Source organism: Oryctolagus cuniculus, chromosome 15 (genome assembly GCF_964237555.1).
Source record: "Oryctolagus cuniculus chromosome 15, mOryCun1.1, whole genome shotgun sequence".
NCBI classification, from domain to species: Eukaryota; Metazoa; Chordata; class Mammalia; order Lagomorpha; family Leporidae; genus Oryctolagus; species Oryctolagus cuniculus.
In genome coordinates this window covers 69,808,472-70,088,627 of record NC_091446.1, presented here as the reverse complement: position 1 = coordinate 70,088,627, position 280,156 = coordinate 69,808,472, and the positions used below count along the sequence as shown (strand labels likewise).

Genomic DNA, 280,156 nt, shown 5'->3' with positions numbered 1-280,156 from the left:
CAGAAAACCCACAGTGATAGTCACATGAGCTGTCAGTGGCTGGGCTGGCTGGGAGGCCCTGCCTGGGACTTCTGCCTCCACGCCTGGGCCCGCTCGCTGGGTACCAGCCATTTGGGGTTACACTAAGCTTGACCAGTAGAGGGCGCTAGAGAGGTTCTTTACGCTTCACCAGTCTCTTTCCCCTTAGTAGGTAAACCCCATGGAGAACCACTTTTTCTTACACTTCCCTGCGTTGTGTCTGTTCTTGTGTGGACCCTGACACCAAGAGTGTTACCCAGGGTAAGAGCCGAGCTGCAGCACTCACTAATGCGTATTTCTAAATAGACGTATGGAGACGCAGTTCCCGTATAACACGGCTCAGATACATGCAGCCGTCACCAAAGCCAGCTTAACACATTTTCATCACTCCGTAAAAAGACCTGGTGCAGGGGTGGACATGTAGTACAGCTCTTAGGGCACCACTGGGGACGACTCCCATGTTGCGGTGTCTGGGTTCAAGTCCTGCCTCTGCTTCCACTTCCAGCCTCCTGCTCGTACCCACCTGGGAGGCTCAAGGGCTTGAGTCCCGACATCCATGTAGGAGATCCAGGAGGAGTTCCAGGCTGAAGCCAGGAGACTGGAACTCCACCCAGGTCTCCCATGTGGGTGGCAGGAACCCAAGCACTTGGGCCATCGTCTGCTGCTTTCCCAGGAGCCTTAGCAGGGAGCTGGATCGGAAGTAGAGCAGCCAGCATCTCAGCCGTGGTCCAGGAATCTGCACACTTCACAAGCAACCTTGCGTTGCTTTAGGCCTTAGCAGGCCCCGAGATCACTCACAGAAATCCCTTCTCTTAAAAAAAAAAAAAAAAAATTTCTTTAGCTGAAAGGTAGAGTGTGAGAGAGAGAATCATTTGCTGGCTCACTCTCTGAATGTCTGCAAAGGCTGGGGCCCAGGTAGGCCCAAGTCAGGAGCCTGGAACTCCATCCAGGTGCCCCACGAAAAGCGAGCCTTGGCTCTCCTGACTTAGAGGTGCAGCCGGTGTGGCTGTGGGTGCTCGAACGGTTTGTCCGGGCCTCTGTTTCTGGTCTCTGGGGTGGCTGAAATTAGCTCACAACACTAAAGGCAGGCTCCAAATACTGCAGTTCGACACCTCAAAACCACAGACACGCCTTTTCTAGAAAATAGGATTTATTATCAAATTTAAGGTGAGCACAAGTAACTTCCAGAAACGTGGCATAAACATCAGTGGATTTCATTTATTCAACACACACAGAGACGTCGCAGCCGGCCAGGAGACACCCTCCCCCGGAGCACGGGGCACGCGCACGCCGAATCCACACACACCGGGCACAGCCTGCAGGTTTGCTCCGGGCTCGGCTGCTTCTATGCCCACGGACCCTCCTCAAAAGGGACAGCAGCGGACCAGTGGGATTCACAGTAATGGGGGAGGGGGCCTGGCCACGGGGGTCTTCACAAAGCCCTGAGTTGAGCTTCCAAAGCCAAGTTCTGGGGTCCCGTGGCCAGGGCCACCGGCGCCGGATCCCTGGAGCAGTGTCACAGCTTCATTTCTCGCAGTCCCGTTAATTAAACCGTTGCAACGGGGAAGATGGCACGGAGCAAGTATTCGGGTCATTTGCGGTAACTGGCTGTCCCCTGCGGCTGGAGGAAAAGGCGGGCGCGTAGGCTGTACCCTACCCTGTCACCTCGGCCTGGGGCCCTAGGCACAGATGGGCAGGTGGGCGCTGGCAGGGCGGGGCTGACACAGCGTCGCGAGGAAGGGTGGACGCCGAGCCCCGGTGAGGCAGGCCGGTGTCCTGAGCGGTTTCCTCTGTGACCAGCGGAGCGAGCACAGGCACCACGCCCAGCCAGGAGTCCAGGCCCCGTGGCCGTGGCCGCCACCGCCTGGTGCCCGGGTTGCAGGTTAGCTCAGCTGGCCGCAGTCCGTGATGACGATCTTCTTGGACGTCTTCCCGCTCCGGGAGCCAAAGGACTCGATCTTCTTCACGACGTCCATGCCCTCTTTGACGTGGCCGAACACCACGTGCTTGCCGTCCAGCCTGCTCGGAGAGGGGAGGCGGGTGAGCGGACACCAGGGAGTGTATCTCACACACACACACACACACACACACACACACATACCGTCATCACATACACCCACCGTCACCACACACACACACACACACACACACTCGGAGAGGGGAGGTGGGTGAGTGGACACCAGGGAGTGTATCTCACACACACACACACACACACACACACATCCAGTCATCACACACACACACGGAGCGGAGAGGGGAGGCGGGTGAGCAGACACCAGGGAGTGTATCTCACACACACACACACACACACACACACACGGAGCGGAGAGGGGAGGCGGGTGAGCAGACACCAGGGAGTGTATCCCACACACACACACACACCCGGTTATCATACACACACACACACTCGGAGAGGGGAGGCGGGTGAGCGGACACCAGGGAGTGTATCACACATACACACACACACACACACACACGTGCGCGCACACACACGCACGCTCTCGGGATCACATGCCCACACGGCCGACCGGAAAGGAATCCCAACCCACCAGACTCTGCTCCCGAGCCTTACTGTGCTCCCAAAACACAGTCCGGAGGGCGCCTACCGGCTGGGCCAAGCTCGTGCTGTCACCTTGCCCTGTGCCTCTTGCCCTGAACCCACATCTGTGAAAGATGAACTCGGCTTCTGCACAGGGTGACACGGCGTATCAGACTGCCGAGAAGAGACAAGACGGCCACTGATGGCCATCCAGATGGAATTGTTTTAACAGTCACGGGTAGGGGGGCGAGAGCCAAGATCGCCCACGGTGGTGACACCACAGGCATCCCGAGGGGCTCTCCTTTGTGCGAATCTCAAAGGCAGCTCCGGGGAAGCCAGGGCGGCAGCAGCCACGGGCAAGATGGCGAGGGCGCCACAGAAGCAGCAAAGAGAGGGCAGCTCCAGCAGCTGCCTGCCCAGTCCCGGTGGCCGCGCACTGCTGCTTTGCAAGTATATACCCCACACCGGGGTCTACTTAAAGTCCTGGAAATGGGCTTACGTCGGCTTCTGCCCAGCTGCTGTCCCCTCAGCCTATGGACTCTGAGCAGGAAGCTTCAGCAGAGAAGAGACATCCCTGGCCCACGCTGTCCGGGGCTGGCAGCCATCTGCAAGCCCATGCAACCCGGGGCTGGCTGGGATCAGCGTTGCCCACGGCACAGCCCACGGTCAGGGCCATTCCAGGGCCTGGAACACTCCAGTTAAACGAAACAAAAAGGCTCCACTCCAGGCCATCTGAGGCCTAACCCGTTCCACGGCATCTCCCAAACGTATCTGATAGGGGATCCCGTGTGTGTGTGTGTGTGTGTGTGCGCGCGCGCGCGTAACACAGCAAGAACATTCTAGCTGAGGACAACAACAGGACACCTAAGCCACTGCTGACTTTCTCTCTCATATAGACACACAGCCTGGGACAGGGCCACTGCCCCCGAGCAGACGCTCCAGCCACACGCTGCCTTCCCCACAACGTGCAAGGCCACCTCCTGTCCCCAGAGGGCGCTCACCAGTCTGTCTTTATGGTGCAAATGAAGAACTGGGAACCATTGGTGTTGGGGCCTGCATTCGCCATGGACAGGACACCTACAAAAACAAGCAAGGGTGAGCCGTTCAGGAGAGCTCAGGGCTCAAACCACACCCAGGACACGCGGCTGTGAAGATCCTAGGGCCCCCAGGAGGGAACTCGGGGCCCAGTGACAGCTCCCGGGGACTTGTGCCGCCGCCCCCCCCCCCCCCCCGCAGGTCTCGATGGGGTGGCCCTGGAGGAACAGGTTTTCTGGGAGCTCTCAGTGGCGCAGCTGGAGCAGGGTCCCAGCCCTGGCCTCTAGGCCTCTCCGCACTTCCCCTTGGGGCTTCCAGGTCGCGCAACGCCGTGGCTCCACCTGCAGCCCCTCTACCCAGATTCCCGGAGGAGACCTCGGAACGAGGAAGCACTAGGAAAAAACCAGTGAGCCAGAGATGGGAGTGCAGAAGGAAGTGGGGGGGTGGAGGGCGCATCTTCGGGTACTGAGCAATGATGCGGTGGCAGCCCTCCAGGGCCTGCCAGGCACGGTAGAGGCTGGGGGGGCTCCAGGCAGGGCCAAAGCTACAGGGGCCGCTCAGAGGACGGTGCAGCGGGGACCCCACTCACCTGGTCCCACGTGCTTCAGCGTGAAGTTCTCATCAGGAAAGCGGCTTCCGTAGATGGACTTGCCCCCTGTGCCGTTGTGGTTGGTGAAGTCGCCAGCCTGCGCACAGAGCACCCCCTGAGCGGGCTCCCACAGAGACCCCAGCCCACCCAGTACAAGACCCTCGGGCTAAGGGGCTAACACACATCCAGCGAATTAAGGGCAGGTGAGATAAGGAAAAGCAACAGAAAAATAAGGCTGAAAGAGCTGTCGGCACTACCCTGAATGACACACTTTGTACCTGAGCCCCAAGGGACCTAAAGGAATGTTCTGAGGTGAATTTTCAACCCACAACTCTGAGACAGCAGGAGGGAGGTGGCCAGGGGCCCTGTTCCCAGTCTTGGGGGAGCAGCAGTCAGCCCAGCCCAGGTCCCCAAGCCAAGTCCCTGTCCCTGTCCCAGCCTCTCCCCACACAGGGCTCAGCAGTCCCCTGTGCCCCACACACCCAGGCCCGGGGCCACCAAGGCAGCACCCCTCCCCAGACTTTGCCGAAGGCTAAGAGAGGACTGACAGGACTTCAGTGGACAGCCGTGGCCACAAGAGCCCAGTGGCTGCCCATGTGGCCAGTCCCCGGCCATGGCCACGCTGCTCTTTCCCCGAGATGAGGTCCTTGCGTGGGACAGGTGCCCTGGCCAGTCTGGCTGACGTATCCACGGATGCCAATAAGGCAACCTCAGATGGCAATGACTCAAGCCCATGGCCTGTGCCTCCTGCTGCCACCGCCTCATGCCAGAGAGAACCCTCCAGATATGGAAGTCACTATCCTGACTCAGGACATGGGCCTCAGGTGGAGCGGGCAGCCTCTGTAAGAGAAAAGCCCCCAGCACTGTGGCACAGCAGGTTAAAGCCCCAGCCTGCAGCACTGGCATCCCATATGGGTGCTGGGTTGAGTCCTGGCTGCTCCACTTCTGATCCAGCTCTCTGCTATGGCCTGGGAAAGCAGCAGAAGATGGCCCAAATCCTCGGGCCCCTGCACCTGCGTGGGAGACCCGTAAGAAGCTCCTGGCTCCTGGCTCAGACCAGCTGAGCTCTGGCCATTGCGGTCATCTGGGGAGTGAACCAGTGGATGGAAGACCTCTCTCTCTCTGGCTCTACCTCTCTCTGTAACTCTGTCTTTCAAATAAACAAAATAAATCTTAAAAGAAAAAAAAAAAAAAAAGGAGGAAAGCCCCAGGGCCAGGCCAGGCTTGTCCCCCACCCCCAGCCCTGCCTTCAGCACGTTCACTGCCCGTGCCAGCGTCACAGCCCAACTCCCTGCCATTCCCCAGGGGACGATGACAGCCGCAGGGTCAGGGACCAGGGGACAGGACTCTGGGCAGAGAGAACTTCCAAGAGGCCACAGCATCTACACCCCCGCCGCTGGGCTCTGCCAGCCCCAGGACCCTCACTCTGCCCTGACAGGACAGCCCCTAAACGGCCCGGGGCCCACCCCTGCTGCTGACTGCCCCCCAACCTCCGACACAAAATACTTCCGGAAACAGACAAGACACACGCCTAACAAACATGTTCACGGCACCAAGAACAATGCCGTTCTCGGGAACAGAAGCTGCACGAGCAGACACGTTTGCTCCCACCCGGGCCCTGTCTTCCTCCCCCCTCTCCCTCTCTCTCTGTCTCCCCGGCCAAGGGCTCAGGGGACACTCGGGGACAAGCTCGGACATGGACTCTGTCTGCACACACATCTAAACCCCAACCCCCAGCCCAGCTGGGCAGGGCCAACCTGTGGCTGCCCTAAGGGGGCGGGCCAGGTCCAGAGCAGCCGGGACAAGCTGTGGCCTCCTGGGGGAGGGGGAGGCCACACCGACGGATAAATGCCAGCTGGCCCTCTGTAGGGAACTGTGCACGCACCAGGCACCTGCTCCTGTAGCAACCTCCCACCCAGCCAAAGAGGCAGCTCCTGCTAGTGCCCCCACTTGCAGGGCGACCGCGGCCGCGTTACCTGGCACATGAAGGACGGGATCACTCTGTGGAACGTGGAGCCCTTGTAGCCGAAGCCTTTCTCCCCGGTGCACAGGGCCCGGAAGTTCTCTGAGGGTTGGAGAGAGACGTGGATCAAGACGGCTGGGCCAGCACTCAGCCTGGGCTCCCCAGTAGGTGAGTCAGGTGCATAGAGACCCTGGCTCACCTCCTGGGGCTGCTGTGTGAGCAGGACAAGTCACTCCCTGGCCTGACCCCAGAGCCTCCACACCGTGACAGGAGTACACGCACCCCCTGGGTGTGCTGGCGCTGGCTCACTGGGGCAGGGAGTCCGAGGTCTGTGCACCCACCACCCTCCCCCACCAGGCACCTGAGGCAGGCAACTGTCTCCAGGGAACTGACATAGTCTTCCACTGGGCCTGGGGTGTACCAGAGCCAGCAGCGAGGCCCAGCGAGCCACACAAGCAACACCAACTCCTCCCGCAGCCCACGGCCTCCCCTGCCCGGCTCCCCTCCCTCTCCCCGCGCCCCGCTCACCTGCTGTCTTTGGGACAACATCAGCCTTCAGCTGTAGGGAGGCAAGGATAAAAGACAGTGGGTGACCCAGAGGCGGGCAGAAAGCTTCTCACCACCCGATACCCACACCAGCCACGGGGCGTGAGGGGCGGCCACGCGGCCATTCCATTCCTGTTACTGCCAACCCCCGTGGGAGGCGGCCACGCAACTATCATAGCTGGCAGCTGCTTCCTCAGCCCCAGACGGAAGTGGCCTCGGTCTGCCCATGTGCCCAAGGCGGTAACAATGCGGTCCTGGCCCCCTTCTGGAGCAGAAATGGCCCAGCTAGCTCCCAGCATCAGACTGGGGAAGGGGGGGTGGGGGTGGGGAGGGGGGCTTAGAGTGGGGCGAGGCCAAACCCCTCCATGCACACATGGGCAAGGGAGGCCCAGGGAGAGGCAGGAGGCAGGGGGCAGTGGGGAGTTAGGACCCCAGCCAAGCCAGCTCCTTGGTTTCAAGTCACCCCAGCACCAGGTGGGAGGGGGAGGGCGTGCCCCAGGCTCCAGGACAAACGGAGGCTGAAAAGCAAAGTCAAGGGCTCCCAGGAAAGCGGTCACCCAGGACCCACTGGCCTCTCTGCCCCAAGTGCTGGGGCCTTCCCGTGACCTTGACAACTATCTGTGGTTTACACACGGCTTTCAAAAGAGCCCACAAGAGGATCCGGGGCTGAGTGCCCCCGCCCCGCGGAGGGCCGCCTTCCCCAGCCCCCCATCGCCGGCGTGGGAGCCCGACCGCGGGTGCGGGCGCCGGGCTGGGGTGTCCCCCCACACCCGCCTCGGAACTCCAGGCCTCAGCAGCCCTTCCCTCCCCCAACACCCGCCGCAGGCCCCAACCCGCTCCGATCTGACCTTGAGCTTTCTCCTCCACATCAGCCCTCCCCGGACCCAGCGCCCCAGGGTTCCGGGAGCGGCCGGAGATCTGCTGCCCCTTCTCAGAGACCGGGACACGGAGGCCCAGAGCCCAGGGCGTGCGTGGCCCAAGGTCACGCAGCGCGCCACGCACGGCACCGGTCGGTCCCCCACGCCCAGGCCGGCCCCGTGGGGTCATGGGGTCTCACCTCCAGCACCACGCGGCCGAGCGGCTGCCCGTCGGCGCCCACGTCCAGGTACACGAGCGGGTTCCCCGGGGCGGAAGAGGACGAGTCGCGGGCGCCGTCGCTGCTGTAGGCGCGGGCCGCTGGGCCCGGCGGCGCCGCGCACCGGGCCGGGAGCAGGCCGAGCAGGCGGGGGCCGCGGCGCAGCGCCAGCATCGCGGACGCGGGTCGGGCGGGAGATCGGCGGGGAGCGCAGAGACCGTGAACCGAAGGCCGCGTGCTCGCAGAAAGCAGTCCCCGGCAGCCGCGCGCCGCCGCCTTTATGGGCATGTGGGGCCCCGCCCCCTGCCGGCCGTCCACGGGCGCCCCCTGCCGGCCGTAGCCAGCAGCGCGCGGCCAGCTCACCAGGCAGCTGGGCTTACAGTCCTTGCAACACCTGGGGACAGAGACCGCGCAGAAGGAGGCAGGTGCCATTTTTGGAAGGGTCCCAGTACATTTCAAAAGGGAAGAAAATGCTGAACCGTGGTTGGCCCTGACATACGAGCACCTGTGTGCCTCTGTTTGGTTATAACCATAACACAAATCATGCTCTCTGCTTGTGGAGGGCTCAGGCCACAGGGCCCCACCGTCACTTGTCCCCTCCATAGGTCCTGCAGACAGAGGCTCAGGGGAGGTGGCTTCTGCCAGGGGGAGCATCCTGGACACATGTCAGGCACGGAGCACACAGCCATGAGCAGGGGAGCCAGCCCCTGCCCAGGGAGATCAGGCCACCTGGGAGGAAGGGCTATGATGCTGACCACCAGCTGAAAGGCCTGTGGGGAGGGCCCTGAGGACCAGGCTGATTCTGACCTTGTGATGGCACTGGGGAGCCATGGATGGGTGAGAGTCACTTGGAGAAAGCTGGAGATCAGAGGCAGGAATCTTGAGTAAGTGGCCAGCGGCAGTGGGAGGGAGCAGATAAGTAGAGACACCTCCCAGGGTGGCCACAGCCCTCCCCGCTCGCCTAGGCATGCCTCTAGACCAGCCCTCTATCGGCAAGACTGGAAACACGGCCTGGGCCTGTCCTGCTTCTGCCACGCCCCCAGTCCTCCGCCAGGCCCAGGTCAGAGTGACAGCTGTCATCCTCCGCACCCAGGCCAGGTGGGTGCTGGCTGACCTCCCAAACCTTGCAGCAGACTGCACTGCACCTGCAGGTCATAGCACAGCAGCCATTCCATGGGGAGAGGTGACAAAGCAGGACAGGGAAGGGAAGGGGGACTGTGGGGGGGACCACAGCAGGGGTGGTCTTGCAGGGAGACTTGCAGGGAATGAACACCAGGCAGGGTCCCCGAGAGGGCACCTGGGCCAACACCTGTGCCCTCCAAGTGCAAGACTGAAGCCCAGAGAGACAGGAAGGCAGTGGCCAGGGTTGCAGAACCTGGAGTCCCGCTTCTAGCTCAGCCCAGGGACGTCACTGCAGGACAGGAGTGACAACAGTCCTCACCCCGCTCCTCCCCACACTCCCTGAGTCTGTTCTGGGAGTAAAATGAACAAGAGGGAGCGGCATCCGTCCGCCGTTAAGCACCGTGCCTGTGAGCATCAATGACGGACAGAGAAGCTCTCCGTGAGGTTTGTGGTTCCAGGAGCAGCAGGGCTCAGCTGCAGGTGCCCAGAGAAGAAGGAGGGGCCGGGCCTTGGAGGCAGGGGCATTTTGAGCGGCCCCAGCTTGGGACCGACCTCCTCTAGACCTGCATCTGTCTGGGGGTCTGAGTCGGGCGGGAAGATGCTGGCGCAGGTGAATTCATGAGGTTGGAACAGAGCATGCTGGCCTCCCGAGAACACTGTCTCAGCCCGTTTGCTGAAGCTCACAGCCCCTCCTCTGGGAAGATCTGCACGCGCAGTGGAGCCCTGCTGGGCAGCACGCAAGCCCCCAGCACACGATGGGACCCCACTCTGCCCTGGGGCGTGGCTCTTCCTTTCTGTGTGCCCTGAACTGGGCAGGCCTGAGTGGGAACTGCACTCCCTCACTCCTTCCCTCCCTGCCAGGGCCCTTAGCACAGGGCCAGACCCCACCTCTGTCCGTGCAGACGACACAGTTGAGAGCACAGGGGAGGGCTGGTGACATTTCCCGAGAGCCTGATCTTGTACAGCCGGCCACCACTCCCAGGAGATGAGCAGTGAGCACCCAGCTGCCGCTCAGCCTGCTCATGGGAGGCCTTAGTTCACCCCCCTCGATGAAGCACGTGCAGCCGCACCCCACACCCCTAGTCCTGAGCGCCTGTGCTCCCACAGCAGCCTCTGACATGGCTCCATCTTGCAAGAGCTGGGTGGGGGAGTGTCCAAGGGCAGGGTGTTGGAGCCAGGACCCTTGTGTCTGACGTCAAGGTCGGGGCTCTTGCACGTCCAACCCTCCTCGCTGTCACCAAGGAGCTGGGATTCAGGACAGGGTGGGCAGGGCAAATGACACCACCCTTAGGTGGTGACACAGCAAGGCAGAATTTGGGGGGTTCGAGGGTGCTGTGGAGCTCATGGCACAAGGGAGATGGCTTCTGCCTGGGGGAACAGCCTGACCACGACAAGGCACAAAGATGGAAGGAGGTGAGCCAGAGCCAGTCCAGGACCGCGGCAGGTCAGGGCGCCTTCCAGGAAAGCCTGTGGCACTGACCGTGAGCTGAAAGGCCTGTGGAGGAGCAGTCCCAGACCAGGCTGAGGTCTGACATGGTGGACGGCACTGGGGAGCCGTCGATGGAGTGATGGCCCCACCGGCAGGACCCCGGAACGGGACCCAGGACTTCCTGCCACGCCTTCCTCCCTGCTTGGAAAGCCAAGCGCCGTCACCGCCTCCTGTCTGAGGCCAGGGATAGCTCCACCTTCCCCAGAGGCTCAGCACCGACGCTGGCCCTGCCCGTGCTGTCCTCAGTGGCATCAGGAAGTAGAGCAGTCCCTGGGCTGAGTGAGGAGCTCAGCACGCGCCCAGCCTCCCGAGGGCTCTGGGCCCAAGTGAGATAGAGCAGGTGTTAGCACCGACCTGGCTCCCCTTTGTAGACTGTGCGTCAGCCTGGGGGATGGCAGGGGGTCTGCCCGCTCCGCCCGGTGCTGTGGTTTCTGTCACCCAGGGAACCCATGACGACGCCTTCAGGCTTTGGAGAGCAGTCTGGCTGTGCTCGGCTCATAATCACAGTCAAGGGTTGCAAAGAGGTGCACGTGGGGGCCAGGCAGCTGACCTCAGCGAGCAAGCCGGTCAGACCACAGGGAGCGAGGGGCCCGGCGCCGCATCCGTGTGGCCCAGTGAGAGGGGCAGCTGCTGCCCAGGCCAGCCAGTTGTTGTAGGTGGCACTGTGGGTCCAGCGTCGCCGGCCAGATCCTCTCGTTGTTTCAATAAAAGCCCAACACTTCGAGTTTCATGACAACCTAATTTTTAAATGTTGGGAATTGTATTTTTTTAAGAAGACTGTTTTATTTATTTATTTTTAAAAAGATTTTATTTATTTATTTGAGAGCTAGAGTTACAGAGAGAGGGAGAGACAGAGACTGATTCAGTCCCCAAATGGCTGCAATGGCTGGAGCTGGGCTGATCTGAAGCCAGAAGCCCCTTCCGGGTCTCCCACACCGGTGCAGGGGCCCAAGCACTTGTGCCGTCTGCTGCTGCTTTCCCAGGCTATTCCAGAGAGCTGGGTCAGAAGAGGAGCAGCTGGGACTTGAACTGGAGCCCATATGGGATGCCCGCGCTGCAAGTGGGGGCTTAGCCCACTACACCACAGCGCCGGCCCCGGGAACCGTTTTTAAAATCTACATAAGTCATAAACGACATACTCACAAGCTAGAGGAGGCCTCTGGGTCAGTCATGCACACTCTCTGTGTTCTACCATACAGAAGAGAGGGTAACTAAAGCTCAGAGGGCCAGGGACCTGCCCCTGGTTACACCGCTGGGCGGGGCAGAGACCGTGGTCAATCCCCTCTCCTCACTCTGGCCAGGGCCCTTTCTGGAAGAGTCGTGAGTCGTTCCACGGACAAGTTTCAGAGCCCCTGCTGTGTGCTGGGTCACAGAAGGTCAGAGGTGGTACAGGTGGTTACCATGCCGGGGGATGGCGGTCCCCAGGCCACCCCGTGTGCAGCAGGGAGAGTGCTGTGGTTGTCATGGGCATGGAGGTAGGGTTGCCCTGCACGTGCTTCTTGGGGGGCTGGTGGGAGGCAGCCCACTGTGTGCACCAATGGGATTTTCTTTTTTTAAAAAGATGCATTTATTTATTTAAAAGTCAGAGTTGTAGAGAGAGAGAGGGAGAGACAGAGAGAAAGAGAAAACTTCCAACTGCTGGTTCACCCTCCAAATGGCCTCAATGGCTGGAGCTGAGCCAGTCTCAAGCCAGGAGCCAGGAGCTTCTTCTGGATCTCCCACGTGGGTGCAGGGGTCCAATACTTGGGTCATCTTCCACTGACTTTCCCAGGCCATTAACAGGAGCAGCCGGGACATGAACCAGCGCCCGTATGGGATGCGGGCATCACAGGCTGCAGTGTTAGCTGCTGTTGGCACAGCTGTCCCCACTGATGGCATTTTCATTGTGAAGGCTGGGTCGTTGTCGGCATCAGTCACCAGGCCACACACCTGGCCTCCTGAGCTAGACAGTGGTCCTTAGGAAAGAGAAGCCTTGGACTTGGTGCTGTGAGAGGTCTGGGGGTTCAGGAGAGCATCTGTCATTGGCAGCTGACAGGGAGCCAGGAGGGTTCCGGGTGAGAGCTCAGACGTGAGCCAGCAGGCAGCGCGTGGCACAGCACTTAGGTCACCGCTAGGATGCCTACTTCCCTTACCAGAGCACCTGAGTCCCAGCTGCTCTGCTTCCCACCCACCTTCCTGCTGATGCGCACCCTGGGCACCTGCACATCATGGATCAAGCCCTTGGGCTCTGGCCAGCCACATGGGGAACCTGCATGAAGTCCTGGGATACTGGCTTTGACCTTGCCTAGCCCCAGCCCTGGCTATTGTGGGCATTTGGGAAGTGAACCGAAACATAGAAAATCTCTTTATGTGTCAATCTCTCTCTCTTCCAAATAAAATTAAAATAAATAAATTTTTAAAAAGCAATGTATAATACAATAGAATTATTGATGAAAGAGAGAGAGAAAGGTGGACGCTGCCATGGGCTGCTTCAGTGTGTGCTCCCTGAGGGTGCGTCCCTGTGTGTCCCCAGGCTCTGTGGGGACAGTGTGAATGCACCAGCCTGATGCTGCTGGCTTACAGGATTGGGGCCATGGTGGGGGGCAGGGAGAGGGGGTTGCCACCGAGGCCCAGGGCCTTAGCGGGCACAGTGACCAGAGAGAGAGAGACCCCACAGGGAACATCAGCAAGACTCTCCTCCCAGAGTCCAACTAGGCCTTGTGAGTCACCAGTGTGGGCCCTGGGAGAGGGAGCCAGCAGGGCCGGGCAGAGCTGGGCAGGGCGTGGCCCCCCTCCAGCTGCAGACTCTCGCCCAACCTGCCAGGCCGAAGCTTCCCGAAACTTGGCTCCCTTCTGGTTTGCCTGCCAGGGATCAGGGTGGTGCTAGGGCTGAGCAAGCTTCCTGAGAAACTTCCCAAAGGAAAGAGAGTTTGGGAGGGCCGGGGAGGGAGGCCCTGGGGGAAGGGGCCGCGGGCACCGTCCTGGAGGTGTGGACTTTGGAGCTGGGCAGACTCAGCACACGCTGGCTTCCCAATCTCATTCATTCGCACCTGCACTCATGCACCCCACAGTCCTTGTCTGAGCCCCTGCTGTGTGCTGGACGCTTTCCTGGGCACAGGAAATAGATGATGACGGCAAGGGGAACATTCTCATGGGAAGAGAGGAAAACAATGTTTTAAAAAGAAGACCTCACCGACGGCAGTCATGGTGATAAGCTGTGGGGTGATGGAAGAGAGGGTGGAAGGCTCAGCGTCATCTGGCTGACCACAGAGGGGCACCTGCACCAAGGCTCAGGCAGCTCTGTGAGCTCAGGGAGGTGCTTGGCTCATTGGCTTGTTGTTGGCTTTGCTTTTCAATGTTCCTCCTTGCAACGAGGGGCTGACAGTGCGCACCCCACGGAACAGTAAGGAGAGTGGCATTAGAAGGGCCTTGCGCCTGTGAAAGGCTCAGTGAACAAATGAATGCATGAATGAATGAATGCCAGGCCTGCCTGGGTGAGTCGGAGTAGGAAGGGGGACTTTGAGTGAATGACATTGAACTCTGGGATGGTTCCTGCGGGGGCTGCAGGGGCGGTTTCTGCAATGCCAGCCTTGCACCAGCTGCCGTGCGACACTGGGAAAGTGCGTGCAGGGGCGGGTGCTGTGGCCCAGCAGGCTAAGTCCCAGCTGCTCCACTTCCCATCATGCTCTTTGCTAGAGTTGTGCTGGGGAAGGCAGCGGGAGACAGCCCAAGGACTGGGGCCCTGGCCACCGGTGTAGGAGACCCAGATGGAGGTGCGGGCTCCTCACTTCGGCATGGACCAACCCTGGCCATTGCAGCCATCTGGGGAGTGAACCAGTGGATGGAAGACCTCTCCCCCTCTCTTTGTCTCTCCCCCTCTGTCTCTGTCACTCTACCTTCCAAATAAATAAAAGTGTGTTTTATATATGCAAAGCATATTCAGAGCCATGAAGTCTTTTTTTTTTTTTTTTTGACAGGCAGAGTGGACAGTGAGAGAGAGAAACAGAGAGAAAGGTCTTCCTTTTGCCGTTGGTTCACCCTCCAATGGCCCCCGCGGCCAGTGCGCTGTGGCCAGCGCCCCGCGCTGATCCGATGGCAGGAGCTAGGTACTTATCCTGGTCTCCCATGGGGTGCAGGGCCCAAGCACTTGGGCCATCCTCCACTGCCTTCTTCCCGGGCCACAGCAGAGAGCTGGCCTGGAAGAGGGGCAACCGGGACAGAATCCGGCACCCCAACCGGGACTAGAACCCGGTGTGCCGGCGCCACAAGGCAGAGAATTAGCCTAATGAGCCGCAGCGCAGGCTATGAAGCCTTTTAATCTCTACACAGCCTGTAGGGCCAGCTGAGCTGGGCTGGGCTACTGTTCTTGTGTGACAGAGTGCACAGGGGCCCAAGGCCACCCCAAAGTAACCATGTTTCAGCCAAGGTCCACTGTGTTTGGGGTCTTGCCCCTCTGTTAGAAAGTCCCACTATGGCGCCTTTTTCCTCTCCCCCACCCCCTCTCTGAGAAGGTCCCCTGGGGTCCCTGGCAGTCACCTTGAGAGTGGCCTGATTCCGACACCCAGAACACAGCTGCAGGAATGGAGGTCTCTTCCAAGTGAGCCCCGGGGAGACTGGTTTCTGTCTTGGGCTCTCTCTCTCTGTCTCTGTCTCTGTCTCTTTCTGTCTGTCTATGTCTCTCTCTCTCACACACACACATACTTGTGTCACTCAGGCACCCACTGGGAAAGTCCTGTGGCAGCATCTATGTGATGACTTGTGTTAGCAGAGATGGGTGGGACAGGTTCCTGTCTTCGCGCAAGAAGGAATTCCGATGTGAGACAGGGAGGCGTGGCGAGCAAGGCGGTGAGGCGTAATGGGTCACTGAGCCTGGGGGAAGCAAGGTTACACGGTGTAATGGAGAGAAGTCATGGCAGGCCGGGCGCTCCGCGGAGAGCTGGGGGCCGAGCACACACTCTGTACTCATACTGGGGCTGGTAAGGGCACAGGGTCCAGTTCTCCCCGCGCGTCTCCTTCCCCTCCACCTCCTCTTCCTCCTCTAGGACAAAGGGGTTCTGTCCTGGTCCTGGGGAGTTTGTCTTGGGGGTAAGCTGAGAACGCCTGTTCCGTGATTGGGTCTGGGCCACAGGGCTGTTGCCAAGGCGCCTTCAGCCCAGGCTGCTTCATTCCTCTCCCAAGAAGCAGCTTCCCCGCCCCCCCACCAGCCTCCTTTCTAACCTCCTGCCTAATGCGTGGACGTGGATTTCCCGCAGCCGGCCCACAGCCCTGTGAGCGGGCTTAGAAGTGGATCCTCGGGCCCCAGGCTACTGCTAACCGCAATTCGCCGAGAGGCCGAGAGCCCAGCGGCCCTGGCAAACACACGCCTCCTTCCCCACTTTGCAGAAGCCATGGGATGCCGTTTGTCGCTTCACACTCCTGCGTGTTGGGTCACTCATGTGCAGCAAGAAATAACTGAGGGGTGCAGCACACATACACACACACACCCCCCCCGGCATTGCACTGCCGGCAGCTGGCTGCCCACGTGCCTTCTCAGCAGGGCTGTGACCCTGGCTGCTCCTGGCAAAGGCCTCGGGGGCCCCGGGAGAGCTGGCTCCATGAGATAGGACTTCCTTGTCCTGCTGAAGACGTGGAGTGGGCTGGCTGCTTAGGCTCCGCCCCTTTGAAGGTGGGTGAATGAAGGCTGAGGGAGAGCGGGCCCTGGGAGGAAGGACGCAGTGAGATGGCCCGAGCCATGCTGTGGGCGCGGCTCTCGTGACTGCGTGCCGGGCTGTACAGGTGCTCAGCACCGCGCACACGCAGGCCCCTGGCCTTGGGGGCCCTGCAATGTGGAGCTTGTGACCCCTGTCTTTTTTTCTTTTCTTTTTTAGATTTAATTATTTATATGAAAGTCAGGGTTACAGACAGAGAGAGGTCTTCTATCTGTTGGTTCACTCCCCAAATGGCCAGAACGGCTGGAGCTGGGCTGATCTGAAGCCAGGAGCCAGGAGCTTCTTCTGGGTCTCACACTCAGGTGCAGGGGCTCAATCACTGGAACCATCTTCTACTGCTTTCCCAGGTCACAGCAGAGAGCTGGATTGGAAGTGGAGCAGCTGGGACACAAACCGGTACCCATATGGGATGCTGGCACCACAGGTGGCGGCTTCACCAGTGACCCCTGTCTTCCAGGTGAAGGAGTAGAGCCCAGGGAGAAGAGCGTTGTCTGAGGTCATGCTAAGGTGACTCAACTCAGCTTGGCCTGGGGTCTGACTTTAGGAGTGGGTGGCTCCTAGACCGATTACACCAGGCAGACGTGTGCCCCTCTCGCTGGACGGGCGCCGTGCTGCGTGGTCAAGACCCACAATCCCATCCAGTCCTTGCGATGACCCCCAGGGGAGGACGCAGGCCTGCGGGATGGAGGCTGGGTGGCTGAGCTGGGTCGAGCCCAGGCCTTCCTTCTCCCTCACTGGCTGGGCCTTCTTGCTCCGCCCTGCAGCCATGGCCTCCAGTACTACAGCTCAGCAACACACAAACCCACAGCAATGAGGCTGTGTCCACAGCTCCCACCCAGAGTCGACAGAAAAAGAACCCAAACCCAGCCCAGATTAGCCATTTGTGCTGGCCCCAGTCCCACCCTTAGGTGCTATTTCCTGGGCTGCGGTGGCTTTTCTGAATGCGCTGTTATCCTCAGCACAGGGTCTCATTGCTGGGTTGCCTGGGAGTGGGCGCCTGAGCTTTTGCCAAGCCTGGAACGCTCCTTGGCCAGACCCTGCCTAAGCCCTGGACTCTACCCCGTGGTTGGAAGAAGGCAAACGGCCTGCGATCCTGCAGCCTCCTTTTCTTTCTTACTCTGCTCTTGAATCTACTGCCTGACATGGAGATCCCGCCTTCCTTCCTCCATTAGGGTAAATCCCCTTCTGACTAGCATGGCCCGCCGCCAATCACAAGTGTTGTCTTTTCTTCCCACTGATAGAAGTGCTGCCTTCCTGGGTGCCTGGCAGCAGTGACACAGGCTACCCTAAGCAGCAGGTGGCATGCGTTTGCGACATTATTTCTCCACCCCTGCAGGGCCCTTGGGAACAGGCTGCAGTATCTACAGAGGCCCCAGAGTGGGCGTTTGGCCCGGGGTGAAGATGCTACTTGGGGTATCCCATCCCAGAGTGCCTGGGTTTGAACCCGGGCTCTGCTCTTTGGTCCAGCTGCTGATGCACACCTGGGAGGCAGCAGGTGACGGCTCACAGCGGTCAGGCCCCTTCCACCCGCAGAAAACCTGGGCTCAGTTCCCTGGTTTGGGCCTGGCCCAGCCCCAGCTACTGTGCACATTTGGAGAATGAACCTGCAGATAAGATTCTCTCTCTCTCTCTCTCTCTCTCTCCTCTCTCTGCCATTCAAATAAATGAAATTAATTTAAAAAACAGACACATGAGTGTCGCAGCAGACAGAAGTTACCCAAGTGGCCCAAGGGCACCGGGGCCTTCGGTCACATGAAACGAGAGGCTAGGCATCGGGTACCCGGCCCCGCTCTGCTTAGCCCCGAAACTTGGCCCCTGCCTGTAACTTTCTGTCTCCTGTTGTTCAGTTTCAGTTCTAAAGGTCAGAGGGGAAGCTGGGAGAAGTCTCTGCTTACGAGATAGATCTCAGACGGTAGAGGAGCACAGGCCCCAGCAGGTGATTGGCTCCCAGGCTGTATGCCTAGGACAATGTCTGTATTACGGGCCCTGGTGCTGGGCTAGTCTGAGCACATCAGGGGACCCCGCAGAGGCCTCAGCTCCTTGTGGACGGCTCGGTAAATGCAGCAGACGCCCCAGAGGGGGAGGGGAGAAGTTGTAACTTCTCCGCTCACTAGGGAAGGGCTGGGGTGGTTATGAAGCCATCTCCAGATCCGTGAGAGCTACACCTGGTGCAGGGGCCACGCTGGGGTTCCACAGGCTGGCCAGGGCCTGGAAGGAGCCAGAGTTAATTTAGATGAGGAAGTGCCCCATCCATCAGCCGTGTTGCATATTGGAACTTGGAAGCAGTGAGTTCCCAGGGCTGCAGGTGTGTCTGGGAGCCTGAGCCGAGATGCCACACACAAGAGGCCAGCCCTGCGTGGGACTGGGTGGGACCGGGTGACCTAGCAGGCTCCTTCCAGGCCTGAGACTCTGCAGTGTGGTCTCCCTAAGTGGGGGCTGCCTGGGAACAAGCCCAGGAGCTGAGAACTCCGCCAGAGTCTCCCATGGGTGGCAGAGACCCAACCACCTGCCGCGTCCCAGGGTGTGCATTCACAGAGGCTGGAATCGAGAGCCGAGCCCAGCTGGAACCCAGGACTCTCCGTGCCCTGTATTGGCACATCAGTGAGTGAAATGCAACAGGAAACCCTAAAAGCCAAAAAAGACTGCCGGCGTAGTTATGGGTTTCAAACTGTCAACGTTTTCTAAGCATAGAAGCCGATGGACGGAAATGCAAGGACAGCTCTGAGGCTGGTGGCATACTTGTTTAAGCGTCTGCCCCTGAGAGGCCCCATAGGCACACTCGGGGCGGGGTGACCTGGCCTTTGGTGCCTCTCACTGCCCTCCAGACTCTGGGGCAGGCGGGCTTCAGAAATAACGACAACACGTCCTTCCTCGGCTCTGAGCTGTCACAAAACCCTCCAGACACAGCCGATTGGTCTGGGAACTACGCTGGCTTGTGCAGCCAGCCCTCCCACCAGCCTCTGCCTTCGCCTACCCTGCACCTGCGGGAGACTCACAGCATCGGAAGAAGAAGGGCGTGGAGGGGAAGCAGGTGAGTCTGACCCTTGGAGGGATGTGAGGGCATCCAGACGAGCTTGAGGGATCCAAAAGGGAGGCCTCAGGCTGTGTTTCTGAGCAGGGCCCAGGAAAGGAGAGCCCAGAGCCCTGCTTCCTTGTGGGGTTTGCAACATGGCCCTGTTGACTTAGTGGGTGGGCCTCCCAGCACTCCTCCAGCCACGGGGTGGCAGGGGAGCAAGGGACAGATTTCCTGGGCTCCCAGGAGGCACCGAGTGGCCACAAAGACTTGTGGTTGGATGAGGAAGTGACAGAGGGACTGTGCAAAGGGACCCAAGCCAGGTGCGAACAAGGGCCTCCACAGATAGCACAGGGACACACAGGGACAGCTCTGCCAGATGTCCCCAACCCTGCCATCCTGACAGTCCTGGAGCCCTCAGGCACTGAGGGGCACTGCCAGGGGAAGGCTCTCCTCTCAAATCACTGACCTTGAAGAAGAAACTCAGTTTATTTGCAGGAAAGTAAATTCTGTTAAAATTGCAGTTCCTTGCATCCTTATGTGTAGACCAGAATTCATAACCATTCAACTATTTTTTTAAAGATTTATTTATTTATATGAAAGTCAGAGTTAAACAGAGAGAGAGAAGGAGAGGCAGAGAGAGAGAGAGAGAGAGATCCTCAACCCGCTGGTTCACTCCCCAATTGGCCATAATGGCCGGAGCTGTGCCAACACAAAGCCAGGAACCAGGAGCTTCTTCTGGGTCTCCCACATTGGTGCAGGGGCCCAAGGACCTGGGCCATCTTCTGCTGCTTTCCCAGGCCACAGCAGAGAGCTGGATCAGAAGTGGAGCATCTGGGACGCAAACCAGTACCCATATGGGATGCTGGCACTGCAGGCGGTGGCTTTACCCGCTATACCACAGCGCCAGCCCCACCATTCAACTATTGAGAGGGATTTCCACCAAGCAGGAAAACCATCTGTGATGTCTGTGCGGCTTTAATACAAAAACAGTCCATGAGCCCTGGACGAAAGCGAAATACAAGTGGCCAATAAGGAGAGCAGAGGAAAGTCCAGACGCCTGAGGTCAGAGCAGTGTCCACGGGAGGGCGGGGACGCTGCTGAACGCCATGAGCCGTGTGCGTCGGACGTCTGCCCTGCCAACCCCTGGGGCTTCTGTGTTTCTCCACGGTGGCCCGGTGCCCCCTCCTGGCTGCCCTGCGGTGGGAGCTGGGAGAACACTCTGCTCAGATCCCTGCAGGGGCACAGAATGCGAGAGACCTGGAAGAATCTCTTGGCTCCTGGCTTCAGGTTGGTCCAGCTCCAACCTTTGCGGCCATATGGGGAATAAACCAGCAGATGGAAGACTTCTCTCTCTCTCTCAAATAAATAAATAAATCTTTTAAAAAATCTTTATAAATCTTTCTTTTACATTTTAAAAAGGGATTTATTTGAGAAACATAGAAAAACCCGACAGACCTCGTCACAGGACATTTTACACAATAAAACAGGCACAGAGAACATTGTGCCTATTGCAAGCACAAACACATGTCCCTGTGATAAGCACACAGCAATCACAGTTAGGAGCAGAAAAACTGTTGTCATAAATAGGTTAAAAATGAAATGTAGGAACAGGCGATGTGATGGAATGGCTAGGCCACCACTTGCAGAGTTGTCTCAGCTGCTCCACTTCTGATGCAGCCCTCTGCTGTGGCCAGGGAGTGCAGTGGAGGATGGCCTAAGTGCTTGGGCCCTGCACCCCATGGGAGACCAGGAGAAGCACCTGGCTCCTGGCTTTGGATCGGCTCAGCTCTGGTCACTGTGGCCATTTGGGAAGTAAACCAGTGGATGGAAAGTGGATATCTCTCTCTCCCTCTGCAACTCTGCCTTTCAATTAAATATTTTTTAAAGCAAAATATACACGCACATAGGGTATGGTTGGTAAGTGTGTACACTGAGTTTCTGAGGCAGCCACAGCAAATACCATGATACAACATAAACCTTTTTTTAAGATTTATTTATTTGCTTGAAAGAGTTACAAAGAGAGGGGAGAGGCACAGAGAGAGCGAGAGAGAGGTCTTCCATCTGCTGGTTCACTGCTCAGTTGACTGCAATGGCTGGAGCTGTGCCGATCTGAAGCCAGGAGCCAGGAGCTTCTTCTGGGTCTCCCACGTGGGTGCAGGGGCCCAAGGACTTGGGCCATCTTCTACTGCTTCCCCAGGCCACAGCAGAGAGAGAGCCGGATCGGAAGAGGAGCAGTCGGGACTGGAACTAGCGCCTGTATGGGATGCCGGCACCACAGGTGTCACTGAAGGTCTGACTTGACTCAGTCTGACAGCTCCCCCAGCTTTCGCCTTCTCCTGCCCCGTCTCTTCCCACAGGTGTTCCCGTTAGTATGTTTCTTTCAGATGTAATCCTGCCTGAGGTCTGCTTCCTGGAGGAGGCTGCTCCTCCACAGAGGCCGGGTCCCCTGCCAGCCAGCGGTCACCTCATGCTCCTCTGAACAGCGACGGCGATGCTGTGCTTTCACAGCGAGGGTGGCCACGCAAGCAGGATCACCACGTTGACAGTATTATCCCAGAGGCACCAGCTCGCCCACGCACTACAAGCTTCACTGTCCCCAGCCCAGTCCTCTAGCTCTTTGGGGTCACGCATTGGTTTGCTTGCTAGCGCTCCCGTCACCATTCCAACAAGTGCCACAGAGGGCCGTGAACAATGCGGACTGCCTGTCGGGCTGCAGGCCAGGAGGCTGGAGGTGTGGGCAGGCCTGGCTCCTTCTGGGGCCAGGGAGGGAGGATCTGTACCTGGCCTTTCGCCCCAGCTTGCAGACCGCCTCCTCCTCCCCATGTCTCCCCCATGTACCCCTCCGTGTCCAAAGTTCCTTTTTATTTAAAAAAATTATGTGCTATTTTAAAGGCAGGGAGACAAAGAGATCACCCATCAGCGGGTTCACTCCCCAAATTCCCACAACAGCTGAGGTTGGGCTAGGCTGACGCTAGGAACCAGCTGCCCCCAAACTTCCACTTTGTAGAAGGACAGCCAACACTGTCCATTAGCGCTCGCCCTGATGAAGTCATGGTAACTAATCACAGCGGTAATGACCCCATTTCCAAATAGGTTTGCACTCTGAGGTCCTGGGGACCTGGCGGGGGCACAGACCAACCCCCAGCAAGGCTCACGGCAGGGCTACTGGTGCGCAGTGTCTCAGCTAAGTTCTAGGAAACCCATCTCTCCTTCTTTGCTTCCACACTTGCCCAGGGCCTACAGGACTGGCCGTGAGCCTAGAAGAGGTAGGGCTTTCTAGAATCGTCCTTCCTCTGACAGATTTGCGACTGGACCACGCTGGCCTGAGTCCTCACCCAGGAGGCCCCTTGGCCCCCTAGGAGGAGGCCTTTGGTGGGCCAGGGTTATTAGTTCTTTGAGACTCCGAGGCGTGGGGGTGGTTTTATGCCTGGAGCCGAGGTGCAGTGTGCATAGGCGTCCCTGTGTTCGGCCCGGGGGGGCTGTTAGCGGATGCCAGCCATGCCCCGCGACTGTCACTAAGCACCCAGAGAACGTGGTGAATTCATGGGGCCCCGAGTTCGCTCCCTTTCCTGCCCCGTGTGGAGCACGGTCCACGGAGGGGAGACTTGGACAAACGAGAGGCTCCCAGTGCAAAAGCTCTCAGGGCACCCGTGGCCTCATCAAAGCAGAGGGGCCCAGGCTGCCCCCAGGGGGCCGGCTGCGCAGGGAGACCCACCCGGCCAGCGTGGTCCTGGGCTGTGACTTCAGCCCCGAGATACTCGCCGGGCCGGTGCCTTTGAAAGTCCCCGGCTCCCAGGTGCTGCTGAGGGATCAGCACGCGGCTGCCCTGCGTCCTCACCTCCACCCTCACCTCGGCTTCTTGCCTCTGCTTCCCCTTCCCCGCCCCACCCAACTCTTCTCCTGGACAAGAAGACGGCTGTGGCCTTTGGCTCCGCCCCCTCCATCCGCGCCTTTAGCAAACCTGCATGGGGCATCCGCTGGACCCCTACCCGGGCTGGCAAGCAAGACTGGCAGGGTGCCTGGGGTGCTCGGGAAGCTGACACCAAGCAGAGAGAAACCCATCGAGCTATTTACTACACGTGACACTGAACTCCTGATCACTCTCAGGCAGGTCATCGGACGTGAGCGTCGGGGAGGGGCCGCACGCCGCTGCGGGTCTCCAGGGACCCACCCAGCGCCGCCCCCTTTGCAGTTTGTAGTGAAAGCATCCTGATAAGGGGGGAGCTCCGCCAGACTAGCAAAGGGATTGCGGCCACACAGGGAGAGAGCTCCAGCTGTCAATCACAAATGCCCACCATGACAGTCACATCACCCGTGAACCCTCATACCTTCGGGATAAAAACCCAAACCGCCGGCGCCGCGGTTCACTAGGCTAATCCTCCGCCTTGCGGCGCCGGCACAACGCGTTCTAGTCCCGGTCGGGGCGCTGGAATCTGTCCCGGTTGCCCCTCTTCCAGACCAGCTCTCTGCTGTGGCCAGGGAGTGCAGTGGAGGATGGTCCAAGTGCTTGGGCCCTGCACCCCATGGAGACCAGGAGAAGCACCTGGCTCCTGCCATGGATCAGCGTGGTGCGCCGGCTGCAGCGCTGGCCGCGGTGGCCATTGGAGGGTGAACCAACGGCCTTTCTGTCTCTCTCTCTCACTGTCCACTCTGCCTGTCAAAAAAAAAAAAAAAAAAAACCGGAAGAAAGGCCGCTCCTTTGTTGACCGGTCTGTTGCTCCCTTGGAACGCATTTCCAAAAACGTTTGCTTTCCTCTCTGAACTACAATTCATTACTCCACCGGACTAGGGTAATGGTTGTGTAGGTTAATTAATCTAAGCACTGTGCAGAAAACCTCCAATGCACCCACTTACGGAGCCCCCACAGAGCCCTGAGGAAGAGATGACCAGCTTGGAGAGCATGAGCTCCATTTGACAGACGGGAAGACCGAGGCTCGGCGAGGCTGAGATCCCGGAGCTCCGTCCTCAGTGCGCAGTGGCACAGACCGGGTTTCCTTCCAGTCGTCGCTCGCGCTCTCCTCCGCTGCTGGGGCTGCCACAGATTTGGGAGTTAGGGAAGGCGACAGGGACGGGGAAGCAGGCCTGGCTGTTCCTGGGAGCTCGCCAGCACAGGCTGTTAGAGACGTCTCCGTGGCCCTCAGTGGCTGGAGCTGCCTGGAGCTGCAAGGCCTTGCTGGACCGCAGAGGAGGCTCCTGAAGCCGCTGTGCACCCACCGCACCCAGGGTGGCTTCTCTCCGGGCACAGCCCCCTGCCCGAGCCCCAAGTCTGGAGCTCAAATGCACATCTCTCCCTGGAAAGCCTCCGACTGGCCCTCCCGCCTCCTACAGCGTTGGGGCAGATTGCTCCGCAGCCCTCCCCACTGCCGCGCCGACCTCTTAGGGCCGTGGGCTGTGGACAGCCCGCTCCCACCTGAGCCCCCACTGAATTCCCGGAGCCCCGAGTGAGACCAGCTGCACGTTGCTGTTACCATGCATGCTCCAGAGGCTGCCATGGGGGCCCCGGGACAGGCAGCAGGGGAAGCACATGTGTGGTGGTGCCTGGCACAGAGACCTCACCTCCTCTCTGTCAGCTCAGCCACGAGGAGGGGCTGCAGCTGGGGGCTTTGCCACCATAGGCGCTGAGAGAAGGGCAAGCCGCGGGGCGGCTCTCAGGCGTCTGCGGGGTGGCGGGCGGTCACCCACGCAGGAGTGCACTCGGGGTGGGAGGGGGGACTGCCTATCTCTGCTGTGAGGGCCTGCTCACCCTCCCCAATCTTTTTTTTCTTTTTAAGATTTATATTATCTATTTGAAAGGCAGAGTTAGAGAGAGAGAGAGAGAGAGAGGTCTTCCATCCACTGGTTCACTCTCTAAATGGCCACAACGACCAGAGCTGAGCCGATCCAAAGCCAGGAGCCAGGAGCCTCTTCCAGGTCTCCCACGCGGGTGCAGGGGCCCGAGGACTTGGGTCATCTTCCACTGCTTTCCCAGGCCATAGCAGAGAGCTGGATCAGAAGAGGAGCAGCCGGGACTAGAACCGGTGCCCATATGGGATGCTGGCACTGCAGACCAGGGCTTTAACTCACTGCGCCACAGCACCAGCTCCCTTCCCCAGTCTTGACCCTGCCTCTGGTCCCCTTGCCACTGTGTGGAGGCCTTGTTTGCTGAGATTCCTGGTCCGTCCTGGCACCAGCCTGACCCACTCCTCTCACCCCTGAAGCCGGCTCCTCTAACAAAGGGACAGTGTCCATGCAGAATGGGGACGCAGCCTGCCAGGGAGTTCTGGGCACTCAGAGAGGCAGCCAGGGCCTGGCCAGGGCCCACAGATTGTTTGTCTTGGTTTTGAGGTCAGGGTAAGGGAGGCAGGCAGGGTGTATGTTGGGGAGCTGAGTGCATTTGCCAAGGTGGGAACTCAAGGCCAGAAGGGAGCCACTTGGGGTGGGGGGCGGTTCTAGCTCTGAGGCTCCCACTGCTGGCCTTAGGCCCACCTCAAGCCCACAGGCCCCAACCTGACCGGAGACCCAGCAGCAGAGGGCCGGAGTGCACCCCATTTTTAAGCCAGTGAGCGAGGCTTGTACTCCTGCCTTCTCCTCTCCTCGCTCTGCCCGCTTCCCTGTCTGCTCTGGCCCACTGCCTGATTCTTGGCAGTACATGGGGTTGCCTGCTAGGCCTGCAGGGGCAGCCCTGAAACTCAGCGGGGCCGTCAGCCCCTGGGGAGGGCGGCTCCCCCAGGAGAGACTCCTCTCTGAGTACAGGCTGGTCCAGGGACGCCCGTCATGTCAGGCCACATCATTAGAGGCCAAGGACCTAAAGCAAAGGAGGGGAGACTCCCTTTTCTGTTTGCAGCCCAGACCCTCGGGAGCCGGGCTTTCTCCAGGTGCCGGACAAGGACAAATGAGCACAGGTGCAGGGCGGACTAGGTGCAAGTGACAACGTAAAGACAACATAAAGATGGACGGAAATCGGTCAAGGACCTGCGGGGGCTGTGTCTCCCCAGGAGAGCACAAGCTCCCTGGGGGCTTCTTCATCCTGCTAACTCCTCCCGAACCTCACTCTCCTACCTCCTGCCGCCCTGGAGCGCTCAGGGGTGAATGGATGCAAGAACCTGTATGTGGTGGGACAGGCTAGGGGGTGGGTGAGTGGGCAAGTGGGCGAATTGATGGACAGGTAGCAGCCTGGATGGGACTGAATGACTGGAAACTACACCAGAGAGAGGACAGAATGGAAGCTGGTCTGGCCCTGGCCAGCACAAAACCCAGGTGTCCCAAAGCTTTCTTTACAGAGGATGCAAAAAGCACTGGACATGAGACAGGAGCTAGGGTCTGGCCTTGTGGCTCAGCGGGTGAAGCCAACACCTGCAATGCTGGCATCTCATAAGGACACTGGTCCTGGCTGCTCTGCTTCCGATCCAGTTCCCTGCTAATGCGCCTGGGAAAGCAGCGGAAGACGGCCAAGTGCTTGGGCCCCTGCACCTACGTGGGAGACCAGGATGAAGTTCCAGGCTCTTGGCTTCAGCCTGGCCCAACCTCGTCCATTGCAGTCAGCTGGGGAGTGGGGTGGGGGGGAATCTCCCATCTGCTGGTTCATACACACACACACACACACAAACACACACATATCCAAACAATGCACACGCCTATGAGAAGGTACGTGGGCACATCAGTCATCAGGGAAAAGCCAGTTGAAGTCCCCGTGAGACACCATTATGTCACCAGCAAAAGAGCCGCTTTTATAAAGGGTTAATGAGGACAAGCTGGAACTGGAACTCTCCTGTGTTGCCGGCGGGAGCGTGATTGATACAATCACTTTAGAAAACCGTATGGCAGGCATTTAGTAAGGCAACAAATATGCTTCTCTGTGATCCAGAAATTCCACTGCCAGGCCTGACCCAAGAGAAATGAGTAGGTATGTCATATAAATATTTTGTGTGAACGCTCATGGGAACTGGAAACATCCCGATGGCCATCGGGAGGGAAATAGGTATGTGCCGCCTTGTGGTGTGTCCGTCCACACAGTGGAATACTACTCAGCAGTGAAAAAGAACACACTCCTGATGCAGGCAGCAGCATGGATGTAGCCATGTGGGGGTGGGGAAGACTGAGTGTGTACTGTCGGAGGGACGAGGCAGGCAAAACTGAGCCAAGAGGGGAGAGGTCAGGATAGCGCTGCCTTTGGGGGAGGGGCCGACTGGAAGGAGGTACAAGGGAGTCTCCTGGGGTCCCAGGTGTGGTCGGCAGCGCCATAGGAGTGGGGTCCATGTGTGTGCACTCATCAGGCTCTGCACTGATAATTGGGGTGCTCACTGTATTTTTATGTTGCACTTCAATCAAACCTTTTATGTATTTTTAATTTTTTTGAGACGTAGAGAGAGAGAGCGAGAGAGAGCAGACCTACAAAGCTCCCATTCGCTGGTTCACTTCCCAGCTGTCTACCACGGCCAGGGCTGGGTCAGGCTGAGGCCAGGAGTTGGGAGCTCCATCCAGGTCTCTCACATGAGTGGCAGGAACCCAGTGGCTGGAGCCATCACCATTGTAACTCGGGGCCTGTGTTAGCAGGGAGCTGGAGTCAGGAGCCAGAGCAGGGATTCAAACCCGGGCACTCTGATGCGGGATGTGGGCATCCTACCAGGCGTCTTAATGACAAGGCCAGAGGTCTCCCCTAACACAATATTTTTAAAAACAGGCATCTTTTCTTTTCTTTTCTTTTCTTTTCTTTTCTTTTCTTTTCTTTTCTTTTCTTTTCTTTTCTTTTCATTTCTTTTCTTTTCTTTTCTTTCTCCCTCCCTCCCTCCCTCCCTCCCTCCCTCCCTTCATTTCTTCGAAAAACCCAGAATACCAGCAATGGAAATAGGGACAAGGGAGGAGCTCGGAGGGAGGCCCATGTGACCCTTCAGAGACACCTGTTCTCAGGACTCAGCCTACTAAGTCAGAGGAAGATGTTAAGTGATGCGTCCTTGTCCTTGCGTGAGGCCAGGGGGCTGAGCCGGCCGGGGAGGAGAGACCGCTCCTGCGGGGAAGTCAAGGGGTGGGTGACGCCCGCCTGGGGCTTTCCTGCCAGCTCCACCCCAGGCCGTGGCACACCTGGGAGCAGGCCCGGGACTTCTGTGCCTCCCCGCCCCTCCCCGTGCTGTGACTCCTCCTGAGCGCCTGTGCCCAGCTGGCCCCAAGCTTGTCCTCTGTGGACTGAGATGGGCGACACTGCCCAGGCATTCTCCGCGCTGGTTCTGAAGGTTCCCTGGGGCCCCCAAACCACCATGAGTGAGGTGGCCTGCCGGGCCCACCTACCTCCCCCCAGCCCCTTGGGCACCTCTGGAAGGCCCGAGGGCTCCCTCTGCTGACCTCATGGGGCTGAAGTCACCTGCGCTGCTCCTCCCATGAGTCAGGGAGCACAGGTGCTGGCTCAGGTGACAGCATGTGAGGCCTCTGGGTCAGGGCCCAGAAGTGGGAGGGCCTGGCCAGGCCAGCACAGGTGCCAAGGGAGGAAGCTGTGAGTCAGCCCCAGCTCTTCCCCCTGACCCCGCCCAGCTCCCGCTCCTCCCCATCGGGCACCCTGGCCGCCCTGGCCGCTCCTTGGTATCCCTCTCACCCATCTTCCCTCCTGCTCTGCAGCGGCTCTGGGTCCAGGCCACAGCCCCTCACCCCAGAGACTGCTCAAGGCCCCCCCTGCCCTGCAGCCCTAGCCCCCGCACCCAGCCTCCTCAGTGTGTCATGAACTGCACAGCTTTTAAAGTTTAGAGACTTGACAAACGCATGTCCCCACGCAGCCAACAGCCCGATCAAGATGTCACTGGAGCAAAGGCCGTGGAAGCCGTGGGGTTCTTGTCTTCACACAAGAAAGAATTCAGGCTGAGACAGAGAGCGGAGTGATAAAGCTTTATTGGGGAGAGGGCATCCGTCAGGATGGAAAGGACAGAGAGAGAGAGCGCCGAGTCGCTAGGACTGGGGGAGAGCGAGGTGACATGGTTGAGTGGAGAGAGTACACCTGGGCCGGCCAGGCGGGCTCAGCTGAGAGGCAGAGGGCTGAGCGCTGTCCGGTTGGACTCCCGAGGTTTTTGAGGGAGTCTGTTTACCCGCCCCCCCCTTCTCCTCCAGGACAAAGGATGGGAGCAGAGCAGAGGGGCTTCCCTTAGGGAGTCTGTGAAGGTTTTACTGCCCTGTGTTATCAGGTCAGGTAACGTCTTTGGTCCTGAGGAGAGAGAATTCTCCTGGGAGCTCTCCTTGGGGGAGGGGCTGAGACCACCTGGGAGGTGATCAGGGTCTGGGCAGGACTTTGAAGTGCAAGATGCTGGCCTTCTGGAGCTTCCACAGTGGGTGCTGGTCTTCAGGCCCCTCTCACACACTTGGGCTCAATTTCTGACTTCCTACCTAACAAAGGCACGCGGTTCCCAGCCCACACCCAAAACCACCTCGGTGCTGACTTCCATCCCCCAAAATGAGTTTAGCAGATAAACTGGATGTTTTAAAAAATCACTTTAAAAATATTTATCTATTTTATTTGAAAGGGAGAGTTACAGAGAGAGAGAGGAGAGGAAGAGAGAGAGAAAGAGAGAGAGAGAGAGAGAGGGAGAGAAAGGTCTTCCATCTGCTGGTTCACTTCCCAATTGGCTGCAATGGTTGGAGCTATGCTGATCCGAAGCCAGGAGCCTGGAGCTTCTTCCGGGTCTCCCAGGTGGGTGCAGGGGCCCAACACTTGGGCCATCTTCTACTGCTTTTCCAGGCCACAGCAGAGAGCTGGATTGGAAGTGGAGCAGTTGGGACCTGAATCAGCGCCCATATGGGATGCCGGCACTGCAGGTGGCAGCTTTACCTGCTACGCCACAACGCCGGCCCTGATAAACTGGATGCTTACAGTAATTACACAGTCTTACTCCTTTGTATCTGGCTTCTCTTAGTCCACATCAGGTTTAGCGCCTGCATCCGTCTTTTCCCTGTTGGGTTCCGTCTCTGTTTTATGAACACGATTCCAGTTTGGCTGTTTCTGGTTTTTGATCACAACGGCTAATACTGCCATGACCATTTGTGTACAGACCTTTGTGTGCACGTATGTCTTTAACTTCTCTTGGGTAAAACCCCTGGAAGTTGAATGTCTGGGATATAGAGTACATATATGTTTATCCTTGTAAGAAGCTGCCACACGTTTCCAAAATAGTTGTACAGTTATAAACTCCCACCAGTAATATGTGAGACTTCCAGTTGTTCCACATCCATGCCAACATTTGCTATTGTCAACATGTTCGTTTTTTTAAAGATTTCATTTATTTATTTGATAGGTAGAGTTACAGACAGTGAGAGAGAGAGACAGAGAGAAAGGTTTTCCTTCCGTTAGTTCACTCCCCAAATGGCCACAATGGCCAGAGCTGCACCTATCTGAAGCCAGGAGCCAGGAGCTTCTTCCTTGTCTCCCATGTGGGTGCAGGGGCCCAAGCACTTGGGCCGTCTTCTGCTGCTTTCCCAGGCCACAGCAGAGAGCTGGACTCATGGCGCCGGCCCCAACTTGTTTTTTTTTTAAGATTTATTTATTTTATTTGAAAGACAGAGAGAGAAGGAGACCTATAGAGAGAGATCTTCCATCTGCTGGTTCCCCCCCCCCCAAGTAGCTGAAACAGTTGGAGATACATCAAACTGAAGCCAGGAGCCAGGAGCTTCTTCCAGGCCTCCCACGTGGGTGGCAGGGACCCAAGCACTTGGACCATCTTCCACTGCCTTCCCTGGTGCATTAGCAGGGAGCTGGATCAGAAGTGGAGCAGGCGGGAATTGAACCAGTGGCCTTATGGGATGGCGGTGCTGCAGGTGGTGGCGTAACCCACTACGCAACAGTGCCAGTCACTATTGTCTCTTGTTAATTCTAGTCATCAGAAGATCTTCTGTAAAAAAATCACATCCAAACCCAAACGGTCATCAGCTGCTGAATGGATGAACAAAAGGCAGCGGAATATTAGTCAGCGGTAAAAGTAAGGGGTGAATGCGCGCTGCTCTAAGGTGCAGCTTGCAAACACCGTGCTGAGTGACAGAAGCTGATCACAGAGACCGCGTGTGCTGTGTCTCCATTTACGGGAAATGTCCAGAATAGGACAAACTGTTCAGAGAGAAAGCGGATTAGTGCTTGTCTGGGGCTGAGGGAATGGCAGGGTGGGAGGGTGGTTGTTAATGGCTACGAGGTTTCTATTTTTAAAAGATTTTATTTATTTGAGAGGTGGAGTTACAGACAGAGAGGGAGAGACAGAGAGAGAGAGAAGTCTTCCATCTGCTGGTTCACTCCCCAAATAGCCACAACAGCCCGAGCTGCGCCGATCTGAAGCCAGGAGCTTCTTTCGGGTCTCTTGCGTGGTGCAGGGGCCCAAGGACTTGGGCCATCTTCTACTGCTTTCCCAGGCCATAGCAGAGAGCTGGATCGGAAATGGAGCAGCCGGGACCAGAACCAGTGCCCATATGGGATGCCGGCACCAAAGGCGGAAGCTTAGCTCCCTACGCCACAGCGCTGCCCCCCACCCAGGGTTTCTATTTTTTAAAGATTTATTTTAAAATCAATAGAGTGACAAAGGGAGACACAGAGAGAGATCTTCCATCTGCGGATACATTCCCCAAATGGCCAGAAAGGCTGGGCTGGGCTAGGCTGAAGCCAGGAGCCGGGGAGCCCATCAGGGTCTCGCATGTGAGTGGCAGGGGCCCAAGCACTTGGGCCACCTTTTGCTGCTCTCCTAGGCACATTAGCATGGAGCTGGGTAGGACTCAGACTGGCATTTTGGTATGGAACGCCAGCATTGCAGGTGGCGGCTTATCCCACTGCACCTCCACACTCGTCCATGGGGTTTCCTTCTGGGAGCAATAATGCCCTAAAATTGTGGTGATTCACAACTCTGTGCCTACACCATGCACGACTGAATTAAAGAGACATACCTGGGGGAATTGTGTGGCCTGTGAACGGAGTCGCAATACAACTACTTTCAAAAGCCCCCCAGGCCGGCACCGCGGCTCACTAAGCTAATCCTCCGCCTGCGGCGCCGGCACCCCGGGTTCTAGTCCTGGTTGGGGCACCAGATTCTGCTCTGGTTGCTCCTCTTCCAGTCCAGCTCTCTGCTGTGGCCCGGGAGTGCAGTGGAGGATGGCCCAAGTGCTTGGCCCTGCACCCGCATGGGAGACCAAGAGGAAGCACCTGGCTCCTGCCTTCGGATCAGCGCAGTGCGCCAATTGCAGCGCGCCGGCCGCAGCAGCCATTGGGGGGGAAACCAACGGAAAAGGAAGACCTTTCTCTCTGTCTCTCTCTCTCTCACTGTCCACTCTGCCTGTCAAAAAAAAAAAAAAAAAAAAAAGTGCCCCCTAGGCTGGCGCTGCAGCTCACTAGGCTAATCCTCTGCCTGCGGTGCTGGCACCCCAGATTCTAGTCCTGGTTGGGGTGCCAGTTCTGTCCCGGTTGCTCCTCTTCCAGGCCAGCTCTCTGCTGTGGCCTGGGAGTGCAGTGGAGGATGGCCCAAGTGCTTGGGCCCTGCACCTGCATGGGAGACCAGGAAGAAGCACCTGGCTCGTGGCTTCAAATCCGTATAGTCCCGGCCGTAGCAGCCATTTGGGGGGTGAACCAACGGAAGGAAGACCTTTCTGTCTGTCTGTCTCTCTCTCTCTCTCTCTCACTGTCTAACTCTGCTTGTCAAAAAAAGAAAGTGCCCCCGCTGCCCCCCACAGCCATTTTCAGATCTAGCTCAGCAGCCAGGCTCTGCAGCTCCTCACACCGTCTCGGGGTACAGGTGCGCCACCACCTCTGTCTCGCACAGGCCTGGGAGCCTGCCACCTCTGAGACCGGGCACACACGCTGCTAGCCCCTGCGAGTTCCCACACCCTGTGCCTTCTTCCTGCCTCATCTCTGACTCAACCCATGTGGCCCAGCTCGCCTGACAGCTTTCCCTGCTCCCTCCTCGGTCCGTGCGTCCAACAAGTACTTATGAGCACCTGCAGGGTGCCTGAGCCTGTTCCAGGCTCTAGGGAAAGGGCAGCACCCAGAACCCTTGCAGAGTTCCCATGGCGTCTGCACGAGCAAGTGTGAGTCAAACACTTAGCAGATGCTGTGGGAAGACTTGTGTTCCAGCCCCTGCCCTGCCAGCCATCTCTCTACTCCCATAGTGTTTTGCATCCTCTACCGTTTCAACCCTAACTTAAGTGGACATCTGCAAGTCAATAGCGGGCCTCAGGCCGGCACAGTGGCTTACTTGGTTAATCCTCTGCCTGAGGTGCTGACATCCCGTATGGGCGCGGGGTTCTAGTCCCAGTTGCTCCTCTTCCAGTCCAGCTCTCTGCTGTGGCCCGGGAAGGCAGTGGAGGATGGCCCAAGTGCTTGGGCCCTGCACCCGCATGGGAGACCAGGAGGAAGCACCTGGCTCCTGGCTTCGGATCCGTGTAGTCCCTGCCGTAGCAGCCATTTGGGGGGTGAACCAATGGAAGGAAGACCTTTCACTCTGTCTCTCTCTCACTGCCTATCTATTTAAAAAAAAAAAAAAAAAAAAAAAAAGCGGATCTTCTTGGCAGGGTTGGGGTCTCTGAGAACGGACCAGGCCTGGCTCTCCTGGGCATCACAGCAAGAGCTTTCTAGAACCCATTCACAGTCCTGGTCTCTGTTCCCATCTCCTGACCTCCCTGCCCTGCCAGGGAGGCTTTGTGGAGAGGACATGAGAAGGCAGGACACCTGCTGCCCAGATGAGGCCTTGTGGCCCTGAGAGGGGGATGGTTGGATGGCAGCAGGCCACACAGCTGCAGAGCTGTGACAGGAAGCCGCCTCTCACTCCCTGCCTGAGGCAGGTGGCTTGGCTCTGCAGACAGAGAGCTGCTGTCCCCACACCAGGAAGTGTTTCCACCTCCAGTCATGTTCACGGCTGCCCTGGGGGTCGCTCGTCAGGGCCTTGCTCCTGTCCCGCCCTCAGCCAGCTCGTGAGTCACTAACACCTGGGTGTGAGGTCCTCCTCCGGCTTCCTCTCCCAGGTGGCAGGCAGCTTATGAGGGCGGCCCGAGGCCTCAGTGGAGTGACCACGGCTCACGCGGTGAGGGTGACTCAAAGCAGCCCTGGCTGGGACACCCTCCTGCAGGCCTGTCCTTCAAGCAAATAACTAAAATCTTTAAAAAAGATAATACCACAGGGCCGGCGCTGTGGCTCACTTGGTTAATCCTCCGCCTGCGGCGCTGGCATTCCGTATGGGCGCCGATTTGAGTTCTGGCTGCCCCACTTTCCATCCAGCTCTCTGCTATGGCCCGGGAAAGCAGTAGAAGATGGCCCAAGTGCTTGGGCCCCTGCACCCACCTGGGAGACCTGGAGGAAGCTCCTGGCTCCTGGCTTCGGATTGGCACAGCTCCAGCAGTTGCGGACGTTTGGGGAGGGAACCAGCAGATGGAAGATCCCTCCTTCCCTCCCTCCCTCCCTTTCTCTCTCTCTCTCTCTGCCTCTGTAACTCTGCCTTTCAAATAAATAAATACATCTTTTAAAAAATGTTATTTTGAGAGAAAGAGAGATCTCATCCACTGATTTCACCCCCCTAATGTCCACAGTCCAGGTCTCCCGCAGGGTGGCGGGGGCTCAGGGACTTGAGCCATCACCTGCTGCCGGCGAGCACTGTGATGTAGGATGTGGGCATCCCAAGGAGCCTGTAAACACAGCCAAACGCCAGCCCCCGGACTTCTGAAAGCACCCGAGAGCCAGTAGTTCGGGTTTTGTGGGCCAAGGGGCAAAAGCGAGGGTGTGATGTAGGTGCTCACATAATCATATAAAAGGCAGCCACTCAAAATATAAACACCCAGTCTTATAACTCATGGGCCGTAAGAACGGGAGCCTGGCTCAGTTCCGGCCCTGGCCTTGTCATTTGCTGAGCCCGGGTACCGACCCAAGAGCTCTCATCCCGAGAGCCCCTCTCAGCACCGGAAGTGAAGGTCTGAGGGGGTGGGGACAGCTATGCCTGCGACGCCCCAGCGTGACCAATCAGATGCCCCCAAGCAGGCTGTGACACGAGCACCAGGGAAAAACAAGGTGCAATTCTTTCTCTCTCGCCTGGGTCAGCCCCGCTGAGGCCGCTGGGTCCTGTTCCCGGGCCTGCTGGGGGGTTCCCGACTGCCCCCGGCTTGTTTTCCATTTCTCCCTCCCAGACTCCCAGTTCCCCCACGTGCTACCACTGTGTGCCTTCCCTCCCCTTGGGGTGGTCGAGCTGGGTTCTACTGCGAGCGCCAAAGCTCCCCGACTAACGTGCACACCGGGCTCCCTTCGAGCTGCCACTGTGCCATCTTCTGAGCCCACCTTCTGGGGTGCCCGAGCCTAGAAAAGCCCGTGCGTCTCAGCCTCGGGTCTCAGTCCCTGAGATCCTACCCGCTACGACCCTGGAGACTCCAAGTCCTCGGGGGGACCCCAGAAAACCCGCCCCTCTTCTTGGGGCGGGATGGCTCAGCCAGGTGAAGGGGTGGGCTGCTCTCACAGTTCCTGCATGAACCCACCGTGCATCCATGGGGCAGGAATGGCGCCTCAGGTTGGGCTGACCCAACAGGCAGGGCCTGCGCTTGTCAGGTGGTTTCTCCAGCACCTGGCAGAGTGCCAAGTCCAAGTCACTCACAGGAGAAGGGAGCCACTGGCTGGCTCAGGTCCTGAGGCAGGCACAGGTGCAAGGCTACCCGGTCCTTTCTGTGTCCCCCTCCGCTAGGCTGAGGGTGGAAGCCTGGTGCCCTCTGCGTGTCCCCCTCTGCTAGTCTGAAGGTGGGAGCCTGGTGCCCTCTATGTGTCCCCCTCTGCTAGTCTGAGGGTGGGAGCCTGGTGTCCTCTATGTGTCCCCCTCTGCTAGTCTGAGGGTGGAAGCCTGGTGCCCTCCAGCTGCAGGCCTCCTCCTCCACATGGCCAGGGATGTGAGGACCGGCTACTTCCAAGCACGGAAGGGAAGGGGTTTCTCCAGCTGAGCGCCAGAAGGGAGAAGCCAGGGAAGGACTTCGATTAGTCCGGCTGCTGTCTGCACTGCCCCCTGAGCAGTCACGTGGCCCGGAAGGCAGGGCTGTGCGGGCTCCCGGGGCACCATGTGGGAGAAACCGGCCGTGCGTACTATGGCTGTCTCCCCTGAGATGTCTTCCCTCTGTCCACGCATGCCTCTGAGAGATGTGACCTTGAAGCTTCTCCCCATCAAGAAGTGGAGTCTGTTTTCCACACTTTGTGTCTAGACTGGCTTTGGGACTTTTTGACCAATGCAGTGAGGTGGAAGTGGTGCTGTAACACTGTAACAATTCTGAGTGGGATTTTGTTGTTGTTGTTGTTTTTTTTTTTTTTTTTTTTTTTGAGACAGGCAGAGTTAGACAGAGAGAGAGACAGGGAGAAAGGTCTTCCTTCCATTGGTTTACCCCCTAAATGGCTGCCATGGCCGGCACTGTGGTGACCCGAAGCCAGGAGCCAGGTGCTTCCTCCTGGTCTCCCATGTGGGTGCAGGACCCAAGCACCTGGGCCATCCTCCACTGCCTTTCCGGGCCACAGCAGAGAGCTGGACTGGAAGAGGAACAACCGGGACTAGAACCCGGGGTGCCAGCACCGCAGGCGGAGGATTAGCCTAGTGAGCCGCGGTGCTGGCCAGCAATTCTGAGTTTTAAGAAGCCATGCGGGGGCCGGTGCTGTGGCATAGTGGATAAAGCCACTGTGGTGTAGCGGGTAAAGCCATTACCTGCACTACCAGCATCTCATATGTGCGTTGATCTCTCTCTGCCTCTGCCTCTCTGTAACTTTGCCTTTTTTTTTTCCCACAGGCAGAGTGGACAGTGAGAGAGAGAGACAGAGAGAAAGGTCTTCCTTTTTCCACTAGTTCACCCCCCAATAACTTTGCCTTTTAAATAAATAAATTAAAAAAAAAAAAAGCCATGCGAACTTTCTCTTCGTTTCTTGGCGCTGTCACCACGTTTGAGCAAGCCCAGGCTAGTCTGACAGATGAGGAGGGACATACAGCCCAGTTACCCAGCGCCGCCAATGACCACCAGGTGACTAGCTAACACGTGAGTGAGGCCGTACAGAACCAGCCTGCCTGCTGCCTGCCGATGCACGAGCACGCCTGGACAAGACCAGCAAACTGCTCAAACAACCCGCGGCCTCAAAGGCAAAATCAACACCAAGGGTCCCTGACGTCAGGCGGTGCTACGTCCGGATGAACTCATCCGAAGTTGGCAACATCGTTACGTGGAAAACGCACTGGAGGCACCTGACCCAGCACACATCCTAGCTTAGCAGAGTAGCACACCACTTCCGCTGGCGATGGTGTGGCCGAGCCAGAGCTGCCACTGTCAAACATGACATGGCTGGCCAGCCCAGGAAGAGGTTGAAATTCCAAAGTCAAAGTCTGCTGGCCACTGAATGTGTATCACTTCTGCACCATCTTACAGTAAAAAACAAAAAACAAAAAACCCATAAGCTGACCCATCACCAGGGGCTGCCTATAGTTACTTTACAGCAATAATCAATAGTTACTAGTTAACGCAGCAAAACCTACACTGGCTACATGTTTGTCAGGCCCCTGGGAGCTGACGCAGGCAACTCTGCGAGTGGTTCAGGCAGTGGGTGCAGAACCCTTCACGGCGGGATGACATTTCCCTCCATCTTTCAGGAGGCAGGTGTGGCTGTGCCACGGCGCTCTCGCCCAGGAAATGCATGCCTGGCCCCAAACCACCCCCGCGGGCTGCCCCTCTCTTGTTCTCCAGCTGCCGGCTGAACGCAGAGGATGTCGGGACCTAAAGGACGGCTCAGCTGTGACAGGAGCGTGGCCGAGCCCCTGGGAGGTCAGCGCTGATCCATCCCGACAGCAAGGCCTGGCTCGCAGATCAGGGAGAGGCAGGAGAGGAGCGGAGTGACTCCCAAAAGGACAGTTTCCAGAAGCTAGGGGGCCGGCACGCAGGACAGTAAATGTCCGCCCTGGAAGCAAGAGCCACCTTGAGTTCCAGGCCACGAAACCAGAGAGAGAGAGAGAGAAAGAGACCGGGAGTTCACAAGAGGGAGGGCGAGGGATCGAAGAAGGGGTTGGAGGTGGTGACAGGGGTCCCTGCTGGCCCCAGCCCCAGCCAGCTGTGAGCCACACCTGCTCTGCCTCAGGGCGATCTCCTGATGGATGGAGGCACAATGAGTGCTCCCTGGCCAGCTAGGCCTGTGGGACGTGGCTCTGTGGGCCCAGTGGTGGGGACAAACACGGCTGGCCATCGGCAGAGGGATGTCAAGTTTCTGGTGCAGGACAGGGCGTGCAGATGCTCCCCAAAGTCTGGTCTCATCTCCCAGGGGGAGATGGGTCGCTGGCCAAGCCGGAAATTAGAAACTAGGCAGCGTGGGGAGGTAGTTAGAGAGAGAGAGTGGTGTGCAAGGCTGGAGACGGGCGGATGTGGGACCAGCCTCAGGATCTCGCGCAGGGGGTGCCATGGAGGGCCCTGGGCAGGGACCTAGAGCTGCAGGTTGTTAAGCTTTGCCCTTGGCAGCCCCACAGGGTAGGCCTGCATTTCAGACCTGAGGGGACACCAGCAGTGTGTGGCCCTGGGCCAGAGGTCAGGCCCCAGGTCTGCCCCAGGCAGATGCAGCCCACGTCTGGCCTTTATATGGGAGCCAGCATCTGTGTTGTTCGCCTGTTTGCAGCATTTTTTAAAAATCTGCCTTTCCAGGTTCTCTTGGATAATTAGATGACATGCCAACAGCTCGGTGGGTATTCTCGCCTGGACACACACAGCCAGAGAAGCACAGGTCCCACGGTCACAGGCACGGGTCGTCCCATTGCATCGATGCTGGAGGGACTCAGCTCAACATGGCCCCTGGCTGTCTTGGGCTTGTCCCCCTGGAGGCATCCCAGGTCCTGTGTTAGGGAAGCCAAGTCCTTGACACAACCAGGGCTCTTATCTGATGCCTGAAAGCTCTCCTATGAGTGTTGGTGTTCCTTAGAAAAGCCCAGGTACCTTCTTTTTTTTTTTTAAGATTTATTTATTTTATTTGAAAAGCAGACTTATAGAGAGACGAGGAGAGGGGGCGAGCAAGCGAGCTTCTATCTGCTGGTTTACGCCCCAGATAGCAGCAATGACTGGGGTTGGGCCAGACTGAAGGCAGGAGCCAGGAGTTTCTTCCAGGTCTCCCATGTGGGTGCAGAGGCCCAAGGATTTGGGCCATCTTCTGCTGCTTTCCCAGGCCATAGCAGAGAGCTGTACCAGAAGTGGAGCCCAGCACCCGCATGGGATGCTGGAGTCACAGGTGGCGACTTAGCCCCTGCGCCACAGTGCCTGCCCTCCAGGGAGCTTCTGATCAGACACAAACCACCTGTGTCTAGCAAACCTTTTTCCTCCTACCTCATGGTATTATCTTGCACCTGCCCGAAACATTAATTAATACGGTTGCTGATCAGCAGGCTTTAAAATGGGGAGATGATCCTGGGGACAGGGGAAGTGGTGGGGAGGGAGTTGACTGTAACCTGGAAAGTCCTTAAGCGTGGGAGAGAGGGAAGCCGACAGGCCCTGGCCGCCAGAGCGTCGTTGTACGGGAAAATGGTGGCAGAGAAATCCCGACTGCTATTACTACCTTGGTTCTTTGTCTCACACGGAAGAAGAATTTCCAAGTGGACAAGCAGGGAGATTTAAAAAGGTTTATTAGAGTCAAAGACCTCCAGCCAGAGCGGCATGGAGGGGGAGGGGGTTTCCAAGAGAGGAAGGAACCCAAAGAACCTCCTAGCCCTGGGGTTTTAAGTACAATTTTGAAGGAAAAAAACTAGACAGTCAGATTGGCATTCAGTCACCAGGCAGGGACAAAACCCATCAAAAGAGCTGATTTACAATTCTCCGTCCTGTCTGGCTGCTCATGATAAAACAAAACCAGGGACCAGCGCTGTGGCGCAGCGGGTTAAAGCCCTGGCCTGAAATACTGGCATCCCATATGGGCGCCGGTTCAAGTCTCAGCTGCTCTACTTCCAATCCAGCTGTCTGCTGTGGCCTGGGAAAGCAGTAGAAGATGGCCCAAGTCCTTGGGCCCCTGCACCCATGTGGGAGACCCAGAAGAAGCTCCTGGCTCCTGGCTTCGGATCAGTGCAGCTCCAGCTGTTGCGGCCAATTGGGGAGTGAACCAGTGGACGGAAGACCCCTCTCTCTCTCTCTCTCTCTCTCTCTTCAGGGAGCAACATGGCACATCCACACCTTGATTTTAGCACAGAGAGATCTATTTTTAACTTTGAATCTTTGGGAGGTACAATAACAGGGTAACACATTTGCTTGTGTTGTTACCTCTTGGGACAGCCAGTTACCGAAGATGCCAGGGTCTCAGGGCAGAACCATGCAGTCTTTATTTCTGAAAGCCAGCAACGCCGGTGGCTACAGGGGGCATGCGCTCTCCAAATCATGCAGGCCCGACTGAGCTCAGGGCTAAGCTTATAAAGGCAAAAACCAGGTCTTGTTGGGAGCTAATCACAAAGCCAAGCGTTCGTTACAGAAGCCAGAGGAGCGAGGTCATGCTTATGGCGGGGGTGGGGGGTGGGAGGACATTGACACATTTTCACATTTCTGTACATTTCTTAATGAACAGATAGCCTTCTTAGAAGGCTGGTTTTTGAGCAGGTGGTAGTTATGCAGCTGATGGGACAAATGAGTGCCTAGGCGTTATCCAGAGAAAATAGAGCGACTCACCTAACTCACTCCAGTGTGAAACCACTAAGTTTGTGGCAATTGGTTACAATAGCATAGAAAATAGATACACTGGGGCTGGCGCTGTGGCAAAGCTGTAAAGCCATCGCATAGCTGTAAAGTGCCCATATTCGCGCTGTTCCACTTCCGATCCAGCTCCCTGCTAATGCACCTGGGAAAGCAATGGACGATGACACAAGTGCTCAGGCCCCTGCACGCATGTGGGAGGCCTGGAAGAAGCTTCTGGCTCCTGGCTTTGGCCTGGCCCAGCCTTGGACATTGTGACTATTTGGGGGAGTGAACCAGCTGATTTAAGATCTCTCTCTCTTTGTCTCTTGGTAAGTTCGCCTTTCAAAGAAAATCTTAAAAGAAAACGAGAGGCGCAACTGCCAAGAGCAGTGTGAGGTACAGCCTCCAGAAACTTCACAGATGTCAGCCACCGACAGAAGTGTCAGATGAGGGCGGGGCACGGACCAGGCATGCTGCAGGCGACCAGACAGGTAATCCGGCCAAGAAAGAGCACAGAGCTTGTGAGCGGGAGCAGAGGCTGCCCAGGGAGGGCTGCGGAGCCTGGAGGAGCTCCCAAGGCCTGCGGAAGTGGAAGGAACAGGACAGGGGCCACTAGGGAAGGGACACTATGTCCTCTGGGACCGGGGGTGGGGACAGAGGCAGGTGTGCAGGCCAGGTGAGCTCCAGGTGGGCATGGATGTGTAGGAGCCTGGAGCTGAGGCCCAGGGAAATGAGGCCCAGTTAGCAGAGGTTGAATGGGTGCTGAGGGTTCAGAGAGGCTGGGACCCCAGTGTATCCTGGCGTCCACCTGCAGGGCTTTTCCAGGTAGCACCTGTGGCCTCTGGTGGGGGCGCACTCAGGGGATTCAGGGCAGAGGGTATTGTGGGGGGCAGACCCAGGCCCGTGACCCCAGGGGTGGGAAGGGCGAGTTGTGGGGGTGGGGAAGGCTGAGCTCCGAGCTGCCCTGAACTTTCTGTGCAGACTACCCTCCTGCCGGGGCTAGGCCCGCAGAGAGAAGGAACCCATTTCAGGAAGTCAGCCGTGGGCTGGGTGGGTGGGGGTCTCCATGCAGGCTGGTGGGGCAGCCACAGGCCTGCGCTCAGCTCTGTCCCTGGTTTCAGGGTCTCAGTGCGCCAGGCAGCCCTGCTCTTATCAAGAAGTTAAGGGAGCACTGCCTTCCCTTCCCATTGTCCTTTCGGGCGATGCCATTCAAACTCTGTCCTTAGCTATAGCCCACCACTACGAATCGGCACCTCAGGGCGGGCGCTGGGGCCGAGCAGCCAAGTTGCTCATTGAGATGCCCACGGCCCCCGTTGGAGGACCTGGGGTTGACGCCTCCCGGTGGCTCCTGACAGCGGCTTCTTGTGCATGCAGGTGCTGGGAGGCAGTGCTGAGGGTTCGACGACTGGGTTCCTGCCACCCACCTGGGTGACCTTGATCGAGTTGCCAGCTTTTGGCTTTGGCTTGGCCTGGCCCAGCCCAGTTTCCATCACTGTGGGTATCTGGGGGCATGAACCAGCAGATGGGAGCTCTGTCTCTCAAATAAACACACAAATAAATAAAAATCGGAATTAGCATGGTGTGCCCGTAGAGGGTGGCAGCATTGCTGGCGGTGGCTTTATCTGCTATGCCACAGTGGCGCCCCCTCCTGCTTGACTCTCATTGATTGCATTAAAAAGTGCTGGACACATCCTTTAGGGTGAGGCTGCAGGGCTCAGAGGCGCAGGGAGCTGGGCTTGGCCCCGGGGAGCGCTCGCTGATGTTAACAGGGCCTTCTGGAAGGAGCGGCTGTGCTGAGAGAGCAGCGCTGTTGGCCCTGGGCGTGCAGAAGGCAGTGCCCAGGATGCATTTCTCATGAAAATAGCTCCTCCCCCTGCCTTCCATTCCCTCCTCTCCCCAACGAGAAACTGCCCCTCCCCCCCCCCCCCCGAGAGGCCCAGGGCTGGGGGACTTACAGGCACCCATGCCTGTGAGCAGGCGTGCTGTTGCCTCCCACGGGCCAGCCCCTGCACACACACGCCCCTGGCACGGCCAGGCCTCACTCTCGTGCCACATGTATGCCCAGCCTCAGCACCCAACATCCACCCACTGCACTTCTGGGGTCACCAACCCATGATCACAGGCACGAAGAGGAAATCCACGCTCTCCTGGGACGGTGCCGGCAGCAGGTGGCCATAGGGCCTGGCCGTGCTTCCTTCTTTTGCCTCCTGAATGCTGCAGAGCCCTGCCCTCTGAGGCTCACAAGGATAGACGCTGCTTCCTGCAACCCAGAACAGTCTGCAAGGGACACGAGACCCGGCCTCACTGGACAGCCACCGCCGCACGTGGCCCATGTTTCCAGCACCCGGCAAGAACCTGCCCCTCTGGGGACCCCCACCCAGATGCACGCTCCTTGCACTGCCAGCTAGGGACCCAGGGCCCACCGCTCGGCCTGGGGCGGGTCTTACAATGAAGGCAGCAAAGCCACAGGGCTCTGAGCACCCACCCGCCCCAGGTTCCAGGGCCTCTTCTGCGGCCACCAGGGGCGGGGCTCTTGGGACTCAATACACAGAGCACCCAGCGGCTTTCTGGGGCGTGTGTGTGTGTGCAGGGGGCTGGGGCGGGGGTGGTGGTTGACACACGAAAGCAAGACACCCCAACCAGTGCTTAACGTCCACAAAACAGCTAATCGGCCAAACCTTCGTTTTTTGTCCATTTATTTAGAAAAAAATTAACATGGGCAAATGAGATACTTCAGTGTTACAACAGAGTATAGAAATGCCTAGCAATAGTCAAATAATTTGATCTTTAAATACAAAATAACCACATGAACACCTAATATACAGGTTTCATCTGAATACATATTTATTAGATAAATATTAGAGGTTGTCACATCATCTAACTACATACAGCTTTGCAAGACTAGAAATCACAATTAGTCTTCCGACCAGTCGAGAGTATGAAATGATTGCATTGTACACAATGTACAAAGACAATGAGGGTTCCTGTGGGGGTCACTTCATCTGCACTGGTGGGCGTGTGCATGTGTGAACGTGTCAATCACCTGTGATCATGGTATCAAAAATTATACAAAGTATGAATTTGGTTACAATTTTCTTCTGAAATCCCCGTTGCTTTTCGTTATTTCCATAGCACCCTAGAAGTACACAGGTGGCAGGACTAATACACCGAAGCTAAATAGTACATGTAGGTAAAATAAAAAACAAAGAACAAACCCTTTCCACACAGGGTCAGATTATATTACATGAGTGAGACAGATGCGAAGAACTCACAAACACTAACAAACGAGATCTAGTTTTTCCACGTAAGATGGAGTTCCAAGCCTTTTTTTGTTTCGTAAAATAAAAACAATACACATTCCGAGAGAAATGAATGCATCTGTTGACATGTCTATTTCTCATTTACATATGTACACACATCCCTTGAATCATGCTGCTGACACGTCCCTATCCAGGTGGGGCAGGCCCAGGGCCCCGGTGGGGGCGCAGGCCTGGAGCTTGCTGGGGGTGAGGGCTTCCACTAGGGAGCGAGGGCTACAAGTTTTCCAAAAATAAAATGGCTACAGGGAACATGACACACAGATAAAGCTTCAAACCAAGAAGATGGGGTGATCGCCTGCACTCGGCGCTTCCTGCCTTCTCGCTGGCTGAGTGGCGGCAGAGGCGTCCCCGTGGGCTGGATCGATGCTTGTCAAGGCGAGGTGGCCTGCCGAGGCCTTGTTTTTTGCTGAAGTGACTTATGGCTCCAAATGGCCGACTGGAAGGGTCTGGACGTCTCTTCCCAGGCTCAGACCTGCCTTGCTGATGGATGCGGCCCCCTTCCCGCCAGCTCCTACGGCGGCACCCCCTCCCACCGCTCTCCCATACCTCCCAGCACCCTGGCCTGGCTCCAAGGTCACCCTGGGAGGAGTATACCCCCAGAGTGCGGGCTTCGGGCACCACGGGCCGGGGCCAGCTGGAAGCAAGGCTCTTGGATGAACTTGCTGGTGGAGGCCTGCTTGGGAGGTGACCCAGGGCCCAACCTCAGGTGCCAAGCCCAGAGATGGCTAGAGCAGGTGCCAGGAGCCCGGGCTTCAGGGAGCGTCTGGACTCTGACTCGAGCTGTAGAGAGGTCTGGGCGCAGCCGGGTAGGAACCAGCACAGACCCCAGGCAGGCCCTTCTGGGGCCGAGCACCCCACGGCAGGGAGCACAAACTCCGAAGGCAGGCATCCATGAGTCTGTATGGGGCAGATGGTCCGAGCCAGAGTGCGGCCAGCTGCCAGGCCACAACCCCTGGCTCCATCCTGTCCCCACCCGCTGACAGGAGCCGGCGCTGGACGGCGGCTGCTTGGTCTCCCAGTCCCCGGCGCGGCCACTCGCTCTGGGTGCCCCTCATCTGTACAAATAGCCCTGGTTGCTTTTTTGTTTTTGTTGTTTTTTTTTTTAAAAAAAAAAAAGAAAAAGAAAAAAGAAAAAAAAAAGAGGACTCCATTTTTGTCATTGAGTCAGGGTATTTTAAAAACACCAGCAAAGGCTATAACCAGGTCATGAAAATGTTGAATATTATCAAAGACGATACTAAAATATTCACAAAGATATTTACAAAAGCGTTTCTTAAAATAATTGATTTGCATACTGAACGCTATTTGGAAAAACCTGGACAACGGGACAAAGGAAAAAAAAAAGGTCCGGGGAGGGGATGGTGGCGGCGGGGACAACAGCTCCTGCAGAGACCCTCGTGCCGCCTGCGGTGACGGAAGTCCACGGCCGGGGCCACCTTTCCGGTACAATCCACAGAGTGCTGGGGACCGCCCACCACACAGGGGGAGACGGGGCGATAGACAGTGGCCGGGGACACTGGCACTGGACGGGAGGCCAGGGGAAGACCCCAGGCAGCAGCAGGAAAGGGCGCAGAGAACTTATAGACACGACCCAAGTGACCGGACAACCCGGCATCACCAGAGGCCACGTGGCTCGGGGGGCACCGATGAGCCTGGAACCAACTGGATGCGGGGACACGCTCTCCAGGGAGTGCAAAGCCAGACAGAGCCGTGCGGCAAAGGGCAGATTGGAGGCTGCTCCCGCTGCGGCGAGCAGGAGTGCGGGCTGGGCTTTTGGTCAGGGTGGACACGGAGAGGAGGGGAGGGGAGACGAGGCTTGGCAGCCCAGGGAAGCGTCCGAAGCTGCCACAGAACACCACGGGATGCCCGCAGGGATGTCCCACACACACGGTGGTAGACGGGCTGCAGCCCTGGGCGCAGGGGCCGGACTGTCCGGAGGCCGGAGAGACATCCAAACCGGGTCCCTGGCTACCAAGCCTGCACATGTGCCTCCCTGCCTTGCCACTGCCCCCCACGCTTTTGGGCTGGACGGGGACAACCAGGACACAGAGGGAAGCACGTTGTCCCGCGGCACAATCTCAGGGGAGGCGGGTGGGGACCGGAAACAGAACACACGGAGAGAAATGATTTGCTTTCTGTCCAAGTCCAACACCATTGTCGCCACTTGCAAACGGGGAGTGGCTTGGAGCAAAGCTCCAAGTTTGACTGCAGCTGGCGGTGGGCGCCCTGGGCCATACCGGAGGACGCATTGTCTGCTGGGTGCATGCACACGCACTCTCTGCCCTCCAAGGCCTGGCCCTGGTCTGAGTCCAAAGGTCACAGGGTCCCCCCATGCACTGTCCTGGCTGCGGGGAGGCCCCGGGCCCCTTTCCCACCAGTGCCCAAGCAAGAGGGGCAGACCCTCTCTCAAACACAGAATCATGTCTTTCTCCATTGTCTGAGAGTGCTGACAGGGTGGCTTGGCTTAGAGGTCAGGGGTCAACCCGATGACCCTTGGCCCCCGAGAGATGTTCTCTTTCCCAGAGGTTTGTGCTTTTCGGTGGTGGTGGTGGTGGTGGTGGTGGGCAGACCGATCTCACTGCCACAAGCTGTCACTGCTCCTCCTAGGTCTGGGCCCCTCCCTGGATTTTGGGGAGGCCTTCTCTCAGGCTCTGTAGTCACTCGAAGGAGGCTCTGGGCCAGGAAGCAGGGAGGCAGGGCTACAGTCTAGAAAATGGAAGAACCTTGGGAGCACTGGTAGGTGCACCTGAAGCTGCTGCCGCCGCCGCCGTAGTCAGGTGCACCGCTCACTGGGCCGGGTCCCCCTCAGGGGGTCGTCTTCGGGGCCTGCTCAGAGCGTGGGCCCAAGCCCAGGCGGACAGGCAGGACGCAGGCTGCAGATCCACACGGCCTCCCCGAGGTGCCCTGTTCGCCTCCTCCACACCGAGGCTGCAGCAGGGGAGGGCTCTTGGGGAGGAAAAGTGTGTGGGACAGACAGGGTAAGGAGGCTGAGTGGGGAGGGCGGGCCCCGACGGGGTGGGGGGCCCTCAGTTGTTCTCAAAGAGAGACAGGAGGTCGTCGTTACTATTGCTTGGCAGGTCAGGGGGGTCCAAGTAGGAGAGGAGCTCGTCGGGGTTTGTGAGTTCTGGAAGGAGCTAGAAAAGAAGACGCACAGACGTCCAGCTGATGGGCCGTCTAGGAGGTGGCCCACGTACTCCCAACCCCCCGGTGTCCCCAGGGTCCCAGCCCAGAGAGGAAGAGCTGACAGTGCTGCATCTGGGGCTGGGCTGGCCAGCGGCCACCACACACACAGCCTGGCCACTGCGTCTTGCCAGGGTCTTACCCACGCTCCCTGCACGCTAGTGGGGATGGGTGCCTGGCCCAGCTGCACCGGCCTTTCTCAGGCCAGAGGAGCTGAGAGGGCCCCATGTCAGGGCAGGGGGGCTTCGTCTTGCTGGGTGTTCTCTGCCAGCTTGGGCCCACGCCAATGAGCCGCTGCGGGAGGAGCCACACGGCCAGGCCTCTCGCACGAGCACCAGGGGCGGGGCTGTGGTCCCTGCAGCTCCCGGCACCCCGGGGCCTCTCCCTAGAGCTGGCTCCTCTGTGGTGGCTCTGTGGCTGGCAGAGGCCGCAGACTGCCCCTCCCTCTGCCCCGTGGCCCTTGGCCTCTTGCTGTCTCACAGGGGAGCCTCCTGGTTGGATCTCAAAGCGCCCTCGGCCGGGTCTGCACACTGAGCCCTGCCCACCACAAAGCTTCCCAGATGCTGCGGGCTGGGGGTGACAGCGTGGGGGCTGCGAGGGGGACGCCAGTGGCTGAGGGAGGGCAACACGAGGGGTGTGGGCTGGGCACAGGCTGGGCTCCCAGGGGCAGGGCAGGCGAGGGAGGGACAAGAGCTGTGTCCAGCCACCAGGCCGCCATCATCCAGTGGCCCCTGCCAGATGGCTCAGGCCTCAAGGTGGGCGCCGGCTCCCACCTGCTGGCCCGGCTATGCCCCGAGGCTGACTTCACCACCCCCTCCCCCACGGGGGCACCTGGGAGTGAGCGATGGAGCAAGCGGAAGCAGAGCATGCACGACAGGTGGACGAGAGAACTGGAGACAGACACACACCAGTGAGACAGACAGAGGGGCCCTGTCACTCCAGCCCCTCCCCTGCCTAGGGCCAGATCGGGTGGCAGACACAGAAATGGCAAGCTCAACCTGGGGGAAGGTATGGGGCGGGAGGGTGCAGCAGGGGCACGGGCCGCCCACTGCCGCCTCCGGACCCCAGGCCCGAGGGAGCCTGTGGGGGCTTGCGTGTGAGGTGGGCCAGGACTAGGGGGCAGGGCAGTGGCCAAGGGCATTGGGGATCTCCGTGACACCTGCACGCTGCGGGGCTTCCTGGCTCAGGAGCCAGAGGGCACTGGCTGGGGCCCGCCCGCCGCCCACCCACCACACCCCCCCCTTCTCTTGGGCGGGTCCCGGCGCCAGGCCTGGCGAGTGGTGACCCCAACTTACATCCAGTGAAGGTTCCGGCATGTCGGACGCTCCCTGCGCTCCGGCCTGACCCTCTAAGGCTGAGGAGGGGTTAAAGGTCAGGTCGCTGTGTGGATGGCTGCTGGGAGCGGCCTGTGGCGGCTGCCGGGGAGGCTGGGAGGAAGGAGGAGGAGGAGGAGCCCCACTGTGATGTAATGGAGGCCCTGACTGGCTGCTGGGGTGTGGAACGTGCAAACCTTGTTGTATGGAGGGGTGGGGCTGGTCAGAGCTGCCAGTGTGTGGCATCTGCGAGGAGGAGAGAGCGGGAGAGAGAGAGAGGTGAGGTGACGCGGCACAGCCACGGATGCCTGGAGAAACGAAACCCCACACATCCGGGGCAGCACACACCCCCAGCAGAGCCCCTTCTGCACAGCTCCGCGCACGCATACACACACACACACACACACATACACACACACACACACACAGGAGCCTCCTCCCGGAGGCTGTGTGGAGCCTCCCAGGCCTGGGGGATGGGGAGGAGGGCCCCCCCTGAGACAAGCATGGACACTGGGAGCCGGCCCTGCCGCTCCGCCTCCCCGCCCCGGACACCGTCACAACGAACAACAGCGAGGGCAGGATGGAGAAGCAAAATGGGCATGTTCCCGGGGCGGCACAGGTGCAGGCCGCCGGGCCGGCTGGGTGGCGGGGAGCAGACACGGACAGACAGCATGGGCGGGCGTGCAGCTCGGGACGGGGCCAGCGCCCCAACAGGGCCCCTGCCGGAGCAGTGACGCTGGGCGCCTGAGGCCCTGAGAGCCTGCCGCCTGGCGTGGACTCTGCGCATGTGCAGAGGGGTGGAGCAGGGCCGGCTGGGGTGGCCAAGGACATCTGAGCACCTCCAGGCCTCCCAGGGGACTTACGGAGGGGCTCCCCGCGGAGCCTGGGGCTGGTGACTATCAGCTGGCAGTTACCACTATGGGGGAGAGGCTACAGCCTGGTACTCCACCAGGGAGGGGTCACACCAGGCCACTCCATGGAACCAGCAGTGGGGAGACTGGAGGTTTCCTGGCCCCGGTCAGTTCCCCTCGGCCTTGCCCTGTTTTCTGGGCCACAGAAAACACCTGCGCGTCCATCCCCCCCAAGTATGGAAAAGGCAACTGTGCCCCCGCGGTGCTCCCCAGACCCCGGCTCCTCTTCCTGTGTCTCCCAAAGCTGTCCCCCAGGCCTCGTCTCAGGCTGCACGGCTCCACCCCAACACAGCCCTAGGCAGCACAGCGCCCTGGGATCCCATGTGTGGGATGACCTAAGGGGCTACCACAGCTGCCAGTGACCGGCCAGCTCGAGGCTCCCATCTGTGCATGGGGACATCCGACCCAGCCCTGGGGGAGCAGCGAGGGGCTCCCCACCGCTGTGAACAGCCCAGCTCAGGGCAGGCTGTCGCCTTGATCCTGACACTGGCTGGAAATGTCTCAGAGCCCAGAAGGGTAGGTACGTTCTGAGTTCTGCTGAGACACCTGTCAATCTGCTGCCTGGCACGCGAGGCCTTGGGGACACCAGTGCTTGGTTAGGGTCTTCTGGCCACCCCTGGTGCACACACGCTCAGCGGGGGGCCAGGCTGCTTTTACCTGGGCAGGCGGGGTGCAGGTCTACCTGTGACCACGCCACCCCACCTGGCACAGCTGTACTCTGCAAGAGCTCAAAAGCAAAACAGGATAGGTCATACGTAGGCAGCATCGTGGGGCGACTCTTAATTCAACCCACGGGCTGACTGTGTATGGAACCCTGGCAGCGAGGCCAGCAGAGGCAGGAGCGAGCCTTGTGGGTGACAGGAAGTACACGGCGTTCCTGCTGCTGTGTGCAGTTTGGGGGGTCAGAGGTGTGGAGGTGGTCTGGGTGTCACTCAGGCACAGGATGTGGTGGTCCTGGGAGCTCTGTTTAAGGATGAGGGTTGAGAGGAGCGCCCACAGAACTTGTAGACATTGGAACACAGCTCAGGCTGCTGTCCTGGGTTCTCGCGGGGAAGCAGTGTAGTGTCCCTCACCTAAAGGCAGATTCTCGCCGGCCCACAGGACAGCCCTGGGCCCAGTGGCAGAGCTATGCAGCGTCAGGTGTGTGCAGAATAATGCAGACGCCACGTCTTCCCGGGCTTCTTTGGCCCCTAAGCCTGTTGCCCATCACTACCAGCCCATCTCTGGCTGCTGTAGCCTGGGGCCCACTGCTAGGACCTCAGAGATTGGCCCTGCTGCCACGAAGGTAAGTGCCCGAGCCATCAGACAAGCAGCCCTTGGGCCTCTGTTCTCCCCAAACCCCAGCTGCTCTCCCTCCACCCAGGCACCGCCATCCATGAGCACACTGGGCATAAGCCTGCCCCGGAGCTTGGCTACACTGAGCGGGCTCCTCCAGTGCTCACAGGAGAACTGTGGAGGACAGCTGGGTCTCTTCCCACTGCTCTCGGGGCCGCGGGGCGGGAAGGCTTCGGGCTGGCACAGGGGGGCTCCCGCAGCTACAGGGGGTGCATGTTATCAAGGGCGCAGGGGCCCTGGAGGGACCGCCTGCGGGAAAAGGAGACTTGCTAGCAATTCAAGAATCAGACGTGGGGGGAGTAAGGGCCTGGGTTTGGGACAAAACCCTGGGTGGCTGGAAGAAGGTGCAGTCGGCGCGAGGGTATGCCAGTGTGTGCCTGTGGCCAGGAGCAGCCCGAGGCTTCCCTGATGGCCATGGTCCCTGAAGCCCTTGGAGAAAGAGCTGAGCTCACAGCTCAGCCTGTCGGGCCTCTCGCTTTCTCCTGAGTCCCAGACCCAAGTCTCATCCTCTCTTTGCCTGGGAGGGAGCCAGGGTGCCCACATCACACAGGTCCCAGGAGGAACCCTCTGCCTCTGTCAGCCCCAGAGCACGGCTGGGGCGTGGGGGCAGGGGGCCAGGGGTGGTGGGCAGGCCGAGGGGCGAGGAAGAGGTACTCACAGTTTCCTGCATGGGGTGACTGAGGGGTTTCTCGAGGGCGGCCATGTTGTTGGGCATGTCCGGGGGGTGGGAGAGCTGGGGGGGCCCGTGCATGAAGTCGTTCATGGACGTCCCGCCGGGGTTCCCGTGGGGGAAGTCAAAGTTGCCATGGCCCTGGTAGTTGTTGCCTGGGGGAGGGAATGAGATGGGGAGAAAGGCTCAGCCAGAGGGAAGACGGTCACGTCCAGGGAGCCTGGGGTGTGTGAAATCGAGAGCCAGGTCTTCTGCCTCCTGCCAGTCTGGCATCAGTGCCCGCAGCCATAGGTGCCTGGGCTGTGCAAAGGAGCAGTGGGACAGCCTCGCCCTGTCCCGGGCACCCCAGGCCGTGCACCGCTCTATCACAGAGGAGGAGCGGCAGAGAGGGGAGAGAGCGGGCAGGCAAGGCTCCTGCAGGGAGCAGAGGACACGGAACTGGGCCGAACCCAAAGCTAGCTTTCATGGGATCTGCCCCTGTGAGGCCACCTTTGGTTAAGTGGGAAGAACCAAGCCCGAAGCCCAAGCCCAGACTCTCGAGGACAATAGCAGCAGCAGCTGTCTGACCTCTGCACGCTCTGCTGCAAGCCGATGCCGAGGGCCAGCGGGTGGGTCAGCATGCTGGGGAGCTGGGGCCCTGGGCACGCTGTGGGACTTGGGCAAAGTGAGTGAAGGTCTCTGGGCCTCTCCTTGCCTGGGGACCTAAGACCCGGGGTCCTGCTGGGGCACCTGCCACACCTTGTGCTCGAGGGAGGAACCAAGTGGCACTAGGGGTGAAGCGTGGTCAGGGCGCCGGAGAGTTAAGAGCCTGGGATGGTGATCTTGGTGGCCAAAGGCTGTGGCTCTTGGTGCTTGCACTCTGTCCCTGAGAGGGTGGGAAAACTGCAAGGGACAGGGACAACACAGATGTCCCAGAAAAACACTGGGGGCCTGGGGAGGGGCCCAGAACTCTGGGGGGTGTGCTGTTAGCAGCCCCGAGGAGAATGGCTGGGGAGGAGACAGTGGCTGCGTGACCCAGCTAAGCTGGCCGTCTTCCCAGGACCCGGGATCCAGGGACTGTCTCTGGGGAGTGTGTCAGGCCTGCCTCTTTGTCCCCCACACCCTGCACTTGCTACCATCAGCGCAGAAGCCCTGTGCCCTGACTGGGCCCGGTCTGGCCTCACCCACCTTGGCTGCTGTAGTCGTTGGAGTTGGTGCCCCCGGGGGGAGGTGGGAGTGGGTAGGGGGATGGGCCGGGGCCCAGGGCTGCGATCATCTCCATGACGTTGGGCATCGTCATCTGGCTGGGACTCATGGTCTTGAAGCGTTTGGAGGGGATGCCGTCGGGGTCGTCCTTGATGTGCAGGTCCGACTTGATGGGCACCGGCCGCCAGCTGCACGTGGGGTCGATGGTGACTTCTTCAAACTCGGAGCTGCAGGGGGGTGGGAGGGGAGTCACAGGGGGCAGAGCCTGGGCTCAGCGATGCTGGCCCAAGGTCTCCCTCCCACGGAGCAGCTGTGTGGCAGGGTCAGCCTCCTGCCCTGGCTGAGTTTAGTCTCTTCTGGAAAGTTCACTGGTGCCTAGGCCCAGAAGCTCCCAAGATTAAGTCCAGGGAGGCAAGGACTCTGGGTCAGGCTGTCCGAGTGCTAACCTCCCTCAATGCAGGCTGCGTTCTTGCTGCCCCCCTCCCCGCCCCCAGCTGGGGCCCACTTACTGTTGGATGGCATTCAGGATCCCCCACATGTACTGATCCACCTCCAGGCCCTCGAGGAGAGCGGTTTTACTGGAAAAGGAAAGGGGGCTTAGCCTCTGCTTTTGGACCCAAAGGCAGACACACAGCCCAGTCCTCCCCAGTGTCAGTCAGGGCCCGCCCCACCGCTGATAACTGTCGGAAGGACAGGTGATGGCTGGATCCAAAGGGGCCGCCCACAGCCCTGGGGACCTGTGCCCGTCTGCTAGGCGAGGCTCCTCTGTTTTGTTTTTAGGGCAGGTGGAGGGGCTGGACCCTCAAGGGCAGGGCAAGGGGGAAGCCAGCAGGGCCCGATCCCTCTGTGGTCCATGGGCGGCGTCACTCACTTGCACACAGGACACCTCCAGGTCCCTCTCTCACAATTCAGCTGCAGGTAGGATTCCAGGTCAAAGCACTGCAGAGGCCAGAGACACACAGACAGACAGACAGGTGAGACCAAGAGTGACGGAAACCGCCTGGCCTTGCCTTGGCGGCCCTCAGGGCGACTTCCCTGCCAGGGAGGGAGGGAGGGAGTGGGAGAGACCCAGGGCTAAGGCTGGGTGGGGTGAAAGCCACACCACTCTTTGCAGCCCCACGGGAGGCGGTCACATTGACTCCAGAATGCCTTGGCTGGCTACAGCATCCGTGCATCTGTGGTGCCAGCTGCCATGCCCCAGACACCCCGGAGCCAGTGTCCTCTGGGAAGCCCTGTGCTGCAGCCCACGCACTGCTCCGACCCTGTGACAGCCGCAGCCCAGGCGCAGAGGGCACAGGGGACAAAGCCATCGTGCCCAAGACATTCTCCCCCTGCCCCATCAGGAAGCCCTCGGGAACCAGCTGGCTACACAGGTGGAGCTCAAGAGGATGGCCCCTCTGCACGCTTCAGGCCCCGGTTCTTGCACTCTTCGGGGGGATCTTTCCTGAGCGGGCCCTGCCAGCGAACGCCTTCCAGCCCTTACATGGCCCAGCCCACCCGGATTGTGATAGCCACTTATTCCACAGCCAGATCCTGACCTGCACCTGCTCAGGCCGAGGGCCTGGATACAGCAGCTAGCCGGGCAGAGGCAGCCTGCTCTCAGCCTTGGCACCTGACATCCGTGGGGGCAGGGCTTGTCTGCAGGCCCCTGGGAACCCAGCGCTCCAAGGATACATGCCAGCTAAGGAGTGAATGAGGCTGGCTGCTGATGGCCAGCGGTCAGCCACAGGCCTCGGGGGGCCCACCTGCACGTGCTTGCAGTCGTGGCCCCGGGCAGGCAGCTGGATGCGGCGGAATGTGATGGGGCACTTCAGAGACACCTTGATGGCCGTCTGCTCCACGCCGTCTTCCCCGTTGAGGGTCGTGCTGCCTGATGAGGCAGCCACACTGCTGAAATTGCGCTTGACTGTGGACAGGAGGTATGGGCAGGTGAGGGGTGGTCTTGCCTAGGGTGTGGTCTGCACATCTCCTGCTCCCTCCCGTGGCTTGAACACGACTGGTTCCTTCCTCTGACTCCCCGCCCCTCCACCCCACAACCCCCTGGCAAGGTCCCTCGATGGCCAAGAGCATGCCCTGGCCTCAGCTCAGTAGGTGCCCTGGAGGGCAGCTCCCCCAGCGTCGTGTGTGGAGGTGCTGAGGGGCCCCAACCCAGGTATCAGGCCCGACCCTCACTAGGAGCTGGGAGCTCTGTGCAAAGCTCACAGAAGCCCGGCCAGGCACTGCTCTGATCTACTGGGTCAGCGAGGAGCCCTCTCGGGAGCTTCCGCTCGGAATTGTGCAAACCCCGCCAATGCAAAGGGAAGCCTAAGCCTGCCTGGAGTCAAGGAGACAAGGTGAGGGAGCAAAATCAAAGGGAGCAGAGTGGCAGGGCATGGCCCCGCCTGCAGCCCCCTCTGAAGAAATGGATTCTAAGCCAAGCCCCTCCCTCCAGAGTTTGAGCAGGTATTGCTGTGGCAAGAAGGCAGGTCTGGAACCCCCTGCCCGGTGAAGATTCCTTCTCTAAATCCTCCCGTCCTCAAGGCTTGGCTCAGGCCATCACCTCCTCCAGCAGGCCCACCTAGCCTGTCTGAAGCACGACCTTTTTTGTTTCAGTCTGCTGTGGCCATCATGTATGGGGCAGGTCACAGAAGTCCCGTCAAGCCCTGCGGTACCCAGACTCATCTGAGCAACACAACAGCAACAGGGGAGACTGCGCACCCGGGCTCAGCAACTCGGGGTGACATGCCGGAGCCAAAGGTCGGACCGGGGTGACCAGGGACCCCTGCTCAGCCCGAGCTCCAGCGGGACTGGGCCTGGCTCCCCCGTCCCCACCCGGCGGGACTGGGCCTGGCTCCTCCCGTCCCCACCCGGCGGGACTGTGCCTGGCTCCCCCGTCCCCACCCAACTCACTTTTCGTGATGCAGTGCTCCGCGGGCAGGAGGCGCTTCTTAAGGAGGCCTTGCAGCACAGAGCGGACGGAGGGCCGGTGCACCAGCTGCAGCACGAAGAGGTGGGACTGCGGGAGAGAGGGCCGCTCAGGCTCCGCCCCCAGCCTCTGTCCCCACCCCCAGGCTCCCACAATCACTCAGGGATGCCTCAGCAGGAGACAGAGCCCCAGAAGCCAGGGTGTGTCCTGCACCCCTGTGAGCCTGGGACCCAGGCCTGGGTCACCACTCTGTGTCTGCTCTGGGCCAGCCGCTGTTAGCCTCATACAGCATCCGCGGTTCTATGCCTCCTATCTCTGGGTGCGCCTATCTTGCAATTTCAGGATCACAGCATCTCTTCCCGCTGCGTCTCCCAGAGAAGCCAGCAGAGCAAGGCAGACGGTGTACTTCGCCTTACAAGCTCTGTGTGCCAGGCCACGGTCTCTCAGAGGGACACACACACACACACACACACACACACACGTGCATGAGACTCAGGACATCAGGGCTGGGTGGAGAAGGGCGAGAGTTAGCTCTGCATTGAGTGCAGCTGGTCTGGGCAAAGGGGAGTTAGGATATGAATACTTCTTGCAAATGAGGCAAGAACAGAATATAGCTTTGAGAGGTACAGAGCGGGGGTGCAGAGCTGGGTATGAACAGGAAGAGGCCAAGCCTGAAGCCAGGGCACAGCGGCTCCAGCCTGCAGAGAGGCCCTGTACGTCCCTGAGAGTAGCTGTCTTCTTTGCTTTAAACCTTTAACTCATTTCCATCTACTTGATAGGCAGAGTGACAGAAACAGACAAGGATTTTTCCATCTGCCGGCTCACTCTCTAAATGCCCATCACAGCCAGGTCTGGGCCAGGCCAAAGCCAGGAGTCCAGAACTCCATCTGCGTCTCCCATGTTGGGTGACAGGGGCCCAAGCAATTGAGCCATCACCTGCTGCCTCCCAGCATGCACTAGCAGGAAGCTGGATGGCAAGCAGAGGAGCAGGGACTCGAACCAGGCACTCTGATATGCCTGCCCCGCGTGGTTCTGGAAGGCTCCTTGGCTGGCTGTGGAGGCGGAGACCTACAGGAGGGGCTGCGCAGCTCTCCCCGCCCGCCCACGGCACTCACGCAGCAGCAGGCGGTGACGGTGATCTGGATGGTGTTGCGGCCCGGCTGGCACACGTGCTTCAGGTGCAGGGGCTTGTGCGAGGTCTTGTTGTCACCACGCTCGATGGTGAGGGGCGTGGCGTTGACGCTGACCTGCACCGAGGCCGGCCAGTTGGTGTTCATCTGCCGGTCCTCGTGGTGGTAGCACTTGAACTGCAGCTCCAGGTCGGACCTGGGGTGGGGATGGGGGTGGGGGTGAGGGTGAGGGCTCAGCTGGGCTCTGTGAGGGGACAGTGCACCTTGAGGGGTGCTACTACCTGGGTCCTATAGGGCCCTGTCCCCGGTCTCGGCTGCTCCGCCAGCCCGAGCTCTCCCCTTGCAGCCTGGAAATCGCCCTTTGTACATCTCCAATCAAAGGCCAGCCCTGTACCACATTCCCTGGCCATTCCCGCCCACTGCATTCCACAGCTCTGTGTCTCCAGTGTCCCCTCCCCTGCAGAGGTTAACTGGCTGTCCCCCAGGACAGAGGCACAGGGACAAAGGTGGACATGCTGTTGACAGAACCAGCTGTGGGGCTGACTCCGCTGTCTCCAGACCCCCAGTGCAGCAGCCCTCCCAGGCCAGAGTCCTCTCTGCTTTGCAGACCCCAAGAGGTGGGCCCCGAGCGTGCATCAGCAAAGGGGCTCTGTATGTCCCACACATGTGGGCCAACCATGCAGACAGCAGGTGGCCTCTCGGGCAAGGGCACGCCCAGGTAAGGAGAGTGGGTGAGTGGGGGCCCCAGCCCAGCTCGTGCCCTCCAGCCCAAGCATCCTGAATGTCTGTCCATGCCAGCTCTCTCCCAGAGCACTGCTGTAGCCAGCTCAGCCCAGGGGAGGCAGTGGCAAGGCACGTGTGTATGTGTGTGTGTGCGCGAGTGGACGAGTGTGCACATGCCCAGTAGGAGTCCCTCTCTAGCCCTGAAGATGCTCACTGGGCAGCTGGTGGCAGTGGGGGCAGGGGCGGCACCCCCAGTCCCAGGCAGGGTGAGCCAGAGCCTTGCCTGAGGATAAAAGACCCAGGCGAGGGAAATCTATGGCATCTGTCACCCAGGAGACCCAGGCCCCTCGCTAGCTGTGAGGGTTCACATGCATCAGCTCACTTATCTGCTCTCAGTTCCCTATCAAAGGGGAAGGCAGTGCCTACTCCCAGGATCAAAGCAGACCACGCTCAACATGGGGGCTCACGTTCAAGGTCATGATGACCAGTTCCTGGGTCCCAGCCACCCTTCCCCTCTCTTTTTTATTTTCACTTATCCGAAAGGCAGAGAGACATGGATTTCCCACGTGCCAGTTCACTCCCCAAGTGCTCACAAGAGCCACGGCTGGGCCACGAGCCTGGGACCATATCTCAGTCTCTCATGTGGGTGGCAGGGACCCAGGTACTTGGGCTATCATCTGCTGCCTCCCAGGGGACACACTAGCAGGAAGCTGGGATCGGAAGCAGACGTGGAACTCAAACCCAGGACACTTCAATGTGGGATGCGGGTGTTCCAGCACTCAGGACCAGGCTGGGTGAGCTACTCCCCACCCGAGGGCCACGACACCTGGGTGGTTCATCCACCCCCAGGGCCTCTACATTCCCCGTGACGTCCCGCCAGGGTGGAGTCCAGCCAGTGATGCCGAGCAGGCGAAAGTGACAGCAAGATGCTGCTGCCCCCAGGGGGCCCAGGGAAGTGACCTGGGGCGCCTGGCGCAGCCTCGCTCACCTCCACATCAGCGTCTGGTGGACCGTGGGCCGCAGGTGGAACACGTGGTTGCTGACAGCCAGGTTGTGCTCCAGGCGGAAGGGCTCCAGCACCACGCCGTCCCGCACGGGGAAGGTGAGCCGCAGCTCGTCGTTGTGGTTGGCTGGGTGGGCAGGGGGCCGGGTGAGCCTGGGTGGGCTCCGACACCACCCACGGTGGGCAGGATGCAGGTGCTGGGCCGTGCCCCTGTCCAGCCAGGCCCCACTTCTTCCCCACTCAACCCCATGCTCTGCAAGCAAGTCCCCTCTTCTGCAGCTGGGACCTGCCCTCCCTCCCAGCCTCCGGGCAGGTGGTGTGAAAGGCTGTGGCGGGCCCACCCCCACCTCCACCGTCCCTCTGGGTGGGGCTGCCCTGCTCTCTTCTCCCCCTTTCCCTACTGCTCTGGTGGGACCCTCACCTGGGGGCGGCGGCAGGGCGCTCATATTTGGCTTGATGTCAGGCGGGAAGGGAGGTTTGACGTCTTGGCTGGGGGACAGGTACGGGGGGATGCTGCTCCCGGGGGTCATGGGGGGTGTGGGGTTCCCTGGGACAGGCGAGTGGGGATAATTTGCCACAGGAACCGGCCTGGGAGGCTGGAGGGAGAGAGAAAGCACATGCAGGTTATGACTCCAGGGACAAAGAAGGGGCTGTGGCTATGGGCCCACACCCCATTCCGCCCCAGGGGAGAGCCCGCTGTGTGTCTCTTCCTCCCCCAGGAGACATGGGGGCTTGGCGAGTGCCTTGCCCCCTCCATCTGAGCCTCTCCTGTGTCAGGTGGACGCAATGCCCCCACCACTGGGCAGGCTGCGGCTCTAGGGGCAGGGGCTCATCTAGTCCACGTTGCGAGGAGTGCACAGCTGCCCACATCTCAACAGCCTGCAGCCCCACCCCACCCACCCCAGCAGGTGCCAGCTTCCCCAGGGGCCCCGCCCCCTCATGCCTGGCCTCGTTTGCTTCCCGGACTGGCCAGGCCCACACCTGGCCTCAGCTCACCCACTCAGGGCAACAGATTCAGTCCTGGGCATGTCTGTGACCCAGAGCAAGTGACCAGGAAGTGCACCCCCACCCATGGACCCCCTCCAGATGTCCCGAGAGGCTGGGGCAGGAAGGGTGTGCACCCCGAAATGCCAACAACTGCCTGTGGGTTGGAACTTTTGGAACGGAAGTCAGCACGTACCCTGTTGACATTCCCTTGGCTGTAGCTGCTGTAACTGCTTCCCGAGAAGGTGTTATTTTGTCCATTAAACTGTTCTGGCTAGGAAAACAAGACAGACAAGAGTCTGAGAGGCGGGTAGCAAAGTGCCAGAAGCCTGCTCTCCCTGCTCGGAGCTCCTGCGGGGGGACAGGGACGCGGCTGCCAGGGTGGGCAGCGGCTGGCGCTGGCCTCTCTCTATCCGCAGCTTTTCACACAGCCAGAGTTTATGACGTAAGAGCGCTGAGGGTAGCGACACTGGAGCACAAAAGCCAACCTCCACAGCGGACGCCCCCGTAAACTGCTTCAGTTCTTGGGCTGAGAAATGTGACAATGTCTTTTTACTCCCGAGAACGTATTTTGTAAGAATCCTGAAGGAGGAGAAGCCCACGTCCCTGAAGACGGTCATCCTAGTGCTATTTCAGAAGTGACCAGTGAGACACCTCCCAAGCGTCCAACAGGGAGACAGGCACACCCAGGGGATGCTGCAGCATCTAAGTTTGGGCTCACACATTCAGGTTAGGTGACCAAAGATTCAACATCACAGCGGTAGTAACTGCAGCTGGCAGGGAGAGGAGTTCAGAAGGCGGTGTGGACACCGCCGGGCTGTGGGCCTGATCTCTCAAAGTGTGCTCTACTTCCTGTCACGTTTCCTGTGCACGCCATCCGTAAGCAAGAGGAAAGCATCGAGGCCCATGAGAACAGGAACGACAGCCAGTCCTCCTGGCCACAGAAACGCAGCTCCGAGCACACGGGGACACCCGGGAATGTCTGCCCGCCCCTCAGTGCCCACGGGGGGTGGGGGTGGGGGAACTCACCTTGTAATACTGCCCCATGTTGACCGTGGGGGGCGGGTACTGCCCGGTGCTGGGCTGGCTCGGCATCCTTTGCCCAGGGTAGTTGGGGGAGGTGAGCGGCCTTGGAGGGTTGGGGGTGGGGTACTGGCCTGGCTGGGTGGGGAACTGGCTGTTTGGTCCGTATTGCTGGTTTCCATAGTTGGGCTGTGGCGGCAGAGAAAGGTCAAGGGAAAGGTCGTCAGGTGACACGGAGCCGAGCTGTTAAGCTGAACGCCAGGGCACGCCCACCTCCCCATGGTTTCCACCTGCGAAAGGCACTCCCCCGCCCCGCCCCCGCACCCACCTGTCAAGGAGAGAGGCTGAACCCCATGACGTCCGCGGCCCCTCCTGGCCCTGAGCCCCAGGGACATTCCTTCTGCCCAACCGTCTCCAAGGACACGTGCAGAGACTCGCCCAGGCCACTGGGAGGGGCTCCACTCTCCAGTCCCCCTGTGCCCCTCTCTAGTGCACGCATCCAGGTCACGTCCCTCAGTGTGACCAAGGAATGCAGACACCTGGACAACTGACACTGCGCCTTCTGGGGCTGACTCTGGGTGGCTGTCCCATCCCCCACACCAAGCACACCATACCCTGGGTTCAATTCTGGGCCACAGTTCCCCTGCCATCCAGGCAGAGGCTGGGAGAGCCAGGCTGGAGCACCGAGACCACCCCACTGGGGTGGGGTGGGGGGCGATGTACAGAGAGCAACAGTGCCACTCTCCTGGGCCTCTAGGCTTACAGGTCAAACTAGCAGCTGTGCCCCGGAGGCTGGCAGAGGGCAGGGCCTCTGTCAGTGCCTTCTCACCAAATGAATGAAGGGTCTGGGGGTACGTGCCAGACTGCAGAATGTTCTGGGATTCACGCGGCGGCCATACAGCTGCTCTCTGCGTGACACTGAGTCTCTCGTCACTTAAGGTATGGAAGTGGCTGATGCCTGCCCGCCCACCAGGTTGGAGAAGAGGCCAAGGCAGGACCAGGTGCCCTGATGCAAGCCACCCTGAGGTTCCAACAGTTCAAACACAGGATGAGTGTGCCATGGGGAGGTGGAGGCCCCCTGGGCTGGGACCACCTGGAGGCACAGCCCAGGGCCAGGGGAGCAGCAGCACGCTATGAAGAGGATGACTGGCAAAAACATCCAGGAGTCTTGTGGCAGGTGACAGCCAGGAGCCTGGTGCTGTGGCACGTGCAGGGCTGGCGCCAGTGACTGGGAATCTCATTGGGGCTGGTGGTCCTGAGGTTGGACTGGCAGATACGGTAGCTCAAAGCTCCCCTGAGGACAGCCAGGGGCAGGGGCACAGGGGCAGGGGCAGGGCTTGACCCAGCCTCCTGGACAATGAGGAAGACCCTGACGGCCCCCTCTTGAGCTCAGGATGCCCCTGCAGTTGCTAAGCCACCCAGCCCGGGGCCAGAATGGATGTGAAAGGTAATGGCATGGACCTGACCATCTGGCCATCTGACTGTTGCAAAGCCAAGTTGAAGGCCACGCACGCCTCTGCGGCCAGAGAGGAAGAGGAAGCTCCTTCTGAGGACGGGTGTGCAAGCAGAGGGCTGGGGCCCCCAACTCAGCCAGGGGTTTCATGGAGCGAGCGAGCAAGCAAGGCCAGCTTCACGAGGGACGTCTGCTGGGTCGGGATTCTGCAGGACAACTAAACCCTTATCCAAGCACCCAGATAGGCCAGTGGTAGCTGCAAACTTCTTTTCTGAAGGTGGACATCTCCTCCAGGAAGCCTGCCTTCTCTGATTCTTGTTGAGTCCTGGACAACCTGCTATACGTCATCCCCTTGTGGGCCCCAGCTTAAGCCTTTACTGTCCTTACGGTTTGGATGCAGGTTAAGACACTTGTATCCCATCTTGCAATAATATGGTCTGGCTCCCGACTGACTCCAGCTTCCTGTTAGTGCACACCCCAGGGGGCAGCAGGTGATGGCTCAAGTATTTGGGTTTCTGCTGCCCACCTGAGAGACCTGGACTGAATTCCTGGCTCTGAGCTTTGGCCCCGTCCCACAGTCTCCACAGGCATTTGGGGAGGAATCAGTGGATGGCTGGGGGAGTCCTCCCCTGAGCCCGTCACCCAGCCAGCGCCCAAGCCAGCATAGGAAGTGAGAACAGCAGCTACTGCTTGCTCAACAGCCCCACCTGCTGGCCTGGGACACAGAGCTTCATGAGCAACACCCTGGGTGGTGGGCAGGCCGGATGGAGGCTTGCCACTGACATTCATAAAGCAAGACTGGAGGTGGTAGGGGGACCTGCTCAGGTTCTTCCAGGTGGGAAAGGTGGAGCCAGGCCTCCAACCCAGGTGCACTGACTCCCAACCCAAGACCCTTCCACTTGGTCCACGGTTTTGGAGGTGGTGCCGGGCACTGCCCGTGGCCCCTGTGTCTGGCAGCCCAGGCCTCCCACTGCCCGCCTGCCTGCTGCCACACTCACCTCTCCCGGGTATGGCCTCTTAATGCTCTGAATGGGAAGGGACTGGGGCCGGGGGCCCGGGTAGGTCTGCTGGGGCATCCGCTGCCCGTGTGTACCAAAGGGGCTGATGCCGGGCGGCCGGGGCTGGTTCATGCCCATGGGAGGGCCGCTCATCCCCGAGGGCGTCATGCCAGCCGCCATGCTGGCAGGGTTCATGCTGCCCCCCATGGAGGCAGGCCCCCGTGGCCCGGGCTGGTTCATGAATTGGCTGTTATACGCCTGGGTGGGACCCATCTGGAAAGAGGAACAGACCTTCAACGGGAGAAGAAGAAGAAAAAAAAAAGAATAAAATGCCACATGCATTGAAAGTGCAGGGAGGGAGGGTGGGGGGGGGGGCGGGGGCACTTTCCTGGGTGGTTGCTGCTGGGGACCAGACCCCAGGGGATGGCTGTCCTCTGGGGCTCACTGCTGCCCTCTGCAGGCCGCACAGGAAAGATGCCGCTCGGGGTGGGGGAGGTGTTAGGGGGTGGGGCGCAGTCACTCCAGTGCACAGGCAGCATTTCCGGGGGTGGGGGGCAGGCAGGGAACAGGGAAAAGGGTGCAGGGACTGGGAGGGTTACGGAGGGTGGAGGCGGATGAGGATGGAGGCGGGAGCCCCAATGAGGCAAAATCCCGGTGTCTGGAAACCCTGGCCCCACTGCAGGTCCTCTGTGGCTGCAAACACTGCTCCCATCCACAGCGTCTGGCTGGCCCCCAGCTTCTACTTCCGCTCACTGTCCTCCGGGGGCTCCCGCTCTCCTCCCACCCCACCCCCATCCTTCAGAAACCCAGGGGAGCAGCTCTGGGGCCCTGGCAGAGCTCAGATGGGGCGACCAGGACAGCACTGGTGTCAGAGGCCACCCGGGGATGGAGGGGAACAGGGCCACCTTTAGACACTGAGCCTGTTCTCCCCTGAGCGGGAGGTCCAGAGAGTGATCTGGAACTTGGTTTTCCATATGCAGACACACACGAGCCACCCACCCCACACGGGCACTCAAATCCTCCCTGCCACACCCACACCCCAGCACACGCCCCCTCCACGCTCCAGAGAAAACCCAAACATACCCTGAAGCCACCAGCTCCCCCACAATCACCAACACCCCAACTCTGACTTCCCCAGGGACTGTCCACCTGGCGGGCTGGACGGGGCTGGACCAGGATGGGCAGGGGCCCTTACCGGTCCGTACTGGTTCATGTCCTTGTTCTGCGTCTCTTGCAAGGCTGCCACAGTGGCTGTGGCTGTGGCTGTGGCCGTGGCTGCTGCCGCTGCCACCGCAGCTGCTGCGGCGGCTGCCGCCGGCTGAGTGAAGTCAGCAGGCGGCCTGGTGTGCGGAGGGATGCCCATGCCTGCGGGGGCGCTAGGACCCCCAGGGTAACTGTGGGGAGAGGACGGACGAGTTAGAGCCTGGGTCTACAGATGAACCCAGGACAAGCCTCGCACTGGGAGGGAGATGGCGGGGCTCAGGTCAATGAGGCTGCAGGGCCTCCTGGGGTTGGCAGCCATGTGTGCCACCAGGTGGCACACCAGCCGCTGGGATCTTGGAGCCCTCACTGCGTGCTGGGCGAAGAGGGCAGGGTGTCAAGGGCCGGTGGGTGCTTCTGCTTGTCTGCACCCAGCCCACCTCACGTCCCCGGAGCTCCTGTCTGCTGCGCCCCCCACCAGACAGAGGGACTCTCAGCTTTGGCCCAGCTCTGCCTCCAGAGCAGATCATCCTCAAATGCTAAACAGTCCTTGGGCAACTGGTCACCCTGCCCCGCCCTGTCGCCACCCCCCGGCTGACCTTCAAGTCCCCAGAGGCAGCGAGCTGCACGTCTCCCAGTTTATAAAGATACAAGGCAGAGAAGGGTCATTCTGAGGAATGAGGCGGCGGCCCTCCTATCTGCACGGGCCATTGGCTATGAGAGCATGGCCGCTGCAAGTCAGCCGCTGGACCAGAGACAGAGCTCGCCGGCGTGCCTGGGGCCAGGATCACGGATCTGGGATTTCAACTGGACCCTTCCCCCTGGATGCTCACCTGGCCCCGAAACCCCCGCTGCCGGGGTAGTTGGGCCGGCCGTACATGCCCTGCTGGATGTAGGGCTGCGCGGGGCCGGCCTTGGCTGAGAACTGCTGCTGCTGCCCAGCGAACTGAGGGGAGTTGAGGCCGGGGTTGCTGGTGGTCATGCCCGACGCCATGGGGTTGCCGCCTGGATTCATGGGGTTGTTGGCATTGGCCATGGGGTTCCCGAGGACCTGGGGGCAGACAGAGTGGTCGTGTGGAGGGGAAGAAGAAAGGCAGGGGGCGGGGGAGATAGGAGACACAGGAGAGAGGAGGGCTGGCCCGAACTGCTCTCTGGTGCGCCCGTCATCAGCAGGGCCAAGGCTGGGAAGCAGGTGGAGAGGTGAGAACTTTAGCCTCCGGGTCGGAGGGTGGAGAGTGAAGGTGTACTCAGGGTCTGCAAAGCCAGCTCAAGTGGCTCCCAAGGCCTGGGCAGTTGTGGGAAAGGGGAGCGAGGCGGGTCCTGCCCCTGGTGGCCGGTGGGGCAGAGAGAGGGCAGGCAGAGGCTGCTGCTCTGGGGACTCAGGTAAGTGGCGCCCACTGGCCCCCAAGGATCTTGTGCACCTGCTGTCGAGGCAGGGGGAGAAGTGGAGGCCAGGGGACGAGAGGCCTGGGGCTCAGATCTGGGCTTGTCCCAAGTTTAAGGCATGAGGGGTCACTGAAATCTGCTCCGGGCCACCCCGGGATTGAAGCGCTGAGGCCAATCATGCACAAGAGCTTCTCGTGCTGTCAACCACAGTCCACGTGGCCAGGAAGGGCCCTCCGACCGGCAGCTGGAAGCCACTCCTCCAGGAAGGCACCAGGAGGGGACAGACCCCAGGCGCCCGGCTCCCGAGGCAGGTGCAGGCGCTCCCTGGGCTGAGGGGGCCCTGACTGCTGGGTCTCGCCCTCCCCCGCCAGGAGCCGAATCCAGGAGATGGCGGAGGCTCCAGGCTGAGAGAGGCTCTTACCTGGCTCTGGGACGTGTTGGTCACTCCCCAAACGGTGGTGACCACGGAGAGGGAGCCGGGAGGCTGGTTGGTGCTTTGCTGCCAAGGGACAGAGTCATAGGGGAAGGAGCCATCACTGCAGAGAGAGAGAGAGCACACTTTTTTTTTTTTTTTTTTTTTTTTGACAGGCAGAGTGGACAGTGAGAGAGAGAGACAGAGAGGAAGGTCTTCCTTTTGCAGTTGTTACACCCTCCAATGGCCGCCGCGGCTGGCGCACCGCGCTGATAACCGAAGGCAGGAGCCAGGTGCTTCTCCTGGTCTCCCATGCGGGTGCAGGGCCACAGCAGAGAGCTGGCCTGGAAGAGGAGCAACCGGGACAGAATCTGGCGCCCTGGCCGGGACTAGAACCCTGTGTGCCGGCGCTGCAAGGTGGAGGATTAGCCTAGTGAGCCGCGGCGCCGGCCGAGAGCATACATTCTCAGGGCTGGTGGACACAGGCTCAGCTGCACGCATTCTAGGTGACCCCCACCCCCAGCCCAGGCCTGTCAGGTGCCTGACACAGAACAGGTGCACCTCCTAGGACACGGCAGGCTGTACGCCAGTTGTCGAGTCTCCTTCAGCTGCCGCGGGGGCTGCCCCACACTGGCCGATTCACCTCAGCCTGGCGTCCGCAGGCCACGCCATGGAGCCAGCGGCGGGGCCCGAGGTTCCATCTGAGTGCCAGGCTCTGACTCTACATGGCCTACGGGAAGGAGCCCGGGTCCCCCTCCATTCCCCTTGCCCTTGGAACTGCCTGGCGCCTTCTAGGCAAGGGCCACGGGGGGCGTGAGGCCCAGAGTCTCTTCCTGCCTCCTCCTGAGCCCAGGACAACGCAGCGGCTGTGGGCTCAGGCCTGCCTGTCCCGTTCGCTCCCTGCCCCCACTGTGGCGTCTCCCGCAATCCCCCCTCAAACACCTGAGACCCTCTGCACAAAGTCCTCCAGTGGCTACGGTGTTTACGGAGCAAAGTCCACACCCTTAATGATTGACCCTGTGTGCTGCCCCCATCCCCCCATCCTGCTTCGCTCCAACCTCTCCCAGAGCTGCTCCTGGGCGTCGCCCCCCCCACCCCCCGCCTGGGGAGACATCCCCCTTCCCCTTCACATGCAAGGGCTTCCCCTTGGCCTGCACGCTAACTGCCCTGGAGCCACAGAGCAGGGCCCTGCAGGGCCCAGGGGAGCAGCCCTTTAGTCTCAGGGAGAGAGGACGCTCACGTCCCAGGGCAGCCCCTCTCCGCTCACCGAGCTCAACTCCAGGGGCTGTGCGGCTGCTGCCCGCCACCCCACCCTGCACAGGGGTTCCCAAGGTGGGTTCCGATCTGAGGGATGCTTCTGGGCAAAGCAGCAGGCTGCCCACTGCGAGGGAAGGCACTCGGTTTGCGTCTGATAACACAAGTTCTCCAAGCACGAGAGACGGCTTTCACCTCCCGCTGGATTTGTGCAGAGCTGGCTGACCACCCTACCTGCCCCCAGCCAGAGCCCCTACCCCAGCACACACACACACACACACACACACATGTACACACATACACACACACACGCACGCGCGCACACACACCCTGTGGTGCTGAAGATGGCGACCCTCTGCTTTTCTGCTCTTCCCAGACTCGGTCTCCTCATCTGTAAAGTGGGTATAAGAAAGATCCCTCCCCTCCCCAACCCATTCCCAACTGCAAGTCACAAACACTAAGTGGACCACGGCTCGGAACACGAAGCCGCCAGGCTGGAGCCCAGCAGAGCCCCGCGGGGGCCAGGGACCGGCAGCTGCTCCTTTGCCACCTCGGAGGGGAGGTCCCAGCTCACCAGGGACCCTTTGCGTGAGGCCCACAGACAACAAGCTCCCAGGTGCCCTGCAGCCCGTGGGTGGGCCTTGTGGGTGGAAACTGGCTCCTTCCTGTTTCGCCCCTGCCCCCCCAAACCCGGTGAGTAGCAATGTTAACCAGCGTTCCCAAACCCGGCATCCTCTGGCTGGCTTGACGGTCCCTGCACACCCAGTGTGCACGCGAGCCTTAGGGGTGGGATGTGCACCCATACACTGCACACATGCGTGCAGGGGCGGGCTCAGGGCGGGCCTGCTTCCACACGTGCCTACTTGCAGATACAGAAGTGGCAGTCGCACCGACAGCTGTGAGTCATCCGGGGGAGATGGCGCATGCTGTCACTGAGCAGGCTCTCGCCCCCACAGGCCCACCACAGCCAGAGGCCCCACACACCCGCCCTGCCTCCCCAGGGGCCACCCAGGCCCTGTGCCCAAGGACCACAGACAAACCAGGCTCCTGGGCTGCTTGCTACCAGGGAGGCAGGAACGTCTGGCCCGTGGGCTGTATAAGGCCCGCGAAATCATCCAGTCTGGCCCCGCCAAGGCAGCCGCAGGTGGGACTTGAACTTCACTACGTCTATGGCAGGCTGATTTTGAAGCTGATGATTTTGTATGGCCCATGAACAATGTTGTAAGTACCCAAATGGCCCCTGGCAGAACAAAAAAGGCTGCCTCACCTGCCCAAGGGGAATTGTACGGAGGCCAGGAGGGTCCCTGGGACCCCACTGCCCCCTGAAAAGCACTGTTTGGCCTGCAGGCATGCTCAGCCACTGCCCAGGTGCCTGGCTTCTCAGGGCTGCTCCTGGGAGACTACCCCTCTCCCCTGTCCAAGAGGAGCCCCTGCTCACAGGGAGGCCAGAGGTCCTGGGGTCGAAGAAGCCCATTCTGCAAACCTGCTCCCCTCTGCACACCCCTAATCTGCCAGGGCCTGGTCTCATGCCACAGGCTGCCCCCAGCACATCCTGCTGCACCCACCCAGGCACCCGGGCCAGAGCCCTTTGGGGTCTCAGCCTGAGGGGCCTGGGACACGGCCAGGCCTGGAAAGCCACTCATTCTTCCCAGGCTCCTCCAGAGGCTACCTCCTCCAGGAAGCCCTGGCGTATCAGCCTCCTCCCACTCCCACAGCCCTCCTGCCTTTTTCCTTCTGCCCCAGGAGCCCTCTTCACACACCTATGGGGCTCAGGGTTGCTAAACAACAGCGCCTCCCTGTGTTCCCTGTGGGAGGGACACCAAGAACAAATGAACTCGTGACGCTGAGTGCCCACCACCTACCAGCAGCGTGCCCATGACCATGGCATCGGCACCTGGGGCCAGGAAGTGAGAGTGACCGAGAGGGAAGTGACATGCCCAGCCCTCACTCCATAGACCTCAGGGCTCTCATCTGTCCAGTGGGGATCGCTGCGGCCCCCACCCCTGAATTCGGGCTGTCGTGAGGTTCAAGTGTTAGTGTCCAGCAGGGGCCAGGCGCCAAGGGCAGTGCCCAGCAAGCATCCTTGGCCACAAAAGCTGCTGGTGGCTGTCACTGTTGTCACGACTGACTGAGTGGCCTCCAGAGGCCAGAAGTCGGTGAAGCAACTTTTAGCTAAGCACTCCTCCGATCCCCTGCTGGCTGGGCTCAGCGGCCACATCTCCAAGGGGCTGCGGCTCACAGGGGGACAGAGCTGGCCCACGGCCTGGGGGTCAAAGGTTAACAGTGAAGAAACTCCAGGGAGTGTCCAGGAACAAATGTGTCTCCCCGCGCCGGCACCAAGTCGCCTGCTTCAGCCTGGCCTGGCTGTGTGCACAGACCCCGGCGGCTCTCGGGAGCGCTGGGACTGGAGATTTCTGAGGCTGATACGCAAATGACAGGGTGGGGGTTGGGAGAGAGCACCTCCATGGCCTCTGGAGTTAAGACTCTCTGGGACCAGACCTTGGCTGGGCCACTGATGATTTCTGTGACCTGGGACCCATGCCTTTGAGTCAGCCTCAACTTGCTCATCTGTAACGTGGGCCTCACTCTCCTGGGCTACAGTGTAGGAACACGTTCTAACTCTCCAGCCCAGCCACGGTGCAGGTACCCGTGCTGACCTGATGATACAACGAAGATGTTTAGAACTTTTGTTTCTATGCTTCCAATGGGGGGGGGGGGGCTGTTATCACTGCTGTGGCCTCTGAGGCTTTCCTAGGGCTTCTCTGCTCTAGCTGGTGAACTCCTACCTAGACCTCAAAGCCCAGTCCGCATACTCCCTTTTCTAACTCTCCTAAGCAGAACCAGGGGCCTCTCTGGCATTCCTGCAGCAGCTTTTCCCATAGATTTCACAGAGAGGATGATTTACAAGTCTGTGCACCTGCTCAGGGGTACCGGGTGGAGTTGGCCGTGAGAAAATGAGCAGGCATAGGATGGGGAAAGAGGATTCTGGGCTCTGGGACACTCGCGATACTCACGGAAGGAAGAGGGGGGAGGGCTGAGTTATTTCTTCCCTTGCACTTGTAACCACCACTTTATTTGGAAGAAATAACCAATTCCCATGAAGAGTACCGTCAGACCCTAATTAATTCTCCTGCTCCGGCTAGATCAGTTCCGTCGTCGGCAAGGCTGGAGCGTTCTTGCTAATGAAATGGCGCGCCAGCCGGGGGCTGAGGCTCCCGCTCTTTAATTTAGGGGAGCCATTAGCAGCGTCCTCCAGCATCACCGTTACTGGGGCTCACTTCCTTCCCTCCCCGCGGGGAGACCCGGAGAGGAGCTTGCGCAGCGCGCTGCATTTTACAGGGTGTTAAAATGTTCTACTAGGAAAGAGGGAAGGGAAAGATTCGTGCACCCTGGCAATCGGGGGCTGATGGAGCATGGATTTATGGTTCTTTCAATTCTCCCTTTCATTGCCTTTTCCAAAAAAATTGTGTTCTGGGGGCCAGAAGAGCCTCTTGCAAGCTGAGCTTTGGTTTGGCGACACAGAGAGAGATAACATGACAGCTGTGAAGACGGTGGGCGGCGGCCGAGGAAAAGGAGACGGCTGAGGGTTGGTTTGGGTGGGTCCTTCCCGGTTGGCCGACCACGCGTGAGCAGTGGGAGTGGGATGCGCCAGGCTGAGGGGACCACGAGTGAGCGCACGCAGAGACACGACCAGTGCGCCCCACAGGGCCTGCCACTGCTGTTTCCTTTCCTTGGAGGAGAAACTGAGGCAAAGGGAGGTGAAGGAACAGCCTGAGGCCGGAAGGTGGCACAGCTGAGGCTCGATGCCCGGCAGCTGCTTCCCAGGGCTGCGTCCCCACCTGCTGCACCCAGGAGGCCGCAGTGCCTGCACCTGGGAGATGAAGGGCGACGCCCCCTTGATCTTGGAGTCTACCCCAGCTCAAGCCGGCTTTGATTGTAATCAAATTAACAGCATAAACCAGATTTATTAGGCTCTTAATTACCTTTGCAACACTGATTTGCATATGGACAATGTGCTAATCGCAAACGGCTTTTTTCACCGCCCATTAAAAACCTGGGAGAGGAAGGCACAAATACTTGTTGACATCAAGTCCAGGCCACTGCGGGGACTCGGAAGGTGTCCTGTGGCCCGGTCACTGGCCGGGACACCCCCAGGCCTCTCTTGGCCACCCCCTCCGCCCCCATCTCGTGGAACATTCTGGAAACCTAGGCACCTTCCTTGAGCACAGAGACACTTATGGCTGGAGGTGAGGACCAGCCAGGGAGTGCCCCGGCAGCCTTCACAAACCATGGATGCCCAGCCCTCCTCACCACCCTCTGAGGCTGCCTCAGAGACAGTGAGGGTCTCGACCTGGAGGCACAGCCCTGGCAGGCAGGAAGAACTCAGACCCCAGCGTGCAGCCTCGGGCCATGGTACCACCCTCAGTGCCTGCGGTGCCCGAATTCCAGAATGACTATAGTTTTGGGGGATGGCAGTCGGGTTTCACGCTTCCGGGCTCTGCTGCAGCTCCCCCACCCCGTCCCCTGCTTGTGCTCAGAACCTGCAGGCGAGACTCCCTGTCTCCAAACAGCCAGACACCTCCAGGCACCAGAGCCTGAGCAGCCCAGGTCCCCTGCTCCCCACCAGGCAACAGAACTGCTGGGACGATGGACTGAGAGGCAGGAGTGCCCCCACCCACTCTGCCCTCGCCTTTCCTCGTGGACTGGGAAACATCAGGGGCTGAAAAGGTAATGCCCCGCCCCACCCCCCCCCCCCCCCCCGTCCCAGCAGACGCAGGAGACGTCCCCTGGGGAATCGCAGGACGGCTGCAAGGAGCGACAGCTTCTAACCAGCTGGCCGCGGTGTGTCCTGGGAACAGTTCTGGCCAGGACATGGGACTGGGAATCTGGTCTTGGTTCAGCCAATGACACTTCTTCCCAGTTTCAACTGCCCCGCTATAAAAGGACTAACAGCCTGAGCTGCAGGTGGAACAGTGGATGGCTCCGCTCCCAATCAGGCTAACCACTGGACGCCACAGCTCACTGCTTGGGAGTGGCCGGCAGAGCACGGTGTGTTGTTTACTGTCCGGCTCTGCCCCTCGCTGGCTGTGTGTTCTTGGACAAGTCACTGTCCCACTCTGGGCTTGTTTCCCTTCTGCTTCCTGAAGGCCATAGCATAACTGCCAGACCGGTCTTGGAGTCCTCAGACCACCTGCACTGCATTCTCCATCCTTCTATAGGACCTCCAGGGAACTGAACTGGTGACGCAGTCCTGGGTGGCGGCCAGCGGCTCTGCGGCTTGCAGCACTTCTTGGAAAGCCCATTTGATTTCATGGAATGCACTTGCCCTCTCCTAGCCTAAGTTGTTCAAGGTCAAGATCTTCCATCCTCCAGGCAGCCTCCTAGCATCTTGGCCTGCCTGCCTTCCTCCTTCAGAACCCAGGGCCCAGTCCCATGCGCCTTTCCCCAACCCTGCCTTGCTCTCTAAGTCCCTCATTTTGCCCCAGTGAGTCTAGCTGGGTTCAGACAAAGGTGGCCTCCAGCTGGGGTGGAAGGGAGAAGGAGGCGGGGCTGGCCTCTCTGGAGCACTGGCTTTTAACCTGGGTGACGCCCCTATTCCTGGAATGTACGTGGGTGCTCTCGGTGCTACGAGGCTTGGGCGAGGGGGACTGTCATTAGAAGGGGCAGCCGCAGAACGTTCAAGGACTCAGATTCTAAATGCTTTGCAAAGTCCTGCACCACAACCGCCCTGGCCACAAGCCAGCCCCATGAGGACACGCCGCTGCAGGAGGGAGGCAGCCGGGGCCGTCAGTGACCCTGGGTGGCGACGGGCTTGCCGTGGCACAAAGTGCCTCTGACCGAGGCAGGTAACCACATGTCAGGAGCGATCCTGCCCAGGCAGGGCACCAGACCTGATGAGTGTTAAGGTCTTTTCCAGCTCCAAGAGTCAACAAGCCTCTAATTTGATTTATAAAGTGTGTTTGACACCCGAGTTCCCGGCAGCCCCTTGTCGGCGCGACCCAGGGCCGCCTGCAGCATGCTCTGGGCTGCGGGTCGGTCCGCTGGTCGGGCTGGATAATGAGAACCGAGCTCTGACTGCAAATGCCCCTCCTGGTCATTAGTGCGGACGTGCCTGGGGAGTGCAGACAGCGTGACAGGCCATGCTGCCGCAGGGTCAGCCCGCAGAGCGCTGGCACGCAGCACCCCTGGCTCAGCAAGGCATGCGGGAGATAATTAACCAGGGGCATCTCCAGTGCTGACCACGGGCTCCTTCTGAGGCTGGCGCATGATGGACCAGCCACTTCCTCCGTGACTGCCCTTGAGTCTCCCAGCAAACCCGTTCCTTTCTCCTGCCTGTGATCCCAGCTGCTGGTGGCCCTGGCCTGCCTCTGCCTCTGTTCCTAGCTGGGGTGTGGCCTGCTGGGGACTTTATCCACCCCGGCTCTCCGTGGGCTCAGGACGGCCCTGAGTTCAGGATGTCTAGCTGCCCCCCAGAAGCAGAAAGAGTCCAAGGCACAAAGCAGCCAGTTTTGGGGGTCCTGGAGTGTTCTACCTGTCTGGATGGCGACCCACAAACAACAAGTACATCTCAAGACTGTGCAGAGGCCCCGCCCCCCAGGGGCTGCACAGCACCCCGGGCAGCCCTGGCTCCGCCCCCAGCATCCTGTGCTCGCTCACCTGTGCGACAGAGTGGGTTTCATGGAGCTCATGGAGTTGAGGGGGGGCTGCATGGGGAGTTTCCCAGGGGGGTCGCTCTGGCGGCTCTTCTGATGTCGGAGCAGGAGCAGGCGGCCGAGCTCCTCACACCAGGAGGATAGCAGGGCTGCAAGGAAACACAGGACAGTCAGTGGGCACCTCGGCCCCTGCGCCCAGCCATGCCCGGCCCCACGGCACCCTCCCTGGACCAGGAGTTGTTGACACCAACTCCGCTTCCAGAATCCTGGGATGCCAGGAAAGTCACTAAGCCTGGAGAGGCCTCAGTGTTCCCAGCTGTAAAATGGGACTGACCCCAGAAGGAGCACTCAGAAACATCTGCCGCTAGCAGACCGGGGAGGGCCGGTGTGGGTGGCCATTGTCCTAAGTACTGGGCAGAGGCAGTGGACAGAGCAGAGAGTCCAGATGGTGGGCGGGAGGGAGGGCAGAGATGGCGCCCAGAGGTCCCAACACAGACTGTGTCAGCGCGAGGCTGGGGACCAGCTGCTACCCCAGGACACCTCCGCGAAGCCTCCATCCTCAGACTCAACGTGGCTTCTCCACTGGGTGGTGTCAAAAACCACCCAGGCTCGGACACAACCCACAGGTGCTCTCCCCCGAAACTCCTGCCCAGAAAACATGCATGTTCAGCACACGCCTTCCGGTCATGTGTACCGTGGGTCCTAGCATGGCTGGGCACAAATGCTCATGAGGACAAAGGAATTCAGGGTGGAGGGGGCCCGGGCACCCAACGCACAGCACATGAGAGCCATCCATGGCCAGGCAGAGAGGGCCTCGCAGGGGCAGGGTGCTACCTTTAGGGCCCGCATGCCTCGATCAGCCCCCTCGCTGGCCATCCTCCCAAAGCTGCAAGGAGCTGAGGTTTAGGGGCTGAGAGACTGGGCCCAGTCACCATCCATTGTGTGACTCCGAGGGGCTCACACAGCCCCTCTGGGCCTCAGTCTCCTTAGAGGTCAGGAGGGGTCGTGGCTTTCTCCCTGCCTTCCTCCCCAGACAGCGAGGAAAGCCATGGAGACCGTGCAGAAGCATAAAAGTGCCCCCCTCCTGCCCTGGGCGCACCTGCCACCTCGGCCAGGGCTCACATGCACCATACCTGCTCAGCCACATGGCGGGACGCAGAGCCCACCCCCTCCCTCCTACACCCCCTTGGACACGGCGCAACATGCACTTGCATTCTGTCTCCCTGTGGCTCTCCGCAGTCCCCGACATTAGCTGTTGTGGCCCCCATTCTGCAGATGAGCAGACGGAGGCTCGGGCAGACAGATTCCTGGTAACCACCAGCGAGGGGCAGGGCAGGGGTGGGTGCTTGTGCCCTGGGCCCACCTCCTGGTGGTGGAGCCTGAGGCTGGACCAGAGGGTGGGGGAGGACTTGAAACCCTGCAGAAGGCAAATCTTCAAGTGGCCACAGTCTCCCAGTCCTTGGCATTCAGTAAGGATCCCCTCGGGCCTCTCGGAGCCACTTTCTCCACCGTGCTCAGCAGGCACCAGGGGCAGACGCCCACACGCACAAAGACCAGCAGGGCCTGGGCCTGGCTGCTGCTTCAGGCTTCCCAGATCCTGGGTGGGGACCCTATGCCCCTTGAAGCCCCGGGAGGTGGAGCCACCGCTGCTGGGTACACCTGCTTGGCTGGGGCAGTGTGCAGAGATGCCCCATCATGGCTCCCCAAGGTGGCACCTGTTTCTACTTCCTGGTGGGGGGGGGGGCGAGGCAGTAGTGGATGGGCTTGAGTCCACAAAGATGCAGCCTGGCCCTCTCCACAGGGTGCCCTTGCCACCACTCACACGGGGAGGAGGGTGTTGGAGAGGAGACACCCCCGCCCCCCGCCTGGCAAATGCCCCTCCGCGGGGCCCCCAGCACACACCTGCTGTGGCTGGCAGGGAGGCGGCCCCTTTGGTGAGGCTGCAGCCAGCAGGAACGAGTTTCCAGACTGCTCGTTCTTCTCCCGGGCCCCTAGTTACGGCTGCTCGTGCGGGGGCACTGGGCATCTGAAAACTCATTTGCACGCCAGGCACGAGGGCCGGCTCCGCTGCCAGCACAAAGGACGGCTGCAGATGGTGCCGCCTGCTGCCCGCCCCACCCCTCTCAGCCCTCACTCCTCCCGGGGGCCTGCCGCGCCAGAGGATCCGGGGCTTTCCTCCAATGTCACGGGCTGCCGCCCGCTCGGCCAAGGACAGCCCTGGCCTTGCTATCCCTAGTGGAGCAGTTTTCCATGAAGGGAACACGGGCAGGCTGGCTTTGTGGCAGGGCCTGGCTGTGTGGTCTGGCAGGCTGCAGGCAGATGTGTATGGCAGCCACGGCTCAGCACAGGTGCCTGCAAGACGACCTTCTAACCAAGAAGGATGGGAGCGGGCAGCAAGGGGGGCACCACCCCTCACCCCGAAGACGGGTCGCAGAGGCACGGCGGATGCAATGCACGCTCTGACTACAGCAAAAACCAACACGAGGTATCCTGAGGCCAATGCTTAAGGACAACATCCGGGAATCTGCAGCCAAAGCGGGGGGAGTCTGGGCACTGTCAGAGCAGCAGGCAGGCTGACAAGGCCAGACCAGGAAGGCGGGGCCCACGCGATGACACAGAGTGACACAGCTGGGTCACGCAGTCCGAGCTGGGGACATGTCTCTGACCTGCCTCTGGCCTGTGCGTTTGCTGGGTGTGGCATGAACGGCCCCAGGACAGGAAGGCCTGGTGTGATGTGCCAGTGTGCACTGGCCAGGGCAGGACAGCTCCTGTTCCACCCTGAGCCCTCCCTGCAGGAGGAGTGGCCCTCTCTGCTGGCCAGGACAGCCAGCTGCGTGCCATGAGCCCTACTCATGGCCGGCCTGAGACCTTCTTTTCAAACAAGAAGGCCCACTCTACAAAGCACGGCTGGACGGGCCCCAGGATGGCTCTATGGCTCTGACCACTTCCCCTGGCCGCAGGCTCGTGCACACGTCCCCTGCAGAGCTGTCAACACTCGCCATTCAGACCCCCAGCTGCCCTCCGAGGAACTGAGCGCTAGAAGGTGAGACACCCCAACACGTGCTGAGGGGTGTGCGTGCTCTGTGGCCCCCTCGCAAGCTGGGATGTTGGTGGAGGGAGGGCCTTCTGCCTGTCAGAGACCAGGAGGCAGGGGCAGGCAGGACCCTCTTCCTGGGCTTATGACACAGCTGTGGTAGCACCCCTCACCCACGCTGTTCCAGCGGGATCTGTGTTGGACACACCCAGCTGCAAATGCATGTGGCCGAGTGCCAAGGGTGGTTCCCAAAGAACGTCCCCCCCGTAACACACACAATGGGGGCTGGGCCCATGCAGCAAGCAGGTAGGGGCTGAGTTGGGTGGGGCACCCAGGAGCCGGGGCGTCCAGGCTGGTAGGGAGCCAGGCTCTGCACCCAGCCCCACCCCTCCCATCCTCCCCAGTGCATACAAACACTGTGCCAAGGACCTCGGGTCCTCCCAGCTGACCTCACAATGCCCATAGCTGGGGCTAGGGCATTGGGCCATTGCTTCACACCGCAACTGCCCGCTCGGGGCCTCAACTCTGGTTTTCAGGCACTCCCCAAATCTCTCAGCGTACACTGGGAAAACACGCACCACCCAGCAGACCTAGCCCAACTCATCATCTTTATCACCAGGCTCCCACCACACAGATCCATCCACATCTTAGGCACCGGGGTGTTTGGTCACTCACACAATAGCTATCTGAGAAACAACTGCTAAGCACCTGTTGTGTGCAGAGCCCATGGCTGGGGTTACCCACCCCAAAACCTGGTGTTGCTCCCACAGCCTGGTGAGCTGGGGGCAACCTTCTTTCGCCCATCCTGATCTTACAGGACAGCTGCTCCCTGTGGTTCAGGCCAAAGGACCTTGGAGAACAGGGACCAAAGTCCAGTTGTAGCCCTTCCAGTGCCACATGATCTTGGACAAGTGGCACCATCTCTCTGGGCCTCAGTTTCTCTACCTGCCACATGGGCAGACATCAACGGCTACTGGTTAGGATGGGGGTATTTAAATGACACGAGTGCCTATCAAGTGTCTGCCAGGTAGGTCGTGGCCTGGTGGGTGGTCTCAGGAGAGCAGGTGAGACACCCTCACCCCGGGCCTCTACCCAGCAGGCTCCAGGCCCACTCTTGACATCATGCAGTCCCTCACTCAGCTTCTGCAGAGACGATCCATTGCTTCTTCACTCACAGGATTTGAACTTCTACAGGGCTCACTTCCAACGGCGCCTCCTCCAGGAAGCCTTGCTAGTCTCGTCCCAAAGGTGTCAACACAGCTCCCCACGGGCACCAGGGCCCACAGCAGGCTGTAGAGCAGGGCTGATGGCAGAAGGGCCACGGGAAGTGGTGGCTGTATACACTAGCCCTGAAGTCCCAGGCTGCTTCACCACTTGGACTCAAGTTTCCCACCTGTAAAATGGGTTTCGTAGGAGCTTCTTGCTTCATAGAGTGGATGTGACATAAAAGTTAATGTTGTCACTCAACCCGAAAAATCCACATAGGAAGCACAAAGGTTGGGGGGAGGGGAATGGGCCAAGGACCCTGCAACCCAAAGCAGCACCAGGAACCCCATGTCCTGTGCTGCATCACACAGCCCTGGGGCAGCTGGTGAGAGGCAGATTCAGGAACCAACCCACCAGGCCTGATCCCAGCTCTGCCTACTTCCGTGTGACACCCTGAGCAATCCAATGAACCATCCAGCACCTGCAGCGCCCTCTCCCAGGAGAGAGGTGAGGATGAGCCAGTTGTCACCATGGGCACAGGCACAGGGCCAGGCTCACACATCACGCTGGACACAAGCACAACCCCGTGGGTGAAGCAATGAACTGAACAACGGCTATTGTGGGGTTGACAGCTCTGTCACTTCTGACCACAGGGCAGCAGGCAGAGGCGGCTTGCACAAAGCTCCAGAAGTTTCCAGGGGATGGGGGAGGGGTACCTGCTTGCACTAAGCCCAGGCACTCAGGCACCCAACTGGGCCCTTCCTGCTTTCACTGGAGAGACACCCAAAGGCCCAGGGAGCGTCCCACCCTGAGACACAAGGAGCAAACGTCCATTCCCCATCGCCAGCCAGCTGCACCTTTCCTGCTGCCGGTGGGAAGGCAGCTGGGGCCCCGGAAGGAAGCTGTTTCTCCTCCCCAGGTTCCCCTGTGGGATCCTGCATCGAGGGCAGGTCCTCGGGGTCCACCCCGGCCCACGCTCGGGGCTGGCCTCTCGGCTGGCACCACAGGGCCACCTCCATGGGCCAGCTGCGGCCCTGAGGGGTCAGCTGCCCTCTCACGCTCCTGCTGTCTGCATTCCAAGAAGCCACAAGAGATACTCAGGGCCCAGCTAACTCCACCTGTGCCTGCAGCTTCAACTTCTGGGTCATCTGTAAGCAGTGCGTGTCTTTTTTTTTTTTTTTTTGGACAGGCAGAGTGGACAGTGAGAGAGACAGAGAGAAAGGTCTTCCTTTGCCGTTGGTTCACCCTCCAACGGCCGCTGCGGCCAGCGTACCGCGCTGACCCGAAGCCAGGAGCCAGGTGCTTCTCCTGGTCTCCCATGGGGTGCAGGGCCAAGCACTTGGGCCATCCTCCACTGTACTCCCTGGCCACAGCAGAGAGCTGGCCTGGAAGAGGAGCAACCGGGACAGAATCTGGCGCCCCGACCGGGACTAGAACCCGGTGTGCCAGCGCCGCTAGGCGGAGGATTAGCCTAGTGAGCCACGGCGCCGGCTTAGCACTGCCGTAGTGGTGCTACGTCACTGTGCTTCCCTTGTTAACGGCACGTAAAGGGATGTGTGTTGTGTGACAACAGGTGGCCTCTTCTATCAGTGGGACCAGTGGAGGTGTGTGAGCGCCTCGGCACCAGCTGCACCCGAGGATGGCACTGAGGCGGCCTGGGCACCCGGTACCCTGAGGCTGCTCGCCGGGAATGGCAATGGCAGTGAACCAACACCGGATCTGAGTACCAGCAGCAGCCCAGGGAGCGGCTCCGTGGGGGTGCTGGGGAAGAGCCAGGTTCCTGACATCTGGTCCCCAACATCTTTCCAGCAACACTCCTGCAGGCAGCCACAAGCACCATGTCCTTTAGGGAGAAGGAAAAGGAAGCCGGCGGCATGGGTGGGGCTGGCCTGGTGGGCGGGCCCAGGGGCACTGCAGTCCTGGGTGCCTGGGGACAGTGACGGGCCCCGTATTTTCCTGTGTACCCGCAGTTCCCAGTGTAGGCCCAGGATGGGCTGACCGAATGAGAGGCAGCAGAAGCTGCACGGTTCTTGTCTGGAGTCACCTGTGTGCCACGCAGGGAGGGTGGCGCTGTACTCACTCTCAGAGTAGCCACGATTGGTCACTGCAGGGAGCAGACACGGCTCCCCCAAGCACACGAGAAAGGCTGCTCCTTGCTAAGCCATACTTGGGCTGGGAAGACAGCAAGGAGCCAGAAGCAGCCACGTGGTCTCAGAAAAAAGGCATGGAGGCACAAAGCCGGAGGTGCAGGCACGGAGGCCTGGGATGCTCACTCCTGGCCAGACCTAGCAATCAGGAAGAGCCAGGAGCAGCGGTGAGGGTGCACAGGGAGGCTGGGAGGGCGCAGAGACCTAGGTGGAAGGCCGAGCACGAGAGACATCCAGGTCTCTGGGGCAGGACTAAGAGGTGCCCAGGAAGAGGCCTTCCAGGTGGAGGAGGCCTCCTGTCCTCACACCATGCCCTGGGAAGGTGGAGGAGGGGCAGGACAAGGCGGGAAGAACCCCCAGGAGGATGCAAGCAGGAGTCACTATTCCACTAAAAGCACCTGTGACCCATTCTCAGAGCTTCCATCCCACCGCTTACTCTGGTTCACAAGACCCTCCAAGTGGCAGCAGGGTGTGACAGGTCCCACTCCTGGACACGGGTGTCAGGACGCAGGAGCTGGGGGTCGTGCCTGGTGGGATGAGGCAGGCTCCCACGCCCCACATCCCCAGCACATCCCGAGTTCCTGTTCTCACGTTCATTGGACTCCCAGGAGCACCTGCAGCCACCTGGAGAAGACGGGTCCCGCCCACCCTATCCCACCCCGCCCCCCAGCACGTGTCCCTTTCTCCTTGCCGGTTGTACCTGGAGCTAGACAGGGAGCAGCAGATCACTTTTCTTAGTCTCCAAACCTGCCTTCTGCCAATCCACCCTCTGCAAAGGCGGTCAAGGGGATCTTTGCCCACAAATAAATCCCGATCACCTCTTGACCTCTGTGTCCCTGAGAAGCTGCCCGCGGCCTGGGAGACAGGAGATGCTCACGGGTGCAGTCGTGAGCGGGGACTGGGCTGCCCAGGGGGAGTTGGGGGCCTCCAGAAGAGACGTGAGACGTTCACGTCAGCAGCCAGTACGCAGTGTAGCACCTGCTCCGCCGCCAGTGTGACTAACAGACGGACATGAATCACGGCTAGAAATAGACAGCGAGGACGGCAGAGACGGACACACGGAGCACGCTGCAACCGGAACCCAGACGATGGGGCAAAACTGCCCCGGTGCCCTGGGGAAGCCAGACTGGAATCCCATGGGGCACGTGTCCGGAGATGGGCGCTGTCGCCAAGTAAAACCGACCCCCCAAGCCAAGTGGCACCGATTTCATGATGCGCACAGCCAGCTGCGCCCTGGCTGCTCCCTGCCACGAGCTGGCGCTGGTGCTGATGGTCGCAGCGCCTCTGTGTCTGCCTGTATCTCACACAGGGCTCCCTGGAGACGCGGCTGCTCTTCCTAGGCCCAGACTACACTCTCTGATGTTCCTCTTCTATCTCTCAAACCCCAGGTCCTGGGACCCTGGCGGGAGATGACCCAGGCCTGGGCTTGTCTGCTTCTCCTCTGCAACAGGGCTGGGGAGAAGCGGGTCAGAGGAAGCTCCCCTCGTGCACGCCTGGCACGAGGAGCCTCGAGACATGAGAACAGTCTGAGCTTTGCAGCCACACGCAAGCAAGGACGGCAGGTCTTGTGGCAAACGGTCTCAGCTGGACCCTGGGAGGCAGGAGACAGAACCCCCGTCCGCCAGGCCACCTGAGGCCACGCCCCACTCCGCCGCACAGCAGCTTGTGGCCTGTGAGTGGGGACAGTACACACCTAACTGCAGAGTGATGACCAGGATTAAACAAGCTACACATACACAGCTCGCTGGGGGCGGCCTGGCCTGCGAGGGCGTTACGTAACAAGCAGCTCCTGTTGTTATTACTGTGCACGTGCGCCCTTACGATGGGCAGGCCCGCCTGTCTGAAGAACCTGCTGCAAACAGCTCACGTCAATATCCCATCTCCAACAGGATCACACAAACCCCCAAAAAAGCTCCCACGTGGCCCCTCCTCCTTGACACTGGAGGCTCCCTGGCACCCAACAGGGTGCCTACCCCAGGTTTTCCTTGCCGACGTTCTGGCCTGGGGCAGCCCAGACCCCTCGGAACTCACCACGACTGCTGCGGCTTCTGCCTTAGGTCCCCGGACCAGCAGTGCCAGGCAGGACGTCTGGCCAGCTCTGGCTGTCTCAGGAGGTGCTGGGCACAGGGGCTCCCCACCGCTCCCCCCACAAGGGGCGCATCACTGGGAGGTTCAGGTGGGGGCCAGAGTGTGTGCCCCTCCCAGTCCCCATCCCGCTGTGTACCCAGCAGGGAGCCAGGAGCCGGGGCTCTTGCTCTGTTTCACTCCTAACAGGGATGGGCGGGCTGGCCCCGGAGAACAGAACGCTGGTGGAATTGTGACTGTGCCTGGCTTTGGGCTGGGCTTCCTGTCTCCGCTCCTCTGCAGGCCCAGCCCTGCTGGGGGTGCCCCTAGAAGTGGAAAAAGAGACCCTCCCTGCCCTGCCGGCTCTCCGGGTCAGCTCCTCCCAGGAGGAAACAGCACAGGAAGCACGTGACTGCGGAGGGCGGGAGGGTCCGCCACCCGGAGCCCTGGCCTCAGCCCTGGGAGTGGGTCGAGGCAGGCCACTGAACGAGTGGGGCCGCCAGTCTGTGAAAGGGGTGACAACCCTCTGGGAGGCTCGCAGGGGACTCCTCTAGTTGTCCCAGCTGCCTGTATTTCAGGAAGGGGAAACGGAGGCCCGAGAGGAGGGCTGGGTCAGCCGCCATCGCTCCACAGCACGGCGGCCTCCCCTCCGCGCCCACAGTGACATGTGCTGTGACATCCCCTCTGCACTCAGGCACGTCCCTGGAGATGGCTCTGTGCCTCCCGCCTCTTTGTCTGCTGTTACCTCCTGTGTGACCTCAGGCAACCTGCTCTCCGAGACTGTGACCTCACAGTGAGGACAACCCCTTCTCATCAACCCCGCAGGTGCTTCGGGATGCGGGATGAGCCTCCTCCTGCCGCCTGGAGCACCCCTGCCAGGCGTGGGGCTCTGCAGGGCTCACCTCACCCAGGGGCCCTGTTTACCAGGAGCCCACACAGAGCAGTGAGCTTGCAGAGGGTGACAGCTGACGTGGGCAAGACTTAGGTGATGGGAGCCCAGGAGGGCAGCACTGGGCAGCCTCGGTGCCTGGGGCCCCAGAGGTGTTGGGAGTAGGTCCTGGTCCCAGAAAACTGCATTCCTAGGGGAGTGTGGGTTGGGCTCAGGTGGCCTGGCTGACCCCTGGGAAGTAAAACCAGAGGGCTTGTCCTGGGGGGGGGGGTGTCTCCCTGCCCTGTAGAAGGGCCACACGCCTGCACTACTAGTATCCACAGCACGTGGCCCTGCCTTTCACTGGTTGGGGTAGTCTAGATTGTTCCATGTCACACGCTGCTCCTGGCCATCACCTCACTGCTGTGTGGGTAGGAAAAGAAAAACAAGGGTCGGCTGGGTCTTTGGTGGCAGCTGACCCTGTCCATCTCCGCCTGGCCCCTCATCTTCCCACACAGCCAGGTCCCACCTACAAGGAGGACTGGTCAGGTTCAAGGCGCGGCCTGCCTGGTACGTGCACAGACGCTCCTGACAGGTCCAGCCCAGCTGAGACAAGGCCCCGGGGCTCTCCCTCCCCGCCAGGACACCCTGCCAGCACCCAGGCCTCTGCCCGAGGGCGTCCCAGCTGGCAGGAACCAGGAGTCTCAAGGCCCTGAACTCTAGAGGACCTTGGAGCCTGCAGGGTTGTTTCCCAAACTGGTTTGGCCGCCCCCCACCCCGGCAAGGCTGGGCCTGCCAAGCAGGGTGCAGGGACCTATCAGGCCACCAGAGCCTCCTAGGGCTCCAGGAAAATCCCAGCCTGGAAGATTTCCTGCCACCTCCTGCAATCACCTTGATCTTCCAGACCGGCAGGTGCAATTGAAATGATACCCCTGCGCAAGCTCAAGAGGGCATTTTCATCAGACAGAGAATGCCCTTGCTTCCCGGGGGCTCTATGCCTGCCAATGCCTCCTCACGATGCTGCAGGCCTGGGCCAAGGGGCTGCGTTGGCTGGAACAACTTGAGGGAGCTGCTGCCGTATCCTGCAGCCCGGTGAGGCGCTGATTCATGCGCCCTCAGAAGCCCCCACTGTGGGAAAGCTGGGTGTCCAGCCTCACAGCACATCGGAAGATGTGGTGGCCAGGGCTGAGGTCAGCTTGCATCATCTGACCCCAGGGATGGGTATTTGCGGGCAAGGACAAGGGTGAGGGACCCTCAGGGGGAAGCAGGCAGCATTAACAGCAAAGCAGAGTGTTAAAGAGGGGGCAGTGCTCTGGGGGTGGGGGGTGGGGAGGGCAGTCACAGCCTCTACTCTGAGCCCTGGCTGTGGGCCCATTCCTCCCTACCCCACCGCAGCCCTGGCAATGGATTAAAGCCAGGAGGCCCTCCGTGAGCCAGGCGGACAAGGTTCCCACAAGACGATGTCAGTACCCAAGCACGCACCAGTGTCCCTGTGCGGCGAGGGCCAAAAGTCCCTGCCCAGGGAGTGCACGAACAGCCAGAGGATGCCAGGGGCCAAAGCAGCACCAAGGGTACGGTCAGGGCACCAGGAGGCGAGGACGCTTCCCCCAAGCGGGGCCTGAGTCAATGCCAGCTGTCATCTGCGAGGTGAGAACCGAGCCTTGTCCCCTGTGCCCGGGAGCCCTGGAGCCGCAGCCGGCCTCATTCCAGCAGGAGCCACCCTGAGAGCCCGCGCCCCGTCCTGCACGTACGCATCTCCTCAGGGCCAAGCATCACTGCCCGCTGCTCACTCGCGGGGAGCTGGGAGGCGAAGGGGAGGTGACAGGAACCAGTTTCTTTCCCAGGCTGCTTCCTGGCTATGTGTGCACAGTGGGGTGGTGCCTTCTCCCCACCACCAGCAGAGGCTGGGCCCTTCTGGGGGTCATACAGACCCCCGGGTGTAAACATCACAGCCACCCAGCCTTCATGATGTCATCAGACCACCAGGTCGTGTGCTGAGTAGGCCTGGGGTGCCCTCCGGTTGGATTCCATCTGGGGCCCCATGTTCAATCCCATGCCCTTGGCTCTGCCTGGGGAGCCGGCAAGGGCCCTCAGATGCCGTCTTCACTCTACCCAGCCTAGGCTCATGAAACCAAGGCCTGGGGTTCCGGTGCTGAGAATGAGCCTTGGGGAGGTGCCCAACACAGGGCACTTCCGTGTCTACCAAGGAGTCACCCAGAAAGCTCCGGAGACGTAAGGGGTGTGGGCCACACTGTGACAGGTACAGGTGCTGGGTGACCCACACCCTCGGTGCCTGAGGCTGGGTTCAGGTTACCTGCTGCTCTAAGAAGAAGAGCCGAGTCGGGAAAAACCTGCCGACCTGGCCCCTCTGTGCCCTGCCTCCAACCACGTGGGCCCCTCACCCTGCCCCACCCTCGCCTGCTTCTCCTGGCTCAGTGATCTGGTCTCGGTGCCTGGGACAGGCAGCACAGATCCGCCGACTCCTCCCTCTGACTCTGGGCTAGTGGGCCTTGGAGCCGGAGGCCGGGCTGTGTGCCAGCTGCGACCACCTGGGGGCCACACGGGCGTTTTCAGCTCAGGAGGAGCCTGGCACTGGTCCCACACCCCTCCCCAACCCTGCACTGTGGGAGGTGGCAGGCAACCTTCGAATGGGTTTTGTGCCCACAATGGCGTGTGCAGCAGGGCTTCTGGGAGCCACTCTCCCAGCAATGGCAGCCGACGGCTCACATGGTCCACGTATCCGGGTCTGGACTTTCTACTTGAGAACCCCTAGTGGGGATGCTCAATGGAGCCCTGCAAACCACCGTGCCCAGTTGTTATCACCTGCTTCCCCAAACACCAGACCGGGCGCCCCCATTTGGCCCCAGGATCCTCCCTTTGAATGGCAGGGGTCCCCAGTGCATTTTGGAGAATGTCTGCCATTCTCTCAGCACTCCATCTACTTGGTTCAGTGAAGCACGAGTCCCTGCCGTGGCAAGAAACCCTGACACAGACTCTGCATTTATAGGAGCGGGGAGAGGGACAGGAAACGAGAGAAGGTTTCTCTCTCTGCAGATCCTTTACTGGACGGAATGATTCTCTGTGAGGTCTCTTAAAATATCCCGTTGGCTTGTTGCAATGAAAGACTGGTTTCATAAGAATTCCACTTCCATCAACTGCTTCCCGGCAGCACCTGCTACTCAGAGCGTGACACACCAGGGTGATGTCTGGGTGAGTCTGCAGTCTGGATGGTGAGGTCTCAGGGCAGGGGTTTTCCATCTTGCCCAGGCATGAGTATCATCTGGGAGTGCTGGAGCCCACCCTCACCGGGGTTCCTGATTCAGGAGGTCTGGGGTTGAACCAAAGAACCTGCCCTTCTAGCCAGTTCCCAGGTGATGCTGACGCTGCTGGTCCCGGGGGCTCACTTTAAGAACCACTGCGCCCTGGACAGAAGGGTGGGCGAGCTGAGTGCCTGGCAGGAAGCAGGTGATCAGTCTCGGCGTGAATGGACTGGGGCCTGAAACACTCTTCTCTCTCTCTTTCCTTCACACAATGCACGCGAACTCTTGCTGCAAACGCTGATTCTGCACCTGACATCCCCTGCCTGACCTTTGCCTTCAAGCCCTGGACTCTCTCTCTCTCTCTCTGTCCTTGGAATGTGGGACAGGAGAAAGAACCCTGGAGCAGGAGTCTGGAGTGGGAGGAGCCCTGGCTTTATCTACCAGTCTGACCTGTGTGAGCCTGAGCAAGGCCCGGGCGGGAGTGTGCACCTGCTTCTTCACCTGCTTGTGAACTCGTCTCTAACAGGGTGACCGTGACGGTGGCGACGGCTGGAGCCCTTGCTTTGGGCCAGGCACTGATCTGAGCAGTTTGCATGCACGATCTAATTAAAGCTTCCACTCCATGAGGTGACACGGTCGTCTGCCCCAGCAGCTGGCAGCTCCGTCACTTGCTGGTGTGTAAGCAGGATGGCCCTGCGTCCCCTCAGAGTGGCTGCAAGGACTGAGTAGGCCTGCAGGGTTTAGCGTCCCTGTGGGCTCCCAGGTAGACAGGGACAGACAGCAGCCTGGGCCATCTGCAGTTCAGGCCTGGCTCCTTGTTTTTCCCCCTGAGCTGCCGGGGGAGGCAGGCGTCATTTGTTTAGGCCTCTGCAGTGTTTAATCACCACGCAGCTCTCCCTCTCCCCTCCCCCTCCAGCGCCAGCTCTCTCCCTGCAGGAAATAGCTCTCAGCCTTCTGCCTCTGATGGAGGCCATGAAAAATTCACAGGGCACACAGGGAGGGAGAGAAGGTAACACCAGGGCGGGGTGGGGTGTTGGGGCTGGGTGATCGGCTGACCAGAGCTGAGTGGGCACGAAGCAGGGTGGGGGGGCAGTCTGGGGCTCAGGGGGCATTGAGGGGCTTGAACGGTCAGACAACTGACCACCCAGTAGGATCTCGGGTGGTGGTCAGCCTGGGGGCCTGGAGCAAGCCCCCCATCCCGGGAGGAGCTGGACTGCACAGTCTGGACCTTCTGGGGCATCTCAGGCCTTTGGAGAATCTGCAGACAAGAACACAGCACACGCTCTTCCTCTGCCCTAAGAGCCAGGTCACCCGGGGACACGTCCTCAGAAAGGTCCACTGCAGGCCAGGCAGAAACTTGACACATCCTTTTGCTCCATTTGTTGCCCTGACATTTCTGTGACATGGAGAACACCAGTCCCATTTCAGAGGAGGAAACTGGTGCTTAGAGAGGCGAGGGAACCTGCCCAAGGTCAACTGGCAGAAGCCATCAGCAGGGTGGGATCTATTTAATTAATAAACTAATACACAAATCCATTCTCATAAAGGCATGTTTCCCATGCAGTCTAGCCTAGGGGCCTGGACCCCTGTGCGCTGGCCTCCAGACCCATACCTTCTCCACTACCCGTGATGCTTCTGCCTCACTGTTGCACTGGTTAGCTCTAAGTGCGATTACAAACTTGCAGAAGGAGGGGCTAGTGTAGTGGTGTAGCACGTTAAGCTTCTGCCTGCACTGACGGCACTCTATAGGAGCGCCAGTGAGTCCTGGCTGCTCTGTTTCCAATCCAGCCCCCTGCTAATGCACTTAGGAAAGCAGTGGACAATGGTCCAAGTACTTGGGCCCTTGCTACTGGATGGAGTTCCAGGTTCCTCATTTCAGCCTGGCCCAGGTCCAGCCATTGTGGCTATTTTGAGGAGTGAATCAGCAGATGGAAGAGCTCTCTCTCTCTCTCTCTCTGAAACTCTGCCTTTTAAATTAACAAAAATAGGTAGGAGCAGAAAAACCATGTGTGGTACAAAAGTCTCTCCCCTCTGTTGTCACCCAGTTCCCTGCATCAGGGGACCACGGCTGGGGGTTTTGGTTTTTCTTTCCTGGGTTATTCCATCATTGACACACATCAAGGTTTTGCAATGTCTGCCTGGAAGGTTCTCACCCTGGGCAGCTATGTGGTTCGCTTACACACACATACACACGCCCCGCCCCCCTTCACAGGGGCTGACGGCACTCTCCAGGCTGTTGGCGCCAATGCTTCCCCTGCCAACCAACACCGCCCCCTCCATGCTCCCTTCCCTGCCTAGTGGCTCCCAGGGCCCTCGCCACCACCTTTTAAATCTTGTTCTCTGACTTCCCACTCCCCACGGTGGAACATTCCGGCGCTGGGGGTTTCCATGGGCCTCACCCACAACCACATCCCCAGGGCCCAGGATGACAAGTAGGACTGACGTCAGGGTAGTGCCCACCCTGACACAAAGGGTGCTACAGTACAGAGACCCTGAACCCCCCTTCCAGGAAGGTGTGCTACACTCTCCCTGGAGGACACATTGTATCTCTGCCACTTCTGGGCTCTCCCAAGGACCAAGTCTCATCTGGGGCACACAGTGGACGCCCAGAGCTCAGAACCACTGGCCTGGAAACTTGACCCCTACCTCACGCCATAGACCAAAAAAAAAAAAAAAAAAAAAAAAAAAGAGGCAAAACAATACAGTCTCTAGCCTGTATAGGAGACTATCTTCGTGACCTTGGGGTTGGGGAAGATTCTCAAGGAAGACAAGTTCATGGAAGCAGCAGAGAACACTGACCAATTTCCCAGAGGCACGAGAAGATCTCTGGGGCACCCAAATGCCCTGGAGGGGGAAGGGCCCCCAGCCTAGAGTACAGGGAGTCACATACAGCTGCAGCCCCACAGTGCATGGTGCAGCCAGGCTGGAAGGCTCCCCATGACTACGCAGCACCCCGGGAAGGCTCCTTGGAAGAGGCAGAAGGCAATTCTGTGTCACTGTTCCTCTAGGTCTGGCCCCCTTCTCCTCCTCCACCAAAGACCAGAGACTGCAGACAGACAGAGGAGCCTCTGCCCCACACAGAGATAACCAAGCAAGGAAAAACAAACGATGGAGCCCGGGAGCCTGGCAGGGCCCAGGGACGCTTGGCTCGGCGGGGCAAGAGCATGTAACAAAGCTCACATCATCCATCACAGAGGCCCAGGCATTTAGATACTGGGCATTTGATTAAACTAATATGGGCGGCTGGGGTGAGGCATGGCTGGGCGCTCCCACCCTCGCCTACAAATTAGACCGTCACACACAATCCGATTACCTTGACTGCCACATTTATCTCGGCAGAGGGGCCATCCATCACTCCTCGGCAGCTGGCTCAACCTCCTCACTGCACAAGTGCCACCGGGAGGGGAGCAGAGTCCTCCCCAAGTTTCAACAGGCAGCATCTTCTCCCTCACACATTCCAGCCGTTCAACACGTGCTCAGCCCAAGCGCCCATGTCGGGGTCGGCCTTGGGCCCGGGTCCTTCGGGGGCCCACAGGAGCCTCACGCAAGGGGAGAGGTCTGAGCTGGGCACAGCAGGAGAGGACAGAGGTGGAACCCAGGGAACTGCATGGCTACAGCTCATCTTGGAACCCGCCATGCCCTCGATGTTACACCTGGGAAATGGGATGACCACATGGTGTGGCGCTGCCACAGATTTCCCACCACGATGGGAGGGTTCCAGATCTGTGCCAAGAGGGGAGCTGTATGCAGCTCTTGGGCATCGGACATGTGGCAAGCTCAGCCGAAGAACTGAGTTTAAATCTCATGCAACTTTTTATTTTATGAACTGTCACTGGAAACTGCCACATGGCGCCACCAGCTCCAGGCCTGGACCGCGCACACGGTGTGGGCTGTCACCTTTTCAGGGCCAACACAAACGTGGCACATGACGGACAAATGCTCCACAAAGCCACACACCCCCCACCCCTGGATCTGAGACCAAAGACCACAGCTGCTATTATCTGAAGGGCCCTGAGCGGACACAGCCAGCCCTGAGGCCTTCACAGTCTGGGGAGGCAGGCACACTTATTTCAGGAGAAGGACAGGCCTTGTGGTACAGTGGGTTAAGCCGCTGCCTCCGGCGCCAGCATCCTACACAAGTGCAGGTTCAAGTCCTGCCAGCTCCACTTCTGAGCCAGCTCCCTGCTGATGTGCCTGGGAAGATGGCCTAACTACTTGGGCCCCTGCCACACGTGGGAGACCTGGACGGAGCTCCAGATGCGTGGCTTTGGCCTGGCCAAGTCCCAGCCATTGAGGCAATGAAGCAGTGGATGGAAGAAGCTCTCTCTCTATCTCCTTCTTCCTTTTGTAACTCTGCCTTTCAAATAAATATGAAATACACACAGGAAAGGGAAGGAGGAAGGAAGGAAGGAAGAAAAAAGAAACTAGGGCTCGGGGGAGAGACGTCACAGGCCATCACGAGCAGAGGCAGGACCTGAGCGCAGGTCTGTGGCCATGAGCCCCCTCCCCCCCATGTTTCCACAGGACGCCAGCTTCCCAGGAGACAGACAGCAAGCACCCAGGCCCCGGGGACGCACACACATGGTGAGGGAACAGCTGCACCAGCAGCCTTCCCCCTGCAATAGCTGCCAGTGTCTCCCCCGACAGATTGCCCCACAACCAGTGCTGAGGAGGTAGGTGCAAGGCCAGGGTCATCCCAGAGTCAGGTCAGGCCCAGCCCAGCCCAGTCCAAGGCAGAGGGCAGAGGCGTTGGCAGAGCGACCAGGGCAGCCCGACACAGGGATTCCATGACGCGGGGAGCACAGGGCAAGCTCAGGGGCACCAGGCCTAGGGACTGGCTGCCAGGGCTCAAGCCAGCTGCTGCCACCCAAGGGAGTCCAGTCCCTTCTCTGGCCTCTCTGAGCCTGCAGAGAGATGAGAGGGGGAGATCTGGGGACAGAAGTCGTGTGAGAGGAGCAAGAGTTCACTTGCGGGGACTTGCTCAGCTGGCTGGCGCTGCCGAGGACTCGGAGCAAGCCAGAAGCCAGGTGAGACCCCGAGTCTGCAGAGCTGGCCCCTTCGGAACAAGCACTCAAGCCGTGGCCTGAAGACCCTCCCCTTGTGGCCGCGTGACCTGGGAGATGGGCTGTCCTGATTGGGGTGTGGGAGGGGCCTGCTGGGAAGTGCTGACCTGGAAGGGTCAGAGGCGAGAAGGGAGCGGGGAGAGGGAGACCAGAAAGCCCAGGCAGCTCCCCAGAACAGCTCCTACCCCCAGAAACCCCTGCCACCGCTCCTTTTCGAAGGCACATTTAACCACTCACACATGAGTATAAATGAGTTTATAACCAACTGGCAAGATGGGCAAGGACTCCAACTGAAGTGGAAGGAATGGGGTGGGGGAAGGCGGTGGGCAGCTCTCCTTGGCAAGCCACCTCCTGAGTGCTATGGGGGAGAACTTCCGGGAGCTCCCCAGTGGGGACCCTCTGCAGCCAGACTACCGGCATCCCCTCGGCCCTCCCCAAAATGCCAACACTCCTTTGTTGCCACTTAAACCAATTTGGGGGTAATTCCACAGGCAATTGTCTTCCGATTTACAACAGGGCCCTGTGATTGCATCCAGGCTGATGGTTCAGGCTGTAATTGTATGGTAATCACTTCTGTTTATGATCGATGCGGATTTCGCTATTGTTTCCCGGCAGGCTTGTTAAATCAAAAAAGCGCTGGGGGTGGAAAGGGAGGGTTTATTTCTGTGAGCTGGAGCCCCGGGAAAATGAAATTAAGCAGAGGAACCCCATGTGCAGGGGGGAGGTGGCTCAAAGGCACCCTTGTGAGCTCAGAACACGGAGGCAGAGACAGGCAGGGAGACAGAGACAGTGAGAGACACAAAGGGGCGGGGACAGGGACCTCCAGGTGGTCAGAGACGAAGACACACACGGGGATGCCTGGATGGCCCCCCTGCTTCCTACCTGCAGCAAGGCCAAGGTGGAGACATCTGGGGGACCCCCATTTCCACAGCCACATTTCACCACACCTGCTCCCAGCAGTGCCAAATGAGGGGTAGGGGCAGCCCAGGTGGCAGGTGGCAGGCTAGGCACTACCTGCCCCCTTCAGGGTGGGAGTCCCCTACTTGCGCCATCTGGGATCTGTCTGCCCTCCCTTGGTCCCTGGCCTGAGGCCGTCTACCTACCGGCTGGAAACAGGGCGGCAGATGGCACCTGGGGGCTCAGCTCCCAACCCTGGCACTGCTGCAGGGGAGTTGCCCACCTGGCGGGCAGAAACCCGAGCCTCCCAGAGGCCGCAGGGAACAAGCCCGGGCTGGGCGGGGGGCACTGCCTTCCAAGGCGGCCAGGGCACCCCTGGCACCACAGGGCCGGAGGCTAGCAGCAGCAGCAGCTGTCGCCTGCCACATGGACAAACCTGGGGCGTTCAGGCTGAGCTGGGCGGTGAGGCGACATGTCTTCAATGACATACCCTTTCTTCCCTAACCAGACCAAGCGAGGAGCGCCGGGGAAATACCAGGTGTTTGGTTTCCAAAGCCAACTGCTGCTCCCATTTGCGCCTTCCCCTCCCCCAGTGGGCCCCGTGGCACGGAATGTCACACTGCTCTCAACGCAGGCACCATCCCACCAGGCCCGATCCCCAAACCCGGAGTGCTCCATGGTGACACCGTCATCCCCAGAGGTGGCCAGACCTGGGGGACGGAGGGCAATGCCCTCAGCCCCCTCCCACAGGCTGCCCCCTGCCATGCTGGGCCCTGAACGGGGCTGCCCTTGGCTGCCTCATTAGGGGCTCAGCAGGGCATGTCAGGAAGCGGCTGGAAAACCGTACAAGTGGCACAGCCGCTCCTAATTGGGCTTCTAGGATACGGCTAAGAAAACAGGAGTTCTCCCCGGGGAATCGGCTTCTGAAGTATACACAAACAAGCGAGTTATTCCACACTAAAAACAAAGGGGCTGCCAAGGAGTTGGAGCAGCAATTAGGTTTTCTAAAGGGACGGGGAGTGCGGGTTGGGGTCGGGGGGCTGTGTGTGTGTGCAGCGGGAGCATGCAGACCCCATGCGTCCACCCAGAGCACGTCGGATGCTGACCAGGTGGCGTCAGCATCAACCGCCCTCTGGCCAGAGTCTGGACTCAAGAGGGGCCCCTTAGGCACGATCAGGGAAGTGGAGACAGGACCTTGCTGGTGGCCCCTGGTGGGCACTGAAGGCTCAGACCCTGGACCCTGGAGGTGGAAGGCCAGAGCTGGGATTCAACTCCTCGTGGGTCCCCACCCATGCTGATCCTCCCGTTTGCCCAAGGGCAGAGGAGGCACGCAGTGTATAGCAGCGTGTTCTTGCCTTCTGAAGGGCTCAGATAGCAAATCTGTGACCTCTGACCTCAGTTTGCATCATACCCTGGAGCATGAGTCAGGCTCTGGGTGTGGAGTTTGGTGGACGTCAGGCCGGCCGGGTGGGCTGGGTGTTCTCCCTGAGTGATAGCTGCCTACAGGATGCCAGGCTCAGCAGGGGGAGAAGGCCAGGTCACAGAGGCTAAGACCCAGCCTTCCCTGGGACCCGCAGGACAGCAACCAACAGCCCATTTCTCAGATGGAGCAAGTAAGGGTCCTGATCTCTTGCCAGGAGTGGGAGGCAGTGGTTTTTTCAATTCTCTCTGCAGGTCACTCTTAGCCTATCCACAGAATTCTCGGGCCACCTGAGACAGGAAGAGGAAGCTGTGGACAGCAGGGCAGGCTTCGAGAAACCACGGAACGCCCTTTCCTGAAAGTCTGGGAGGTGGCAGTTGCCTTTCCGAGGATGGGAGGGGCCTTCAGGGCCCCTCCACCCCTGGGGTTAACTTGGCTGAGCCTGCCTGCCCAGGCTCTTCCCTGAGGCCGTGGAGTGCAGGGCTGTGGGGCCGGGTGCCCTTGGTGACCTCCAGCAGGGCAGTATATCCCTAGAAGTACCTGGGCCTTGGGGTGAGCCCCTCTCAGAGAGCTACAGGCCTAGGTGGGCTGAGGACTAGCCTGGCCTGGGCTGGGGGAGGCGCAGGGCATGGCACCAAGATGGCATGACTGCACGGGGTCCCCACGGTCACTGCTCTTAGCATCCTTGCTTCTGAACACAGAGGCAGAGGCACTGCAGAGCTTCAGTAACTTGCTCAAAATCACCCAGCCCGGCCCTACCTCTCCCTTACCCACAGGGCAGGGAGGGATGGCATAGGTGCCTGTTTGCCCCAAAGGGATCAGGACACATTACATCTTCAAATACATACCACTCAGCTCCCCACAGCCCTTCTCACATCATAGACATACTCCCAAGACCCTGCCCAACGCCACAAGGACATCGCTCCATACCCTGATCCAACACCATTCATCCAGCCACATCCAAGGACACACACATGTTCCACTGATGTGGAAGGATCTACGCATACAGAAGCCAACTCCCTGGACCACCAACAAAGGCTGCGGCCTAGACTTCTCCAGCGCTCAACCTGCACGCCCAGCGCCCTCCGGTCGCAGGCTCCCCACCCTCAGCCAGCTCCTCTTTTGTTCATTCATTCAAAAACACACGGGCCTGGATGATGTGCCCACCTGGATGTGGAACATACCAACTTGAACGATCTACACTCATGAACTTGAAGAACTCCATCTTCCTGCACAAGCTGAGCGCTGTGCCCAGTGCAGCGGTGCCATGTATGTGGTGAGGGTTGCACGCGTGTCCCCAGAAGGAGCAGGAGCAGGGAGGGTATGCGTGAGGGGTCCCGGGCAGCACATATAGGGGCGTGCACCTACCTGGGGCTCCTGTTTTTCCAGCAGGGCCTGCCTGAGGGTGCCCTATTTTATGAAAGAGGCAGATGAGGGAACTGCCAGCTGGCAGAGGGCAACCTCAAGCTCAAGATCGCCTGGGTGGGGCGAGAACAGGTGACTGCTGCCTGAGACCAAGGAGGTGTCCAGGGAAGCTGGTCTGGGCTGGGCCTCCCCAGAGGCTGGATTCCACCTAGGGAAAAGCCCGCAGGGGAGAAGGGGGGGAGGGGCAGCCAGGAAAGAAACCCCAGGGCAGAAATTTCCAGGCCAGAGGCTGTCACCTGAGGAGAGGGGTTTTATCCAGGTCACTGAAGACATTTCTCAGGGAAGGCACAACACCAGGCAAAGCTGAGAGGATTACTGGCCTGTGTGATCAGCCTGATTGCTGGGGAGGCTTAATTCTGCGCCGGGTGTATGGGCTGTGGGGGACCCGGCTCCCCACTCCCCATGGGATGCTGGGTCAAGAGGGAGGTAAGACAGCGGGGCTTTCTCTGTGCGCCTCCCCCACCCACCCAACGCCTGCCTGCTGCCCACTGGTGCCTTAGCCACTGTACAGGAGAGGCAGGTGCACAGCTGGGCAGAGGAGCTGCCTCCACTCCCAGGGCCCAACACAGGAAGCCAGCGCTGGCCCCCTGCTCTTTCAGCTGCCTCTGGGAGCCTCCCCTCACCGCAGGTGCTTCCCAGAAGTCACCAGAGACCTGGTGGTCAAGGCGGCCCTAGCTCCAGTGAACCAGGAGCTTTGGACGCTGCAGCCCTGGGAACCCAGGACAATGGTTTCTGTCCTTCCTCCAGGACATCCCCGGGGTCAGGAGCTTGTGGGGCTGGCGAACACAGGGCAGACATGCCAGAGGGGGACACAAGCTGTCTCCAAGGCCTCACAGAGCAGCCACAGCTTTTTTTTTTTTTTTTTTTTCCCCTTTGGCCAGCATGGAGCAAGTCCTGCATTCTGGACAAGAGCTCCCAGGAGGGAGGGACAGGGACTGTTTGCATCAAGATTTCTCAGGGGAGGTAGTGCAGGTCAGGGCTCCTGTGACAGCAAAGGCATCCCCGACAATGTGAGTGTGAGTGTGTGTGGGGCTGGCTGAGGCTACAAGGGGTGATTAAGAGGCCCCCCAGAGGAGCAAGTGCAAGGAGCCCTGTCTGTAGTCTGACAGCAGCGGGGACAGCTGACTATCACCCCAAGCCGACAAGCTCCCAGCCCTGTGCTCAAGGCTTCAGCTGGAATGTACTCTTCACCCTCACACAGGCCTCTGAGATGGCTACTATGGTCCATTCTGCAGATAGGAAACTGAGTCTTGGAGGCAGCCACAGGTCCCAGTGTGGGAAGAGATGAGAGGAAGGGGAGGGGTGCTGGGGAGCAAGACTCAGGGGGGCCTCTGAGGGCGGAGGGCCTCTAGCCCCCAGTGGGGCTCCCTACCTAGAACCCACTCTCTAAACGCACTTGAGGGCAAGCCCCCAGAAAGCCCAGCCCTCACCTCTTCCCCAGAAGTGGCCCTGTGCCCCCCGCCCGTGTTGCCTCTGTGTTCTTCCTGTGCCCAGTCTGTGCCCTGGAATGGCACTGCCGCCTGGTTCCCCATGGCCGGGCCCAACAGCCGAGCTGCCTGCCTTGTGATGCCCAGTCCAGCAGCAAGCTCACAGCAGGTGCTGGGCCTGAGCGCGAGAGGAAGCGAGAGGAACGGGTGCCCCAGGACGTCCTCTCCATGAAGGGCCTCGCCCGGTGCCTTTTGGGCAGCTGGAAGCCAGGCGTAGACACAAGGTCTTCAGCCTGAGAGGCAGACTCCCCACAAGGCTCAGCTCACACACCCTCTGCCCAGAAGCCTGGGCTCACCTTACACAATCTGGAGGCTCAAAGCCCCTACATCCTAGGGCGGGCCTCAGAGGGAGGAAATTCTTGGGCAGATCAGTAGCAGTGGGCTCAGGGGTCCATGGTGCAGACTCCTCTTGTTCCAGAGAGGGAAATGAAAGTGGGCGTGTGTGCGCTAGCCCACGCACACTTCCTCCTGAGCCGGGACTCCCGCTGGGACCTCCCAGGCGGCTGCCGGCTTTTCCCCAGCACACACACACAGACAGCACGCACGCAGCCCTCTCTCCCAGGCTCCCCTGCAGGAAGGAGGGTGAAGCAGTCCCGGCCCCACCCCACACTGGGCACCACGGTCTCTGGTCCCAGCACAGTGTGAGGACAGGAGAAGGGGACCTGGGCCAGCGGAGGACCCAGGCTCTCAGGCCAGAAACAGAAAGCCCAGCTGGTCTGGGAGCTAAATGAGGCAAAGGAGTCCAGCTGCCAGCAAGGAGAGCTGCCACTCATTGAGCAAAACTGGGTGCCAGTCTCGCCATGCGGCCTCCCCCCTGCAGCCCTGCCAGGCAGGTAGGGCAGCTCTGTTCTAGGATTGGCAAAGGTTGGCTTACAGAAGTTAGGTGACATAGCCCGAGTCGCCCGGGAAAGGGCAGATGTGGGTTTCATAATGACTCCCACGCTGTCTCTGGAAGCACCCTGAGTGGCCCCATTTTAAGAACCCAGCTGGTTGGGGCAGGGGTCATGGCAGCCACTAGAACTGCTGACACGGGCGGTGAGGGGAGGCAGGTGAGCCCTCCCAGTCAGGTCCCATAGATCCTGCTTCCCGCAGAGCCTGGATGACAACGTGGGCCCACAGAGGCCCTCGGGCTCAGCTCTCTGCAATGGCACTTTCTGCTCCCATGGGAAAGCTCAGGGACACTGCACTATGGCAGCCCCCAGCTCCGTGAGGCAACACAGAGCGTGGAGGGTGGCCCCCGTGACCCAGGAAGTGAAAAGTTCATCTGCTGCACACACATGTGTTCACACAGCTCCATGTAGCTAATGGCTGCTGCATCAGTGCAGTAAACAGGACTTGGGGTCTCCAAGCAGCAGAGGGAGTGGGCGCCCTTGCATCACCAGCCACCTTGCGAAGCCACGGCTGCCTGGGCCAAGGCCTTGGCTCCTCAGGTCCCTCCTGGGAGCTATGCCACCACCTTCCAGTGCTTTGGATTGGTCTTTTACTTGGCATCTACCAAACAGCCTGTACTGAAGCAAGTCACATGTGGCCTGTCCCCCGAGGCACGATCTGGTCACCTGACCCTCCCTACTGCCCTGTGACCTGGGCACAGTGTCTGTGAGTGTGGGGGTGTGGACAGGGAAGGATTCCTGGGCTGGGCGTGGAAGCAGCAGAAAGAAGGGTCCCGGGGCTGCTACTCTCTCTTTCCCTGGGACACTCCAACCTCCTCCCCAAGGGCTGGGCCAGACCTGCCCCGCTCAGGTCATGGGCTCCTGGGAGGCAGAGAGGGTGCCCTGCTGGGGCACAGACAAGGTGTGAGGTCAAGCTCTGCCAGCCCGGGGGTGGTGCCCTCCGATCCCAGCCCCAGAAATGCCTGTGTCCACTGCAAACCTCTGGGGCTGGCTGCCTCCTCCAGAGGCTGGGGACTGACTCCACCACCAGGACAGGAGTCTCTGCCCTCCCCAGGAGAGGACAGAAGGGTCTGGACAAGTTCCCGGAGCTCCTGGGAAGGCAAAGCTGGCCGCCCTCGCCCCTGCCCCCCTGTCCCTGCAAAGGAGGAACCCTGCACCAAAACGAGGCTTTCCACTGCGTCAGCAGAAGCAGGGGCATTCCCACAGCAGGGCGCCGGCCTCCCCACTCCCCGCCCCCCCCCACGCCCTGCTCCTGGAAGCTGGATGAGTCCCAGGGGCCTCAGGCGCTCCAAAGCCCTCAGGCTCCCCAATGCCCTCGGGATAAAATCTGTGCTCTCTCTGGCCAGCTTCAGCAGGGGCCCCACTCAGCCCCTAGGGAGCTTCTGCTCGTGGGCACTGCCTTCTAGTCAAGTGCCACACCTCTCCCTGGCCCGCTTCTCGCTCAATACCCAAATCCTACCCATTTCCCAAACCAAGCTCCACCTGACGGAGTTCCAGGCTGCGCCATCTCCCCATCTTCCTTCTGCGGCTCCTTGACTGTAGAGCGCAGGCCTCTGTTCCCTGGAATCTCCCTGCCTTGCTTCGCCTTAATATCGCTCCCTCCACCCCCAGACGCTGGCCACGGCACCCAAAGGCAGAGCCCCAGCCTCCCTCTCCCCTCCTCTCTCCCAACCCCCGTCTAGGGCAGGGCTAGGGTTGAAACCTTGCAGTGGAGTCTGTCTTTTAGAGATGAGACAGAGAGATGAGACACAGTACAGAGATGAGAGGCCAGGGCCCCCAGACAGGAAGTGACTTGCCAAAGGTCACACACTAATTTGGCACCAGACCGGAGATGGTATCACTTGAGGGCTAGGCCTCAGGGGCTGTTTCCACCAACAGCTTCAGAATTAGCCGGGGAGCTTCACAACGCCAAAGCCAAGGCTCAGAGGCTGAGCCCCAACTCAGAACTCTGGCAGCTCCACAGCCATCAGGGAGCTGCAGCCTCAGGGAAGTGGGGGAGTCCCGGCCAGAGCCCCTCTCCTGCATTCGCCGAACACACATAAGGCACCCACTACTTCCTTGGGCCTCACTCCGTGGCGGGCAGGGGGCTGCAGCAGAACCCAGCAGGAGTGCAGGGGCTAAGAGAGCCCTTGGAGGCTGCCCCCATGGAGACATCAGGGCTGTGGCTACTACAAGGGAGAAGAAAGCACCCTCATTTCCTGAGCCTGCTTGGGCAGCAGGGCTGCGGCCAGCCCCAGTCCCAGGTCATCACGCACACAGTCTCGGCTGTGGCTGGCCAGGCCCAGCTCCACGAGTCAGTCCCCAAAGGCACATGGCCCATCAGTCTGGGGAAGCAGGGTGCCGTAGGCATCCCCAGGGCGGCTCAGCCTGGCTCTGTGGGAAGGCGCGGGCTGCCAGGGTTGTGAGCCGTAACATTCCCTCGCTGAGGACACATGGGGACCTGGCAGGTGTCGCCAAAGCCACTCTCATGCCTCCAGCTCCCCCGGGTGGGCCTCGAAGACCCCCTTGTCAGGTGTGCCGGTCCCCAGCAGAGGGCCACCACCTTCAGCCAGCTCAGGGCCCCTGGAGGCTTCAGTGAGCTTGCTGCTGGAGGAGGTGGGCTTCTGGGGCACAGGCACAAGGCTCCAGGCAAACTAACCTCCCCTCGAGGCTAGAGCAGGAGACCAGGGCAGAGCCATGACCACAGTGGCAGACTGGGATGTGCCGTGGACCAGGAGAGGGCACTAGCCCCATCCAGGCCTGCCCTGCCACGTGACCTTGAAGCAGGAAGTCCCGCTGCCCCTCCGGGCAGCGGGCTGGCCGTCCTAACCTGCCTGTGGTTACCAGCCAGGGAGCTCCCCGGAAGCTGGGAGTGCTTCCAGGGCAGGGGCCTTGTTTTTCCCAGAGCAAGCTCCCAGGGGAGGGGGGGGGGGCGGCTGCGGGTGCTCTGCCAGGCCCTGGGAGAGCTTCCTCCGCAGCTGCGGCTTCTGGGGAGTGTGAGGGTGAGCGTGGCCCGGCAGATGCCCCCGATGCGAGGGGTGCAAGCCCCGGCAAGGTAAGAACGGAGCGGTGGTGGTGGTGGTATGGTGGTATGGTGGAGTTTGGTCCCAGCCAAACATGCACAAATCCTTTATCCCTGAGGGCTGGAGCCTGCACCCCTCGGGCACAGGCCCGTGGACGAGCTCCTTCCCAGGGACCCAAGTGGCTCCCATCAAGGTAAACACTTCCCTTGCCCAAAAAGTCTCTCCTCGTGCACGCTCTGCCAGCACAGAACTGTCTGTTCTGAGGACCAGAGGCCGAGCTGGCTGGGCTGCCCGATCAATGGATGACTTCACAGGCCAGCCGCCTGCCGCCTGCCAGCCCCAAGGAAGGCTGAGGCTGCTCCTGGGACTGCTGCCCCCCCCACCCCCACCCCACTGTGCCCCTGGCTGACCTCTGCTGGCTGCAGAGTCGGAGAGCTTGAGGGCAGAAGTGAACCCTTCTCCTATGCGAAATCAGAGCACAGGGTTGGTCTACACTTCCCCTGCCACCATAGACCGAAGCGCAGAGAGCACAAGAGGGCCCTGCGCGGCCATGCCCTGGGCTCCGGGCTCCAGGTGCTCTAAGGCTCTATCACTGTAAGCCAGAGCTGTCTGGCGGAACTTTTGGCCACGGTGGACACATTCTGTGATCTGAGAGGCCCGGTCTGGCCGGCCAGAGCCTCATGTGATCACTGAGCACTTGTGTAGCAAGTGCAAAAAGCACCAAAGAGAAACTCAACTTTCACCTTGCACTCACTCAAGTTCACAGCCAGCCACACATGGCCAGTGGCTACCACACAGGATGCCGGCGTCCCAGAGACAGATTAGATTTTCCATCCCTTACTCTCTGCAGAGGGACCCAGAGCACGCCATCTGCAAGCCCCCAGGCGGGACCTAGATTGAACGATTGTGAGAGCCTTTTCCAGCCTGCCTGGTAGCTCCCAGGGACTGGGCCTGGGCTGGGTGCTTAGTAGGTGCTCAGCTAACACTGCCTTGCCAGGAGTGCCCGTCTAATCCCTGCATCACCTTCCCACTCCGACAGCCCAGCATCTGCTCATGCAGTCCCAGCCATCACAGCACCCACCACCTGCCAGGCGCCGTGGCTGGCACTGGGGACTTAGTGATGAGTAACACACAGCCCCTGCCTTCCAGGAGCTCGCCGGCAGTCAAGGCCTTGCTCCAGCAGGAGCCATGCCTGGCTTCCTGTCTCTATGGGGGGGGGGGGGGTGGCTGTCACACTGGTCTTCCCGTTTGAAACTGGGGCTCCAAGTCTGAGTGCACAGGACTTAATGAGAAGCAAGAGGCCACAGAGAGAGAGGAGAGGGGCTCCAGGCAAGCAGAGGCAGTGTTACGATGAAGCAAGTCTCAAACTCTGCAGGCTGCCACTTCCGGTTAAGACCCAGATTCTCACCAAAGCATCGCTGTTTGGTGGTTTCTCACTAAGGAAGTTCAGGGTAAAAATAGCTCAGAAGGGACTTAAATCCAGCTAGCTCAAGGGTAGTCACTGCCTGGCGAATACCCACAAAAGGGGAACAGGCTTCCTAGTAGCCACGTGGACCCCAAGACTCAGCCCTGCCCCCATGGGATGGGGCCTTTGACTGTAGTGCATGGGAGGTGGAGTGTGTGCCCAGCACCCCAGAACTAGAGGAACCTGAGCCTCAGTGCTCCATCTGGGGTCACCCTGATTTCCAGGAGATATGGCCTTGCTCACTCCCCAGCCCAATCTCTGGCCCACCCGGCTCTCAAGGGTAGGCCATTAGTAAGGAAGCACTCCGGCACTAACTCCTTATCAGCTCACTCACAAACCTTCCTGTAAGAAGAGACACCAGCCATGCCCAGAGCCCACCTGGCAATCCAGCCTGGTGGTCAAGGGCAGGGGACCCAGGCCCCCCACTGTGAGAACCACCATCTCCTGCAGCCCATCTAAGGAGGTGCCACCTGTCCCGGCCACATCTCCCCCCAGCCGGCTTCCAGTTGGACCCAGAAATTGGGACCTGTCCTGGTGCTCCAGGTGCCACCGCCTATAAGACACCAACACCAAAACCACACGTGCAGGACCTGGGCCCAGCCACCTCTCAGCCCTGCACAGTCCTCTGAGAAAGCATCTCTCCAAGGTCTTGAACAGGATGTTCACAGCACGGCACCAGGCGCCCCCAGCAAGGCCGCATCCTGCCCTCTCTGAACACCAGGCTCTCTCCTCCTCCTCCTCCTCCAGCCGCTTCCCCCAACACACTTGTCAGGAGTCAGCCTGCACCCACCGCCTCTGCGAGGGATGCCCAGCCGCCAAGGGAGCATCCCCCGCGCCCCGGGGTCTCCGGGCGCTCCCAGCATCAGGGCTGCATTCTGACAAAGAAGCAGCCTGAAGTTAGGGACCCTCCACCCGAGGACAGAGCCTTGCACATCGCCGCCTGGAGCGCCGCCACTCGGCCTGCGGTCGCCCAGGGGGCGCGGGAGCGTCTTCCCCGCGCCCGGCTAAGGCCCCGCGGCCCCTCCGTGCGCGCACGCCGCGGCAGCAGGCGCAGCCGAGCCCGGGGCCGCCACCATGCAGCACACGGCGCTACCCACAATGCACCGGCCTCTGTCACACACACACAGGCACGCACACTCACCGCGCGCCCGGCGGGAGCGCGGCCCGGCTGCGGGCGCCCCGCCGGCGCCCACCCTCCAGCCCCGCACTTACCTGGAAGTTGCAGCGGCCGCGATCCCGCCCTGACACCCACGGGGCCTGGGGCCCGGCCGGCAGCAGCGGCCGCGGCGAGCGACTCCCGGCCGGGTTCAGCCCGCGCCGAACAAAGGCTGCGCGCAGGCAGCGGGCGCCGCCTGCATCCCCGCTCCGCGCCCGGGCGGCGGCGGCGGCGGCAGCGGCGGCGCGGGGGCCCGGGCGGCTCCGGCGCCCGCTCGCTCCGCGCTGCCCGCTCTGAGGGCGCTCCGGCTCCCGCGCTCCCGCTCGCTGCTGCCCGCCACCGCCGCCGCCGTCCGGCTACCGCACCGCACACATCAATTATTCATCGCCCGTCTCCAGCTTCCCGGGCGAAGCCAATCACAGGCGGAGGCTCCGCTAATGGGGCCGCCGCCGCCGCCGAGGAGGCAGCCAGCCGCGCGCCCGGGCGCAGGCGACAGCCCTCCAGGGACGGGGATGGGCCGGGGGCGCGCGGGGGGCGGGGGCGCACGGGGCGCGCCGGCGAAACTTCCCACGGCCCGCGCTCCGCGTCGCGCTCCCGGACCCTCCGGGCGTGACCACCCACCCTGCGTGCGCCCGCGTGGGGCTGGGGGCTCCGAGGAGGCCGGGCGCGCCGCGGCGGGGGGAGGGGCGGGAGGAGGAGGAGCGCAGGAGGAAGATGAAAGGCGAGCAGACCTGCCTCGGCGTCTCCAGGGAGCCCCGGCTCGCGCGCGCCCTCCCCGCCCCGCGAGCCTCGCCGTCCGCACCCCCGCCCCCCAGCCCGGCGCCCGCACTCACTCGCGCGCGCAGACCGCCAGCCCCGCCACTTCGCTGCGAGGAAGCGCGAGCGAGTAGGAATCGGAGGCAGCTCACATTTCAAACTTGCACGCAGGGGTGGTGCTGGTGCACGCCGCCGCCGAGCGAACGCACGACCCGCCGAGCGGCGCTCCGGGCGGGGGCGGCGACCAGGCCCCCTTCCCTCCCCCGCCGAGGCAATTAATTGGAAGCAACACTTGTGCGAGCGGGGCTCCCGGAGCGCTGCAGCCCGAGGGGGCCGCCGAGGAGGCGCTGGCGGTGGCTGACTTCGGGTGTCTCCCGCCCCCCCAGCGAAGGCTCCCAAGTGGCCATGCTAATGAGGGTCCGCGGCGGGGTGGGGGTGGGGGCGGAGAGGCCGCAGGGCTGGAGGCGGCCCGAGGGAGGGGAAGGGCCATCCAGATTAAACCTCGGTTTGCAGGATTTTCGGAACGGGTTCCGGGGCGGAGAAGGGAGGCGGCCTGGCATCTCACCTCCCTGGCACAGGGGCCTCCTGCCACCCTCCCCCACGGATTCCCCGAGCGCGGGCCTAGCACAGGGTGAACGCGCACACGTACGCTCGGGTTCCCCGACTTCTGGGCGCTCCTGTGCCCGGGAGCCGGCGGCCGGAGGGAAGCCGGGGGCGGCTGCTGCGCGCGCGGCCCCGCCCCGGGAGCGCGGCCTTCCTGACATTGCATCCTGTGCTGGCCACGGCCTCTTCCTTCCAGCCTGCCTGTCCGCGAGGGCTCCAGGCTTTCAGCTCAGCTTGCTCCTCCCCACCCCTCATTCCAGGAAGCCCACCCGCTGTCCCACCTCTCTCCTAGCCGCCGCCACCCTTACCGAGAAACCGAATTTCATAGCCCCCCACCCAACCTCGCCCCGCCCCCCTCCCCATCTGCCAGTGAAAGTTGTGGAATGGTGACTTAACCGCCCCAAACAATTAGGAAAGCCAGCCAGGCCCGGGCCATTCACCCCCAAAAGGCAGCCAGGCCCATCTTTCAAATGTGCTCCCAGCTGGACCGGTGCACCGGCTTTGAATCCAGTACCGGCACCTCTTTCCCGATCAGGGCCGCTGGCACGCCCCTGAACTTGCCCGTGTGCCCTGATGCCCGCCCTCGAAGTGGCTGAGACACATCACTTATGTAGAAATTACATTCTTGCTCCTTGTTTGACATAAATCGTTAACAGGCTCTAATCCCACCCACTGCCACTTGAAATATCACTTTCGGGGATGGCATTTGGAAATGCAGTTGTCATAGGCCTTCCCTCCGTGGAGCTGGGGAAATGGATTAATTCATACTTCATAACGTGCTGCCTTTTGGACAAGAAGTAGCTTCCTGCGAGAGATTAATAGGCATCTCTTTCCTGCGGGGCCGGCCCCGGGAGCAGCCAGGCCGAGGACTTCCCTCCTGCTCAGCACAGAGTCCAAGCCCGGGGCAGGCTCACCCCCTCTTGGGTTACTTCCTGAGACACTCCCTGGGGCCCTGCCCTCCCAAGCAGTCCCATGGGAGTTTGGGACCCCAGGAGCCCCCCAGTGGAGCCTCTCTCCTCTTTCCCACTGCATATTTCCCAGGCGACCGACTTACCCAGGGCCCACTGCTCTGCCAGTGACACCAGAAAACGTGGGACAGGAGATGGAGGTCCCTCAAACCTGGTTTCTGCTGTTCATCTGACTGTGAGGGCTTGGCCTTGATTATCTAGACTTCAGACAGCTAAGACCTCAAATAACCAGAGCACCCGTCTCTAGCCTCCCCACCCCACCCCCCACTAAAGATCAGTGCCACGATCATTCACAATTTTAATCTGATCATTAGCGCCTTCAAAGCCACCAAAGACCCCAGCAATGGGGACTTCACCTCTCATTCTGGAGATGTATGTATGTATGTATGTATGGCCCGGGATGTGTTGATACCACGTGGCCAGCCCCACACAGAGTTCAGGAAAACCACTCCTGTAAGCTGAGCCGGAATTCAGACTAGAACAGAGCCGAGGTTTATCCCAGAGGGATCCACCTCTGGTGGCACTGCCGGGAAAACCAAAGACAGCCCTGCCGATCGCCCCACCTCGCCTCTCGGATCTCCAGGGGACAGAAAGCTGGGGGTAGGGAAAAGAGAATCCTTGTGTCCTTAGCTCCTGGAACTGGGGACCAAAGGTCCTCTACTTTCCCCAGGTATGTGCCTCCCCTCCCCCAAAGCAAATACTCTCCAAGAGCAGATTTACATAATTAGGAAAACAAATTGTTTTCGAGCATCCTTTCAGCGGCTGCACAGGAAGCCTCCTAGCAGAAGCTGGGGTTTTCACATGCTAATTTCCAGGCCCGCTCCCGGGCTACTGCAGCCCCTCTCCGGCCCACTTGGTTATTAGCCAGTTCTTTTTAGAACCACACGCCCCCGCGTCTGCCGCAGCTCAGGCACTCCAACGAGTGCCGGCTTCAGAAGGGTTTCTCCCCGCTTGCCCCAAGTTCCAACTGCGCTGCTCCAACTTCCAAAGATTGCTCAAAAGCCTGGGGCCCCGAGTCGCCGCTCCACCCCCCCGGGCGCCTGCCTTGATAAGGATCTGCAGCAAAGCAGCCGCAGACAAAGGCGCGCTCCACCTCGGCTCGCCGGCACTCGGGCGAGCTCTTCCAGTGACCTCGCGAGGCGGGCACGGCCCGGGGGACCGGCTCGCGAGGGAGAAGGGCGGGCGTGCGGCGGCCCCTGCGCCGTGGCGCTTTGATGAATGCCCGCCGGCGCTCGGGAGGCCTGGCGGGGAGATCGGCGGCGGCGGCGGCGGGAGGTGGGGGCTTTTCTCGCGGGTGTTGGCACTCCTGCTGCGCCGTGGGCTCTGGTGAGGCGCAGCCGCCCACAGATCAGGGCGCTGCGGCCGGGAGGGATGGGGAACCCACGAAGCCGGCCCTGGGGAGGGCCATGCCCAGGCCCCGCTTGGGGGATGCGGGGGCGGGGCCTCCTCCAGGTCACCTACAGCACCCTGGGCTTCCTGGATGGTGCCCTTACCCTGGGGCCAAGCCATCCAGGATGTAGGTCACCCAGGGGTCACAAGTGGCTCCTGGCTGGGTGGCCCCCTAAAAGGCTTTGTGTCATGGGAGGCCGCGGGGAGAATAGAAGGCAGGACCAGCATACTAAAGGCCAGCTCCCTCTGACCGGGGACAGGCACAGCAGTGAACCCAGAGGTGACTCTCCCGGGCCAGGGGGTTCTGAGTCACAGACCTCAGTCTCCTTCTGGCAAGATCTGCTGACTCAGCGGATCTCAGCAAGGAGCCTAATGACTTGAGAAGTCACCCATGTGAGCTTAAGCCACTGCTGTGGACAGGGAGGCCCTGGATGGTGTCCATCTGAGTCCATGCACACGAGCTCAGGGCTGGGGAGCTGCTTGGGTCATCTCCCTTCTCAGGACGCACCCCAGTGAGTGCAGGGCACAGGGTGGGCTGTCAGTGCACACATGCCCACCACTGGGCAGACCACACCACATAGCAGCAGATGGTTCAGATGGAGGCTCTTGGTGTGGTCCAGCAGGGGCCTGGCGGTCACCCCTGAGAGGGCTGGGCACAAACTCCCAAGTGCCCCAATGACACCGGTTCCTGTGCCCCCTCTCCCTCTTCAGGGCTTCCTGTGCCCCCTCTCCCTCTTCAGGGCTTCTCTGCAGCACGCAAGATGGACAGCGCGGGGCCAATGCAGGCATTCCCACCCTTGGGGACACAGAGCAGGGGGCCCCAGGCTGTCTCCGGGCCTCTCCTCTCGCGGCCTTTATGCAGAGCTCAGGGCTATTGAGCACTTGCTGGTTGCCAGGCACGGTTCCAGCCACTTTCCAGGTATTAACCACACAGCATCCCCACCGATAGGCGCTTCTTGACAGCCAGCGACGGCAAACGGAAGTATTCCTGAAGGAAGTGGCGCGCGGGGCTACTTTGCATCCACAGCCAGCTCCCTATACCTGTGTCCCTAAGGTGGGACTCCCGGAGCCAAGCAAGGAGGGTGCGCACCCAGGTGGCCAGAGGGACGAGCGCTCATGTTGCCTACTCTTCTGTATTCTGCCCAGCACCCCGCATATCACTGCCATGGTTGCTTAGGTTGTTTCCTTTTTAACGTACTAATCATCTACTTGACATTTTGAGTTGCTGAGGGTCCCACTTGGGTGGGAGTCGGGGCCTAGTGTGGAACAGACCTCCACGCCTCTCCAGCCTCCCACCACTGCACCCCACTCCTCCTCCCAGAGTGGTCCCTGGGCAAGACCCCCACCCAGGCTGCACTTCTAGAAGTCTGCATTTGTCTCCTGCCTGAATGCCAGAATTGTTTCATTTTGCAAACACCACCACCAGCCTCTGCCCCACACCTCCACTGGACACCTCCGGGAAGCCCTACTATTGCAGGATTTGCGGAGCCAGGGAAGCTTCCTGCTAGGCTAGAGGAGAGTGGGAGGGGGCTGCAGGTGAGGAGGGGACCCAGGAGACACACACAGAGTGGTCACCGAATGGCTTTGGTCTCTGGAAGTTGCCCGTCACAGGCTGCACACTATTGCTGGCAGGCAGGCTACGGAGCCCCCCTGGGGGCTGGAATGCAGAGGAGAGGGCCTGGGCCAGGCTCCTCTTTGAGCAAAGGGGCAAGAAGGGAGGGGGGGAGGGAGGAGTGCACCTGCACCTGGACTTGGAGGCTGAGGCCCCTGCTGCCTCCTGGGTGAGAAGCCACAGGGTTGGGGGGAGGGGTGTGGACTGTGTCCCCTCGGAAGATGTGGAAGTCTCAAGCCCCGGCACCTGTGACTGTGGCCTTATTTGGAAATAGGAGCTTTGCAGATGATTGAGTAGGATGAGATCATCAGGGTGAGCCCTGGTCCCTTGTGACTGGCGTCCTTACAGGAAGAGGAACTTCAGACATTGAGCCAGACACGCCAGCCCCCTGGGAGAGCATCACGCAGAGCCGACACTGGTCCTGCTGCCGCACAGAAGGGGCCAGCGGGCAGGCAGAGGGGCCTGGCGCAGATGCTGGCGCTGTCACGGGGCCCTGGGCCCTGGTCACACTCTGACCTTGGTCTCCGGAGCGGTGAGGCAGTAAGGGTCGTGGCCCTTTGCTGTACCGGCCCCCACCAAGGAGTGCACAGATGGCCCTATTGAAACCTCAGTCCCTAGCTGTCCTAGCTCAGTGTATGATCTGTGAGCCCCCCTCCCACCCGCCCACCCCGAGACCTGGCCCCTTGTCACCTCTCTGACCCCATTTTCTGCCAGCCCCGCTAGGTTCACCCTGCTTCAGCCACATGGCCTTCCTGCTGCGTACCTGCTAGCCGTACCTCCAGGGGCTTGGCCTCCAATGCTCTTCTCCAGGTGGTCCAGGCTCACCTGTCACCTCCCGCAGGCTTCCCCTCAGTGACACCTCAGTAGGGCAGCCACCCTCAGCCATGCCGACCCCCTCCAAGATGTCCTAAGACTCTGACTTAGCGCCCCCCATGCCATGTGTAATGGGCACATTTCAATGATTTATCTTGTTTAGTGCTATCTCCCTATGGAACAGAGTCTTGTGTCTGTTGCATTGGCGGTATCTAAAATACGCCCAGCAGATTTGCTGGGTGAATGAAACAAGGACCAGCTGCCTGAATGTATGAGGCAGTCAAAGAATGAATGAATGAAATGCACAGTGGCACATCATGGCCTCCCGGGGTCAGCGATGGCCCCGCTGGCCCTGCCCGGATGGACGGGAGCGCAGGGCCCTGGACGCTCACCAGTTCCCTTCCCACTGGCTTCTGGAGTGGCCTTTGAAGCCAAGGGGCAGGCGGCTGGGATGTCTGGGGTTTTATGACTGCTCCCAGGACTCGGCTTTGACAGGGGGCTTCCGGACGGCCCCAGGGTTGGACTCAGGAGCTCACCGCAGCAGCAAGTGCTGTTTCCCTTCCTGCTGGAGCCGCCTGCCTGCCTGGCTGCCCCGCACACCTCCCTGTCTGGCCTGGGGCCGCACAGTTCCCCTTCTGACGCCCAGACAAAGCCGCGCCTGGCCGCCAGGAAGGACGCAGGGGGAGGGAAAGGAGTTGAGGCCACGCACATACTGTGGCTGGGGCTGGGCGGCCAGGCAGGGCCACCCTCTGACCCAGTGTGTCCCAAACCTTGCTGGCCTGGTCTGTTCAGCCCTTTCCCCCACAGAGCCCATCTGGAGTCACCAGTCCAGCACTTGTCTCTCACCTTTCAACGGAGGAAACTGAGGACAGGGGCTCCCTCCAGCCACACAACTAGTAAGTGGTAGGACCTGGGACTCCTGGCTTCTGCCAGGGCTCCGAGCTGTCTCCCCTGGGGCCATGGTCTACCAATTGCAGTGTCAAGGGTACACTCTCCGAGCTGTGACTCGTGGACAGATGCATGGGCTGACCTCTCACCCCCAGCCTCTTCTTCCCAGCGCAGTGCGGGACTCAGGGTACCAGCGGGTGGGATTTGCCCAGGGAAGGGCTGCGCCTTTCAGCTTCTTTCTGCACCGACCGTGGGAGTCGCAGGTGGGGAGGGCCACCAAGGAGAGTGCCTCTGACAGCCAGGGCTGGCAGTGAGCACCTTGTCACCGAGGTGTGTAAGCAGAGGATGGGGACTGGCCACTGGCGGGTGGTGGCTTACAAGGCCCTTCTGCTCTAGGGTGCCAGGACAGGTGCACGGAGAGGAAAGGCGGCTGAGACACATGCCAAGCCCCTCAGTGTGCTCCGGGCAGCCCCGTGGCAGTTTTGTGAATATCCCAAGCCCAAGAACATTCGCCAAGGATGTTTTTATTACCTGGGGCCGCCTTCCCTCCCTCCTGTCCGGACTGTCCTGTGGGAGAAGACCTTCTCCCAGTGCCTGTACAGTCCTGGCCGTTTGTCCCTGGTATCCCCCACCTCCAGGAGAGCTGGACAGGCACAAACGGGCCACGTCCTCGTGCCAGAAGCGGCTATCAGAGCAAGACAAGGAGTGGGGACCTGATGTTGATCTGCAGCACTGAGCTTGGCGAAGCAGCAGCACACGTATGTCTGGGAGGCCAAGTGCCCAGCCCCGTGCATGCTTCCCAGGACGGGCTTGTGGCTTGCTGGGCACTGTCCCTCTCGGGGCCCCACACAGTGAGGATAATGGCTGCAGCTGCTGGGCCTCTCTCTGCCGCCGTGGACACGAGCCTCCCCGAGTCTGGCTGAAGAAGAAGCACTACTGAGCCCACCCCTCCTGAGTCCTGTAAAAGCTGCAGCAGCTGGACACAGATGGGGCCAGGCAGGAGCCAGCAGCAGAATCCTGTCAAGGCACAGGGGCTGCTTCCAAAGTAGCAGATCCCCTGTGGTTCCAAGTTTGCATATTTGTCTGCAGTGTAAAATTCATGGTAGATGGGGCCGGCGCGGTGGCGTAGCAGGTAAAGCCGCCGCTTACAGTGCCGGCATCCCATATGGACACTGGTTCTAGTCCTGGCTGCTCCACTTCCGATCCAGCTCTCTGCTATGGCTTGGGAAAGCAGTGGAAGACGGCCCAAGTCCTTGGGCCCCTGTACCCACGTGGGAGACCCGGAGGAGGCTCCTGACTCCTGGCTTCGGATTGGCGCAGCTCTGGCTGTTGCGGCCAACTGGGGAGTGAACCAACGGATGAAAGACCTCTCTCTCTGCCTCTTCTTCTCTCTCTGTGTAACTCTGACTTTCAAATAAATAAATAAATAAATCTTTTTAAAAATCTCATGGTAGACCATGAGCCCAATAAAGGCAGGGATTTTGTCTGTTTTGTTCACTGTCATGTCTGGTAGCTTGTACATAGCACCTAGCAGGTGTTCAACCAATGTTTGTTGAATGACTAATGGATATTCACAGAACTATTACCCCACAGTGACAGGATTCCAGTTTTACTTTCTTTATAATTTTCTGTATTCCTTGATCATTTCACAAGCAGTGTATTATTCTGTATTTCCATATAATTCCCATAAAACCATTTCCGTGTTGGAATTAATAACTCCAAAAATCTAATACTTCTTCCCCTTGATAGGCCCTGTGTACCACCTTCAGAACCAATAAGCCACAAGCTGAGCACAAAACCACCCTGTGTCACCCGCTGAGCTTCTGAGGCCCAGACTGTGGGCGGTCCAGGGCAGGCAGGGCATGGACAACGGGCACTGCTGGACAGTCTCCATCCCCACTTGCCACACCTGCACCCAGCACACGTCTGTCACCTGCACCAGCCTCCGGATGCTTTCTCTGCCTCAGGCCCCGGGGCCCTTCCACCTGCTCAGGCTTTCTAAAGGCAGATCTGACCCCGCTGCTTGCTTGTCTAACCCTCCCAGCACTCCCCAGGGCTGACAGGATCACGTGCAAGCTTCTTTTTTTTTTTTTGACAGATAGAGTTAGACAGTGAGAGAGAGCGACAGAGAGAAAGGTCTTCCTTCCGTTGGTTCACTTCCCAAATGGCCACTGAGGCCGGCGCCTGCGCTAATCTGAAGCTAGGAGCCAGGTGCTTCTCCTGGTCTCCCATGCGGGTACAGGGCCCAAGCACTTGGGCCATCCTCCACTGCCCTCCCGGGCCACAGCAGAGAGCTGGCCTGGAAGAGGGGCAACCGGGACAGAATCCGGTGCCCCCACCGGGACTAGAACCCGGGGTACTGGCACCGCAGGTGGGGGATTAGCCTAGTGAGCAGTGTCGCTGGCCCTGTGCAAGCTTCTTACTGGCATTCAAGGCCTCCAGGGAGGTGGCTCCTGGAGGCGTCACGCCTGGTCTCCAGGAGGCCCTTCTGTTGCTCCTGGTGCACATTGCTCCTATCTGATGTCCCCAGTGAGTCCCTTAAAAAGACCCACATGCCAATAAAAGTGCTGGGCAGTGGCTGGGTGCAGGAGCAGCTGGGTGGTAGCCAACAGGGCAAATGGCTTTGAACCCAGGGGCGGCAGACAAACTGAGCCCCATTCCCACCTCAACGCCTGCCTGTCAGTCTTGGGGGCTCTTCCAAGGGGATGAAGACCAGGGACCCCTGATGAATTTGAAAGGGAGAGTAAGCCCGGGCCAGTAGCCTGGGTTCAGGTTTTCAGTGAGCGGGAAAAGCCAGTCCTGGGGGTGCAGTGGCCTGGGTGCTTGTGTTCCCCCAACACGCATGGGCTGAAATGGGATTCCCACTGTGAGGTGCAAAGAGGCAGTGCCTTTGGGAGGTGCTGGGTCCCGAAGGGATTGGGGTCCTTATAGAAGAAGCCTGAGGGCGCCCTGTGCCCCTTCTGCATTGTGAGGAAACAGCAGGTGCGAGGAACGGGCCTTCCTGCCCCAGACACTCAGTCCGCCCGCATCTTGCTCTCAGCCTTCCCAGCCTCCAGGACCATGAGCAGTGAATGCCTGTTATCTATAAATCACCCTATCTACAGCATTTTCTTACGGTGGCTCCAAATGTACCAAGACAGGGGCCGAGCAATGCTGCCTCAGTTTCCCCCGCAGGCACGTGGCAACATTCCCCAGGCGTGGTAGGGAGACACAGCTCTGGAAACCAAGCCAAGGCTCCCGCTGCTCCCTGTCAGCAGGAGGTGCCCCCCCGCCCCCCACTCCCAGGGCCCCAGACAGACCTGGGAGTGTGGTATGTAATTGAATTTGGCCTAATTACCTAATTGCACTGAGGAGCGGCGGGTACTGACAGAGGCCTGGGTGTCTGGGGTGGTGGGAAGCCAGGAGCCGAGAGGCAGCCTGCATATTCCCCAGGCATTCACGGAACCAGACCCAGGCACTAGCACCTTCATTCCCTTGTCCCTCAGATCCCTGGAGCCCCGAGGGCAGGTGGTGCTGTGCCCATTCTACAGATGAGGAATCGAGGCTCAGAGGGACGCATCTCGCACATTCCTTCTGGGGCCTTTGCACACGCTCCTCCCCCCGCCCCCCAGAGCACCCTTCCCCTCCTCTTGCACAGCTGGGCTCTTGGGATCATTTCCCAGGGGATGCCTTCCCTAAGCGTCCTAAGCTTTATGATGACTGCATAATCCTTGACTGTAAATTCTGGGTCTTGACCCGACACTCTGTGGCTTTCCTGCCATTTGCTGCCCTGGGCCTTGGGGGTGGGCATCTCATGTGCAAGCAGGATGGTACCGGGGCTGAGCCAGGCATCCCTGCAGGGTTGTGGGGCAAACACATCCTGGGCAGGAGGACTGGAGGTCCATTCTCTGCGAGGCCCTGAGCTGCAGACTTTAGTGACCAGATCTCACCTTTGGGAGATAAAAGGGACCAGCTCTGGGGCCACAGCTCGCAAAGACAGCCCGAACTGGTTGAATCGTGGCCCTGGCCTCACTGGCCCTCCCCTTGCCAGGTCAGCTGTCAGTGCAAATGAGCAAGGCTCACTTACAGAGGGACAAGGATCTGACTGCAAAGTAATGGGTGGAACGGTGCAATTGCAGGCCTCACGAAGAGACTCACCCCGGTCAGCCCAGCTCCTGGGACGCCTCTAGGCCCACATGCATCTGGGGCCTTCTCAGTCCCCTTCCCCCTTCAGGGAGGCAGTCTAACTGGGGACCCAGGTGTGTTGGGTCTGGAGCTGCTTGCCTCTGAATGCTAGCCCTGCCTCTTGCTAGTTGGGTGGCCATGAGCAGGCAATTAACCTCCCTGAGTCCCTGCTTCTTAATATTTTCGCAAAGATCAAAGGGGAGAATGTTTATGCAGTATTTTGTCCAGCATCTGGAACATAGTAAGGACCCAATAAAAGTTAACTCCTTAAGTGAGGAACAGTAGCACAGGTTGAATCCCCCTTGTCCAAAAATGCTTGGGTTCTTAAGCGTTAGATATTTGGGATTTTTTTTTTTTAGAGTTTTGGAATGTTTGCATATACAAATGAGATCTCTTGGAGAGACGGCCCAAATCGAAACACAAAATTCATTTGGGTTTCATATATGCCTTATATACATAATCTGAAGGTTTTTTTTTAAGTTTATTTATTTGAAAGGCAGGGTGACAGAGGTGGGGGTGTGGGGACAGAGAGAGAGATCTTCCACTCACTGTTTCACTTTCCAAATGCCTGCAACAACCAGGGCTGGGCCAGGCCACAGTCAGGAGCCAGGAAGTCCACCTGGGTCCCCGCACGGGTGGCAGGAACCCAAGTACTTGAGCCGGCGTCAGCTGCCTCCCAGGTGCAATAGCAGGAAGCTGGATTGGAAGTGGGGCAGCTGGGACTTACACAGGCACTCGTTTATGGGATGTGGGCCTCCCAAGCTGGTGCTGCACCTGCTGCACCCTCAGAGCGGGGTGCTGTTCAGTGACCGAGACCTGCCGCATGAGGTCAGGTGTGGAACTTTCCACAAGGGGCATCGTGTCAGGGCTCAGAGAGCTTTAGATTTGGAGGACTTCCACCCAAGCACTATAATCACGGCAGTATTTGCAGGCACAGGATGGTGGTCACGGTAGCACTAGCAGTGGCCGTAGCAGCTGCGGCGGGAGTCACGGTACCGGCATCCACAGCGGTACCGGGAGCAGCATCGGCGTTAGGTATTCAATCGTGCCAGCCCTGGCTCCTGCACGAGGAGGGGTGCCGGGAAAAATGTACCCCTCCCTGTGCCAGTCTCTTCTCGGGTAAAAATAGGGCACTGGGCCGAGCGACCCTGAAAAGCTCCCTGCATTTACATTCGTGTCACACTGTAAAAGTAACACGAGTGGTATTTACACTCACTACACACTTCCTGATCTCCCGACATACACTGCCCTCCCGCTTCCCCTCTGCCATCCCTCAGCGGCCCCCCTCTTTCCAGGGATCTTTCCTCCACCCCCCGTTGTGCTGGGTCTGTCGCTGGGGTGCAGCCAGCAGGTACCGAGTCTGTACTACACACAGCTTCTCCCTCTCTATCCATTTAACCTCCAACACAGACAACCCTGGGTGGGAAGAACTGTTAGTCCCATTTCTTGATACAACAGCCGAGGCTCAGAGAGGTTAGGCCACTTCCCTTAAGCCTCTCAGCTCCAGAGGCAAGAATAGGAGGCCAGTCCACGGCAGCCGGCCTCCCCAGCCTCTCTGTATACTGTGCTTTCGCCTCTCAGCAGTCACGGGTCCATCTCTCCCTGCTTGGTTAAGTGCAATGCTCCCACTGGCCACGGAGAGCCAGCTCTCGGCCAGCACGGGGTCTTCCACAAGCAGCGGCTGGAAGCATTGAAAACCACCACCTTCTTGCAGAATCGAGGCCTGGGCGGTTCTGAGCGTGTGCTGGGGGCTCCCTGGGCAGTGGCAGCCCTGTTGGGGAGCAGGGTGCTCCCATCCTCCCAACTATGCTTCTCTGTCCCTATGCCATCTTTGTGTCGCCTGGCTGGTTGTGTGACATACAAGTGCTAAGGCAGCCCTTTCCGCCTAAGGTGGGGACTCAGGGCCAGACCCCTGACACCCATCTGTAGCCCTACTGACCTCCAGGGGCCACCTGGGCACCCCGTGCCCTCTCTTTGGGGGGAAGCATCTTTCTCTTTCTTCTCTGTCCATAGCTCTCTTTCCATTTAGATGGGAGGAGAATCAGACTCAGGGGTCCTGTCCTCAGGGGTGGGCACGCAGCTCTCTCCCTGGGAACCACTGAGGCGCCTGTGCTTCCGCCATCAGCCCGCGGCCAAGGGCAGGGGCACCTCCACTGCGCCCAGCAGCGCTCAGCTTCCCCGGGAGCTCAAGAGCACGGCACTCTCCCGCGGGCTCCCATCCTTTCTCTTCCAAGCCCGGTTTATACAGACACGGGCCCCTCGCCTCCCGGGCTCCTGGCAGACGCTTAATTGGGAGGAAGTGATTCTAAACATCTGGGGCGCACATCTGAGAGTAGGCTCACGACCACACGGAGCCTGCAGGAAACGGGGATCTATGCAATTATGTCACTTCCTCAGCAGAGGGAGCCCAGAGGGGGCAGAGCTGAACAGCCACAGGCACGGCTGGGGGCGCAGACGGGGTGGGGGGCGCAGCTCGCCCTCTGGATGATGGTCCTGGGGCCCAGAGCAAAGGCTGCGGGGGACTCCCGGGCAGAGCTGGGCTGCAGCCAGCGGCACCAGTGGTACAGGGTGCTGTGGGCCCAAGGGGGGAGAGGTGAGACAAAGGGAATGAGAGCGGGAGGCGGAGAGAGGGAGGGAAGGAGAAAGGAGACAGGGAGAGGGAGAGAGGGGCAGAGAGGCAGAAAGCGGCTTCGCTCAGCTCAGAAACAGGCCTCCCCTGGCAACTGGCCTGGGAGCGCAGAATCTCTGCCCCCTCCCCATCCCACCCCACCCTGACCTCCAGGGAGCAGACCCTGTGTGGATCTCAGCCCAGCCCCTTCCCCAGCCGTGTGACACTGGGCATGGGACTTAACCTCTCTGAGTCTGGGTGTCAAGGGGCTCACCTGCGTGCTGTCATGACCTCCAACCTGCCTTTCATTTGTCTAACCCAGTGCTGGCTGCAAATAGCCGGTCGGGAATGACTGGCTTGGGGGCGGGGGTTCCACATACTGCCTCCCACCACCCCCGCCCCCAGTTCCCCACTGGGTGGACACTGTGTCCTACACAAGTCCCCGGCCAGCCTGGGCCTGTGAGCTCCTGGAGGACACAGACCATCTTCAGGATTCCTAAGTGCTCATCACAGAGTCTGCACATAATAGGTACCCAGGCGCTTGGGCTGCACTCAGCTTATCCTCTGCACCGACTTTCTCCTGTCATTATAATTATGTGCCTGCTTGAGAGACAGACGCCTAATTCCACCCCGCTTCCCCCAGTAATTCCTGTTTCCTGCTAGAGACAATAGTGTCTCTTCATCCCAAACAGGTGAGACTGGGTCCAGTGGAATTCCTGACAGGAGCCCAGCCCCAGGCAGGGTTTCCCACCTGGCCAGCCTCAACACGCCAGCAGCAAGGAAAGCCACTGGCCAGGGTTCCCAAGCTCTGGATTCTGCTTCTTCCCTGGGCCCAGAAACGACAAAGGCAGCTGGCACAGCCACAAAGGCTCCGCTTCCTTGCCGCCACCTGCCTGGCCACCACCCCGTCCCCAGGGAGGGGAACTGCCACCCTGCACAGCTTCTACTGCAAAACACAAACACCTGGTTGCCTGGGCAGCACCTTGCCAGGGTGACGTGAGCCAGATGGTCCCTTGGGAGACAGCTGGGTTGCCACAGAAACAGAATTGCTGTCACTCCAGCCGGGAGACCCGGATTCTAGATCCTCTGGATCCTGAGCTTGGAGAAGTGACAGGATTTGCATCAAGTCACACACAGCAAGCGGACTGCACAGCAGGAGCTGTTATGCATGGAGCCCCTTGGAGAGGGCAGCCTGTGTTATGGACTTTGAATCCATCATTGCGGGAGAGGCTGGAAGGCGAGATCAGGATGACGTAGAGCATGGAGGTGGCAGAGCTGAGCCGGGGAACGTGCGCTGACGGGGAAGTCTCAGCACGGACCAACTGCCCTCCGCTGCCCACACTTTAGTTTCCAGTTCCGAGCTCTCCGTGTCCTGGCACCAGTCCCATCCCAGGAGCTGGCAGAGGCAAGCAGGGGCTGAGACCCACAGCTTCCAGAGCCTATCCCAACGTCTAGCCCTCGCTGCGCTGTGCACGCTGACACGGGCAGCTCCGGCTGGACATGAGGGCAGGGGTGTGTTGGCCAGGGCCTTCCTGCCTGCTCCTGCAGGCCAGCTGGGTCCTAGGGATGGGCGAGGGGCATACACAGTGGGTCTGGTGCAGGCAGTGATCGAGAGAAGGCGCGGCCAGGCAGGACTAGAAGGAGCCTGGGCAGGCCAGGTCTACACCCCCCTTCCAAACATTCACCCTTTCAGAGCCACCTACCCACACATCGCTCCAACTTTGTTACAAACGATCTGAGCTACTGTGGACAAAAGAGTAACTCCTGCAAGCATCAGTTTCCCAATCGACAATATGGGTTGGGTCGTCACGAGGACCAGCACCGAGGCCCATAAAATACTCAGCGTGGTGCTGGGCCTGAAGAAAGAGCTCACCAAACAGTGCTTTCTCTCCCTGCTGCCTGTCGGTAAAGAGTTCTGGGAGGGACCGGAGCCATGGCATAGTGGGTAAAGCCGCCGCCTGCACTGCTGGTATCCCATATGGGCACCAGTTCAAGTCCTGGTTGCTCCACTTCCAATCCAGATCTCTGCTATGGCCTGGGAAAGCAGTGGAGGATGGCCCAAGTGCTTGGGCCCTGCACCCACATGGGAGACTGGCGAGAAGCTCCTGGCTTCTGGCTTTGGATCAGCACAGCTCCGGCCATTGCGGCTGTTTGGGGAGTGAACCAACAGATGGAAGATCTCTCTCTCTCTCTCTCTCTCTCTCTCTCTCTCCCCACCCCCTGTAACTGCCTTTCAAATAATAAATAAATAAATAAAAAATCTTAAAAACCAAATCAAAACAAAAAATTTGAGTTCTGGGAGGGATGGCTGGGAAGATCTGGTGAGACACAGGCCTTCAAACTCCCCTTGCCCCGGGTACACACAGGGAATGCTGGCCCTGTCCAGCCCCCTGCAGCCGGCTCTCTGCCAACTCTCCTGTAGGCGGCCTGGCTCTCCTTGGAGGCAACGGAGATGTGTGCTTCATCCCATGTAAACCTCTGCTGTCTTGGAGATGGTCAAGGGCTTCCGGCTCCGGAGCCTCCCCCTGAGGAAGGGGCTGTGTCCTGCCCCAGGTCCCAGGGTCCCACTCAGCTTCCGCTTACTTGGGGGTGGCCAAGGCTGGTGTTTACCTTGACCCTACTGAGCGCCATGTTTTCCAGAGCCTGGGTTCTCTGTCACCTGCAGGAATGAGAGACGCCAGGCCCTCCTCTACACACTGCACCTGTGTGAACTCATTTTGCATCCATGCCACAGGCAACAGTATCACCCCCTTTTATCAGAGGAGGGAGCCATGGCACAGAGAGGTTAGGGGACTTCTCCAAGGCCACAGAGCTGAGTAGCATTCACACCCAGACTGCTCCAAAACCCACACTCCCAATTCCTTTTCTTCTCAATTAAACAGCTCAATAATTCTGAGAAAAATTATGGGAAATTGGAGCCGATGGAAGTTCTCTGCTGCTCATCCCCCGTGGGACAGGAGTGCGGAATGAGATCAAAGACGGGAGGGTGCCTAAGCTCCCAGCAAGGACACATCAAGGTCACTCAATACTTCCACCTGCAAGTCGCTCAGGGGAGACGGACAGCTCACTTGAGTCATTAGCGTGTTCTCCCCAGGACTTCCTTTAAACCTGCTGGGAAAGAGCAGGGGGCAGCTGATGGCTTCAGGTCAGATTCGCACAACGTGGCTTAATTCTGGCGCCCTCCAGCCAGGTGGCATTGGTCAGGTTACTCGCTCCTTCTCAGCCTTGGTTTTCTCATCTGGGAAATGCAGTGGACACGGTGCCTGGGCTCATCACGAGACCCATGCGTTTGCTGTATCATGGCTGTAAGCGGCTAAAAATCAGATTTTCTTCCTAAGGCAGGTGCCCTTACAGGCCTGCGCTGGCCCTATCCATGTAAACAGGCAACACTGATGAACCACACCATCCTTAATTCCTGTCTGGGAATTTCTAAGGCTGTGGCTAGCAATGCCAGCTGAAAAAAAGTCCCATAACCAACTCGTCCACTTCCTGCCAAGCCCCCGCTCCATTTCACTCTCACGCCCTCCAATCCCTTGAAATCCCTCCTCTGGGGGCGAGAATGCTAAGCTGCATCTTAAAACCAAAGCTCGGGCTTCCTTAATCCTCTTACCTGGCTCTCTCTCTGCAGAATTAATTGTCGCCGATGGCTTTATTAAGTTCATGGCATTCGGGGCACCCCGGGGCAGTGGCGGGGGAGCCATTTGGGCAGGACCTCTGTCCCGGGTGCAACTTCTGAGAGGCAGCCCTGTGCCTGCCTGGGGACGACCCCAGGCCTCTGTATCTGCAGAGAGGCGTCTCAGAGCTTTCGGGGACACCCTGGCAACTGTGCAGAGCCAGGCCCGCCATGGCCAAAGCTCTGGCCCCACCGCGGCCCTCACTGAGTCCACCTGTCCACCTCCCAGGGCCTCTGTATCTTTCTAAAAATGGGACTGAGGCTGCTGGCGTTGGGGGGGGGGACTCATGGGGCTGGCGATGGAAGGCGGGTGCAGGGCTGTCCCATGTGACACTCGCTACTTTCCAACCACACGAGCCCGGCCTGTGTGTGTTACACTTGCACAACAGTCTGCCCCGTGCTTGGTGTGCCATGAGCCTGGACCCTGGCGCTAACCATGCTGGCCCTAAAAATTCCTGTTTTGGTGCTTGCTTTGGCAGCACACAGGCTAAAAATTCCTGCTTCTTCTTCTTTTTTTTTTTTTTTTAACTTTCAGAGGAATTCTTACTCCCACGACCTCGTCTTTCCTCCTGTAGCCCTGGAATGGTGTAGATGCCCCAGATGGCGGAAGAAACTGATGCTGGGCAGGACACAGCCTCCTCCTCCGGGCTCCCGGAGCCTCCAGGGGGACTGACCTGGGCAGGACCAGGTCCCAGGTGCCCACAGCAGGGAACGTGCTCAAGGGCGACACTTGGCGCTGACCATGGCCCTGCCCCACCTCATTTCCTCTACAGTAGCCAATGCTGGTTTTTTTGTTTTTTTTTTTTTTTTTTTTTGCTTTTCTGACACAAGCAATTGCAAACTCTCCACCCCCAAAGATTTATTTATTTTGGAAGAGTTACAGAGACTGAGGGAGACACACACACACACACGAGAGAGAGAGAGAGAGAGAGAGAGAGGGAGAGAGAGAGAGGGAGAGAGAGAGAGAGGTCTTCCACCCTGTGGTTTAGTCCCCAGATGGCCAGTGCTGGGCCGTGCTGGGCCAGGCTGAAGCCAAGAGTCTGGAACTCCATCCAGGTCGCCCTCGTGGGTGGCAGGGGCCCAAGCACTGGGGCCATCTTCCACTGCTTTTCCCAGGTCATTACAGGAAGCTGGGTTGGCATTGGGGCAGACAGGACTCGAACCAGTGCCCATCTAGGATGCTGGCATAACAGGCAGTGGCTTAACTCGCTACACCACATGTCCCCAGTCCTGGGATGCTGCAACTTCCAAGAGGAGAGGCTCCGTTTGGTGTGTACTGGTCTTTGACCCTTCTCTGAAGGCCCTCAGAGATGCCCTTCTAATGGGCAGAGAACAGGATCAGGCCCCAGCCACTGAGCAGGCACCTGCAGCTCCACACCGAGACGGGGCAGGCTCCCGTTTTGATTTTGCCGGTTTCTGAACGCGGCAGGGGAGACTGGTCTGCCAGTTATGGGAGCGATACAATTTCCTTTGAAAATTCCCCTATGGAAGCTAAGCGGGTAAAGATACCAGAATTCCACTCATCAGCTAAGCAGGTGCGCAGGACAGCGGGGAGGGGAGGGCGGGGTGGCAAGGCCTGGTTGCCGCAAGTGCAGTGGGGGCCTCCTCACACACCTTTGCCCACAGAGTACACCCGACTGCCTGCACATCCTCTGCCTGTGTGTAGGGCCACGTCCGAAGCTGGAGGGTTTGTCCACTCTGATCGTGCGCCCACCCACGGAGCTCTCAACCAACAAAGGCCAGGGGAGGGGGTGCTTAATGGGTGCCCTCCAGGAAGCCGAGAGGACACATTCCACTGGGTCCCACGTGCCCACAGCAGGGAACGTGCTCAACTGGCACCCTCGGCATGGACCGCTGCCCTTCCCCCTCTCATTTCCACCACTTCTCTGTCCCACACAGGTGACTAGTACCAGCACCGCCCCTGCAGGCTTTGCGTCATGGAGCTCTGAATTCAGACACACACCAGCAGCCTGGCCGCCCCTACAGCGGCCCCTGTCCCCACCAGGAAGCTACAGCAGGGGGCTCTGAGGCCCCAGTCAGAGAAGCTGGCCCACTTTGGGAGGCTTCTAAGCTGCCTACTATGGTCTTAGCCGGCAAGCCCCCTCCCCGCCGTGGGCTGGTGGCTTCTGCTCTGTGCGCTATCTCATTTTGCACAGGCCTGGAATGCAGATACCATTGGGCTGGGCCTCAGGCTTCAGTGTCCTTGAACTCCTTGGCTTTTTTTTTTTTTGGTGGGGGAGGGGTGCAAAGAGGACAGCGCTGAGCTAATCCTGGGGCGGAGAGGGAGATAGGAAGAGTGGCCTCCGAACAAGCAGAGGCCTGTTGCCGGAGCAGGCCGCGCCAGAGAAACTGCTGAGCCAGCCAGGAGACAGGCGCGAGCCTCCCTCCACCCCTGCCAGCCCCAAGCAAGCTTGGAAGAAACCCACAGCGACTGCGGCTGCTTCTGCTTGAAAGCAGAAGACAGGGCCCCCGCAGAAAGTGTGGGAAACAATGCAAGGTGTCCCAGCCGCACCCCGTCAGGGTACTGCCTCCTGTTTGCTGTGCCTCCAACAGACAGGTTCTGTTTCTGCCCTTGGCTGAGCCCGCATGGAACACACCACTCTGCCACCCTTCTGTGACGCTACCACCGTGTCCCAAGCATTTCCACGCGGTCCTACGTCTCTGCAGACCTTGTCTGTAAGGATAGACTCAGCCCCCATGCACTGAGCCTGGAAGATGTTTCCACATCTGCCCTCTCTCATTCTTGGCTGGGCACTGCCCCTCCCCACTGTCCAGGCTGGCACCCCAGGGACCGGCCAGCCACCCCTCCTCCAACCCCCAGGCCTGGGAACAGTGCTGTGGCCACAAACCCCATCACGTGGGCCCCTGCCATTGAGAGGTCACCCCAGGTCTCTTCCCTCAGGGCCACTGCTCCACAACGGGCCCCCAAGAGGCCACTCAGAAAAGCAGTGGGCTCCAATCTGCACCCCCGGAAGCCAGTCCTGCTGCCAGCATGAAGCCACGGGGGTCTGTCCCTCCCCCAGCAGAGCGTCTCCGGGCATGCTGGTAAGAGCCCCAGCGGCCTGTCCCACAGCTGTGAGTGGGCAGGAGGTAGCTGCACAGACAGGTTTCGTCCACTACACAGATCTGACCTCCAGCCGGTTCCCAGGGGCCCGGTGCTGAAATCCAGGGCCCTTAGCTGGGGGACCTGACCTGCAGCGGAGACAGCCGAGCTGGAAGGAGAAGCCAAGTCCTGCCCCCACATCTGAGCTCAGCAGAGCTGGGGTGTGGGGGCGGGGCGGCATCCAGGAGGAAGTCTCTCCTGGCCTTGGAAAGGTGCCCCAGCCTGCCAGGCAGCCTGGCATTTCAAGGGCAAGGGCCCGCCCGCCTGCTGTCTCTGGGGAAGCCAGCAGCCGGTAACAAATCCCCTGCAATTGGCACCCACCAATCCCGCCTGCTCACTGGGCAGCCGTGAGCCATTTTTCACGCAGAGCTGCACACAGCTTTGTCTCAGAGAGACAGCTCTGGCAGGGTGTCCCTGAGTGAGGCCATTTGTCCTCCCGGTGACGGGAAGGCGGAGGCACAGAGGGGTGGGAGGGAGGCATGAAGGTGGAGACAGGAGCCAGGCTGGGGAGAGGCCAGCAAGGTCCTCACAACCATGGGGGGTCTGAAGCCCCCCCCTCCCCACGCGGCCAGGTGGCAACAGGACTCGCTCTCAGAGACAAAGGGAAAAGGTAGCTTAGGGCCTCCCGCCTCTGGCCTGAGCAGCCCAGGGTAGAAGCAGGGGAACGGACCTGGCCAGCCTCTGATCCCTCTGACTGACCCCAGCAGCGCCCAGGGGTCAAGGTCTGCCACTCAACTTGCTGCAGAAGCCCCTGGGACTGAGAGCCCCAGTGAGGGACCCGGCCTCTCCTAAACCCCTCCTCTGTGGACAGCAGGGAGGGGGCGGGCAGGGACACTCTGGGGCGGCTGGGGGGCCAGAACAGCCGCCCGTCAGCTGCCGACACCCTGGGGGGAATGCAGCCTGAGGGCTCAGGCTGCTGTGCTGGGATGAGAGGGTATCCTTGGGGCAGAGGTCAGAACCACACAAGCCCACAGACTCCAGCTGCTTTCCAACTGCGGGGGATGTGGTGATGTAAGACAAGAGGGAGGGGGAAGGAGGGCACTGGGAACCCAGCATCCGCCTCGGGGGAAGCTGACTTGACCTGGCTGGTGGTAGGGCTGTGGGTCCAAGGCTCCTACTGAAAGCAAACCAGGCATTTGATGTGACAGCGCCATCTCCCCCACAGCAAATGTGAGCAATTAATATGCATTTTAAACAACCACAGACTTCTGGGGCCACCTCCACCGCCCAGGTGCCAGGTCCCATGTGAGGACCCTCACCCTCCGCTTGCCTTGAGGAAGACTGGCCTCCTCCTCCGTGGTTTCGGAGGGTTTGCCTCTTCCAGCCCTGCCCGGTCCCTGAGTTCTGGGCTTCCTTCTGCTGGCTCCTCCCTCAGGACACCCCAGAGGCCTCTCATACTTTCTGGCGGCTCTACATTTTGATTTTGCCAACAGCACTCTGTCAGAGCCCAGAGCCACCAGTGACCCACCTTGGGGAGACAGGAAGGCAGTGGGCACCCTAGGCGTCTCCCTTAGCTCTGCTCCTGGAGGGCTCCCCACAGATGGCAGCGTCCCCACCTCTCCAAGACCACTGTTTTATCCTGCCGCTGGCTGCTCACAGGGTTCAGCTGAGGCCATACAGATCTGTGCACGCAGGGGACAGTAGCCGAGGCATCCAAAGGGCCTTCGGGACCGGGACACGAAGACTGCCTGGTGTTGGGCGCCCACGCAGCCTGCGCGCGTGGGAGCGCAGTGAAAAGGGGCGGACATCTCGGCGCTGGCTGCCAAGCCATTGGGGGCTAGCACGGTGGCGGGGCTGACCATCAGGGGAGGCCCCCGGGTGTGGGCTGGGCTGGTGACCTTCTGCAGGGGGCGGGGAGGCCGCGGCAAGGCTCCCGGGAGCCTCCCGCAGAGGAGCTGGCCGGCGTGCGCGCGGCGGCGCGTGCTCCCGTGCGCTTGCGTGTGCGCGCACAGAGGCTAAAGGCTGCGCCAGAACAAAGAGCTGGGGGCTGGGTATCGGAGGGGCGCACGTGGAGGCGCCTGCCTGGGCGGCTGCGGCAGCGTCTCGGCTGCGCTCCCGCTCCTGCGCGCTCCCCGCTCCTGCCTCCCGCACACGCGGCCGCACAGCCCGCGCGGCTCTGCCCGGCCGGCTCCTGAGCCGCGTGCGTGCCCAACCCGGCCCGCCGCCAGCGCGCCTGACAAAGCACCTCTCCCCTACTCGCCACCGGCATGAGCTCATCCTGCCCGCCCGCCCGCCCGCCCGCCGCCTGCGCCTGCCCGGCCTGGCCTCCGCACTGGAGAGGGAAAGGGACGGGAGGAGGTGTGGGGGCGGGGCACACACACACACACAAACACACACAGAGCCGTGTACACACACACCCCCGCGCCTCCGCCACACACAGACACGCACAGTACAACCTGCACACTCAGCCAAACACCCCACACAGACATGCACACCACACACATAACCGGGCACACCCCCCTCACACTACCCAGCATGCACACCACACACAGCCACGCGCTCCCCCAGCCACACCCCCCAACACAGAAACACAAACCAGTGCACAGCGCTCAGACGGGTCCCACACCCAGCCATGCACACCCTGCTACAGCTGCACACCCCATACAGCCACAGTCACACGTACAGACACGTGTAGACACATGCAAGTACACAGTTAAAACCTGCACACACAGGCACATGCACACAGATACCACACACAGCCCCATCTCTCTCTCTCACACACACACACATACACACACACACATACGGGGATGCACAGCACATGCACTGCACGCAGCCACGGGTACCAGGCACGTGTGTACACACACACCACATACACAGCCATGGGGAGAAAGGGTGAGACAGAGAGAAACCCAGAAAGACAGAGGAAGCAAGAGATGGACAAGGGCAGTGGGAAGGGATGGATGGAGAGAGACGGACACTAGGGACCCTCTCAGAGCAAGGAGGAGGCACTGCACCAGCAAGTCAGAGAGCTTCGGCCCAGGTAGGCAGAGAGCGCCAGGTGGGGGGCGAGGCCTCAGCCCACTGCACTTGTGCAGAGCGGCTGAGCGCTTCACCTGCAGATGCCTGGCTGAGCGGGGCCATGGGCTGGGCGTTGCCTGCCCGGTGACCGCTAAGACGCATGCACACCTGTGGCCAGGCGTCCAGGTTTCTGCTGGTTCCACGCCATCCACACAGAGGGGCTGGCGCCCTGTGCGTCCATGCTCAGTGCATCCCTGCCTCCCCACCTCATGTGGCCCTCAGGGCGACTGGAGCTTCCCCCCCTAACCCCCGTCAGACTGACACCTGCCCTTCCAGAAGATGGCCAGGCAGGGAGGGGCCTACGACCCGGAGCCCTGAGCCCATCCTTCTTGGGGAGCAGCTGTTGCTGCCAACAGGGGTTTGATTCCTAAGAAGGGAATCCATGTGATGCCCAACCCACTGTACTGCTGTACCTCAGTATTCTCAGCTGCAGAATGGGAATACTGAGAACTCATCACCCTGTCATTTAATGGCAGCACGCATGCGAGAGGGCTCTGTAGAGAGCTGTGCACCACTGGCCGTGTGGACAGGGAGAACGAATCGTTTGGATCAGGAGAAGCAGTAATGCTGAGATGGCGCTCAGAGGAGCCCCAGGCCCTGCCTGGGCACAGTGAAGGGCTCTCCCACAGGGGCTCCTGGTGCCCTGGGCAGGAGAACAGGGCCCCCCACAACACCCGCTCTGCAGCCAGCGGGGCTGGGGTAGGCAGAGGCTGGGCTTGGAATCAGGAGGCCAGAGTTCAACTTGCTGCATGGCCCAGGCAAGTCTCAGGACCCCGTGAGCATCAGCTTCCTCATCTATGACGGAATACCCGATGTCTCACCACACTGGGCACTGCGACAGAACACAGACCCCTGCCAGCATACGCCGGCCGGCCAGGCACGGGCTGCAGAGGCCCCTGAGTGGGGGCCGCACAGGCGGCTGAGCCGCTCCTCCAGCGGGGAGCCACTGGGCTGCTGCAAGGTCCCTCTGGCCTCCTTCTCTCCCTCCGGCTGTGCTTTCTGTCTCTTGGTTCCGCCTCGGAAATGTCCCCATCTCATCACTCCAGTCTTGTCTTCCTGGCCCAGCCACCATCGTCCTCACCCACCCAGACCTCCCTAGGATCTGCCAATTGGCCCCCCGCCCCCACGCTTGCTCCCCGCGCAGCCTGTTCTGCTTTGGCGGACAGAGCAGTCTGCGTACAATGAGAATTTAGCCATGTTCCCGTGACTTTGGGACAAAGACTGCAAACTTCAGGACTGGCCCCGCGTGGTCAGGGGCTGCTGCCGCTCCAGCCTCACCACGGCCACACGTGCCCCGCCTCTGGGCTCCAGCACCACTGCCTGTCTCAGCTCAGATGACAATCGACCTCCACTTGCAGCCCAGCGTCTGCACAGGCCGCTCCCTTGACCTGCAGAGAAGCGCTGATTCCTTTCCATCACCTCCTCACTCTTGCTCAACCTGCAGATCCCAAGGAAGCCTTCCTCCCCAGAGCACTCTGCCCAGCCCCCACCCCCCAAAACAGCAACACTTCCACAGCGTCCGCGACTGTGCCCAGCACTTCCATCCATGCACAGGTGCACACACCTATAATCGCCTGATCAGTGCTTTTCTCTATCTCCAGACCAGGGGCCCTGTGCTGGAGCCGGTCACAGGTGGGCCTTACAAGCCGTCTGTAGCCCACCACAGGCCCTCGGCAGCAAAAGCTCTTGGACCCTGGCTCTAGGCTGCAAGTGTCCTGAGCCAGGACCCGCTCTGTTTTGCGCCCCCTGGGAATTGCTTGCAGCCCTGGCAGGTACCCGCTCACAGCACTCAAGAGATATGGGACGCTTTGAAAAGCAGCAGCCGGTAAGCTGTCAATGTTGCGTTAACTTCAGTTATCACTACAACTGCACGCCCCCCTCAGGAATAGAGGTTCGCTGGTAGGTAATTCAGTACCACGGCCATCTCCCAACGTGGGCTGGCCCGGCGGGAGCTCCTGGTCCACAGAACCCTCACAGCCCTTTTTGTAAGTGAAGCTATACACTCATACAAGGGGAGGTGTGCACCCCAGCCAAGAGATCCCGCGGTGAGCAGGTTTACAGAAACGCGTTGTGAGACGCCCTGTCAATGCGTTCACAGAGGATGCTCCCGGATGCAGAACAGGAGCTGATGGGGCAGTGCTGGGACAGCCCCATCGCACACCGCAGGGCCCGGAGCCCACTCCCTGCTCTGCTTCCCATCCAGCTCCCTGCTAATGTACCTGGGAGGCAGCAGAGGATGGCCCGAGAGTCTGGCTTGGGCTTCTGCCACCCACGTGGGAGACTCGATGGAGCTCCTGGCCCAGCCCTGGCTGCTGTGGCCATTTGGGGAGTGAACCAGTGGATGGAACATTCTCTTTCTGCCTCTCTCCCGCTTACTGCCCCTCCTCTTACTTGCAAATAAATGAATACATAAATAATAAACTGATTGTTAAATTCTGTGAACATGTCTCCTTGGGAAAAAATGGAATAAAAAGCTAAGTTTATTTTGGTGAAAAAAAGTTTTTAACCGTATGCATAGTTTTTGTGTGCTGTGCATTGCCATGATTTTTTTTTTTTTTTGACAGGCAGAGTTAGACAATGAGAAGAGAGAGAGACAGAGAAAAAAAGGTCTTCCTTCCATTGGTTCACCCCCTAAATGACCACCACGGCTGGCGCCCTGCACCGATCCAAAGCCAGGAGTCAGGTGCTTCCTCCTGGTCTCCCATGCGGGTGCAGGGCCCAGGGACTCAGGCCATCCTCCACTGCCTTCCCAGGCCACAGCAGAGCACCGGACTGGAAGAGGAGCAACCGGGACAGAATCCAGCGCCCCAACTGGGACTAGAACCCGGTGTGCCGGCGCCGCAGGCGGAGGATTAGCCTAATGAGCCACGGCGCTGGCCATGCCATGATGATATTTTATCTTCAAATTTATGCACCAAAATAAACTCATCAGTGAGTTCCATTTTCCATGAACTCTCTGAAGTAAGCTTGTATTTTAATACACAGGAAATGACTTTTTTTTTCTCTTCCAATTTCTTTCTCTGACTTAATGAAGAATATCCACACTAAGAAACTGGGCTGGGCCCTCTGTATTTCTGGGGCTTGCCAGCACCCCAGCAAGGTGGGTCTCCTGACTGTGTCTGCCTTCCCAAACAGGTACACCAGGGCACAGAGATGACACCTCAGCAGGTGACCGGGCGGGACTCTCACGCGTGTGCCGGGCTTAACGCTTGCCCTGCACCTGCTGCCTAAGCAGGTCTATGAGGACGGGGGCAGGTGGAAAACTGTGGTGTCTGGGGCTTCGAACCTCACAGGCAGGATGCTCCTGCGCCTCTGTGGGCCCCGCCAAATGTCGGATCGGGGGCCTCACGCGATGACACAGCTGCCAAGAACGCCCTGGATGGACGATGACTTTTTGTTCTCATTCTGTGTTTTATTTTAAATAAAAGGCCCCCCACCCCGCCCCCCGCCTTGAATGACTGAGCGAACGCAGCGGCGCATCCGGGTTAGTTGTCACTGCTGACTCCGGAGCCCCGGCCGGGGCTGCACTCCCAGCTCTGCTGCCTTCCAGCTGTGTGCCCTCGGGAGGTCATCTCACCTCCCTGGGTCTGCTTCCCCACCTGTGAACTGGGGGTCACTGTGGTGATGGAATGAGACCGCGGGTGCTGCCCTGAGCACAGTGCCTGTTGCTGGGCCTCCAGACAGACTCTCGCGGGCCTGAGGTACCCCCTCCGTGCCAGGAGAGCTCCGCTGTGGGCCCCAGTCTGTCTGGTGGCCCCCGCTACTCCTCCCTGGAGGCTCACGCACACCTGGATAAAGCAAGGCGCCCGCGGGTTTAGAGTCCAGTCCCCGCCCCACCTCTCCAGGACATCCGTGGAGTCCCGGACGGACACCTACCAGCAGACTTGGGAGTGAACTTGTCCCGGTTGGCGGCACACACAGCCAGCAGTCTGTAGCCGAGGTCCAGGTCGAACCCTTGCTGGGCGGCCACGCGGCTGACCACCTGGCGGCAAGAGGGGACGAAGGGCAAGGGTGAGTCATGGCCTGCAAAGACTCAGTAGGCGCACATGCCCATTCCACAGGCGGCTGGGCAGAGACAGGTCCCCAGGTTCAGGCAGAGCTGGGGCCCCACTGTGCCTCATTCAACTAGTCACTCAGCAAACAGTGAGAAGCACCTCCTGCGTGCCAGGCCCTGCGGCGCTGGCCTCTTTGTGCTCGTGGACCCAAGCCCGAAGCCACAGACCCCGCAGCTTTCTAGGACTCAGACGTGGCACTTTGTAGAAGGTGGCTGGGGACACTGCGCCATCCTCCTTAGGCCAGCACAGACCAGGGTCTCTGCCTGACCACGTGGGGCTCTTCAGTCTACTGCCCCAGTGCACTCCCCATGCCCACCAGCCCTCCCTGACCCCACTTGTGGGGTCCCAGCCCCTCCCCTCTCTTGTCAGCCCCTGTACCCTTGGAGCTTCAGGCAGGGGTGTGCAGCAGACCACCAAGGCTCTGTGCCATGCACCCTGCAGCCCCCCACACCATGGCCTAGCAGGGGTGGGGAGCCCTCTTTCTGCCAAGGACCACTGGGACATTTATTACACCTTCCACGGGCCACACGGAACGACCCACTTAGACGTCAGCCTGCTGCAGAGTGAGTTTTGAGTCCTGCCTGCGGCTGTCTTGGTAGGGCCACGCCGGTGATTTCAGATAGGGCCTGCGGGCTGCACGTCCCCCGGCCCCCGCCCTCGATGCATGCCCAGCCTGGGGGTTGTCTCAGTGCCAAGGTCGGCCCAGCAGAAAGAGCTTCCGCAGCAGCAGTTGCGTATCTGGAGCCTGAAGGTCGCACCCGCCTCCCTGGGAAGCTCAGAAGCTGGGGTGGGAGGGGAGAGGCAGGAGGCTGGGAGGGATGCCAATCCCCGGGGCGGTGGGCAGCGTGGGGCGCCCCCCGTGGCCCCGCGAGTGGCACTGCCGGCTCATGCCCATCTGGCGTCCCTCCATCCCACCCGCTCCCAGGTGTCCTGTGGCTGCCAGATCGGCTCCCGCCCGCCCGCCTTACTCATTAGCTGCAGCAAAATTAGGTTTCCTTATTAAGAAGGAAGGAGCTAGGAAGATGGCGTCGTTGGCGGAAGCAGCTGGGGCGGCTATGGCTGAGTGGGGAAGGGAGCGCCCAGCTGTGGCGGGCTGGGCCTTCGGGCTGTCAGGGTCCCGGGGGACCACCTGCTCTCTGGGCGCTGCCACAGGCTGTGGCCTGGCCCTGGGGCCCCTGTGAGCATCAGTTGCTTTCTGTTTCAGGGGTTGGCTGCAGAGGCTCGGGGGCTACAAGGGTGGGAAAACCACTCCTCCGAGTTCTACTTCCTCACGAAAGCACAGGTCCTGGGAGGCCCAGGGACTGTCGCACGCTGGGCCGTGGCAGCCAGTGCAGCCCCCTTCCCACAACCACCAGTGTCCCTGGGAATGGGGTCCTGGCCACTTCCGCCTCCCTGCAAGGAATGCCCTGCACGGGGCTAATGTGCGAGGCACAGGCTGCGCTCAGGTTAGGACATTTGCTGAGAGTCTGTGCTAAACCCAGGCCCTAGACACAGACGACTGCCCCTTTCCCCAGCCCCTCCCCACAGGCCCCTAAATCTTTCTGGGGTGCAGGCAGTCCCTGTCTGGGGCGTCAGGAGGAAGGTTCTGGGCCGGAGGGGCAGCTGCAGCTCGCTCACATGTGGACTCTGGGCCCCGATCTCTGCACCAGGGAGCCTGGAGAGGGTTTGCTGGGAGCGGTGTGGCAGTGAGGCCGCTGCTTGTGGGGCAGGCCAGCCTTCACGAGCAGTATGATGGCTGTGCTGGTGCCCAGGCCCCAGGGTTCAGTGCAAGCTATGTGTGCAACCAGCTGCCCACTTTTCAGTGTGGGCCACGATGGTTCCGGGGGAGGAAGCCGAGGAGGACTGCAGAGCAGGGGCTGCCAGTCACAGACCCGGGAGACTGGCTGCAAAGGCTGGGCTCTTTCCACACAGATCAGAAAGGGTTAAGGCCGGGCTGTACAGGGACCCTGAGGCCCTGGGTTCAGGGCAGGAAGGCAAAGGTCCCTGTGCTGTGCGTGGTCAACACTGGCTAAGCCTGTTGCTCTGGTTTTAAAAACAATGCGAGCTAAGTTGAGCAAGAAGGACCTGGTGCTGTGTGCAGGCTGCAAGGGCTCATGGGAGAAGGGGCGGGGAGTGTCTGCTGCCACCGAGTCCCCTGAGCCCCAGGGTTCAGAAGGGTCACTGGCTCCCAGCAACCTCCCTGCACTGACAAGGAAGCCGAGGCCAGAGAAGGGCAAGACCTGGCTCAGGCGCACTCGGCACAGGGGTGGCAGAGCAAGCCAAGCTGGACCCTGCTGCCCTGGTGCGGCTCATGTGCTGTCAGCCCCTGGCTTCCCCGAGCCCAGCCCGAGCCACCCACCCCTCCCCAGCACTTCTTGTAAGGAGCTGTCCGGCAGGCAGCAGTGGGGACAGTGGGCCAGACTGAGCAACCTGTGTTTTGAGAGGCCTGCCCCTCCTCCACCAGGTGACACGAAGACCGCCCCCTCCTCCATAGAGGCCAGAGGTGAGTGGCTGCGACGCTGCTGCCCTCTGCTGGCTGCCCAGGAGGCGCGCTCCCTGAGGCCTTTGTCTGCAGCGTTTGGATGTCACACACCCAGACCCCAGGAGCCCTGGGGTGGGGGGCAAGCTGGGCAAGGGGGTTCTGCTCCTGGCCGGGGACTGGACCCCAAGGCCTCTCTGGCTGTGCTCTTTGGAGGCGCTTGAGGGGGCCTGCGGGCGCGTCAGGCCTGTGCCCTGACCCTGCTTCCCACCATGCTGTGCAACAGAGTGTAGCCCACGCAACTCCTCCGGGCCTGAGCTTCCTCTTCTCTTGAGATGCGCCGTGGTTTTGTTTGATGGGTTCTGACTGTCCCCGTGTGTCCCCATTCCGTCCCCACACCTGCACCCTCACATCCACTTTGCTACCACACTCAACAAGGCGGCAGCAGGCAGGCTGGGGAGACGGCACTTGTGGTTGCTGCTGCTTTGAAGTCAGAGACCGGGTTCTGTTTCCACTGCTCAGCAGCTGTTCCACCTCACTCAAAGGCCTCAGTTTCCTCAATCTGTAAAATGGGTACAGAAGGCCCTCCTGGCCAGGATGAGAGGCCAGGATCAGGCACCCAGCTGAGGTTCTGTGAGTGAGATGAGAGCCGAGGGCGTGGGGCTGCCACTGGACACAGGAGAGGCCACTGACGGGCAACCGGTGTGTGTGTCCCTCACTCGTGCTCCAGCGGGCCTTCTGTTCCTGCACCTGCTCCTGCTCAGGGCAGGGAGCAGGAGCAAGACTGGAGAGGCCCGAGTTAGTAGGGGGACACCCCGGAGGTGGCTCAGCCCAGATGCTGGAGGGAGCCAGTGCGTGAGGCCCGAGCAGGGTCAGGAAGGGGCTGGTCCTGAAGAGGAAGAGGTTGTCTAGTGGCAACGCCCCGCCCCTCAGGGAGGGGCCCTGAGGCTCCTCCTTCTGTGTCCTTGGGTCACCGGGGTGAGGGGAGGTGGGGGGGGGGCTTCACCATAGCTGCTCCTGTGAGCTGCACCTGAGCTGCTTGGAAGCTGGAGTGGGAAAAATGCGGCCCTTGGCTGCCTGGGGCTACGTGCTGTTCACGTATATTCTCAGGATGAGCTGCACGGCCAGGGATTTGGAATGTGCTCCCAAAGGTCACCCGGGGGACTGCAGTGACCTGGAGGCGCAGGCTACCACCTGCAGGGCAGAGGGTGAGCGCGTGTTTTGCACACGTGTGTTTTGGCGGGTGGGCGGCGGCCAGCCACTGTGTCCTGCCTGGGTCCCGTGGGCTCTCTGACTGCTCCCATCCTGTCCCTCCTGGGCAGTGCTGGGCAGGGGGACGTGGGGACTGGCAGCAGTGTCCAGGGGCCCCCTGGGAGGAGGGTGTCATTCGAGCCAGCCCAGGACTAGCGGCAGCTTCTGGTTACTCCTCCTTTTGGTTGATATATTTAGGAAGCGGGGCTGGCGACACCTTCCCTGTCCACCTTGAAGGGTCTTTGTTTTGACCCCGGAGCCTGCCCGAGAAAACACCCTGGAGCATCTTCTGCGACCCCAGCCCCCTCCTGCCCCCGGATCCACCTCGCTTCAAGGGGCACCCAGGTGTCTGCAGCTGTGGCCCCTTCCTGGCTGAGCAGCAGGCTCTGTGTTGGGGGGTGGGGGGTGAGCTTAGAGCCGGCCGCTGAGCCAGGTGTCTGGCACCATGCCTCTGGCCACACGGTGCGTCCTGCCTGGGAGGCCGTGACCCCGCCTGTGCCGTCAGGTCCCATGGGCTCCTCCCCAGGTCCCCTTCTCCGGGAAGCCCTCCATCATCTCTCGTCTTCCCCTCCAAGGACACAGCCCAGAGCTGTGCCCACTCGGATCAGATCCCATTCCTCCTGCTCAGGACGCGAGGGCTCCTCTTTGCCTTCCGAATCCTGCTCATGCCCCCTCGCTTGGCCCGCAGGCCCCGTGGGAGCCCCCTCTCTGCTCCCTGCACACCCTCGCCTGTGCTGCCAGAAACTGGAGACCCTTCCCCATTCCCCAAACAGATCAAGCCCCAGGGCCTTGGCGCTGGCTCTGCCACCACCGCAGGAGACAGTGCAGGAGACCTGCACCCCGCCCCCTCTCAGGCCTGCCGTGTGCCCCCCACTGCTCCTTCCCGTGGGCATCCCCCCCGCCCCCCCGCACTGCTAGGGAGAGTGCTCTCTTCTGTTCACCACGCTGCCTCCAGTGCCCGGGGCAGCATGTTTGTTGAAGGAATGGAAGACTGACAGGGCCAAGGAGGACCAGGGACAGGTCCATCCAGGCCGGTGAGGGCTGTGGTCCCTGTCCCAGGCAAGGCCAGCCTCGAGGCAGGGTGCCTGTCTGGCTACACACCGGTGCAGTCCCCACCTCCACCTGCCACCATGGCTGCCAGCAGCTGGGGTGAAAGCAAGGACGCCACTGGCAACATCTGTCCCTGCCCATGGGCTTAGCCTGAACCAGGATCCAACAAAGAGGATTAGGGAGGAGGGGGAGGGGAGGAGAGGGGAGCCCGAGGGCAGAATGGGGAGGAAGACGGGCAGGGGCAGGAGGCTGCCTGGCCTGGCCTTGTGGCCCGATCGGAGCCAGCTGGCATCAGCTTCTGTCCCATGGAGGAACCCCGGGAGGGTCATGGCCTTGCCCCCTTCTGGTACCCCTAACGGTCAGGAACGTCCCCTCTGGGGGCAGATGGGCCGTGGCTGGACGCCCAGGCCCTTTGCTGAGGCTGTGCTACCTTGGGAAGTCAGCATGAGTCTCTGTTTCCGCCTCAACAAAAGGGGGAAGGTCATGGGACCCACCTCCGAGTGCACTCAGCGAGCCTGTGGCGAATGCGGCAGGGACAGGGCCCTCACAATGTCAGCCACGCCCCTGAGTGTCTCCTCTGAGCCAGGTCACGGCGCGCTGGGCCCTTCAGTGCCCTGGGACTAAGCTACTGTCCAAGCCCGGCTACGCCTCCTGCTTGGTCAAGCCTGGGAATCGGCGCCTGTCCACCCCCACTCAGGCTCCGTGAGCAGCTCCCTCACATGTGTCGCGTACGGGCCACGTGGCTGTGGCTGCCCACCAGCCGTGGCTACTTCCACGTGGTTCTGTCGGCTGGCAAGCTCCTTCCCGATAAACCCTGCCGTGAGTGCTGTGCCTGGTCTCTGCCAACTCCTGTCCTGGCCCCTCATCCGGGTCTCTGGGAGCTGCTGCACGCCAGGGCCTTTGCATGTGCAATCCCGCAGGCCTCGCAGGCTCTGGGGGGGCCCAGCTGCTCGGCGAACGCTTGCATGTGAGCTGACGGCTCCTCGCTTTGCTTGCTGCGCCCGCCCCACGGCCCAGGCAGCCGGGGATTCTGATGTCTGTGCTGCCTCCTCCCTGTCCCGGCTTTCCTCAGTCATCTCTTCACAGCGCCGCCGCCTCCACTAAGCAGAGACTCAGGCTTGCTAAAGTCTTTGCTTTCCCAGGACTTAGCGGAGGGGATCAGATCTGATAGATGAGGGATCAGTGCATGTTTATTTGGCTGGCTGGCTGGACATAATACGGGCTCAATGAGTACAGACGGATGACTGGCTTAAAAACAGCTCGCTGAGTGTTGATTGACTGACTGAGTGGATCTCTCTTTTTCATGGGACACCGACCCCCAAAGGGACCCCGGGTATCTGTCATCGAGCATGGGGACCCACGTCTCCCCAGCAGATCCAGGTCCCTGGTGGGGGGTGGGCACATGGTGGGGGTCCTCTCCCCCATCACCCCAGGCCCTGGCAGGCCCCGGGCCCCCACCGTCTGCTCCGGGCGTGCACTCACCGTCAGGCAGCCCATGAGGCTCTGCTCGAAGGGCCGCTGGAAGGCCCGCGGGTCCCCGCACCAGTCCAGCAGCTCTGTGGCGGCATTGTGGAAGTTGGCAGGACTCTGCAGGTGCTGTGGGGAAGGAGGGGAGGTGGCGTGAGGCTCCAGGAAGCAGACACACAGGCCGCTGTGGGTGGGCGGTGCGGGTGGGAGGGGCTGGGAAGGGGAGGAGGACGGGTGGGCCGCGATCAACGCCCTCTCTCCAGCTCCTTCTCATCCACCCGCCCTCTGCACGTCCAGCCGGCCCCTCCCAGGCAGGATGGACAGTAGTGGCCCCGCTGCACAGACGGGTAAACCAAGGTCTAGGGAGAGCCAGCGATACAAGACACTCAAGGGGCTCCAGGTGCTGGTGAGGGAGGGACACACCCCATGGGCTTCTACCAGGCAGTATCTCCCTGATCTGGGATAGGCCTGGAGACTCCTTCCTTTCTTATATTCTTTTTTTTTAAAAGACTTATTTTATTTGAAAGGCAGAGTTACAGAGAGACAGCGAGAAGAGGGATATTCTGTCTGCTGGGTCAGTCCCCAGTCGGCCACAAAGCCAGGGCTGGGCCATGCTGAAGCCACGGGTGGGTCCAGAACTCCATCGGAGTCTCCCATGTGGGTGCAGGGGCCCAAGTGCTTGTGCTGCTGCCTCCCAGGTGCATCAGCAGGGAGCCGGGTCGGAAGCAGAGCAGCTGGGAATTGACCCGGAGCTCCTGTAGGATGCCGGCATTGCAGGCGGCAGCTTAACCTGCTGCGCCACAATGTCGGCCCTTACTCCTTCCTCTCTGATTGTCCCCCACTTCCCCACCCCCGTGAACTCCCATCATCAGGTGTGGCTGCAGAGAGGCAGGGCGGGCAGCGGTGGGGAGGTGGCACAGGGTGGGCAGGGGCGCTCCGGCAGAGTGCCCGGGTACCACCACACTGGTCTGGTGTGTGGGGCTTAGTGAGCCTGTATCCCCAGGCTGCCCTCCATGGGCACTGTCTGCCGGGGCTCAGGGGCCACTAGCATTATTGGGCAGGGTCCCAGCCTGAGCTCAGGCCCCTCCGTCTGAATCTACAGGGACTCAACTGTAGGGTCAGAGTACCAGGGCCTCCCAATTCTGCTGCAGGCCCAGGGCCCAGGGCTGCAGGGTGGGTGGCTCCCAGGCCCCGCTCCATCTGTCCGCGTCTTCCCAGGCCCTCTGAGCTGGGCACTGTGTCCAGGAGGTGAATGACTTGCCTGGGGTGCAGCACACAGAGTGAGGGGCAGAGTGGGGTCTCCTTGGCCTGGGGGTGACTGACTGTGCGCCCCTCCGTGGAGCCTCTGGAGGGTGTCCATGAGGGCAGCGGGTAGACCAGACACACCGCCCCAGGGATGTGGCACCCTGAGGTCCTGGCACCCTGCTGCTGGGAGACACAGCACAGCTGTGGCTACAGGGGGCAGTGGCTCTGACCCAACCTGCCACAGCCGGCAGGTGTCAGCACTGGGAGGGGTGCAGAGTGTGCTGTGGATCCCCTGTGGGTCCCACTCTGCCTCCACCTCCCACAGTGCCCTCACCTCTGCCAGCCTCAGTCAACCTGTCTGTAGAATGGGGATGACAGGGCATGCGTGGTGGTGGGCATCTGCTATTTATTTATTTATTTATTTATTTATTTTTGCGTAGGGTTCCAGGACTAGTGCTTTCATGTAGTTCCTGCACTGATTCATATCCCAGCTGCTCCACTTCCAACCCAGCTCCCTGCTGGTGCCTGGGGAAAGCAGTGGAAGATGGCCCAAGTGCTTGGGCCCTTGCCACCCGCATGGGAGACCCAGATGAAGCTCTTGGCTCCTGGCTCCAGCCTGGTCCAATGCTGGCCAACACAGCAGTAGGGGTTGTGAGTCAGTGGATGAAAGATCTCTCTCTCTCTCTGTAGTTTTGACGTTCAAAATAAATAAATCTTTAAAAACAAAGCAGATGGAAGAAATGAACTGAAACATCCTGCCTCTGTAGCCGTGATGGACAGAAAGCTGACAGAGAGAATGGGGGCATGGCACTGGGGCACGGTCGCAACAAGACAGGGCTCAGTCGGCCCTGGCAAAGCACCTGGGGCATGGGGCGCTCCCACACGGGGCTGCCCTGGACCAAGGCTGTCCCCCAGAGGCCCTCCCGGGAGCACAGCTGCACAGGCGCTCCTTGCACTTGACTTGTGCTAGACGGGGGGCCTTGTGCGTGCAGAGACACACCCTCGGAGAAGGCAGTGGCGGCCCATACCTCTGCCTCCCCTCCCGGCCTCTACAGCGCCCCCCTCTGCCCCCCGCACAGGCCATGGCGGCATCCGGGCTCCACTGCAGAGCTGTGCAGATCAGCTCATGCCTGCCCAGCAGCCTGCCCCTGCTCACTGCGCTGTTCTGTTCATTTCTGCGATGTCACGCCCAGTTAGCAGGGTCTGTAGCCCTGTGTGTTGCTCTCACGGCAACCAGCCCACAGGTGGCCACTGCACCTGCTCTGCACTTGGGGTTCATGAGTGGCTTCTGAGGCCAGTCTTGGGGCCCAGCCTTGTTTCAGCTCCTGGGCACGCCACCTTCTGTCTTTTGCCAGCCTTCTAGGCCCTGTGCCCTCACCCCACGCAGCCGGCAGGGTCCTCAGCTGTGGGTCACAGGACATCAGGCCCTTCCTTGGATGGCTGCCACACCGCTGCTCTGTGGCCTTGGCCAAGCCCCCTGCGCTCTCTGTGGGCCCGTGTGCACGCTGAGGTGGCTGAAGTGCAGAGAGAGGAAGTGACCTGCAGACAGGTGCAAGACAGACCTGGTCCAAACCCTGCCTCAGCCACGGAGCCCACAGCCCTGGGGTCGTTACTGAACTTCACAGCCCTCACCTGCGGGGTGCGGTGGTGACAGGCTGCAGGGCTGCCACACAGTTCAGGAGCAACGAGAGGGGAGGAAGCTACGACAGAGCAGGTGCAGGGAGGCTGCTGCTACTGCCCATGCAAGGGCTGCTCTACCGCTTCTTGTTTCTCTCAGGAGCTCCTCGAGGGTTGGAACTGCCTCTCGGGCACTTCTGGAACCCTGTGGACTGGCACAAGGCTGGGACCCCACAGCAAACGGCTGCTGAGCAGGGAGCTGTGTCCAGGATGGCCCATCTGCCGTGGAGGCCAGAAACCTGGCCACTGGCCACAGGGCCCTGGTGGAGCGTGGCGGGGCCATGGCTGGGTGAGGGCAAGAGTGGCCAGGCCTGGGGTGGCCTGGGGTGGCCTGGGATGGGGGAAGTTCTGAGAGTCACCCAGAGGCCCCTGGCTTCAGTCCTAACTGGACACTATGTCCTGTCCCCACTAGAAGGCTGCCTGTCCCCACAGTTCCTCGGAAGATTCCGTTTCTATCCAACAGCTGCTGACACTGTTGGGGCAGGAGCACACCAACACCTAGATCAGGGCCCAGCTACCTGAAGTGGTGAGTTCACCTTCTTATCCATCCATCTGTGAACCAAACAGGACATCCATTCACCCCCATCCGTCCATCCGTCCACAATGAATCCATCCATCCATCCATCCATCCATCCATCCATCCACAATGAATCCATCCATCCACTTACCCAACAGCTCATTCAGCCATTCACTACTTCATCTGTTACCCATCCAGTCATTCATCTGCCTTTCCACCCATTCATCCAAGAGTTAATTTATCCATTCACCCAGGCATCATTCACCCATCCATTTACTTATCCATCGTCATCTATATCCATCCACCCCTGCATCCATTCCTTGATGTACCCATCTATCCGTCCATCCCTCCCCCACCCTGGGCTGGGCATTCTGTTGGTCTCTGCCAACTCAGAGGTGAATATGGCACCTCCTTGACCTGCAGGGAGCCCAGCCTGGTGGGCCCCCTGACATACGCCCACTCAAGGGAGAACAAGATGGGTGAGGTCGCTGGTGCCCGGGGAGCACGTGAGCTCAGGGGAAGCTGTGGAGCAGTTGCCCACATGGAGCCGGCCGGACGCACCGTGGCCTCGGAGTGGGGCATGCTGTGGGGGGAGCACTGGTTCTCCCAACACCAGCTGTGGGGGTGGGGTGGGGAAGCAGCTGAACTGGAGCGGCAGGGTGCTGGGTGGGTGTGGGCAGTGCCATCGATGGCCAGAACCAGGGCAGGGAGGGGAGGGAAGACTGGGCCATGGAAGTGAGACGGACCTGGGAGTCCAGGGCTATGAGGCCCTGGTGGGAGCCGCAGCCCCATCAGCCCAAGGCCCACAGCACATGCACACACGCCGGCCTCTCTCTTCTGATCGGGTCACAGGACGCCCGAGAATCCCCGGTCCTCAGCCAGCTGTGGCTGCCTCTGGGGCACTGTGGAGCAGACGAGGTCAGCGCTGAGCTGTGCCTGACGGGCGGTGCGGGAGGAGAGATGCGCAGCACGCAGCGGGCTCTGGACAGCCCAGCGACAGCTGCTCACACTGTGTGGCCCTAAGGCACAGCTCTCCGCGTGTGCGAGTGCAGGGCGGGTTGGGGCTCCAGCGCTCCCTGGCCGAGCACGCATTCCAGGTGAGGCCCATTTCACAGACGAGACAGCAAGCTCCCGGGAGCAGCTCCCCAGTGCTGGGCTGGGGCCTCGGGGTCACGGATTGCACAGGGGAGAAGCAGGCCTCCATGGGAGCTGCATGCCTGGCGCGTGCAGGGGCTCCCGGACTGTGGGGGGTGAGGGTCACTGCCCGCGGCGCCTCGGGCAGCAGGAACTGGGTCAAAGGCAGAGCTGGGAGCCAGCCGGCAGAGCCGGGGGAGGAGGGAGCCGCGTCTGGTTTCTATTCCGTGACCGTGAGCAGAGGCGCGTAATTGGCATTGGGGAAGAGCTCTCCGGCTGGGTTCAATCTGTAACAAGGCTTCTTCAATTTCCTCCCCTCAGTCCCCACGCGGGCTTCCGTGACTGCGCTACTGGATGCTAATGAGGGGACCCACAGCTCTCATTCCCGCACAACAGTCTTAGTTCCACGGCCCGGCACTGCGGGGAGGCTCCACTGGGCCCCTGGGCGGGAATCCATGCGTTCTGCAGGAGGTGGGGGGCCGCACCCCAACATGCCCATCCCACCGCACCGGCTCCTTCCCAGTGCTCCCAGGCCTGTGTGGGGATGTGGCCCCCTGGGCTGTGGGGAGGCTGAGCCCGCCGAGGGTGCCCAGGACCTCTGGGGCTTGGCGTGAGCACCCGCACCCCCCTCCAGGATGAGATCCCTCCCAGCACCTCTGGGGCCGAGCTTTGGACGATTCCTTTCCCCTCTCCGTGCCTCAGTTTCCTTTTCTGTAAACCTTGCTTTTGTGGAGAACACTGAGCAAGATGGGGAGGCAGCCGTGTTTGGGAAGAGCGGATCGCAGTGTCAGAGGCGCCCTCGTCCTCACAGCAGCCCAGAGCACACGCACAGAGCCCAGAGAGGGCATGATACTGGCCTAAAGCCACACAGAGGGCGTGGCAGCAAGCGGGACGGGACAGCGACATCATTCAAACCCAGGCCCGGGATGCCAGCGGCAGGTGGCCCATGCCAGGCAGAGGTGAGAGAGCCCCAGGCGGCTGGCCCCGCCCACCATCACCTCTGCCCACCTGGCTGCCTGGCCACACCCACCTGCTTGATGCACTGCAGTCGGTCGTTGGTCTGCTGGATGTGCCTGTCCATAGAGTTCATTCTGGCCGTTTCACTGGGTTCTACCCGAGAGCCATGAACGTCGTCCAGCCTGTGAAGAGGGCACAGAGGGGGTCACTGGGGTCGCACCAGGCCTGCCGACCTCACTGCAGCCTCCCAGGGGGGCCCCCGAGGCTGAGGGCAGGAGGCATTCCTGGGTGCTCGCCACCCGTGGGCGGGCATGTCCACCAGGGGTCGAGGCCCTGCACAGGCGGGGACACGTGTTTTATGTCCTGCCCCCGGGGTCCTGGTTCAGGGCTCGCTCACGCGACAGAGCTCTGTGGGCGCATTCATGGGCTCGCACGCATGCGTGGGGCCCTTTCTAATGTTGCCCTTCACTTCTCTGCAGGTGCAGCTCTCCTGCCCTGGGGACCCACTGCCCGAGCCGGATCCCACAAAACTCCATTTTGCCACTTTGCCCCCCTGGGAAAGAAGGCGGGCAAGGATCAGCACTGGGGAAGGAGATAGGCTTGGAGCAGGGAGGCAGCATCAGAGCCCAGCCCAGGGGCCAGGCCCCCTGCCCAGCAGCTCAGGATCCCCACCACTGCACTGCAGGGCACTTGGGGCTCACGGGAGTCCTGAATGGGGTGGGGGCCTCTGGGGGCATGAACACCAGTGGAGCTTCCTTCTGCATCACGGTGCTAGGTGGGAGAGGTTCCCTCAGCCCCAGGGCGGCCCCCAGAGCAACGGCAGAGACAGCCAGAGAGGAGACAGGGTACAGCCCGAGTGCACCCACGGCCCAGGAGCCCTTGGTTTCTCTCCCACAGGCACTGGGTGCTGCAGGCTGCAGAGCACGGTCTGACCTGGGTGCTGGGCAGGAAGCCCAAGCCCCCCCCCCCCCACAGTCTCCTTTGCTGCCCTCCAGCCTGGCCCCTCCTCCCCCAACAGCCCTCCCCTCTGGCCATGTGCCAGGCACCTGCATTCTTCACATTTCATGCCCACTCTGTGCAGGTGCGACTGCTCGTACTTCACAGATGAGGGAACAGGTCCTGAGACGGGTCAGGGCCCCGGGCTAGCATCAGTCCCCCCGCCCCCCGCCTGAGGGAACCAACGCCACGGTCGGGCCCAGCCCTGTTCCTGCCTACGGGGCTCTCGACTACCTGGCTCCTGAGCAGTTCTTGTTCCCTTGCCGCTAGAAAATGTACATTCATTGGCTGGCCTCAAAAACCAGAGCGTCGGAAGGGTGCACGGGGCCAGTGGGTAGGGTGGCCACGTCCCCTGCCAGAGTGCCTGGGTTCGAGTCCCAGCTCCTCTCCTGATCGCAGCTTCCTGCCAACGTGCAGCCTGGGAGGCAGCAGGTGATGGCTCAAATAGCTGGGTCCCTGCCACCTGCATGGAAGACCTGGACTGAGTTCTGGCTCCTGGCTTTTGGCCTGGCACAGCCATGGCCACTGCTTCTTTTCAAGGAGCAGCATCCTAAACAAGCTGACTAGAGCTTGCTTTTCCTCTCTTCACAGTGCATCTCAAAGTTCATTCTGCATAAAGACATACAGAGCCTTTTCACTCTGTAATAGCAGCACGGTATTCCAAGGTACGGGTGAAGTGCTGATCCGTCTGCCCCTGCCGAGGGCTGGCCTCTCCTCTGCTCAGGGGAGCTCACGCTCCAGCCCAGAGTGAGGAACCCCAAGTGGCCAGTACACGGCCAGAGCCACAGACAGCCTGGCAGAGCTACCTCCTCACGCCGGCATTACTTAGGGGATGCACTCTGGGGCCAGGTGTTGCTGCTGGTTTGGGCTCCTGAATTTCTGACAATGCTCTACCTTGGAGCTTTCCAGAAAAGAGGACAGGGTGGGGGTTGTGCCCCATATTTATTTCTTTCATGCCCACTCTGCACCCATCACACACACACACACACACACACACACACACACACATATATATATATATACCATAACATCCATCTCCTCTATCACTTGTCTAAATGCCCGTCCATCTGTCAGGTCATCCATCATCCATGTCATCTATCCATCCGTCCATCCATCCATCCATCCATCCGTTGTCCATGTCATCTATCCATCTGTCATCCATCCATCCATCCTTCCATCCATTGTCCATATCATCTATACATCTGTCTGTCCATCATCCGTCCATCCATCCATCCATCTGTCCATTATTCACGTCATCTATCCATCTGTCCATCCATTCATCCATTATTCATGTCATCTACCCATCCGTCCATCCATTCATCCATTCATCCGTCCATCATTCTCTCCCTCCCTCCCTCCACCCAAGCAAGCATGTTTTAGATTTGGGTAGTCCATCCTCCCACACTCCTGCTCACTTGGAAAACACCTTTCCATAACTGTTCTATGCTGGGTCCTACGCCACACCCGTGGGACACGCAGAGATGAACAGCAAACAACTTCCTTGAGTTCCAAGAACTCTTGGTCCAAGTCTGTCTTCACTGCAGGCTGTCTGTTAGGCGACTATTTGCTGAGCTCCCTTTGGGAGTCAGGAGTGGCGCAGGCGCTGGGCACAGACTCTGTTATGATTCCCACACTTTGTAGATGTGAGAACTGAGGCTTGCAGGTGATGTTCGCTGGGGATAGCCAGTTTCGGAATCCTGGCTTTCCCAGTAGGATCTACACTCGAGAGCAGACAGTGAGCAGGGGTCAGGGGTCCCGGCTGGAGGCTGCTGCAGTGTTGTGGAGCGGGGGAAAAGGATGTGTGTGGTGGGGGCGGGGATGAGGGCACAGCTTCCCCTGCCATCTCTACAGGTCTCCCAAGGGAGACTGAATGTCTCCTAAATCACCCGCACAGGGCCTCAGCCAGCACCCATAAGACTGAGGCTCCTGGGGTCAGGGTTTAGCAGTGGGCAAGCCGGAGCCACCTGTGGGGATGCCATCCCAGTGCCAGACCCCATCGGAGCAGAGGGGGCCCTGGGGTCTTCCAGGCATCACAAGGTACACAGGGGGCTGCCAAGGCCCAGGTTCCATGTCGTGCATGGGTAGACACTGGCTGCTGGGGTCCCCATTGACAGTGTAGTTTCCATAGCCAGCTAGGACAGGAAGGTTGAGGTAAGGAACTCATTAAATCAAGGCCTGGCTCAGTTCCTGGCTAGGGGGGCCTACAAGAAAGTACAAAGAAACCCAGGCCTGGGTGGGCTTCACTCTGGTCCCCCTGGCAGCAGCCGAGGACAAAGGACCTGCAGTAGCTCAGGCAGTCAGCAGGGGGCGCTGTTGGCAAGCCTAAGAGCCCAGAGGCCCAGAAACAGCACTGGAGGTTCCAGGCATGGTCCTGGACCTCCCTCTGCTCCCTGTCTCCAGTGAGCACCTGGAGCTCTCAGCCGGGGCAGTTTCCAGGCAGTTTTCGGGCTTCTGGGCCTTGGTTTCCCCATCTGTAGAACAGGATGGGGCTGAGGGTGCTCACGTGGTCTCCAAGGCTCTATGTCTAAGAAGGCACTCTTCCTAGGATGGACGTGGCCTGCGTCTAGGGTCAGACACCTGGGGAACCTTGACCAGCACCAGCGCCCAGGAGCGCAGATCCCTGCCCCCTCCCCTGCCAGGCACTGTGGGGCTCACGGCTGCCTTTCCCTGGGTGGGGGGCGAAGGCGGGGTCTCTGGGGCTCACTTCAGGAAGCAGAAAACGAAGTCAGGGGAGCTGCCGGCCTGCCTGGGGGCCAGCAGCTGCTGAGCATGGCATCCGGATTCAAAGATTCCCAGAACGTCAATGGCCCCCACCTACCAGACAGTCCAGTCGGGTTTATTTTGGGGGACCCCGAGCCCTGCCTGCGGGGCACCCCTGGGCTAAGTCCAGACCGCAGGAGTTTCCTCCCAGGCCAGGGTTCCACCTCATAGGAGCCTAGAACCGGCTGGGGCTTGGGACACCTGCGAGACGCGGGGGGTTGGGGAGGAGGCAGCTGGCAGCACAGACATCAAAGATCACAGGGACAACTGGGTGTCCTGCACTTCTTCATCTATAAAGGGCCGAGCGACCGGCTGATCAAGGAGACGTCCACAGCTGCCGTGAGTTTTCAAATGGCTGAGATCAAGAGTGGGAAGTTGGATTAGGAACATCGGGCATGGGTGGGACTGAAGTCTACAGTCTCCAGAGTGAAAAGAGATCAAGGCCTTGAAAGCTAAGGGTCCCCGGCACGCAGAGCAGACGTGGGCTGGAGCAGGCACGAGGGGTGGGGCTTGTTCAGGAGACAGGCCAAGCTCGCCCCTTGTGTCGCCACCTGCTACGTCCAGGCACCAGGCTCAGAGTGGTGAAGCCGCTCACCCAAGGCCACCCAGCCCGGGGGGCTGCAGGGCTCATTCACAGCCTCGGCTTTTCTCATTGCTAACGCGTTGTTCTTTCCATGGTCTAGGACTGGTGGGCAGAGCCTCCCGGCCACCCCCACCCCAGGCTGTGAGTGGGCCCAAAGAGATACCCTCTTTATTCCAGCCAACCTATCCAAAGGCAGGCACTGGCTTCCAGGGCGGTCCTGGCCCCCTGCTCCTGCAGGCTCTCTGGAGTTGCTTGCTTAGGGTGAGCACTGGGTGGCCAGCAGAGGTCGCCCTCCGCCATGGGAGCCCCGAACACGGCTCACTGCTGCCCACCTTCTGCCTGGCGACTCCTGTAAGCCTTTACAAGCCACTACAAATCCCCCGGACTCCCTCCCAGTCCAGCCCTGTGCTCCCACCGCCCCAGCCCTCCCTGCTGCCTGTCTGCCTCTGAATGGGGGGTGGGCTCCATCGAGGGACCCCCACCGCCTCTCTGAAGTAGCCAGAGTCGTGCACCACCTCCCTCCTGCCTGCCGTGAGAACTGGGGAGCTGGGCCTCAGTGTCCCAGCTGAGTTGGGCTGGCAGTCAGCCCAACTCCAGCATCTGTGGTTTCTGAGCCAGGAGCTCCAGCCGCTTGGAAAACTCCAGGTAGACACTGGGCTGTGAAATGGCACCACCTGTCCCACGCCAGGCCGGCCCAGGGGACTCTGGGACAGCCATTCCTCCGGGTTGGCCCAGAGCCATGGACGCTGCCGCCATCGCTATAGCTATGTGCTCCCCTGTGCACCTTAAGCCCAAGCGGGCTCACCGGTGCTGTGGGAGTCCAAGGACACAGGTCTCCCCGACTCCCAGGGGGTCTGGGGGGGCTTGGCATGCGAGGGGTGCTCAGGGGAAGGCAGCCACTGTTAGGCAGCAACGACTGCTCAAAGAGTAGAATGAAGCCTGTGGGAAGGACCTGGGGACGTCCAGTCTCGCAAGCCCCTGCGACAGGGTGTGAGGCAGAGGGAGAGGCCAGACATGGGGGGCCTGGTGGATGGCGCTGGGCTGGAGCCCTCTGGCTGTCCTGAGTAGGCCCCTGGGTCGTCCTGGTCCTCCCAGGACATGTGGCACCCACAGGGTGGCAGGGCCACCTTCAGTGAGTTGGCTGCACCTACACAAGTGGGTTTTATTTCTCACATTTGAGGCCTACATGGTCAAACAGTGCACTTATCACGCACGCAGCCAGCGACAGAGGTTCTGGCACATGGCCTTGTGTGTGCACAGGCACAGGCCGACGTGCCCCTTTGCACGCCTCGAGCCAGTACACGTGCATGCTGGAGGCTGGCACAGACCCACCGGCACACACACCTCTGCTGACAGCCTGCACAGGTGAGTGCCGGGTCCCTGGGGGAGCTGTGTGAGCAGTGGTGTGCAGAAATGATTCAGCCACCGTGCACATCTGCAGCTCGGGTCCCCCGGGCACGGGCACCGGTGGCAGCGGTGGGAGGGGGCCCTGCCTCCAGCTGGAGAGCAGAGGTTGTGTTGTCAGACACGGCCAGCGCCAGGTCAGCTCGCTGCAGGGCCTGTCCACTGCTCAGCCCGGGGGCCAGACAGCCCCAGACTCCGAGAGGGACGATGCCGTGGGCCCTGGCTCAGCAGTGATTGGTTACCCTGCCTGTCCACCTCAGCCTGAGCCCCACCCAAGGCGGGCTGCTCCCTGCCTCTGGGACGTTGCCCTTAAGGCCACGCCTCATGTCTGCTCTGTCGCTCAGCCCCTCCCATCCATCTTTCTTGGCTCACGTCCACTCCCACACCCTCAGCATCTGTCCTGCACTCCCACCCTGATGGCACCAGCCCAGCAGGTGCCTCTGCACCCATCTCCTCCATCAGCTCCCCAAAGCCCAGGGCCTGGTACCCAGCAGGTGCTCATTAGATGCATAAACAAGTGGGTGGATTAGTGGCCACTGCTTGTACATGTGACCCGGGGGTGGCAAAGGTTAAGAGCCCCGTGACCCAGCTGTACTCAGAGGATCCTAGGACTGGGACGATGCCAGTCACCCCATCCAGGTCCCCAGAGAGTGACACATGTGCCGCCGGAGGAACAAGGACAACTCCAGGTGGCCCCTGGCAACCCTTTCCCATGGTGGGGTTTTTGGGTGAGCACGGGGATTCTGCAACACACAATGATGTTCCGGTCAGTGGTGGCATGAGAGTCCAGCAGCCCGTGACGCCATGCCCACGTTAGTCGCGCCACCATGTCGGCATGGCGACAAAATCACCCAACACATTCTCAGTGTGCATCCCTGCCTGGGAATGCAGTCAGGAGGCAGAGCGGGACACCTCGGCGGGCTCCAGAAACCCCGCAACAGAAGCGGGAGGGATGGAAGTGACGGTGGACAGGCAGGCGCACTGGGGCTCCACCCCATCCTCATCTCGCAGGGAGTGTGGGGCTGCCCGGGGCCACCCACGGGTGCGTCTTCCCCTCGCTATCCTCCGCAGCCCGCGGCAGGCACACAGCCTGGGGGTGGAGACAGAGGGCGTGGCGGAGCACACAGCGAGAGGAGGGTACTTGGAGCTCCATCCCAGGCAAGTGAGGAAGCAGGGGAGAGACAGCCAGGCAGCTGCTTCCCATTCCTGGCCAGGCAGCTGGAACTGCTCCTGGGCCGGGTAGGACCCTGGGTAGTGGGCGGGTCCTTCCTGGCTGGGAGGCTGCGGGAGACCACTGCACCTCCCTGAGCTTCAACAGGGAGAGCCGTCTCCACCTCTCCCACGGGGCTAAGGAACTGAGTCAGCACGGTCAGTTAGGATTAGGGAACGGAATTCCAAAAGATGACGTCCTGGGTTTGGACCCAGCTCTCCCCAGCGCAGCCCAGGCAGCGTCCTGGGACCAGGCTCCCCACCACCTGGCCGCAGAGGTCCAAGGCTGTGGCCTCACCCTGCAGGCAGAGCGGCCTCGTCTCTGCATGGCCTCACTCACGTCTCATGCTGCACCCTCGTCCACAGGAGCACCCACCCATGGTCAGTGCTGGTTCGTGGGCGACACAATGCAGTGTTGGCATCTGGGAGCACCCTGGGGCACAGAAGCTGATCTGGACGGAGTGACGACGGCCTCCCAGGGAGAACAGGCTGCCAGCCCACGGTCCTGACCACCTGTGCCTCGTGTCTCTGGGCACACGACACCTCAGCAGGCCTGGGCCACGGCTTTGAGGCCAAACCTGGCTTCTTCCTTCCTCCAGCACACTCCATGTCCCTGACTTCACAGTCACAGTTTCTCTTCCCAGAAGGCCCCGGGAGGGATGGATGCACCCTGGACAGGGCCTCCTGGGTCCCTTCCCATCCTCACTTTGGGCTTCCTCGGAGCAGAGAGAGAAGCCGGACAGCTATGGAGCCTGCATGTGCGCCACGTCCCCTCCTGTAAGCCTTGCAGCTCGGCTGTCATGTGCCAATCATCACGGCTGCACTATGGATGAAGGAACTGAGGCCTGGCGAGCTCCACTGGCCTGCTCAAGTGGCAGTGCCTGGACTTGAACCCGAGCCCGATTCCAAAGCCATGTAATGTTGCATGCAAATGTCACAGGCCTTTGGCCTCAGCTGCCCTGAGCATGAGCAAGGTGACCATCATGGGCTGTGGCGAGCCGAGGATGGTGCAGAGTTGGGGGCGGGGTCTCAGGCTGGCCTGATGTTGTCCAGTGTTGGGCCTGGGCCACAAGCCCCTCCCAGGACGGCGATGCTCGGGCAGTGGTCCTGAGCTGGCTTTGCCTCCGGGAACTTGCCTGTGATTCCCAAGGGTCAGATGCCAGGACACGGGGAGGGTGGTGGTGGGAACGGATGTCGCAAGGCCCTGGGAGAACGTGGGGAGGAACGAGGCTGGAGAGGGAGGCAGGGCTCCCTGGCCACCAGCTGGTGCCCTCTGGGAGGCTGTCACTCTCCCGGATGTTCTTACTGCTCCCCAAAGTCCCCAATCCACCCAGGCACCTTACAGGAAGCTCCTGTCCTCAGGGACAGCCGGAGAGCTGGACAAGCCCTCCAGGACCACCTGCACAGGGATGGCAGGGCTGTGGTATGCCCTGTGGTGTGGATGCCACTTCCACCTCCAGCACCCAGGGCAGGCCTGGCTAATCAGTCACCGCTCTTCCTGCTAAGCTCAGACATGCCCAGCCAATCCCTGACCTGCCCTCTGCCCAGCCATTCTTAACCACCGGTACCATCACAGGAGATGAAGGCTTCTAGGTGGCCCGTCTCTGAGAGGACAGAGAACGGAGGCCCAGACCTGGGTGGGCTTAGCCTGAGGCCACTGGCAGACCCCCCAGTTCCTGACCTGTGCCTTCCCCTCAGCCCTCTCCCAGCTAAGTCCCCTGAATGGAGCATCCGGGCCACCCAGGAGGCTTCACACAACCTCACACCCTGGTCCCACCAGGGCCTGGATCATTCCATTTTGCAGATGAGAAAACTGAGGCTCAAGCTGCCCAGGACTGCCCGGCATATCACAGCCTCGAAGGGCCCACTGTGGCTCCCCATCCAGGCCTCAGGGTCCCCCCCCACCCCACCCCACCCCCCGCTGTCCTGAGCTTCCTGGCTCGCTCTCCACCCCACCCCTGTCCAGGCTGGACGGCAGTCAGTGTGCAGATGGCTCAGACAGCAGCCTGGCCCAGGGCGCCCAGGCAAGTCTGTTGGGATCAGGGCCTCTGCACCCCCTGGGCAGTGGCTGTGGGTCCCCTGCAGAAGCCCCGTGTGGTCCGACTCCATCCCTGGACTTGATGGTCCCAGATGGGTCGAGGCTGCCACCTGAGGCCCCTCTGCAGAAAGCCCTCGAGGTGGGGGAGGGTGTGGGCAGGGACTGGCCCCAGCACATGGGATCTGCACTCAGGAGTCCCTCACCCCTGGGGCCCTCCACCCCCCAATCTGGGCAGACTGGCTGCTGACAAAATCCACGCTAGGTGCTCCAAAGCGGCATGGCGGCTCGATACCAAAACCACACAAAGCTCTCCCCAGTTCACGCAACAATGCGGCGCCGTGCCCTCCCCTGACCCTTCGACGGGCAGCACAGCTTAGTGGTTAAGGGCACCAGGTTGCCTGGGCTTCAGTCTTGCACCTGCTGCCTTCTGCACCCTCCACATGTCTCAGGCTCTGCAGGTGTAAACCCGAAACAATAACAGTACCAACCCCAAGGTCTGCTGTGCCATACAGGGAACTACTAAGGAATGCAGTCCAGCCGCCAGTCCAGGTGGGCCTCAACACCTCATCACGGGCGGGGAGACCACCAGAGGGGGCAGCTTTTGCTTGGGGGCGTCAAACGCCCCTGATCCGAAATTGAGACTTCCAGTCCTTAGAGGAAACCCCACAGCTACTGCTCAGACCGATCTGCTTAGCCTTGCGGCAACGTCTTGGGAGACGCTGACATAATCGAACAGAGGAGAGGCAGAGACGGGCACTGGCCTCCACTCTCCAGCACACACTCGCCTCTGGGGACCACGCCCCAAGCTCCGTGGTGCTCCCCAGGGGTCGCAGGTAGCTCAGTGGGGAGCAGTGGCCCAGGGCCCACCAGCTAGGACGCAGGCTGGGGCGTTGGAGGGACTTGGTTTAGTGGCACAGGCCAGTCCTAGGAAACTTCAGTGGGAAGAAGGGTTGGGAGAGGGGAGTTTGGGAGATGCTGAAAGAGGCAGGAGGCCAGAGAGGAGCCACTACCCCATCTGAGCCAAGCGGCGACAGCGGCGGGGACACCACCGAAATCCATCTCTGGGAGACCAGGCCCTGCAGGCTGCCCCCAAATGAAGGGTTCTTGGGTTCCATGAGTGACAGAGTCCTGTCCTCTAGGGACTGCTAGGGCTCATTTGTGTGTGGAGGCCTCTGAATGGCCAGCCTTGCCCACAGTCACTGCATTACAAGACACTCTCCCCACGAATCATACATTAAAACCCACAGCAGAAGCTTTCCCCACACTGTGCTTTGAGAGGTGCTGACCTGAGGGGTGTGGATGGCTGCGCTGAGAGCCAAGGAGGGACACTGCAGAAGGGGTGCCCACTGAGGCAGGGCCGCTTCCAGCTGGGCTCTGGTCACAAAGCGTGACCAGCAACCAAACAGCTGAGGGCAGAGAAGCCACAGAGTTCGGAGTCCTGTGTCTTGATCCACTACTGTGTCCGGCTGCCATCACCACCTCAGATAGACACAAGCAGCCAGGAGCCCACCTGCAGGCCCCCTGGGCTCTCCTCCCCTGTAAGCCCTGGCTCAGGTGGGCAGAGGGGCCCAGACCACTTCCTGGAAGGGCAAAGCCAGAGATGGCGACTCTGTCTTGCCTGGGGAGAATGACCCCTTGCATGAGGGATGACCTCTGCTGCAGGAGGGCACAGAGCCAGGTGTGTGCACACCCAGGTGCTCTCCCACACCCATGGACAGATAACCAAACTCAGGCTGAACATAATTCAGGAAGTTGCCGAGATTGGACACCAGCAAAGCCAGGATTCAAACCCAGGTCTGTGAGACTGCAAAGCCCAGCAGCTCCCCGTGGACTGGAGCCAGGGCCACATCTCACTGTGGCTGGGGCCATGATGTCACAGATGATGAGGCTCCTGGCTGACACCTTTCAGTATACTCATCCGGCAGTGCCTGGCCTGATGCAGGACATGTGGCCAAGGGGTGTCCTTCCTCTGGGGGCTCCTGGTCTGGGGGACCCCAACCAAGCAGGCCAGCACCCAAGAAGCATTGTGGACACACAGTTGGCCTCCCTGTGCCCATTTCCTCCACTCCTAAAGGATTTGGGGCTGATGGCGACGTCACTTGCTTTCCCCTAAAGCCCCCCATCCCTAAGGAGGGGGGAGGGTAGGAGCACCAGGCCCGTTGGCACACATCTTGTCACTGATTCTCTCACTCTGAGCTGGCCACGTGCGAGACGGAAGCCCAGGGAGGCCGTAGAACTTGCCAGGGTCACACAGCTGGCCAGTGGGGCCACTGGGTTTTACCGCCTGCAGAGGCCCTGGACCCCTCCTGCAGCCACATGGGCACAGCCTGAGGCTGGAGGAGGTTTTCCAGCAGCCTTGGTCCACACCGCCCCGTCACTGCAGCCCTCAGCCCCTCGGCCGCCCTCTGCCTGTGGTTTTTGAAGCTTTAGCACTCTGGCAGGGAAGAGAGGATTAGACAAAAGAAAGGACGTGGAATCTCTCACTTCCCTGAGTCTGACGTCCAGCTGAAGCTGTATGGTCCACCTGTTGGGGTCAGGTGGGGGGTGGAGGCCACCCTCACAGGCGACCTGGAGGAGGAGAGAGGGAGCCAGGCCTCGGGGCCGGAGTGGGCGGGGGAGGGGTGCTGACCCCCAGCAAGGGCAGTGGGGCTGGGCAGAGGGCTCAGGCAGCCGGGTGGGAGGGAAGGCCTGTTTTATTTTGGAAATGGAACCACATGGCCAGTGCCCTTTTGACCAGGCCTGGCTGGCCAGCACTGCAGGGCGGCGTGAGGGTCTTTCTTAAAGGCGAAGGCCCTGAGATAAGGCAGCCGTGGCACAATTCATCTGCTTTTTAATTAACTCGCCCTGCCGCCTTAAGTGACTCCCCGCTTACGCTCATTCTTTTGAAAATTCCAAAGTGCTATTTCTGACCTGTGATTTACTATTGCCGTACGTCTCTATAAGCAGTGTTTTAGCTTAAGTGGCAGTTGCATATTAATTACAAAGTTAATTATGTGCTGTGTAATCACGCGGCAATTCATTAGTTTACTCTACTCTGAGAACCTCACGCTAATAGCGAGATCTGCAGGGTTTCAGGAACCCACCAGAAAGATCTGCCGGAAACCCAGAATGGGGCTGGCAAGGACTGGAGACCCTACCCAGGTCCCTCGTGGGAAGCCCCTGGCCAGCCGGCCCCCGGGAGCAGGCTGCCTGCCTACCCCAGTCTGTGGCTGCTGGAAAACCCAGCTGCGTCGTGGTTCTTCCCCCTTGGAAATGCAGGGACAGGCACAGAATTTGTTGAAAATGACTAACGGAACAGAGAGCCACTTGTAGGTGAAAACCGAACAGTTCAAAGTGGCCGGGGAGCTGACCAGCGGGCAGAGCCGGGAGGGGGCAGAGTTGGAGGGGGCAGCTCCCAGGCAGCTGCTCGGATGCAGGGGTGAGGCGTGTCTGGGAGTGGGACCAAGCTCTGCCCAGCTCCTTTTCATCCCCTACTGGATCCTCACAAACATGCCGACATCTGAGGGTGAACACTGGTCACGTTTCTCTCTCTCTTGTCTGTCTGTCTCCTAATAGTCACCCATGGGGTCCTGCGGGCCGGGCTGTGAATCCTGATTCTCTTCCTCAAACAATCTCAAAACCTCGCTGAGGCCCCAGGTCCTGTCTGAATGGGAGGGCTGAGAGTTCCCTGCCCGCCTGCCCAGGAACCCCATGACGGACAGGAAGGAGCGGCAGCCACCCAGCCCCCCCCCCCCCCACTTCTGCTCTCTAAGGCACCACCTCTTCCAAGGTGCAATGTTGTCAGCCACGAGGAATCAGCTCGATCCTCCCCTGGCATTTGAAAGTCACTGTGAGTCCACGCGGGCCTGCTCCAGAGCCCCCCACCCCCCGCACCTCCCGCCACCGGGGCTCCCGCCGCTGTCACTCCAACCCGCTCTGCAAACCCACAGGCAGATCACGTTTCCAGCCCATTGCAGAAGGGGCTGCAAAACCTACGACCTGCCCTGGACATGGCGATCCGGGGGCTGAGACCCTCTGCTTTCCAAATATAAACCTGCCTGCTGTCTTTCTGCTGACAGCTGAGCGAACAACGACGTGGAGGTCCCTTCCCTCCTGGCTCCAGTCACCAAGAGCAGAGAAGGACCTGGAGCCCCAGCTGGCATGGAAGGAAGATAAATAAGAAAAAAACAAAACATGTCCTTCTGCTACGGTGGAATGTTTAAAAGAGGAGTCAGAAGCACAGGGTCAGGGCAGACCGCGTTTCTACCATTTCAGCAGGCGGAGGCAGGATGCTGCCGACTCAACAGCTTCGGGGGAATCAGCCTTGTAGGGAACTCATTTGGGGGGGGAGGTGGGGGTGTCTTAACAGCCAAAGCCCTGTGGTTTCCTTTCCAGGGAACACACTGGTTTCCCCGGCAACAGAGAAGGCCAGCCTCCAAACTTCTGCCGGGAGACCAAGCCTTGGCCTGGGATGCTCCTGGGCCGCACCCGTGGCCAAGGCTTCACTGTCCTGCCCGCTGGGGTAGTGAGCTGGGCGGGAGAGGTGCAGAAATATCGGCTCTGCAAAAACACGGGCGCTCGTCCCGGCTCTCCCCCCTCGCTGCGCTTGTACAAGCAGCTACTCATCCCCAGATTCATTGCTTTCCAGGGCCTTTATGGCTGAGCAGGTAAAAATGCCAAGCAACAGCTTGGAAACAAGCCCGCGCCTGACAGCACCCGAGGATCCCGAGGAGGCCGTGGGGGCTCCAGGGTGGGAGGCGGAGAACGGGGAGGGCGTGCACGGTGTGCTCGGCTTTTGTGCAGCCGGCACCAGGCACCCGGGTCACAGGCAGGGGCTGTGTCAGGCATCAGGCTGCAGCCACGCTCGCTTGCAGGGCTCCAATGCCCTGGCTTTAATGCCCGTCTTCCCGGAGAGAAATATTGAGCCGTCTGGCCTGGGAAGACACGGTGTGTGCATCAGGTGCATCGAGTGGGGGAGGGAGGCGCGGGCGAGAGTGGGTCTGAGAGCGTACAGGAGGCAGAGCGGGGCCTCGCACGCATTAGCAGAGCACTTACGGGGCCGTGGCCAGGAGCTGTGCTAAGTGCTACATGCACATTATCTCATTTAACCTGCTCTCAAGCCGCCCGAAGAGGCAGGCGCCATTATCCTGCGCTGGAGTGGGTAGAGGGGTTAAGTGACCTGCCCAAGGCCACCCAGTAAGAGCACGGCAGAGCCATGAGTTGCACCTGCCAGTCTCCAAGGTCTGCTCTCACAGGCACGGGGCCGTATGCACTGCTGTGGGGAGGGCATAGGAGGAGAATCAGGGCACGGAGAGGCGCTTGGCAAGCCAGCCGTTTCTCCTCGCCTCAGGTGGTGTGGGAGACAGAGGTTTTGGAATCCTCTCTTAACAGTCTGCACTCTGTCCTCCCCAGGAAGATGGACCCCAGAGCAGAGCCCTCTGGAAGCTGAGAACCTGCAGCCAGGTCCCCACCCCCCACTGCTGACTCCTCCTGAGAGCCCGGGTTGGTCCCTTTGTAACCTTTCTCTCCTTTAAACAACCGCAGGGGGTGGGGAGTAGCAGCCCATTGCAGAGTCGGAACAGGAGGCTCAGAGAACGCCAACTTCACACTGCTAGCAGGGGCCAGGGCTGGGAGTCAAGTCCTGGCGTGACCCCAAAACCTAAGCACACCTCTCCACCCACGACGACGAGGATGGCAGTCAAGTCCTCCTGAGCTCTGGTAGTGCTGGAGTTGGCCCCATTTCACAGATGGGACAACTGAAGCACAGAGCTTTGGCAGCAGCATGGTCAAGGGCACACAGCTAGTGAGCCCCAGGGCCAAGACTTGAATCCAGCCGGGAAGACTCCAGCACTCACACTTAGAATCCATGTGCTATGTTGCTCCTGCAGCCACTGGGATACCCTGCCTCCTAGCCTCCAGTCCTGGATCCTGGGTGGTTCTGGGACCCTGTCTGGTAGCAGCTGAAGGCCTGAGGTTTTCCCTTCCCGGAACTCTGTTCCCTGGGGACGGCTGCCTCTGCTCCGGGGACCATCGGGCAGGACCTGGCCCTGCGACTGTGTGTGTGTGTGTGTGTGTGTGTGAGAGAGAGAGAGAGAGAGAGAGAGAGAGAGAGAGCCTGAGCCCTGTGCTGCTCCACAGCGTGCACACAGCTGATTTATAACCCTCAGAGAGAGCAGAATTGCAAATCTCGCTCACAAATCTTCCTTATCGAGATACTTGCGACAGGCAGACACGTCGTGAATTCCCGAGAACAGGCAGGCCGCCCCCAGCCTCGGCTCCCTCATGCTCTCCCTGCTCCTCGGGGACAGAGAAGGGCCCTGGGTCATCTCCGCTAGCTCCTCCGGCTGCTGGCTCACCCTGGGAGTGGGGGCCCTAGGTGGACCCAGTACCACCCATCAAGAACACAGGCACGGAGCCCAGAAGAAGAGAGAGCATCCAGTGAACAGGCCCCACGCCCCACACCCTGCACCAGTGCTCCTGGTGGCCTGCCTAGATGCCCCGGAGGCAAAGCTCACACAGGTGGTGCGACTTGGGCCATGGAACTAGACACAAGCAACTGGATTCCGGAACCATTCTGCCATATCCTCTTGAACCCCGGGGGTCCTAAAATCCACCTCGGGGGTTCCCACAGAGGGATGTGGCAGGCTGGGGCTACCTTACTGGAATGTCATGCCATCCCACTTTTTACAGTATAGACGCGAACCACAGGTGGGTATTTCTGGCTCCTGCTGACCCCAGCCCAGGGCTGCTTCCTATTGAGTCCTGCACATGCCGTTCCCTCCAAACCCAGGCCCCGGCGCCAAGGCGGTTGCCCAGCAGAAGAGGGGTGTGTGTTCAGGCCCTGCCGGAGGCCGATGCCCCTCTGCCCCTGCCCGGGGGAGAGGGTGGCCAGCAGGAGATGGCCACACAGGGCAGCCTCGGGGCAGGGGCTGGTCCAACCCCAGTCTGCCCTAACCTGCTGCCTTCTCTGATCTTTCTCTTTTAAATCTGGAAAACAGGCTGGGCTTGCCCCCTGGATTGTTAAATCACACCATGGAAAGAGGCTTTGACCTCCAGGAGAGACACACGCATGCATGTGGACATGCACGCCACACACACACACACACACACACATGCACACGCAGAGTGCTGGTAGCGCTGGGTTACAGGAATCCCCAGCTCAGCCCAAGCAGCACCGGGAACCAGCCCTGACTCCGTCGTAGGAGGCGTCTCTCTGGCCTGGCACCAGGGTGACTTCCAGCTCTTCCTCCGGCTCAGACGCCCTCAGCCCCACACCTATAATCTGGGCAGGGAAAATGGGAGCCTTGCCCAGCAGCCGCCCTCGCGGGGGCGGGTGGAGAACAAGGCAGTGGCCGTGGTGGTGGCTGGGAGGCGGGCCCAGGACACACAGTTGGGTGGGGGTGGGGGTGGGATAAATGCCCTGGGGACTGCGGGCTGTGGGCAGAGCAGAGGGGGAGGGGGGGCACAAGGCCCTGGGGCTGGCCTGAAGCTGCCTCTCTGCAAGACAAGGTCTGGCCCCTGAGGCGGGCTGGCCAGGGCTCTGGGTGACCGAGGTTTGGGATCTGAAGCTACAAGCACGCTCATTCCTGGTCCATTCCTCTCCGGAGAGACTGAGGATCTCGCATTCTCGAACGAGCCGCTAAGAAGCCGGTGATAGCTGGCAGGCAGGTGGTGAGAGCAAATACCAGGATCGCTTCTCCTTGCCCATGCTGCCCTTCCCTTGGCACCCAGCTCCTCTTAGCTGAGGGCCAGGCTGCAGGGCCAGCCACTCCCAAGTCCCACCAAGCTGTCTCCTCGGCCCGTCTGTGGGCACGGTCCCTGGTTCGTGGCCATTTACGGAGGCTCAGAGAGAATGCAGCCTGCATCAGCCCTGGGTGCTCTTCCCAGGCCCCTCTCCATGGAGAAGGCCACTAAGGAGCCCAGGAGCTATAATCTTGGTGCTGTCTGCCACAGCCCCTGGGGGAACCGGGCTCTGCGTCGGGGCCTCGTGGGGCCTTGGCACACCTCCCTGGGGATGGTCAGGCTGCCCTGGACATGTCATTTCCCCTGCTTGCCCTCAGCTTCCCAAGTATGGGATGAGGCTGGGTTAGGGGATGCACGGGCAGTGGAGGAAGCAATGGTCAGGGCAGAAGCAGGGGGTGCGAGAGGGGTCGGGACATGCGCAGGTGTGGGGCCCAGGACGCTGTGTTTGAGCTGGGTCTTGATCTGGGGCCAAGGTTGAAACTGGAGTCAGGTTCTGCGCTGGGCTTCTCTGACTGGCCCTGCTAGAAAGGGAAGTCTCTCTGGACAGCTCGGCCCTCCGGGGCAGGGAGCCAGGTGCAGCCCCCATCCTGTCTGGATCACACGGAGGGTCCAGCTGAGGCTGCCTGCTGGAGGGAGCAGCACTGTTTGCTTGGGGCCACGCCAGAAAGCCAGCTCAGGCTCTCCCCGTCGGGGAGCAAAGAGGAGGAAGTGGGTCTGTCCAGCCTCCCTCAGACCAGCTGAGCAGGTGGTGGTAGGGTCTGGGCTTACCCAGGGGTGCTGTCCTCAGACTCAAGACCGGGGGTGATGGCAGAGAAGACAAGTGGCCCCCAGGAGCCTATGTGTGCAGCAGGGCACCTAGCTCTGGCCCAGGTCAAGGTCATAAGGACGGCCCAGCTCAGGCCCGAGAGCTGAGGCCATTTGCATGCTGCCTCTGTCCCCAGGCTATGTGGGCCAAGACCCCTTGCTGTCATGTTCCCAGCCACTATCACACCTATTCTCCTGGACACTGGGAGACACAGCCACTTTGAGGAGTGTTTTGCTGTGTGACCTTGGTCACGAAAATGAACCCAGGCTGGCACCCTCAGGCACTGCCCCAGCCCACCTGCCAGGAGAGGCCCACAGATCCCCAGGGACGAACTCTGCTAGGGGGCAGCCCACTGCCCCTGTCCTGGTTCCCATTGTCTTCACTGTGCTGGCTCACTCCATCTGTCTCCTTGACCTCTGGGACGTGGTGAGGCCAGAGCCTGCCTCCATCCTCAAAATGCCCCCAGGAAGGGGACAGACGGACAGGCAGCAGGACAGGTGGATGGGGGGGCAAGTCAGTGGAGGACGGTGCCTGCCTGCTAGGTCCCTGTCTGGCTGTCTCAGCCCCAGGATGGTGACCGGAAGCTGAGGTCCCAGAGAGAGGGCAGGTGTCACGCGTGGCAATTGTCCTTGCGGCCTGCCTACCCGGCCCGCCTGCTCACCCGCTGCCCGGTCCCCACTTGCCTCGGCCTCGCCAGCCTCTTCCCTGCCCCCTCGCGGGCCTGAGATGGCTGTCGCCATGGCAACCCTGCTCATTCAATCCGGGGATAATGAAGCCAATGTGTTTTTCATTTCCATGAGCTGGAGTGCAGAGCAGAGCGGAGAGAGGGGGAAGAGGCAGACTGGAGAGAGACGGTGAGAGGGGCCTGGCCGGCAGAGGTACAGACACCGGCAGGAGGGGCTGAGACCTGGGGCCACCAAGCGCGCAGCCCACCATCGCAGGCATGGGAGCCTGCCTGCCAGCACTCAGATGAGACACAGCCTGGTGCCGCCCACAGCAAGCGCAGTGTGGACACCAGGCTGAACAGGGCACATTTCTGGCTGTGTGACCCGGGGCTGGAGACTGCACCTCTGGGGGTCTCACTTCAGTAGAACCGAGTCTTCCCCTAAGCACTTAGTGGGTCCTATCTGAGGGTCTGGCCTTCTGCATCCCCAGGGGTCCATGCAGGTCACAGACAGAGCCTCTGTCCTCCAGGAACGCACAGGTTTGTGGGAGACGGAGTTTGCACTCACATTCCCCAGCTGCAAACTGAGGCAGGAACCCTTACCTGTGGCCACCAGGAACAGTAACTCTTTGAGTTCCCACTGGAGGGTTTAAGCCCGTCACAGTAATTCTTTCACTTGTGGAGGATTTTTTTTTAATTTTATTTTTTATTTTTGACAGGCAGAGTGGACAGTGAGAGAGAGAGACAGAGAGAAAGGTCTTCCTTTTTGCCATTGGTTCACCCTCCAATGGCTGCCGCAGCCAGCGCGCTGTGGCCAGTGCATTGCACTGATCCGAAGCCAGGAGCCAGGTGCTTCTCCTGGTCTCCCATGGGGTGCAGGGCCCAAGGACTTGGGCCATCCTCCACTGCACTCCCGGGCCACAGCAGAGAGCTGGCCTGGAAGAGGGGCAACCAGGACAGAATCTGGCGCCCCGACCGGGACTGGAACCCGGTGTGCCGGCGCCTCAAGGCAGAGGATTAGCCTATTGAGCCGCGGCGCCGGCCTGTGGAGGATTTAAATTCAGAGTTGCAGCTGGAAGCTTGCTCACACGGTAGGTGTTTTGGGGTCTGCTTGCCTTCTCTTCCTCCTCTGGGGTCCCTGGCCTGCAGGGCCCCTGATGTCTCTCTTTCTCCTGGGTCTGGGTTGAGATCTGCCCATTCCTCTGCAGGTGACACTGAGGCCTGAGCAGGGCTGGGCTGGGAGGAGGGCAGGGCTCAGCAGGGCAGGGCTGTCTGGGAGATCCAGGGCCCACAGGCCCTGCCATCACAGGCCTCCCCCAGCCCCTCCCCAAGGGCAGAAAGCCAACAGCACTCGGGCAGAAAGCCCTGGCCTGTCTCCCCCCCCCTCCCCCCAATAATTCAATCACCTTGGAGGCCAGGGCGCCTCTCTCCTGGCTGGGCTGACAGATAGAGGGGAAAAGAAAGGAAGTGTGGGGGGAGGGGGAGCCGGTGTGGAAAAGTAAGAGCAGGGCTTGAGAAATGGAGAAATAAACCTTCCAGCAGGGAGACAGCCTCAACCCATCCCCCATAAAGCTGTCTCAGGGCCACCAAGGACGTCGGCGGGCAGAGGGGCCGGAGACAGCTCCTCCTGGGACCCCCGCAGCTCCCCTCCTACCCAGCTGGGCTCCAGCTCCTGCCTGGGGAGGGGACTGGAAGGAGAGGGGCGCAGTGGGTTTGCAGATCCAAAGGAGCGGGAGCAAAGGGAGGGGCAGCCACCTGGGAGAACAAGGCTTCTCACCAACACGTGCACACAGTGGGCACCTAGGCTCTACTTAGGGACTGACTGAGTGAAGGAATGTCCGGCTGTGCAGGCAGTCAGCAAGCAGGGCTCATCCATAGCAGGCTGCCCATTTGCCCATTTCACAGATGGCAAGACCAGCCAGACAGCGCCAGAGTCACACGGCAGATGAGAGCCACTGGGGCCCAGGCCGAGGCCCCTTCACCACGAGCTATGCTTCAGGGTCACAGCGGCTTCCCCGATGTCCCCAGTGACCCCTGCATCCCCTGAGCCCGGGCCAGGGGCCAGCCGACTAAGACGGGTACTCTGTGGCCTTTCAACGAGCCCCTGTGTGGCCATAAAGGGCCATGTTTTCTAGGGAGACTGAATGACCCTGAAACCTGCTCCTAAAGCAATAAAGAGAAGGAAAGAAAATTACAAAGTGACCAGAGGGAAATACCCCAACATGTGGGCCAGCATGACTTTTGAGGGTGAGGGTTATGGGCAGCTTTATTTTTCTTCTTTCGCTTTTCTACGACTTCCAGACTGTGCAACGAGCAGGCATCACTTTCCAACAAGGAAAATAAAGACACTGCTGAAGTCTAAAATCCCCAAGGCACCTCCCCTCAGTGCCACCTATGCTCGATTGCCTGTTCATAGGACACACTCACGGAAACCAGTGCTGGGTCGAGCACACGGGGGCCTCCCGCCATGGCCTGCAGCCCCGGGAGGAAGCTCCAGGGCAGGAAGGAGGGGTCCGGGGCTGCCTCGCTTTGCTGTGTGTCTTCCAGCAGGTACTATGCCTCTCTGTGCACAGGTGTTCTCCCCCTGCCTTGCTCTCCTCACAGAGCAGGTACAGGGACAGATGGACCTGATGTTGGACTCCACGAACTGGGGCACGGGGCTTCTGCCTGGGGCCAAGGGGGCAGCTGAGGTCTTCCCGAGACGGGGCAGGCCAGCGCAGGGCGGAGGAGCCTGGCCCGGGCAGCTCCAGGAGCCAGGGGCCAGCTTCCACCCCCTGTTTACAGTGGAAATACAGACTTGAAAAGGTTTCACTTTTCCACTGTTTTTGTGGCGGTGCTGTGGGGAGCGAGGCCAGCTTTCCAAGGCCACACGGCGTCCAGCCCTGCGCTGGCCTCCAACAGGAAACATCATGTTTTCAATTTGCAGGTCCCTGCCAGGCACTGCGAGCAGGCCTGTGGCCCATCAGCCCTGCTGTGCAGCTGGGAAGCCATGGCAGAGACCCCCAGGGCTACAGTGGCGGGGGAGGGGGGGCTCGCTCCCAACAGTTCTGGCCATGGGTGCCTGGCAGAATTTGAACAGTTGTGCTAGCGACTAAGGCACCAAAGGTCTCAGGAACTCCAAGCCCTGTCCTGTCTGCCCCATCTGCCAGTCCTATCCTCTCACTGGACACGTGGGGAAACTGAGGCCAACAGAGGGCACAGGCTTCCTGGAATCACCAGGTTATCAGCAAACAATGACCTCAACCCAACGGCAGATTCCCAGCTATGTCCCCGGCAATCTGAGACTGTCCAGCCTCCGCTTCACAGCACCATGGGCCGGGCCATGCATCCTGCTGATACCTCTGCCCGTCACAGTACACAGATGGGGAGACCCGGGCCCACAGGGGTCACATGGCTGGTAACCTGTGAGCCCTCTCCACCCGTGCCCAACACTGCTCTTGGCTCCGCTGCTTGTGTCTGGAGCTGCCCTTGCCCAGGCTGTCCCGAAGCCTTGCCACCAAGCAGGTTTGGCCAGCCCTTCCCATTCCCAGGTGCTTCTGGGAAATTCACGGTAAGCTGAGTGATGTTGGGTTCCCTCCGCCAGTGCGCACTAAATGCCTAGGGCTAGGCTGACAGGCAGGAGGCTGTGCCTTGGCACAAAGCAGGCTCTTGGGCTGTGCAGCCCACTGCCGTGGGCCTGAGAGTTCCCAGCTGCCTAATCAGGGAGGGGGACTGGGCTGGACTTCTGGGAAGGCCTGGAGCTTGAGGACCCATGCTCCCCTTCTCTCTGGACGGCAGGCTCTGTGACTCAGGGGGCCGTTCTACTGTCCTCTGAGGCGCCCAAACACTCGGCAGAGTGCCAGAACACAGTAGGTGCTAAATATGCGACCACAGAATGACTGAGGGGTGGCGGCTGGGCGGGGGGCTCTGCCTGGGAATTCTCCCCACTAGTCACGCGTGGACGACACGTGGAGGGGGACGGGAGGCACATCCCCGCCCTGCAGGCTCCCGGGGCCGCCCCTCCCATGTCGCCGCTGCTCCCGCGGCCCAGCCCCGCGCACACACTGCCGTCCCTGTGTCCGGCTTCTCACTTTCTGGGACTCCCTGCCTCGCTAGAGCCCTAGACAAAGGGCACATTCTCAGGGAACAGAATCCCTCGCTTGTTGGTGTTTTTCATGGACTGACCCCTCTTGGCCTCTTCCCGGCCAGTGCAGCCCTGCTCCCAGACAGGAGCCTCGTTCCAGGCCAGGTGACGGCCAAGCTCCCACCAGCTCCCGGGAGGCCTGTGGGCTGCAGCGGGGAGGTCGCCTGCAGCCGAGAGCAGAGTCTGGGCCACACCGAGAGAGCACCCGGGCAGCCAGCGAGGTGGGTGCTCCTGACTCCCGCTACAGGCAGCGTTCCAGCTGGCGGCCCCCTGGGGAGCCAGGCTGTGCCCCAGGAGTGGAGAGAACCTGAGTCCAGCCTGCAAAGGCATGTGTGTACACGTGCGTGTGCATGTGCAGACGTGTGTGCATGTGTGCGTGAGGTGCGGAAGTCAAACCCACACATTGGTACACCCAGAGAGAAGAGACAGGAGAAAGAGCGAGATCCAGGAGGGGAGAAACAAATCACACAGGGACTCAGAGACAGGCCAGCACTCAGAGGACATCAGAAACCAGCTGCAAGACACAGGAGACCACGGGTGGGAAGGACGCCCCCCTGGGGTTGTGTGGCTCACAACTGCCTGGGCAGGACAGACTCCCAGAAGAGAGGCAGGGAATGAGACAGAGAAAGCAGGCAGGTCAAAGAGCCTGGCGAGTGAAGGGGCCATCGTGAGGCCACAGGCAGACGGAAGGAGGCAGACAGATGGAGCGGCTGGGGGCAGGAGGGGGCAGATGGAGCACTGTGGACGTGGCGGCTCCACATCCTGGCAGACATCACAGGAGCCGAAGATGCACTGGCACCAGCGGTCGCCCTGCCTGTCTGGATGCTACGACGCCGGTGTCCAGGGACAAGAGAGAAGTCCCCAGTGTCCTGCACGGACCCCCTTGCTCTGCACCTGCCCGGCGCAGGGAGGTGCCCCAGGTGATGCACACGGACCTTCTCCCTCCTGTCCATCTCTAAACCCCGTCTCAGCGCAAGCTCAGAGAGGCCTGGGGCAGAAGGGCAGAGATGCACATTGGGGAGGCAGCCCCCCAGGAGGCAGGCGGAGAGGGGCTGCTGCACCCCCCTCTGCGAAGAGCCTGCTCTCTATAGACACGCCCCCTTCCCATCTCCGGAGCCCAGGTCCCCCCATCCAGAGGATGATTGCAGCCTCAGATCCACCAGCCTCTAACCCCCCGCGTCTCCAGTTCACACTCGGCCAGTGTCTTCTGTGTGCTCCAGCTTCTCACCCCACCCCGTTGCTGGTGCTTTGATCTCGCTTATGCTGCGCCCCAGCTGGGCCTGGGGCTGAGAGGCCACGATCCCACGGGGACATCTCAACCACAGGGGATCCCCATGCCCGCATCCCTTCCCTGCCAGCACCCCCTGGAGCGGAGCTGCTCTCTCACTTGCCCGAGGCCTTTGCATGCTCGGTTCGAATGAAAACAGGATGCCTGTGTCCTTCCACCACCAGAGCCTTCGCTAGCTGCCCGGGGCCTGGTCCCGTGTCCTCCTCCTACTTGCTCCTTGGCAGCCAGTAGCTAACTGGAGGCTCTGTCTTCATTCACACTGTGCTCTCCGGCCTTCCATGGCCTCCCCTGCCGCTCCCAGAGGGGGCGGCAGGGCCCAGGTAGCCCCGAAGCAGACCCCACCTGGCTGAGGGGATGCTAGGACAGACTCCGAGCCACAGCCTGACGGGTGCAAAGCTGTGCTGGCTGCTTCATCCATCCCAGGTGGACGTGAGCGGTGTGCCCACTCCGGCTTTTAGGGAGGTCAGGGACCTAAAGACTACAGATCAAGTCCATCGGGGACAGATCTGCTGTGTGCCCCCAGACCCCTCCTCTGCCTTGGCTGGCTGGCTGCGGGGGCTGTGTCTCTGCAAAGCTCGGAGCAGGGGCTCTGTGCCACGGATCTGGATGAAGGCCCAGGTTGACAGGAAGACGGAGCTGACTTTAAACCTGCTCCTTACTTCCCAATGGCTGTGTGACTGTGGGTGTTTAACTTCACTTCTCTGTTTCTCAGTTTCAGAACATGCAGTGATGCACACACAACTACCGCTAAGACTCCCCCGACACAACACACACACACACACACACACACAGACAAGTATAGCATGGTGATTGACAGCAAGGACTGGCAGGGTGGCCTTGGGCAAGCCACTTGCTGATCAAGGCGTATTCTTAAAATCCTCCCTCATTACTCTGCAGGGCGCCCCTCCCATCTCCCCGCCCCCACAGGCTGTGCTGGACCTCTGGGCCTGGGAGGTTTCCGGCACCTGGGACACCAGGCTGCCCTCTGACCCTCTGGCTCTGTTCCGCGTTCACAGCTGCTGCACGGCTGCCAGCCTCCCTCCGGGAGCTCCCCAGCCCACGGCCCTTCTCGGATGGGACCCAGCTGGCCCCGCAGAGCCCAGACCACAGGGAGCTCAGCCCCAGCCCAATGTGGAGGCAGCCTTGGGACTCGGTTCTGCTCATTCTGGGTGCAGAGCTGGCAGATTTGGGAAAAGGCCACTGTTCCGAGTTTAGGCACCTCACTGGATCCCCTCGCTGACTCACCACCCTTCCTGGGGCCCCAGAGTCATTACCGTTTAAACACCTGAATTATCAAACGGCCGGGCCTCAGGCCGGCAGGGGACGGGCACCGGGCATTCTCCTTCCCCGCAGAGCTGGGAAGGCACCGGAAGGGCTTGTGTAAACATCCACAATGGGAGAATTCAAAGAACTTCTTTATTTTGGCGATTTTGTGACTTCCTCCTTCTTGGCGTCTGAAAGGCCGCCGCCCTGGACCCCGATCCCCCGCCCCGTGCCAGTGGTGGGGGTGGCACAGGATGACAGGGCGAGAGGCACAACAGTGTGGCCGTCCACTCCGGGGACACACAACCCTACCCTGGCTCTGCCACCTGCCAGGGAGCTGTGGGATGGGGACAGGACGTCATCACTGTTAGCCTAACTACAACCGTCTCACGGCCTGTGCTCAGCTCTCCTCGGCCCCAGGCCCCGCCTCCTTGTCGCTGCCGCTCCTGACCTGCTTCCCAGGCACTCTGTAGACACCTGAGTGCCTGCTCTGTGCCTGGCCTTCGATCAGCATCTATGCACCTACTGTATCACTTCTCAAGTGAGTGCCCTGTGCTGGTCACGCACTCAGCCCACCGTGGTCTACCATGCCCCAGGCCTGAACCCACGGCTGTGCAGCACCACACAGCGCCCTCACTGTCCACCACACGAGAAAGGGCCAGGGGTTTATGCTGGTACCAGCACCCACTCCTACCCTTAGACATGCTCTGAGTGTCCATCCACTCTCACCGGCCTCCTCCAGGGAGTCTTCCGTAAGTGCTTACTCCCCAGGGACTCCTTTGGAGCTCAACACGCCCCAACCCTGTGGCACAACAAGCAATACATCGGCTCTGCACACAGCCTGCACCGTGAGCTCTATGAGGGCTGGCACAGGGGTCCTCCGCTCCCCGCCAACAGCCGAGCACTGATCCTCACAAACAGTAGGCGCCCACTAAATACTGTAGATGGAGAGTACAGGCAGGAAGGGCTGGCTCGTACAAAGGCCTGGAGGTGGGCCCTGTGCCAGGGACCAGGAGGGCCCAGGGAGGAGACGGAGCCGCCCATCCCAGCCCCACATCCGAGGCTGGCCATGCAAGCAGGAAGGCAGTGGGCAAACAGCACTGCCCATCATCTGAATGCCAGCACAGCCCAGGCCCTGAGCCCCCGGCCCCAACATCATCGCAGGTGGGCGCTGAAGGCCTGAGTGGTGAACTCCTCCTCTGTCACTCACCAGCGCGTGCAGCCAGGTCTCAGGACAGGGCCAGCGTTTCCCCCTCTGCTTATCACCTCCTGGCACTGGCCAGTGCAAAGAGGGAGGGAGGGAGTGTGAGGGCCTTTTCGTTCCTGGGGCTCTGTGCCCTGTGGGTGGGTTCTCCTAGAAACCTTCCATGGGGGTGGCCCTGGCTGGTGGGGGGACCTGGAGCCCGAGAGGGGGCGCTGTTTAGACAGGTCCAGTGTTCAGCAGCAGGCAGGCCCTGGGCCTCCATCCTGAGAGGGCCCCATCCTTCCTGGGCCTCCATCCTGAGAGGGCCCCATCCTTCCTGGGCCTGCAGGGTTGAAGGCATAAGTCTGGCAAGGCTGCCCGTCCCAGATGGTACCAAGAAAATGCACGGCGAGCAGCACGCTGGCCCAGAGGACAGGCTGTGAGCCGAGAGTGCTTCTGGTACTCCCTGCCACCACCCTGCGTGACCTGCAGGACAGGTCCACCTGGGACCTCAGTTTCCCCATCTGTAAGAAAGAGCTTGTAGGGTCACCTCTGGTTCTGGCACTTCAAGCTTCTATGGGCTGGACCAGCCAGGCCCCTCACAGGAGCTGACAACCTGGCTCCACGCCAGCCCCCACCTGGCCTCCCTCAGCCAGCTCCAGGTGAGTGGTCTTGGCTCCTCTAGAAGCCAAGGTCAGAGCTGAGCGCACTCTACTGATGTCTGCCAATTCACAGGCCTCCTGGAAAGGCCAAGGGAAGAGCCACTAAGTGGCCCATCACACCCAGGAAACAGCTTCCATCTGCAGCTCTGGGGCTGGCCAGAGGCCAGAAGACCAAATGCTCTGTGGCCAGCAGGGAGTGTCCATCTGATTATCATGGGGCTTTAGGCATAGGCAGAGTCCTCTCCAGTCATCTCAACCCCTGGTTTATTAGTGCAAGCCCTGAGCCACGGAGAGGGGCAGCCTCACCCGAGTCCATCTAGTGGAGCCACAGTGCCAGCCAGGGTCCTGCCTCTAGGCTAGCTTCTCTTTGCAGGCGACCAGCGTGTCACAGACTGGCCCAATCACAAGTATTTCTGGGGGTATCTGGTAAAGCCTCAGAGACCTGGACCCCAGCCAGCCGACGAGGGGCCTGAGCAGGGCCCCGCTGCTGTGTCTAGGTTGTAAAGTGTCATCCTGGAAGTTCCCGGCTGAATTCTCGAGAGAGGACCTGGGGGCTGGTATCTCTCAGCAGGGACACATCCAAGTACCAGAGCTAACGGCAGGTGCTCCTGGCTGAAGGGCAGGAGGTAGCCCCTGAGGGCATCATCCTACCATTAACCCAGCAGACGGGCACTGTGTGGCTGCCACTGTATGTCACCCTTCCTGATGGGCACGCTGCTTCCCGCCTTACAGAGGAGAAACAGGAGACAAAGACGGAAGAGCGTGCCAAGACTCACCCAGATGACAGGTGACAGAGCGGGGATCTGAACTCAGAACCATCTGTCTCTAAAGCCCACGCATGAACCACTGTGCCCTTGTCTGCAGCGAATTCACAGGAGCAAAATGGTGGGGGTGAGATTTCCAGCAATGGCCGTGTCCAAGCAGCAGTGGGAGGAGCCGCTGGCAGGTGCGAGAGGCCCTTTATCAGCCCTCCGGGGGACTGGCCAAACGGGCAAGAGGACGCAAGCATAGTCACCACGTGTCTGCCACACACAGAGGAAAATGTTCCCGATTATTTACGGGGTCGAGTTCATCAACATCCTCCCGGCTAGAACCTTGGCTCCCCTGGAGCTGCCAGGTCGGAGATGGCCAGGAGCTGCACCTGCAAGGCTGGGAGACAGAGAGTGGGTGCAGAGTGGGTCCCCAGGTGGCGAGAAGAGTGAGGCTGGGGTGGCTTCGATGGGACATCTGGGTGGAATGGGGGCCCAGAGAGTTCACAGGGGCCCCTCAGGGAGAGCTGTCTCAGGCTAGACCATCCCGCTGGTCAGAGGGTGGCCAGCAGGAGTTGGCACCATGGGAACATTCTACAGAGGTTAGGGAGCAAAGATGTTCCCACGGGCGCCCCAGGAGGCCCCCAAAGATGCCTCGGGGAAGTGGTGGCGGTCCCGAACAGCTGTGAGGCAAGATGTGCTGTCTCCCAAAGCGGAACTGAGGATGGGCTGGGAAGCCGAGGGTGGGGAAGGCAGATGTGAAGGGGGCGCTTCCGAACGCCCGTGTGGAGACGGACCACTCCCGGCCCTCGGCTAACCAGTCCACTCTCCGGGGGCTCTGCTGCCCCGGCAGCATGGCAGAGCGGGCACAGCTCCTCCCTCTCCCGCACTGGCCACAGCCAGAACCGACAGAACCTGCTAAGTGGACCTGGCACCCTGAGAGCAGAGGCTGTGCCAAGTCACACACAACACTGTTTCTCACACAGCCTCAGAATCCTTCTTAACACAGCCCATAAAACAGAGGAAGAAGTGGAAGACGAGGTAAAATCTTGTTGCCGCCAATGGAGGATGCGGAAGACACATAGGCTGGGTGTCCATGGATTCCTGCACCCTTCAGCACTGGAGTGTGGCACATATGTGCCTGGGACGTGGCTCCAAGCCTGCCCTGAGCCTGCCCTGAGCCTGCAAAGAGCTGACTGTCCAGTGGGGCCTGGCAGACGCTGGTTGGGGGGAGCAGAAACAGAAAAGGCCAGAGGTGTGGAGGGCTGAAGGAGAGGAGGGTGCATCTCATGGGACTGGGGGCTTTTAGCTCTGCAGTCCCCAGAGGTCAGGAGGAGGTGGGTTCCTTGGAGGGAGGCTCCTCCCTAGGGCATGGCCCCAGCAGCCCCCTCCCCCACCATGTGGTAGGGGACACATGGAGGGAGGCAAGCCCAGCACCAAAACTGTCCCTGACTCCCTGCCACGATGCCTGGGTAGAGGCAAACAGGAGAGGCATCCCAGTGCAGCCGGTCGTGTGGGCCGAGGAAAACTGGGGGAGGGGTCTGGGGGGTGGGGGCTGGCCCTGAGACACCCACTTGCTGACAGGGGCGGAGCCAGGCCCCAGCGATTCCTTCTGGCTGCTCTTGGAGCACTTGATGTGGACATGTCCCTGCCAGCCCGGGGAGGCACAGGTTCACGGGGACACCCCTGCAATCCAGACCATGGGGCAGGGGGCATGGGGCGTCGTCCTCTCCTGGGGAAGGGCAGGGGGCTCACGCCTGCAGAGCCCCTTGAGGCCTTGTGTGCTGGGTCAGGAAGCTGGGAGAGCCGGGTGCAGGGTTAGCCCGCAGGGAGCACTGCCCGTGACAGCGGCCTTGGTGTGTTTGGGGGTTAGTGGGGGGCAGCCCGAGCATACCGGCACTCGGACCTTCCTCCCTTCACAGAGAGGTTCAGCAGCCCGAGTGCCAGTCGTGCTCCCGCCGGCCTTGCTCTCCCTCCACGCCCCAGGGCGGTGTGCCTCAGTGCTGCACCAGTGTGGGCCACGTGTGAACCCACGCGTGATTTCAGGCTTGCCATGAGACACGGGATGCAAGATGTGTGCTCTGTGTGTATCATCATTCCGATGCATAATCCATAAAAAACGAAAGATGTGCCAGGGGCTCTGATGTGCACGTTAAAGGGTGGGAGGCTCTCAGAGGTGAGGGGTGTCCAGTTTAGGAGAGGGGTTTGGGGGCACTGCCCGAGCCCCCTAGGTGAGGCTGGAGGAGGTGCAGTGGGGTGCAGGGGGTGTAGGGAAATACAGGCCAGCGTCTGACCCTGCAGGGAAGGTGTCAGAAGGGTCAAGCCATATGGCAGCAGGGGTGGGGCACTCCAGGCAGGGGGGCCGCGGAGCCAAGGTGTGATGAGGACGGGGGAGGGCCGGTGCTGGCAGCAGGCTGGCGTGTGATGTGGCTGCGGCCAGATGGCGGCTGCTCTGAGTGCCAGGCTGGGTCAGCTGGGCACACAGCAGGCCCTTCCAGGAAGACCAGGGACTGGGGCGGAGGGAGGGAGCATCCCCCCGGGGTGGTGGGGGCCTCCAGGTGAGGGGCGGGGTCACAGGCCCACCTCCCAGGCCACTGAGACCTTCCAGGCCTGCAGTTCTGTGGGAGCACTCTCCCGCCTCGGGGGAGGACAATTCACTTATTCATGAGCACACCCGGGCTCCCGCCAGGCAGCCGCTCCTGCACACCTCACTGCTAATTACAGCAGGGGCTTCATTAACGCGCAGAGAAGCGCCAGGCTTCCAGCCGCCCCTGAGAGGCGGTGCGGGCGCCCTCGCCCTCGTCTTCCCTTCCCTTCTCTCTGGGGGCCAGAAGCTCACGTGGGCCAGGCCAGCTGCAGGGGCAGGCAGGGCAGGTGAAGAGGACCCCAGGCCCATCACCTGGGCACACATGGAGGGCTGCTCCCCAACACCTGTGACTGTGGGGTGCTGCCTGGGACACCTGCAAAGGGCAGGCGGGAGGGAGTGGTGAGTGGGCTGGAGCTGCGAAACCAAGGCATGAGACGCACAGCAGGCTGCGCGCCGGGCAGGGGGAGGGTCCTGGTACAGCTGAGTCCCCGTGATGACACAGCACTGGGGGCACAGCAGATGTGCTGCTGGGGAACCCGGCAAGGCGGGTGGAGGTAAGGGTGTCTGGGGCCCAGGGAGAGGAGGAGGCTGCACGGGGCTGTCAGGCAGACACAGAGAGAAGGGGGAGTTATTGCCCCACTCCATCCCCCTCCCTGTGCCCCGCCAAGGTCCAGGCATGGACTCTCAGCACCAGCCAGGACCGAGTTGGCCTTGGCTGAGCAGGGACTCTCCAAGCAGAACTGCCCCCCCACACCGGGGGGGGGGGGACTGGCTGGGTCCACCCAGATCTTGCAGGTCAGTGACAGAGCTTGTGAGTCTGGGGTGGGAAGCCCCGTCCTTCCAACCACTGGGGAGGGTGGGCAGAGCCATTACCCCACCCCTCGGCCAGGAAGTGGGATGGTGGGGCTCACCCGGTCAGTCTGAAGTGCAGCAAGGGTCTTGACAGGGCGCCACCCATCATGGGGGGTGTTGACACCCACATAAGGGGGTTCCCCACCCCTTAGATGCCTGTGTGCATTTTCATAGAGCCTCCCCCATGTGCACGTCATTCATGGGCACACACAGCCTACTTGTTCCCTTCTCTCCCTCCCTGAGCTCAGAGCCTCAGCCTCAGGCCAGGCTGCAGGGCCTCTCTGCCACACAGCAGGGCCCAGAGCCACAGACACTCCTAAGGGGAAGCTGGGCTGCATCGGGCGGCTCTGGCTCCCACCCTGGGCTCCCTTGAGCAGGGGAGGGGGCCGCAGGGCGAGAAGGCTTAGCAAACACGCTCCCCATCTGCCGCCCCCTGCTGCAGACCCTGGCCCAGATCCTAGGGAGGGGGTGGGAGCTGCTGATGCCACCAGACACGACCAGCAGATCAGGTCTAAGCCTGGGCCCCGACTCCCGGACCCAGGATCTCAGCTCCCTTCCAGTCCCCCTCAGCCTGTGGACTGTCCCACCCTGGCCTAAGAAGCGTGGATCCTTCTCCAAACCTGCTCCATGCACTGGGGCCAGAGCAGGGGTCTCTGGGAAGGGGGTCCTGGGCGACAGCCCTTTCCTGCCCCAAGGCCTCCCCAGGGTCCATCCTGGAGAGCCACATGACTCGGGGGTACCTCATTCCCCACCCCCTGCCACCTGCTGCCGAGTGCCCTGTGCAACCCCACCCCAGCTTGCACACTCTTCAGCAACAGGGAGCTCACTACCTGCCCAGGAGGCAGCTTGTAAAGGAAGCTCTCCAGGAGCTTAGACTTTTGGGAAGGTGACCGTACAGAGGCCAGGGGGACAACGTGGCCACTGGCCAGAGTCCATGGGGTGAGACTGCTGTCATCATCAGTTTGAAAAGCGACAGACCTGGCCCACCACCCCGTCTGCTGCCCCACGTTATAACAGAGCTGGAGGAACCATGTCGTGTGGCCAGGACCCCCTCCTTCCCTGGGGGTCACTCACCAGGACCCCAGATGACCGCTCCCTCTCTCAACTGATAAAATATCAATGGGATGTGGAGGTGAACGAGGAAAGTCTTAGAATATTCCTTTGGGGTCTAGCACCTGCCCTTCACCCATTGTGCAGATGGCAACGCTAAGTCTAGAGACAGGCAGCAAAGTCACAGAGCGAGCGAATGGCCAGAGAGCAGGGCTCAGGCTGAGGCTGTGGGCGCTGACAGCCAGGCTGCCAGGCCCAGCGAGGAAGGGAGGGGGCTGCGTGTGCACCCGCCAGCCCCACCCCTGCTGCCCCTGGAACACTCGGGTATTGATTCTGCCTGCCCCGGGAATGAGTCTTCCCCCCTCTGTTTGCACCAAGGTTTTCCTTGGTTCTTCACTTTTTGTGAAGAACAAACTCGAAGCTGCTCCTATGATTAATCACCAGCTGCTCAGTGCTCCGCCACTGGCAATTTCTGCAAAAGGAATGAATTACCTTGAAAAACATCCGGAAGGAGAACCCACCGTGAAGGAGAACGGCAAAGGTTAGGCGACAATTAGCAGAGGGATCCCCGGCCTCAGCCCACGGCCGCGGGCGCTGCGGGGAGAGCGGGCCGGCTGGGAGGGCTGGGCCTTGGCTGCGTTCGAGGCAGGCGCGGGCGCAGCTTCCCCAGCAGCTGGTGAGCGCCCACCCTGCAGCCCCAGCCGGGGTCTCCACGGCTTTGAGCGCTGCCGGGTTCCCAGAGGCTTCGGTTCAAATCCCCACTGCACCACTTAGAGTGCTAAGAGTTCCTGAAGCACGCTGGGCCTCTGGAGACCCAGGCATTAAACTAACCTCCTCATGGGACTCGTGTGGGCAGAAATATGTATTTAAGGAGCACAGCGCCTGCACACAGCAGCCGCACAAAGCCGCAGCACTTCAAAGCCCTCGTGGCAGCTGAGTATCCTCGCCCCGGCCCTGCCGGCAACGCTGGGAGAATCAGCCTCACTGGCAGGGAAAGAACTGACTCCCGCCAGGCATGGGACTGGCCCAAGGTCACGCGGGGGATAGGCAGGCATCGGGATTTCCTGCAGCAGGAAGGAAGCCCCGGCCCAGCTCCCTGGTCCCAGGGCCCCAGGGCAGCTCATCCAGCCCTGCCACGGGGTCCCTGGGAGCTGCATGAGGGCAGCAGATGAGGCTTCCACACCACAGCAGAGACCCGGGATCTCCCAGCTGACACCTTGGGACGAAGGGTCCTGGCCCACGGAAGCATTTCTGTGGTCTCTGAATCGAGGCATGGGACAAATGGAGATTCCACAGGTCACCCTCTGTCCCAAGGCCAAGTATGCTCAACTTGGAATGCCACCTGCTGGTACCAGACGCGGGGCCAGACGACCAGCACGTACCCATCCTGGCACGGGCGGGTTCTCAGGGAGAAGGCGATGGGAAGCCCTGAGGTGTTAGGGAGAAGGAACTCTGGGGCTCCTGACAAACCCTCAACACGAGGCTCTGCCAACTCATCCCCATTGCACAGATCAGTAAACTAAGGCACAGAGCAATGGCACAAGGTCACGGAGGACAAGTGTCAGAGCCAGGGTCTGAACCCAGGTGGTGTGACCCCGGAGCCCAGGGTGTGTCCTCTCATGTGCTCGCAGGACAGAAGGGTTGGGCGGCAGCAGCACTCACATCAGCGACTGCACCCTTCTGCCCACCCAGGCCACCTCCTGCACCTGCACAAAGCTGCCAAGGCCAGGCCTGCCCCACTCCTCTGCTCTATCCCCAGCCTTGGCCCTCGTAGCCTCTCTAAAGAAAGGCCTGGTGGAAGGGGTCCCGGGACTTTGAGCAGGGGGAAGGCCCTGTCCAAGGCACAGTGAGGTCCCAGCAAAGATGGCCTGCATCCAATTGCACTCATGACAGCCAAGGTCAAGTCAAAGACACAGTGAGGGCCAGGACCCCATTGCCACATCAGGACGCAGCCGCTCCGCTCCCAAGTGTCCAGGCCAGCCACCCTGCACCCACTCCAGCACAGCTGCACACCTACCTCAGTGATCCACCAGTCACCAGTGTCCCACGTGCCGGTCAGCAGCTCGTGGCCCGGCCACCTCACTCCAGCTCCATCCTCCTGCAATGACAAGGAGGTGGTCAGGGGGTCAGCCTCCTGCAGGGACCCCGACCCTGGCCACGCTGCCAGAGCCCAGTGCTTGCGAGAAAGCAGACAGCCAGAAAAGCTGTCACCTGCCATCTGACAGGTGGGGAATCTGAAGGTGTGACCGCTGCATGGCCATGGGTGAGCTCCCGGCTCTTGGGGTTTCAGCCTCTACAAGTGTCCAAATGGGATCAGTCTCTAGGTCAAGGTTGTGGGCAGGACTCCAGGAGACATGGGCTCTTGGCTTTCATTCAACATTTAGTGAGCACCTCAGACTGTGACATGAATGGTCCCTGCCCTGGCAGGAACTCAACAAGCAGAGAATAAGAAACAGACAATTAAAAGTGGCAGCTCCCAGAGGTTCCAGGTGGCCCCTTTGGGGAAGTGTAGTTAAAGGATGAGCCCGAGACAACTGGGCCAGAATTCAGGGAACAGCATTCTGGGCAGAGGGAACAATATATGTGAAGACCGTGAATCAAGGAAAAAGGCCTGCCCTCCAGCCCCCCACCCCGGGGAGGACTTCTGAATGGGTGATGTGGCGGGTATAGTGGGCAAGGGAGGAGACAGTGTGAGCAGGGCAAGAGGCAGGGCCCATCTCGGAGAGGGTGGACTTGGACAGAAGCCACAGGGGCATGTGGGCAGCTGAGGGCCACGACTCAGGTTCAAGGTTGGGAGAGCCCTGTGGCTGCTGAGGGGAAGTGGTCTGGAGGGGACAGAAGTGGACAAGGAGGCCAGCGAGGAGGCTGCTCCAGGATCTAGACCAGAGATGGTGGTAGTGCTTGAGACACAAGCAGGAGGCATGAGTGGCAGGCCCTGCTGGTGCACTGGCCACCTAGGGGTAGGATTCTCCCTGTTGGGTGGGGTCTGGCTCCAGGGATCACCAAGAGGCCTCCCAGCATCGCCCAGGGATGGGAGCCAGGGTCCTGACTGCCGGACTTCTTGGGAACCCTGAATTCAAGTCCTGGATGTGGAGGCACCTTGCTATGTACCATCACTGTGCCTCTGTCCACGTGCCCTCCTCTAAGAAACAGAAACCACAGGGCCGGCATTGTGGTGCAGAGGGTTAAGCCACACCTGTGACGCCAACATCCCTTATCTGAGCATCAGTTCAAGTCCTGGCTGCTCCGCTTCCAAAACAGGTCCCTGCTAACGTGCCTGGGAAGGCAGCAGAAGACGGCTCAAGTATTTGAGTCCCTGTCACCCATGTGGGAGTCCTGGATGAAGAAGCTCCTCGATTCAGCCCAGCCTAGTGCTGGACATCAAGGCCATTTGGGGACTGAACCCAGAGGGAGGCGCGTGGCTAACAGCGGCAGAAGCAGTGTCTGTACCGCATGAAGCATGGGCTTCCACACACACCGGGGACTGGGTAGAGGCCTGAGACCCGGCCACACGCACTGGGCAGCCAGTGGGGGCTTTCTGGAAGCAAGGGGTGCCCATGGCTTCAGCAGGAGGCACTGAGGCTAGTGTAGGAGGCGTGGGCTAGGAATAACCAGGACACATCTCGAATCCTGGGTTTGTCCTCTTCCTAAAGGGTGTGCCTTGGACACATTTCTGAAGCGGCTTTCTGCCTCAGTTTCCCTAACTGTGGGGCGGGACTGAGGAACGAGGAGGAACTTCCCTCAGAGGCTTGCGCGTGCTATAGACGCCCTGCAGGGGCCACCACTGGACCCTAAGCCCCGAGCTCCTGCAGTCAGGCCCAGTGTCACCACCCCAGCAGAGAGGGAACGGCCCCACCTCATGACCCCGTAACTCTGCTGCTCACCTCGTGACCCCGTAACTCTGCTGCTCCCAAACTCTGCTCACCTTGGAAACCCAGCCCTGGAGTTCACGGAGCCCAGCGCCCCCATTTCATGGAGGACAAGCTGAGGCTCAGGGAGGGGTCATGCAGCCAGGCAGTGGCTGGGGCAGAATGGAATCGGCCCCGTGCCTCCCACTCCTCACAGCCCAGGCCTGGCCCAGAGGCGCGCCGGCCAGCAGAGCCACTCACAAAGAGAAAATAATTATTTTAGCAGCTGAGACGGAAGCCAGAACCGGAAAGTTCTCACTTGCTGGACAAGTGTCGCCCAGGGTCCCAGGAGTGCCGGCCGGCAATGCTGCCTCGCAGGGTGCCAGCTCATGGTGCTCACCGTGTGTCTCACAGGCCCTGGCCACCCCGGCCCCTGGTGCAAAGGGACCCTCTGAGACCAGAAAGGGGAAGGGACTTGTCCAAGGTCACACAGCAAGATGAGGGAGCTCTGGGACTGCATCTGAGACCCTGCTTTGCCAGGCGCTGCCCACCTGGGAAAGACAGTGGGATGCAGGAGGTAAGGTAGCATCCCAGGGCACACACCAGGCCCTGAGAGGTCGTCTAACTACCTAAGGTCATGCACCTGGGGAGAACACCCCTGGGCTGGGTGCATGCACAGTCTGTCCACCACACTCTGCCCAGCCTGGGAGCTGCTCAGAGCCAGATGGCAGTGCTGGGCACCAGCACACCGGGGAAGGAGGGCTCAGGAACCAGAAACCGGGGCAGGACTGTGCACGCAGAGTCGACGTCCTGCATCCCACCCTGCGCCTTTGGCCAGGGCTCGCAGCCTGTGTGGGCTGGGCCACCCGGCGAGACCAGGGAGAGAAGGCCGGAGACGCAGCGTGGCTCCCCGCCCAACCAGACCACAGGGTAAACAACGTGGGTGCGGGAGTTCCCGTTCTCTTCCTGAAACACACCAGGGATGAGGACGGGGTGCAGCCTGGGCCTCGGGGCCAGCGGTGGGTGTGGGCAGCAGAGGCCCGCCCAACATCCCCCTCCCGGGACAGGCAGCCCAGTGCTCAGAGAGCTGTCGAGCTGGCGCCCTCAGCTCAGCACTCTGGCTTCTGGGGTGGATGTGGGGCACCCGGAGGGCAGGGAAGCTTCTGACTGCATGGCAGAAGGGGCCCTGAGACAGCTGCAGGCTGAAACTCACTGGGTGCCGCCAACGGTGCAGCGGCGGCCCGGGTGCTCCAAGGGAGGAGAGGTTGCTATGTGTGGAGTGACCAGCTGGAGTGACCAGACTGAGTCTTGGACAAGGCAGAGGTCAGTGCCCCCGGTCACACTCCTCTCCACTTCCCAGCTTCCCCAGGGATCCCTTGTGCAGGGGGCACCCAGCCAAGCTGGCCTGGGGGAGAGACGCAGAAGTGGGCCAGGACTCGAGGAAGGCAGAGGGTGCCGTGCTGGCCCAGGGCTGGGGCACCGGGCCTGCAGCTAAGGGACAGGTGGTTCTCTACAGCTGTGGAGGTTGGGGTGGGGTCCACATTCTGGCTGGAGCCTTGGCTTCTGTGGTGAGGTCAGAGGCAAAGAGGGCTGGTGGAGCTCGGTTTAAATCCCAGCTTGGCTGGTATGACCATGGGCAAGGCACTTGGCCTCTCTGAGCTCCCCACCCCCTTCAGGGACTGATTCTCCCCCTGAGGCAGGGGCCAGGCTCCTGGCTCACCTGGTAGAGGCAGACGTTGGAGGGGGCATGGACTTACCCATAGACCTCCAGGAAAGGGAGGGACAACCCTGGGTGCTCTGTGGCAGGGGCCATGCCAGTGGAACCCGGGAACCTAGAGTTCTGAGCTCTCGCGCCCTGGTCTCAGCATCTCACCTTGCGCCTGGTCTCACCCACACATGTCCTGGGGCCCCTGGTGGCCACAAGGGCTCCAGCAGACTCAGGTGTCACACACAGGTGCCACAGAGTGGCAGGTGGCTCTCTGGGGAGGAGGGTAATGGCTCAAGGGCACAGTTGCCAAGTGGGAGTTCAGAACCAGTCATGTGGGCATGCACCCACGTCAGCTCCAAGCTGCGGCTGCCCTGGCTGAACTGATCTGAACTACGTCTGTTGCCACAGTGACCCTCAGTGCCTGAGGCAGACCGGGTAGCTGCTCCTATCCCCATTTCACAGACAGAACAAGTAGCTGCTGCTCTGGTGGCCAGGGTCCAGGGTCCAGGGTCCCCTCTGGCCCTGCAGAGACTGTGGAGTGGTAGGGGGTCCCCACCCCTGAGACCCGCGTGGGCCTGCATCCCCTTACGTGACCCCGTGGACAGGCCCCGTCCTCCCCGGGCGGCCAGTGCTGGCTCCAGTAGCAAGGCAAATATTTACCCCTGATGGTTATCCAAGCCTCATCCCAACGGCGGCTTCCCCGCCTCCCGCATTCCTGGAATACATGTTCCCTGACCTCACCGAGCTGGGGGCCCCGTGCAGACCAGGGGAAGCGCCAGACCCAGGCTGCAGGGCCCAGGCGGAGGCCAAGGCCCACCAGCTAGAGGACACAGTGGCCTCGGAGTGCTCCTCTGGCCACACACCCACCAGGGGAGGCTCCAGACTGTTCTTGAAGAGCAGGAGGTTGGCCAGAAAAGCACTGCCTGCCCTTGACCCCTGGAGAAGAGACCGACTGCCCTGCCGCCCGGCCCTGGGGTGGGGGGTGGATCTGGGGGCTATGCCATGTACCCCCAAATCTGTGGGTCAGGGCTCTTGTCACCAGGGTTGAGGGCCTTACACTCACTGCTAACCTCTCTCTCTCCCTCTCTTTCATACACACACACACACACACACACACTCAGCCCGCCACCAACACGGCAGGTCCTCCCTCTGCCAATCCCAGCAGCTCCCACCGCCTCCCTCCATCCTCGCACTCCCTACCATCGGGGATCTGTGAGGTCCCCCTTCCAGACCAGAGAGCACACAGCCGGAAGTGGCAGACATGAGCTACAGCACCCAACCACGCTCAACAGCCCTGCAGCTTATGCCTCACCACGTAAGCCAGGGCCAGGGCTCCAGCCAGAATGGGGACCCCCACCCCCGCAGCTGTAGAGAACAGCTGGCCCCTTAGCTGCAGGCCTGGTGCCCCAGCCCGGCCAGCACAGCACCCTGTCCCCCCAACCCCCACTGTGCTCCACCCCTGGGAACTCTCAGCCCATCTTTCCAAAGGACCACCTCCTCCAGGCTGCCTTCCCTGACAGTTCCCCCTCCCCAAGTGATCGTTCCTCTCGCTGAATTTCCAGAACACTCTGACATTCTTTTTTCCCGTGCACAGTTAAAACTAGATGCCTGGTTATCTCTTTAGCCATGAAGGCAGGAACCTTATGCTCCCCATTGCAGATGCAGCAGATGCCCAGGGACTCGGGCAGCCTGAGTACCTCCTCTGAGAACAGTGACTGCAGGTGGCCTCGAGGAACGGGTAAGAAAGACACTGAGCAAGCTGGCGGTACAGGGTTTAGGGACCTCAGCATCACAAGGCTCCCTCAGTTAGCCAGCCCTGTCTCCCCTTCCTGCGCGAAGGCGTGGAGGAGCTCCAATGCCTGCTACCCCAGCCCAGGGAAGTCCAGGCCGCCCGGACACAGCCTCAAAGCTCCCCAGCCTCCTCTCTCTGGGTAGGATTCTCCAAGTAGGCTTGGGCAGGGGCAGCCTGGCTGCGTTTAGCCAACCTGAGCCAGGACAGTGCAAGTCTGGCAAGCCCGGACCATGGGGAGTCGGGCCAGCACCTGCAGCTGGGCTCTCCTGGGTACCTCCCCGTGCAGAAAGAAGACCCTGGTGCAAACCCGGGCCACAGCCTGGTACCCTGGCAGGGCAGAGAGTGGGTGCTGGGGAAGGGGGGCACTCAGAGCTGCTCCCCACCCACCTAACATCTCAGAGACTTGGATTCCTCATTTGTAAGTGGAAGTGGGGGCTATAAACTGACTTCCAGGAGCCCTTCATTCATTCATTCGTTCGTTCATGCCCCTCTCGCTACTAGTGGCAGTGCCTGCTGTGTGCCAGGAAAGGAAAGGTGGGGAGGGCGGGATCAAGGCCATGATGCACTGCCCAGGGCGTGCACACTCCTTGTGGTGAGGTGGGTGATTCTAGGAGAGCCAGGGACCTGTGGGTAGAGTGCTGGGGGGGGGTGCCCAGCAGAATGGGGCTTGGGTGCAGGAGGGCACCCCTCCCAGGCAAAGGCCCAGGTCTGCCCGGAGGGAGGTTGCAGGGCAAGCGCTGAGGGCTGAAGACAGAGCCGCAGGTGGCTTCAGGGAGCAGGGACCGCTGCAGGCACAGGCCGGGCCCTGTGCACAGCCCTCACCCCCTCTTCTCATCTCAATGTGCTGTGTCTCCGAGGCCACGCTGGAGCGGCACCCTGTCCAGAGATGTCTGCTGGAGCTGGGAAGTCCTTGGCTACTTGGTGAGCCTCACCCAGGCCTCCCAGCTTGACTTCTGCCCACCCCTGCCACTTGGCGTTGGGCTTCCGCAAAGAAACAAGCTGAGGCCAAGGGGGAAGGGACTATCCCAGGTCACACAGCAATAAATGGGGGCACTAGGATGGGGGACTGGCTGGGGACTATGAGTCTGCCTTAGATCCCCGTCTGGGAAAGGAAAGGGAAGGCGAGGCTCGCCTCTGGCCACAGCAGCTGCTGACCGCCCCGACCAACGCCTCCTAACAACCAGAGAGAGGCCTTTGGCCCACTCTCCCCAGAGGAGGAGGACAGGGTCTCCCCACTCCCCATTTCATCAAAGGGACAACTTCTCCTCTCATCAGGGAACACGGGGGCAGCACCGACTGATGGCACACAGTGGGGCTCGGGGTTCTGCGGGACGAGACTTCAAGCCTCGAGACTTACTGGCCTGTGTGGTTGATGCCAGGCAGGGAACTTCACTTCTCTGGCCTCAGTTTGCTCATCGGAAAAACGGGGATAACTAGAGGACTTGAGAGGACCACGTAGGGGCTGTCACCGTCACCACTGGCTCAGGTTTGCTGCTGAGTCACATTCACATGTGGCTTCCTGCCCGAGGTGGAAGCGCGTGTCCCCACGTCACAGAGAGACCCAGGATGGTTCCTGCTCTCAGGCCCCGCCTGGGGCTGACTTGGGAGCAGGCCTGGTGGATCCTCACCAGGAGAGGGGCCCCCACCTCCCATTGCACCGAAACAGTCAGAGGTGCTGAGTACCCTCCAAGGGAAATTGTGCCAGGGGCTCCCTTCCACGCCCTCCATTTCCGGAGGCCATGGTCTTGCTCAAAGTGGTACTTGGGTTGGAAATGGCCAAACCAGGGCCCCTGCACCCACTCTTCCCAGCTAAAAACCTCCGTCCACTCCTAGGATGGCTGCCTTCCACCCAGCCCTTCTGCCTGTCAGCAGGGTACCCATCCCCACTCAAGTGCCCTCAACCTCAACTGCCCTGCTGCTGGGGCTGGCATTGTGGTACAGCGGGTTAAGCCACCACCTGTGACAGCGGCATCCCCTGTCAGAGTGCCGTGTTGAGTCCTGGCTGCTCTGCTCCCAGTCCAGCTCCCTGTTAATGCCCGGGAAAGCAGCAGAAGATGGTCCAAGTACTGGAGCCCCTAGTACCAATGTGGAAGACCTGGGTGGAGCTGCACGCTCCTGGTTGATGGAAACTCTTCTCTCTCTCTCTCTCTCTCTCTCTCTCCTCTCTCTCTCTCCCCTCTCTCTCTCTCCTCTCTCTGTCTTTCCCTCTCTCTGTCACTTTGCCTTTCAAGTAAACAAATATTTAAAAACATACGTAGGCCGGCACCGTGGTTCACTAGGCTAATCCTCCGCCTGCGGCGCCGGCACACCGGGTTCTAGTCCCGGTTGGGGCGCCGGATTCTGTCCCGGTTGCCCCTCTTCCAGGCCAGCCCTCTGCTGTGGCCAGGGAGTGCAGTGGAGGATGGCCCAGGTGCTTGGGCCCTGCACCCCATGGGAGACCAGGAAAAGCACCTGGCTCCTGGCTCCTGCCATCGGATCAGCGCGGTGCGCCGGCCGCGGCGGCCATTGGAGGGTGAACCAACGGCAAAGGAAGACCTTTCTCTCTGTCTCTCTCTCTCACTGTCCACTCTGCCTGTCAAAAAAAAAAAAAAAACATACGTAAATAAAAGCAAGGTTTTTAAAAACATCTCCTGCTGTGTTACTGGGGCCTGCAGAGCCCAGAGGAGTCCCAGGAGGTCCCTGAGGAGTCCCGAGTCTGTCACCTACAGAGGAGGGGACGCAGCTTAGAGAGGAGTGGGCCAGGCCCAGGCTGGCACCAGAACCAGAGCCGCTGTGCTGTGGGAGGTTGGACTGAGGAGCCAGGGGCTTCAGTCCCCGCCCACGAGCGGGGCACGTGTTCCCTGGGGGCTCAGTTCCTTCATCTGGGGCTCACACTGGCTGGAGGGTCAGAGGTGCTGACGTCACACCCACGCTGGCCGCAGGAAGGGCAGGAAGCTGCAGGGCAGGGGGCACTGTTGGTGGCACAGGCAAACGGCCCGGCACTGAGTGTTCCCAGTGACCCTCTGCCTGGGCCGGGGCCAGCCCCAGGGGTCACGTTCCTCAAGCAGGCATCCCTCTGGGTTTCAGGCCACACGCAGGCCTGGCCAGTCTGCAGCGATGGCCGAGGCCCAGAATTAGAAACTCTGGACAAAGGAAAGCGGTGTTCTTGCTGGTGGGGGGTGGGGGTGGGGTTCTGAGCAGGGGCCCTAATGTTCCCCCAAGCCTGGACAAATCCCCAGCTCTGCTGCTCACAGCCCACATGGCCTTAGCCAAGTCACTGTGCCTCCCCTGCCTCAGTTTCCTCAATGGTACAGTGGGGAGGGAGAAGGTTTAAGGGGGCAAGGGAATGGCCATAAGCTGGGCCCACCAAGGGCAGCCAGAGGTGTCTACAGGGCTGCTGGAAAGCCAGGCAAGGAAGAGGCTTAGGGGCGTGCTGACCATCACACTTCATTCCACAGCCTGTCCCAGGACACTGCCCCAACTCAGGCTCTCAGGGACATTGTCTACATGGAGGCATGGCTCAGTCCTGCCTTTGAACCTGGCCGAGGGCAAGTGCCTCCCCAATCCTTGAAGCCTCCATCTGTCCATCTGCTGGGCAGGGAGTGTGGGAGGCTATTGCAGGACACTGTGGAGCACGCGGCCAGGCCTCGAAGGTCCCTGTTCTGTGCCACACACTGCCTGCCCTGGCTGGCCAGCCCTGTCCAAGCCAGCATACACACAGAGACCCAGTCCGAGGCACTGCCCAGCTGGGGCCAACAGAACAGGCTTATGCTGCCCCTTTATTCTCGCTTGGGTCTGGGGTCTCCCTTGTTCTTTACAGAAAAGGGGCTCTCTTAGGCTGGGTGGGATTCTCAGGGGGGCCGTCACTCACCTTCCCACCCATTCCTTGGACTGAAAGAAGTCACCCCCAGGGGCGCTCGGAGGGGCCCAGGCCAGCCCCTGGGGCAGGGTGTCTCTTCCTGTTGCCATAGCACCCACGCCTGAGCCTGCAGGTGAAGGAGCCCTGGAACGTGTGCTGGACAGATAAGTGAGCAGCGATGGCCGGACTCAGCCCAACTCAAAGATCAGAGACGGAGGCAGCTGACCCTCGCACAGTGCATCCTCCTTAGCACGGTGGCCGTCCCAGGCCCCATTCTGATGGACGCTGCTTACATATGTGGATCCACCCAGTCCCTAGCAACTCTGTAAAGGGGATTGTGTTACCCCTGTTTCACGGAGGCCCAGAGACGGGGTGTCACTTGCCCGCTGTTAGCAAGTAGCAGAGCTGGGCTCAGAGTGAGCTCCGAGCTCCAGCATGCACAGGCTGGTTCACGCAGCGGCCTGAGTCTCAGACCCTCCACCGAACCCGGCACGGAACTTTGGGTGGGTGGAGAGGCCACATAGGAACCCGACGCAGCTGGTCTGGGGTGCATCATCTTTCCGATCTCACCTGTGGCCAGGGCTGAGAGCACTTGGTCAGCCCGGCCCTGCTCTGGCATCGGGAACCCTGGCTTGGGGAGGGGGCACCCACCTGGGCCGAGGAGCCTGCCTTTTCCATCCCTGGACTGGGGCTCTTGGAAACACTGCACACACACCCCCGGCTGAGCAGCCCGCAGGGCCCCGCTGTGGGTGGGGGAGCGAGGCAGGCAGGCTCAGCCAGCCGCCCGATGACACACAGGCGCAGCAATTCCTGACTCATGGCCACCCATCCCGTGACTCCACCCACGGCCAGTGCCCCCACCCTGGCTCGTACCCCACAGCCCGCTGTAGCCTCCAGTTCCCGCCCCTGTAGGAGCAGAAAGCCACAGAGGGAGGAAGGAGCCGGAGGGCCCCACCCAGGGCTGAGTGGGAAACCCAGACAGCCCCGCGCTGCGGGACCCAGGCACACCCCGAGGGGGAGGCACGGGGTGCGGCACCAGCATTCACTCAGACCCCTGCTGGGAGTCTGCCCTTCCGCAGCAGGGACACTGGGGCCTGCCCCAGCCCAGGGTGGCTCACACCCATCTGGGCCAACTTTCTTCACCACGTGACTCCTTGAGCCAGGGCCTGGGCTTGGGTGCGAGTGCCAGGCGTGCCTGCTGCCAGCTCCTCTCCCGGCATCCACTTCTCCATGGAAGATCTCAGGCCTTCCTCCCACCATTGCCTGCGAGGTCGAATGCAGCTGCCAGGGTGCCTCTGCTCCTGGGGCCCGGACTCCCAGGGAAAGGCAGCAGGGGTCAGGCACTGGGCTCCCGAATCTCCAGGGGTCCTCACTGTAGCCTCTGAGTAGCCCGCTGGACAGAGGCAGACACTGTGGTTCACAGGCGCTGTAAGCTAGCACACTCGTGTCTGAGCGGTCACCATAGCACAGGGGAGGGGCTGGGCCACACAGGCACAGGGTCTCCATGTTGCTGACGAGCTTTCTACTGGCCCACGAGCTCCAGGTGGCCTCCTGGTCTGTCTTAAACCATGCAAGGTCACAACTACCGGACCTGGTCCCCTCGGTCCCGACCCTCGCCTTGGCCCCCTTGGGGACACGGTCAGCACTCTGGGCTGCTGCCTGTGGCTGGTCACGCTGGCTTGCAGAGGTGAGCCATGAGTCTAGGGGCTCCCACCAGGAAGGAGGAGGACGGGGGCTTCTTGGCACTGCCCCTAACCTGGCTTCTGGACCACAGGCCTGCTCACCACCCACCTGCCCGAGTGGTGCAGACAGCTGGGTCTGCCGCGTGTCCCAGCTCCTCCCCAGGAGCCTGTCCTAAACTCTTTATCCACGGGCTGCTCGGCTGGGGAGAGCATCTTCTTCCCCCATGTTCTGCAGACAAGGCCCAGAGTGGGACAGTGACCTGCCCAAGTGCACCAGCATGCCAGGGCCAGTGCTGGACTAGAAGTCAGGTGTCGGGGCCCCTAGGCATAGTCCTTCTAGGAGGACACTCCTGCCAGGCTCCCTCCTGGTCACTGTGTAGGAGGGGAATTATCAGGGGTGTGGGGGAGGGGAGGGGTGTGGGCCACCCACGGCAGGGTGTCAGGGCCAAGCAGCACGGGAGCCTGAGGCCAGTGCTTCCTTTCCCAAGAGGCAGGATTCCTGGAGGCAGCTCCCACAGGAATGGGAGAAGCACCAGCCTCGGGAAACACAGGGTGGGACAGAGGCGGTGCCTGGGCAGGGCTTCCTGTTGGGGGACGGCCCTCCCCGAGGCCGGGTGACCTGTGCGGCTGTGACCCTGGGGCCAGGCCAGGGCAGCTTGAGCCTCATCCCTGGCTCAGGCCCAGGCCACCCCAAGTGTCTTACTCCAGCCAGCCCCAGCTTCCTGTCCCACAGGCCCCACCCAGCTCAGGGGAGACGGAGCACCCACAGAGCCCTCCTCACAAGTGCCAATGTTTTCGGGGGCCAGGAGTGAGCCTTGGTGGCCTGTGACCTCTGACCTCCAGGCCTCCAACCACTTGTTTACCAGGATGAGGCCTTGACAAAAGTGCCGCTGGGGTTCCTTCCTGCAGTGGGGTCATGGGACTCGGCCCTGCTGGTGGGGTCACTCCGGGCAGGGGAAAGGGGGCCCACTGGAGGCCTCAAAGGCTACACTTCCTAGTGGTCTGCGCTCCTCCTGTGGGTGTGGCATCCCATCCCCCATGCCAGGGACCTGGAGGAAGACCCCTTCATACACCTCTGGCACTGCATGCCTGTAGCAGGGGTGTGGTGGGAGGGGAGCGTGGCAAGGCCACCGCGGCCTCTGGGTGGCCCACCCCATTCCTTCTGGCCTCCGGAGCTGGGGTGTGCCCGTGATAGGCTGGGGGTTGTGGGAGTGGAGAGGGTGGCGGCCTGGCACAGTGAGGGACAGATTTGAACAGAGGCCTTCGGTCCCCGAGGGCACACGCTATCCCACACCTCTACCCCGACTGCTCGGCAAATAGGCAGCTCAGAACGTGAGCGGGTGACACAGCGGGCCTCAGGGCCCAGCCTAGGCCAAAGCCTCTCCTGGCTCAGTACTGGAGACACAGATGGGAGGGGGCTGAAGTCTGAACAGGGCCCGGCCTCGCCACAGTCACCCCGGAGAAAGGGACGGAGCTGGGACCCAGGCCTCCTGCCTGCATCCGGGCAGCCCTGGGGCCTCCACTTGCAGGCAGACTCACCACACAGTCCCTCCGGGCCCTGGGGCTCTTGCTGGGCAGGTAGGAAGGCGGTGGGCTCTGCTTGGGCAGGACCGCCTTCAGCCCCGCCCCTGGGACTCACGTCACTTGTCCAGATGACCCCAGTCAAACAGGCCTGCCTGAATGGAAGCTGTGGAAGGTCTGTGCTCTGCTAATCTCAACCCCAGCCTCACCCAAGTCCTGGCACATTGCAGGCGCTACAAATCTGTTGGATTCATCAGTGGCTCGAGGGATGCACGGGAGGGGCTGAGGCCAGGGCTCGGGACAGTCCAGGGTCACAGCAGGGGCGCTTGCGTCCACGCACGCCTCTCTATCTGCTCCAGAAGCTGCTTCTGGGCACCCCCGGTCACGGCATGCTTGCCCTCTGCTTCAAGAACGGGAGGAGGCTCTGTCATCGAGCCCAGAGCTGCCCTTGTCTTCAGGAGAGGTGAGCAGGGGACACAGGTCTAGGGAGTGCAAACAAAGAGGGCCGTCCCCCCCCCCCTACCCCCCCCCCCCCCCCCCCCCCCGCCTAGGCCGGGGGCCTGAGAACTCCAGGACTTGGCTCTGGGCTCCATGCTGCCCATAGTCATTCTCGTTTCCACGGCTGGCGCCGGGGGGGCCCCCCTCTCCCATGGGTCTGTGTTGCAGCTCCCGGCTGCAGCCGGCCTGAACTGCTTACTTAGACAAATAGGGAAGGAAGCGGCCACGTGACTCCTAAGGTTTCCTTGACCAGACACACACACACACACACACACACACACTCGCTGCAGGTCAGGTAGTCACGTGGCCCAGCAGAGCAGGGGCTGGGCCAGGCTGGGTCAGGACAAGTGACTGGGCTGCCCTTCTGCACTTAGCGGAATACCCTCTCCAAACACTCACTTTCTGCTTGCTGGGCCTGCCTGCACTCCACAGAGGGGAAGCTGGGCAGGGAAAGGGGGCAGCCTTGGTCTGGGGTTTTCTTTCTGCCCTCTCCACTCAGAGGGCAGATGTCCACCAGGAAACTGGCCCCCTGGCCGCTCCCTGGCTCCCTGAGGGCAGGGAGCACTTCAAAGCCCGGTGAGGAGGCTGGGGACCCTGTGTGCACCAAGAAAGGCCACAAGGACGGGGGAGGCGCGGCCGAGATCCCCAGAGGGAGTGAGTCCTCCCTTGGGGGCAGTGGCGACAGCAGCCCACTGACCGGCTCCAGGCTCTGACACAGGCACAGGCACAACCTGAGGGTGGCAGCTAGTAAGGGCCGCGGTCAGGATCTGAACCCACCCAACGCAACTCCAGAGTCCGCATCTTCTGCTGGAACTCCACCATCCTGCCGTCCCACGGGCTGCTCCCCCAGCTGTGGGGCCAGGCCTTGGTCTCTCCTGGGGCCCCAGGCCCCTGACCCATTTCAGCCAGCCCCAGGAAGCAGCCCGCTATGCTCTGAGCTCTATGCCAGCTCTCGGGTGGACAGGTGGAGAATGAGGAAGTGGGGGCTGAAGGGATGGAGGAGGAAGGAAACTCGGGGAGGGGAGGACTCTGGGGGGCACTAATGAGGGGAGAGAACTCCAGAGGGGGGCCAGGAGGTGCAGCAGGACCCAGAAAGATCAGGAGAGGAAGAGGAAAAGGGGGGGGGTGGTGCTAGAGGGAGACACCATGTCAGAAGGAGACGCGAGGCAGAAGGATGGCAAGGGGGAGAGGGCAGAAGATGGAGGGGTGGGTGGGCGGAGCCACAGACAAGCGGGGAGCAGGCAGAGAGACAGCCAGGCAGGGGGCGGCAGGGAGGGAGGCGGCCTTGGAAAACCGAGAGAGACAGAGGGAAGGCGAACCCGCCCACCGAACATTAAATACCTAACAGGAGATGACAAATCAAATGGGAATTACTGCGGTAAAAACATAATTAGAAACTTGATTGAAGTTAAACAGAATTTACATAACACTGCAAATTAACTTTACACGGAAACTATTCACTGGCAAGGCAATGAAAAGGCATTTCATTAGTAATCTATATTTAAACAATAGGCACAATGGAGCCTCCTCACGCGGAGCTGGGTGCCTTCACCCAGAGCCGGCGTGCTGAGCCAGGACCCAGTGCCCTGGGAGCTCCACGCGGAAGTGGGCGGAGCGAGGGGCGGGACTCCTGCACCTGCTGGTGGGGGGAGGGTGCGGCGCTGAAGGACCAGATGGTGCCACTTCCGCCTGTGACTTGCTGTGTGGCTTGGGGTGAGTGTCTTACCTTCTCTGGGACTCTCACCTACACAGAGGCGGTTTGCAAGTGTGGACAATGCTAGGACAGCCTGGAGAGAGGGGAGGGAGGCGGCAGGCCTGGCTCAAAGCTCCTCTCAGCGGTGCCAACACGCAAGCTTGTTCCCATCTAGCCCTGGTTTACCTGTCTGTTCGTGGAGATCAGTCTGGCCAGCCGGTCGTGACCGAGGCAGTGGCAGGATTTAGGGAGAGGACAGTGGAGAGAGGCTTAGAGGGAAGTGAGCCTGAAGGCATGGGATTACCTGTGCATCCAGCTGGCACTCTAATTAGATTACCTGTGGCTCCTGCCACAGGCCTGTCACAGAGCCATGCATCACAGGAGCGGCTTCCGCAGGCTCCCCTGGTCCCCCGTGCACAGCCAGAGGGGCCCCCTCTCCTAACTCTGCCCTGGGGAAGGGGCTCACCACGTCCCCAGGGGGCTCTACCCACTTCTCTGTGTAGGGAAGTCTCCGGAGCCTTTGCCTGCACAGTAGCCCAGGTGGCTCCCGCACCGTGTCGGGGTGCCAACAGTGTTCCCTGCTACACTACAAGTTTCTGTTTCTTTCCCAGTCCCCACCACCCCACTGGACTGCCAGTTCGTGAATCCCGGGGACCCCCTCTCTGTCGTCATCTCTGGACATCCTGCTCTGAGCCCTGCCCTTAGCACAATGCAGGTGCTTAGCAAAGGCTGGCTGGTGCCCAACTGCTCAAGAAGTCTTCCTGGGGAGGAGGCCCTGGAGCGGGGTCTGGGCCCAGGGCAAGGACGTGATGGCACCCAGCATCTGTGTTCCTGAGGGAGGGGGGAGGAGGTCAGGGTCAGATCTCAGAGGAGGGCGACAGCTCAGCAGTCCCCGAGCGTCTGGGGGCCCTAGCCTGTGCCTTGCCAGCACAGGGCAGCTGCAGGTCCCAGTTCAGTCTGCTGGGGGTGACAGAGCTGCAGCTGCAGCCCAGACTGAGCTGCTGGACAGGAAAGGGGTATGCCCGGGAGCTAAGGCAGGGAGCAGGCTCGGGGGCACACCTGCCCAGCAGTGTCCCGCCCAGCCTGCCTCTCGGCCCAGAGCGGAAGCTGCTCAGAAGACTAAGGGAGACGGATGGATGGAAGGACTAAGACAGAGATGGAGTGAAGGAAGAGGCAGAGTGGGAAATAGAATCTCGTACACTCATACACATACACACACACACCTGCACACTCTCTCACACACACACACACACACACATAGTTCCCTGCCAGAGGCTGAGCGCTCCTCCACCTGCTGGGTGGGCAGCTCTGACACAGCCACTGAAGGGACCAGGGACCCACACGGTGCACTTAGGAACTGGATAGGGAGCTGCCTGGGGCCCTTCCCCGACAGGCCACCACCCTGAGACAAGCGCCCCAGGCAAGTGGAGGTCCCTTGGGCCCTGGAGCCCCAGAGGGAAGGACAGAGTCAGAAGAGCCAGGAGGAACTTCTCCAAAGAAAGGGTAAGAGTGAGCAAATTTCATGGCGAGAGGCTCAGCTGGGGCTGGGAGGCAACAGGGAGGCTGGGACCCGGGCTCACCCACAGCCTGGCTGGACATCCGCAGGCCCTGCTCCTGTGTGGCCGGGGGTGGGAGGAGGACACTCTGCTCCCTCCTCCCTCCCTCCCATGCCTCGTTTATGGAGCCTCTGAGCCTCTGTGTGTGTCGTTCCCTCTGCCCGCAGTGTCCTTCCCCACTTCACCCCGGCAGCACCTTCCTGGTCACTCAGAGCCAGCACACGCTGTTCTGCTCCCGCACGTCCTTCACTGCCCCCTCGTCGGTGGCCCTCCCACTGAGGCCTGGATGCACCGTGACTCAGAGCCCGGCTTCTGACCCTCTGTGTCCACTCCCGAAGTGACTTCATCAGCTTTGGGCTTGCCGCACCATCCGTGTGCGACATCTCCCAGACTGATGCCTCCAGCCAGGACCTCTCTCTGCCTTCCAGACACATCCATCCGGCCGCCTGCTCAGCCTCTCCACCTGCATGTCTCAAAGGCGTCCCGAGCTCCACGCGTCAAAGCAGCTCTCCCTGGCCATTCCCCCTGGCGCCCCAGTCCCTCCTGGCTCCTGTCCCGAACCCAAGAGCCTTCCTCGACCGTGCCCACTCTTCTTTATGCTCCACTTCCATTCCACCAGCAAGTCTGTCTGCCAGGTCTCCAGAACACACTTAAACTCCATGGCTTCTCGCTTCTTTGCTGCCAACCCCCATCCAAGCCCCCAGCACCTCTACCTGGACCGGACACCAGCTGGCCAGCCATCTCTGACTTCACCTCCTGCCCTGGCCTCCCAGCAGCCCCAAGGCCCCTGCTGCTTCTTTGAACTTGAGTGCTTCTCTGCCCTCTCCCACACACAGTGCGTTCAGGGATGAGGTCAAATGCCACCTGCAGAAGCCCTCCTTGGCCACCCCTGTCCATGAACACCTGGGTTCCTCCTCTGAGAACGTGGCGTCAGCTGACTACTGCACGTTCATTTTCTGTGTGTTGGTTGTTGTCTCCTCATGAGGACGTCAGCAGCACGCGGGCAGGGAGTCTGGTCTGTCTGATCCCTTCCTGGGTATCCCAGCTCGAGAGCTCCTGCCACGGGGATTCTCTCAGTCAACGGTTGGGGAATGAACAAACGAACAAGGCCCCTTCCTCTTTCTTGAACAATTGCCTGCAGAATCAGCAGACGGCCCCTCCCTGCAGCCTGTGCAGACGCCACACAGGCCTTGAGCACAGGCCTTGTGGAAGGGAGTACAGGACCCGGCATCGGCCTCCCTCACGCCAGCTGCCCTCCCAGCAGAAGCCTGGGTCTGCTCCATCTTCAAAACCAGCCCGTAGTGCAGGCCTGGCCTGCTGCAAGACTCAGTGAGTGTTGGACATGGGCTCCGTGAGGGAATGCTGGTTAGGTGAATGGGTGGACGGATGGACAGATGACCCATGGGTAGATGACGCATGGGTGAGCCTGTGGGGTTACAGAAAGGGTGGCTCAGTGAGTGAGTGCATGAACAGACAGAAGGTGGGTGGGTAGAGAGACGGTCGGGTGAGTGGATGGACGATGGGTGGGAGGAAGGGTGGGTCCCGCCACAGGCACCCAATCAAGAACGGGGCTGCATGGGAGCAACAGCAGACCCTGTCGGGGGAAGCTGGGTGAGACCAGTGCGATGCAGCCACGTGTGGACGCTGGCAGGCCAGCTGGACCCAGCACAGCTGCTCTGAGCTCGCTGGGGGAGACTGGTGGGTGCGTTCGTCTCCCAGGCCTTGATTTCCTGGTCCGAGAACACAGATGAAGATTCCTGCCCAGAGCTGCCAGGGAGAGCAGAGCCACAGCTCCAGTGCCATCCACCCCAGAAAATCCCTTCTTCCCAAGCCCTGCCTGGTCCTGCTGACCTGTGGGCCTTATCATGCTGCACCCACAAGGGTTGGGTCGCCTGGCTTCACCCCCAGAAGTCAAGCTGAGCCAAGCTGCTAACATGGCTTAATCCCAAACAACAATCAGACACAACGGATTCACAGAGTCTTTGAGAACTGGAGAAAGTGGAGGCCTGGGGCGAGCGCCCATTTCAGACAGACAAACTGATGTCCAGAAGCACTCAGGTGACACGGACACCATGTGAGGAGGGCCCGACAGCTGCATCAGCTGAGATGGGCAGAGGGGTGACAACCCTCAGCTCTGGTCCAGCCCCAGCATGATCCACTCGCCCGCCTCTGTCCTGTCCAGGTTTTGCACAACACAGCCCGGCCACCAGGGCACGGGTTGGGTGTTGGGGGCCTGGCGTTACCTTTCCGGGTCTGGCAGCTCAGTGACTGATGGCAGCTCCTCTCCTCACACCCCTTGCAGCATTAGTCTGATGTCACCAGGCCTCCTCCTCTTCCTCCTGGGCACACAGGGGACAGACGGGACACACGTGAGCAGCCAGGGACACAGCCAGCCAGCCACTCCCTCCCACCTCTGTCCCGCCACTGGGCCAATCTCAGTGGACTCTCAGGCCACTTAAGCAGGCCAGAGATGCCTGATTTATCAGAGCTGGCTGCTTCTTCCCCGCCCAGCCACACTCCAACAAGCGAGCCAACTCCTCCTAGAGGGATTTTTTTTTTTTTTTTTTAAGATCTAAGTTTGGCTTCTTCTGCAGCTTGGGGGCTTCGTGTTGTCTTTCCGTTCTTGGTGAGAAAAGCAGAAAGCCACGGCTCCCTGGGCAGCCCCCAGGCAGGGCGACAGGGAGAGGCTGTCGGGGGGTATTTTTAGCCTGGCATACGAAGCTCTTTCTGGTGTGCCCTCGAATGGTGCCTGGCTTCGGGGAATTATCTCACACAGCCGGCCTGCAGTCACCTCCAGAGTCACTCGGTGACCCCTGCCTGATTCTCCCCTCCATCTGAATTGCTTGCCAGAGCTGTGTCCAACACGTGGAGCCATTTTACGTGTGTGCAGACCACCGAGGGAAAACTGGCTCAGCCCTGCCTCGCCCGCCGGCCAGAGTTTAGGGCGGGCTGCTTAGTCTCAGCTGGAAGGAGGAAGCTCAGAAACAGAGCTGAGAGCAGACAGGGCCCTGGTGGCTTCATCTGTGTTCTCAAACTTCAGGCCTTCTCCCAGGCCCTCAGGATTTTTGGTTGGAGCTGAGTCCAACCTGGAGAATGATGTCACTGAAATTCACCTTTACTTTAAATCCCTCTATTTTTTTTTGTTAGCCCCAATTAATCTGGCCTTGTCCAAAGCTATCACAGGCTATCTATTTCTTTTTTTAAATTATTTTATTTATTTATTTGAAAGTCAAAGTTACAGTTGGCCCCAATTGGCCACAATGGCCGGAGCTGTGCCAATCCGAAGCCAGGAGCCAGGAGCTTCTTCCGGGTCCCCCAAGCGGATGCAGGGGTCCAAGGATTTGGGCCATCTTCCACTGCTTTCCCAGGCCATAGTAGAGAGCTGGATCAGAAGTGGAGCAGCTGGGTCTCGAACCAGTGCCCATATGGGATGCCTGCACTTCAGGCCAGGGCGTTAACCCGCTGTGCCACAACGCTGGCCCCCACAGGCTATCTATTTCTAATGCACCATGATAAATATATAGCTAGGAGTTGGCATTGCGGCTCCCTGAGTTAAGCTCCTGCCTGAAATGCCAGCATCCCATATGAGCCTGGCTGCTCCACTTCCAATCCAGCTCCCTGCTAATGTGCCTGGGAAAGCAGTGGAAGATGGCCCAAGTGCATGGCCCCTGCACCCATGTGGGAGTCCTGGATGGAGTTGCAGGCTCCTGGCTCCGCCATTAGGGTCATCTGGGGAGTGAACCAGTGGATGGAAGATCTCTCTCCCTATCTCTCTTTCTCTCTATAACTCTGCCTTTCAAATGAATAAATAAACCTTTAAAACAAATAAATATATAATTAATGAAAAAAGTATCTGTCCTGAGTAGTGTGTCACTCCACAGCCTGGTCATAGACACCCAGCTTGGGCGGACAACACACAGAGAAGCAAGAGGGGCACAGGGGGTGGGGGTGAGGGTGGCTGCACACTCAGGAGTTTGAGCCTTGGTGTGCTGGGCCCTTTCAGCACTAACCCTTTCCAGCCCTGGGCCTGGCCATGTCCCATCCCACACTTGAACTTGGCTGTGATGGACACAGGCCTCCGGAGGACAGATGACCATGAAGAGGCCTGGATCCAGGCAGTGCCCGAGGGCTCTGGGTCAGCCCTGCCCCTTCCATCAAGTTCCCCAAGGAGCGACGGCCAGGAGAGCCCCTCTGTGCCAGCAGGGCTGAGTGTGCAGAACTCAGTCCCAGCAGCTGCTCCCGAGGGCCCCCGGGGGTCTCAGTCTCCGTGTGTGTGTGTGTGTGTGCTGGGGGCAGGCCACGGCCTCATGGCCCACAGGTTGCAGATCCAGGCCGGGCAGGACCTGGCCCCCCTTGCAGGCTGCCCCCTCCCGCAGAGAACAGGATGTGGGTGTCAGGAGGTGAAGGAGAGTGTGGGGGTCGGGGTGGGGAGTGGCCTCGGGACAGGACTTCCTGCAGCCAGATCGGTTTACCACAGTCAGTTGGGCCCAGGACCGCACAGCTGTGAGTTATAAATGTCCCTGTCGGGGCTGGAGCTGAGAGGCCCCGCTGCTGAGGGAGGCGCCCAGGGTCCACCGCCTAGGGCCCGTCCTCCCGCAGGCCCCCACAACCTCTGGGCTCTGTCGCCTGCTCTCTCTGACATGCCTGATGTGACAGGGCCCTGATGCCACCTTCCCTGCCCACTGTTCCCTTCCAGATAGAGGGACTGCCCTGGGCTTGGCCCTTGACCAGACACTCCAACCATGGCCACAGAGCGACTGTCCCACTCGGCAGTCAGCTTCCTGGGGTGCTTGCCCACCCCCAGGGCATGGGGGGCAGCATGGGGTGGGCACCAGGCCTCTGTGCCCCATGCATACCCAAGATTTTCCTCCAGGAGACCCTTCCCCATCATCTCACCCTCCCTGTCCTCCTCAGGGATCCCTCAGTCTGGGGTGAGAGGCCGCCCACAGCTCAGGGGCGAGCCTGCAGGTCACGCAACTGTCTACAGATAAAGTCAGACCCCCACCCTCACCACTGAGGCCCGGCCCCAGGCCCTGCTGGGTTCGGCCAGGTGAGCAGTACAGGGCTGGGCCACAGGCTGCAGTCACGTGACAGAAACCAGGAGTCACTGGGGATTGCCAGGCCTAAAATCTACACCATTTGAAAAAATACACCCCGAATCACGAAGTCCCACTTAGAACCAGTGACAAAATCGCAAGGAACTCCTAGAGGCTTGAGGGGCAGGCCCCTTTCTCACGGGGCCTTATTGAATGACTTCCCCGACGTGCTGGTGCAGGACTGCTCCTGGCCGCACTCCGCTGCTCCTCCCCGCCTGCAGCCCCCAGCCCGTCCTGGAGCCAAGCAGGACAGGACAGGGGCCCGGAAGTGAAACTTCAGGAACGGCCAGTGTGTGCTCTCTAATGACAATAGGCAAGAAGCTGATGATGACCATAAATCCAGCATTAAAGGACTGGCAGCTACGCTGTTCTAAGGCCTTGCTGAGGACTGATTCATCCATCCCACCACAACCTATGAGGTAAGTGCTGTACCCATTTTAACAGATGAGGAAACACAGCCAAGGTCACACAGCTAGGACATGGGCCCAGACAGCCTGGCACTGCTACCATGGCCAGCTCTCTTCTGCATCTCAGCGGTTGGTGGGAAGTGCAGGGGAGTGACAGCCACTTACCCATCCCACACAAGGGCACTGGGCCCCCTGCACCCTAATCCCAGAATAAATGGGGTCCCCTGTGTGGGCTGAGACGGCACAACCTCTATTTTCTAGTGCTGGCCGGGGAGGGGGGAGCCCCCGAGACCCCAGTAGGGGGTGTCGTCCAGCTCTCTCATGTTACATTCATGAAAAGGCGGCCTAGAGAGAAGTGGCTTCCTGATGGTCGCCTGGGCAGCAGTGACCCCACAGGAGAGCTTCTTGGGGGGAGGGGGCGGGGGCAGGTGGCCTGCGGCCTCGTGGTAGAACGAGCCGGCCAGGCGGCTGCAGGAGGAGCAGGTGCCTTTTGGCCTTCTCGGAGCAGTGCCTTTGTTTTCCCTCTGCCTGCCGGCCTTGCAGGCTTCCCCCGATTGTGTCCAGGGTGATAAAACAGCCGGACAGCAGGAGATCGCACACAGACTCGGTGGCGGCGGCTGGGGGCCTCAGAGGGCCGAGCTCCCCACCGCCTGTGGCTTCTCCCAGGGGCCCTCGGCTCATGGCTCTTGGAATCCCTGCAGCACAAACATGCCCGGAGACGGGGGCTGCAGGCAGGGGCTGCCAGGCCTGGGAGGCGGCCAGGATTCCAACCCTGACCCTGAACTCTCGGCCACCCAGACAACGGCACCTGGCCTTTACCAAAGCCGTCCATTCTCCCTTCACCTGAGAACCAGAGAATGGGCAGAGGGTCGGTTGGGATCTCAGACCAATGCCAGGGAGTCCCTGGGAAGTGACTCAACCTGAACCCAGCCCCTGGGTGCAGGGGAGGCACAGTCCAACCCCTGGCTCCCTGTAGCAGTGTCATCTAAAGCACACCCAGGAGGGCACCTGACTCCTCTCTTGTGGCCAATTCCTGATCCACTGCAGGGCTGGGGACAGGAAGGCCTGATGGAGGGACCGAGGCCTGGCACAGGGCAGTGGCAGCCTGCAGGCCAGGGATTGCCCAACCCTCCCCCGTCTCTGCCTTGCCTGACCTCAGCACCTGGCCCTCCGACCTCTGACCTGACACAGGCCCTCCTCCAGTGCGCCTGACTTCAGTTCTTGGCAACCAGGTTCCACCATGCTTATCTATGTCTCTTTATTTAAATCACTTTACACCAATCACTTGCCTTTCACTCAGCCTCATGTAAAAGCAATCTGATCTGTGCAATCAAGGGTGTGATGTAGTAAGTATATGTTTTTTCTAATTCCCATGATAATATATACATAGCATCAACATTTGAAATGCAGACCCTCCCACACGTGCGGGTGGCCCCCAGTCAGCAAAGCCTGGGATCCATCCAGGCTGGGACAGAGTCCTGCTGAGTTCCTTCAGGGGGCTGGGGAGCAGAGCAGAGCTTGGTGCCGGACAGGAAGCAGGAGCAGGCAGAAGTTTCCTGAAAGGCCACAGCGAGTTCCGTGGGGGCCACGGGCTCAGAGCTGGCTACGCCTCTACTCCCTCTGGGCTGCAGCTGGTACCCAGCCGCAGTCAGCTCCTGGCACGGTCCTCCTGGCTGTGGCAGGGCGAGCCAAACACCTGCACTAGCTCCTGCCTCGGCCGCTCCGGGCCTCAGTTTCCCCATGTGTACAGAAACTGTGGCTCTGCCACTGGCTCTTCTCTCAGCTCTATCAGTCTGTCTGCAGCCCCCTGAGCCGTGGGGGCGTCAGCACTCCTGGGGACCCCTGGGCCTCCTCAGCCCCTCCCCTCACACCTGACCAGGGGGCCTTTCGTGGCATCTGCAGGGCGAAGGGGAGCCAGGGCCATCCTGTGTGTGACAGCTATAAAATCAGATAATCAGCTAATCACCAGCAAATTAGCATCCCATCTTTACATAGAACAAATATAGTATTTACGTAAAAGTTGTTAGGAGTTTCTCTCTTTTTAATTAGCAGAAATAAATGCAAAATGAATGGTAATTAGGCAGCTGATGGATTCCGTAGTACAATTACGCCTGCAGTGGTGCCCCAGTCCGTAAAACCCTGTGCTGTAAGGAATCAGAGGAGTCTATTTATATAATTTATTTATGAAACAAAGTTAACAGGAACAGAGGGGCGTGGCCTGGGTGCTGCTGGGGGAGGGGCCGTGGCCACAGGGCAGGGCCCTGGGAGAAGAGTGAGCAGTTAGTGGCCAGGGAAAGGGAGGGAGAGGGCCTGCTGGGCGTTGGGCTGTGCACATGCACCACCAAGGCCCCTGTGTCTATTTCAGGCCCGGCATGTGTCGCTGGGGACGGCCTCCCCGGCAGGAAGTAGGCTAGAGTGAGTGGCCTGAGGCCCCGGGAGCAGCTGTTTTTGCTCTCCCTGCGCTGGTCCTCACCTCTCTCTTCTTTGCTGGTCCTAGACCTGCACTGAGCAGGTCTCTGGGCTGCACCCTGGGGTGCAGAGAGAAAGGGGCTCTTTTTGCCTCCCAGAACTCAAAAGAAACCAGATCCAGGAATAATGCACTCAAACACAGCCCAGGGGAACACCCAGTGCAATGGGAGCTGAGAGACAGCAGCCCAGAGAGGAAGAGGTTCAAGTGGCTTTGAAGAATGTGTAGGAGTTTTCTGAGAAGGCGGGAAGTAGCATCAGGACTTGCACACGCAAAGGCAAGGCACTGGACCGGCACTGTGGCGTGGCAGATTAAGCTGCTACCCAAGATGCCGGAATCCCATATGGGTGCTGGTTTGAGTCCTGGCTGTGCCACTTCCTATCCAGGTCCCTGCTAATGTGCCTGGGAGAGCAGCTGAAGACAGATTAAGAACTTGAGACCCTGCACCCAAGTGGGAGACCCAGAAGAAGCTCCTGACTCCTGGCTTCGGCCTGGCTCATCTCTGGCTCTTGTAGCCATTTGAGGAGTGAACCAATGGATGGAAGATCTTTCTCTCTCTGTCTCTTCCCCTCTCTCTGTAACTCTGCCTTTCAAATAAATAAATAAAGCTTTGAAAATATATAAATAAAGAAAAAAGAAAGAAAAGGCTGGGTACTGGGAAACACAAGGGTACTTCAGAAAGCTCATGGAAAAATGCCATTAAAGGAACAGTTTTTGGGGCTGACACTGGGGTGCAGCAGGTTAATCCACCACCTGCAATGCTGCCATCCCTTATGGGCATTGGTTTGAATCCCAGCTGCTCTACTTCCAATCCAGCTCCCTACTAATGGCCTGGGAAGACAGCAGAAGATGGCCCAAGTGCTTAGGCCACTGCACCCATGTGGGGGACCCTGATGGAGTTTCAGGCTCCTGGCTCCAATCTGGCCCAGCCCTGGTCATTGTGGCCATTTGGGGAGTGAACCACCAGATGGAAGCTCGCTCTCTCTCTCTCCCTCTCTCTCTCTGCAACTCTGCCTTTCAAATAAATCTAAAAAAGAGAGAGAGAAATAAAAAGGATCAGTTTATTTTGGTGGAAAAAAATTTTTTTGAAATCCATGCACACAAGGGATCTTCAAAAAAGTTCATGGTAAGTGCATATTATGAAAACACTAAGATTTTCAAAGATTTTTGCTCCAAAATAAACTGACCTTTTAATTGTATTTTCCGTGAGCTGTCTGAAGTCTCCCCTAAACAGCGTGTGGCTGCAGGAAAGACTGCACCAGGAGCAGGGCGCAGGGTCTCGGATGCCAGGCTAAGGGCTTGGATTGGATCCTAGCAGCTGTGGAAAAGTCTGAATGGAAGGAGAGGGGCAGCCCCTTCCCACTCGCAGCTCTCTCCCTAGCTCCCCCTCTCCCACCCGCAGCGTCAGGAGGGGCCCATGTCCTTAGGCCATTAGCGGCAGCTGGGCCAGCTCAGGGTGGAGCAGGAGTCTAACCTGATTAAAGGGACAGGAGGTCTGTGTGGGGGGAGCAAGGCAAAGGGAAGGGGGACATGCTGGGCTACTCTCAAGTCCCCTGAGTGACAGGCCTGTCCTGTCCCCGCTCCCCGACTGCTGGGAGGGGGAGGGGAGACAGCACTGCGGGCCTTGTCCCTCCCCCAGACTCAGCCCCTAGCCGCATCACTGCCTTGTGCTGTGACCCGGAAGAGCCGCTCCCGCCTCTGGGCCACACATTCTCATTTCCAAAACAAGGGGTGGGAAGGCAGCAAACCTGGCCCGTGGCCCCATCTCGGATGCCCCCTCTCGCCTCACCCCAGCCTGATTCACACACACGTTGTAGGCAGCAGAGCTGGCACCCCTGTAGGGACTGCCCGGGCCCTTGTAGCCCGTGACTTGGACTCAGGCAGAGAGAGAGCCTGGGGCAGGTGACAGAGCTGGGGAAAAGGCTGGCAGCCACAGTGGCCCCTGCAGGAGCTGGGACAGGGCCCGACACACCCTGGCCGTGAGGACAAGCAGTCCTCTGGCCCGCCAGTGGCTGCCCTGGCTCAGTCTGCCAGCCTCTAAAGTGGGACTGATAATACCCGCCCACCCAAGCCCTCAGGGCAGGGATCTGAAGTGGAAGTCCTGGGGGGCCGGCTCAGCCGTGACCTTGAAGGATTTCACGCAGGGAGGCTGCACAGGAACGCTTTCAGACCCCCAGAAGCCCCCCTTAAAAAGGCAGTGTTCAAATGCCTTCCACGCCTGCAGGGGCCATGGCCTAGGGAGGGGCCCTGAGCTGCTGTCTGCCGCCTCTCTCGGGCACCCCCGAAATTGTAAAGGAAACAAGATCACACCACACCACTTCTCTGCCCTGGCTCTCGCGCTCCTGCCCCCAGCCAAAAATCAATACAAATCTCCACCGTGATTGTGTCGCCAGAAAACCGGGCCAGGCCCCCCGGCGAAGACATCCCACCCCTTTATCCCCTGACCTCGGCCCCAGCTGCGGGCGGGCAGGCAGCTGAGTGTGGGCCAGGGGCGGGCTCGTGATGGGGGGCTGCGAGGGGCGCCGCACGGGGCCGCTCTAAGTGCCTCTCCAAAGGCAGGCCTGGTGCTATTCATCAACTGGTTTTCAGGGCTGTGAGAAATCAATGGCATTTGTGCTGCAAACTCATCATTAGGACAGGAAAAACTCTGCAATGGAATTGATCTGTTTAAATATAATAACACGATTTAGCAGAGAACCGCAAGGCAGGCAAGGACGGCCGCAAACGCCACACTGGGCGATGGCTCAGAGAGCGGGGCGACAGCCCGGCCTGGACGCTCCTTCCCAAGTGGCTGCCGAGCCCCGTGCCACCAGGAGGCCAGAGGGGCCATGAACCCAGGCCTGGTCTTGGAGATGGCCTCTGCAGCCTGGGGCTGGGCCCCGAGGCCTGGCTGCCTCTCTGCTGTTCTTGGAGGTGACTTTGCCCTGTGGATATTGGCTCCACCCACAAACTCTTAGGAGGCATCCACCATGGCACTGGCACCTGCACAGGCTGCGGGGGGAGCAGGAATGAATCCGATCCCAGCTCCAAAGGCATCCAGGAGCCAGGAAAAGCTGGGCTTCCGGGGGTGTTGGAAGGTGCAGTAGTGCAGGGCTCGCCTCCAACAAAGGCCAAAGAGGGGGCGGTGAGGGCAGAAACGCAGGGTCCCTTAGGAGAGTTCTCTGAAGATGCCTCATGCCATGGGTGTGGCACCCACCTGCCCTGACACTGGAGGAGGAGGATGATGGTGAGAGAGGAACTGGCCAGTCCTCGAAGTGTCCTAGGACCCTGCAAACACCCTCTACATGTCACCTCGCTGAAGCCATGACGCAGAGGAGTGACCATCATTGTATACCCCCCACCAGGGACACCCTGGAGGCTCCAAGAGGCTAAGCGACCCCAGAGGTCACACAGCTAGGACGTGATGGAGCGAGGATAACAGCCCCCTATGTATGACACCCCCCCCGCCGCCCCAAGCCTGCCACGGACCACTGTACCTCCCACCTGCGCTGGGGCCTGGCCTCCCTGTGAGCTGGGGGGCCAGATGCTTCTGCCCTCCAGCAGCTGAGGTCTGGAATGCACCAGGCAGCTTCCCTGCAGGTCACAGGGTGGGAGGTGGGAGGCTGAGAAGAGCATGGGGCAGGTGGTGTAGCCAGGTTGGGTCCTGGGCCCAGCCCTGCCGAATGCCAGGTGAGGCTGGGGCACTGACTCGGCACAGAGCAGGCACTCAGGAGCTCCACGGGGCCCTGGGCAGCCAAGGGTACCTCACAGAGCTTGAAAAGGGCCTTGGTGTCGGCCGTGGAATTTGGACTTTATTCCCGGTGACAGAGGGAAGCCGGGGAGAGCTGGGAAGAGTGATTCAGAGGCAGGAAGAGGGTGAGGCCTGCAGGCAACAGGGGTGGGAGGGCAGGGGGTGGGGACACAGATCCAGAGGTGGGCAAGGGCCCGAGTTGACTGAAACAGCAGCTGCTAAGCTGACCCAGGACCCCAGGGAGCAGATCCCCCTCCCCCCAGGAAGCCCTGACCTGGGGGAGGACACCGCAAGCCAGCAGGCCACCGGCAGCTCAGCTCTGTCCCCCTGCTGACCTTTGTCCTTTGTCAGCAGTGCTTCCATCAATGCACAGAAGGGCCATCTCTCCCCTGGGGCAGGGGCTGGGGCCAGGGGCTCACTCCCCCCTCCAAACCCCCCACACTAGCCTTCCCTCTTTTAAAGAAGTGATTTCCAGAGAGCTGAGCTCTGCCAAAGCCGGACAGAGGCCTGGCGAGGGGCAGCCCAGGACACACAGTGCCCGACAGGAACGCCCCAGAGACCTCCTGCTGGCAAGGTGTGGGGGGAGGGGGGAGGGGGAGACACAGTGGAGCCAGACCCTGGGGGACAGAAAGGGAGAGAGGCTCCTTGGGCTGTGGGAAGGGGGCCAAATGCAGACTGCACCAGCAATGACCCTGAGCCGAGCAGGGGTCCACAGTGCTTAGGAGTGGGGCTGGTGCACTCGGGGGGGGGGGCAGGGGTGGCCCAGGCACCCCCGGCTACTTGGTGACCCTGGCAGGGCCAAGTCTGAGTCTGGTTTTCAGTTCCGCCATTAAGAACTTTTGCTGGCACCCCGTGTGTGGCTGCTGGGAGGACTGGATACCTGGGCTGGCTGAGCCCCTACTCGACACCAGGCTCTCCACAAGGCCCTGTGGCTGCTGTTGGTACTGCAACTGCTTGCACTTGCCAACATGCACCAAGCGACCCTCGCCAGACATTCTTCTGATGGTTCGTGGTTTCCTTGTCACATTGCCTACAGGGTAGATGCCATCACCATGCCCGCTTTCAGATGGAGGGACGGAGGGAACAAGGCCTGGCTAGCTGTGCGAGTGCAGAGCTCAGACAACACTGCTAGTCCCCCACAGGAGGCTGACCACACGGACCCAGCGCAAGAACACAGGCTGGGGGGGCCGCTCCGCAGGAAGCAAGAGCCCCCGGCCCCACCCCACTGCACCCCAGCCTGCCTCTTTCCCTCCTGGTCCACACAGGTCACTCTAAATTGGGGGTCCCTGAGGTCTAGCTACCCAGCAGGACAAAGGGAAGCCCACGGCACACACTTGCCTCCGGCTGGCCCGGAAGCTCTGCTCTGGGTCTGGCACATTTTGCATGTGGCCACCGGTCACTGTTGTGACACCAGCTGAGACGATGACGCCCATTTCAGAGACGAGAATGCGCAGGCTCAGAGCCGGGTGGAGGTCACACAGCTGCGGCTCGAAAGTCTGAGCTCCCCTTCGTTGCTGGTGTAACCGGATGAGCGAGCAGTACAGGGCAGGAGGCGGCACTGTGCATGTACGGGTCAGGTGCAGGGCAGGACGAGAGGCCAGCGTCAGATAACCCCAAGGAGGGGCCCAGGCCCTTCTCTCAGCACCCAAGCGACCCAGGAGAAACTCTGGCAGCTCCAGGCACCGCAGGGGTACGGTGGTCAGCCTCCAGGTGCTGCACCCACAGACAAAACCTGGGAGAGAGGCCAGGTTCGCGTGGCAACCCAGGTAGGCCTTGCAGAGACTCCTCTTCGCACTCAGAAGCTGAGCACCAAACACCACTGCCGCTGCAAGCCCTGGGAAGTCTCGGTGCGAGGAGCCGCACGCTCTCAAAGCAATTAGCTTCCAGCACCCACAAAAAGGTCGCTGGGGCGCGCAGGCAGGCTCTGGCTGGGCAGGGGCCCTGGGAAGCTGGGCCTGGTTATTTTTAGCATCGTTTTTCAAGAGGGCCCAGGCCCTCCTCCTACCAGGTAAATGTCAGCGCCTCAGGCAGACCCAGCCAATTAAAGCCGCGGGGACCCAGGAAGGAGGCGGGGCCGGCACCTCCTGCTTGGCACCCCCCCTCCCCCCCAGCAGCTCAGTCCACCAAGGAGCCTGGCCAGGGGCCTGGATGCTGGATTCGAGTCCCAGCTCCTTCTCCGACTCTGGCTTATGCCCCTAAGCCCACGTGACAGGACGCGGCTGAGGGGAGTCGGGGTGGGTGGTGAAGCCGCTGCGTGATTCGGGAGTTCTGCCACCCTGCCATGAGCTGGCTGCTGGATTATTCCAGAAAAGAATTCTGGGCTTCCTGAGCAGGAACCTGCGCCAGCCCGGAGCTGACAGGGCCTGAGCTGGCCGCTGTGCAAACTGCTGAGGGGATTTGCGCAATGCCGCGTACTTGGCGTCCAAGGAGCCCTGTGGCTGCGGACAGTAGTTGGTGGAGGCTCAGCAAACACGCACTGGGCTCACTGAGCCCAGGGCGACGGGGACGGCTACGGCATCTGGGGAGGGCACCAGGCACCCGCGGTGGCACCCACAGCACCTGCAGCAGATTGCCACCAGAGGCTCACACGGAGACCCCTCTGCATCGGAGTGTTTGCAGGACCACACTCACGCACTGGCCGCTTGCTCCGGGAGGAAGGAAAGCGAAGCCACCTCTCAGGCTATCCTGGGAACCTGATCCTTAGCGCTTGAGTGGGCCTGCCCCAGGGCCCTCACCCCTGCCTTCCCTGGGTGGTCCAGACTGGCAAAAACCAGCAGTGCCAGTCAACTCTGTGCACCCAGAGAGGAGGTCCAGGCCCAGCGTCCATGGCCAGTTGACCCCAGGTTCTCCACAGAGCCCTGTCATACCCTGGGCCCTGAACCCTGGCACCCGTTCACAGCTCCCCAAAGGCAGATCGTTCCACTGGTGCGGGACCCCCAGGCCTGCACCAGAGCCACAGGGACCTGAGATGTGCCCTCCCTGGGAAGCATACCTGCCTGAGCCTGTCATGGTGATGCTGTGTGTCCCTGGGCTGGTCTCCGGGCATCTCTGATCTCACCGTGTCACTAGGCATTGCCCACCCCAATCTCCTGAGCTACCAGGATAGTGACAGCAGAAGGTGACACCTGATTCCAAGTGACTTCTCCCTGCTGGTCAACAGCACCTGCCCTGGCCCAGGGAAGATGCAAGGGTGGCTGAAGAGGGCTTGGGGGTGCAGCCAAGCCCCCAGCCCCTGCCACCGAGTCAGGCTGCACTGCACCTCACCCTTGCCCCAGCTTGCAGGCTGAGCTCAGCCCTCCTGGCCCCTGCCCCACCAGCCCTCTCAGCTCCCTGCTCCTTTCAGGACCAAAGCTGAACTCTGACCCAAGCTCTGAGACTCCTGGGAGCTTCCCCAGCACGTGCTTCCAGCTGAAAGTCTCTTCCTGTGCAGCGGGACTCCTGACTCCCCGACGTCCCCCTCCAAGTCATGCAGAGACCCGAGGGAGGCCCTACTTTTCCACTTTGGCCTCCTCCAGGCAGTTCTCCCTGGCTGCCTCCTACTGTTTTCAGCCACCCAGTTCTCACTGGGCCCCCACCCAGAGACTGCACTGCATACTCCGTGACCTTTGCACAGGCCTGGGGCTGTGCCTACCCCGCTCCTCAAATTCCGTCCACTTTAAGTGTTCCACCCCCAGCTGATGGAGCAAACGCATCACTCAGCAAGTCTACGAGGACCTAGGAGCGCCACGTTGACCCAGTGGGCAAACCTACGATGGCGTCAGATCACCAGCTCCGTGACATGGAACATCGCCTGACCTCTCTGGGCTTTGAGTCTCCCCATCTGTACAACGGGATAATCCCAGCTTCTCTGGGGTTCTTGGTGCCCTTGAAGACAGCGGCTTGTGACCCCTGACCTATTCCCAACTCTTTGGTTTTACAGACCAATGAACAGCCATTCAGAGAGAGGCGGTGACTTGTCCAAGGTCACACAGCAGGTCTACAGTGGGCCAGCTAGAACAAGTTCTGCCAGGACAACAGCCCCACCCTGCTGACCCTGAGGGGCAGCCCAGCTCAGGCAGGGGTGAGCGAGCAGTGGGCTGTAGATTCTTGCTAGCTACAGGCCAGGGAATAGGGCAGGCTACAGAGGCTAGGGGGATAGAAGGGCCTGGGCTGCAAGCAACAAATTCCAGGCCGGGGGATGGGGAGTCTGCATTCTCAGCTGGCACTGCGGACTTGACAGACATGCCACCTGTGGACCCTGGAATCCCGGCTCTGCCGGACCATGGGCTGGGCCACGGCCAGCACGGCTGGGAGCTGGCCTTGGCATTCGAGGTCTCTGCCACCAGCCCCAAACCTGCCCATGTAACCCTGGCAGTCTGTTGATTGACTGATGGCCCAGAGGTTGGCAGCACGAGGCCACACCTCCGGCGCTGGCGGGGCTGGGGCTGGCGGGGGACGGAGTATGGCCTCCACCCCAGGTGGCTGCCCACAAGGCTCTGGGCAGCAGCTGTCTACAATCCTGTGTGTGCCTGCGGCTCGCGTCCAGCACCACCCCAGCCCCCCGCACTCCCTTATTCTCTTCTTAAAGGGCCGTGCAACCACACACCCGCGTGCCCTCGGCCCAGGCTCCCTCCACAGAGCGCGGACTCTGGCCTGGTACTGCTGTGCGGGCCTGCTCGGCTTTCCCTGGTGCAGCCGGCTGGCTGCTCAGGGTGCTCACTCTGCAGAAGAGGAAATGGGGCACAGAGACGTTAAGTCGCTCATCTGAAGCCACAAAGAAAGGAGTGGCGCAGCGGGAAACAGCCTGAAGCCCAGGTCCAGGGTCACGGTGGCGGCCACTCCCTCACCCCCCAGCGGCTCTTGAGAGCCTCATGAAAAAGCATCAGTGACATGGGACACTCTGGCTCGTCCCCAAGAAAACACCCTCTTCTGTGTCCAGCCTTTGCTGGCTAGTGCAGCCCAGGCCGACCAGGGCCTTCTCACTACACCTGGCTGCGGTCCACCTGGCCCAGTGGACGGAGCCACGCCACCTCCAAGGACCCACGGCACTGGGCGCCTGTCTACTCCAGCTGGCTCAACCTCCAGCACCCAACAGGTACCTTTTGTGGGCCAGGGGCTGCAGTCTCTACAAAAGATTGGCCCAGGGACCACCCTCTGCCACCACGGTGAGCATCCCTGTCTGACGTGGTCAGGCCCAGAAACAGCTTGGGGTGGGGGTGGCGCCCCTGAGCCTCTGTTTTCCTATCTGGCAAAGGGGAACAGGTTGCACTGGATCCTGAACTCTATGGTGTAAGAGGTCATGGTGGCTACAGGAGGGAAAGGCTGGGGTCCCAGAAGTCTGGTGTGCAGGAGCTAAGTCTGCCCAGCAGATGCGGGTGGGCAGGAAAGGGGCAATCCAGCCAGAAGCCTTTGCGCGTGAGACCAAGTGGACCCCTTCAGCCCCCGCTACTGTCGGGCCTGGCACAAAAAGACACCAGGCCTCAAAGGTATTCAGGGACAGGCTGGAAGGTAGACGGGGGCCTTGACTACCATTGCCTGCTGTCGGGGGCAGGGTGCAATCCCACCCTAACCCGAGCCTCTGTCCCCCACCACTCGGGACAAACTGAATGCAGGCCCCACGGAGCCTCTTGCATTGAGGAAGAGGGCGTTGGAGGGCAAACCTTGGCAGCTGAGGCTCCCAGAGGGAAGGGGGTTCGCCCCAGGTATCTGGGCCAGGAAGGAACAGGGGGAGCCTACACAGGCACTTGGTTCTCTGCACTTCACCGCACGGTTGCTGGCCTGATTCCAGGCTCCCCTTCACGGGCCATCGCACAGGACCCCACGCCCAGAAGGACCCCATTCTGCTGTCACCATCCGGAAATCCTCACTGATCTGCGACCAGGATCTGCGTTCTCCTTTTGCACTCAGCCCTCCGAATCGAGTAGCTGGTCCTGATCCCGGGAGACTCCGAGGACACTGTTGGGAGGACTGTGAATGAACTTGCCCTTCTCTGCAGCTTGGTTGGAGCTGTGCCGCCCTCTGTGTCTTCTTCTCTCCCCACAGCAGCCCAGCAAATTTCTCCTCTTCTTCCAAGGCCCAGCCTCACTGTCGCCTCCCAGGGGTCCCTTTCTAGACCCTGATGCCAGGCACAGCTCAGCTCCCTGTGCTGTGGTGCCATGCCCTGACATGGCAGCGGGCTAAGGAGCCTGCTAAGAGGGGTGCAGAGAGCACCTAGCTCCTCCAAGCCTAGGGCCCCGCCGGGGCTCCTGGACACCCAGGAGCTTCCTGCTGGCCACGTTCCCCAAGGACAGTGCCAAAGACACTTTCAAAGGCGCCTCAGAGAGCAAACAAGTGATTGTATCATATTAGGTAGTAGACCCCCAGAGAACAATCTACCTTTGAATTTGCAAAAGAAATGGCAAATATGCCCGGGAATTCTGGGCCAGGACTACAGCCTAGATCATCCCAGCAGCCTCCTTGGAACTCCCTCCAACTTGGAGGCCCCCCCTGGGAAGCAGGGAGGGGAAGGAAGAGGAAGTCTTGAATCTGGGGTGCAGTGTGCCTAATAAGCACCCGAGTCCAGCTCTGCCACTCCCTGGCTGTGTGGCCCACACTCTCTGAGCCTCAGTGTCCACATCTGCAAAACGGGCCTCACTTGATCTATTCCTAAAGGGAGACAAGCGGATTAAAGAGAGAAACTCGGCACACGACAGGCTGGCTGCAGCACTTCCCGGCCAGTGTCCAGAGCTCCTCATCCCCCCTCAGGGCCTCAGGGTCTCACCTGGAAACTGCCAGTTAAAGGCCTCCCTCCCAGGCTGTGGGGGTACTTAGGGGCCCATGCAGGTACCACACCAGTCCCCTGGCAGGGCCTCCCCTGCGGTTGGTATACTAAAGCCAGGGTGGGGGGGTCACAGACCCCAATTCCCCAGGAGTCCACAGTGCAGCTGGGGGAGGGGCAGGGATGACTGAGACCCACCACCTTGCAGAGGGCAGGCAGTGCTGCCTGTTGTGCCCCTGGCACTGGGGGGCCCCGGCCCCAAGAAGCCAAGATGGAGACCCCAGCACATGAGGAGCAGGGAGGGGCCCCGCGACACCCCGTGACCATGCCCCAGCATCCCACCCTACCTGTAACCTGTTTTCTTCTCTCGTGCGTACCTAGTCATTTACACTGGTGGGCTCTGATCCACACCACCACCCCGGGAGCTAGACGGTGGCTGTTCCTGTTTCCAGAACAGGAAGCTGAGGACAAGCAAGGGCTTGTCCACGGTCAGTCACATGGCTGGCCATCAAACTTGCCAGTCACCGTCTCCAGCATGCACACAGCCAGAGCCACAGCTCAGCCTTGGCCCAGAGCTACCCAGAGTCCCGGGGAGCTGCACTGACCCCTGAACTGCTCCTTCTCTCTAGGGCACTTCCCTCCTGCACAGGCACACATGTGTAGCCCCACATGTATGTGTAAACCCGTGTGCTATGACAGCTTCTGTCCGTGTGCCTGCATGCAGGGCAAACACACAGGTTTATGAGCACATATGCACATGCAAGTGTTTCTGCGTGCATGCATGCATGAGGTCTCTGTGTGCATACCTACATATGTGTGTGAGGGAACACACACCAGCACATGTGTGCGTGCAGTTGTGCGCACACAATCACTTAAAGACACAGCTGAATGTCCTTAGCACGCATGGCCCATCTGCACGCACACAGTGAGGTAGATGCACGTCCGTGCACAAGCATGTGTGTGCAGGAAGTGTGGGCACAGCCACACCTGCGAGTTGAGGGAGTCCCGGGTGCACGTGTAAGGATGCGTGTGTGTGCTTCTACACTTTACGTGAGAACATCAGGCCCACACAAGGCCATCTAAGCTGACTTCTTCCTGGAGATATTCTGGGCTGCAGCCTGCTCCGCCTCCTATAAGAAGCCTTCCTGGATCCCAGACTCGGCCTCCACTCAGAATTTCAACATCAACCCCACCCCCATCACTGCCACTCTCTACCCTGGTGCCCCCACCCCCAGGCCCTCGCAGCCATTGCAGACTCCGCCGAATTCTCTTCCTCCCTGTCGTGACTCTCTCTGGCCTCAGCTGAGGCTCTGCAACCTCTCATTCACTGGGCCCTTGGGACAGACCACTCGTCTCCCTGCTTCCTGCTGGGCCTTCCCTGTGGCAGCCCCGGGGATCTACTGGCTAAGGCGCACCCACGACAGTGCTCCCTAACTGAGAACCCAGAGTGGCCCCCATCACCCCAGCCCTTCATAATCCCCTAGACTCACTCGTGACGTCCAGGAGCTCCATCTAGAGAGGGAGACTGGCTGGAGAAAGCTGGAGACACGGTCAGCTGGGCCCGACCTCCTGGCCAATGCCTCCCCCATGCCACCGGGCTCTCCCACCTCCCATCTGCTCCTGCCTGCCCACGTGGGTGCTCCCTCTGGGCTGTCTCCCCTGCACTGTCCCTCAGCTCTCTGAAGCCTGTCCACCCTGCTGTTGTGAGGTTAGCCCCATCTGTTGGGACCCCTCTCCCTTTCCCTTGTATCAGAGCTGGCATCTACTTAATGCCCAGGACAAACTAGGAAACAGAACTGAGGGACACAGGGGTCAACCTTGTCCAGCAACACCTCTAGAGAGGGCCTTGGGGGCCAGCCTGGCTGATGTCACCCCACAGCCACATGGGAGCCAAGACCCTGGACCAGGAGCAGCTGCCACCCCCTTACAAAAGGCCTCTCCCTTTGCCTGGAGCTGGGACAAGACTTAACCATCCTGATGACACCCATGGTGGCCCCTGTCCAACAAGAAGCCTGGGGTGTGGGGCAAGGCCAGCGGCAGAGTGGTGGGGGGTCAGGGGCTGGCGCGTGGGAGCACACAGACCCCAACCTGTGCCCCAGGCTGGGCAGCTGTGTGACCTCGGGCAAGGCTCAGTCTTGCCACCTGTGCAATGGTGGCAGGCTTATCCTGATCACGAGGTATCAATCACAGTGCAGCGCTCAGAACGGCGCTCAGGGGGACAGTCCAGGGCTCGCAGCATTATGGGTATTATTGTCATGATTCTGTCCACGTTCCACATCACAACACTGACGCTGTCAATGCCGGAGGGACAGGCACGGCGACCCGTGGCCACATTGGGAGTAGGCATCAGAGTAAATCAGACATCCCTGGCCCAAGGCAGGCCACTGCCCACCCTCCTCGTCTGCTTCCTCTGAGAAGAGAAGGCCAAGGAAGAAGCAGACAGGGAGCTAAGTCTGCCCCCTCGGGGCTCCCCAGGTCTCCGGGACAGCACCCACCCTGGGCAGGACTTCGCAGCCTGTGTCTGCCCCAAGGGACAGGACCTCCTGCTTACCTGCTCAGACCTCTGCCTGTGTGCCAGGACGGGAGGCCGCTGAGGTGGGGGTCAAGGCAAAGAGGCTGCGGCCCAGCAGCTCTTGTTCAGCCCAGCACTGCTGCTGCAAGTCCTGGGGAGACAGAAGGGGAGGAGGTGAGCTCCAAGCCCTGCTCCTGGGGGTGGTCCCCTCCCCTTCCACCAGCACAGATCACCTCCGGGAAGTCAAACTGGCCTCCACAAGAAACCGGGTGCGCGCCCTGTCCCTACCCCTGAACTTGACCTTCCAGGACCCAGATGCCGCCTTTAACATGCCAGCATGCCCACCACCAGTTCCCGTCGGTGCAGCCTCCCAGCCCCCCTGGCCGTGGTACGTGCTGGGATCCTACTCGGAGCTCTTTCCCCACTTATCTTATCGGTCTCTCCAGGCCCCAAGCCTGGGAGCCCTGCCTGACCTGCCTGTCCTTCCTTTGTCCATGCCACAGTCAGCTTTGGACCCTCCCAGCTTTCTACGGGCGTCTCCCTCTCCGGACGGAGCTCCTGGACATCGGAAACTGAGTCTGCTCTCTGTGTCCATCCCCTGAGACTGTTGGCAAGGGCCGGCGACTGCCTGACAGATGTGACAACAGTGAACGAATGAATGACTGACAGGATGAAACGTCCTGGAATCAGGACGCTTACGGAGATCTCCAAGGTCTCCCCCTGTCCCGCCCACTGGTAGATTCTAGAACACAGGGGTCAGGTTGATGAGAGCAAAGAGACTTGGTGAGGCACACACTTCTCGCTGCCATTTTACAGAGGGAGAAACTGAGGCCATGAAGCAGGAAGGGTTCTGCCCACCATCCCACGGGAAGAGGCAGAGGCCAGGGTGGAGCAGCAGAACCATGGCTCCTGGGCTTACCCTGCCCTGAGCCGTCAGAGACGGAGGCTGCGCCAGGCAGTCTCTCCCCAGCTGCTGGGTCTGTAGAGACCCAGATTCCTTGGTGGCTGTGATGCAGGCTGGCTGCGGGGAGGGGGGAGGGGGAGGGGGCACACACTGGCACCAGCACTCCCGAGAACAGCTCAGAAACAGCTCTCCCACCCCAGGGCCTATTATTCTGTGCCCCAACAACTCTGCTTCCACAGAGCCGACGAGAGCATGTTCACCCAAAGACACGCACTAGAGTGTTCCTAGCACTGCTGTCCATATTTGCCAAAACCCAAAAGCTTCCCAAATGGCCATCGACTGCCAAGCTGTCGTATCGGTGGACCCCATGGTGGATTATCCCCAGCACTGAGAATGAGTGATCTAAAACTATATCCGACCACATGAGTACATTTTGCAAGCATAACATTGGCTCAAAAAGCCAGACACTGGGGCAGCATCGTGGCTTAGTGGATAAAGCTGCCGCCTGTGACACTGGCATCCCAAATGGGTGCTGATTCGTGTCCTGGCTGCTCCACTTCTGATCTAGCTCCTTGCTAGTGCCTAGGAAAAGCAGTGGACGATGCCCCCAAGTTCTCGGGCCCCTGCTACTCATGTTGGAGACCAGGATAAAGCTCTTGGCTCCTGGCTTCTGGCTATGGCCTGGCTCAGCCCTGGCTGTTGTGGCCACCGTGGGGAGTAAACCAGCAGATGAAAGACTTCTCTCTCTCTCGCTGGCTCTCTCCATCTCACTCTGTTTGGAACTCTTTCAATATACAAATAAATCTTAAAATTAAAAAAAGCCAGACACAGCTCAAGAACAGGCAAAACCATACTTGTAGATGCCATACGGCCACAGAGTCTGTAATTTTCCCAAGAGGTGGAGTCTGTTCTGTGAGCCCTCCCTCTGGGCTGCCCTTGACCCTTGTCTTGACCCATAGGCTTTGGTGAAAGTGGTGTTTTGGGAGTTACAGAGGAGGCCTCAAGTGGCCCTGCCTCCTCGTCTTCTCTCTGGGAAAGAGGCCAGTCTATTCTACAGAAAGACAGAGAGGGACGGAGGCCACCAGCCAACGGCCAGCACCAACTGCCCACCAAGTGCAGCGGAGGCTGTTTGCGGGCCTTCTGGTCTAGCCAACGCTCCAGGCCACTGGAGCCACGTGAGCCCATGGGAACCACGAGTGGGGGACCACGCAGCCAAACCACAGAACCGGTAGAATCCTACACCACTGCTGTGCTCACGAAGCCACCCATTGTGGGGTGGTCTGTGGACAGCAAGAGCTGAGGGCAGACAGCTGGAAGTCAGCATAGTGACCCAGTGTCCCCGGGGGCAGCAGTGAGGGAGGCAGCCGGGGGCTCGCGGCGGTCTTGATGCAGCCGTGTCTCAATGTGCACGGCTGCCACAGGCATGCTCACTTGCAGCCACACATGTAGGACACGCCACCTTCCTGCATGGGTGTCACACTTCAACAGAAGGGACAAACAAATCCTTCCGTGGCTCTCAGCCCAGGCGCCGGCTCCAGTGCACCTCCCCACCTACCTCACCCCCAGCCTCCCTGCTCTCTGCACACCCCCAGCGTCGCCTCACACCTGTGCTCCTGGGGTACCTGACCCTTCTTACCACGTCTCCTGTCTGTGGTCAGGCAGCACCGCCTCCTAGAAACCTCCCCTGCCCACGCAGGCCCTGTCCACACAGAGCTCTCCAAGCAGAGGCCTGGGCAGGGGCAGGCATCCCTCAGCTCTTGCACAGCCAGACTGGGATGATTAGAGCCCGTTTCCGGGGGGTGAGGGACGCGGTGTCACATGGCAGGTTACATGCCAGCCCCAGCCCAGGCTCAGTGCACAGACACCAAGGGCAGGGCTGAGTGTGGGGGTGCAGAGGGGGCCGGCAGAGCAGGGGGGGACTTACGGGATCCCCACTTCGCCATGGATGATGGCACCGGCAGACAATGCGTTCGCCTCCTCCCCTCATAATTATCTATGGAAATAAACCTGGCAGACTGACTGGCAGTCACACAGTGCACACCTTCTGCTACCGACGCAGACTGCCTGGGAGAGCCAGGAAGCGCTGCTATGGCAGACAGCCAGACCATGGCTACACCTCTCCCCTGCGTTGACTCAGCTCCGCCCACAGCCCTCGGGGCGGTGACTGGTGCGGGGGTGGTCTCAGCGGACCCCCAACACCTAGGTGTCCCTCAGTGTCCCTCCAGCCCCCATTTTTGCAACTCCAACTCGGTCCTAAACAGAGGTGTGGCCTCTGGGGAGCCCCCTCCAGCCTCAGTTTCCCCTCCTGTCATCTGCGACCTGGGCTATTCGGGGATCTCCCAGGAGTCCCAGTTTGCTTTCCTGCAGAGAGTCTGAGCCCCTGCTAGACCACTTTCTTCCTGCCTTCCTCAGAGTCCCCACTGTGCCGGCGGCAGTGCCTGCCAGCAGCAGGTGGATGAGGCCCCCTCGGTCCACCAGGGGCAGGCCACGCGGCACCTGTCACCTGCCTGCCTTCTGTCTCAGACACCCTTTGCCAAGAAAGGAAGCTCCCTGCCCGACAGAGAGGCACAGACAAGCCAGAGAGGCCGAGCTGGGAGGAGAAGGCCATGGGGATGGGGGAGGCAGTCTGAGCTGAGGCACAGGGGCAGCTGGGCAGGCCACAGGCTAACGGCAGAAGCATCTGCAGCCTCGTGGGGGTGCGGAGGCACCCCGGCCCCAGAGGTGTGCAAGCAGAGGGAAGCAGCTGCGGGGGCTGCGGGTGCTATCAGCATCCAGAGGAGCTGGACTCTGTATTTCCCAGGCTCGTCTGCTGCTAAGTAGCACCTGGGCGGATGGTTCAAGTCACAGCTTCCCAGGCTGCTCCCCTGAGAACGGAAGGCTGTGGGTCTGGAACACGGCCCAGAAACTTCAGTGGTGAACAAGTCCTCCAGGGTGATCCTCTGCATCTGGGGAGGTCGGAGAGGCACCGGCAGCTGGCCTCCCAGGCCCCTCCGGGCCCAGACATGAGTGATCCCAACCTCCCCCGACCATGCCACTCCACCCTTACCCTGCCATCCAGGACACAGCGGCAGGGCTGGAGGCAGCCTTAGAAGGGGGCCAAGGTGCCGGGGGAGGGGCATTCTCAGTCCACGGTGACAGAAGCAGCAGCTCCTTCCTAGGCCATGCTGCCTGCCCCCCCGGCCCGAAAAGCTCAGCCCGCGGGGTGGTGCTAAGCTGCCAGCTGTTCAGCCACTGCTCAGTGAGGCTGGGGGGGGGGGGCGGTGGGGCGGTGGGAAGCAATTATCTTGCTCATAGCAGAGAGAGATGCTGGCTTTTGCCCGCCCCTTCCCTTCTCCCTCCCTCCCACCTTCTCTCTCTCTCACACACACGCACACACACACACACACACACACACACGCGCGCACATGCATACACACACGCACATGCACACACACGCCCCACCCGGCCAGGATGCCTCAGCTGGCTCTGCACCCACCTCCCCCACCCCCAGCCCCCAGATCTCTCCGACCGGCTCAGCCTCCACCCTCAGAGCACATTTCCAACACTTAAATCATTTAGCCTGCTAAACCGGAGACGGCAAAATGGGTGCTATTTCTTAAAAACATACAGAGAGCGTATTAAATTATTGATAGCCATTAAACAGGGGGAAAAAATTAAACAGCTCTCAGCTCTTATCAATCATTCATACAGTTTCCACTGGGGTGTTTTCTGGAGTGATCACTCGGGCAGCCCGGGGAGCCGGCTCCTGCTGGCAAGAAAACGGCGCTGGGTGGACGCGGGAGGGGGCCACCCCAGCCCCCTGCGTTCCTGGGGCTGCACCTCGGAGGCAGCAGGGGCAGGGGTCAGCCTCTCTGCGTGCTCTCCTCCCTCTTCTCGAATCATTAACAACGGGGAATCTCCAGCATGGCCGTCAGTCCCTGCTTGCTGAAACCCAGCCTTGCTTTTATTGAGTGCCTACTGTATACCAGGACTGCGGGATGCACAGCTTGCTCAAGGCCCTCCCCTGGGCCTGTGGGAGAGCCCCGTGTAGGGAGGAATGGTCATCCTACATCACGACACAGCCAGAGCGGAGGGCAGCGGAGAGGAGGCCAAGGAGGACGCCGCCTAAGAAGTCATTTGTGAGTAAATTCTTGGCTAGGGAGGAAGGACTGCCCGGAGGACGAGGGTGCAGGCAGCACAGCTGTGCGCGTGTCCGAGCGCCCTCCTGTCAACCACAGCCCTGCCCATCTTGATGGGCAGCTGTTGGCCATGCCAAGTGGTAGGCTCAGGCACTGGGAGCAGAACATGGAACAGGCTATGACCTCAACCTCTTCTCCAAGCTCCGGTCAAATCCAGGCCAGGCCAGGGGAGGGTCACATGGGCCAGCACAGACCCGACCCCCCCCTCCCCAGCCCCAGGTGTGGACAAGCAGGAGATTGGGGCTCACCCCAGCTGCCCGGGGCAGCAGCGACTCCACCCCCGCAATGGACAGATCCATTTCCTGGCTCTGACTCAGGACACCTAAGCCAGCGTGACGCAGGCCACAGAGGCTGCAGGGCCAAGACGCTGCTGGTCTCCCGGCCACAGGCGGTCCTGGCAGAGCTGCCCTGGGGAGCCAGGGTCCCTCCTGCCGCTGAGCTGTGCCAAGAACCCAGCAGCAGGGCTGTGCGAGCCAACGGACATCTGACACGGCCTGCCTCGCCGCCCAGGGACCATGCACAGCCGGGGCCATTTGAGGCTCCCAGGCCAGGCCAGGCCAGGCTGTTGCAGGGAACAAAGAAGCCTGGCCCAGGCCTGCCTTCTCCGAGCCCAAGCCGCTGCTCCAGCACACAGGGCAGGCTCTGCATTCTTGAACACCTTTCAGACGCTCTCACTTGCTCGGAGCCCGAGCCGGGAGCCGGGAGCCGGGAGCCGGGAGCCGGGAGGAGGCCCTGCCAAGTGTTGATAGCACCCTCGCCAGAGAAAGCTGCTGTCACAGGGAAACATTCTGGGGAGAGAGCTTGTTTACCACCAACGCCTGGGACTGTCAGGAAATAATCAGAAGAAAGGAAATTTGCAAAGTTGTGAAAGACACAAAGGAACCCCCTCTGCCCGCACGCCAAGAAGGTTGGCCCCGGAGCACCGGGCGCTTGGCTCGGAGGAGGTGTCCTGGGAAGCTCAGGGGTGGGTGCCACTCGCCGGGACTGGGAGATGGCGGACCCTGCGGTGCACGGGCGCTCTGCCGTCAGCCCCCCTGTGTGCATGAGAGATGCAGGCCCAGGGCCCCGCAAGGCCTGTGGGTCTTACCACCTCCAGGTGGACCCCCTGCAAAGCCTGCCAGGAACACGGAGCTCTGCAGCTGACTCCAGCTCCTCTGCTCGGCTCACCTGTGGACTTGGAGTGACAGAGCTGGGGGGCAGGCTGAAGTCAGCAGGCAGGCCCGGCCTCCCAGGCTCACGTCCATAGTATGTGGCTCTACTGGGTCCTTGTCACCCTCGCCTGGGTTGCTAACCATCGGCCCTTCCTAGCTGTGGCCCAGCCCCCGTGTGTGCAAGGCCCACAGCCGAGCTTCAGTCTCAGCCGCAAGGAGCCAGCTGTTAAGGAAGGTCTGCTGTCCAGCAGAACTTAAACCTGGATGGGCAAGCGACCCCACAACCCCAGCCAAACACAGCAAGGACCAGCCCCGGCTTCCACCACCGGCTTCCTGCACCCGTCACTGGGAGTGTGTCTGCACACTCCTCAGTGTCACCACATCCTCTCCACTGAGACCCATTCTCATCGGATCCTCAGAACAACCTGTGAGAGGTCCGGCAAGGTGATCACGGCCCCGTTACAGACCCTCTTACACTGCAGCCACTCCACAAGGACTCAGCCTCCTCTGAACATTCGTGCCCCAGGGCCTTTGCATGTGACCCTGTGCCCTCTTCCCAGTCAAGCCCTACTCCATGTCAAGCTCTGAAACTGCCACAGCACTTTACACATTGGATTGGGCTAAATTCTATTCCAAACTAAATTAGGGGTACCATGCACACACACACGGGGTACCATGCACACACATGGGGGTATCATACACACACACGGGGTACCATGCACACACATGAGGTACCATGCACACACACCGGGTACCACACACACACACACACGGGGTACCATGCACACACTTGGGAGCACCATGCACACACATGGGAGCACCATGCACACACATGGGGTACCATGCACACACATGAGGTACCATGCACACACACATGGGGTACCATGCACACACATAGGGTACCATGCACACACACACGGGGTACCATACACACACTTGGGAGCACCATGCACACACATGGGAGCACCATGAACACACATGGGGGTATCATACACACACATGGGGTACCATGCACACACATGAGAGTACCATGCACACACACGGGATACCATACACACACATGGGTACCATGCACACACACATGGAGTACCATACACACATACATGGGGTACCATGCACACACATCGGAGTACCATGCACACACATGGGATACTAGGCACACACACATGGGAGTACCATGCACACACATAGGGATACCACACACACACATGGGGTACCATGCACACACATGAGAGTACCATGCACACACACAGGATACCATGCACACACATGGGTATCATGCACACACACAGGATACCATGCACACACATGGGTATCATGCACACACACATGGGAGCACCATGCACACACATGGGAGCACCATGCACACACATGGGGGTATCATACACATGGGGTACCATGCACACACATGAGGTACCATGCACACACACCGGGTACCACACACACACACACGGGGTACCATGCACACACTTGGGAGCACCATGCACACACATGGGAGCACCATGCACACACATGGGGTACCATGCACACACATGAGGTACCATGCACACACATGGGAATACCATGCACACATACATGGGAGTACCATGCACACACACGGGATACCAGGCAAACACACATGGGAGTACCATGCATATACACATGGAGTACCATGAACATACCTGGGGTACCATGCACACACATGATGGTCCTCACAGGAACACTACTGCACCTCAGCCAACCACCCAGCCCCCCAGCCTGCAGCCCAGAACCAGTCCTTCCTCACAGCTAACCTGCAGCACTCCGGCTGTAATTCAAAAAGCCATTCCCTGGATAGCGGGTGAGTCGTTTGCAGCCAAGCATAAATGAGACTGTATTCTCAGAGCTCCCCGAGCCAAGGGAAGGGGCAGGCTTGGGAATTTCCAGGCAAAGGCCAGCAGAAACTGGCCACAAATGAATCATTAACTTTCGAGTCGAGAACTCCGAGGAGCTGGTGCCAAGGTCTCGGGCTCTGGCCTGTGTGGGCCACTTGGCCTTCCTTGGCTCAGGCCTGCAGACATATTCCCCCTCTCCCCACCCCCGCCGGCCATCTGTTTCACCCCACGGCCACTAGTCACCAAAAGCCAGGCCCGAGTAGCCCAGATGTCTTATGGGAGAGGACTGGCTCCAAACTTTGCCTCCATGCTCCTGTCCTGGAATGCTGCCCCTTCCAGCAAGCTCACTCCCTTCTTTGTCCTCTTTTGAGGACAAAGCCCCACCTGCTCTCTTGCCTGGGCGTCCCTTGGCCTCAAAGCCCCTGAGCCCCTGAGCCCTGACTGTGTCTTCCAGCTACCTCCTCTCTGCTGGATCTGGGTGCCAGGGCCCCACGGCTTCAGGGAAGCCCAGCGTCTGGCAGGCAGTAGGCCCAGGCTGGGGAGCCCGTGTGGGACGGGCGTGGCTCCCAGCTTCTGTCTGCAGTCCTGGGGCTGCCAGTGGGCTCTGTAGTCCTCACCTGGCTCAGGTGAGACACTGTGTTTCCCTCTGGGCCTCCTCTCAGGGCACCAAGTGCAGCTATTATGTGGCCCAAAGGAGGCGGGGGCAAAGGTGACCTTGGGCCTGGCATAAGGGGCCAAGGCAGCTGCTGGGGCACAGTGCCCCGGTCCCTGTGAGCCGGATCCTCTGCAGGCAACAGAGACCAGTGCCCGCCGCCTTGGTCCCCAGGGCATCGTCCCGGGGCTGGGGCTGCTGTATCACTGCAGCCCCTCTAAGCTTCCCTGAACCAAGGCCTGCATTCTTCGGCTGGGGGGGGGGGGCGGGGGGGGGCGGGCACTGGGCATGAAGTCTGGACACAGGTGACAGCTCATTAACACCCAGGCTCCCCGATGTCCCATCAGGACGCCATTCACCACGCCTGCACCTGGGCCTCCGGGCTGAGCAGGCCACCTGCGCGGCCCCCGGCTGGCAGGAACAGTTGCACGCACTGCGGGGCCTCGCGGCTGCTGGGTGCCAGGCTCTGTGCTACCGCTGAACACACGTTTCTGCGAACCCTTCCACTGCATTGCCCGGCGGGAAGCAGCCCATTCTAAAGATGAGCAATCCGAGGAGCACAGGGATTCAAAGGAAGGCAAAGGAGCCTGCACCTGGGACAGGCAGGGAATTCAGAGGTGGGCATCAGCCCGGCCACACGTGCCCTCCGTCACTGCCCGCACCCCTGTTGTCCTGTGCGCAGAGCAGCAGCAAGTGCTGTGGGCAGCACCCCACACCCTCCACGGGTCCCTTTCTCATCTGATCCTCAACACAACCTGGGAGAGGTCCGGCGAGGCAATCCGGATCCTGTTACAGATGGAGAGACCGAGGCCTGGGGCAAGAACGAGCTGAGGATGGGAGGGGCGGAGGGAGCCTCCTAGGGCCCTGTGTTGGTGACACAGCCCTGGCTCTGGGGACCCTGACCTGCCTGACTCTCCGGCCTGGGCCGCCTTTGTGGCATGGGGCTGTTCCCATGGCTGGACAGAGTCGGGGGGGGGGGGTTGTCGAGTGGTAGGGAGAGAGTGGTAGGATGTGGCTGAGAAGCACAGGGTGGGAGCGAGGGTCCCTCTCCCACATTCCAGGAACAGGGTGAAGGCACTCTGAAGACAGATGAGGCCACCTTCCCCACTTCCTGCAGGCCACTCTACCCTCATTGACAATGGCAGAGAGCCTGACTGATGAGGCCGGGGTACCTCAGCCATGCTGGCAGCGCGGGTGTGAGTTCGTGTGCGTGTGCGCATGCACACACATGAACATGTGCATGAGAGTGAGTCGGGCAGCATCCCTTCCAGAAAAGACTGGCTGAGGTGGCAGCTGCAAGCCCGCGTGTGTATGTGCACACAGACAGATGCTCCAGCACACCCCTGACATGGGCGCCTGTGCACACACACACACCCCCCCCCCACACACACACAGCAGTGTGTACCTCGCGGCCACCATACAGGCACTCCAAGAGTCCCAAGCCGATGAACCCAGAGGGGGCTGCCCAGAGGATGCAGGTTCACAGATGTCACACGTGTGTGGACACCCGGGCACACCGTTGCTCCTCTGCATGGGCCAAGGGCAGCACACACCCACGCCCACACCCTGGGTGCAGGGTTGACACGGGTTAGGGATGTGAACGGCCCATGTCTGCCCACCCAGGTGTGGGCCCGGTGCACACACACATGCACACACAGAGGCCGGGCGCAGGAGACCGGGCCAGGGGAGCAGGTGGGCCGGCAGCCATCTGCAGAACGGTGTGAGGCGCCCCTCGCCGCCGCCGCCGCTCTGCTGATGTAGTCAGGCCCGTCCAAAACAGCCCCATCAATCAGGAAGCCGCCTGCTGCAGGCGCTTAAATCAGTCCCTGGGATACGGTGCTTAGGAGGGAGAAGCAGCCAGCACCAGGCCCTGGCCCGCCATCTGCGTGTGTGGGCGCAGCAGAGGGAGGAGAGCTGGTATTTGGCACTCCTTCCACCCTCGGCCCCAACCACCTGTCCCACTGGCCCCCCAGGCCCTGCTTCCCTCTGGCCCTTCTTGCCTGAGACTGGTGAGCCCAGGAGCTGCCCTCCCACCCCCAGCTCTGACAGCTTCTCCCAGCACCCAGCACCCTAGGGCACGTGGGTGGGGAGGGTCCTTTGTTGGACAGGAAGGCTGCAGGTGGTCAGCAGGCCTGGAATCACAGCCGGCTCCCCGTGGGTGCGTCCCTGGCCTTCCCCCCAGCCTCACGACCCCTGTCTGTGAAGTGGGGGTGGGGGTGTGAGCCCCTACAGGGCTGCTGCTGGTGACGAGTGGCTGCCTGTGGAGAAGCTCCTCCATGGGTGCTTATTAATTACAGCGATTAATAATCCAGCCATCTGTGTCTTGTGGTGGGGCTGGGATGATGCAAACAGAGCCCCGGGCCCCAGCGGCAGCAGCATAACGGGTCCTGGGGTGGGCTGGGGGGCGTCCACACAGCCCGAGAGCAGAGCTCCATGGGTGTGTGGTTGATACTGCACAGGCAGATGCCGAGGGCAGAGACAGGCAGGCAGGCGGATGGCCAGTGCAGAGATCAGACGATGAACAATAGACAATTACCCCCTGCGAAGGCTCCCAGGCACAGCTCTCTGGGCCTTCCTGTGGCTCCCCCACCTCACCCCCACCCACAGGGCAGCCCAGAGCCTCCACTGCCAGGGGTGCAAAGTGGCAGGCATGGGCGCCATCCTCCGTCCTGCGTGCTGCTCTCCACGACGCATCCAGAGTTGCACCTCTCCTCCCCTCTGTGCGCTCCTGCCCCCCGCCAGCCTGGCTCCAAGCAGCCTCCTCGATGGGGAGAGCGGTTCTGGATGCTTCCTGTGTCCTGTCCCTCCTCCCATGGCCCCATGGAGCCTGGGGCGCCGCTGACCATGCCTGGCCGCCTGAAGCTCTTTCTTGGTGCACACATGTGTCCTGCTACACACGCGCCAGACCACACACTGCTCCTGCCGGCTCCCTTGTGCAGTTCCACCCAAAGACGGGCCCCACAGAACCCCATCAGTGATGTTTATGCCCATGTTACCAATGAGGAAACTGAGGCACGGGGCGACAAAGGAACTCACCAAAAGCTGCCTGGCCAGAAAGTGACCGAAATGCAAACCAGGCCATCTGTCTCGTCCGCAAGGCTACAGAAAGACTGACTGAATGAATGGACAGATGAAGCTGAGATGCCAGGACCCATGAGCGTGTAGGGCTGTCTCAGGGACTGGAAGGTGAAGTGGCCAGGTGACGGGGGAATGGGTTCAGGCCAGGTCTCTGCATCAACCAGCTGTGTGACGTCAGGTGAGTCGCCTGCCAACCTTGGGCCTCCCTTTCCTCACCTGTAAAATGGAGGCCAAGGGGCTCCCCATGCACTGCCACAGAGCAGGGCAAGGAGGAGAGGCCTTGACCAGGGCAAACACAGCAGCCAGGATCCCCAGCCCACAGCCCACATGCCTGCTGTGTGGGGACACTCGCCCATGGGACGAGGGCTCTGACACCAGGCCTGTCCTGGAAAATCTGGGACCCCGGTCACCTGCACGATGCCTGTAAATGAGGCTGTATTGCACAGACCGCTGCAGTCCCCTTCTACCTGCTGTGCCCTGTGGGATCTCAGTGACCATTTCTGTCATCCCTGGGTCTGGACACCTGCCCTGTGTCCAGCCCTGGTTGGACAGCACAAATGCAAGGGCTGGGTGCTGACCCTGCAGGGCCAGCAATCATCTGGGGATACGTGTCGGCACAGCAGGCGAGGGCTGCCCATGGTGCACCTGCCAGGCTCCAACAGGAACTTCTGAGCTCCACCACCTGCTGATCACGGTGCCGGGCACTGGGGGTGTAATGGGGGGTGGGAGCCAGCCACAGGCTTGGGAGGCTTCTGTGCAACAAATAAAAGCCTGCACGCCACCAACCTTCCTTCCCACACCCACAGCAGGCATAACCAATCTATCCCCATCTTCTCTGCGAGCTCCCACGTGGCTTCAGAATTACTCTCTCATGCCGCACTCCCAGAGGGCGAGACAAAACTGGCAGCATCTGCCACGCCTGTTAGTGGAGCACAGTCTACGTTCCACTGGGGTCAGCTAGGCCTGGCAGAAGGAAGGCTTGGCCTCGGTCTGGGACCAAGCTTGGACACTCAGTTTGGGGACTTCAACAGTGAGGCACAGAGCACGGGATGCTGTTTGGCCACCAAACCTCAGGTTCTTGGCCAAAGGCCCTAGGAGAGCGATTCCCTTGGCCTGGGCCCCAGGAGAGGACTTCCTGTGTGCCCTCCTTGCTCTGGAGGGTGATGGTCACGTCCGTGGGCCGTGCAGTGAGGAGATAGCCAGTCCCCACCCACTGCTCCGAAGGGACAGAAGCCAGCTAGCAGTGAGAGAAAGGCCCTGACGTCATCTGACATCATCCTGGTTCTGTCACTTCCTCCCCCCATCTTGACTGCCACTGTCCTAATATTTTTCTTGAAATCAATTCACAATGTGTGCTGAAATAAGCTTATTGAAGAAAATGTAATAGGATTTCCTGAAATACAAAATGAGCTTCACTCACCTTGAGTAGAAGTTAAACATAAAAACCAGTGCAAGGAAGGGGCTGGTGCTGTGGCCTAGCGGGTACAGCCACCACCTGTGACGCCAGCATCCCATAAAGGAGCACCGTTTTGAGCCCCGGGAACTTCCCATCCAGCTCCCTGCTAATGTGCCTGGGAAAGCAGCACAAGATGGCCCAAGTGCTTGGGCCCTGCACCCCCGTGGGAGACCCAGATGGAGGTCCAGGCTCTTGGCTTTGGCCTCTCCCCCCAACCCCAGCTACTGCAGCCATTTGGGAAGTAAACTAGCAGGTGGAAGATCTCTCTTCCTCTCTCTCTCTCTGTCAACTCTGCCTTTCTAATAAATAAAATAAATATCAGGCAAGGAGAACAGACAACGGCATTGTCAGGCAGCCTGTCTCTGCCTCGCGGCTAGAGGTAGCCAGAAAAGGGGGCCCCGAACGGCTGACGGTCATCCGTGGCCACCTTCGGGGAGCACCAGCCAGCTCAGGGACCAGTGCTCGCAAGACCTGCGGTACAGGCAGTGGCACCCTGCTGCACAGATGAGGTGCAGACAGGAGTGCCCCCAGCCCAAGGTCACACGGCCGCAGCAAGTGGCCGCGCTGGGCTCCTGGCTCAGCCCACAGCTCTGCTCCCAGCTGTCCCGCCTTCTCTGTGCCACGGCGAGTCACTTAGGCAGAGCGGAGCCACCGTGACCCGCGGCTGGCGCCGTAGCGTTTTACACCTGAGGTTAACGACTGTGATTTAAGAGGTTATTTGTCTTAATTTTCGGGAATCCGCGTCTCCGGGAAGAGGTAACTAACACGTCGGGCGCGGGAAGCTAGTCTTTTTAGAAAATATTTATAGCATTTCAAGACAGTTTGGTGGCAATTGGATACAGCATCTGCTATTTTCCTCACTTTGTACCGCAGCGCTAAAACCCACCGCGGTGAAAACACACACACAACAACAACACACCCCCCCCCACGACACACAACAGCAGCCACATCAGCACACGCAGGAAATCAGAGCCTGTGGCTGCGCTGAGAAACCCACTGTGGTCCTGGTGGGATTGCAAAGCGCTCACTGCCATCTCTGGTCCACACCCAATGCACCGCTTCCAGCCACGCCCAGGGCGGATGCTGCCGCGTGGCCACAACACCGGTCCCCAAGGCCACGGTGAACATTGTGGCCCCCTGAGTCCAGGACTGTGGCTGTCACAGGAAGCCCCTGGTGCTAGCGAGGCCTCCCTGGATTCCAGCCACTGCCCCCAGAACCAAAGGCCTCCTTCATCCAGGTACTGAGCTGTGGGCTCCCTACTTTTCCTCCACTCTGGGAATTCAGTGATGTTTCCATACTCCCATTTTGCAGATGGGAAAGTAGGGGCTTTAACAATGGCTCCGGTGGAGGGCCGGCACCGCGGCTCACTAGGCTAATCCTCCACCTTGCAGCACCGGCACACCGGGTTCTAGTCCCGGTCGGGGCACCGGATTCTGTCCCGGTTGCCCCTCTTCCAGGCCAGCTCTCTGCTGTGGCCTGGGAGCAAAGTGGAGGATGGCCCAATTGCTTGGGTCCTGCACCCCATGGGAGACCAGGAGAAGCACCTGGCTCCTGCCATCTGATCAGCGCGGTGCGCCGGCCACGGCGGCCTTTGGAGGATGAACCAACGGCAAAGGAAGACCTTTCTCTCTGTCTCTCTCTCTCACTGTCCACTCTGTCTGTCAAAAAAAAAAAAAAAAAATGGCTCGGGTGGAAAGCTGGTTCCCACCTCCCATGGGGGTGACCATCCTGAAGGTGGCCTCTGTCACACACACCTGTTCCCAGTGCCCCACAAGCACCGCCACAGCCCACCCCTGGGCCTTGTCTCACCCTCTCCAAACCAAACACCCACAAGCAAAGCGTAGTCTCTCGCCGGGACACTGAGGCCTGGCTGCTCCATCCCAGACTCTCAGGTGGGAATTCCAAGGCCCAGAGAGAGCAGGGGACATGTTCAGGGTTACAACATCAGCTGGTGACAAAACCAAGGGGAACCAGGTCTGCTGTGAAAACGTCTCCCACCTGTCACTGCCCCTTCACTGTGAGAAATTCACCCAGCCAAGAGCCACACTTGACATGGATGCCCGGGGCCCCGCTGGCCCACGGCAGGGTGCCTCTGCCCCATTCCCGGCCCTCGCCGCATGGCCTTGACCCGCTGGTGCTGAGGCTGCAGGCCAGCCCCACCCCCACCCATGCCCGCCTACAAGCCAGGGCACCGCAAGGCCCTCACCCATGATGCACTGGGACAAAACCCCAGGCCAGGCCCTGAAGGAAGCGCCCGCCCACACGGCCCGGCTCCAGGCTGGCAGGGAGCCCCAGGGAGCGGGGCCAGCCCAGCCCTCCCAGGGCCTGGTGCGCCCCTGCGGCCGCTCCCCTGGGCTCTGCTCCCCTCTTGGATGTCAACCCGTGTGCCCCGGATGGCTATACAACCACCCTGCCCTGGAGCCTGTTCTGCCTCCCCCATCCACGGGCTCCTTCCGGATCGACTGCCAGCCCCGCTGCTGCCAAGCCAGGCATCCACTCCAAAAGTCAAGGAGCCATCCTGGGTTCGGATGCTCCCCTGCGCCAAGCCATCTGCCATCTCCCTGCCCCGCCCCCCAGCCCTGCCGGCTGATAACGCCTCTTCTCACAGCTCCCTGCTTGGGCTGGGGCAACAGCCGCTCCCTGGCCTCTGGCTCTGGGCTCTCACTCCCCCGCTGCTTCCTTGCAGCTTTTCCTGGGGACAGCTTACCTACCCCACCCCAGCATCCCCACGACCCAGCTGCCCAGGCACTAGAGTTCCTCCACCTTCATCACTACCCCGCAGTGGGCTCCACCCTCAGGCACCACACACATGTAATCCTGCCCCAGGCCCTCTGCACCTGCTGTTCCTGCTCCCTATCTCCTCCCCCCATCGTGGCCGGCTGTCTCAGTTTCTAAAACGCATGACCACTCCCCTATCCCATCACTCCATACACACCACTCACTATTTTTCCCATATTGCACGTCCTACAAGCTGACGACTGTTCATGGGCACACTTGCTCTACCCGATGACATCAGCCCTGGGAGAGTCAGCGCCTCATTAGGCTGGCTTCCCGCTTCTTCAAGGGTTACAACAGTGGCTGGCCCAAGACTGATGCTCCGGGTTTGTTGAATGAACAAGTGAGCGACCATTGAGGATCTCCTACTCCCAGCTAGGTTGGAAGGATCCCAGTCTATGGGCGAGGATGCTGATACACAGAGACCCAGCAAGGGCAGCACAGGCCTGCTGGTGCCCAGGCTGGAGCCCCACCACGCACCGCCGAGCCTCCAGCGCGACCGTGGACGGCCCGAGATGAGGGAGTGAGAGCCCATGGAAAACTCGTGAACTTCTGCGGCTCCACTACGTCTCCTGCAACTTGAAATGCCGCCTCTCAGAAAGCCACATCCTGTCCCCGGGAGCTGCTCCGGGCTCTGGGCAGCCTCACCAGGACACTGGGACCCCTCCCCCCGCCGCCCTCCAGCCAGGCAGGGCTGCTTCTAGAGGGTGCTGGAATGCACTGGCCCCGTCGGAGACCCGAGGAGGGGAGGGTGGGTGAGGCGGGAGGAGGGGCCCGAGCCAAATTCGGATCTCAGCCGCTGCACCCGCAGCCCTCGGGGGGCTAAAAATAACTGTGTTTACACATTTCCAGAGCCGGGCCTGCTGCCCCTGCCAGTGTTCAGGGACTCCACAACGCTGCACGCGCCCCAGTGCACACCTTCTGCCCAGGCTGGGGCCGGGGCGTCCTGGCTTTGCTGCCTTGGGAGCTTGCAGAGGGAGGGAGGCGCAGAACACTGACCAAGCCGGGCCTCCACACCAGAAGTGCTCACCGCCGGGAGACAGCTCCCCTGGGAAGGGGGCCAGGTCCTGACCCATGTGTAGGCCCATGAGAAGGCTGGGAGCAGACCGGAAGTCCAACTTGCTGTGTGACTGGAGCAGTCCACCTCCCCTCTCTGGTCTGCGGCTACCGCCCCATTTTGCAGCAACTGACAGTCACTGATTGACAGCTGCTGCCCCAATGCCATCCTCAGAGCGTGTGTACACGGGAGAGGTCCGCTGGGAGGACAGGGGCTGTTCAAGAAGCAGCACCAGTGCCTGGGGCCCCGGGGCTGTCTCTGTGCCAGACGACAATGCACACCTGCCAGGATGGCTGTCACCTGCCCGCTCCCTGCCCTGGCTCACCCGGCTGGACTTTAACCACCGCAGGGTCAGCTGCCAGTCGCCTGCCTAGAGAGCGCCCCTCCCTCTGGACAAACAGGCCCTCCTCTTAGTGCGCAGGTGCCATGAGTGTGGCAGCGCCAGCGCCAGCGAGACCCTGCCGGCTGGCCGAGGACCGGCTGGGCCCCTCCCTGGGCAGGTAGTGCCCCTTAAGCACCGGTCTTCCTCCACCTAAACGGCCCCCAGACCTGGTAGCACCTGGCCTTGCTTCTCTGACTGCTGAGGCCTGGCAGGCCTGCTGCCCCTAAAGTCCATGCCCGCTGGCCTGGTTTTAAGCACCGTTCGCCCCGACATCCTCACCCCGCACTCTGTGCCTCTGCACGCTCTGTTCCCTCTGTCCCCCACACCCTTCCCTTACTTCCTGGCACGCAAATTTCCCACTCACCCCGGAGGACTGATTCGGTGCTCCCTTCTCCGGCAGAAGGGGCTCAGCCCATTGGCTGCTTGGAGGAGCCCCTTCCAGTAGACAGCCGGCGGCTCCCCAGCGCCAGGACCCTGCAGCTGCTCACGAATGACCCCTGCGGGGAGCCACCCGGCCAAGCCCACACCCTGCAGCCCCTCCACGGACCCCTCCGAGATTCTGCAGCCAGTGCCACCCTCTTCCTTCAGAGGTTTTCCTGTCCTTGGGGACGCTTGGAGGCCCAGCACCCATGCCCCTCACCAGCCCTGCTGATGGGCGAGCGCCCAGAGGTGCTAGTGTGCCCACAGCACTTGGAATCCACTCCTGTGGGGTCCTACAGCTCCCTGCACCCCCACCGCTGGCCGGCCACAGCCGAGGCCACCTGAACCAGCTCTGCTCCATGCCCAGGTCCTGGCCAGCGGTCCTCGCTCCTCGACCACAGCAGGGCCCACGGGGCTCCATGAGACATCCTCTAGGATGCCGACAGCCATCGCTCTACAAGTCAACCCCAGAATCTTTTCTCGCCAGCCCTGTTCCAAGGATCGATTCCAGGGCATGGAGGGCGTTCCAAGCCCTCCTCGATGTCACTGGCTCCTGAGGAGCCCCTGGGTCTTGCCTTCTTCTAACCCAGGCTTGATGCCCGCCCTGGCCTCTTTCTGCTGAGCATTCCTTGACTGCAGCTCAGAAGTCACCTCCTCCAGGAAGCCCTCCCTGGCTAGCTGCTTAGGCTGCCCTCTGGGCGCTCCTCTTGGCAGGGCTGTTGTCCAGGCCCACCAGGCTATGGTGCAGTAGGATGTCCCCCACCTGGCTTGCTCCCTAGAGAAGCCCTAAGTTTCTGGGCTTAGGCTAGGAGCAATCACTCAGGGCCCAACCCAGGGCTGGCAGGGAGCATGGGCAGGTCCATCACAGCCCAAATCAGGTGGGTGAGGGACTCAAAATCTAGTGGCCAGGCAGGTGATGTTCGGAGGGCCTGGAGACTGGTTCAGGTCACATCAGCAGCAGTGACAGCACCACGCTATCAGGACCACGTCAGCACAGTGCTCCTCCCTGAAAGGGGCCGCCCACACCCCCGAATGCACCTGTGGGCTCTGCACCGGGCGGCATCTCTTGGGGCCCTGCCCGGCTGCCATTCCCTCAGGGGCAGCTCTGGACAAGGGAGAGGTTTCCTCTAAGCCCAAGCCACAGGGGTTTAAGGAGCCAGAATGTCCCCAGGCCCGTCACCTGGGAAATGCATGACCAGCCATCCTCCAGCCCAGAACAAGCAAGTATGGCACCCGGGGCTCCGCAGCCGGAGGGCCCACGGGGGCAGGGAGACTCAGGGAGATCCAGGCCCAGGGGCACCTATCCTCGCTGACAGTGCCGTGCAGGCCCCCCCCCCCCCCCGACACACAGTATCTTCCTCTTTGCCCCTGGAGACCTCATAACTGCCATCCTTTCAAAGCAGACACAGCCGCAGCCATGGCCAAGAGAGGAGGAGGGAGGGGCAGCTCAAAGGCAGCCTGGGGGTGGGGGACCAGGAGCAGCCCCTGTCCGGAGGTCCCTGGCCTTCCCAGCAACGGCACACCTGACTCCTAGATCTCCATGGCCGACCCGATGCAGCTGGGCTACACCACGGCTAGGTCAGAATGCCCTCCACCCTCCACCCACATCCCAGGGTCCTCTTGCCCTGTTTCCAGAGACCGAGGGTCCAGGGTAGGCGTCAAGCAGGGGCATAGGCCTTGCCGGCTCTCAGGGCCTGCTCCCTGGCTGGGTGCAGCTAGGACCACTCGAAGCCTAGCTCTCTGAGCATCTGTCGTGGGCCGGTAGGTGGTGCTTCTGTTGTTATCCCATTTAATAGACGAGGAAACTAAGGCACCAGTGGTTCGAAGGCTTGCCCGAGGTGGGCCAGCTGTGGGAGCTAGGATTCTGAGCCCAGCAGCCTGGCTACAGAGCGCACGCAGCAACCCACACATGGCACCTCCAGAACGCCAGTGCAGCTGCAGCCTAGCCTGACCAACCCCCTGCTCCCCCACGAACTCCAGATTCCGCTGGGGCTTCCCGGCCTGGGCCCACACAGTTCCCGCTGCTCCTCCCAAGGCGCACACTTCCTCACTAGCTCAGCCACTCCATCTGTGTCCTCTGACCCTTACGTGAAATGACTGACACCCCCCAAGCCCCAAGAGCAGGTACAGTGGTGGCGTTGCTCCCAGTCAATGCTCATGGAGTGGTGGAGTGACCCACAGGACCACATGCAAAGGCCCTGGTGCTGCCTGTCCACACAGGCCTGAGTAGCCCTTGGCATACAGGCCGCACAGCAGGGTTTCAGGGTGCTCCTCTTTCTCACGCTGGGGGGGGGGGTGGGAAGGGCTCACTGTCCACACAGCCCACAGAGAGGGGCCACGAGACCACATATGTAGTGAGTACAAAAGCCCAAAGTGACAGAAATTGATAAAAACTTCACCGCGCCACTGACACCCCATATATCAAAGGCCCCAAATCTCATTCTCTGCTTGCCTCTCGCTTCTCTCAGAGCTTGCCAGCTGCACATTTATTGAGAAGTTTGTGATCTGACAGGCACTGTATTACTAACATTAATGATGCATCAGTCTCTAGAATTACTGGCGAAACAGTCCAATTGATTTTATTATCATCTCCAGTTCTTCGCATCCCATTCCAGGCCGCTTGCTACTGGGGCTCTGAGCAAGCAGAGAGGTAAATAAATAAAGGCTATGGGATCAGGGCTGACCCCAGGCGGGAGAACCTGGGCTGGTTCTGGGACCCTCAGCGACGGTCCCAGCACTGCCCAGCTCGCTCCTCCCTGGACGAGAAACAGCAGGTGGTCCAGAGACTCGCCAGCCTCCCATTCATGACTGCAGAAATAGCCCAGTGATGTCATTCGTCCTGTGGCCCTGGCTGAGGCAGGGAGCAGGCCCCACACAGAACGTCCCAGCAGCTACGCGCCCTGTCCACACGTGGGCTGGCTCCCTGCGGGCAGGTGTGGCCGAGTGCTGGACACGGTACCCACCATGTCTCGGGAGACTGTCCCCTTTGCCCATTGCCCTGCAACCCTGGGGTGTAGCCTTTGCCGGTGCTGTCTGTTCCCTCTGCCTACAGCCTCTCTGCTCCCTGTCCTCCCACCCCCACCCCTTGGTAGTTCCCGTCCGGCATCCTGTTCTGTTCTTTGTTGGCACTTAGTGTAATTTATAAAGGTGTCATTTATTGGCTGTTTACTCCCTTCAGCTCCTGGCAGCCAGGGATCTTAACTGTCCTGGTGCCACCTTGTCCCCAGAGCCTGGTAGGTTGCTGGCACCCTGCAGGCCCCCAGTCCCACATATGAGAGCAGCAGAGACCAGATGAGTCAGTGCCTACCCTACCCTGGGTCAAAAGTGCTTAAGAGGGGCCGGGGTTGTGGCACAGCGGGTTCAGGGCCGGCATCCTGTATCAGAGCGCTGGCTTGAGTCCTGGTTGCTGTGTTTCTGATCCAGCTCTCTGCCAAGAAGGCAAGAAGGCCCAGGTGCTTGGACTTCTGCACCCATGTGGGAGACCCGGATGGAGTTCCAGGGCCCTGGGTTCAGCCTGGCTCAGTCCCAGCTGTTGCGGCCATTGAAGGAGTAAACCAATGGATGGAAGATTCTCTCTCTCTCTCCCTGTCTATCTGTCGCTCTGCCTTTTAGGTAAATAAATAAGAAGTGCTCAAGGAAACAGGCAGTGGTCTCGTAGCTAAGGCAGCACTTCTCACTCCCGACTGCCCCCCCCCCCCCAGTGAGAGTCCTAAGGAGAAGCCCTGTCACCAGCTCCTTTGTCACTCGGGGCTCAGCCCCTGCTCCTCCCCTGCAGAGCCTCCCCCCACCCCCAGCCGTGGAGGGCAGCAGGGAGGAGCCTGAGGTCAGCCCAGGAGCAGGTTGAAATCCGGGCTCCGCCCCTTACGCAAAGCTGGAGCTGCGGGGAGTTCCTCCCACTGACCTCCCTCACAAGGTGGGGGTGAGAGGCCCCGGGGCCCTGTCTCATGGGGACCTTTGTGGTCAGCAACACACCCAAGCACCCTAGTGCTGCCGCTGCCGCTGCCTGCAGCCGCTTCAGACTGCCCGTGAAGACTGAGGCTTGGGGAGCCCAGGCTGCCCCAGGACGGGGGTCTGAGGAAGGCTCAGATAAGGAGCACTGGTCTCTGACCAGGAGATGCAGGGGAACGGGGCGTTAAGGACCCTGGTTCTTCTTGTTAATGTGTTCCTGGCCCCAGGCCATGGGCGAGGCACAGGGAGAAGACAGGAGAAGCAGCAGGTCCGTCCTCCTTGGTCAGAAAGGGAGAAAAGGCCCTCTTCATCCACCAGAGAGACCAGCTGGACACCTGCCAAGGCCACAGGGTCAGGGGGCATCGGTGGCGTCAGGCTGCACGGCATGGGCTTTGCACCAAGGTTCCGTTGGGAATCACAGGGGGCAGTCCCACCCCCCACACTGGGCGGCGTGGTTGCCACTGGCCTGCAGTCCCATTGCGGGAGGTGTGACCTAACAGACTTGAAAACAGATTTTTTTTGTTCCCTGAGAAGAATGTCACGGACGTCATTTATTTGTGAGCATGCCCCGTGGGGCCGGCGTGGGGAACGCTGACCGCGCACTATCGGAGTCCATCCTTCAGACTGGCTCCTGTTGTTGCACACTGCGGTGCTGGGGGGCGGGGAGGTGCAATGCCCAAGGTCCCCTCCGTGGGGGGATGAAGGGCATAAAGAGGGAACTGCAAGGGGTGGGAGCAGCCCCTTCTCCCAAGGGTCCTCAGCCTCTGACCACCACCCAGCCCTATGGCTGCTTTCCCAGGAGGTCAACCAGGCCTGAGGAGATCTTGGACTTGTGCAAAATCACCCAGCGGGCAGGGCAGGGATGAACGGCACATCTCTTGGCTGCATGCTTGACACGATGTGAGAAGCCAGCCATCCCCATTTCCAGACTACAGAATCGAAGTCCATGGAAGGGGAAGCACCTGCCAGCAGGTGTGAGGCTTTGAACTTGGGCCCCTCAGCCTTGGAGACTGCCTGGTTACCGCCGGGCAGCTGGCCCCAGACTCCCGGCACCTGGCTCTGGCGCTCCCTCCCTCCGGGTAGCGGGAGAGCAAAGGCTGCCCGGCCCCAGCGCTCGCGGTTTCTGAGTCCCCTGCATGCCACTGCCGGCAGCTTCTGCACCTGGCACGCAACGCCACAGCCTCGGTCAACAGGAGCGGCTGCAGCCAGACTCGCCCAGCCGGCCTGTGCAGGGGACCGGCAGGTCGGGTGTCCTGGCATTTCCAGCAGCGTTGGTCTCACTCAAGGAGGACCTCCTGTCCATGCAGCACTGGGCTGTGATGTCAACAGGAGCCCAGCCTTGTACGGCGGAGGCCAGACAATGCCCTCGGCAGACTGTTTATTTCTAAATCCACCCAGAGCTCACTGTGGTCTTTACACTCAGCTCTCTCCCCAAATGCAAATCGGCTTCTTCCTGTAAGTCAAACCCGCTTGCTCAGGCTGATAAAAATCATCCCAAATGGGCTTTTCTTTTATCTCCCCAACACAGAAAGACCTCTGCACCCACACCTCCTAGAAAGAAAAACCGTCTGCACACCACTGCACGGCAAGGCCCAGAGACGCAAGAGACGAGGGGAAGGGGGCCGGCAGGCTATGGACAGAGACGCTGAGCTCTGAGACCCGTGGTCTCTAGGCCAGTGTTGTGTAGCGATGGGTTAAGCCGCCACCTGCGCCCTATATGAGCACTGCTTCGAGTCCTGGCTGCTCCACTTCCCATCCAGCTCCCTGCTAAAGCACCCAGGAAAGCAGCAGAAGATGGCCCAAGGGCTTGGGTCCCTGCACCCACTTGGGAGACCTCCAGAGCTCCAGGCTCCTGGCTTCTGTCTGGCCCAGCCTCAGCCGTTGCAGCCATTTGGGGAGCAAACCAGTGGATGGAAAAATCTCTCTCTGTAACTCTGCCTTTCAAATAAATAAATCTTAAAAAAAAAAAAAAAAAAGCCCTGCCTCCCACACACTTGAACTTGGTGGCCTGGGTTACTCAGAGTGTGTGTATGTAAAATGAGGACACCAATAGCCCCTCTGTCACAGGCTGCTTTGGACCATTAAATGAGATGATGCAGAGGACTCTGGGGCACAGAGAACCCAGCAGGTCCTGGCCGTGGTGGCAGTGGACAGGAACAACACTATAGTCGGTGTCACACTCGAAGCCCAGTCGGTCTCCTGCTGGGAGCCTGCAAATCCCTTCTGCTCCCGAGCCTCAGTTTCCCCTACAGTTCGGCGAGCCTCTCCCTGGCTGGTGGCTCAGGCCTTCCGCCACTGCCTGCTCCATAGCCCAACAGCGACAGGGTGCTGCTCTCCGGTACTCGGTCCCTTCTCTTTGACCAGAAAGACAAAATCCATTCTAGAACAATACAAAGCACGCTCCTCTTACAGAAAAGCCAGCTCCCTCACTGCCCCCTCTGCCAGCTGGTGTCCGGATTTCAAACAGCCCTGGCGTCACTTAAAGGCGCACGCCTAGCGCAGAGCTAGCTGGGGGATAACGGATCTGATAAGGGTTTGTTACCAAGAGGGAAATGAGGGGCCCCCAGGGAGTGAGCAGGAAGTGCAAGTGAACGCAAGACGGCCCAGAAGCTGCTGGAGGCCCAGAGGTGCACACCAGGACCCCCTGGCCGGGGCTGCCCTGCCCACCCTGCCTCGCCTCCTAGCATGAGGCACGCACTCCCCGAAAGCCAGGGAAGCAGAGGTTCCCAGGATGGGCCCATTTACAGAGAGGAAAACTGAGGCCTGGAGGAGGGAGATGAGTGGCCCGAGGTCACGGGCTTGTTGGTAATGCACCCCAGATCCTGGGGCGGCCACGCAGCAGGAGCACGGAGCGGGGCTCAGTACAAAGGCCCTGTGCGCCTGTGGGCCCTTTCGCAGAACCGATCAAATCTGGCCCCGCCGATGTCAGCTCTCAAAGGACTTCCCTCCCTGGGCCTCGGTGACGACTCCTGACAGCCAGGCGCGTGGCTGGGCAGGGCTTGCTGGCCGCCCCCAGCGTGCAGGCCAAGGGCGCAGGTCGGGCACAGGAGTCACAGAACCCTCTGGGGCTTCTGCCTGTCCCCCCCCCCCCCGCCCCCAGCACAGGGGCGCTGCTGGCTTCAGAAGCAAGCGCACCTGAGGGCTCCACCCGCACCAGTGTAATTAGCGGGGCTCCTGTCTCCTCCTCCGACCCAGGCTCCCTGCCGCCGGATTAATCTCCTAAAACACTGCTCCGGCCCTGCCCCTCCCTGCTCAACCCACCCACCCTGTCTGTCTCCCCCTCCCCCCAAACCCTGCCTTTCCCCTGGGGCTCTCGCCACCAGTGGGCGGAGCTGCCCCCAAGCACCCTCCACCCCTTCCAGAAGTATCTTTCCTCCCCTACGTCCTGTCTTGTCCCAGCTACAGCCTCTCTATCTTCAAGAGCTTCCCTGTAATGCCCCCTCCTCCAGAAAACCCTCCCTGACCGCTCTGGCCCAATCTCAGCTCTTGGTTCCTGAAGCTTCCTAGCCAGCTTCTTTGGACCCGTCAGCATTCCTCTCCCCGGCTCTGCCCACACTTGATGCTTCACGTCCAATCCAGACCACAAAGCTCCTTGAGGTCAAGGTCTCAGGAGCTTCTGTTGGGGTATCTTTCCACTAAGAAGTGCTGCCTTGGCCTGTGCCCTGACAGCCCCCGTAGCAGGGGGCACAAGAAACAGGGCCCTGATCTTCCAGGCAGGGGCCACCCCTGCATGGCGGGGACTGGAAGGGGAAGCAGAGAGGCTGTGGGAAGGGACAGTCCCCGGTGCAGGGGCCCCACGGTGGAGGGCCCTTCCTGAGCCAGCTCAGGGGACACCTTGGCAGTGAGCAACTGGTATGTCAGAGTGCAGGACGAAGCAGGGAGCATGGCCCCCAAGGTGTGTGTGTGCAGGGGGCGGGGGGATGTGTGTCCATGGACGCGCAGGCAGCAGGCGGCCTTGGAGCCCCGGCACCGGAAGCAAGCCCTGGGCCTCAGGAGCAAGGCCCATCTACCCTGGAGGCAGGGCTGCTGGGTGGGATCGGGGCACCCGCATCCCTGGTTCTCAAAGCAGGTGCCCACGAGCCTTTGCTCCCAAAGTGGTGGCAGCCTTGGGTGTGCAGTTACAGGGGGGCGGGGAGGGGCTTTTGTCTTCTGTTTTTCTGCACAGCCCCTCCAGATGGGCCAGAGAGGGGAAGCTGGCTCTCGACATCGCCACCTAGGTTCCTGGTCCTTACAGCCCAAAGTACTCTCTAGAGAAGGACGCAGGCTTCGGGAGAAGTCAGTCAGCAGGCTCCTGCCTCCCAAGGGTGCCTCTCCAACCACACCTGTCACCCAGCGCCTGGCCCAGGCCAGCGGCAGCCCCCGGCCCGGCCCTTGGGGCAGAGGGAGAAGGACCGACTCCCTGCGGTGCCTTGGCCATCTCTCCCTTCTCCTTGTGCGGGGGAGGCTGAAACAACGGGGCCCGAATTCTCTGAGCTTCCTTCCCCACCTGTAAAACAGGACAGATCAAGCCTACGGTGGCCTCCAGGTGCACAGTTGCGTTATGAGCGCGCCTGCGGAAACAGTGGGGTGTGGCCTGGGCAGCGCTGGCTGTTGGAAGGTAGAGGGAGGAACAGGAAGGCGGGGTGAAGGCCAGCTGGGGTTCTTAAAAGCGGGTCAAAGGCTTAATCCTGCATAATGATTTACAAAGTGACAAGTAAAATAGATTGACCGTGACAACTCGAAGGGAAAAGCAGGGAAATAAAATGACACTCTGGCTCTTCCCATCTCTCTGCAACCTGTCCCCTCCCTGTCATAAGCCCAGGCCCCCGTACATGGACACAGCACGGGAAAGGGAGCAGGTGGTGTGGGGAGGGGTGGGGGAGAGGGGGCACACCTCGCAGGGGCTGCCCCCTTCATCACAGGCAGACACATGCTGGGGCGCACCTTGCATGGGGTTCTCTTGCAGGGAGCACACAGCAGGCACCCCCGATTTCCACCTGATCCGCCACAGCAGTCTGGGGCTCCTCCTGGCTTCCAAGTCCAGAGAGAGGGGCCCCTGGTTCCCTTGGAAAGGCGGGGGCTCCAACAGCACTGGCTCCAAACCCAGAGAGAAGCAAACAAAGAAGCCCAGAAACACCCTCAGCTGGGTCCACCACGCAGAAGGAAAGTGGGTGGCGTTAGTGGACGGCACTCGCTTCCACTGTCAATGTGGCTGCCCCCAGTGGGTGTTCACACAGGTGCCACCAGCTAGTGCAGTGGGGCCTGCTGGGCTCTGGCTGGGGAGGAGGGGACGGGAGGAGAGTGGCCCAAGATGCCAACGCCAGTGCCATGGACCACACGGAGGCTCTCCTCTGCTGCAATGAACTCTGACAGCTTCCCTGGGCTCCAAGGCTGCCCGCCCATCTTCCCCAGGGCAGCACTGGCCCGGGTTTCCTGTCGGAGGGGGCGGGGACAGCCAGCCAGGCCCAGAGGTGACTCATTTGTACCAACAGACACAGAATGGCTCCAGAGAGGGAGCCACTTGCCTCCTAGGGCTGTTGTGACAGCCTCGGGAGCCCAGGTGACTCTGTCTGGGGCACAAGGGCTTGTCCCCAAGAGTGGCAGCTTTGCCCTGGGTGACCGTGGTCTGAGACGCATTTGCAGGGGGATGGCTAACTGTAAACCTCAGATGTGGCTCGGCAGGTGCACCTGTAATGGCCCGCCCCAGAAAGCTGACAAGAGCTCAAGGATGGGGCCAGCAGCCAGAGGCTGGCCAGAGACACCCCAGCCCCCCGCAGCCCATGCTCTGCCTCTGGCTAGGACGGGAGAGGCGAGGACCCCCCTCACGTCCCCACCTGTCACCCTCACACTGACACCTGGCAACTCTGGCGAGGTGAAATGCGGACCTGCACCTTTAACCGACATCGCACAGCGACGTGCCTCGGCAGGCCTCGCCACCCGTGTTTACCCAACAGAAGGGAGTCCCGCCCTCCACCCTCCCCCAGCACGGTGGCAAGCTGGAGCCCATTCGCCGGTGGACTCGCCTGGTGCGTAGGCCGTGTGTACGAGGCCCCAGCCCCTGGCCCTGCCCAGGGAGTCTTGCCCAAGAGGCCCTGCGGCCTGGCCCAGGCTGCCGTAGCTGAGCCAATTCTCCCAGGAAGCCGAGCCTGGACGGCGGCACAGCTGACTCACAGGTGTCCTCAGACCCCGGCAGCTTTGCGCAAAACAACCCGGCTGGGAGAGGCGCGCCCAGGAGCCTGGCACAGCCCAGCCACCCCTCCAGCTCTGCCTGGAGAACGGGAGGGGAGGGAAGGGGGCCAAGGGGACCACGTTTATTCACTCCTTTCTCAACCAAGGGTGCTGCTCATTTCCACGGCACCGACCCGCAGCACACGCAGGTATAGAAATGCAGACACAGACTCCAAACCACAAAATCGACCAGCTCCACGCCAAAAGTGGCCCTTGGCTCAGGATCTGCCTGTGCAGGGAGGAGCATCTGCGAATGTGTGCCGGGCGCCAAGCACAGTGCTAGGTGTGGGGGAGTTACGGCCTGCCTGTGGCTGGATAGCTCTGCAGGCAGCGGTGAGCCTGCCAGGTGAGGGCTGCAATGGTGGTCAGGAAACAGTGCCTGGGGCACCCGAGCGAGGGGGCCCAACCCACGGCACCTGGCTGGGGCACAGGGCAAGCTGAGGCTTGAGAGGGCTTTGCAGAACGCGTAGGAGTTCATCAGGCAGGCGGCAGAAGGGACCAGGGCGCATGCAGCAGTCTGCAGGAAGTGACAGGCACACAGGCACCTTTCACTGAGGCCCACACCGGTGGCCAAGTGGAGGGAAGGCAGGGAAGAGGAAGTAGGAGGTGGACACTTGAGGGAGACGAGGGGTGCCCGGGGGCAGGAGGGAGGCTCTGGACACATTCAGCAGGGGAGACCTGAGGTGCCGGTTCCCTGGCTGACTGTGCACGCCCACAGGCTGGGCAAGGCAGTGGAAACCCCATGTCCTGGGTTCCGGGCCTGGGGAGGTGTCCATGTGACTTCCCAGGTGCAGCCACAGCGGGCAGGCAATGGCAGCCCCACTCCTTGACCTGACGGGGGCTTCGTAAGAACCAGGGCAAGGCTCCCCGTCCTCAGAACGCTTCGCCACTACCTGCCAGAAAACTGTCCTGCTTCATATTCCATGGAGATGAGCGTGTGAGTGTCACCCTAAGTTGTTCAGTACGCAACACGCACTCCCACACACAGCCCTGCTAGTAGACCCGGCAACAATAAGCAAGCAATGAGAAGAGGGGAGGTTGGAGGCCCAGGGCTCAGACAGGTAGGAAAGGTAGATAACCCCTAATACACAAAGAGGTAAAAGCTTACCAAAGCAGTGAGCAAGCAAAGCAGGCTGTTTGCTAACCCTCCCTGCCTTTTTGAAATCTAAGTGCGTGAGAATAAATAAATAGAGGAGAAATCTAAATAAATGAGAGGAGCAGGTGATTACCATATGGAATCCAAAAGAGACATGGGAGCTGTTCAGACAAGGAGATGCAAAACACGCAAGTGCGAAAGCCCGTTTTGAAAGCCAAAGATGGGCCAAGGTACAGAAAGGGACCAGGCCCGCTCAGCAAAACTGCAGCCCGGCCCAGAGTGACAGTTGCAGCTTTCTGGCCCACGGGGCCCCCTGGAGAGCTGAGGGTCATTCATCCACCGAGGCCCACACAGGAAGAAGCCCGCACAGGGAGCCCCAGGGAGGGGGCACCGGGCAGTGGGGACACTGCAGGGGACTAGGGGAGCCCCGAGGAGCACACCCCAGAAGGCCCTGGGAGGAGAAGGACGGCACTGAGGCTGGCCCGCAGAGAGTGGATGGGCAGACTCGGTCCATCACTGTCCTGGGGCTGAAACGCACGCACACCCCTGCAGACAGGGCCGCGGCCTGGGTTTGAGGAAAGCGAGAACTCTGAGCGTGCAGGTGAGACGCGCCGAGTCCTGGGATCTGGTGTAGGGGACTCGCCCATCCGGGAGGGGGAGATTTGAAAAAGCTCAAGTAGGTCTACAAAACAGAGTCCTAGCTGCACATGGATGGGGAAACCGAGGCAGCGAGCGCAAGAAGCTTGTCTAGGCTGGGACGCTGGCCGGCTTGTGAGGACCCACCCCTCTCCCCCAATGCCAGGTGCTGCCCTGGGGGGCTTCATTGAACCCCACACTGAAAACACAGGAGACACTGGGCAACAAGGAAGGATCATTTTGATGGCTGCTTGGGGCCACCCTACCCAGGGTTTCTCGGCCTCCTCTCCTGGCAACCCTAGGAGGCAAGCACCCTCCACTCATTTTACAGATGAGCAACTGGGCCCAGAGGGCCACAGAGGGGAAGGCCAACCTACTCCGAGGCAAACAGGCAGGAGTCAGGGTGGACATGCAGCACACTGAGGCCTCTGTCCACTCCACCCAGTGGCAGATGCAAAGGCCATGTGGTGGGGACTTGGCTCAGAGCCCCCTGGAGAGGCCAGCCTTGAGGCCTGAAGGCTGGCACAGAGCCCCTGGAGGCCTCCCGCCCAGGTACTGCAGGGCGGCAGAGGAAGGCACCGGCCACCAGGCTGCGGCTTTGTGCTTGGCTAACTCTTGGCTTCTGAGCGATGAAGTGGAGAGGGAAGAGGCACAGTGAGAACACGTTGCCCACCCACTCTGCCCTGCCCCTGGGGGCGTGGGCAGCCTCCGGAGCCACCCCAGGACCTGCCGGCCTCCGCACGCAGGCTGGGTTTCCCCGGTGCCGCAGCACCATGTAGAGTGGGCAGTGGCCTCAGAGGCAAGGCCACCCTGCAAACGCTGGCTCCGGCCGTCACGAAGGTGAGGGAAGGTGACCCGGGGCCTGTGCAGCGCTGGTTCTAACCGGAGTGAGCTGGCTTGGTTTCTCTCCTTGGCAACCCACCCTCCTGCTCTGCCTGCTGCCACAGGAGTCCTAGACACTGCGACTCGGAGATTCTGGGGTTGCTGGATGCAGGTGGGTGTCTTCATGGCGAGAGAAGTGAACAAAATCGGGAAACTGAGGCCCAAAGAGAGCACAGGGTTGGCCCGTGGTCAGGGGGCAGGATTGGAGGTATGAAGGCTATAGCAGAGAGGCCAGCAATCCTGACACACACCCCCCACGGCGCCCCTTACTGATGACAAGCTGGGGCTCAGGGATGAGAAGGGGGCTGCCGAAGGTGACTGAATCAGCAAAAAGCCCAGGATGGTCATGCTGGGCTGGTCCCACGCAGCCAACACAGAGCTGCTCTCTGACCCCAACCTCAAGTTCAGGAAGTTGCAACACTTCCTTGTTTCCATAGAAACCGGCTACTGCTCCAGGAATACACTGAAATGTTTTTGTTCCCTCCTCTGCGCCGGCCCTGGGCCAGGCTGTGAGGACACAGAGCGGAAAGAGGGGGTGTGAGGAGGGGAGGCACAGACTCAGCACACAGCGGGATGGTCCCGGGCGATGGAGGTGGGGGCGGGGGCGGCGGCAGAGCAGGCAGACCGCCGGGGAAAAGGAAACCCGGCTTCTGAGGGTAGGCAGGTCAGGGGTGGCAGCTCCTGAGCTGGGCTCCTAGGGATGAGCAGGAGTTCACCGGCCGAATCGTGGGGCTGGAGGGACTGTCACAAGCAAAGGCCCCAGGGCTCGAGGGTGACAGGCGTGCTGACAACACAGGGTGGGCGAGGTGACAGAGCAGGGCGGAAGGGATTCAGCTGGGGGCCACGTGCAGAAGTCACAAATGCAAGGGTCCCCGGGCGCCAGGAACGCTGCTCCACAGTGCTCCTTGTGGCGGCCTGGGGCATGAGAGGTGACAAGGTCCGACTCCCAGCTCTGCAGCCCCACGCCCTGCCCTCGGCCTGCTTCACGGAGGTGGACAGGTCCCCAGTGGGTTTCGGGCACATCCTCGGGCAACCTTCACAAGACACCAGGACCTGACCTCGGCTCCTACTCCCGCTGACTTCTGCACACCGAGCCACGGGAGCCGTCTACAGAAGCTGCCCAGCTGACAAGTCCTTGTGAGCACCTTATCTGCTACAGTCCATTCTCAGCTCACCAGCCACAGGGGTCCTCTGAGAGGCCACAGGGCAGCCCAGGCCCTTTGCTTAGAGTCCTCTAGGCCTGCAGATAAGGCCCTCTGGGACCAGGGCCCTGATCACACTGTGGATTCTCCTCCCTTCCACCTCCTGCCTCGTGCCAGCCACCAAGTCCCACTGGCCTCCTTACCTTACCTAAAGTGTGCCAAGCATGCACCTGCCACAGGGCCTTTGCACAGGCGTTTCCTTGCCTGGAGAGCTCTTTCCCAGATGTTCACGCGGTTCACTCCCAGCCCCTGCTGAGAAGTCTTCCCTTACCACCTACCCAGAGAAGTCCCACCCCCAACCCATCTCCCTGTGTCACTTATCCTGAGTTATTTTTTTTTTCCAAGCATTTCCTGTAAGTCAGCATGACCTCACACATTAAGTTTCAGACTTGTTGACTGCCTGTCTCACCTATTAGAATGTGAGCAGGGCCACTGTCAAGTTCACAGTCGTCTCTCCAGGGCCTGCAGTTGTGCTTGTCACCAATAGACACTTGAAAAACGTGAAGAATGAATAAGTTGATCCATCTTGCTCAGGAAGCTGGGAAAAGGGTGGCCCAGGCACTGCTCACCCAGGCTCCCTCACTCTCAGGTTGGCACAAGCCCCCCTCAGCAGGAAACAGGTGCAGCCCTGTGCAGGGGCTCCCCGGTCCTGGAAGGGGGTGGTCTGGGGGGCATGGCAGAGCCCTGAAGGAGAAGAAACTGCTGTTGCGCTGTCCATCATCCAGGGAGCACCAGGCCTGGGTGGACCAAGCTCAGCTTCAGAGCAAAAAGGATGGCAGGGGAGGGAGGCCAGGCCCTGGGCAGGTGGGAGGGCTCAGTATCAGCATCTGAGAAATGATAGTGAGGACAGCATGAGCTCCAACAGCCTGGGCATCCTGGGGTCTTCAGAGTTCAGTGGTGGGGAGGGGGATGTGGCTGACATAAGGCTGGAACTAGGACCGCAAGTTCAAGTCATGATCTAGGCCAGGGCAACACCCTGTGGCCAGCTAGGCCGGAAATAGTGGGCAAGGGGTCTCAGATGGGATCCTACTTCCACTCAAGGAGATGGCTGGCAGAATGCAAGGCAGCCCCATTCAAGGCAGGAAGGGAAAGGAAGTGCCCGACTATAGAGCAGCAGCAGCAGCCACAGGCAGGGAGCTGGCTGTCCAGCAGAGACCCCAGGCCCAGCGGTTCTGGTGAGCACAAACACAGCACAGGGCCCAGCAGCTTCACAAGACGATGGCGAGTCCCGGGCCAGGCTGGCACCAGTGCCACAGCCAGAGAGGGACCAGTCCAGGGTTTCTGCAGAGTGGTGAGGCAGGGGCCGGGCTGTTAGCACCAGCTCTGCTAGGCGCTTGTGCTAGGATCACACTCGGCAGCTAAGTGAGGGGTTGGCCCATGCGGGCTTTATGCACTGACATCCACACTGCCCCACACGGCACCGCCGCACATGGTATGGAACCACCACCTCCCTGTACAGCAGGCACAGGCCTGGCCCTCCCATCCGACTCTGGCCACAAGCCCCCAGGCAACACCGCCATTGCTCCTTGTGGACAGCCTGTGTCTCAGGGGTCTCAGGACATCTGGACAGGATAGCAGCTGGGCAGAGAAAGGCTCAGTAAGAAGTCAGCAGAGGCAGTCAGGGGAGAAAGCACAACTCACAGGTCCTGGGTGCCTCCCGCCAGCGGCTCTGGTTCCGGCGCAGTGAGCGTACTGGGAAAGGCTTGGAGGACAGACGGCCTTCTAGAACTACCCAGCAGGTCTGGTCCTGCAGGAGGAGCAGAGGCCAGGATGCTCCCTTCCCTTGGGTCCCCAGAGAGAAAGTGTTGGGGTGTCCCCAGCCTACTCCACATCTCACCACCTGGACTGGGTCATTCCAGGTCAAGCCTGAGGTTGCCCAAGCTGCCCAGGCTCTTATATCCCCAGGTTCAGGGGACACAAGAAAGCCACGTAGCACACTCCAGTCTTGGACTCAGCTTAGAGAGAAGTCTTTGGGGACAAAAGCCCTGGTGGGGAGCACGGAGAGAAGCCCCCGGGAACCTCATGCACCACATTCTGCAGTCCAGAGAACTAGGGGCGGGTATCCTTCCAGGCTGTGCTAAGAAGGAACTTGGCCAGGGAGGCAGGGAACAGGGTACTCCGCGGGGCACTGCAGGTGAAGCACGCGTCCTCTGTGTAGCCTCCAAGGTCCTGGGAATCCCAGGCTTGTGAACACCAGAAATAGAGGCCAAGCCCTCGGGTGGGGCCCGGGCATCTCCAGGGAGCAGACTAGGAGGGTAGGCAGTCCCCAAAATTCTAGGGCCCCCAAAGATGCCAGCCCCCAGAGCAAGCCCACGCCTTCTGCCTACTGGCACCAGCCCTGCAGAAAAAGCCCCTGCAACACATCAAGGGCGAGCCTGGCGAGGCTGGGAAGAATCCGAAGGCCATTTTTTGCAGGAGAGAAATCGATGGGCGACCCAGTTTCACACCCCACCATCACCAAACACCAAACAAGAACGCCCAGCTCAGCTCTCTGCACGTCTCCCAGGATCTGAGGCACGAGGGTCTCAGAGGCCGAGTGGGCTGGGCAAACTGGGCGGGCCGTGGGTGGCAGGGGGTGGGCACGATGGCTGAGGAGCCCTTCACTCACTCCCCGCCAGCTACAAAGCCCTCTGCTCAGAATCCCGGAAAGCTGGAGCCATGAACGCTGTGCACCCACTGTGCAAGTATAGGGGCCAAGTGGTCCTTAAGCGCCCACTTCCTCTCCCCGAAACAGCACAACGCTCCCAGCTAAGGGCTCCTAGGTCGTCCCCACCAGGCCTTCTCAAGATCAGGGGCCTTGTGGTCCACCCAGGAGGGGATGTTAACTCAGCAGGGTAAACGGTGCAGCCAGCAGAGCTGACCCTGGCCTCCGGACCCCCAGGAGGGGAGCCCTGAGTCATCCGGCCCCACCTTCCTAGAAGAAGGAGTAGGGGGACCTCCCCTTCCCCTGAATCCCCAGCTCTTTCTGACACTCTGACTCCCAGCACCCAGGTGTATCCAATAGAGAGCAAGACGGGCAGTCCTACAGGGCGGTCAGCGGGCATGGCAGGCCACCCCCAGCTGCCAGTCACCCTCGGTCCCTGGGGGCCATCCCAGCCTCTGTGCCAGGGCTTATGTTCCACTGTGAGTGACCTCAGGCCAGTGCCCTCCCATCCCTTGGCTTTGGTTTCCTCATCAGTAAAATGGCAGTCCGGATTGAAAGCCAGGCTTATCAATATCAAGTCTTCAAGGCGGGTAAAGGACACGCACAGGGCTGGGAGGGAAGCGTCTGGAAGGAATGGAGACTGAGCAAGCAGCACAACTGTTCCCCGCAGGGCCCAGTGACTTCAGACCATGGGGTTGAGGGCACAATCCTGACATGCACCTTTGTCAGAGTGCGCTCGCAGGGGCACAGGGCAGGGCAGGGCTGGCTACGAGGCCCCTCCAGCGCTGACAGCTGGGAGACCTACAGACCCATCCCTGGGGACATCCCTGCCACCGGCCTTGCTTTGGGAACCGCCCAACCACAAACAGATCTGTGGTCTGTAACAAGAAGAGGAGACAAGGGGGCCAGAGACCCACAGGCTGGAGGGCGGCCAGAAGTCAGGCTGAGTGCCAAGAAAGCAGGCGGAGGGGAGGATTTCTGTCCAGGTGGACACAGCCCCCGTTCTGGGAAAGGGGATTCTGCAGCAGCAGGTAAACCATCCCCTGGACGGAGCCGTGAGAGCCGGCAATGGAGGGGGCCATTTGTCCAGCATGACCGGAGGGGTTTGCTCCACAGGCTTGGGAAACGCAGAGGGGGCTTCAGGCCCAGAGCAGGGCGTGCTCTGCTACTCTGAGAGGTTGCTTTGGGAAACCCTGACATGGAAACTGAGGCTCAGAGCAGTCCACGGCCATTTGCCCTCTCCCATGATTCTGTTCAATGGGATCCGGTTGACAAGGGTCAGCCTGTCCGGGTCTCCTCCCCGCCACACAGGAAGAGGCGGCATCATGCCCAGCCTCTGCCTGCAGGTGGAAGGGTGAGGCTCTTGGTGGTCATGGTGGTGGCCGTCATCTGTAGAACAAGGCTCCCCTGCGAGGCTGAACTCAAACATACTGGGGCTACTTCACGGGCCTCTCGGCCATCCCTGGCCAGTCCTCAGTGCCACAGGAGAGACTGTGGATGGATCCGGAAGCTGGGATCCCAGGTGGTCCTAAGGCACCATGAGACCACCCCTGGTCTCACGGAGCTTCCTCACCTGTAACTCGAATGTAAGGCCATGGCAGTGATGGTCACGATAAATGACAAAGGCGACTGTGGCTGGGGCGCTTACTACGCGCCAGAAGGTGTGCAGGCTCCACCTCCCCAACCTTCCAGGAGGGCAGTGTGCTAGTTATTGTCAGACTACTACTAGTTATCATCATACTACTACTAGTTGTCATCATACTTCCAGCAAGTCTACTCTATTAATTAAGAAGCAGAAAGTCAGCTCTCATCTGCTGGTTCACTCCCCAGAAGCCCCTGACAGCCAAGGCTGCTGGGCTGGGCTAAAGCCCAGAGCCAAGAACTCCACCCGGGTCTCCTGCATGGGTGGCAAGGACCCAATCACTTCAGCCTTCATCAGTTGCCTCCCAGGGTGCACATTAGCAGGAAGCTGGAGTCGGCAGCAGCGTTGGGACTCGAATCCAGGCACTCCAATAGGAAATGTGGGCGTTCCAGGCGGCAGATTTTGCCCTCTCCCATGATTCTGTTCGATGGGATCCGGTTGACATGTGGGCCCAACGCCTCCCTCGCAAGTATGTTTTACAGAGAAGCAAAACTTGCTCCAAGTCACAGAGCATGCAGAAGGGCAGAAGGGAGAGCAGAACCCAAGCCTGAAGAAGATTAAGAAGAGCCTGAAACAAATTAATTAGATCCCCACCCTCAAAAACATTGCTGGCTATTAGAATATTTACAGTAGACTTTGCTGTGCTGTTTCAATGACATAAACAAAGACCCCAGAGTCCCACTGGGTGACACTCCCTGTGGCAGGGGGACCACCCACAACCTGCCGCCATCTCTTCACCTCTCTGGCTTTCAGGTGTTCCCACCTGCAAAACAAGAAAGTTGCACGGAGACCCTCAAGGGCCCTTCCCACTCACAAACACAGGACAGGGTTTCCAGACCTTTCCTTGCACAGAGGTCTCTGTGTCCCGTCTGTCCAGTGGCCATGTTCCTGGCCAGCAGGAGCTGCATGCTTCGTCTCCCAGCATTGGTCAAGGTTCACCAAGGAGCAGAGGGGGAGGTCTGGCAGGGAGCCCCAGGGACAGGGCAAGGTCCAGGCGTCTGGCATCGCCTCTCTCCTTCTGGTCCCAGCCAGTTCTTCCTCCTGTGCCTTCACCTGGGCCAGACACAGGTGACTCCCAGTGTGGGGAGCAAGGAGGCCCCTGGCCTGCTTCCCCATTCACAGAGGAAGTGACAGAAGGAACTAGCAAGTGGCACACAGCAAAGGACACACCACATGGAGAGCTGGGGGTGGGGTGGGGACTGGCAGAGGAAGCCACCCGTCTCACCCCCTTGACTTAATCAGGCCTTGGCAAATGAGAAACCTTGTACCCCAGAAGGTTCCTGTTTTGCTTCCCTCCCGTCCACAATGTAATCAAACTTTAAAGCCCCGTGCTATTGGGTGGCGATTCTAAAGCCAGCCCAGAAGCGTCCCATCATCCCCTGGCTACAGGGGACCTGCGGGTGCTGCACAACACAGCCCCTCCTTAGCTCTTGGTCGGGAGCCCAAAGGCAGCCTTGCCCTCCCCAGGTTTAGCAGGGCCTCCCCAGCACAGGGTGGAAAAAGCACTTATATATGCACCCAGAAGAGCAGCGAAGGGGGCCAGGCTTGGCCAGTGGTAGATGGTCAATACGTATTTAATGAACTATGGGCTGGGAGAGAGGGCTGTGCAGCTCTGGCTGTCACCCGCTCACCACCGACCTGGGCTAAGGCTAGTCATTGCTCTCTGCCATTCAGTCTCCTGGACTAGGAAAGGAGAGGCCACACTTGGGGCCCTAACTGGTCCCCCTGACTCTACAAATACATGCTTAGCCGTTCAAAGCCCAGCGCCAGCGAGGTTCAGAAATGAAATGAGAAGGAGGCAGAGGGGAAAGATGATCGGGAATGGGGGCAGCTTCCATGCAAGTCAGACACCAGAAAAGAATTCTGGGAGAAAGACCATTGAAAGTACAAAGATTGCACTTGACAACAGCCCCTCCCCCCCCCCCCCATCAGAATGCTGTGGTCACTTGGGAATCTGCACTGGACTGGATCCTTCTAGAGGGAGTGGGCAGGATGGGACAGGTGAGTGACAAGCAGGGAGCAGGCCTGAGGACAGACCACGCTTCCCAGCCTCTATCTCTGGGGGCAGATGTCTCTGGGGGATGGGGGTGGGGAGAAAAAAAAATTCATGAGCCCCCTTGGGAATTCCAGATCTGCCCTCAATTCTCCGAAGACAAAGTTGACAAAGTCAGACCACAGGTCCCCAACACTTGGCCACTACTAGCCATGGAGGCCCTGGGCCAGTCCTTGTCTTCCTGAGGGCCTGAGTTGCTCCAGGGAACAAAGAAGGATTGAGCAGGTGGACCCCAGGGGCTGTCTGCTCTGCCAGCCAGTGAGGCCTACTCTACAGAAAGACAGAACGCCCACCCTGGAGACCGGAGACGGTGGCTCCCGGTCCCCAGCCGGCTGTCTAGGGCTGGGGCTGGGGCAGCGCCGAGTCCCCACACCGTCTGTCCTCGGCAGCCTGTCACGGCCGAAACCTTCAAGTGGTTACAATTACAGCCGGGCTAACAGGATTAGGGGAGCATTGAAATCTAAGAAATCTAATTAGCTCAGACACCCCAGCCTCCCCCAGCACAATCCTGCAGTAACCCCGGCAGCTGAGCCTGCCGGGTGGGGCCCAAGGCCCTGCTGGGCTCCACTCATTACCTGTGCAGGTGTGCCAGGCTGGGCCAAGCTTCCAGGAGAGCTGCCAGCTCACCCTGCCCTGAGCTCCAGCAGCTGCAGCCTTGTCCTAAGGTGGCACTCAGCTGAACCCCAGAAAAACCAAGTGCAGAAAGAACCACTCCACACAGCGTGGGGGACCACCCAGGTCAGCAGAGGGGGAGACTGGGACAACATTTGCATGGTTGGAAACCCTGACAGTCCAGGGAAAGGCCTTGGGCTGCATAGGGCCGGGCCCGGAAGTCCACTCTGGGTACAGCTCACGGCACACCCGGACCCTATGACAAAAAAGGGGGGCACTGCCACTGGGATTTGGACAGAGGAGGTCCATCTGCGACCCCTCCTGGGATCAGCACCCTGTGACTGCATGCCCCCCGCTCCTCATTCTTGGAGTTCACATCAACCTGTGGCCGGGCTGGGGCTCTGGCTCCGAGGGCTGTGCGGGAGGCAGCATAGCACAGCAGCGACAAGGCCTGGGGTTGAGTCCTGCCTCCGCCCAAGCTCGCCTGACCTCTCTCAACTCCGCTCTCCTCTCTGTTAAGTGGGGGTAGCCCCAGCGAGTGGCTGGCTTACACTGCTGCTGCTGGAGTTAAACAAAGTCAGCGACGGCTTCTCCATCCACCGAGCGGCATCGGAAGGCCGGGGGCCGACCCGTGGCGGGCAGCCAGCTGCTGGTGGTTAATTATTTATTTGCCCCATCTTCCTGCCCTTACTGAACTGCAAGCCCCTAAGGGATAGGAGTTGTCTTGTGGGTTCTGGGTGCTTTTCAGGCCACCTTCTTCACACTGTGGACTCCCAATAAACACATGTGACATCAGCGCTGGGTCCTGAGCTGACCCCATCCCTCCTCATCCACCCCCTTCCTTCTCACATCCATCCCAAGAGGCAAGGGAGGTGCACACAGACAGATGACAGTGGGGCCTGTGGGCAGCCCTCAGAGGGGTGTCCCCCTCACCCCGTGTCAGTACCGCCTGCCTGGGCACTGGGTCTGGAACCCACGCTCTTTCAGGAAAGAAAAGATCTGGAAGTCTAACACCTCAAACCCAGAGTGTGGTGGAGAACCAGCCCTTTGTGGTTTTATCCATTCTGCACCCAGACTCTGCCAGGCTTGCCGGAGCCACGTGCCCAGGGCGCTCATGCCTCATCCTGCTGGCAACCAAGGGGGAAATTAGTCCCTTGGACCCATTTTAAAGATCAGGAAACTGAGGCCTCAGCAAAGTTACTAAGCTCCAAAACAGCCAGCAAGCTGCAGCCTCCTGAAATAGTTTCCTCTCCCACAGTTCCTTAGGCAATGGGAAGACCAGCACCAGAGGGAAGGGTTTCTGGCCTCTCCCCAGAGCCTTGTCTAGGGTTGGTTTTTCTCAGCCTCCCTTCACCCCTGAGGGCAGGGCCCAACCTCAGAATCACCCCGGGGAGCTTAGAGCCCAGGCAGACTGCTGGCTCCCCCATCCTCAGGGGGCTCTTAAGGACAAAGAGGGCATGGGCAGGGGCCAGTGTGTCCTGCTGGGAGGTCAGGGCAGTGGCAAGGCTGCAGCAGCTCCCAGGGCAATTATGGCAGCCCCGCCTTTGTTGTCTGCACAAAACCCCAGGAACCTCGTAAAGATGAGGCCCTGACGGGACCGGGCAAGGGCCCTCCGGAGCAAAGTTATGAATGAAAATGTAGGGGACCCAGTCACAACCCGCGACCCGCAGGCCCTACTTCCTGGCCCCGGAAGGAAGGCTTCTGGACGTGAACTTGTTGGGGCCTGGACCTCTTGCAGTCACAACTCACCCCGAGACCCGGGTCACGGCATCCGCGGCTTCATCCGCAGGCACTCTGCTGTCCAAGTTAGCAGGCCAGGCAGGCTTCCCAGGGAGCCCCCTTCCTCCCCGCCCTAGTGCACCCCCACTGTCAATCAAAAAAAAGGGGGGAAGCCGCAGCAGCCCTTGTCTGCTGGGTCCCCCCTTTCCCCTGCAGGTTTCTGGGCTGAGTGGAGGGGGACACCTGTCGTAGGTTGGGGTGCATGGATGGGGCCGGGGATGGCGAGAACGCTGAGTGACTGTAGCAGGGAGAAGTGTACGTGCGTGCATGCATGTGTGTGCGCCTGTGTGTGTACAACTGGTGCTGCGGCCACAATCCCACCAATTCTGGATCTTTTCTCACTTTCCTCCTGGCTCCTCCTTCCCACCTCCCCTGGGAAGGAAAAGAAACACTCTGTCCCCAGGAGGCAGGCAGCAACCTCTGTCTCATACAGACGAGGCTACTCCTTCCAAGTTCTGTTCGTCCAGTGATTTCTTCTTCCCCTAGCCCCGACCATCAGCCCAGCTCTTGCACACAACCCCTCTCCTCCCCACCGCCCCGCCAACTCTGAGAAGTCTCAACTCTTGGGCTTGCCATGTGAAAATAGTGTTTCATAACCTCGTGCCTTGGGACAAGGGGAGGCTTCTGTCCTTTTGGGAAAAACAAACTCCAGAGCGATCATAAAAGTCAGGAGAAAACACCCGGGCCCTGCAAACGCACCACCCCCCTCCCCGTCCCGAGCCCCGAAGTCACACGTGCTCCCAGGCAGACAGTGGGACTTTCAGTGTGGCTTTTGTTTGATGCTGGCGTTTCAACATCCTCAACTTTAAGAGGGAAAGGTCAGCCTAAGGCTCCCGGCATTCACATACCCACCCCGCCTCTGCACAGCGGCCGGCCGGGGCACCGGCCGGTGAGGGGCCAGGAATCCTCCTGGCCTCCAGACCCCTTGAAAAAGTAGGTAGGACGGAGGAAGCCAGAGTGCTTGAACCCTCATCCAAACTTTACTACGCGCCTACAGGCAACTAACTTCCCCACTCCTGGGACCAAGCAAGCGCCAGTCCAGCTCCCTGCTCTCCGCGCTGGCCTTCCTAGCCCTACCTTCAAAAAAAAAATAATAATAAGCAAACTCAGGCACCTCTGGGAACAGCCTCTGGCCTCCTGCCCTGCCCTGTACAACCAGCCTGTCCTCACACCCACGAGGGAGGAGGAGACAGCGCGGCTTAACCCTCTGGTCTACCAGGCCTGGCTCCCGGCAGCAGCGAGACAAACTGTTGCTCAAGAAAATCCTCCAGGAAACGCTGGGCACCAGGAGGCAGCTCGGAGCAAGCAGCTTCTGCACCCCGGCGCCACGCCAGGGCTTCCATGGGCACTGCCCACTGCCCTTTCCAATCTCCCATGCCCAGGGCTGCCCGCCCAGGGGGCTCCACACGGCCATGGCAGAACAGGGAGGAGGGCCAGGCTGGCGAGCAGTGCCCTCACCCCGCCAGCCCAGCCGCCAGCTTCTTGGAGTACCTCTGAGAGAACATTTGTTTGGGCTGCCAAGTTAAATCTTCCTCCCTCATGTCAGGGCATTGGAAAAGCAGTCAGGGGAGAGGAGGAGGGGCAGAGCGGGGGGAAGGAGCTGCGGGAGGGAGGGAGGGCGGTTGGCTGGGAGGGAGGGAGGCAGGCCCGGAGCCCCAGTGACTCGGGCACTGCCTGCCCGGGAGGCTCGCGGCTCCCGGGCAGGCGCAGCAGGGAGACCCGGCACCGAAGCAAGGGACCCGGCCGCCGGGTCTCCCGGGGTGGGCGCAGGGTGCCGAGCGCCCTCGGCCCCAGAGCGGCAGAGGCCCCTCGCTCTCTGCCCGGCTGGAGGCGCGAGGTGGGTAAGGGAAGGCAGAGGAGGAAAAGTTTGCGGCAGGTACAGGGTAGGGCAGGGCGGCCCCGCCGCCGGGCTGTCCCCCAGGGAGGGGTGGGGGGTACGAGCCGGCCGCCCTGGCGCGCTCGCGTCCGCCCGCCCTCCCGCCCGGGTTGTTTACATTCCTGGAGTGTCTTTTAAACCCGGGGCTGAGGCCGGCTCCCGGCCTTCTCCGGCGGCTCCGGGGCAGTCTCCCGTGAAAATCCGCTGGCGCACAATGGCCGGGAAGGCGGCCGCCCCTCGCCCGCGCCCCAGCCGCTCCGGGGCGGAGGGGCTGCCCCTGCGCACCGCGCCCTCTCCCCGCCCGGCCGGCTTCCCAGACAGATGTCCCCGGCAAGGGGGCGACTCGCGCCCGCTGCCCGCGCCCCAGGCGCCGAGGCCGCGCTCCCCACGGCTTTCTCCTCAGCTCAGACGCCAGGAATGTGAAACGAGCACTAGGGCCCGCTCCCTCCCCCTCAACTCCCCCCACCGCCCAAACCCCAGCTCTGGCCCGGGCCGGTGCCCCAGCCTCCGCCCCGGCCAGCCTCCCACTTCCCCCGGGGCCACGGCCGCCCGGGACGGAGAGGAAGAAAGAACACGGGGAAATTACTTTCGTATTTGCAACGCGCGCGCGCGCACACACGCACATCCCTTCGGGGCTCCCCTTCGGGAAGGGGCAGCCCTGTCCAGGCTCTGGCCTGGACGCCCCTCCAGCTCCGACAGCCCCGCGAGGGGCCCCGACACACACACACCCCTCCGCGGTCCCCGCCGTGCGGCGCGCCGCGGTCCCCCGGGCAATTCCCAAACAACTTAACCGCGCCCCCACCTCCCGCTCACAAAAGTGTGTGTTTTCCCTAGAAATTCAGATGCACAACTCAACGCCACCGCCGCTTGCCACCCCGAAGCCCCGCGCCTGCCCCAAGACTCCCGTCCGCGCGGGCGCACAACTTCGCGTCTCCACACACAGGAGCCCAGGGATGTCGAGGCGGTCCGTCCCCGGCCCTTCGCTGCCTCCTCAGAACCCCGGTCCTGCCCGGCCCCGGGCGTGCGGAGCGAGGGCTGGGGGTGCGCCGGCGGGAGGCGGGCACCCGGTCCGTGCGCGCCCAGCCGCACTCACGCCCCGCACACCCGGCGAGTCCCAGCCCCAGCGCGCAGCCCGAGCCGGTTCCGAGCAGCCTGGCGATCGCCGGCCGCCTGGGCCTCCGTCCCCGGCCGCCAAGGGAAGCGCAAGCCGAGTTGGCGGCGCCAAACCCCTCGCCGCGCTCGTCCGACCGGGGCGGACCCTTTAAGGGAGAAGCCCCAGCAGCCAGCACCCCAGGCTCGCGCCCAGAGAATCCGCGGGAAGCGGGAAGAAGCCCCGGGGCCAGCGGGCGCCGGGCTCCGGCCCCAAACTTACCGGGCGCTGCGAGCCCCGCCGCCGCCGCCGCCGCCGGAGGACGCGCCGCCGCTGCCGCTGTTGGTGTCGCCGCCGCCCGGCAGGGCCGGCTCGGGCCGGGAGAGCGCAGCGAGGGCGCCGAGATCCGCTCGGCTCCGGCTGCGGTTCCTGCTCCGCGCCGGCCGGGGCTGGGGTCACCGCGCTGCGCCGGCGCTGCTCGCTCGCTCGCTCCGCCGCCCGGCCGCTCGCTTTTTTAATGTCCACAGACAGTGGAAAGGAACTCGGCGTTAGGGGGTAAGTGAATCAACTCGCCCGGAGCCGAGCAAGTTGAAGTGTCAGATTACATTGGCTATTCTATTTCCAAAGGGCCCCGCGCCGCCGGCCGCCCGCAAAAGCCGGCGCGGAGCGAGCCCGGAGCGGAGCGCCGAGCCGCCACCACCGCCGCCGCCGCCGCCTGCGCCGTGCGGGGCTCCGCTCGGCTCGCGCTCTGCGCTCCGGCCGCGCGCGCTCTTTCCCCTTTCTTTCCGCCTCTCCTCTTTCCTCCTCGCCTTCCCGTTCCCTTCTTTCGCTCGCTTTCTTCCTCGCCCTACCGTAGGGGCGCTCTGCACGCTTGGCGAAACCCTCTGGGCTCCGAGCGGCTCCGCTCCGCGTCGGCCCCGCCCCCCGCCAGCCGCTCGCTCACCTCTCCTCCCTCTCTCTCTCTGTCTTCTCTCCCCTTTCCCCGCCACCCCCAGCGCCCCCCGCCCAGGGAAGTTTGGGGAAGAGAAGAAAGGCCGAGCCTGGGACGGGACCACTCTGGGGAGGAAGCCAAACCCCTCGGCTCACCGGCGCGCCCCCAGCCCCTCGCGCTCGCACGCCAGCGCCTGGAGTGCACGCGGGGCCGCGGGCGCTGTCAGGTACACGAATTGGGGGTGCGCGAGTTGCTGACAACATCTCCAAACCCTTTCCTGGAAGAGACTTTGGGCTTGTTTCTAAAGCCCAGGAGCTGGCGGGTGGGAAGAGAGGTGCCCCCACCACCACCACCATGGGCGATGTCGGGGGGCGGCGGGGACGCGGTTCCCCAAACGTCTTGGGAGGAGCGGGGATGCGGTGCGGACGGGCCGTCCCCAGCACGCGCGCAGTCCGGAGGCTCCGGGCTCCCCGAGGCCCGGCGGAGAGCGCCTGGGGCTCTGTGCGCGCGGGCGCCGTGGAAGCGGCAGGACCCGGGCCCTGTGCCGGGCCCAGGGCTCGGCACTGGCCCCGGGCTGGCAGAGAGCGAGGGCACTCACAAAGTGCAGCCGGGTGCGCCCACTGGCGGGGTTCCCTCCGCAGATCCGCCCCCAAGAGCATCCGAGCGCGCGCCCACTTTGGCTCGCGTCCACTGTCGCTCCCGCGGGGACGCCGGTACCGGCGGCCCACACCTCGGCGCCCGCCCCTCACACTCCCGCACACTTTCCGTCAACTCCGCCCGCGTACAAGGCCGCAGCAAGCCCACAAGCTGACACGCCATGGCATATAACCCCCCCACCGCGCGCACTCGGAAAACAAAACACGGAGCGTTTCTCTGTGCACGCACACAGACACAGACACACGCCCTGCCCCCGCTTCCTCGTCCACGCCCCTTCCTCAAGGACCCCCACCGCCGACCCGCGCCCCCCTCGGTCCCGGTCACAATCAGCGCCCCCGTTGGACACGCGTGCGCGCGCACGCTCGCCCCTCCCGGGGCAGGCGGGGGCGGCTCGGGCCCGGAGCCCGCTGCGGGGTCCAGGTGTGGCTGCGACTCCGCGCTCCGCGTTTTGCGGGCCGCCGCGGTGTCGGAGGCGAGGCGAGGAAGGGAGCTGGAATAACAAAGGCAAGTTGGGGAGAGCGCAAGGGGGCGCAGCCCCGGCCGGGCCGCGGGGGGAGCCCCGCTCGGCCGGGGCACTGCGGGCTGCGGGGTCGCGGGCGCCGCTAACCGGAGGTGGGGAGGAAGGATGGGGGGCGAGGGGCGGGGCCGTGGTGTGACGTCAGAGAACAATGACACCGCCGGGGGGCGGGCGCGGGGAGGCAGCCGGGGCGGGGGTCTCCCCCGGGGCTGGGGCGGGCGGAAGAAGTCCTGGCCCAGCGGGGGCCTCTGCCTGATGGACGGGGCCCGCACGGGAGCGCGGACGTGCCTCCCAAACGAGCGGGTCGCCGGGTCTGGTGGGCGGTGACCAGAGCGGATCCCAGGCCAACGAGGATCGGAGCTGGGGGAGCAGGCCGGAGTGCGCCCCCCCCCCACAGACCCCCATTTCCGAACATCCTTTGGAGGTCTGCTCTGACCTCGGCTTGAACTCCTTCAGGGCCAGAGATATCACTCCTTCCAGCACCGAGGGAGAAGAGGCAAAATGCATTGGCCAGCCTTGAATTCTTTCTCTGGGCCGGCTGGCCGGTGGTCTGACAGCGGCCTGGAATTCCTGCGGGCTCCTCCGTCCACCGGGGCTGCAGAGCCGCGAGGCGCGCCAGAGGGAGCCTGTTTGATTTTCCCAGAGGAATGTCTGCCTCCCTCTGTGTTAGGGCAGCAAGGGAGGGCACTCTGCGGGTTCGGCCCAGTCCCTGTCATGTGGACCGTGGTCACTACTGGGCTCCCCCCACCCACTCACAGGTGGCAGAGGATGATTCCTGGGGAGGGCCGGTGGGATGAAGGCATTTACAGATCTCCAGGGCCCTGGGGCAGGCTGGGTCCCAGCACATTCCTGTGGGTGGACGCCCCTCCTTCTCAGCCTGTGGGTGGCCCCAGTGCACAGGTAGGGGCGGGGGGAAAGGCCTGGCAGGGGCCTGGAGGGTGGGTGGGCATTCAGCGGCAGCTGTCCCATCTCCAGCAATCCTCAGCCTTGCAACAGCCAGAAAGCAGACGCATCCCAGGGTCAGAACCCCAGGACAGAAAAGCCAGCTCCAGCTGACACCTAAGCCAGTTTATTACCTTGATGTCCACCTAGGTCAGGATGGCCTGGTCCTCTTGAGGTTTCTGTCCAAATCCTTCAGTGAGTAAGCAGGCTGGCTACCTCCAGGAAGTGGGGGGGGGGGGGAGGTGCAAGGGACCTGGGGTTGTTGGGTCAGATTCAAAAGCCCCTGTCCAGAAACCACCTCCCTCCCTCAACAGCCCCATATTTCTATCTTGGAAACCAGGAAGTGGTTACAGAGGGGTGAGGAGCCATGCAGGACCCGTGGTTGGTGGGATGGAGCCAGGGGTAAATTCCAGCTCACCTCAGCTCTGCAAGCATGGTGGTTGATGATGGCAAGTCTGAGAAACCCGACCAGGCCTCCAGGTCGCTGGCTTGGGTGCCTCTGGGGTCTTGGAAGAAGCTCTGACGTTACTGCCCACTGTGTGTTGGGAACCCTGCTGAGGGCCCCAGAAGCACTAGCTTATGGGATTCTCACTTTGCCTTGAATTGGGTGCCCCTTCCTTCCCCCCTTCCAGAGAGAACTAGATTGTGAAGTACCTGGACAGGGTTCCTTGGGATGCTGGCCCTCAGCCCCAGTTCTGCATGCTCATCTGAGTTGCTTTGCTTCTCTGTGCCTCTGTAACTAGGGTCTCCGGGTAGCCATCAAGGCTTCATTGGCGGAGGGTGTAGGGGTGTCCTGTGCCCCCAATCTCAGAGGCTCAGCCTCTCTGGCCTGCAGGTAGAGCAAGGAGGAAAGTGCCATCATGTGCTAGTCTCTGGGAGACTGAAGGTACATCCCGCTCAGCCAGTGCAGGCACAGAAGAGGCAGCTTCAGTGCCCATTAAGAGTCTGGCTACATGGTACTGGCCTTAAGGTGCCATTGCTGGGCACGACGTGCACCCCACTTCCCAGGAGACTCCAGGGCTGTCAGTTCCTCTGCTCCTGGGGAGACAGAGAGGGCCAGTGCAGCCTGACCAAATTTCAGGAGGCAGGAAGTCCAGGGGCAGGAAGAAGGCATTAGTAGAAGGCCTTCCTGTGCCTGGTGCAGTGAGCTTGACCTTGTGCAGTGGGCTGGGGCCCATCCAGGAGCTACCTTCTCTGCCTCAATTCTCCACCGCCCCCACCCCCTTCAGGGAGCTGGGAGACATCTGAATCGGTTCTTGAGAGGCAGGAGGAACGTCACATTTGCGGAGTGCCGACCGTGTGCCAAACACTCAAGGAGCTCTCTCTTGGTCCCCTACCTCCACGGGCAGGTATGGGGAAGAAGCTAAGAGGGACCAAGAGCAGGCTCCAGGTTGGCCTGGGCTGGGGGTTGTGAGTGGGGCCTTGCCCTCCTCTCACTGCCAAGTGAAGGCGGCCTTTGGGTGCTCTGGGGTGGAGCGCAAGCCTCTAGCCCATCTGTTGGGATGTGCATTTCATCTTGATGGCTTGGTGAGCCCCTGCTCAGCTCTGAGCCCTGCGTCTCTGAGTGGATGAGCAGTTGGGTCCAGCAGAGAGGGGCTCTGTCCCCCGCTCTGCTTCCTCCACCTCTTCCTGCCCTCAGGTTTCCCCTTCTCTCTCTGAGCCCACCCCTTCCCAACACCAGGCCTTGGCTCTCAGAGCCCTTCCCCAGCAAGCCATCTTCTCCTGCCCCATCATGGAGCTGCATTGTGTGGTTCAAGACCCAGCTCAGCTACCACCTCTCTTATCCAAGGGAGGTCCTCAGAGCCCAAGGAGAGCCTGCCTGGCTTGCTGTGTGGCTCCAGTCTGTCATACTCTCTGTGCCTCTGTTATCTCATTGCCAAGTGCAAGAGTGCGAGGTCTCAGGGCTGTCAAGTGGCACGTCAGCCTCCCATTGTCCTTGACTCTGTAGTCTCTGGGGCTGAGCTGTCATACACTTAAGGGTCTGAGAGGGGCCTGCTTTGGGGAGCACTCTCAGAGGGGTCCCTTTGGTGGAAGGGGGACAGAGAAGCCTGTGGATGTGGGGGGCTGCTGTCTAGGACTAGGCCTGTCCAGGACTGGGACTAGGTCACGGCCGGCATGTCTTGCTTCAAGTGGCACCTGTCACCTGCTGAGCCTCACAGGTGAGTAGACCGAGCCCCCAAGGAAGTGGCGGCTTTCTCAGGGCCACAGCACGGGCAGTGCCAGGGCTGGAAGGAGAGCTAGGTCTCTTCATCCTGTGTGTGCTACATCCTGCCGAGTAGCAGCCTGGGATTGCCATAGTCAGCACTGTCAGGACATGAGACCAGAGGAGGACCATGGCTCTGCCCTGCCCCTGACAGCCCCGGACCCTGACCTGAAGAGGGGAGGAGAGATCTTCTGGCCTGGACATTCAGCCTGCGCAGACATTCAAGGCTCAGACCCCCTTGTCCTGACCTTGTGTGGCAGCCACTCTGGGTGGCGTCCTGGATCGTCAGCATTATATCCATGTTCCTGCCTCCTTGCCTGTGCTGGTGCTCATGCTGCCCCCTGAGATGCACCCGCCCAGCCTTCAAGGCTGCATCTGTAGCCACCTGCTGCGAGTCTGCCCAGCTGCCTCTCCGGGAGCTTCTGCCGAGGTGTTCTCAGCAGCTTCGTGCCACTGGCCCTGCCTCTGGCATCAATGTCATCGTCACAAGCCTTATTAAGTTCCTATCATGTGCTGGGCGCCAAGGGATTCACATACCCAAACTCCTCTGGTCCTGATCGGAGCTGAGGCTTAGTATGCAAGTCTCCATTTCACAGATAAGAAAACTGAGGCACAGTGCAACACCTGGTGGGCTAGAATTTGGTGTGTCCCCACCTCCCCAGGGGGGCTGCAGGCTGTAGGATAGCCCACTATTTCATCTTACCATCCAGCACAGCTCCTGGGGCTGACAGGTGCAGTGGTAGCTGCAGGGACACACAAGGATGACCAGAGCCAGCCCTCCAGGGGCCCATGGGCTCTCAGAAAGGACCGCCCATTTCCAACGCCACTGTTAAAGAGTTTGGGAGAAGGAGAAGACTTGGCCAAGAATGGGACTGCAAGGCAAGCTCTGGTGGGGGCTATAGAGAAACCATCCAGAGTAGGATATGGACCTGCCCAAGGTCACACAGCCAGCGCGGGACAGCAGTGGGGCTGCGACCTGGGACTCCCAGAATGACCCACCTCCCTGCACCTTGCAGCCAGCTGTGTGGCCCTGTAACTCGGCGCTTTTTCAAGGACACACGGTCCCAGACGCCTCTGCGATACTGAGCTGCTCAATGAGTGGCACTGGTCCTTCTCCCCCCTCTATTAAAATGAAGAAAAAAAAAAAAAAGAAGAAGAAGAAGAAAGAAAGAAATCCAGGCATTGTTCCTGACTGCAGCTGGTGCCAACCAGAATCCCGCTGAAGAGAATGGAGCCGAGAGCCTGGCCGCCCAGGGGCCTGGCTGCTGACACAGACCCTTTCTGTTTTGCTTCCCACTGGGGGCCCGGGCTGACGTCGCAGCCCTCCATGGTCGCCCTCCACCTGCCTCCCTGGCCCCTCTTTGCAAAAATCAGATACCACTTGGGAGGGCTGGAGAAGCATTGCCAGCCCCAGCTTTCCCTCCTCGTCCACCCGCAGTCTGGGGAGAGCTGGGCTCCCCCTCTGGGCCAGCCTGGCCCCAGACCCTGCCAGGAGGGGACTGGGGACGCCTGTCTGGGAGAGTTACCTAAATCCCTCCTCCTTGGAATCATTTGAAACTCTGGTTTGGTTCCAGGATGTGCGAGGATTTTCCACCCCACCCCCACCTGACTTGGCAGGTGCCACAGGGCTCAGCTCACACATTAAGGCCATTAGCAGTGGTGATGTCCTGGGGGGTGGGAGTGGAGGCCAATAGGATCAACAGCTCTCCAGGGACAGAATCGCCCTTTAAAGTCCAGGGTTTGGCTTCTCCCTTCGGTCTTAGGAGGAAAAGCGCTCCCCAGACTATCCCTTTTGCCTTCATGAGTTTGTCTCCCCTTCTCTGCCCCTTTGTGTGAGCTCTGTCTTACACACATCCCCTGCCCCCAGGCCGTGAGCTGCCCTGACCCAGATTACCCAAAACATCAGCCCAAAGAGAACAACGTCCCGGCCAGTGGCCAGCGGCCACCAGGACCCCTTGAGCTGGCCCTGCTCCCAGAGCAGCTTCCCGATCTCCCTTCCTCCTCCCACGACACAGCACTTCAGTTTGCCAAAGCACTTTGCATCTGACGTGAGTGCCGCAGCCAGCCGCGAGAGGCAGGTAGAGATTGTACAGCCCGCCGTAGAGAAATAGAGTGGGCACTCAAGAATCCTTGGCAGCTGGACCTGGGATTATGCAGCAGGAGGACAGCTCTGGGATTTGAACTCCAGTCTTTTGATTCCGTGTCAGTAAGCAGGAGCAGGGACCCAGGCACTGACGGTCCCAGGCACTGACGGTCCCAGGGGATAGGGTCTCAGACAGATTCCTTCATAGGAGACTTGCCATGTGCCGCATCTCCAGCAGTGACGAAAGCAAGTTTGGTGCAGTTGCCACGGAGCTCATATCCCAGTGGAGCAGAGGGACGCAAGACAAACTGCGCAGGCTGATCCCTCCTTCCCAGTAGCCCAGCCTGTGTGTGTGTCGTGCGGGAGACCTGGACGAGGAGGCTGGAGACACGGGTTCTAGTTGTGGTATTGTCTCGGACTCGCCAGGTGACACTGGCCTAGGTGCTCCACCTGGGAGATCGGCCAACATGTGGCTCCTCACACAACTTCTCAGGTCCCTGCCCTACTTGCTGCTTCTGGGTCAAGTGGTTAATGATTTCCTGGCACGAAAAATTACCCTGATTTCGTGTTTTCTTAAACCCAACTTCCCAGAGGCTCTTGGAGCCAGAAAGGGGCTTCTGAGGTCGTGTGACCTGAGCCCCTGACTAAACAAGGACCCCTGGCCTCGTCCTCCCAGAAGGTGACGTTCCTGGCCGGTTCCCTTCCAGGGAGCTCGGCCCCTCCCCGGGCAGACCTCTGCCCAGCTGCTGGTAAATGTTTAACATCTGGCTCTCCGAAGCGGGGAAAACCTAATGTGTAGTATTTGACGACTTCCATCGTGTAAATACTCCCACGATGGCCAGTTTCAAGCTGCCAACCCAACAGCCGTCGGCTCACGTGTTTCCTGAAAATGTGGCAGTGGCTCTCGGGAGCTGGGACACGCAGGCCCCAACACGCTGCTGCCTTGTCCAGTTTTACTTGCTGCGAAGTTCGTCCTGGCATGGAGCGAAACATGGCGATTGTCAGGCACTCTGGCCGAAAATTCCTGAGCTCTTTCTTGGGCCCGGGGCATCATGGGGCGAGGGGGAACCTCAGAAAACCCCTCAGACAGTGGGACGCTGCAGCTCTGGGGCCTGTATCCCTGAGAGAGGGTGAAGTTCCCGGGCAAAGTGGGGTCGGGTCAGCCGGCTTCCCTCCTGGCCTTTCCCTCTATCTCCTCTCCTCCCTTCCTTTCACAAATATTTGCTGGGCTCCTGTGACATGTCAGGCACTGGGCTAGGGCCTGGGGTCACAGCACCCGCCTCTGACTTGGCCCCGGCACTGGCCCCCTCCCGTCTTGCTCGTAGCCCTCGGATGCTGCCCTCTCCCAGGCCGGTCCCGACTGCCCCTGGCCACCCCCCTCCCCGGCATCAGGCAGGCTCCTAGCCTCGCAGCGCCTTTCTCCACCCTGTTTGGCATTTAGCACTCTCCACCTTGGATTACAGCTATTTGTGTGCACAGTTTATCTCCCTGCCAGACTGAGAGGCAGCGCGGGCCTGTTTCACAGCGTGGACTTTGAGCCGCATGCACACGACCTGGCCCTCGTTCCCAGCCCCGTGAGCCCGTGAGGAACTCACACGGCCTTGCCGTCCTTAGTTGCTTTATCTGCAAGTTGGGACTGGTGGGAACTTAGTCCAAGGTGGTGCCAGCCCGTGGGTGGGATTAGAAATATGGGCCTCCTTTTCTGTTCCTTTCTGGGCCCCCAGCCTCTTGCGGACAGAGGCTGTATCTGGTGTTACTTAGTAGTCTCCTGGTTGGTCTTTTTAAAAAAAAATTTTATATTTATTTTAGTTGAAAGAGAGATATCTAAGTGAGGAGTGAGAGACACAGAGAGATCTTCCATCCACTGGTTCACTCCCCAGTTGGCACAGGCTGGGGCTGGTGCAGGACAAAGCCAAGAGGCTGGCATTCCATCCAGGTCTCCCACATGGGTACAGGGGCCCAAACACTTGGCCATCGTTTACTGCTTTCCCTGGCACAGTAGCAAGGGAGCTGGATCAGAAGTGGAGCAGCCGGGCCACCAGCTGTGACTCCAATACTGAGTCCTGCCCCTCTTGGTTCTTGTGGTAAGAACTCAGCCTTGTTAACTTGTTTCAACCTCACAACAACATTGTGGCATTGAAGCTATTATTACTCCCGTTGACAGATGAGTAATCTGAGCACACAGAAGTCTCATAGCAAGGCCAAGATCACACAGCCAATGAACAGGAAAGCTGAGACTTGAGTCCAGACAAATATGCTCCAGACTCTGGCTGGTGAGCCCTGTTACAGGGTCTACACACGTGGCTTCTGGAGCACACACTCCACGTGTGTCCCCACGGTGCCCTCCAGCCTTTGGGCATCCTGTGTGCCCTCCAGGACTGCCCAGCAGGTGAGATGGTTAGCCCTGACAGTTCTTGGGGAGAGGGGATTGAGAATTCACCAATGGATAAGGCAATCCGAGAAGGGTTCCTGGAAGAGGAGACATTTGTGATGGGCCTTAACAAGTGAGGATTTGGACCAGGATGGACAAGGCGGAAGGAACAGCAGCAGCGAAGGTATGGAGATGGCAGGGGATCTCAGGCTCATAGGTTCTGGTGAGGGGGACGGGCATGCCAATCACCAGGCCTCTGGTTGAGGAACAGCTAAGGGAACCGTGTCACTGCCCTGACAGCCAGTGCACACCCAGAAGAGCTGAGAGCCAGCTGTGTCTCTCTCAGAGCCACAGTGGAACCTTGCTTCTCTACAAGCTGCTCTGAGAGTCCAAAGTCCTGTGTTCCTTCCATTTCTCTGGCCTCAGTGTCCCCACCTGCAGAATGGGCCTGAAGAGTGCACCCTGAGAGCTGGGTGAAGGATAAAACAGGGCTGGGCAGGGCATTGCCTGCCGTTCCCAGGACAGGAGGTGAGTAGAAGGTATTGGGGGGTCATGGGGAGAGGGAGAGCAGGAAGCTAGAACGGGAGGGGTGAGGTGGGAGGCGCCCGTGGGCACAGCCAGTGGGAGCCAGGTCTGCCAAGGTCGTTGGCCCAGGTTGTTGGCCCTGTACCACACGCTGTCTCTTCCGGGCACTGCCAAAGGCCGCCGCTCTCTTCAGGCTCAAAGCAGTCTGCACACAAAGGCTTTCGCGAGGGCAGCTCTGGGCTGAGCAGTCACTCCGCGCACCCAGTTCAGCCCGGCCATAGCCCCTCCAGGTAGCAGGCATTGTGCTAATGCATCCTTGGAGAGCATCCACTCCACCGCCGAGGGCTGTCTTCCATCTACTTCTAGGATTATAGTAGAGGGGAGAGAGCGCATTCTCAGGTTGATACCCCAGATGCCCACAAGTGGGCCGCCCTGAAGCCGGAGCCAGGAACGCAGTCTCCACGTGGGTGGCAGGGGCCCAGTCACTGCGCAGGGCTGTCTCCCGTGCTTGCCTCGTTTTCGCCACACTGCGGGCACCCTCGTGTCAAATAGGGAACCTGCGGCACAGAGAGGTTCCAAGAGGTGGTCCCACAGATTCCACGGCAGATGAAGCCCCAGGGATGGGGCAGCCCTGGGAGCCTGGGGGTGGTCGTCGGGACCCCCTTCCCAGCCATTTCCCTCTGGGAAACAGCACGATGCTGAGTCCCACTGGCGCCTCCCCTCCTGCTCATTTCAGGGTGTCAGCTCCCGGTTGGTTCATGCCTCCATCCTCTGTGTGTGTGCACACTCAGCACCAGGGGCTCCCAGGCCCTCGCAGGCACTCAAAAGGCTCGCTCTCTCTCTCTCTCTCTCTCTCACACACACACACCACACACACACACACAAGCATGGACTTATAGACATGTCTGAGGGGAGTTCAAAGAAATTTAAGGAAAATAGAAATAAAATAATTTTACTTTGACGCAAAAACAATTTGGGACATTAGTAGCTATGTAAGGTCTCAGTTCATACAAAATGCATATTATGAAAAAGCTGTATGAATTTCAAAATGTTTTGTAGCAAAAGAAACATCTTTTAATCCTATTTCCATGAACTTAAAAAAAAATTGATTTATTTGAAAGGCAGAGTGACAGTGAGAAAAAGGAGGGGGGGGAGCTGGTTCACTCCCCAAATGGCCGCGACAGCCAGGGCTGATCCAAGCCAAAACCTGGAACTCCATCCAGGTCTCCTAAGTGGGGTGGCAAGGGCCCAAGCACTTGGGCCATCTTCTGCTGCTTTTCCAGATGCCTGAGTAGGGAGCTGAATGGGAAGTGGAGCAGCTGGGTTGCAGGATGCTGGTGTCCAGGCGGCAGCTTAACCCTTGCGTCACCACGCTAGCCCCTCGATGAACCTTTTGAAGTGCCCTCAGGGATGTACAGGCACTGTACCCACTCTGCCACCAATGCACACACAGGCACGTGGAGGCTCCAGGACCCGTGGGTACTGAAACTCACCCCCCAGCACCCACACGCCCCGTGCCCAGAGTGACAGCCACACATGCCAGGCTCTGGTGTACCCATGCAGCAGGGGGCTCTGTGGACTCTCCCTGCATCCCCGGCCCAGGCTCCTGCCTCTACAGACTTTTCAGCAGCCCCCTGTGTCTTCATTCCTATCCCTGCAAGCCCAGGACCCCAGCGTGCATGTGTGCCCAGGGGCTGTGTGGTCACTACAGGTCCCGCCCAAATCTCTGCCTCCGCGGGTGGAAGGTGGTGCCCCTCCCCCAGGCCAGGCCCATTCCCGAGGCTGATGAAGGAACAGCAGGAAGAGCCCAGTGAATTAATCCTGGCCTCCCCTCCTCCGGGCTCACTGTGATGCTAATTTTCCCCGCCTTTGATCCTCGCTCCACACTCCCCAGCCCCGGCCCGAACTCTGAACTAGAGCCAGCGCTCAGCCAGCCAGAGATTAGGGCAGAGAGAGGCCCTGGGGCTGTCCCCCCACGCAGCAGATTGGGGTTTTACCCCTGGGGAAGGGTCTCAGAGATTAGAGCCCTGGTTACTGACCTAGCATTCATTGTAGCGTCCTCTCTCCTGCCAGCCCTTTCTCGGTCTCTCTCTCCTGTCCAGGGGTGGCTTCTGCTGCACCCGTTCTGCAGTGGAGCAGAGAGAGACCAGGGAGAAAAGACTCCTTGTCTCCCCTGGGGTGCGGTGCAGCCAGGCCCGGCCCAGAGCACAGATCCTGCGACCTCTGCTTCCACCCTGTTTTCCACTGTGGGTCTTTGTGTGATTGTTGTTTAAAGCAACAGCTGTGCAGCATTCATCCGGTGCCAAGGGCTGTACTGTAGTGGACATCAGCTCCTACCACCGTCACAGCGTCTCTGTTACAGGTGGGGAAACTGCTTCGTGTTCCTGCAAGGTCAGTGGTGATATCTGACCATACCCAGGCCCAGGGCTGACCGGGGTCCCTCACTGTCCAGAGGGGCTGCCATGACCCAGGCAGGGGCCTGGGGCTGGGCCCTGACCCATACACGGGGTTGACTGGGCACTCACTTCTACCTTCGCGTCTACACCAGGCCTCGTTCCAGAAATGACTAGAATCTTCCATGAACTCTTTGGTGCTGAGGCAAGAGTCCAGGCCCCTGGGCTGCCCCCGAGCAGGGAATAGGGCAGCCTCGAGGATGCCAGGCTCAGGTCATCCGTCCTCCCTGCCAGCCAGGCCGCATGACAGCCCCGTAAATGCGGGCATAAACGCAATGAAAGTGTTTATTACATTACATTTCATGCATATAAAAGACTGTGTGTAAGCCACGAAGCACATGAAAACGAATGCCCATGACCCTCTCCGTAACGACCTGGGCATTGCGGCACCACCTTTTCCGGCCCCCTCCTTCCAGGGAGTGGGGAGGGGGACACCCCGTTTCCCTTCCTCTTTCTTTAGCACCTGGATGGGGATCCCGGAACTGACTGCACTGCTGAGACCTTGAACTCTGGCCCTGGGGCAGGTGCCTTGTTTGAAAGGGAAAGAGCTACCAATGTTCTTGCCTTCCAGGACCCACTTGCACCCCTGGTCTCCCTCCCTCCGGTGCCGTGCTCTGTCCCCCTTGGCTCCCGCACTGTGGTGAACCCCCTTCTTCCTGGTACAGCCGCGGCACAGGTGGGAGTCTGGCAGACCCTGGGTACTGCTGCCACGCACTCACCCGGGCTGCTCCCTCCCCTGGGATGCCCTTCCCACCTAGGCTGCTCAGGGAACCTGGCTTTTTTTTCGGGGTCCAGTTCCAAGGGTTCATTTTGGGGTGCCCTTCCCTGTGACCCCCTCCTCCCGTCACCCTTGGCAGAGATGGCTCTGCCTTCCTCTGCCACATCAGAACCCTTGTCCCAGGACACTTGTACAGGTGGCTGGAAAGAGGAGCCTTCGTCCCCAGATGCCCCCAAAGCAGCTGCTCCCTGAGTGAAGGCCATGGAGTTGGAGGGCCAGTGGCAGCGGTGTGCAACCCTATGCTTCCTCCAGCATCCTAGCCAGTTTGCTGCACTGCCTGCCTGGACCACGGCTGGGGCTGCACTCTGCCCCTCTGCTGTGTCTGTAGGATATGTGAGGATGGGACACAGGAGTGCAGTTCCGTGAGCCTAGTGGCAGGAAGGCACCAGGTCGCGCCTGTGCTTGCCCGCACACACACACACACACACACACACTCATGTACTGACCCACGGTGCCAAGTCCACAGGCCTCATGGAGCATCTGGAGCACATCCTTGTCCTACTTCCACTCCCACTCCCAGACAGGCCTGCCTTCTCTCTGCCCATCACGTGGCACGCGTTATGGAGAGACTGAGGGGTTGGGGCAAAGCAGTGTGTGGCCGCTGGCCCCCCACGGGACAGGAGTGACTAAGGACCACAAGCCATCTTCGTGTCCCAGGGCCCCTGCACATGGAAGCTGGAGCCGCTGCCTCCGCTTCTCCGCCTGGGACCCTGAGGGGCCGAGGCCAGTGAGTCAGCAGCGACAGTGAGACCAGCAGCCCTGTGGCCGGTGTTCAGTTCTCCCGGAGTGTCAGATGGTAAAAAGCCTGCCAGAAACCCCTACTTCTGGGAAAAAAGCTGGTATTGGGAGGACCCCCACATCCTCCCTTTTACTCACTCCCCTTCCCCCTGCTGGAGACTACTTGGGGGGCATTTTCTTGAGCCTCCAGTAGGGAGGCACCATAGCTGTTAGCAGCAGCAGGGATTAAGGGCAAATCTGAGCTGAGTCATACTGGACAGGACCAGAGAGTCTGAACTGGGGACCGGGTTGCTACTGCCCCCCAAACATACTATGCATGTACAGACACAGCACTGCTGCCCACACACACACACACATCACTGTTGCCCCACACAGATACCCCATGCGTGCACACACGTGCCACATGCACACACATCATATGTGTGTACACACACGCCACATGCATACACACAAAACACATGCCGCATGCACACACATACACACATATTGTGCGCCTGAGCTATGAGAGGGGCCATGACTGTTACCATGTACAGTAAGTGCAGGCCCTCTGCTCCCCAGCCCTCCTTGCTCCTTTCACTCAGGCCACCCCCTCAAGGGACCTAAGGCTGCCAGCTTTCCTGTCCCTCCATCTGAGAAGAGCTCAGGTGTGACCAAGTGCCCCCTTCAGGCAGCAGGTGGCAGGGCTTCTTAGCCGAGGACCCCTGCCTCTCCCCCCAGCACCCACATACAGCCGGGAGACCCCAGGTGAAGGGTCTTTGCAGAGTGCAGCTGGCGCTGTGCCCGGCAGTTGGAATCTTGGGCTGTGGCCTCTGATGGCCTTGGGAAGAACCCGGGGTCCTTTGATTCTGGCTGGGGGTTGTGGCTGCTGCTTCACCTCACAGCTCAGCCCCAGGCCTGTCCAGAGACATGGTGTGCAGACAGTGGGGCCAGCCCAGGCCAGGGCCCAGCAGATGGCAGTGGGGCTGGTCAGTGCTTGGCCTTGTCGGTCTGGGCCTGGCCAGTCAGTAGGATTTGGCCTGCATCATGGAGGAGAGCCTGAGTCCCAGTCCTGGCATTGCCTCGCCAGCAGCCAGCTGGGTGGCCTTGGGCATGTCGCTGGCACACCCATCCCAGGGTCACGTGGGATGAGAGTGATTGGCAAGAGTGACGGCGCAGCACAGGGCTGTGTCTCCTTGGGGTGCTAGATGGAGCAACCAGGTCCTGACGACTCCCATGGTCTGCCTGCCGCAGCACCCGTCCTCCAGCGAGGCTGAGAGGGGAGAGCCGTGTTCACGCGGGGCCGCTCCCCGGAGCCTGCGTCCGCCCTCCCCGCCCGGCCCCTGGCTGCCATGTTGCAGAGCTCTCCCTCAGGGAGTGCCGGCCCCTTGGAAGCTAGGAAGTGTGCACGGGAGAGCCAAGGGCAGCCTGGACTCAAGGCGTCTCTCCTGGCCCTTAATTACCCTTCTTCACCCACAGGTGGGATTTCCACTGGGAGAGCTGGAGAGGGGCGCCCACGCCGCCACCAGGGACCGGGTCTCCCCGTGGCCTCCGTGTGGCAGCCGCCAGCGCAGCGGTGGCACACGGCTCAGGTTTCTGATTTTAATGATTTCCTCAATTTATTCCGTTTCCTACCTCAGGGAAAGGAGGAGAGGTGATCCTCTTGGAAATTCACATAATTGCTTTTATTTGATTTTTATTAAAATGCATTCAGGAATAATGTGATTGCCCCCTTTATTACGCTGTTCATCAATCTGGCATGGGGAATCAGCCTTGAGAAATCGGTGGGTGCAGGAGCCTGACGTGTGGCAGGCACAGGGGGCCCCACTTTACCCTGGAGGAGACACGGCCTGTCCCAGGGCCAGGCCCAGAGCATGGGGAGGCGGAAGGAGGGAAGGGGGTGCTGAGTGGGGAATGCTCAGAGCCCGTCCCGCATGCGCTCTGCACCCCTCCTCATCTCTCTGAACCCCTCTGCCTGCCTGGGAGACCTGACAGAAGTGAGGCTGAGCTCCGTGCTGGTCTGTCCTCCTCACTCCTCACCTCCAGGCTCCCCTTGGCACTGCCAGTTGCCTGCACTTTGCGGAAGTCTCCTCACTCATCGCTCTGTCTTCAGGGGCAAGGCTGCCAGTCTGGTGTCCCGCAGTCCACCGATCATGCCGCTGCCCTGCTCAGAACCCTGGGTGGCTTCCAGAGACCCCTTTCCCACGAGGGGCCTTGACTGTGGGCCCATTGGCTGGCAGTGGAAAGAAGCCAGACCTCCTGGTCAGACCTGGTCACCATCCTTGACCCGATGCCTGGGGTGGGAGAGTGGACAAGGCAGCCTGCCGCTGGCCGTCTCCATTTGCTGATGCAGGCATTGGGAAGAACACAGGGCTCTGCAGAGGCTGTGGGAAAGACTGGCCAGGGAGCACAGGTGCATACACTGGTCCTGAGCGGGCAGGAGCCTGTCTAGCAGGGGGCTTCAGGGGCTGCATGGACCCTTGGCAAGGGGGCGAAGGCAGATCCAGCACTGGCCCCTGCAGTGTCTAGTTGTCTGGTCAGCATAGGAGTGGGGTCTTCCAGGTCCCCTGATGCCCTGACTCTCGCCACCCTTCTTGTGGGATTTGTAGTCTTCGTGTCTTTCATATGGGTGGCAGGGACCCAAGTACTTGTGCCATCACAGCTGGTTCCCAGAGTGTGCATTAGCAGGAAAGTTGGGGACAGGAGCCAGAGCCAGATCCCACCCCAGGCACTCTGATAGGAGACCCAGGAATCATGGCCTCTAGGCCAAAAGCCTGCCCCTAGATTTAGCAATTTGGCTGTGTAGTCCTCGAGGCTCACTGGGGACCACCCTGCTAGCTGAGTGCTCAGTACAGGGCTTGGTGGACGGCACACCTTCCCATTTGGCCTCCTAGCCTTGCCTACGTTGTTCCTTCCTGAAATGCTGTTCCCTGCTCTTCGCTGCTTGTCAGACTTCTGCTACCAGATCTCCACTGGGAGACCATTCCCTGCACATCCCCGGCTCCTGCCTCAGTGCCTGTGTCTGCTCTCTGCCCCCAGTCCCAGCCTGCCCCAGAGCGTGCTGTGCTGGCCAGGGGAGGTTTGTGTGCTTGTACGAGAGGGCAGGCTCAGTACTTGGTTGCCAAGTTGGCTGTGCTGGGGAGCTTGGGAGGACTGGAAAGTGTCATCAGAAGAAATGGTGGCCCAGGGGGACACGGCTGGCCCGGACCCGCAGGCTTTCCTGGGGCTCAGGGTTCTCAGGGCCACGCAGGGCCGGTCTGGGCTCCTCTGCAACCCCTCCCTCCCCAGCCAGGTCCCCAGCCCAGCACTGTGTTCTGAAACCATCAACACTCTCCTTTGGGAGAGCCATGGGCCAGCTGGCTGCAAAGCTGGGCGAAGGGGACCCCAGGCTTTGCTCCCTGGGCTGGGTCCCACATCCAGGCTGTGCCTTCTTGCAGAACAATCCAGAATGGGGGCCAGCGGCCGCCACAAGGTGGAGGGGGCCTCACACAGCCTTGCCACCTGCGGCACAAGTGCCCCTCGCGGTGGCTGCCCCTGGCCACCTGAGTGCCACCCCCAGCTCAGCGGTTGCAGGGGCTGAGCCTCCGGGGTGCCCACGTCCCCGCCGCAGCGCCTGCCCCTTATCAGATCTCCGTTTCTCTTCCCCTCTGCTGCCTCCGCCCCAGCCCGCGCCCACCCCCGGTGGCCCCTTCCTCTGAAGCAGTGCTGCTTTTCCTGCCATGGCCACACGCAGCACACGGAACTGTTTGCTGCTTTTGCTTAAAAAAAAAAAGTGCCTTTTGCGGAGGATTTGTTTACTGGGCCTGCACAGGCCCACTGTGGGGGCTTGGTTGAGGATGGAAGCCGCACCACAAACCTGCGCCTGTGGGTTGCATGCACAGTGAGACCTGTGGGATACCTGCCCCTGTGTGCCCTGCTCCCGCAGGGCTGGGCAGCCCCCGCTGTTCATGGCCGCCCCCGTGGAAGCCCATGAGCTCAGGGGTTCCTTGTCAGTACTACGAGCCAAGCCTTGGGGCTGTGCTCTGGGCCCTGCCCGCCGCTCAGTCGGTGCTGCCTTCAAAGCGTTCCCTTCCACCTCCTCCTTCCTAACCTGCCATCCAGCTCTCCACACTGGGGTGGGCTCTCTCCAGCCAGCCAGGGGCACAGCTTCCTGCAGACTCTGTCGTGGGCCCTCGCCCCCTGCTTCCCCAGGCCTCGGGTGGTCCTGCTGTAAGGGGCAGGTCTCCCCAGAGCGGCTGTGCTCCACGGGGAGCTCTCAGATGCCCCTCCAGGCCTGGCACTGCCCAGACAAGCAGAGGCTCCCTCCAGGAAGCAGGGTGATGTAGAGTGACTTCTTTTTGGATAGGGTGGGTGTATCCGGCCCGGCCTGTGTGTGCGTGTACGTGTTGGGAGGAAGAGGATTCGGCCTCAGTCACTCTCCTGACAGCAGCCTTTGTGCCCTGGGCAAGCCCTGAGCAGTGTTCCATGGAGCGCTGGGGACAGCTCCTGCCACTTCCGGTCACACGGCCTCGGCCACAGCCAGTCCTCCTTCAGGCACTGGGAAGGGCAAGGAGAACCTGGTTCCCCATGTCTTCCAGGACTTCCGGTATCTGGAGGGAGCCCAGGAGGCCCCAGGGTGGTGTGGGGCTAGGAAGTGGGAACGCTGGTCAGGCTCCTGGCCGGGGGCTGTCACCTGAGCCCAGAGTCAGGATCCTCATCTTGCTGACTTGCTGCGTGACCCTGCCCGACGACGCAGCATCTATGGGCTTGCACTTTCTTTATTAGCATGCGATGGCTATCCACAGTGCAGGAGTGGCCCACGTCAGGTGCATTACTGCTTCATCAGCTTGTTTACTCCTGCTCTGCCTGGAGAGGGAGGCTCAGCGTGATGCCCACTTCAGGGCCGGCTCCAGGCCCCACAGCCAGTGAGAGATGAAGACCAGGTTTGCATCCCAGTGCTCTGATTGGGCTCTTGGAGTTATGCAGAACAAATGCCAAGGGATGCGGACACTGTAGCCATGACAACCACAAGTGCTAATGTTTGTGGTTTACCTCTCCGGGTGCTTTATGAGATAGAACCACCTCATTTTAGCCCTATGACAAGGCTGCTAGGACACCTGGGAATTACGTCTGCTTATAGAAAAGGAAGCCGAGGCAAGTTGAGGCACGTGGGCAAGGTCATCCCGTTGTCTGGTCAGGAGCTGACTCCAGAGTTTACAAGGCATAAATGTGAATAAACCTCCTGGCACATAGGAGGTGTATACAGTAGGTGCTCAATCAATAATTTCTGGATTGCACTAAAGAAACCCTATAAAGGATTAGGATTTTGGGTTCCCTGGTCTTAACTTTGTCATCTCTATTGGCTGTCCCTGCAAGGGGAGATAGGAGAGAGAGAGAGAGAAATAGAGCGAGCTCCCATCCTTTGGTTTACTCCCCAAATACCTGCAATGGCCAATATTGGCTTTAAGAAAACTTGGGAGCGTGGGAACACAGACCTCAAGGCAGGAACTCAAGAACCTGATCCGTCACCTGCTGCCTTCCAGGAAGTGCATTAATGGGAAGATGGAATCAAATGATGCTGGGAGTCCAACTCGGGCACTCCGATACGGGAGGCAGGCATCCCAAGTGGCACTTCAAGCTGTTTGGATTTTGACGGAGGTATACAGTGGTGTAAAACTGCCACACACAAAATACAGCACATTTCCATCATCCTTCAAAATTTCTCCTATGTCCCTTCTTAGATAACCCCTCTCCCTGCTTCCACTCAAGTCAACTTTGATTTGATTTGTGCCTTTATAGATTCATTCTGGTCATTCTAGAACTTTCTGTACGTGGAATCCAACCATGTAGCCTCTTAGTGTAGCGCTATCCCTGTTGTAGCACATGCGAGTAGCTTGGCCCAAGCTATGCTATCATTGCTGAGTAGCAGTCCAGTGAATGGATGTACCACAGTGTACCATTCACCAATCAATACACACTTCCAGTTTCAGGATTTTATGAGCAAAGCTGCCATGAGCACCTGTGTGCAGGTCCCCGGGGAACATGTTTTCCTTTCTCTTGGGTCAAGATCTAGAAGTCGCACTGTCAGAGGTTGTGTTTTGTTCCCCAAGGCTTCATATGTTGGAAGCTTGGTCCCCAGTGTGGAGATGGGGGAGGTGATGCAACCTTTAAGAGGAGGGGCGCAGGGGAGAGTCCTTGGATTATCGAGGGTGCTACCCTGGGACGCTGGTCTCAGGAGAGCCTGAGCCCAAGCCCCGACTGTTTCTCTGGCTTCCTGTCCTGAGATGTAGGACCTCTCTCCTGCACACATCATTATGACTCAGCCACCATGAGCTCCTCCCCAGAGCTGAGTGGATGTGGGTGCCATGCCCTTGAAGATCCAGAACTGCGAACTAAAGAGATCTCTTTTCTGCTTCAAGTGATCCTGTCTCAGGTCCCTGGTTATAGTATGAACAATGGACCGGCACGCAGGGTAAGCGAGCGTGGCTCTTCCCACGTGCATATGTCTTCTCCGATGGGTCTTTTGCCCAGTGTTCTTACGATGTCTGTTTTCTTCTTACTGCATTATAGATGTTCCTCCTGCAAACAAGTCAAGCTCTTTCTGCCCGTTCTGCGGTGACTGTGTGAGAGGGGAGAGGCAGAGGCGGGGCCCATGCACCCAGCGGTTGGTTCTCTCTCCCACATTTGTTACTGTTGTGGGTTGTACTGCTGTGGCTTGTCCTCTTTGTATTTTGTTCCTAGTTTTCTCTTCTACTTTTTTCCCCTGCCTTTTATGGTTTTAATTGAGCATTTTATAAGATCCCATGTTCTCTTCTTTCTTAGTGTATGAATTACACTTAAAATTTTTTCGTGGTAGTTTCTGAGTTGGTCATACACATTTACAAGTAATCCAGCTCCATTTTGAAGCACCATACTGCTTCAGGGGTAGAACAGGCACCTTATCATTTTTTTTAAAGATTTATTTATTTATTTGAAAGTCAGAGTTACATAGAGGAGAGGCAGAGAGAGAGAGAGAGAGAGAGAGAGAGAGAGAGAGGTCTTCCATCCGATGGTTCACTCCCCAATTGGCCGCAATGACCAGAGGAGTTGCACCAATCTGAAGCCAGGAGCCAGGAGCTTCTTCCAGGTCTTCCACATGGGTGCAGGGGCCCAAGTACTTGGACCATCTTCTAACACTTTCCCAGGCCACAGCAGAGAGCTGGATCGGAAGAGGAGCAGCCGGGACTAGAACCAGCTCCCATATGGGATGTTGGCACTTCAGGCCAGGGCATTACCTTGTTGCGCCACAGCGCTGGCCCCCCCCCCATCGTTGTTAAGAAAATATTCCTGCCCCCCTCATCTCTTGTATTGCTATCTTTCATTCCACCTACCCATAGACTATACAGCCGTGTTGTATATATATAGACCATGTTTATACAAATTGGTCAAGTACACTGCTGCTACTGTTTTTGACAAATTGTTACATCAATTAAGAAAAGAAAAAAGTGTTCCTTTTCCTTTTGCTTCCCCCCGTCTCTGTTGCGCTTCCTCTCTTTATAGGGATCCAAGCTTCCGACCTGTAGCGCTTGCATTCCCGCTGAGGAACGTCTTGTTCTAGCATTTCTTGGAAGATAGGGCTCCGTTCTCCCCCAGTTTTTGTTTGTCTGCGAAAGTCTTCGTTTCTCCTTTACTTTTAAGTGACAATCTGGCAGGGTACAGAGTTCTAGGTAGATGGGATGGTTTTCCTCTCAACGCTTTAAGTATTTCTCTTCTTTCTCTGTTAATAGTTTCTGAGAAGTCTGATGTAATTCTTATCCTTGTTTTTTTATAGATAGGGTTTTTTTTTTTCCCTGACTTACTTCGAGATTTTTTTCATTATCTTTGATTTTCTGCAACTTGAACCTGACCATGTAGATTTTTGGAATTTATTTTACTTGCTTTCTTTGAGCTTCCTGGGTCTATGGTTTAGTGTCTGACATTAATTCTGGGAATCAGTTTTCAGTTATAGCTTCAAATCTTCTTTTTTTTCTCCTCCTGATAGTCCTGTTATGTGTGTATCATACTTTTTGTGTCCCTACAGTTCTTGGATATTCTTTGGTCCATTTCTTTTGTATAGTTTATCTTATTTCTTTGAAAGGCAGAGTTACAGAGAGAGGGGGTGAGACAGAGGAAGGCAGAGAAAGGGGGAGGGGTAGAGAGAGAGAGAGAGAGAGAGAGAGAGAATCTTTCATTTCCTGGTTCACTTCCCAGATGGCCATAATGGCTGGGGCTGGGCCAGGCCAAAACCAGGAGCCAGGAGCTCCTTCCAGGTCTCCCACATCAGTGAGGGGCCCAAGCACCTGGGCCGTCTTCTGCTGCTTTCCCAGGCACATTAGCAGGGAGCTGGATTGGAAATGAAGCAGGCAGGAGTCGAACGGGTGTCCATAAGGAATGCCTGCGGTGGCGTTACCTGCTATACCACAGTGCCAGCTCCTCCGTCTTTTTTCCTGCTTGCTTCTCGGTTTGGGAAGTTTCTTTGCCGTAGCTTTAAAGTCCTGATCCCTTCCTCAGTTTCATCCAGTCTGCTTGCCAGCCCATCACAGGCATGCTTCGTTTCTGTCACAGTGTTTGATTGCTAACTTCTCTTTTTGATTCTTTATTAGCATCTCCCTCTCTCTGCTTATTTTCCCATCTATTCTTGCACCAGTGCCCTTGGCATATTAATCAGAGTGATTTTAATTCTGCTCTGATCATTCCAATCCCCCTGCCACGACCGAGCCTGGTTCTGAGGCTCCTTAAACTCTCTTTTTGCCTTTTTGAATGCCTTACACTTTTTTTTTTCTTTCTGCTAAAGCTGGGTGTGGTGTCTTGGGTGAACAGAACCTTCTATGGGTTCCCGTGGAGGTTTCTGTACAGGTAAGATGGGATTCTTGGTGTTC

The 280,156-nt window shown here is 60.4% G+C and overlaps 2 protein-coding genes across 11 annotated transcripts; both read right to left on the bottom strand.

The window, feature by feature from the left end:
• Window positions 1-1,150: 1,150 nt before the first annotated feature.
• PPIF (peptidylprolyl isomerase F) lies at window positions 1,151-8,037 on the bottom strand. Its single transcript, XM_051831556.2, has 6 exons — window positions 7,748-8,037; window positions 6,673-6,703; window positions 6,158-6,246; window positions 4,182-4,278; window positions 3,559-3,634; window positions 1,151-2,037 (listed from the first exon to the last, which is right to left on the bottom strand). Exons 1-6 carry the CDS (start codon window positions 7,937-7,939, stop codon window positions 1,902-1,904), a joined length of 621 nt encoding a protein of 206 aa, XP_051687516.1. The 5' UTR covers window positions 7,940-8,037; the 3' UTR covers window positions 1,151-1,901.
• A 35,321-nt stretch (window positions 8,038-43,358) lies between these two features.
• ZMIZ1 (zinc finger MIZ-type containing 1) lies at window positions 43,359-258,030 on the bottom strand. 10 transcript variants are annotated; one of them, XM_070057907.1, is made up of 25 exons: window positions 257,389-258,028; window positions 213,572-213,683; window positions 194,828-194,923; window positions 176,466-176,546; window positions 142,584-142,692; window positions 136,996-137,109; window positions 130,576-130,681; window positions 73,722-73,866; window positions 65,820-65,934; window positions 64,846-65,063; window positions 64,008-64,206; window positions 62,813-63,103; window positions 60,368-60,550; window positions 59,535-59,612; window positions 58,776-58,950; window positions 58,340-58,481; window positions 56,614-56,824; window positions 55,483-55,588; window positions 54,339-54,499; window positions 53,465-53,532; window positions 53,103-53,171; window positions 52,576-52,820; window positions 51,397-51,563; window positions 48,475-48,738; window positions 43,359-47,133 (listed from the first exon to the last, which is right to left on the bottom strand). In XM_070057907.1, exons 5-25 carry the CDS (start codon window positions 142,641-142,643, stop codon window positions 47,026-47,028), a joined length of 3,225 nt encoding a protein of 1,074 aa, XP_069914008.1. In that variant the 5' UTR covers window positions 142,644-142,692; window positions 176,466-176,546; window positions 194,828-194,923; window positions 213,572-213,683; window positions 257,389-258,028; the 3' UTR covers window positions 43,359-47,025. The 10 variants fall into 10 exon arrangements, with proteins under 10 accessions (XP_069914008.1, XP_051687514.1, XP_069914012.1 ...); XM_051831554.2 differs by having other exon boundaries at window positions 62,813-63,085; XM_070057911.1 differs by lacking the exon at window positions 48,475-48,738 and having other exon boundaries at window positions 257,389-258,030.
• Window positions 258,031-280,156: the final 22,126 nt, after the last annotated feature.

Excerpts from the sequence above, each read along its gene's own strand:
- PPIF (XM_051831556.2), bottom strand. The coding sequence starts at position 7,939 with ATGCTGGCGCTGCGCCGCGGCCCCCGCCTGCTCGGCCTGCTCCCGGCC. Across the intron at positions 6,704-7,747 it reads TCGGCCGCGTGGTGCTGGAG|CTGAAGGCTGATGTTGTCCC; the intron begins GTGAGACCCCAT and ends GCCTCCCTACAG. Across the intron at positions 4,279-6,157 it reads TCCCGTCCTTCATGTGCCAG|GCTGGCGACTTCACCAACCA; the intron begins GTAACGCGGCCG and ends CTCTGTGCGCAG.
- ZMIZ1 (XM_070057907.1), bottom strand. The coding sequence starts at position 142,643 with ATGAACTCTATGGACAGGCACATCCAGCAGACCAACGACCGACTGCAG. Across the intron at positions 53,533-54,338 it reads ACGACTGCAAGCACGTGCAG|TGCTTTGACCTGGAATCCTA; the intron begins GTGGGCCCCCCG and ends TGGCCTCTGCAG. Across the intron at positions 52,821-53,102 it reads ATCCTGAATGCCATCCAACA|CTCCGAGTTTGAAGAAGTCA; the intron begins GTAAGTGGGCCC and ends ACCCCCCTGCAG.